Below are 275297 nucleotides of genomic sequence, written 5' to 3'. Positions count from 1 at the left end.
GTATGTGTGTGTAGTGTAAAGATGGGTGTAGTGTGTGTGTGTGTGTAGTGTGAAGATGGGTGTATGTGTGTAGTGTGTGTGTGTGTGTGTGTGTGTGGTGTAAAGATGGGTGTATGTGTGTAGTGTGTGTGTGTGTAGTGTAAAGATGGGTGTATGTGTGTGTGTAGTGTAACGATGGGTGTATGTGTGTGTGTAGTGTGTGTGTGTGTGTAGTGTAAATATGGGTGTACGTGTGTAAATGTGTGTATGTAGTGTAACGATGGGTGTATGTGTGTAGAGTTTGTGTAAGTGTGTGTGTGTGTGTGTGTAGAGTGTGTGTGTGTGTGTGTAGAGTGTGTCTGTGTAGAGCGTGTGTGTGTGTGTGTGTTTGTGTAGAGTGTTGTGTTTGAGTGTGTTTGAGTGTGTGTAGTTTAAAGATAGGTGTATGTGTGTAGAGTGTGTGTAGTGTGTGTGTAGTGTGGTGTAAAGATGGGTGTGTTTGTGTAGTGTAAAGATGGGTGTGTGTAGAGTGTGTGTGTAGTGTAAAGATGGGTGTGTGTGTGTGTGTGTGTAGTGTAACGATGGGTGTATGTGTGTAGTGTGTGTGTAGTGTGAAGATGGGTGTATGTGTGTGTGTAGTGTGTGTGTGTGTGTGTAGTGTAAAGATGGGTGTATCTGTGTAGTGTGTGTGTAGTATAAAGATGGGTGTGTGTGTGTGTAGTGTGTGTGTGTGTAGTGTAAATATGGGTGTACGTGTGTAAATGTGTGTATGTAGTGTAACGATGGGTGTATGTGTGTAGAGTGTGTGTAGTGTGTGTGTGTGGTGTGGTGTAAAGATGGGTGTGTTTGTGTGTAGAGTGTGTGTAGTGTGTGTGTGTGGTGTAAAGATGGGTGTATGTGTGTAGAGTGTGTGTAGTGTGTGTGTGGTGTAAAGATGGGTGTATGTGTGTAGTGTGTGTAGTGTGTGTGTGGTGTAAAGATGGGTGTATGTGTGTAGAGAGTGTGTAGTGTGTGTGTGTAGTGTAAAAATGGGTGTAGTGTGTGTGTGTGTGTAGTGTGAAGATGGGTGTATGTGTGTGTAGTGTGTGTGTGTGTGTGTGTGTGTGTTGTAAAGATGGGTGTATGTGTGTAGTGTGTGTGTGTGTGTGTAGTGTAAAGATGGGTGTATGTGTGTGTGTGTAGTGTAACGATGGGTGTATGTGTGTAGTGTGTGTGTAGTGTGAAGATGGGTGTATGTGTGTGTGTAGTGTGTGTGTGTGTGTGTAGTGTAAAGATGGGTGTATCTGTGTAGTGTGTGTGTAGTATAAAGATGGGTGTGTGTGTGTGTAGTGTGTGTGTGTGTAGTTTAAATATGGGTGTACGTGTGTAAATGTGTGTATGTAGTGTAACGATGGGTGTATGTGTGTAGAGTGTGTGTAGTGTGTGTGTGTGGTGTGGTGTAAAGATGGGTGTGTTTGTGTGTAGAGTGTGTGTAGTGTGTGTGTGTGGTGTAAAGATGGGTGTATGTGTGTAGAGTGTGTGTAGTGTGTGTGTGGTGTAAAGATGGGTGTATGTGTGTAGTGTGTGTAGTGTGTGTGTGGTGTAAAGATGGGTGTATGTGTGTAGAGAGTGTGTAGTGTGTGTGTGTAGTGTAAAAATGGGTGTAGTGTGTGTGTGTGTGTAGTGTGAAGATGGGTGTATGTGTGTGTAGTGTGTGTGTGTGTGTGTGTGTGTGTGTTGTAAAGATGGGTGTATGTGTGTAGTGTGTGTGTGTGTGTGTAGTGTAAAGATGGGTGTATGTGTGTGTGTAGTGTAAAGATGGGTGTATCTGTGTAGTGTGTGTGTAGTGTAAAGATGTGTGTGTGTGTAGTGTAAAGATGGGTGTGTGTAGAGTGTGTGTGTAGTGTAAAGATGGGTGTGTGTGTGTGTAGTGTAAAGATGGGTGTATGTGTGTAGAGTGTGTGTAGTGTGTGTGGTGTGGTGTAAAGATGGGTGTGTGTTTGTGTGTGTGTGTGTAGTGTAAAGATGGGTGTATGTGTGTAGAGAGTGTGTAGTGTGTGTGTGTAGTGTAAAGATGGGTGTAGTGTGTGTGTGTGTGTAGTGTAAAGATGGGTGTATGTGTGTAGAGTGTGTGTAGTGTGTGTGTGTGGTGTAAAGATGGGTGTATGTGTGTGTGTAGTGTAACGATGGGTGTATGTGTGTAGAGAGTGTGTAGTGTGTGTGTGTAGTGTAAAGATGGGTGTAGTGTGTGTGTGTGTGTGTGTGTGTGTGTAGTGTAACGATGGGTGTATGTGTGTAGAGAGTGTGTAGTGTGTGTGTGTATTGTAAAGATGGGTGTGTGTGTGTGTGTGTGTGTAGTGTAAAGATGGGTGTATGTGTGTAGAGTGTGTGTAGTGTGTGTGTGGTGTGGTGTAAAGATGGGTGTGTGTTTGTGTGTGTGTGTGTGTAGTGTAAAGATGGGTGTATGTGTGTAGAGAATGTGTAGTGTGTGTGTGTAGTGTAAAGATGGGTGTAGTGTGTGTGTGTGTAGTGTAAAGATGGGTGTATGTGTGTAGAGTGTGTGTAGTGTGTGTGTGTGGTGTAAAGATGGGTGTATGTGTGTAGAGAGTGTGTAGTGTGTGTGTAGTGTAAAGATGGGTGTAGTGTGTGTGTGTGTGTAGTGTGAAGATGGGTATATGTGTGTGTGTAGTGTGTGTGTGTGTGGTGTAAAGATGGGTGTATGTGTGTAGTGTGTGTGTAGTGTAAAGATGGGTGTATGTGTGTAGTGTGTGTATGTAGGGTGTGTGTGTAGTTTAAAGATGGGTGTATGTGTGTAGAGTGTGTGTAGTGTGTGTGTAGTGTGGTGTAAAGATGGGTGTGTTTGTGTAGTGTAAAGATGGGTGTATGTGTGTGTGTAGTGTAACGATGGGTGTATGTGTGTAGTGTGTATGTAGTGTAAAGATGGGTGTATGTGTGTAGTGTGTGTAGTGTAAAGATGGGTGTATGTGTGTGTGTAGTGTAACGATGGGTGTATGTGTGTAGTGTGTGTGTAGTGTAAAGATGGGTGTATGTGTGTAGTGTGTGTGTAGTGTAAAGATGGGTGTATGTGTGTAGTGTGTGTGTAGTGTAAAGATGGGTGTATGTGTGTAGTGTGTGTGTAGTGTAAAGATGGGTGTATGTGTGTAGTGTGTGTGTAGTGTAAAGATGGGTGTGTGTGTGTAGTGTGTGTGTAGTGTAAAGATGGGTGTATGTGTGTGTGTAGTGTAACGATGGGTGTATGTGTGTAGTGTGTATGTAGTGTAAAGATGGGTGTATGTGTGTAGTGTGTGTAGTGTAAAGATGGGTGTATGTGTGTGTGTAGTGTAACGATGGGTGTATGTGTGTAGTGTGTGTGTAGTGTAAAGATGGGTGTATGTGTGTAGTGTGTGTGTAGTGTAAAGATGGGTGTATGTGTGTAGTGTGTGTGTAGTGTAAAGATGGGTGTATGTGTGTAGTGTGTGTGTAGTGTAAAGATGGGTGTATGTGTGTAGTGTGTGTGTAGTGTAAAGATGGGTGTGTGTGTGTAGTGTGTGTGTAGTGTAAAGATGGGTGTGTGTGTGTGTGTGTAGTGTAAAGATGGGTGTATGTGTGTGTGTGTGTAGTGTGTGTGTGTGTGTAGTGTAAAGATGGGTGTATCTGTGTAGTGTGTGTGTAGTGTAAAGATGGGTGTGTGTGTAGTGTGTGTGTGTGTGTAGTGTAAATATGGGTGTACGTGTGTAAATGTGTGAATGTAGTGTAACGATGGGTGTATGTGTGTAGAGTTTGTGTAAGTGTGTGTGTGTTTGTGTGTGTAGAGTGTGTGTAGTGTGTGTGTAGTGTGGTGTAAAGATGTGTGTGTTTGTGTGTGTGTGTGTAGTGTAAAGATGGGTGTATGTGTGTAGAGAGTGTGTAGTGTGTGTGTGTGTGTGTAGTGTAAAGATGGGTGTAGTGTGTGTGTGTGTAGTGTGAAGATGGGTGTATGTGTGTGTAGTGTGTGTGTGTGGTGTAAAGATGGGTGTATGTGTGTAGTGTGTGTGTGTGTGTAGTGTAAAGATGGGTGTATGTGTGTGTGTGTGTAGTGTGTGTGTGTGTGTGTGTAGTGTAAAGATGGGTGTATCTGAGTAGTGTGTGTGTGTAGTGTAAAGATGTGTGTGTGTGTGTGTAGTGTAAAGATGGGTGTGTGTAGAGTGTGTGTGTAGTGTAAAGATGGGTGTGTGTGTGTGTAGTGTAAAGATGGGTGTATGTGTGTGTGTGTGTGTAGTGTGTGTGTAGTGTAACGATGGGTGCATGTGTGTAGTGTGTGTGTAGTGTAAAGATGGGTGTATGTGTGTGTGTGTGTGTGTGTGTAGTGTAAATATGGGTGTACGTGTGTAAATGTGTGTATGTAGTGTAACGATGGGTGTATGTGTGTAGAGTTTGTGTAAGTGTGTGTGTGTTTGTGTGTGTGTGTAGTGTAAAGATGGGTGTATGTGTGTAGAGTGTGTGTAGTGTGTGTGTGTGTGGTGTGGTGTAAAGATGGGTGTGTGTGTGTAGAGTGTGTGTAGTGTGTGTGTGGTGTAAAGATGGGTGTATGTGTGTAGAGTGTGTGTGTGGTGTAAAGATGGGTGTATGTGTGTAGAGAGTGTGTAGTGTGTGTGTGTAGTGTAAAGATGGGTGTAGTGTGTGTGTGTGTAGTGTGAAGATGGGTGTATGTGTGTAGTGTGTGTGTGTGTGTGTGTGGTGTAAAGATGGGTGTATGTGTGTAGTGTGTGTGTAGTGTGAAGATGGGTGTATGTGTGTGTGTGTAGTGTGTGTTTGTGTGTAGTGTAAAGATGGGTGTATGTGTGTGTGTAGTGTAACGATGGGTGTATGTGTGTGTGTGTAGTGTGTGTTTGTGTGTAGTGTAAAGATGGGTGTATCTGTGTAGTGTGTGTGTGTAGTGTAAAGATGGGTGTATGTGTGTAGAGTGTGTGTAGTGTGTGTGTGTGGTGTGGTGTAAAGATGGGTGTATGTGTGTAGAGTGTGTGTAGTGTGTGTGTGTGTGTGTGTAGAGTGTGTGTGTGTGTGTGTGTGTAGAGTGTGTGTAGAGTGTGTGTTTGTAGAGTGTGTGTGTGTAGAGTGTGTGTGTAGAGTGCGTGTGTTTGTGTGTGTGTGTGTGTAGACTGTGTGTAGAGTGTGTGTAGAGTGTGTGTGTGTGTGTGTGTAGACTGTGTGTAGAGTGTGTGTAGAGTGTGTGTGTGTGTGTGTGTGTTTGTATGTAGAGTGTGTGTGTGTAGAGTGTGTGTGTTTGTGTAGAGTGTGTGTGTAGAGTGTGTGTGTGTGTAGAGTGTGTGTGTGTATAGTGTGTGTGTGTAGAGTGTGTGTGTAGAGTGTGTGTGTGTGTGTGTAGAGTGTGTGTGTGTAGAGTGTGTGTATAGTGTGTGTGTGTAGTTTGTGTGTGTGTGTAGAGTGTGTGTGTGTGTGTGTTTTGTGTGTGTGTAGAGTGTGTGTGTGTGTAGAGTGTGTGTGTGTGTGTGTAGAGTATGTGTGTGTGTGTGTGTGTGTGTGTGTAGAGTGTGTGTGTGTGTAGAGTGTGTGTATGTGTGTGTGTAGTCTGTGTGTAGAGTGTGTGTGTGTGTAGAGTATGTGTGTGTGTGTGTGTGTAGAGTGTGTGTGTGTGTGTGTGTGTGTGTAGTGTGTGTGTGTGTGTGTAGAGTGTGTGTGTGTGTGTGTGTGTGTAGAGTGTGTGTGAGTGTGTAGAGTGTGTGTGTGTGTGTGTGTGTGTGTAGAGTGTGTGTGTGTGTGTGTGTGTGTGTAGAGTGTGTGTGTGTGTGTAGAGTGTGTGTGTGTGTGTGTGTAGAGTGTGTGTGAGTGTGTGTGTGTGTGTAGAGTGTGTGTGTGTGTGTGTGTGTGTGTGTGTGTAGTGTGTGTGTGTGTGTAGAGTGTGTGTGTGTGTGTGTGTGTGTAGAGTGTGTGTGAGTGTGTGTGTAGAGTGTGTGTGTGTGTGTGTAGAGTGTGTGTGTGTGTGTAGTGTGTGTGTGTGTGTGTAGAGTGTGTGTGTGTGTGTGTGTGTAGAGTTTGTGTGTGTGTGTGTGTGTGTAGAGTGTGTGTGTGTGTGTAGAGTGTGTGTGTGTGTGTGTGTGTGTAGAGTTTGTGTGTGTGTGTGTGTGTGTAGAGTGTGTGTGTGTAGTGTAGTGTAAAGGTGGGTGGGTGTGTTTTTGAATGCTGTGTTTTTGTGCTGCACAGTGTTGTTTGTCTGGTACTGGGGGAACATGAAGAGAGAATTTAAGTGTTTGATGATTATTATTTTAATATTAAGTCAGTAATAAGGGCGGGTCATATCATGGACATGTATTATTATATTAAACTAAATTGTTGCTGCTTGATATAAAAGAACAATAATTACTCTATTCTCCCATGTCATATCTTTAATATTGGATACACAAAGGGGATTATTGATGTCATGACAAGTTGAATCATTGACGTTTTGTGAAATCTGTTGAAATTCCATGTATTTTTTAATATCACAATAAATACAGAAAATATGTATCCTAAACATATTTTTGTTGGTTACCTTTTAGTAATTTACTGTGTATTATGAAGTCTACCAGTTCATTTTTATATATCAGTAAATTTTAGCTGCAAATCTTCATCTATGTAGAATGTATATCGTAATACATTATACGTAGAATTTGCATTTCACTGAGGACCGTGAAAGTCCACACTATCCCACTGCACTAGAGCTTTGCCTAATCGGCCAGTGGACGTTTTCGCTTCCTGCTGGGGTGCCGAATGGGCAAGTGGATCGATATGTGCAGGAAAGGAAAGGCACTAGAGGATGGACATTGGCATCAGCAGCAGCTCACTGTATCACTTCTTCCCCTACACACACACACACACACCCACCTCCTTGTCTTTTAATCCATGCAAGGTGCAGCATTAACTTATTTTTAGGGTTAATTAGGCCATTTTAATTGAACTATCTGTCTTCATTTTGCAGTTTTAGAAATTGATGGCTTGACCTGCATAACAATGCTGCAGTCTGCTGCATTGTTTAAATATTGGGCATAAAATATGGCTATTAGCTGACATATTACACACTTTATAAGTGTATGCAAGGATTGGTTGGTGGGTGCGAATGATTGCTGTAGACCACTGAACAGGGGAGAATCAAAGCTGGGCCTATCCAACATACATTCTTGGAATACATTTATTGTACTCCTACTTTTGGAAGGTGCTGAAGTATCAGCACCTTTATTGTAGGTTTTTCCCAATGTGTGGTGACCCATGAGGGCAAAACTCACTTCTCCCTCTCTCAGAGCTTGACTTTTCCATAACAGGGTTGACCTCATCCTTCTCTTTCCTTCTTTTTTGTTCTTTCACTGTTTAAGCAGGCTGCACAGCTGGTACAGGACTGGTTGTGTGTGCTGTCCATTTTTGTGTGAGTGCAGATGTGTGTCTGAACAACACCCTGAGTTTGGGGATCTCTATTCAGGACAAGTCATGTTGGTTGCTTATGAATCATGAGGAAAGATCCTGGTGTAACATGGATCCGGCTGTAGCCGACACACACACACACACACACAGAGGAACAGAATGGAGGTGAAAGGCCCCGTGGGCTGCCCAAAATGCCTCACCTTAGTTTGTATCTGATTTTATTTCAACATGAAAAGCGGTGTTTTTTATAAAGAACTGAAGCGTTACTGAAATTGCTTCATGCTGTGTTTAATGCATAATGTTATACTCCCCTCCAAAAGTATTGATACAGTTAGGCCAATCCTTTTATTGCTGCCATACACTAGAACCACCAGGTTTTTCATTGAACCGGGTTTTTCATATGAATATGAGACAAAATATCAGTATTTCAGTTTTTATTTCCAGGTTTTTACATCTAGATCTGATACACAGTTCAGAGGATTGAACATTTATCTGAACCAATATAATAAAGGGATTGGCCTCACTGTTCCAATACCTTTGGAGGGGACTGTATAAAATGCAGTATTATCTGACATGTGAGTGTGTGTGTTTGTGTGTGTGTTTCTGTGCTGTATGTTCACGTTTTGTGTGTGTCTATGTGTGCATTCCCACTTGTTCTTCGTTCTCATCTACAAGTTATGATGGGGACCAGAGGTCAAAGGTCTTGTGTGACTCAGGGGCTGAGGAATCCAGAGTCTCAAGGAAGTGAATTCTGTGGGGGAAAAACACGATGAACTACTACAGAAAACGATGTTTGGTTAGAATGTTTTTAGCTTTGTTAGGGAGGATGAGAACAATGTTTAATTCCCTCCAAAATCTCTTCTTTATATTAGTGGAGCTTGAGGGAAACCCCTACTCAGTTTGCTCAAGTTCTGCTAATGGATCACAAAGACCTGCTTGTTTGAGATTGCTGTGGACCACCGTTTACTCACACATCAGGATGAGTTGATTTGGTTGAGTCTGATGACAGAAAAAGCCTCACACAATTATTTGGTGTTGGCCAATAGGTGAGCAGCCCGCTGTCATGCCAGTATGTGTAACCTACAGGCTCTGCTGTTCTTTGCAAAGGTCCAATCTGCCTCTTTTCATATGTGCACTTGTTGTTGTTGTTGCTGTTGCTGTTGATTGTCCTGAATCTGTCTTGAGCTGAGTAAGAAGGGTTTGCAAGCTGCAGCAGGGGCTGCAAAGGCAGGTGTTGGGCTGGGTTTCTCAAAACCTTTGTTCTCAGAACAGCCATGAAGACAGGACTAATCATCTGCTATCATCCTAAATGAATCATTGAATCACGGCACATTTGTTATTACTGAATGCAATGAAAAATATTTGCATTATATGTATCTTCTTACACACACACACACACACACACACACACACACACACACATCACTTTATATGCTATGCTTGGATCTGCACACTACACAATGTATGCTTGTCACATAATTTGTACTTTATATGCTGTATGTCATATGTGTGCAGCATATTCCTCACACACACAGTACTTGTACACATTAAACACGACACACACTCACTATTCTGCCCACTGTATTTTCTTTAACACTCCAGTCTTGCTACAGATGAGGCTGTATATGTATGTTCTGCTCTGTATTAAGTTTACAGCCCATATTGTTATGAGTAAATTATTTTCAGAGTAATGCCACTACTTTAATGCACTTTTTCATATATGTTAAATATTATTACATAATGGTTCATATTTTAATATATTATTTTATTAGGGTTACTGATGTTCATTAAACAAGATTATTGCTATCGTTTAATCCTGTCACAATTAATTTAAGCAGTTTTATTTTCGATGCTATTGCGCTTTTTTATATTTTTAAGCGGTATCTGCAGATTCTGTAATCTTTAATTTCTTACAAATTGTGTTTTCTGTATTTAATGAGCACTATTGTTAAAGCCAACATTTGTTTTGCAATTGTTTTGTTCTTCTCCCTTAAATAATGAAGATCATAACATTTTATTTGTTTTATTTTTTATTATTAATTGTTAGATACTATGTTATATGTTCATATTTTGATTTTCCCATAAAATATTAACAATTTAATTGAAGTTAATTGCCCACTTATTTAATGTAAATATTGTGCAGATATTTTATTAGGTGTTTGTATGAAGAATGGTTGTTGTTGAATTTTCTTTATGTTGCAAATTCTTTTTTTTTCTTGTCTGCTTGTTTTTTTTTGCTTTCACAAGTACATTTTTACACCTTTTCATTTCATGCTGAAATATAGATTTCAGACATTGATATTTTGATATATTTATATATATTTGATATATTGATGTATTTAAATTTAAGTTGCAGTTTGCAAGTATTATGTAATTGCTAAACAGTCATTTCTGGAAATCGTAAATGCATATATGTGTATAAATATATATATATATATGTGTATAAATAAATAAATAAATATATATATATATATATATATATATATATATATATATATATATATATATATATATATATATATATACATAAATTTAAAATTAAATTTTAAACATTTTTGGACAGTATATTCAAAGTTTATCTGAAAACTCTTCAAGTACTTACTTTTATTGTCCCTCACTGTAATAAGCGCATGAGCTCCATCATGAACAGATTATGGTTTCATCAATCGTTTTTTCCAAGACATTTAACATGTTCATCTACATTCTATAGTATATAGGCTGAGATTTGGGGTCAGAAACACAAAAGATCTCCATCTGTCTCTCAGTTAGTCCATCATGTGTTAATTTTGTCCAAAGAGATCCTCAATTCCAGAGAATTTTCCAGATATACAGTGAAAATCCTTGTTTTATGCAGGAGGCATTTTTACGGTAGTCCTCAAGTCTAAGAAGCAGTTTCTGATAGCTGGTTTGAGTTTTTTCCCAGTGTAATAGCTGAGTCGACCGGGTGCTGACTCACTATTGCTCACGTCCAGACTGCCACTTCTCCAGAACAAAGACTTGGTTCCAGACTTTGTTCTTGTGCGGAGAAATTTTTACTCTTTTACTCTACACATCTGTACACTAATCTCTCTCAAAAAGGTTTTGATCAAGGTAAAGTTAAGGTAGAGCTTGTGAACTGTGAGCGTCTTAATGTTCTTAGTGTCTTTAGATGGGTAATAAAATCATGTATAAATTATGATGAAGTAATGTTTTTTTTAAACATATTTTTTCTTGTTTACTTGTATCAGAGGTGTCTAAGACAGTATGATTGGTTAATAATTAGATGTTTCAGCCATTGACCACAGACATGCTTGTACTCCTCCAGTGTGTGAAATTTACTGTCTTTCTCAAAATGTAGAAATGAAAGTTCTAAGAAAACCACACGACACATGACGATAGGAGGTAAAACAAAGGGTTCGATGTGTCACATTAGACGATATGAATAGATGTTAACGTCACAGGAAGATGAACAAGGACTTATTGTCTAATTGTTTACCAAGCTTTATAGAGAATGTTACCTCAGGTTTTTATTACTTTTTAGATTTGTTAAATTTTGTTGAATGCTAAACGACTGTGAGGGGCCATGCCATACCAATTTTGTGTGTGTGTGTGTGTGTCTGTGTGTGTTCGTGTGTGTGTGGTGTTTGTGTGAGTGAGAGAGAGACTGTGTGTGTGGGGGGGCATCGAGGAAGGGGGTGGGGGGCGGCTACTTGGTGGCTAAATCTCATAAAAGGGTTTTCCTAATATGGGCTGTCTCTTCAAAGACTCCTCCTCTGCCCTGTTAGTGGGTGGGACGTTGGACTCTCCTTCAGCCAGTGATGACACAGCTACGACTCACTTCCCCATTAATTGGCTGAAACCAGTTCTTACAGGAACCGCCAGTGATAAATGTGAGAGTTCTCAGAAATCATTCATTTCTTCCTTCTCCTGAGCCGAGGGACACTGCGGGCAGCGTGGATGCTTCTTTGTTTTAGCCTTGTACCTGAGGTCACTCAAATTTTTTTTTTTTTTAGTTTTTTTTTCCTTTTTCTGCTCTTTTTTCATAGAGTTTCTCTCTGTATTCATGAAGGGTTTAGCAGTGTTCTGCCTCATATTCTGTCTCTCTCTCTCTCTCTGAAGGAGACTCTTCTGCCCTGTAGTATTGATGAGTAGTAATTGTATGTACCCCCTCCTCCCTGTACAGGGTTGTTTCCCTGTTCGGCACCTCTTCAAGGAGTATCCTGAGGATGGGAGGCGCAGCAGCATCGTACCGGAGAAACCTCGCCGGCTGTGAGTATCTCAGCCCGGATCCGTCAGGTTCTTATTTCTCTTTAAGTCTTCTGTTACTGGCTCAGCGCTGCTGGTGTCTGTTGGTCGTGTCCTGTAGCAGTGTGTAGTGTAGTGTGGGGTCAGTGGTGTAAGTACAGGGGGCCGGCGCTGCGCTGCGCGGCGGCGGGGTGTGGAGTCAGTGGCCGGGTGTGGGGGGCTGAGCGGCGGCTGTAGCGGCGTGGGCTGCTCGGGCTCTGGCTCGTGCAGGATGCTGAGTCACGCTCAGCAGTTGGAGCTCCTCTGAGTGAACCGGACACTCCCCCGCGTCACACTACCACTCCCCCTCCCCCAGCCCTCTGCAGCCGAACCCTGTTGAACCCGGCGCGGGCTGTCCGAGACGGGAGGGGCCCTGGGGGGCGGAGGAGGGGGAGGGGGAACTGTACTCCCAATTCCTGCCACTGACAATCTCTCCTCACAACTGTGTGTAGAAACAAAGAGACACCGTCTCTCATCCTGGCTTCTGTAAGGCCACCTGTCTGTGCGGGCCTGTTTTTCTGGATTTTTAAATGTTAATATAATGTATCCAGGTTGTAGGTGTTGTGGGATGTCGGGTGGCTGCAGTCACACTGTAGCATATTACAGCAGTTTCTGGAAAAAAAAAACTTTATTCTGGAACCTTCTGCTGCGACTGGGGAAAAGCAGGTCATTAAACTGGCAATACAAGAGGAGGATGCCAGTGAGTATCATTTAGCCTAAATCCAGCTATGACAAAACAATAGAGGGAAAGATGGAGGAGGAAAAGTGAATAGTGAGGCTATTTAAACATTAATCACAATGTTCTGATTTTAGTTTGCTGTATGATGGGAGAGTACCGAAATATCAGTTTTGTTACTTATGTTTTTTTCCTTTTGTGTGTTACCTTTCCATTCTGCAGGAAAAAAACACTGGCTCTTCTGGACCTCCGAGAACTGGATACATTAAGGGTTTGTTTTTTGTCTGCTTCATCATACACTACTACTACCTTAAACACATCCATCAGCAGAAATACTCTGAGGACAATATTAAGTGAGGGAACTTGAGTGTAGATGCATGAATGTTGATTTGATTTACCTAGATGTCTTCGATGTTTCCACATATTTATGGGTTTTTATGCCCTTCATTTAGCATTTCTGACTCTTATCAGAAGCTAACTCATATGTCTAGTATAGTCAATGCGGTAAGTAAGGTTGTGGAGCGATATCTTAGATTTAGTGGCAGTCTAGTGTAGTGTGACGTGTCAGGAAGTGAACATCAGCATATTTTAAAAGTCCTTTGATCTCTAAGCAAGCCTTATTCATGCCTTAAGATACAACACATATGTGTGTTTGTATACTATATATGCCAGATTACTACATACAGCATTGTGAAATATTTATGCCTGGATTTATTAGATATGTAAGAGGAGCTTACCAGGAATGTAATATAATTTAATTTTGGATTATTTTAACTTACTTACTTGTGAGTACATTACAGACTTTTATGTCCTTCCAGTGGTGTTTTTGTAAATGCAGTTTAGCATATTTTTTAAATCTTGTTTAGCATATAATGTGTCGACAAAGTACTCGCAGATCTAACTGCACATTTTATTAAAGATCTCAGGTAGAGGGTTTGGTGCATATTTGACTTTAATGGTCTGTGGTAGATTATATGCTTAAACTGTAATTTTTTATTGTGAGTTTAAAACAATCCCAGACTGTATACATACTCATAATGTTGCCTTTGTCTGAAGTCATTTTTTTGTTTCTAGAGGGAGAACGAGAGCAAATCAGTCAGACCAGAACTGTGTAACCAGATGCAACAATACACTGAATTAGATTAAGGTGTGTGTGTGTGTGTGTGTGTTTGCGCACATATGTGCGTGGGTGGTTGCTTGCTTGCTTGCCATTAGTGTGTAGTTCCATTTCTCACATATTCTTTACATCCTCAGTGAGGGTTTTCTCTGAAATACTTCCTGCCTACAATAGTTTTCACTTACGCAGAACAGTCATATCTGACTGGGCCGTACTGCTAGTGCTGATGGGACTAGCTGATAGTATGTCAGTAACACAGAGAACAGTTTCTGCAGGTCTGTAGGTACTGTCAGTAGTGCAATTTATTTAGAAGTTTATAATCTAAGCACATTCCTTTTTTGTCATGTTTATTAACACAGGCCCACACTTAAAATAGGGTTGTGTCATTGTTTATTCATGCATTCTCTATAGTCAGTTTGTGACAAAACCTCATTGATGGGTTTCTTTCTTTTTTTTTTCATTTTTTAACTGCTTGTGAAATGTTTTTTCCCCTCCTCTGTGCCTTTTTGTAACACTGCCCTGGTATGCTACCCTGGACGCTTCAGGCGTATAAAAAATGGAACAGTGTGGAGTTTCTTTGCCGTTACCTTAACTGAACCCTGGATTGAACTCGATGCACTGTGCTGCTGGCAGCGAGGATGAGAGAGAGGGAGCGAGAGGGAACGGAAGAGACAGGCGAAAGGCTAGACTGAGCTCAGCTAGTGCCCACACACACACACAGCTGAATGGGAATAGCATTTTTCTCTGGCATGAAGGGATTTAAATCATTCTTATATAAAATAATGTACGGTTCCTTACCCTACCATACCACCAACACCCCCGTGCTTTCCTCTTTGTCTATGGTAAGTGTTTTTCTTCTCTTCTTTTTGTTCTATTTTGTGTGTGGTTCAGGCATTTCCATCCGTCTCTCCCAGTGTGTCAGATAGCTTATCAGACTGGTGTTGGCTGTTACATTGCATGGCGACAACAGTCTGTAGGCTGTCTGACATTTTGGGCTCTTTCATCTAAAATTGTGTCTTATAGTCTTAGTTTGTTGTTGCTGCCATTTTTTCATGACTTCTCCTGCTCTAATGGAAGAAAGGTCTATATGGAGAGAACAGTGTATGGATCTCTTACTCCTCTTTTACAACAGGTAGATTCCTAATGTAAAACAATCAAAAAACAAAGTGATTATCACCTTTGATTTCTACACCTCTGCTCAGAAATGTATTGCTTGCTTCCCAGAAGGAGGCTGTGTGTGCGTGCGTGCATCTTTGTGTGTACAGCGTGTATGTTTCTGGGGCTGGCCTAAATCTACTTACATTTCTTCAGAATCCAGAAAGAACACACCTTATTGCAACACACACTATTATGACACAGTTCTGTACTTCCCCCTCCTCTCTGGAACCATGCCTGTGTTGCTCAACATTTTTTTTCTCTCAGAGTCTCATGACTGTGTTTATTTGTTCATCCATTGTTTCTGCCCGCAATTTTTATTTGAGTCGAGTCATGGCTTGACCAATTAATGCTTATTCTGCCCCCGTTAAAATGCAGGGCCAAGCCGACTTACCTTTTGTAGGATGACTTGTTTTTTTCCACAGACTTATGATGAAGAGGCTTTTTTTGTGACTCTGGGACGTCTGGTTGGCTTGCAGACTCAGGGAGTATGTTTCCTTACTAGTGTTCTGAACATCCTGTTCTTAAGTGGATCTCTCCTCTTAAAAAAATGCTGTTTTCTGTATGACATTTGTGTATTATGTATTTGTGTGTGCTTATGTAAATGTAAAAAAAAAAGTGTAAATATAATGTGTTTCCTTGTATGTTTATTTATTTTTGTCCAATAAATCACTCACATAGACCCCATTAACAAGTGACTGGGATATCTGTATTATTTTTTCATATGTCAGGACTTTTCCTCAACAGGCACAAACACACATACTTTAATCAGTCAGTCATAAGGTGTGCATGTCACACCCACTCTCTGTGTAATTGTCATAGCACAAACAGATCATATTCTAAAGCAGCTGTTCAGCCACTGAAAGGTTACTGACACTGTACACTCCAGGAAGTATTATAATTAATGCTTTGTTTTGATTTGTGTATAGTACAGTTGAAGTTAATTGTATAATACGCATTTTAACAGTTATGTGTAACATTTATAGAAAACTGTAACTGTCGTATAAAACCGGAGCTTGTAAATATTAACAAACTGATGACTTGAATGATGGGGAGTTAAGGATGAGTTTAAATAAGATTTTAAGCTGAAACTAAATTCCTTTTGTTTGAAGCTGTAATTTAGGCAAAAGGTTGGTGTGTTTTGTTTTGCTTTGTTTTTTTTTATTTAGAGAGCATTTAAAAAATGTAAACATTACTTGATGGAGTTGAATGTCCAGTGTAGTAAATACTTTAAACCACAAAATAAAGAGCAGTCCCTTTTTGGAAGTAAGAATTCCAGCAAGTGAAGACGCCACTTTTGGACTGGTAGTGTGACAGTGCTCCCACTGGACCCTCACAACTGCTCACAATAAAACTATTTTTTAAATCTCCCACTAAACAGGCTTTAGCGTTCAAATATGAATCTATTACATGTCCTTTTTTATTTAAAAAAAGGTGTCAAAATGAGTCTGATGATCTGCCTTATATGTGACAAGATTAGCACTTCATTCATGGTTGTCAGGAGCAGTTAAACATGACTTCTCATCACATTCCACCTATTACCCATAGAGGCATCACTTCATATTAGGTATATTTGTTTGATGAAAAGCAATTCTGCTTGTATCATTTAAAAAAAAAAAATCAACTGTATATTAGCCCATAGATGGTGAATTTTATTTTTGACATTTGAATTATGTTATGTATGATAAAGATCTGATGTGTTAAATAGTTTTTACATATGAGCTTTGACTACAAAAACATGCACTGTACAATATTAAAGTATAACTGTTGATTGTGCAAATATTTCCTATTCAGTTTTACCCTGTCCTCTGCCTGTTACTATATGTGTGTGTGTATTTTTGAATGTACACAAGTGTATTTAATTTCAGACTGGGAAAAAAACCCATAGCATAAGGACTATATGGTCTAAAGAGATCATTGCGATGCGTCACTTTTGTTCTACAGACACAGAGACACGTTAAAAAAAACAATTTGATGGATCACTTCCCCTGTTGCTTTCTCCACACACACATACACAGCCATGTGATAGAACACAGCTAATAGTGCTAACACAAGGTTGTGTGTGCTGTGTAGTGCAGTAGTAAGTATAACTATACAGGATTAAAATCACCACACTGGATGGTACAGGACACTACAAAGCTCAACGTACCTGTGTTTCATGTATATTTAGTTAGGGTGTTTTGTTTACCATTCGCTACATTAAACAAAATAAAAGTATAGCTTAATAAAGAACATGATGAACCTGTGGATGATGATTGTACTATGTTTAGCAACCATTGCAATACATTTAGCTTGTTTCCTTGTTTCTTTTACTAGATTAAACAATATAAACTCTTTTTTTTGTGTCAAAAAGAGACACTTGGAAGGAAAGCTGCTCTCCCATATGATATAGATGAAATATATGTTCTTTGCACAACACTGTTCAATATGAGCCCTTGGACAGTTTTTCTATTCATTTCCAAAAAAGGATCAGTGACCCTCACATATTTTTGTGTCCTGGCACTAGTGTGGATTTCTCTACTAATGAAGATCATCTAGGCAAGTCAGAGGCTTCACCTGCCTCTCAGAACGATAGTACAGACTAAAAAGCACAGGTACATCCACAACCAGAGGCAACTGATACCTTTGTAAGGATGCTGAGAATTTGAAAACATTCCCACCATCAGAGTTCTAGAACTTAGTGCCCTAACCCCCTTTGTTCACATGTCCAACATGGAACTTGATGCATTTTTGTCTTACATACTTTTACCAAAGCAACCATTTTCTCTATTCCTTATGATTTTGCAACAAATACCAAAAATGAATTAAGTATTATAAGCCAATCCTCATTATTAATGTTCTATGACTGGTGTTTAAAACATGGCGGAAAGTCCCTAAAGCTGTAATTTGCATTTCCTGTTCTCAAAGCCTTTGTGACACACAAGGTCGCCATTGTATTCATGTGGATTTAGGAAGTAGGATAAAAAGAATGATGGTAGTAGTCTTTCCTAATCCATTAAATCAATTCATCAATAGTTTGAGTAATGACACAAAGGCCACATTGCAGACAATGACTTTTGAGTCTCACTTGGCATTAGACATACACTATATAGATAAGACACATCCCTTTTAACATTGGATTCAAGTATTTCATTAAACCCCATTACCACAGCTGTACAACAAAAAAAACTAGATGTGCAGTATGTCTTTACAAACATTAGTAAAAGAATGGGACATTCTTTAGAGCTTAGTATATTCAAACATAGCAACAAGTCAGTTAATTCATTATTTATCTCCAAGATATTCCATCTATCTTGATCCTTTTCATGAGATCTTCTGTGAGAGGCATTAGTGTAAATGTTTAGGAACTATATCATTTTAGCCTGGAAGTAGCAGACAAGTAAAAGGTCGGGTTGGTAAGTGCTGAGGTGGTTAGTATGTAAAAGTCCTCAATGCTCTGTGGACTGCAGATTTCTAACCTCCTCTTGCAATAATTAAAAACTAAGTGCTGGGAGTTTAATGATATGGGTTTCAGTGGTCAAACAGCTGCATTTAAACCTTATATCATCAAGCACAATTTTAATGCTCAAATGGTGTTTTGTAAAGCTCACCATTGAAATCTGGATGAATCATGCTTCTCAATCTGGCAGACTAACAGATGAGTCTAGGTTTGGCAAGTGCCAAAAGAATATTACCTGCCTACCTGATTGAGCAAACTGTAATGTTTGGTGAAGGAGGGATAATACTGTGGGGATGTATCATTAGTTCCAGTGAAGGGATCTTAATGCTTCATTTTGGACATTTGTATGCTTTTAAATTTATAGCAGTAGTTTGGGAAAGGTCAGTATTGCTGTGACATTCATGAGCATGCATTGTATGCTCATGAATTCATCAGTATGTATTGACATTTTATAATTATAATGGCTGACATGCCTCAAGCTAAATATACTTTTTAAATGCGTTGTGTGTCTGAACATTTAAACAGCCTAAGTGATGGTTTTGTTTGTTTTTTATTATTATTATTATTATTATTATTATTATTATTATTATTATTATTATTACAGAGTCATTATACCAATATATATATATTTAATATATCAGTTAAAAGATCCCATATGCAGTGTAGAGAATGTTCCTGAGGTGAGTGTGAAACCAGTGTCGGGTGGCAGGGGAACTGGATTTGCTGATAAACAGGGGTTTGTGTAGGTGAGAGCCTTGGGATTGACGGAGCTGGAGGAAGTGTAGGAGAGGTGAATGAAGTTTGAACAGGTAAACGCAAACTGGTCTGTTTTTCTTCTCTTGATGTTAAAAAGTATCGTTATGTTAAGGTGCTTACACACTACACGCAGTAGACATGCTGAGTTATGCAAAAAAAGGTGCCAAAATTCAGGGTGGAGGGGGCAATAGCTTAAACACAAAGATATCAGCCTTTGTCAACGTGGGTGTAGCACAGAGAAAGATCACCACTGGGTACCAGGCTGTTAACAAAAGTCACAGATGAGCCACGGGGCACAGACAATTCAATAATGAGACACTTCTTCCCGGAGTACTTGCACATGGTAACGCCAATGTGACTGACCCAAAAGGTAAAAAAGGGGGGGAAGACCTCCTTTGGCCAGGAGAGAGGTGAGGACATCAGGTTCTGACTAAGCAGACAGCAGGTTGGTTGCAGAAAAGGAGTAGTCAGGCAAAGCAATGAGCCTAGGGTGAAAAAGCAAAGAGCATCCATCCAGCAGATAACAGACAAAAGCAGGGATAAGGGAGGAAGCGAGGCACACATGAAAGCTCAGGCGAAGTGGTCAACTACGCCTGAATATCCGAGGTAGAAAAGATGAGTGAGCTCCTGTGCGCAGTAGGAACAAACGTGCAGAACATGGCAGGTGGACACGAAGCGTTGTGGGCCTGGTGGAAAGTAAGCCATCGGGGAATCTTGGGTGAAGTGGCGGCAACATTATCATGACAGGAAGGCGACCACCGGGTGTCAGCATCATAGACACACAGGAGAGAAAAAAGTACCTTCTTGGGAGCTAAACGTGCAAAGGAAAACCCATGGCCATTCAGCAACCTCTGCAATCCAGAGATGGAGGAGGCAGCGTCCAAAGCAGTTGAAGCCACGGAGGAGCATTTCCGCCGAAAGGCACAACTGAAATGCCGGGCAGGAGCATGGCAGGCTCAAAACCAAGTGGGGGTTGTACCGGGACGGGGCGGGTGGGGCCGAGAACGTAGAAACTGCTGAGCTGCCAGGAGCAGTGGGTACAGAGACCACCGAGTGCAGCCTTGGAACGCTATAAGAAGTGGCAGCAGAATCTGAGGCAACCAGTTTGAGGTCCATGGCACTAGCAATCACAGATAAGCTCGAGACTGAAGTCATGCGAGGTTGATAGTCACAAAAGCTGAGGGGCGATTGGGAGGTATATATGAACTGAGGCAATTGAGGCATTGTCTATATCACAAAAAATGTGTTATTTCTTAACAACACTTAAAGATATCAGAATTGTTCAGTGTTCATTTATTTAAGTCCCCTATGTCTTTGACTAATGATGCCACTGTGGTAGCTGCACATGATATTGGGAATGTTACACACAGTCTAGCCCATGAAATGATGAAGCGTCTTGTGCTGAGGTGGTGGTATGGGGACCCAAAAGAAATTCTGCTTAGGACTCTATAAAGGCTTGGGCTGTGCAAATGTGCAACAAACACTACAATGAATACAGCAGACATTAGGCAATTTAACAGTGCACTGGGGCAAGTATTTCAATTCATTCAAAGATGCTTTGTGTTACTTTTGTTTTGGGAACAAAAAGCATGTCTTGTATAGGTTCTTCTTCCCTGAAGGTGGCTGATGTTAAGCTATGCCTGTGTTGGTTTTATGGCTACACTCAGATGAGAGTCATAGTCTTATACCTCTGTTAAAAGGCTGTTTGTTATTTTATTTTTTTATTTTTTTTCCCTAAAAACTGTGCACTTTTGTGGCCAAAATACCTAAGAAATACCAAGAAACCTAAGGAGAAACCCATCCCCCTCTGATCGACGCGCTCATTACAAACAAATAACAAATAACAGAACAAAACAACAGTACAGAGAGATAATGAAAGCTATAGCTAATGTAACAGGTACTCGTTTTTGAAACAGCAGGCAGTGGCGAGCCAGGCTGGGCAACATCAGGAACAGGGATCTCGATACATGTAAAAGAGATAGATGGAGAACACTTTATCACACTTTTTATAGATTCTTTGTTAAATAAAATATTCAATATCAATTATAAGAAACCATGTTAAACAAATGATTCCAGTGCAATGGACATGAAAATACTATATAGTTTCTGAAACAAATTTTGAGTAAAAGGGTTACTAACTGGCACTGCAGAGGGCTTATTTACATATTTGACAGTTTTATAGTTGATGGCTAGCAGTGTTTAATCATCTGATGTTTTATACATTTTTTGGAGTTGTTTTTAAAAAGTAAAAATATATTTTAAATGAATGAATGACAGTTTACTATTAATTTAATATTAATGCCTTTACAACAAGATACTACAACATAACCATACTGAGATATATTGAAAGGAAAAGCCAGGAGTGCCACCCTGTGTTGCCTTGTCATAACTGCAGCTGCACAGCATTCCCCTTATTGTGTACTCACACTAGGCCCAATTGGTCCAGGCAAGATTGTTTCCTCTACCCACTCACAAGGCATATATTAAACTGAAGATCTCTGAAAGGATGCTCTTTATGACAGATGTAATGTTAAATTACGTCTTCTTTTAGGAATAGAAATGCTGCTAAAAGTACAACTTCATTTTTTATATCCACACCCACCGAGTAGACATGTTCAAAAGACACCCAAAGGAATCATGAACACATATACATACACACAGTGGTGTGAAAAAGTATTTGCCCCTACAGATTTATTTTGGTTTTGCTTTTTCATATTCATACTGATGTTTTTCCAATTATCAAACAAACTTTAATATCAGGAAAAGAGAACCTGTTAAAAAAAGCACTTTTTAAATCGTTAAATCGTTTATTTATTAAAGGAACAATAACTATCCAAACCAAATCAAGCCCTGTGTGAAAAAGTGTTTGCCCCCCTAAACCTAATAACTTGGTTGTGTCATATAATCCATCAGCTAAACCTACTGAAAAAAGTTGTCTTACAGTTGGATATGCTTGATCGAAATACTGCACAGAAGCTATACAGTACTCAAGAAGTACTCTCTTTCCTCCCAGGTTTAATGTGTTGTGCTGCATGATCTTGATTGTAGCCTCTGAAGTGTTTTCTGTGTTGAACTTAAACAAAAAAATGAAAGGACAATCATATTATCCACATAACTGTATGCTCAGTCAACACTGTGTTAAAACTGTCATTTAGCAATAGCATGGAATTACTTTGTCAAGCACTATAATACAGAGTAACATTCACAAATGCCCCTTGCATACAGTTTAGACTGTTATCAGTAACAAGTCTGAATGTCACTGTCTTGTCATGTTATGGGATTGTGTCAGAGTAATTTACACTTCTGTGACGGCAGCATTAATGCAGAAATATATATTTAGCACTAGGAGCAACATATGCTGCCTTTAAGACAACATCTTTTTCAGCAATGTCATAGAAGGCGAAAGAAGGGGGTACAGGTACTAACTGACCTGCATGCAGTCTTGACCTGCTTGTAATAGGAAAATGTTTGGAAAATGCAACAATGATGACAACATACTGTTGCACACCACGTATTTGCAGGACACAGGACAAACACATCCTTTAGTATCTTTGGTGCAATAACCAAAGACATTATATGTTGTGAGAAGGATTGCAGAACAGGAAGTACATTATAAAAATAATTAATAATTAAGTTAAAATTATTAACCAGTTATTAACCACAATATGACAATATGATGGGATCATACTGTCTGTAATGAAATAATCATTTAAATACTGAGAATGAATAATTTTATACTGTCCAAACTTTTTTTTTTTTTTAGGATTGTAGACACAAAATATTGGTTCAACACCACAACCTCCACTCTTCACCTGAGGATGGGTGTAAAAAGCTCTCAGCTCCAAAACAGTGTAAGCATAGAACATGTCACTGACTTTTGTTACAAGTGACATTGTAGTTATTGCAGAATATGAGTAGCAGCATGATCTAAGCAGAGAGAATCTTAATTTCCATATTGCCCAACAGTTTGAACAGCAGTGGCGAGAGCATTGGAGAGGGCCCATAACCGACCCAAAAACTTAAAGGTTACACATAACATGGGTGCTTTTTGTGCCTTTCATAAAGTGTATCCTGTTTACCAACAGTGGTTCTATAAAAACCTACATGCGTTGATGGTGACTACCCCCATCCAGCAAGCTTTACACCCAGCACCTCTGAAACCGAATATTACATGCCTAGAGCCCTGACAAGTTCTCTTGAGTAAAAGGAAACATTTAAACAGTCAATACAATAAACAAAGTCCAGATTTGCTCAGCACTGCCACCGAAAATATTTATGATCATGGTCAGAAGCCAAGCCTAAACACAAACACAGAGGCTTTGAAAGAAGTCCATAGCTTCCGGTCATCAGAAATTTCATTGCTGACCTTAATGTCACTATTGCCCATGATTAGGCAAGGTAGACCTGAATGACATCTGAAAGTCAAAAAGGTTCAATCACTCTGTAGAAGAAAGCCCCATAATGTGTCTAGGAAAACTGTATGAGGAAACTAAAAGCTAAAATCTGGCTTACCAGAGCAATTCAAAATAAACAAGGCCTGCTTTTTAGACTGCTGGTGGTTAGAAATTACTCCAAGCTTCACATCTGATCAAGCCAGCTACATCCCCCCTAGATGTTGGTCCCCATTTAGTAGCCAAATACAGGCCATTCATGACGTCCCAGTACCAATTACCAATAAACACCATCAAGGTACCTAACAGTTAAAAAAAAAAGTGTACAGTACCAACTCTATGAAAGGCCATTTAGGCTATAATTCAAACCTACCTCTCACAGTCAAACATCTCACATACCGTCAAAGCTTTAACACTCACTATCAAACCTAGCACACACATTGTCAACCTCTTACATTCACTATCAAACCTCTCACATAATGATGTGCGATGTTTACAAAAAAATGGTATCTCAATATTCTCTGTAATTTTGCCGATAATGATAATGAACAATATTTTGCAAGAATAAAAATGTGTTTGTAAAAGTTGTATACATTATTAGACATTTTTGCTTGAATATAAATCCACTGTATGCTACAGTAGGGGTGTAACGGTACAGAAACTTCGCAATTCGGTTAACACCCCACGCTTTCGATAAGTTTTCGCTACGGTTAGTGGAAAAAATAAAGAGGTTGGGCAGCCTTACCTTTATTAACTTCATAATAACAACGAATCTTCATTATAATCATGTTTTGTTTTTTGGGATGGGATGCTGTAACGGGGCTCGAGCTCTTTTATAAATTTCTTGAAACCAGGGTTCTCTTCTACTGTCGTCATGAGAGACTCCATCTTTTGGATCTTGTTGGAGTCTGATTGCGTTGCTTTTTTAAGAACAAAAACAACAGCATAACTTTAACCTAAACTACAAATATTTTTTTCTAAGCATATTACTGGATGCTTTTCATTGTTTGAGTTCTTTTTAAGAATTATCAGCATTAGATTGTCAAAATTAAAATATATTAGTGGTGCCGATCACTTATAAAAAAAAATAATGCTGGAATTTCCCTGTATTATTGTGAGGGGACAGTAATAAAAGTGTAATAAAAGCCAGCCTCCTGCTAGCTAACGTGCGGTCTTTGGAAAACAAATTGGACGAGCTGAGAGCGAGGATTACATCACAGCGGGATTTAAGAAGAGTGCTGCGCTCTTATTTTCACCGAGACCTGGCTCTCAGATAAAGTTCTGGACAGCGCTGTTACGTCCTAGACGTTTATTTTGGAATTTATTATTATTTTTGTAGATTGAGCAAGGTGTTAAGTAGCTTTTGTTGTTTTTCTGTTGTCGTGCTGCTGCCCTCTGCTGCTCTTTCCGTGTATCTCTTGTTCCCTCTCTCTCAAGTTCTTAGGTCACATCTTGGTGGGAACATGTCAGCTGATCACTGTGGCCATGTGACCCAAGAATACAAAAGGACCTGAAGTTCCATTGTGGGGTGGCCCATGGTGTCTCCACCATGCGGTCCATGGCAGACATATTGACACTTGCCTTTGTTTAGCTTATGTCTCTGTCTTGGTTAAGATGATGTGTTATGTCACTGTAGGGGTGAGCTGCCATTTTGTTTTTACTTACATTTGTTTCTGTTTATGAACAGGGAGGTAGGTAAGCTGTTTGTCTTTTCTTTGAACTTTTGTTTTTGATGCACAGGTAAGATAGCTTTTGACTGGTTAGACATTTTTGTTTGTTATTTTGGCCTTGGCTCACCCTGAAGTTTTTGTGACTTAGTTTATATTTGTTTATGACTTTGAGTGTTATTATTATTATTATTATTATTATTATTATTATTTCTTTTTGAGCTGTAACATTATTTGTATTTTCTTGATCTGCCATGTATTTTGTATTGCCTGACCCTCCAATCTAAAAACACCAAATACATTTTTCTATTTTTGCATCCAAAACTTGTTGGTCCATTTATTTATGTTGCAACCCTTAGACCCCTAGGCTATACTTTTATCTAGGGTCGTAACATAAATTGGGGGCTCGTCCTTTGCAGTTTCATTAGCTGTTTTCATTTTTGTGTGGTGAGGTACTTTGTGGCAGTAGCCATGTTTAACTTAGAGACCTTTACTTGTAATCCTACCCTGGAGCAATTTGATCAGTGTCGTAAGGCTGACTTAATATTAATTGCTGAGTTTTTTGATATTTCTGTGGGTCGACTTAAGACCAAAGCTGAAATAAAATCTGATTTGTATCGGCAGCTGGTGGATCGGAGTGTTTTGCCAGAGAGGCCATGCTCAGTGACTGAGGGTGCAGGTGTTGCCACAGATGAGGCATCTATCGCAGCAACGGGGGAGGCCGAGGCTCCGGCAGTGTCTCAAAGCATAGAACCTGTAAATCCTCCTGTCTTTAATCCTGAGATCACGGTACGTCTAAAAGAGCTGGAGGTGGAACTGCAGCGGCAAAATGTGCGTGCTATAGAGATCGAAGCCCAAAAGGCCATTAAGCTGCGTGAGTTGGAGATAGAGGCCAAGCGTGCTGAGCAGCCTCTCCCTGCTCCTACTACCTCCACGCCCAGGAGTACTGGTGAGTCTCTGGATTTTCGTTCTGATTTTGATGTGAGCAGGCAAATCAGATTAGTTCCTCATTTTCGTGAGTCTGAGGTAGACTCTTATTTTGAAGCATTTGAAAGGGTTGCTAACTCTTTGAGTTGGCCTAAGTCAGTTTGGCCTCTTTTGCTCCAGTGTAGATTAACTGGTAAGGCTTTAGATGTGTTTTCTGCTTTGCCAATAGAGAAAAGTTTAGAGTATGATTCTGTAAAAACTGCTGTACTCCAAGCCTACGAATTAGTACCAGAGGCTTATAGACAACATTTTCGTGCACATTTGAAAACAGCTAATCAAACATTTGTTGAATTTGCTCGAGAGAAGGCAGCTTTATTTGATAAATGGTGTAAGGCTAGTAAAGTTACCACCTTTGAACAGCTTCGTGAATTAGTACTGCTTGAAGATTTTAGAGCTTGTGTATCTGAGAAATTAGCAGTTTATCTGAATGAGCAAAAACGCTCTTTGCTGTCTGATGCTGCTATTGCAGCTGATGAGTTTGTATTGACTCATAAAGCTGTTTTTCCTTCTGCATTTCGTGTTGATGCATGTCGTGTTGATGCATCTAGAAAATTAGATTTAGGACCTCGTAGAGATAGACAGATTAGTGGAAGCAAAATGGATTCTGTTTCTGCAAGCAGTTTTAAGCCTGGTGGGTCTGTTAAGGAAAATCGTGAATGTTTTTATTGTCACAAGCCTGGTCACCTAATTGCAGACTGTCGAGCTTTACAGAAAAAGCAAGGTTCCTTGGTACCCAAGGGAGTAGGGTTGATTCAGTCTGTTTCAGAGTTACATGTGGCCAGTGAGGTTGAGTTTAGACAGGACAAAGATGTGTTTGAGCCTTTTCGTTTACAAGGTTTCATTTCTAGCTGTGAGAGCATGGAGATTAAACAACCTGTAACTATTCTGCGTGATACAGGTGCTGCCCAATCATTGTTGCTCAGTGGTGTAATCCCTTTATCTTTAGACACCTATAGTGGAGCTGATAGGGTAGTTCAGGGTGTTGGGCTGAGCTATGTTAATGTTCCAATACATTCTGTATATCTAAAGTCTGACTTAGTTTCTGGGAAGGTTGATGTTGGGATATGTGATACATTGCCTATTCCAGGGGTAACGTTTATACTGGGGAATGACTTGGCAGGAGGGAAAGTGCTACCTGTTCCTGAGGTTGTGACTGATCCCATTTGTTCTGTTCAGCCACCAGCCAACCAGTATGAAACTAGTGAGAATCTCCCATTAACTTTTCCTGCATGTGTGGTTACACGTGCTCAGTCACGTAAACTCAAGGATGTTGTTGATCTTTCAGATTCCTTTTTGCATCCTGATCGCCTAAATGTTAGCCTTTCTGATAGCAAGTCTTTTGGTAAGGTAGAGACTGTGTCTGATTTGTCTGGTGTGGGTAACACTGTTCTAGATCTTGGTTTGTGTGCTACTCGAGAACAGCTTGCCATTGAACAGAAAAGTGACTCTTCTTTGGCTCAGTGTAGAAAGGCAGCAGAAGAGGTTAAAGCTGATGTTTCATCCTCTGCTTACTTTTGGGATGGAGAGATACTCATGCGTAAATGGGTTCCTCCTAAACTATCTAAAACTGAGTGGACCACTACTTACCAAATTGTTGTTCCTACTGCTTATCGCTCACAAGTATTGACTTTAGCTCATGATCATTGTTTATCTGGACACTTGGGGGTCACTAAAACGTACAAACAAATTTTACAGCATATTTTTTGGCCGGGTCTAAAAAGTGATGTATCTGCTCACTGTCGCTCTTGTCATACGTGTCAGCTTACTGGTAAGCCCAACCAGATTATTCCTCCGGCTCCTCTTCAGCCTATACCAGTAATGTGTGAACCTTTTGAAACTCTGTTAATGGACTGTGTAGGTCCTTTGCCTAAGACTAAGTCAGGTCATCAGTATCTGCTTACCTTGATGTGCAGTGCCACTAGATTTCCTCAAGCCATACCATTGCGTACCTTGAAAGCTAAAGCCATCATAAAAGCCTTGATCAACTTCTGCTCTACTTTTGGTTTGCCAAAATATATCCAAACAGACCAGGGTTCGAACTTCATGTCTAAACTGTTTGCACAGGTTTTAAAACAACTTTCTATTTCTCATAGAGTTTCCAGTGCATATCATCCAGAATCACAGGGGGCGCTAGAGAGGTTCCATCAAAGCCTAAAAGCCATGTTGCGTAAGTACTGTTTTGAGTCTGGTCGTGAATGGGACGAGGGAGTTCCCCTAGTACTCTTTGCAGTTCGAGAAGCAGTTCAGGATTCGCTGGGCTTTAGCCCCGCAGAACTTGTTTTTGGCCATACGGTGAGAGGTCCTTTAAAACTTCTAAAAGACAAGTGGTTTTCTACAGATGAGCCATCTACCACAAATTTGCTTGACTATGTGAGTAGCTTTAGAGAACGTCTTCACTTTGCATGTGAGGCAGCTAAAAGCATGTTGGCTTCCTCCCAGTCCAAGATGAAGAAGCATTATGATAAGTGTGCTGTGTCTCGTTCTTTTCAGCCGGGTGATTTAGTCTTGGTATTGCTACCTTTACCAGGATCATCGTTGCAGGCTAAGTTTTCAGGGCCTTATGTTATTGATTCAAAACTCAGTGATACTGATTATGTGGTGCGAACTCCAGATCGTAGAAGGAAAACCAGGGTTTGCCACATAAATATGTTGAAGGGTTATGTAGCCAGAGAAAACCATGATTGTAAGACATCTGCACCTTCCTCTAGTTCCATTCCAGTAGCCTCAGTTTCCTTTGTGTCCACTCCTTTGCAACCCTTTGAGACTGAAGAGCCTATGTCCAGTGCTCCTGTAGTTAGTGCTCGTTTGCAAAATTCTGACATCTTGAACAATTTGCCCAGTTTTCTTTCTCATTTAAGTGATGACTGCTCTCAAGATATTTCCAACTTAATTGAAAGCCACAAGTCTTTGTTTTCTGATCATCCGTCTCAAACTCATGTACTTGAGCATGACATTGATGTTAATGATCATCCTCCCATTAAGCAGCATGCTTATCGTCTTCATCCAGCCAAGCGTACTTGTATGCAGAAAGAAACACAGTATCTTGTAGATCATGGTCTTGCTGAGCCTAGCTCCAGTCCTTGGAGCTCTCCGGGCATCTTAGTACCAAAACCTGATGGCACACTACGTTTCTGTACAGATTATCGTAAAGTTAATGCTGTAACTCGTGTTGATTCCTTTCCATTGCCTCGCATGGAGGACTGTGTAGACAGTGTTGGTTCTGCTCGCTATGTGAGTACATTAGATCTTTTAAAGGGATATTGGCAAGTACCATTAACTCAGCGTGCATCTGATATTTCAGCTTTTGTTACACCCGATGATTTTTTACAATATAAAGTGATGGCTTTTGGGATGAGAAATGCTCCAGCTACATTCCAAAGATTGATGAGTGTCGTTCTGAAGGGCATTAAAAATTGTAAAGCTTATTTAGACGATCTTGTGATCTATAGCCAGAGTTGGTCAGAGCATTTAACTGTTTTGGATCTTGTGTTTCAGCGTCTTGAAGAAGCTGCCCTTACCCTAAATTTGGCCAAATGCGAGTTTGGAAAGGCTACAGTGGTGTACTTGGGAAAAGAGGTTGGTGGTGGTTGTGTTCGCCCTCTAGGAGCTAAGGTTGAGGCCATTGTGAATTTTCCAGCACCAAAGACCAAGCGTGAGTTGCGCCGTTTCTTAGGAATGGTGGGCTATTATCGGGGGTTTTGTAGAAATTTTTCTACAGTAGTGTTTCCCCTAACTAATCTACTTAGAGCTTCTGTCCCTTTTGTCTGGTCTGTTGAATGTCAGCAAGCTTTCGATAGTGTTAAATCTTTGCTTTGCTGTGCCCCAGTGCTTGCAGCTCCAAATTTTCAATGTCCTTTTAAGTTGGAGATTGATGCTAGTAATACTGGAGTTGGCGCTGTTCTCTTGCAAGAAGATGAACAGGGAATTGATCATCCAGTTTGCTACTTTTCCAAAAAGTTTACTCGTTATCAAATGCATTATTCCACAATCGAGAAGGAGACATTGGCTTTGATTTTGGCTTTAAAACACTTTGAGGTGTATGTTGGCTCTAGCTCTCAGGAAGTCATGGTGTTCACAGATCACAATCCCCTTGTGTTCTTGAGTCGTATGTACAACTCTAACCAGCGGCTTATGAGGTGGGCATTGATGGTTCAAGGTTACAATTTGACTATTAAACACAAGCGAGGATTAGATAATGTTTTGGCTGATGCTTTGTCTAGGATATAGTTATTGTTTAATTTTTTTTATGGGGGGGGAGTGTTACGTCCTAGACGTTTATTTTGGAATTTATTATTATTTTTGTAGATTGAGCAAGGTGTTAAGTAGCTTTTGTTGTTTTTCTGTTGTCGTGCTGCTGCCCTCTGCTGCTCTTTCCGTGTATCTCTTGTTCCCTCTCTCTCAAGTTCTTAGGTCACATCTTGGTGGGAACATGTCAGCTGATCACTGTGGCCATGTGACCCAAGAATACAAAAGGACCTGAAGTTCCATTGTGGGGTGGCCCATGGTGTCTCCACCATGCGGTCCATGGCAGACATATTGACACTTGCCTTTGTTTAGCTTATGTCTCTGTCTTGGTTAAGATGATGTGTTATGTCACTGTAGGGGTGAGCTGCCATTTTGTTTTTACTTACATTTGTTTCTGTTTATGAACAGGGAGGTAGGTAAGCTGTTTGTCTTTTCTTTGAACTTTTGTTTTTGATGCACAGGTAAGATAGCTTTTGACTGGTTAGACATTTTTGTTTGTTATTTTGGCCTTGGCTCACCCTGAAGTTTTTGTGACTTAGTTTATATTTGTTTATGACTTTGAGTGTTATTATTATTATTATTATTATTATTATTTCTTTTTGAGCTGTAACATTATTTGTATTTTCTTGATCTGCCATGTATTTTGTATTGCCTGACCCTCCAATCTAAAAACACCAAATACATTTTTCTATTTTTGCATCCAAAACTTGTTGGTCCATTTATTTATGTTGCAACCCTTAGACCCCTAGGCTATACTTTTATCTAGGGTCGTAACAAGCGCTATTCAGCTAGAGACTCACTCCATACACACAGGAGACTGGACAGCAGCCTCCGGTAAGGCTAAAGGGGGAGGTGTGTGTGTGTTTGTAAACAACGCGTTGTGTGGAGACATGCAGACCGCTTGTAAGTTCATACTGCTGAAATGCCGCCCCTATTATCTACCATGGGAATTTACTGCTGTGTTTTTAGCCGCTGTTTACATCCCCCCGCAGGCTAACTCTACGGCAGCGCTCGGCAAACTCCATGACATCATCAGCATGCTGGAAACGGCTCACCCTGATGCCGTCTTCATCACCGCTGGGGATTTTAACCGTAACCAGTTACGGACTGTATTCCACAAACACTACCAACACGTGGACATTCCCACCCGCGACAAGAACACCCTAAATCATGTGTACAGCAATGTACGCGGTGCATAAAGAGCCGCAGCCGCACCTCACCCTCACTTTGGACGGTCAGAGCATTGTGGTCTCTGGAGACTGAGAGCATCCTGCAGGACTGTTTTGCTACAAAAGACTGGGATGTGTTTAAAGCTGCAGCCACAATGGAGGACTCCTCTGCCTGCATAGAGGTCTATGCTGAGCATGTGTCCGGCTACATCAGCACTTGTGTGAATAGCATCGTGCCCACCATACAAGTGAAGAGATTCCCCAATCAGAAGCACTGGATCAACAGTCAGGTACGACGCATGCTGCGTGCTCGCTCTCTTGCATTTAAATCAGGCAATGAGTACAAAGCTGCAATTACAGACTGAGGAAAGCCATCACAGCAGCTAAGAGGCAGTACAGGGAGAGACTGGATGGCTTCTACTCCACTGCTGACTCCAGGCAGATGTGGTAAGGCCTGCAACGCATCACAGACTACAAGACCACCACCAGCACATTGAGCTCTGCAGACACCCTACCAGATGACCTCAAAACCTTTTACACCCGCATTGAAACTCCCAGCACTACCACCGAGAGGCACACACACACTCAGCCCTCCCCCCCTCTGAAAGTATCATCGGGCCAGGTATGCAGAGCTCTGAGGAAGATCAACCCCCGCAAGGTGGCAGGACCAGACAACATTCCTGGAAGGGCCCTCAGAGCATGTGCTAACAAACTGCCTAACATTTTCAGCTCCATTTTTAATCTTTCCCTTAGCCAGAGTATTGTTCCCACTTGCTACAAGAACACAACTATTGTCCCCCTCCCCAAGAAGAGCCCCCCTACCTGCCTGAATGATTACAGGCCAGTAGCACTCACTCCCATCACATCCAGGGCAGCATACCGGACACTCTGGATCCCCTGCAGTACGCCTACTGTCCCAACAGATCCACCTCGGACGCTATCGCTGCTGCCCTTCACTGCTCTCTCTCCCACCTGAAAAACAAAGACATCATCAGGATGCTCTTTGTGGACTACAGTTCTGCGTTTAACACGGTCATTCCTCACAAACAAACTGACTGTACTCGGTCTGCACCCCACCCTTTGCAGCTGGCTGTTGGATTTCCTGACTGGCAGGCCTCAGTCTGTCAGGATTGGAGACAGGACTTCAGCCAGTATCACCACCTACACAGGCACCCCACAGGGATGTGTCCTCAGCCCTATTCTCTACACTCTGTTCACCCACGACTGTGTCGCTTCCCATAAGGACAACATCATCCTGAAGTTTGCAGACGACACCGCAGTGATAGGATGTATCAGTGGCGGAGATTAACTGGCTTACAGGAGGGAGGTGATAAGACTGGTGTCATGGTGTGAGGACAACCTCGCCCTCAACACAGACAAGAGAGATGATAGTGGACATGAGGAGGGAGAGGAGACCTCATCAGCCACTGTTCATCCGGGAGCTTGAAGTGGAGAGGGTGAACAGTTTTAAATACCTGGGCATCCACATCAGTGAGGACTTCACATGGACATTAAACACCACACAGCTGGTCAAAAGGCTCAACAGTGGCTGTTCTTCCTGAGGAGGCTGAGGAAGTTCGGGATGTCTCCCAAGATACTCTGCAACTTCTACAGCTGTGTCATTGAGAGCCTCTTGACCAACTGTATCACCGTGTGGTACGGCAACACTACTGTGACGGACCGCACATGTCTGCAGAGAGTGGTAAAGACTGTGGAGAAGATCCTCCAGGACTCCACTGCCCTCTCTGCAGAACATTTACCACCAGAGAGTCCTCAGGAGAGCTGCATCCATCCTCAAAGACTCTACCCACCACCAGCATGGACTGTTCACACTTCTGCCTTCAGGCCGGAGGTACAGAAGTGTGAAATGCAAAAACACCAGGCTAAAGAACTCCTTCTTCCCCACTGCTACCAGACTCTTGAACCTACCTCAGAAATAACTATTCTACTCTCTACATGTTTACATGTCAAGGACATTTCTCAGAGGCACATGCTCACTTTACTGCAAAATTTTATAATTGCACTACTGAACCTTTTGCACTTTTTTCATATTTCACTGCTGTAGATAACATATACTTACTTGTTAATAATATCCATAACAAACTTCTGTTTTCATGTATATATTTTCATCCTGGATGTAATATACCCCCTCGACTCCGGCCTTAAAGCTCTCGCAGCGGGGCGAATGGCTAATGTCTTGGCAGCATAGTCGAAAGGCTAAGGCTAATGCTACCGCAAAGGCCACAGCCAGCCCACCTGAACACCATGCTTCCCAGTTCACGTGTCAAACAGGTTTGCCCCGCTTAGTGAAGCACCCGCTGAGGAGCGTGGTAAAGGTACTCTGGTGATAGGAGACTCTATCGTCCGACACGTGAAATTAGCTACTCCTTTAGGGGCACCAGCAGCAACAGTTACTTTGTTTACCGGGAGCCAGAGCACCGGACATTAGTGGCAACCTCAGGTTAGGGAATAGGAGATATTCGAGGGTAGTAATTCATGTAGGGGCCAATGATATTCGTCTGCGGCAGTCTGAAGTAACTAAGGCTAATATTAAAAAGGTGATTAAACAGGCCCAGACGCTGTCCGAGGAGATAATCTTCTCTGGCCCCATCCCAATGAGGCGTGGTGATGAAGCTTACAGCAGGCTTTCTTCGCTGAACCGCAGGATGTGCAGAAACTCATGTGGGCTTTATATACAACTTATATACAACAGTTCGAGGGCAAGCCTGGTCTTTTAGGTAAGGATGGTGTGTCCCCCTACCTAAAAGTGCTGCCTAACTTTCATGCAGCATAGCACATATTCTCAGGCAGACCAGGCAGCAGACAGAGAGGCTTAACCAACCGTCTGCGAGCTGCAAAGAGACGCTAACTAGATACCAATGTATTCAGACTGTGTCTGTCCCCTGAGTCAAACAAAAACTTCAATAAACTCAAACTGACAATTTAAATAACTTATATTAAACATGCGTATCCAGACTGTAGCACAAACACTTTAAACCTAAAGATTGGGTTACTGTTACATTTTTGTCTAAGGGTTTTAAAAACACACCATACACCATGCTGTATTCAAGACAATGATTTGTATTGCTATTTACAAATATTTACAAATTATACAAAACCAAACACAAGAGCCATTTCTCCGGGGGTAAGCAACGGCCAAAATAACAAACAAAACCCAATACTAGGCCCCAAATCTACTTTGCCCTAAAAGCAAAAGAAACAAAATACATGACAATAAACTACCCTAACTCCCTAACTATGCCAAAACAAAAAATATATATTTACAAAAATAAATGGCACATACCCCCTTCCGGAAAAAGTGACAAATAGTGTTATTATTTACAATGTTCAAACACACCGAAATACACACAGTACTTCACAACTGATAATTATTTTTATAAACCAAGGTCTGTACAAAAATAGGGCTCACAGTAACACAAACGATGGCATCACAAACAAGCATGGAGGAGCAGGGGCCTCTGTCCTTAATTTTTCCTCCTTTTTATTCTCTCTCCAGAAAGGCCCTCATCTTCAGCACCCAGCAGCTTAGGACAGCTCCATCTAGAGGCAGGGAGGCAGAGAGAGAGAGACGGAGAGAGACTGCACAAAAAAGATTTCAAGATCTATAAGAGCGAACGAGATAATGCATCTGCAACAACATTGTCAGAGCCTTGGAAGGGTTGCACAGCCGAGAAAGAAAAACAAGAGGGTTGTGATCTGTGTGAACCATAGTCGAAGTAGCATGTGAATTAAGGTACACCTCAAACAGCTGCTGAGTCAGAAGTAATGCCAATGTTTCCTTCCTGGTACTATAGCGCATTTGATAATTATTGATCTTCTTGGAAAAAAAGTGCAATCCCTTGGCTGCTCCAGTATCACATGCATCCGCTTCAAGTTTGAAGGGACGTGTAAAGTCAGGAGCAAAAAGGAGCACTACACAGCAGAGCTTTCACATTGTCAAAAGCTCTTTGACAATCACTTGTCCAAACAAAGTTAACATGACCCCTGAGCAAATTTGTCAATGGAAACACCACAACAGATTTTTTTTTTTCAGAAAGAGCGATAGTAACCAACCATTCCTAAAAACCTGCGCAATTCACGTCTAGTACGTGTAACAGCATAATCAAGTACAGCCTTTACTTTATCTATTGGGGTCCAGACTTCACCCTGATCTACCTCTATGCCCGAATACCGCACAGTAGCTTTGCCAAATTCAGATTTAATGTCAAGGAGGCTTGGTCTGATTTGGTTAAAAACTGTTCGTAATGTGTAAATATGCTCAGGCCATGTGGATGCATAAACCACAAGATCATCAAGGTAAGCAGCACAATTGGGCACAGACTGGAGTACACAACTCATTAGCCTCTGGAAAATAGTTTGTGCACTAAGCATTACAAAAGCCATAACAGAGGACTGCATAAAGGAATCTGGGGTCACAAAGGCAGAAATCTCAGAAGCACAATCTGTTTAGCTGTTTAGCTGTTCCTATCAATACAATCCTCGATTTGAGGCAAAGGATAGGAATCAGGGACAGTGAGAGCATTTACTTTTCTGTAATCTGTACCAACATCAATGTCATGTTTAAGTACATTGGTTTGTCGTGGCACATCTGTAAATAGGTTTGGAAATTGTTGAAACAGCACCTTCTATTCAGCACAAGCATCTTCAGGGAGATGTTGCAGGTGTGAATCAATAGTGGGTAGCAACTCAGAATTCTGAAGATTTGCAGACAGAACAGACACAGATGATTGCATTAATTCATCATCAACGTTAGTTACACTTTCTGGTTCAGACACCACAGAGACCAGAGCAAGCTTAATGCTAGCAGAGGATGCATCTTCATGGACCAAATGTGGTTTTAGCATATTGATGTGGCATACCCGGTGCTGTCATTTACGGTCAGGAGAAGAGACTACATAATTGACTTCACTTAAATTCTTAACCACTTCATAAGGACTTAAGAACTTAGTGTGTAGGGCAGAACCAGACACAGGTAATAGAACTAACACCTGGTCATGGGGCTTGAACTCTCTGTATACTGCCTGTTTATCAAAACATTCCTTCATGAAAGACTGTGCAGACAAAAGAGAACTCTGGGCAACCTCACATGCTTTATGGAGCCTTTCATGAAATTTGTCAATGTAATCTAACAAATTACTTTGCAGAGCACCTTTTTCACCCAGAAGCTGATCCTTTAGCAGTATTAAGGGACCACGCACTGTGTTCGAACACAAGCTGAGCAGGGCTAAAGCCAGTTAGCTCTTGCACTCTTAGAGCAAACATTAGGAAAATCCCTTATCCCAGTCTTTCCCAGTTTCTAGACAAAAAATGTGCAGCTTAGTTTTTAGGGTTTGATGAAAATGCTCAAGAGCTCATTGAGACTCAGGGTGGAAGGCAGAGGAAGTTTTATGCTCAACATTCAGTTGGTGAAGCACTTGGGCAAACAGCTTTGCAGTAAAGTTTGTGCCCTTGTCAGTTTGGATGGTTTTTGGCAATCCAAAAACAGAGCAGAAATGTACAAGTGCTCTAGAAACTGACTTGGTAGTAATGGTACGCAGTGGGAAGGCTTCAGAGAAATGGGTAGACAGACACATGATTGTAAGTAAATACTGATTACCACGCTTAGTCTTAGGGAGAGGACCAACACAATCCAACAACAAATGTTTAAAATGGCTCACCAACAGCAGGTACTGGACATAGGGGAGCAGGAGGGATGCTTTGATTTGGTTTACCAGCAACCTGACACACATGACATGAGTTACAGTATTTTACCACATTAGCCTTGAGACCTGGCCTAAAGAAATTATGTAGAATACACTTATAAGTTGTATTAATGTCTAAATGCCCAGCCATAACATGATCATGTGCTAAGTTTAGTACAAAAGCCCTGTACTGCTCAGGCACAACAACTTGGTTAACACTGTTCTAATCATTTGACTTTGTAGAGTCAAATCAAATCAAATCAAATCAAATTTATTTGTATAGCGCTTTTTACAACTGGTGTTGGCACAAAGCAGCTTTACAGAAACATGATTACAGGACAAAGAATCAGGCAAAACATTAAACATAGAATATACATAATACAGAACCCCCAGTGAGCGCGGAGGCAAGGAAAAAAACTCCCTCAGAGCTGCAAGAGGAGGAAGAAACCTTGGGAGGACCAAGACTCACATTAAAGGGGGGACCATCCTACCACTGGTCAAATGGCTTTTAAATTAATTTTAAAAAGTCTTTCATACATCCACATAGGTTTTATATATTCAGGTGTATAGCAGCTCCACTAATGGCTTATAGAGTAAGATGGATGATGAGCAGCTGATCTGTGGTGGTGGATGGAGAAGGGCTGACTTCAGAAACTTCCAGTCTGGCCAGACAGAGGACATGAGAGCCTGAGGGTCCAACATCCCTCGGTATCGGGTCAGACAGGTGGGCAGTCAGTAACTCGGAGGAAGGCAGAGAGATGGAATTAGTTTTGACTGGATTTATGTAAAACAGAGAATATAAAACATTATCAGAGTGTGGCTAATGACTCCGGCAGAACTGAATAAAACAGCCTAACTAAAGGCAGAGAGCCAGAAGGTAACATAGACATGGAGGCTCCCTGAAACACTGGCATCCACCCACCCCACCGTCCACAAACCTGAGTGACCGTGTGCAGTGGGAGAACAGCAGCACCAGCATCTCAGTTTACCACAATTTCCTCTGTCCATGAACCCCTGAATCTGCAGCCTTATCTAAAGGGAAAACATTAATTACCAAAAGCTAAACTAAACAAGTAAGTTTTCAGTCTAGACTTAAAGATTGAGACTGTGTCTGAGTCCCGAACATATTCGGGGAGATTATTCCAGAGTTGAGGCGCTTTATAAGAGAAAGCTCTTCCTCCTGCAGAGCTCCTCTGAATTTTAGGAACTACTAATAAACCAGCACCCTGTGATCGAAGTAATCGCGGTGGTTCATAACAGGAGTAAATACTTGTAAATACTCAGGAGCGAGCCCGTGTAGGGCTTTATACGTTAACAGGAGAATTTTATAGACTATGCGGAATTTAACTGGAAGCCAGTGCAGTGCTGATAGTACTGGACTAATATGGTCAAATTTTCTCGTTTTAGTAAGGACCCTGGCTGCAGCATTTTGAACTAGCTGAAGTTTCTTTAAGTTACTGCCGGAACATCCAGACAGTAGCGCATTACAATAATCTAGCCTTGAGGTAATAAAGGCATGTACTAATTTTTCTGCGTCATGCAGTGATAGGGCATTTCTTAGCTTGGCAATATTACGGAGGTGTAGAAAAGCTGTTCTAGTAACATTAGATATGTGTTTATCGAATGCTAGATCTGAATCTATGATAACTCCAAGGTTTTTAGCTGCTGAACCAGGGGTGGCTGAGAAGTCGGCCAGATTTAGCATTAAGTCTGATAATTTATTTCTAGCAGCTTTGGGGCCTAATAGGAGAACTTCTGTTTTATCACTATTTAATAGGAGGAAGTTGTGCGACATCCATGATTTTACATCTTCTACACAATCCTCGATTTTCTTTAATCTCACTCTGTCGTCAGGTTTGGCTGATATGAAGAGCTGAGTGTCATCCGCATAACAATGAAAATTCACATCATGTTTTCTAATAGCTTTGCCCAGTGGGAGCATATATAATGTAAATAATAACGGTCCTAATATAGAGCCTTGTGGGATTCCATATCTTACCTTGGTATAACTGAAAGACATATCATTTAACCTCACAAACTGATAGCGATCGGTTAAGTACGATTTAAACCATGCTAAGGCAGTTCCGGTTACACCGACCATGTTCTCTAGTCTTTCTAAAAGGATAGTATGATCTATTGTATCAAAGGCTGCGCTCAGATCGAGAAGTACGAGTAGGGAAACACAGCCTTGGTCGGCGGCTATAAGTAGATCGTTTGTTATTCTAACTAAAGCTGTCTCAGTGCTATGATAAGGCCTAAATCCAGATTGAAATTTTTCATAGATCTGGTTTCTTTGCAGGTCAGAGCAAAGTTGTTGGGCTACAGCTTTTTCTAAAATCTTAGAAATAAACGGTAAGTTTGAAATAGGTCTATAGTTAGACAGTACACTAGGATCAAGATTTGGTTTCTTGATCAGAGGTTTAATTACAGCTGTTTTAAAGGCTTTGGGTACATGGCCCAGGGTGAGCGATGAGTTTACTATCATTAACAGAGGTTTAATTATATCTGGCGGTACCTGTTTTAGTAATTTTGTGGGAACAGCATCAAGTGTGCAGGTTGTGCTGTTTGAAGAGGAGGTCATTTTCTCTAGTTCTAGCTGTGGAAGTGGGTTAAAGACTTCCAACCTAACTTCAGTAACAGGGTTTTGTTCTAGATCAGCCAGACCAGATGACAGAGAGGATTTGCTGTTTATCTGTTTAATTTTATCCCGAATGTTTTCAATTTTACTATTGAAGAAGTCCATAAAATCGTTGCTGGTGTGAATGGCTGGAATCTGAGGTTCAGTACCTGCCTGGTTTTTAGTTAATTTGGAAATAACACTAAAGAGAACTCTAGGATTATTTTTATTTATCTCGATCTGTGAGGCCAGATACGCTGAGCGGGTTTTATTAAGTTCTTTTCTATATTTAACAAGACTGTCTTTCCACGCAGAGTGAAACACTTCCAGTTTAGTTGATCGATATTTACGCTCTAAATTTCGTACTAACTGCTTTAAGGTACGAGTTTGATCATTGTACCACGGTATGAGCTTTTTCTGTCTCTCTATTTTGTGTTTAAGGGGTGCTACAACATCTAAGGTAGAGCGAAAGGTATTTTCTAAACCTTCGGTTCGTTTGTCTAGTTCTACTGGGTCTATAGGAGAATATATTAGAGTTGATAAGTCAGTTGATAAGTCTGGAAGCTTACCTGTAAATTGTTGGGCTGTAAAAGGCGTAATTGAACGTTTTACAGGGTAGCTAGGGGATGTACATATATTATGACTAAGATGTAATTTAAATGAAATAAGGTAATGATCTGAAATTGCGGAGGTTTGAGAACGAATATTCGGGTTATCTATGCTCACACCCAGGGTCAAAACTAAATCCAGAGTATGATTACAGTAATGAGTAGGTCCTGTTATATTTTGAATAATACCAACTGAGTCTGAAACTGATGTGAATGCCTTTTTTAATGGATCATCCAATTTTTCGAAATGAATGTGGAAGTCTCCATCTATAATCACTTTATCACTACTTACTGCTAAATCTGTGACAAAATCACTAAATTCTTTTAAAAATTCTAAATAGGGCCCTGGTGGTCTGTAGATGTTAATTAAAGAAAATGCATTCTTTTTTGTAACTGGATTAATTATACTGGTTTAAAGAAGCTTAAAAGAAGTAAAAGTATCATAGTGTTTCTGATTGATAACTAAGGTATTTTGGAAAAATATGCAGACCCCACCTCCTCTACCGGACAATCTCGGATTGTGTATATAATTATAGCCTGCAGGGGTGGCTTCATTTAATGCTACATATTCGTTTGGCCTAATCCAGGTTTCTGTCAGACACAGAACATCGAATTTCTGATCAGTTATCATTTCATTCACTAGAACTGCTTTTGAATTTAGAGATCTAATATTAAGTAAACCAATCTTTAGGCTTGAAATGTTAGTACTACAGTCTGGATATGATTGTTTAATATAAGTTAAGTTATTTAGATTTACTGTTTTAGTTTTTTGGTGTTTTTGTTTGACTCGGGGGACAGACACAGTCTGAATACATTGGTATCTAGGTAACGTCTCTTTGCAGCTCGCAGACGGTCGGTTAAGCCTCTCTGTCTGCGGCCTGGTCCCGGCTCTGGATTGTCAGCAGCTTCTAATACTACTCTGCCGACTAACTAAAAGACTATGAGCTATGCTGCATGAAAGTAAGGCAGCACCCTCCCGCGTGGGGTGGACACCATCCCTACCTAAAAGACCAGGCTTGCCCTCAAAGTGTAGCCAGTTATCTATAAAGCCCACATGATTTTCTGCACACCACTTGGACATCCTGCGGTTCAGCGAAGAAAGCCTGCGGTAAGCTTCATCACCACGCCTCATTGGGATGGGGCCAGAGCAGATTACCTCCTCGGACAGCGCCTGGGCCTGTTTAATCACCTCTTTAATATTAGCCTTAGTTACTTCAGACTGCCGCAGACGAATATCATTGGCCCCTACATGAATTACTACCCTCGAATATCTCCTATTCCCTAACCTGAGGTTGCCACTAATGTCCGGTGCTCTGGCTCCCGGTAAACAAGTAACTGTTGCCGCTGGTGCCCCTAAAGGAGTAGCTAATTTCACCAGAGTACCTTTAACAGGCTCCTCAGTTGGTGCTTCACTGAGCGGGGCAAACCTGTTTGACACGTGAACTGGGGGAGCGTGGTGTTTAGGTGGGCTGGCTGTGGCCTTTGCGGTAGCATTAGCCTTAGCCTTTCGACTATGCCGCCGAGACGTTACCCATTCGCCCCGCTGTGAGGGCTCTAAGGCCGGAGTCGAGGGGGTACTAACTCTCCCTGAGACACCCGGGGCTGCTAACAGTGAATCCTGCTGTCTATCCCTTATTAAACCCCGGACGTGCAGCTCTAACTTATTCACCTTATCCACCAAGGTGCTAACTATCTCACACTTAGTACAAATACCACTATTGTTACCAGTATCGGTGGATAAGGGATCTAAGCTATACATGCCACACTCTAAACAGGTGTAAACCTGAGCAGAAGCCATGGAGAAAAAAAGCACTCACCTTGTTTCAGTTGAAATTAGAAACTTACACAAACAAACTGCAGCAGCAAACAGCTAATCCAGCAAACCTGAGGAAAAAGTCTATAAAAGTAGACTGAGAGTGGATTAATAGGTGTGTAGAGCAAAGAGGAAGCAGACTAAAAGTGGATTAGTAAGTGTGAAGAGAGTAAAAGAGAAGAAAACAGAGAAAAGTGTAGAAGCTGAAGATTAAAGCAAGCTTTCAGCAGCAGAGCAGCACAGCAGCAGACCAGCACAGCAGCAGACCAGAGTAGTAGAGAGCAGAGCAGGGAGCAGAGCAGAGCAGAGGGTGCCCATTTCCTCATTAAAACACTACTATGCAAATAGAAAGCAACAGGAATCGCAGAAATTTGTGCAGAATCTACCACTGCAGACCTGCATTTAGCAAAAGTGGGGTCCGCTTCCTGGGCAGACACCAATTCCGCCCTATCAACAGGAAGGTTCAAAACAGTCATCAGAAACCTGGGCCAGTTCGCATCTAGAGGACAAGTTGAAGACTTTTCTTTACTATGAACAATAGTGAAGAATTTGCCTATGTCAATTTCTTTTTCCTCCTTAGAAGCTATGGGAACGGGTAGTGGCACACACAGGAAAAACAGAACAAAATTCCTTTTGTAGTTCATCTAACTCATTCAGAGTGGGGTCAGCCACAACCTTAGGCACAGGGAACACTTTTCCACCAGCAAGGTCATTGCCCAAAATGACATCTACCCCTTCAACTGGTAACTTGGTTCTAACTGCTATACGAACCAATCCACATTAAATATAAACGCTTGGAAGGTGGAATCATATTTGTCAGAGATACAGAGAGAGACTGCACAAAATATTGAGACCCCGTAACAGTTACTTAATATTAGATCCCTAAATTCAAAAGCAGTTCTAGTGAATGAAATGATAACTGATCAGAAATTCGATGTTCTGTGTCTGACAGAAACCTGGATTAGGCCTAATGAATATGTAGCATTAAATGAAGCCACCCCTGCAGCCTACAATTATATACACAATCCGAGATTGTCTGGTAGAGGAGGAAGGGTCTGCATACTTTTCCAAAATACCTTAGTTATCAATCAGAAACACTATGATACTTTTACTTCTTTTAAGCTTCTTTAAACCAGTATAATTAATCCAGTTACAAAAAAGAATGCATTTTCTTTAATTAACATCTACAGACCACCAGGGCCCTATTTAGAATTTTTAAAAGAATTTAGTGATTTTGTCACAGACTTAGCAGTAAGTAATGATAAAGTGATTATAGTTGGAGACTTCAACATTCATTTCGAAAAATTGGATGATCCATTAAAAAAGGCATTCACATCAATTTCAGACTCAGTTGGTATTATTCAAAATATAACAGGACCTACTCATTACTGTAATCATACTCTGGATTTAGTTTTGACCCTGGGTGTGAGCATAGATAACCCGAATATTCGTTCTCAAACCTCCGCAATTTCAGATCATTACCTTATTTTATTTAATTTACATCTTACATCTTAGACCCAGTAGAACTAGACAAACTAACTGAAGGTTTAGAAAATAACTTTTGCTCCACCTTTGATGGTATAGCAACCCTTAAACACAAAATAGAGAGACAGAAAAAGCTCACACCGTGGTACAATGATCAAACTCGTACCTTAAAGCAGTTAGTACAAAATTTAGAGCGTAAATATTGGTCAGCTAAACTGGAAGTGTTTTACTCTGAGTGGAAAGACAGTCTTGTTAAATATAGAAAAGAACTTAATAAAACCCGCTCAGCGTATCTGGCATCACAGATTGAGATAAATAAAAATAATCCTAGAGTTCTCTTTAGTGTTATTTCCAAATTAACTAAAAACCAGGCAGGTACTGAACCTCAGATTCCAGCCATTCACGCCAGCAACGATTTTATCGACTTCTTCGATAGTAAAATTAAAAACAGGATATAATAAAATAAAACAGGGATAAAATAAAACAGATAAACAGCACATCCTCTCTGTCATCTGGTCTGGCTGATCTAGAACAAAACTCTGTTACCAAAGTAAGGTTGGAAGTCTTTAACCCACTTCCACAGCTAGAACTAGAGAAAATGATCTCCTCTTAAAACAGCACAACCTGCACACTTGATCCACAAAATTACTAAAACAGGTACTACCAGATATAATTAAACCTCTGTTAATGATAGTAAACTCATCCCTCACCCTAGGCCATGTACCCAAAGCCTTTAAAACAGCTGTAATTAAACCTCTGATCAAGAAACCTACTTTACTGTCTAACTATAGACCTATTTCAAACTTACCGTTTATTTCTAAGATTTTAGAAAAAGCTGTAGCCCAACAACTTTGCTCTGACCTGCAAAGAAACCAGATCTATGAAAAATTTCAATCTGGATTTAGGCCTTATCATAGCACTGAGACAGCTTTAGTTAGAATAACAAACAATCTACTTACGGCCGCCGACCAAGGCTGTGTTTCCCTACTGGTACTTCTCGATCTGAGCGCAGCCTTTGATACAATAGATCATACTATCCTTTTAGAAAGATTACAGAACATGGTTGGTGTAACTGGAACTGCATTATCATGGTTTAAATCATACTTAACTGATCGTTATCAGTTTGTGTCTTCCAGTTTTACTAGGGTAAGATATGGAATTCCACAAGGCTCTATTTTAGGACTGTTATTATTTACATTATATATGCTTCCACTGGGCAAAGTTACAAAACATGACATGAATTTTCATTGTTATGCGGATGACACGCAGCTCTTCATATCAGCCAAACCCGATGACAGAGTGAGAATAAAGAAACAGCAAGCTCTCCTACTAGGCCCAAAAGCTGCTAGAAATAAATGATCAGACTTATTGCTAAATCCGGCCGACTTCTCCGTCACACCTGGTTCAGCAGCTAAAAATCTTGGAGTTTTAATAGATTCAGATCTATCGATAAAGACTGCAGTAACTTAAATAAACTTCAGCTAGTTCAAAATGCTGCAGTCAGGGTCCTCACTAAAACCAGAAAATTTGAGCATATTAGTCCATTCCTGTCAGCACTGCACTGGCTGCCAGTCAAATTCCGCATTCTCCTGTTTTTCTATAAAGCCCTACACGTACTCGCTCCTGAGTATTTACGAGACCCCATCTCCTATTATGAACCACCGCAATTACTTAAATCCCAGGGTGCTGGTTTCTTAGTAGGCTCTAAACTTCAGAAGAGCTCTGCAGGGGAAAGAGCTTTCTCTTATAAAGTGCCTCAACTCTGGAATAATCTCCCCGAATATGTTTGGGACTTAGTTTAGCTTTTGGTAATGAATGTTTTCTCCCTTTAGATAAGGCTGCAGATTCAGGGGTTCATGGACAGAGGGTAAACTGAGATGGTCACCATTCTTTTTCCAACAGAGGACAAGAGCAAAAAAAAGCAAACTCGCTAGTTGATTTATGGATGATTGATCTCTCCTCCATTTCGTTCAATGCCACACGCAATTTCTGATAGTGGGCTGGTGGGACACATCTGTATGGCAACCTGAAGGGTCTTTCATCCACTAGGTGTATTCTGTGAACAGTAGCTCGTAGCGAATCACAAGCTTGCAGATATCCAATTTGCACTGTTCTGAGACGTCGCATGAATCAAGGTCAATGTTTTCCAAGCCATGATGTTTTAGTTCCTCATGCAACAAACTGAGGTTGTTTTGTGGGTGGAAAATCCTTTGACTGCAAGAAGGAATCTCAAATAAATTTTTATCTGTTTGAAAGTCTTCGAGTGCCAAACATGGGTAGACATCCACTACTTTAGCATTTTGTCTGAGTGTCACGGCTTGTCAGTAGGATTGATAATTTTCATTGGCACCCAACCATCACCCCAAAGTGGAGTAACAACCCGACCATCTAGGATGTTTCGTGGGGCAGAACGAGCACTCGTAGATTCCACCATGACTGTACTGCCTGAAAGCCCACGATTTTTTTCAGGGAGCTTACCCCACACTACATGCTCATGACCAGGGGACAAGGTAACTGCATGATGGAGCTTGACTGTTCCTACAATATCTGGAACGGCTTCTCCTCTCCAACGTTGCATGCCAGCTAGCATAGTCAAAAAGTCATCATCATCTGAATTTATGTCACGTTTCCGTGAAATTATCTCCCAATATCTGTCAGTTTCTTTAAGTCTGTAAACAATGTATTTGATCACATTTGTCCCCAAGATTAAATCATCCACTTGGCCAGGGACAACTAAGGTGGGCACAATAACATCGCATCCATCCGACAGTTAGTGTCAAATCACACACACTTTTGGGAAAAGCCCTTTGGCCTCCACAGCCAATGAGAACAATGTCAGGGTTGTTATCCACGGCACCATTCAAAGCACAGCAGTAATGAGCATGTCTGCAACTGCATCACTCAAAGTGCAGGCCATTGAGCCAGTATCAAGCATAGCACTTACTGTAAATTGTCCATTAATTACTACAGGAGTATAAAAGAGACTGTCTGAGTCAGAACGTGTAGTTCTGTACCACTATCTTAGATGTTTTAAGAACATTTGCACCAAAAGCAGAATACACACACTCAAGATCAGGAATTTCCATGAGGGTATTGTGATCAAAGCCTACACTTCCCCTCTCCGAATGCAGGCATTCTCATTTCCCGAAGAAGAGGTAGACTGGGTGCCCTCTGTGCTTATTGGGCAATTCTGTTTGGTGTGACCTGGTGCATAACATCTGAAACACAAACGTTCAGCTCTGCAGTGTATGCAACTTATCGTGGCAGACCTTGAACTTTGTTGAAAGCATTGTTGGGTGCATTATGGTACATTTGGCGAGGACGCTGCTCCCTAGTGGTTAAACCATCCAAAACTTTAGACAGCATATCAGTCATGCGATCCAAACTTGGATGGCTAGCTGGATCTAGAGCTTGTGAGGGTTCCACTGAGTGCTGCTTTAGGTTTTTCAGTTCCTGAGTTGAACCATGTAAAAACATTTACTATGATCACAAACAGCAGCATTGTTTTGTCTCATGTTAGAAGGTGGAGAAATTATCTGTGCTTTTTTTCTCTCTCTGGAACTCACCAATCTGTTCCTGCACCTCCTTAGCAGTCCACTGTCGAATGGGTTTGGTCTTAAACACATAGACAAGGCCTGGGTCAGGGCAGTTGCTACCTCATTACTAATGTCTTCCATGTGTTTGCCTTGTGTCTGCATTAAACATTCATCTGCAATGTCTGCAGCTTTGTTAACACGGACCCAATAATCTATGGGGCACTCATTTTGTTTTGGCAGTGTGCTGTAAAAATCTGCAAGTGGCATGCTCGTGTAAGACAGTGTGCTAAAGTTCTGTTTTAAAATGCCATAAATTATGCCAGGGTGGCAAGTGACATCTAGTGTTGGGTCACTGCGTAGAGCAATTTTGACAACGTCTCTAGCTCTGCCCCTGAGTCTACTCATAATTTCCTCTGCATGATCACTGTGTTGTACATTTCTCTTCCTTAAGTATACCTGTACTGTTTCCACCCACTCATTAATGTTGCATACATCTGACCCATCCCCTCTAAACATTAGCGGATTCTTTGTCAGTGTTCAAGATAACATTAACCCCTGAGAGGTTGAGAGATGTGTTGTCTACATCGGAAGCGCAGCACGAGGAATGATCTTTAACAGTGTGGGAATGATCATCAAACTTCCCCGAAGATAAGAGTCTGGCAGTGACAGTGTCACCAATGTGTTTTCCCAGCTCTTCAACCATTGTTCCTAATTCTCTAACTGCATTGTCAGAATCTCTATCATTGAAAGCAAGAATATACTGTAAACAAAACGGTTTATGAATATGAAATTTACTGTTGACAAGAATTAAACTGTAATATCTTATACATTTGCAACTGTTTATTTTACGGTGAAATACTGGCAGCTGTGGTTGCCAGAATTTTACTGTAAAATAAACGGTTGCCATGTAGAAGATATTACAGTACAATTCTTGGCAACCGTTTATTTTACGGTGAAATTCTGGCAACCACAGCTGCCAGTATTTTACCGTAAATTTTACATTTTTTTCTCAGTGATTATACAGTAATATGCTGTTTTTAATATTACAATCTATTACCATTGCCATGTCAGTTTTTTAATTTATGGTAATTCAATGTTTATTCTACAACAATAAGCTAGTTCTTGCTTTACGGTTGCCATTTCACAGTTTTTCACTGTAATTTTCACGGACATTTTTTACAGTATTCAATGGTGAAAAGAATATTATTCATGACAAATAAATGTAGAAATTACAGTTTTAGCCGTTATCCAAATAATATGGAAATTTATTAATGGCTTGTGTATTTAACAGTAAAAAAAAATATTAATCACAAAAAATGAATGTAGAAATTACGGTTTTGCTTGTTTAATAAAAATACGGAAATGTAATACTGGCTTGTATATTTTACAGTAAAAACATGTATTATTCACAAAAAATGAATGTAGAAATTACGGTTTTGGCTGTTATCTAAATAATACGGAAATGTAATAATGGCTTGTATATTTAACAAAGAAAAAATGTATTATTCACAAAAAAATAATGTAGAAATTACGGTTTTACCAAAAAATTTCTGTTATAAACACAGTGCAAGAGAATTTTACGTTGAAATAATGTATTTTTTTCCAGAGAAAATGTGTAAAAATTAGTGTATTGGATGATATATGAATTTACGGTATTTTGTTGTTACCGAAACAGTATTTAGCCTTTTTAGCGTTTACAGTCTTTTACTGTCATGGTTTGACAGTTTTTCACCGTAAATTCTATGGACATTTTTTACAGTGTAGAAGCAAGCACTAGCAACAGCACCTTACACCAATTTACAAACTCCAAAAGCAAGCAAGCTCCCCACAACAGGTGAAGAACAATTGGCTAAGGATATGATGATTACACGTCTAGCTTACTGGGTATAGATAATTATGTTTGTGGTAACTACATGTGTTTCTGTGAAATGACTTTTAGGTGGTACTTGGGAGGTTTTAGTTTGGTCATTGGTGGTACATGGCCTGAGAAGAACTGGGTTGAGTACTAAGGGATGGAGTATAGGGTGGATTATCGGGTGGAGTATCAGGTGGACATGGAAGCCCATTCCTGCCACCTAAAAAAATAAAAATAATCCAGCACATTTTTTATTATTAAGTAAACTGTTATCTCAATATTTTAAGATAGTAATTCATTATTTTAAGCTAGAAAGTCATTATTTTGACATACTATCTCAATATTTTGAGATACTAAGTCATTATTTTGAGATACTAGTTGACTGTACAGAAACAGAAGCTCTAAAGGAGAACAAAGATTTGGCTAAAAAAACAGTGAATCAATTGGCATATTTAACAAATAAACTCTTATACAGCTGATTATTAATATACAAGCCGCTGAAACTACAGCACGCCTTGGAACTGCAGATCTATAACGGCTGGTCTAGAACTGCAGTTGGCTGTCGTTACATTCCAAGCTGCTAGGTGGCGCACAGTGATGATAGTAACGGCGTTGAAATAAATGGAGTTACTAACGCCATTACTTTTTTCAGTAAGAGTAATCTAACTAATTACTCTGACTGTAACTATAACACAGTTACCATTTCCGACACCCCGTTACTGCACGTTATTTTAGCAGCTGAATGAACATTTTTTAACTTCGCGCATACAGACAAAGGGCTCTATCTACACCCCGCAAGGCGTGTAGCGTGGCGCGTTGCCACCCGCGTCAACAGTCTATTTCTACGCCTTGCAGCGTCCTTAACATAGCGTTGGACTTTTGGAATATATTAACGCTGATGGGAGTGGTGGTCTGGTATGTGTGTTGAGGTAAATTTCTGGCATGTTTCTATCTTGGCAGCGGAAAAAAGCTTTGCGCGATTGATCATCCTGCTCTCCAAAATACCCCATACCATCACTTCTTTATCAGAGAAAAATAAACCTCACCCACAGCCTTCAGCAGTCAACTATAAAATAAAATATACTTTAAAATCTGCACAGTAACTATACATTATTATTAGTTATATTTATTTCTGTCAGTTATAAGGATTTATATTTATGTTTAGTACACAGGCTAAATAACTGTAACTTAATATAGCAGACAGGCAATCTGCTGTTTAAGAATTTCAACAGATGCTTATTCTCACTCAAAAGCTGGAGTTTTTGAGGAAAATTAAAAGAGAAAAGAACTTTGACTGAACATAAATTTATTTTAGTTAACTTTGCTATTATTTAACCGAATTTCACTTTTATATCTGAAAAAGAAAGCGCATTGTCACCCTGGAGTCTGGTGCTGCCCGTCAATTATATAAAACTTAAAACATTTGAAAAACACAGAAATATACAGCTATATGTTAGCATTCGTTTCTTATCACCAGGACAAATTTATTAAAATATTAAATATATTAATTAATTAATTAAAATCTCGTCCAGCGCTCTAAAATGTTGCAGGCACGCAAAGTGGTGCTTGGCGCAGCGCGCGCGGCATTGCGCGCAGAATAACCTCTGTCTTCTAAATAAAAAAGTTTTAATGTCGGACAAGTTTAGTTAAATTCATGTTATTAAACTCACTAAAACCAACAAATGTACTGTTAATTAATCAAGAGAAATCAGGCAAAATGCGCTGCGCCTCAGTTCAGTTAAATAAAAATAAGTAAGGACCTGTAAGTTAATCAAATATTGTCAAATATTAAGGATAGGTTGAGGTTTTGGTGAGCTGTTTTCATGATTTGAAACTGAAACTAACTTTTATTCTGCGCAAAAAGCCTGTGATTGTTGTTTTTGTCCATTCTTTTGTTTTGTTTATATATACATTTTTCCTTTGAGCGTGGTTTGGTTTGTTTAATTTTTATCCCCAGAAGCGTATTTGTTTTTTCCGGGTTTTTTTTTTCAGTATTACAAGTCTTAGTAATTTTATTTAGTCGTGTGGAGTTTTTCGTTTCTTTTTTTTTTTATTATTGGTTAGATTATATTTTTGTCAACATTTTGGGTTTATTTTAGTTTGTTATTTTTTTTTTTATAATAATAGTAATTACATAAAATATTTTCTTTTGTTTATTTTTTTTACGGGGCGAAGTAACCCAATAGTTACTTTTAATGGTAACTAGTTACTTTTATAGTGGAGTAACTCCGTTAGTAACTCAGTTATTTTTGGGAGAAGTAACTAGTAACTATAACTAATTACTTTTTCAAAGTAACGTGCCCAACACTGGTGGCGCATGTCTATAACTACAGCTCGTCTAGAACTGCAGGTCTAAAACTGCGGTTGGCTCTCCGGATATGCAACTGGATGATGTAGTTACTGGAGGAAAAAAAAACTTTTTTTTTTTTAGTTAAAATATTGAAATATTTTAATTAAAGCAGTTTTATTAAAAATAATAAAAATGTGCTGGATTATTGAAATTTTTTTTAGGTGGCGGGAATGGGTTTCCATAGGTGGAGAATCGAGTCAACTATGGGGTAGAGTATTTGGTGGATTACCGTGGTATGGGGTGGATTATCGGAATCTGGGTTAGTGTGGGATGTAGTGGACTGTTCTGTTTAAAAATTTAAATGTGCTGTAGAAATTAAGTATAATGTAGGACAGCTTCATTTGTTGCAGACATTTAAAAGTCTCTGCATTAATTTCTGTCTTCATATAAAACTGTGATTGTTTTATGAAAAAACTGGACTTATAGACATGGGCGTGGTAGTGGGGGGTAAAGTGGACCTGACTACCCAGGGCCCGAGCAGGGGTGCAACTACATACTTTTACATACTTAAAATATTTTCTAGATGCACAATATCAGTTATTTAATACAAAAAACAGCGTTGGCAACCCCTGTTGTATAACTTATTCGTTTTATGATTCACCATCTACTTACTTACTTGTTATGATCGATTGTATTGTAAATACAGCACCTGTCCTGCAGATGCGTCACGACGAAAAAAAAAACATGCCTGATTAGTGCTGTGCTTCTGTTTTTAAATGTGTATTATCGGGTATGTAAAAATCCGGGGCTCAGCCCATATTAGTTTATTAGCTGATAAGTTGGATCCAGTGGAAAACATACAATTTTAGGGCAGAGACCAGGGTTAAAAAACTCCTTTAAACTAAGTATAGAACTAAATTCTGGCTATCCACAACATCCAGCTTCTAGCTAACTGGTTAGCTAGATACATTTTTGTTAAATATAACTTACAGTAATCCTGCAATCCTAAATTAATAAAAACACAGTATTCATTTGAAAATGAAATAGCTATTGGGTGCTCAGGTACATTCTAAACCTTGATCTGTGTTCTGATTCAGAGACGTGTCTTTTTAACCAGAAATCAGAAACATATCATCGCAGTTTACATGGTTAATTCAGTTACCTTTCTTTTAGAAAAATCGCCATATTTTCAGACATGTTTTAACGTCAGCGCTAATATCCAGTGCAAGACCTCAAAACCCCTTAAAAATCCTCCTCAGAGAGGCGGTGGGGGGGCTGGGGCGGGGCTTCCCTACTAGCCCACAGCGCTCCGCAAAACCAGCAAGCTGATTGGTTTCTCCTGAAAGGCGGAACTTTATCCGTGAACTTGCTCTGTGATTCGCCTTACTAATAATCAGTGTTGGGCACGTTACTTTGAAAAAGTAATTAGTTATAGTTACTCGTTACTTCTCCAAAAAAGTAACTGAGTTACTAACGGAGTTACTCCACTATAAAAGTAACTAGTTACCAGTAAAAGTAACTATTGCGTTACTTGCCCCGAAAAAAAAATCAACTAAAGAAAATAAATTATGTAATTACTATTATTATTACAAAAATAACAAATGAAAATAAACCCAAAATGTTGACAAAAATATAATCTAACGAATTTTAAAAAATAAGAAACGAAAAACTCCACACGACCAAAGAAAATTACTAAGACTTGTAATTAAAATGACCCTGTGACTGAATTTCCTTCCACATGCATTGTACAAAATCTCCATCCCCTAAAGTAAATGTTTCAGCTATCTGTGCACAGCGGTATTGATGTTGCCCCCACAATCTGTAGCGCACATGCTCTGACCTCCAGTATTCTGCAGACTTTGAACCTTTGCCTCAAGCAGACCAAAAATGGGTCTAAATTAATAGTCATTTTGTTGGCAGTAGTTTCTGACAAACATGTCAGCGAGTTTCATGTGCTTTCTCAGCTTTGTCAACCTGCCTAAGGTCATGGCCTGATTATTCTGGTGTTACACCTTTTTATCAAAAGGTCTTGACACCATCATTCAATGTGCATTTAGACCACTCGCCCTGTCAGCAGCAACTTTTTTATAGATAGCTGTGATAAATTTTTTAGCTTAAGCAGCTTCATGTGCTAAGCCCCTGATAAGGTAGTTGGTCTTCCTGAGCATCTTAACCACTCTAGTGGTCTGTAGGCATGAAATAATACCTTAGTTACGCATGTAACAGTGACTCTATGATCTCTCTCTATGCAAGAGGGTATCAAGAAAACAAGTGATGTATGCAACCCCCTTTCTGTCTCAAATATGCTAAACAACAGGATTACATCCACTACCTAATGGCTCTGGCAGTCATCTGCTACAGTTGCATGTGTAACTAGCGATTTTTCAAAGAAATGATTAAAGGCCTCTCAGACTTGAGGCCCACTGAGCAGCCTACCAACCTTAAGTAATGTAAATAGTTATATTGAGTCAAACTTGGTTTTGATCCCAGAGTCTGACCACAGCTTCATACCAACTGCAATTGTATCTTTAAACAAGACACCACTGTGGAACTGGTCTCAAAGTTGGTTGGACAAACAAAAACGTAAGACCTTTACACTGCACAGTGACAATGCTTCTCACAGGTTCTGTTCTTGGGCCAGCCAGTGCATTCTTATCGACAACCAGTTATCGACTGTAAAACGATAATGTACTATGCACAGTAATGACCGCATGTAATGCAGTAATGAGTATGGTTCCTCTAATTACAACCTTTTATTGCACATAACCAAGCTCAAAACTGTGATTCAGCACCGGTCACCCTGGTCACTGGCCTTATTCTTGTTTAAAATTTTGAATAAAACATTACAATTAAAACAAGGTTTTAAGTTGCCTCATAAACAATGTTGTGCTAAGCAGTGACATGTAGGCTTAATGATACATATTAAATCATTTTAAATCTGCTAATATTTGTCTATTTTATGTCCATCCAGCAGTCAGCATTAATATAAAAAAAATATTAAATATAAAAATATAAAAATATTATTTTAAATGTATTAATTTAATAGCACATAATTAGTCAGAAATAAAATAATTTAAGAAAAAAATCATTAAATCAAACCGTTTTTATTCTTGATTTGAAAAAATCTGGGGGGGGTCAGCTTGTTGCACACAAAAATCTTTAGGAAAATAGATTTAAGATTCTTTGGTTTCTTCTGTAGGTAATACAAAAGCTGTATGCACAACACTTGAAAAGTTACTAGAAAAATAACAAACATTCAGGCTATGTTCTGAAATTATTTCATCATACTTAAATGGAATTGTTAATATAATAAGCTTTTGATTGCAAACTGATATGCATACATTTGCTGATGATGGCAGTCATTTATAAACATCTATGTATCTCGATACATAAAGCTTCCCAACTTCCGAGCACAAATTATTTGTAAGAAAGACATATAGCATTAATAATAACATTCCATGTAAGCAAGGCACCTGGACCATTTGGTTTAACTTCTTGACATTTCCAGGAATTCCCACTGACCTCTAAACAAACTCAAGTTAAAAAGGAAACATGTGCACAGTTTGGGTGGGGAGTTGCTTTGTGTTGGTTATTAGACATGGTGTCTCTTCTATAGGAGACAACTTTATCCTCTCTGCAAATTTACCAGATATGATGGAAAAAAGATTCGTCATAATGTAATGTAATAAAACTGCAGCTACAAAAAATAGATAATTTAGCTAGGTCCAGTACTACAATCAATTGTTGAAAAAAATACTATTGCTTTCTCCAGTCCAAGTTTAAAATCACAGCCATTTTATAAACATGCTTTCCAAAACATAGGAAGTATTGCGATTGGAGTTCCGAATCCATTTTTTAGACAGCAGGGCCGGTAAAGCGGTTAAAGTAAGACCTATTTATCAATTAAAGGGTCTTAAGAATGCATGTCTGTTGTGCTGTTTGCTATAAGTAAGATGCCGGTTATCCCAGAGCTGTGTAAGTAAGGAGGTATGCTGTCAGTAGAGTTGCAGGTAAGGTGAGGTTGCCCCATCTTTCCACTTGTGGACCTTATCTGTAATGATGGTGCGACATAGAGGGCAAGTCTTTTCCAGATTGAACCACTGTGTGATGCACTCCTCACAGAAAATGTGCTGTTAAAAACAAAAAACAAACAAAACACAATGTTGCCATTATTTCTCAACAGATGCTTTCTAAACACATGACTAGATCTTTGGATCAAGATGTTTCAGCTGACACTAAACAAATTCAATCAGTTTATCAGTAAAGGCACCATATGTTTAAGACATATGGTTTCACAGGTGTCTGTAATTACCAAGGTGTTATATTAATGAAGGAATGGAAGAGCTTAGGTCTTCATCTTCAGAGTCTACCTCTGTTGTCTGCCAAAGCTTAACAAAATCAACAACAGTCAGTAATAGGGGTGTGACGAGACACTAATATCACAAACGAGACGAGACACGATAATGGGTTCACGAGAACGAGACAAGATTTAAAACTAAAATTTTAAACAAAACGTCAAAAATGAACATTTTTATTTTATTTTACTAAATAATATAACGCAAACATAACAGACTGGTTTCTCTCACACATTGATTTTATAAGAAATAGAAATAAGAATAAGAATAAAAAATACAAATAAAACGTTCTAGGTCTTACATGGTGCAAACAATAAGTGCAAACCACAACCAGTCATATTAAGTCTATGGTTTGTGTTTTTTTTCTCCTAAATCTCTTGTAATTTAACTATGCAGAACCTTATTAAGACTCTGCTTAAAGTGCAAACAGAGACAGAACATTTTTTTAATACAGTACAGAGCTAAGGGATTAGTACAACTGCCTATGAAACAGTCACGTGTAGGATTTACTTACAGTATACGTGTATATATATATATATATATATATATATATATATATATATATATATATATATATATATACACACATATATATACATATGTATATATATGTGTATATATATATATATATATATGTGCAGTGTTTAAGAGACCCCTCCCCCGGCAGATTTCTCTCCACCCCCTCTCTTTGAGCATAACGCGCCACCTGATTGACGGACAGATTTTATTCACGTGCGCATTATAATGCAGCAGTCAAAGGCAGAGGGTTTTAATGCGGCTTTAAAACAAATATAATCTTCTGGCTTCAGACCTAAACGAGGATTACTGGCGACTGGATTGATGATCTAACTTTTACTGATATGTGAAGCGAGCAGTCTGAGGTGAGGTGAGGTGTGTGTGTGTGTGTGTGTGTGTGTGTGTGTGTGTGTGTGTGTGTGTGTGCTGAAGTAACTTATAGACCTGTAAAAAACGCTGCAGTGAAACAGTCTAACGCACTCTTTCGATTCTAAATCAGGAACCGTGCATCCTATAAGAAATACAGCTAAATATGCTAGATAACTGATATTTGAATATTTAAATTGGCATATTGGGTGTCTATATTGAACCTATAATTATTCATAAACACAGCTAGATATTAATTATGATATTTTTCTGGCCCGCCGGTGAGCCAGGGCGCGTTAAGAGTTTAAGACTGTTACTCAGGCAAGTATTAAGTATTAAGATGGTTGTTTATGTAGCTGGCTCGTGTATTTAGATCTGTATTGTGTACACTGATATAGACGGCAGTAATCCTGCTCCATAGCGTTAGCGTTCGGCTCGGTTAGCAGGTTAGTCAGGTTTGGTTGTTTACTGTTTGCTGTTTGAGCAGAAAGGCACATTGCTGCTGCACTACCAGCACTTTGCTATGCTGCTCCGTTTTGTCTGTACGTTCTGCCCACGCTGTTTATCCCGCTATTTTTTACTCCCGCGTTCCAAACCCGGAAATGGTATTGGCCGATACCCATTGCCGATACAGATACTGTGTGTAAGTGCCAGTATCGGTGCCGATACCAATACAGTAACCCTAATCTTAACTAACACCACTAACCTCACAACTTCTCAGCTCAGTAAAGGTGCTTCTTTACCAAATGCTGAGCCAAGTTGCTCGTGTTCCTTCCTTTGCACTAGAGAGATTTTAAACACTGTTTGTAAAATGGGTTAGTTGTGTTGGTTTGGTTCCTGTCATCAAAGATATAAGCAAAATATGCCCACACTTTACTCCATGAGCTGTTTTGTCCACAATTGCAGACAAGAGAGGTCGCATTTTATCTTAGCCATTGCCATTCTACGTACGTTGGTGCTCGTGTATGTGTGTCACTCAACTAATCAAATTAGTACAATTAGTTTACACATTTTTTGTGAAACTAACTGGCTTTGGTTTGCTTATTCTACTGTAGTCTCCATCATTCTGACCTTAAAGCCTACTGTGGACAGTCGTCATTGACATTAGATTTTGGTAAGGCTAAGACTGTTTCCTGCTGTTTTAGGTTTATAATAGTTGACACACAGTTCTGATCCTCATGTTGATAATCCGAAAAAAAAGATGACAAACGTTATAAATAAAGATTAGGTGCAGACAAAGCTTATACCTGCATTAACAGAGCAATTAAACATAATTGTAATTGTACTCATAATTTAGGTATCAGCTTAGCACACATCAAGTTTGCTACCAGAGGTAAAAAGGTCAGAAAGACTGTAAGCTCACTTGACACAGGAGGACCCGAGGCTGCTTAAAGTCAGACTGACAGATAGGGCAGGTATCTCCAGCCTCTGTGCACTGAGACAGAGTGGCAGGGCCCCCATTTACCTACAGAGAAAGCAAAAATCAGGAAACATGAGAGACATAATTGATCCTAGATTTTGTGTAGATGGGCAGAGTAAAAGGCTGATCATAAAACATGTAAGAAAAAAAAAATCCAACAATCAAATCAAACATGTTTTACACTTTGAATTACATAGCATACATTACTAATATACTATACTAAACACAATACTAGGATGTGTTAAACTGCAGTTTTGAAGATATACCTCACAACTGAGAAAGGTTCGGACTGTTTTCTTCAGAGATCCCCACTGACCATAAAGTCCCAAAAGCTGAAGCGAAACAGATTAGCAACTTAAACACAATCATAAACAACAGCATTACATTAAAATGAAGATATCTAAAGGGTAAATGTCAATTGTACATAATTCATTATTACTTACTTATGAGTACACACTGCGTTTCAAATTATTTTGCAAATTGGATTTAAGTGTCATACAGATAATTTTTTTTTGTTTCTCAATTAAACTCATGGATGGTATTGTGTCTCAAGGCTCTTTGAATGACTGAAATCAATCTCAGACCCCTATGATAATTAGTTTGCCAGGTGAGCCCAATTAAAGGAAAATTACTTGCTTGCTTACTTGCTTAATACATGTAAGGATGCTAAATATACAGTCGCTCTCTAGAACAACTGTGGCCTTCAGCCTGAAGCTGATGTCGCCAGACGATGCCCAACCTTCTTTGGATGTTTCGACCCTTAACCACTACACCCACCAGTCGGCGGGTCAGCAGTGGTGGCCAGGTCAGGCCAGGCTTCCATCTTCATGTTCCTTGAAGAAAGTTGGGTCTAATCTTCCTTGAAGAAAATGACTGCTCCCCTGCCCTGATGAACTGCAACCTTGGTGCTTTTGGCTTGTGGTGTTTTTTCCCTAGCCTGCTCCAAGATGTCTGCGATCACTCTGAGGACCTGGTCATGCTGCCACCTATATCTCCTCTGCGTCAGAGCTGTTTGACACCCAGCCAAGATGTGGGAAAGTGTACCCGTCTTCCCACACAGCTTGCATAGTGGATCCACCCTCAGTCCCCACCTAGCAAGGTTCACTGGTGATGGAGTGTGTCATAAACAGACCTCAAGAGAAAACTTATAGAGAATGGCTCCAGCCTCCAGAGTTCGGTCCATGAGACCCTCCTTTTAGGGAGGTCCCATTTGGTCCATGTTTCCTGGGTTGCTTGTCCGACAGCTTTCGCCTTCCGTTTCTCCTCTACTTGATGACGCACTTCAGCCTGGAAAAGCTCTCTCCTATGCTGCACACTTGCCTTCCCCCACTGGATGAACCGGGAAGTTCCTAATCCCTGCCGCCCTGTGCAGATATTGCCAATATTGCCAATGTTGCCAATGTCCCTTAGCTCCAAAGAACTTTCAGCCTGACTGCAACCTCTGCTGCCCACTTATGGCCTGTTCTTGTTGTTACCCCAGCGTTTCGGACTGGTTCATCTCTAGAGTTTAGGAGGATCATTGCCACTCTGCACTTGGCCACCTTAAACTCCTCAACCACAGATGAAAGTGGAAGCTGAAGCTGCCCTGACCGGATATACAGCCCCACTGCTGTAAAACTGGGTGGGATACCGAGCCAACGCCTCAGATGTTTATTCACTCTTTTCTCCATGCCCTCCACAGTAGTCATAGGAATCTCATAGACTGTAAGTAACCACTTCAGCCTTGGTAGAAGCCCATGCTGATAAATCCAAGACTTAAATTTGCCTGGTAGTCCCGATACCTCCTCAGCCACTCATCTGCCTGTTTTTCAGTGCTGGAGATGTTATTCCTATCACTGAGGGTGTCATCACACCACTTTCCTAGGCATTTGATGGGATTCTCTTGGATTGTTGGGCTCTCTTCACCTTGGATCTGAAGTCTGACTGCATTAGTCAATATCCCCCTCCTTATAACCATACTCCGACTTCCTGGGCTTGAAGGTCATCCTAGCCCACAATGCCACGGCACCAAGGATTTTCAGGATCCACCTTGCCTGCACATGAGTATTTGTTGTTATTGTAAGGTCATCCATGAATCCTGTCAGTGGGGGTTGCCTGGCCCCTGCTGCTGTCACTGGTCCCTTTGCCTCCACTGCTGCTGCTGTAATAAGGAGATTCATCCGCATGATGAACAGGATGGGGGAGACCTTGCATCCTGTTACAAGGGGGTGTGACACTGGTGACCTTTGGGTGGCTGCCCAGATCTTCGTATCTGCGGGAGTCACAGTGGGTTGATCTAATGACTTCCTCAACCTCCTCTTTGCAGCTGCTCAATGCTCCTGATCTAGCTTCCCCTAACAGAGTCTTGGTAAACCTGTAGGGGTCTTTGATGAACCGAGACCTCTTGACTTATCTCTCCTTCCTATGTTTTCGTGTCTGCTCCGCCCTCCTCAGCCTGCACAGCAGGTCTCGGAGTCCAGATGTAAGGCTTTTAATCCCCTCTTTTTTTCCTGTGCAGCACTCCTAAACTTCCTGAAGAGGATCTTTAACTCTTTCCTCAAGCTCTTTATCTCCTTCTCTCTCCGATTGAGCCCAACTCCTTTGGGCTGATGGTCTTCCTGTCCTCAATACCAAACCGCTCCCTGGCCATGTTATATGTAATTGCCGTCATTGTCTCGATTTGGTCCTGGCTTGATGTATCTTAAGCTCTTTGATGTTCTTGCATCTCTTGCCACATTGGCATTGGATTTCTGGTGCCAACCCTGTTAATGTAGTTTGGGTGAGCCTTCTCATTAGCCGTCTGTCAGTCCTAGTCATAACCATTGGGTCTGTCTGGGTGAGTCTCTCATCCTCCCCCCCTCTCGGGAGACTCTGGCGGTATTGATCTGTTTGGTTCTCTGTAACTTGCTTTGGTTGCCCTCTTGCGAAGGATGTTCTACATTATCAAGCAGGCCACAGGTTTCAAGCAACATGGAAAAGAAAAAGGATCTCTCTCCTGCCGAAAAGCTTCAAATAGTGCAATGCCTTGGACAAGGTATGAAAGCATTAGATATTTCACGAAAACTTAAGTGTGGTCATCGTACTGTGAAGAGATTTGTGGCTCATTCAAAGCACTGACAGATTTGTGCAGATAAAGGCAAAATGAAGAAGGTTTCTGGATGGTCCAGATGGATGGAGTAGTGGATGATTGGTGGATGGCCACCATGCCCCAACAATGCTGCGACATCAGCAAGGAGGAGGTGAAGTCATGTTTTGGGTCAAAATCATGGGGAGAAAAGGTGGTAGCCCCTTTAGGGTCTAACCACTTTCTTCCATGGTACAAAAAGAAGAACTGTGCCTCAAAATCACCTTCATGCATGACTATGCACCATCTAATGCTACAAAGAATACATCTGTGTCATTGACAGCTATGGGTATAAAAGGTGACACAGCAGCTCTGGGAGTCTATTTTGACATCCTGCAAAAAAATTCAAGCAGAAACTCTCCAAAAATTATACGTTCAATGGATGCAAGAATTGTGAAGGTGATATCAAAGAAGGGTTTCTATGAAACTTGGCCTGTTAGGATGTTTTTGATTAAAATTTCAGTGAATGTGACCTCCAAATGCTGCAAATTTAACAAATGACCATTTTCAGTTCTTTACAACCTATAAAATGTTCGGAAACTCCTCTGCGCATAATAATTTTGAACAGTGCATTTTGAGTTTTTTTTTTTTTTTTTGAAGAATATACTGTTATCATTGGGAGGTTAGTTCAATAAAATTAGATTTATACTCTAACAGGTAATGACTTAACATCTTGACTGTCATTTGCATCAACCATTTAGGAAAATGAGGGGAAAATATCATTTGCATAATAATTCGGAAGGCAGTGTAAGAACAGGTATATTATTTATTAATCATTTTTTTTGTTTGCTAAGGTGGCTCTAAATTGGGGTTCCTGTATTCTCTAAAGCAGAGGTGTCCAAACTACGACCCACGGGCTATTTGCGGTCTGTTTCCTTTTTTGGAGCAGCCCACCAGGTATTTTAGAAATAGAATGAAAGTTGGAACGCTGTTAAGCAGCTTTTTATAATGTTAGATTAAAAGTTTAAATGCTAGGTGTCAGAAAACGGGCCAAAGAGTTTAAAAGCGTCGAAAGTGCTTAATTGTAGTACAGAAAACAGGCCAAAGAGTCTAAAAGCAGCAAGAGTGCGCAGTTGTAGCGCAGAAAACGGGCCAATGAGTCTAAAAGCGTAGAGTGTGCTCAGTTGTAGTGCAGAAAACGGGCCAATGGGCCTAAAAGCGGCGAGTGCGCTCAGCTGTAGTGCAGAAAACGGGCCAATGAGTCTAAAAACAGCAAGAGTGCTTTGTTGTAGCGCAGAAAATGTGCCAAATAGTCTAAAAACATAAATATAGTTTGAGTCTGTGGCCCGTGACTGCGCATATATTTCTCCTTCTGGCCCCCAACAAAAAAAAGTTTGGACACCCCTGCTCTAAAGTCTTACCTTCAGAATAAGGTAGAGCAGCGCTAGCAGAACACCCAGGGTCAAGTCCACAGAACTGCCCACTTGCCGATAGCTGACCAGATACCGAAACCAAGGAGGCACAGGTACAATCACTTGATATACCTGACTAACCTCTTCTATCATCATATACCACTGACCCTAGCAACAACAGAGAGAAGAAAAAAAAAAATCACACATTCATTCACCTTAAGAGATCCTAAAATAAATCAAAGGGTGAGGTCTATTGGAGGTCTTACCCGTCTTCTGTGTACCATAACAGGGGAGGGAAGAAGAAGAATAAGGCACTTGAATCCCATGAAGACAAACTTTACAGTAAAACTGGTAACTCCAACAGCCCACAAAACCTCCCAGAAATCCAGCTGTTCAACTTGGGGGTTGACGAGGATGAGGCTAAGAGTGGTAAAAACAATGTGGCCAAATTATACAATCTGAAATACAACATAACATTCAACCATTTTGGATGAAGTACAGTTTCACAAATTAATAACAATGTGTATTTTTCCAAAACAAAACAATATTAAGAAGAATTTGCAAACCAATAGTAAAGTGACTCCGCCTGAAATGCGTAGTAGAAAAGCAGGGAGGAGGCTATCAGGAAGGAGAGAAGCCAGAGACACTGTAGCTTTGACTGTCGGTCCTTAAGGAAACAAGAGATTATTCAAATTAACACCTTTATATTAAGTACATCAGCTATGACTTAAATAGTAGGACCTTTATTTTTTTTTTAGAATTTCATTTGTATACTGTAGTATATTTACAGACTTTTAATTAAAACTAGCCACAACCCTGCATGTTCACAGAAAAATTAGTAGATCAACTACAACTGTGTCTGTTTATGGCAGTGTTAATGAGCTGTGACAGTCTTAATCTGAAATCTGTTTGTATAAATTAATTTGAGGAATAATCAATGCTAATAGAAGAGAGGTTAGTTCATCCACTCTTTACCAGAAACAGGCCATAATCTGAATAATAAAGCACTTTTTACATAATTTGGTTTAAATAAAACTAAACCAGTTTTAATAACTAAAATGTCACAGTAGGGAACCATTTCTGTTACACTGAATAAAAATGTTTGTTTAAATCTGTGATTAACTTTAAAATTTAGCTATAATTTTTTAAAGATATAACTATAATTGAAGTAGAAAATAAGGGCAGATGATGGAGAGAAGCTGAGGAGGAGAGTGGGGAAAAAAACAGAAAGCCGAACGAAATTAACTGTAATAATCCCACTGAAGTCATTTTTGTATTTGTATTGTTCATTATTATATTACTCATATATTTGTATATAAGTCATTATTGTATTATTGTAAATAAAATGTGTGACTGCGTAAACTTGCACAAAACTGACTGGTAAATTTTCTTTTACATGAGGTTAAATAACATAGGTAAGGTTTTATTTAGACTAGTAAATATTTTCAGACATGTTTTAAAGTAAAATGGATCAGTATCATCTGGTTTCATTGATTTAAACTTTGTTTAGCAGGTAAAATATTATCTACAAATCAAATGTGTTAGCTTCTTTGTCAACACTGACAGTAAAAGACAGATGTATGATCATTATGGAAAAAATACAAGGAAATTATATTTCAAACAAGAGGATTTTTCTAGAGTTAAACTCAAAAAGGCTATACATCGCAGAAAAGGGTAAAGCAGGAATTAATGGATAAGTTGGGATTTGTCTCTGTGAAAACCTATACCTTAAAATAAACAATAATATAAACAAATAGTTATTGCTTGTAAATCATCATACAGTATGCTTTTGTGGATATAAACAATTTATTCTGAACAGTTTTTGGTTTATATTTAAGCAAAATATATTAATTGCGAGATTAATTCCCTGAATATCAGAGATTTTTAGCAACAGCTGAAATCCATGCATTTCCACTGAATTAATTTTGCATTCTGTTTCCCTATCCTACCCATTCGTTCGTGCTTTTCAGATTTATCGTGACTTAATGTCAAGATGTTGGCGCCCGGAGAACTAGCTGAAGGTACTGTGTGTATAAACGAATGTGAAAGAGTTTACGGCTAATCTAATCAAGCATTGATTCCAAATAGGTACATGGGTACTGTTTGGGTATGTGATTTCACACCAAGTTTGTCTTCAATGGCTGTTTCCTTACAGTTTTTTTTTATTGTTTTTTTTTTTTATTGGGCAAAAATTTAAATAAAATAACACAAAATGTACAGTGGTGCGAAAAAATATTTGCCCCTTATAAATGTATTTTATTTTTGTCATACTTACATTTTTCAGATTATCAAACAAACTTTAATATTAGGCAAATATTACCTGTGTAAATATAAAAATCACTTTTTAGATGAAGATTTTATTTATTAAGGGAAAAAACTATTCAAACCAATCTAGCCCTTTGTGAAAAAGTGTTTGGAGGAACAGTTTTTGGAAAGCTGATTGCAATTTTACTAATCACATCCATGCCTGATTACTGCCATACCTGTATAATCAAGAATTCCCTTAAACAGAACCTGTTTGACATCATAAAGCGGCTAAAAGATCTCAAAAAGCAACACTACACTGTGATATGAAGAAATTCAAAAGCAGATGAAGAAACAAAGTCATTGATCATCTTAAGAAAAACTTCATTTCTAAAGCTTTGGAACTTCAGTGAACCACAGTTAGAGCTAATATTCACAAATAGAAAAAAACATGGAACACTGGTCAACCTTTCCAAGAGTAGCTGGCCGATAAAAATTTTCCAAAGGGGCATATACAACTCATCCAGGAGGCGACAAAAGAATCTAGAGCAACATTTAAATAAATCTCACTTGCCTCAGTTAAGGTCAGTGTTAATGATTCAATAATAAGAAAGAGACTGGTCTAAAATGGTCTCCATGGGAGAGTTCCATTTCATAAACCACTGCTGACCAAAAAGAACACAACAGCCCTTCTCACATTGGCCAATGTCCCTACGTAAATATTTCTTAACTTAAATGACAAAAGAGGAACTTTTAAAAGGTGTGTGTCCTGCAACATCTGGCATAAAACTAACACATACTTTCAAAAAAAGAACATCATACTGAACGTAAAACATGGTGATGGGAGTGCAATGGTCTGGAGCTGCTTTGCTTTCTGCTTTAGGGCCTGGACAACTTTAATAGATAGAAGCATGTCCGTTCATCTGTTTGTGACCTCAAGCTCAGACGTACTTGGGTTCTGCAGCAGGACAATGATTAAAAGCACACAAACAAGTCCACCTCTGAACGGCTTTAAAAAAAGGAAGGTTTTGGAGTGCCTTAGTCTGATAGAGATGCTGTGGCTGATCTTCAACAGGCTGTTCATGCTCTAAGACCCAATGTGGCCGAATTAAAACAATTCTGTAAAGAAGAGTGGGATAAAATTCCTCCAAAGACATGTGAAAGATTGATTGCCAGTTATCGTAAAAGCTTGATTGCAGTTGTTGCTGCCAAGGGTGACACAACCAAGGTTTAGGGGCAATCACTTTTTCACACAGGGCTTGTGTGAAAGGTGTTGCCTTGTGTCAAATTTAAGATTACCAGGTTTTTGGGAATCATTGTTAATGATAATTTAAGAGCAAATAGAATGTGATAGTAGAAAAATAAATAAATGTAATGGTATAATAAGGAGGGTTAGTCATTTGGATAACACAAAATGTCTTCTTAATCTTTATTACAGCCTTATTTATCCATATCTTTTATACTGTAAAACAGTTAGGGAAGTATGTTTTGTACAAGTCTTAGTAAAATTCTTTTTCCTTAAAAAACGATTTTTTTTCTTCAGATTCTCTCTATAATATTAATATATTTCAAATCTGTTTTTATATATAAAGTGTATTTAAATGATGGAAATATCCAAGATCATTTTAAAAATGATTTTATTAGAAATTTAAAGAATGTTCAACTTGTCAGTATTTTCATCTTCCTAATAGAATTTAAACCTCCGTTTAAAACTGTTGAAAAAAACAGACCCTCATTCAATATCCTCAGCAGCTATTTTGAAATCCTGTTTCTGGATGGTCAACATTTGGAAAAATCGCTGAATGCCAATACATAATAAAGGCAAAAAAATCCTCTAATTATTAGTTAAGATTGCAGCTGAGCTAAATTTATGAATTGTTGTTTTTTTAATACAAATTCAACTGATAAATTTTTAAATAAATAAACACATGTTTAGAATAGATTAAAAGATTGTTCTCTACCTGCAGAAAAACTTGTGTCTGAATGTTTTTATTCACATAAAGAAAAGTCGTAAACAGACCAACTCCGACAGCCAGCCCTGTAAGAGAGTGATGAGAGGAAACACACTGATTAAACCACACAGGAATAAGTACAGTTGGAGTGTCTGATTAGGACAGTTACCTAGTGCGTGCTGGATAACGAGTTTTGCACTGAGAATCACGATGAATGGAAGACTTTTTTGCAGCCAGCGGAACAGGTAGCGGAGCTCTGAGAATGAGGCGCTGGACTCGCCTGTGTCCGGCTCGTGGCCCGACTGCTCCGCCTCGGGGTACGGCTGTGTGTAAACTCTCCCGGAGCCGTGAGAATGAGTGTGAGCGTGGCTGTGAGCTCCGGACCGTGGTCTCCGTGAAGCTGGTACACCACTGCTCTCTGCCGCAGAGCTGCCGACAGCCACTCGGACATCGCCGGGCTCCAGAGAGGTAACCGCTCCTGACCCCGATGTTCTGCTGAGGTGCTCTGGTTGCAAAGCTAGTGACAAACCGCTGCTGCCATCCTGAGAGTTCAGTTCGGTCGGCATTACCGTCGTTTCCCCAGGTTTTAACCCTCTTCTGGACTCACTTACGTTAAAGGCTCTCCTGCAACGTTCAGTAACATTCAGGAAAGGTCAAAAACAAGCCAACAACTAAGCGCCAAACGTGCACATATATTTACACCCCACGAATATGACCTGACCGAGCTTCTTAGCTAGAGTTAGCTAAAAGTATTAATGAAGTGCAGACACAACCTAACCTAAGCTAACCTAGCTCTCTGAAACATTTAGTGAATGCTAGTTAACTAGCTCAAAATACTAACCTAGCTACCGAGCTAATTAACATATGCTTAATACAACGCAGCTTTAACGCTAGTACTATTAGCTACACCTAAATTATTATACAGTCTAACATTTAGATAAAGTCATACCAAACTACCTGACATTAGCTAGCCAAACACGAAAAAAAATTGTTAGCATACGACTATCTTGGTGCTAAATGTGTTAAAATCTCAATAACTAACCTTACCTTTCATACTGAGGCCGGAGTTTCATGTCAAACCGCTGATCTCCATCGAGAGAACTTTGATGCTTAAAACGGATTAACAACGAGAAAAATATATATATACTGTTCACAGATAAACACCTCTAAATCAATCGCCCCCGGAAACACCGTCTGTCCAGCAGCTGAAGAATCCGAAACATCCGATCCACACAGCGGCCAACATGGCTGACAGTCCGCCGCTGTTTCAAAATAATAGTTCATGAGTTTTCAATTCGCCCAGCGTAAAGCTCAGCTTTACCAGTTACAATAAGTGGTGGAGGAAGTTCACAAACTATGTACTTCAGTTAAAGCAGAGATACCTAAGACAAAATATGACTCCTGTAAAACAAAAAGACCCCCAAAATGTCTAATGTTTAAAAGTATGTACTTAGATATCAAAGGTAAAATTAATGTGATTTATTATGGGCCTAATGTCCGATTATAATTTCTATAATATGATTTACTTTTCATTATAGGTAAAAGAAAAAGACTCAACTCACCAGTCTTTTTTAACAGAATGTCAATAAATACACTGACAATGTCTGTTAAATGTTAAACACAAAAGCACTGAAGACAAACCATTTCAATTAGGTAAAAACAAGTGGCTATAACTTTTTTGAACAAGCAATGTGTCAGTTAAAGATTAGTTTAATAAAACTTATATAACTTGCATAACTAAACACACATTTTACAAAAACACTGATGAGTTTTCTTTAAATTACTGCACCAATATTCCATAATTTATGCAGATATAGGCACTCCCACAACTTAACTTTGCTGCCCTAAACCACTGAAAAAGCAACGTTTTTTCCAGGGGCCAAATGGATTCAAAATGCAATATTGACTCTGACAACCTAGCTGTCTTAGGTACCTCATCCTCGTCAGACTTTTCATTTCTTGCTGCTGCGAAAAACATGGTGAGCTTTGTCAAGCTTTCTGTGCTGGACTTCCTTTCCTCACATTTAAGGGGGGACCATCCTACCACTCGTCAAACGGCTTTTAAATTAATTTTAAAAAGTCTTTATACATCCACATAGGTTTTATATATTCAGGAGTATAGCAGTGCCACTAATGGAAGCAGTTAGAGTTCATGTAAGCTTGGGTGTAATCTGTAGTGGAGAGTAAGATGGATGAGGAGCAGCTGATCTGTGGTGGGTGATGGAGAAGCCTGACTTCAGAAACTTCCATCAGTCTGGCGGGACAGGGGACATGAGAGCCTGAGGGTCCAACATCCCTCGGTATCGGGATGGGATTAGTTTTAACTGGATTTATGTAAAACAGAGAAGTATAAAATATTAGCAGAGTGTAGCTAATGACTCCGGCAGATCTGAATAAAACAGCCTAACTAAAGAGAGGGAGCCAGAATGTAGCATAGACACGGAGGCACCCTGAAACACCAGCATCCACCCACTCCACCGTCCACAAACCTGAGTGACCGTGTGCAGTGGGAGAACAACAGCACCAGCATCTCAGTTTACCACAATTCCCTCTGTCCATGAACCCCTGAATCTGCAGCCTTATCTAAAGGGAAAAACATTAATTACCAAAAGCTAAACTAAACAAGTAAGTTTTCAGTCTAGACTTAAGTCCCAAACATATTCGGGGAGATTATTCCAGAGTTGAGGCGCTTTATAAGAAAAAGCTCTTTCTCCTGCAGAGCTCCTCTAAATTGTAGGAACTACTAAGAAACCAGCACCCTGAGATCTAAGTAATCGCGGTGGTTCATAATAGAAGATGAGGTCTCGTAAATACTCAGGAGCGAGTCCGTGTAGGGCTTTATAGAAAAACAGGAGAATTTTATAGTCAATGCGAATTTTGACTGGAAGCAAGTGCAGTGCTGATAGTACTGGACTAATATGCTCAAATTTTCTGGTTTTAGTAAGGACCCTGACTGCAGCATTTTGAACTAGCTGAAGTTTATTTAAGTTACTGCAGGAACATCCTGACAGTAGCTCATTACAATAATCTAGCCCTGAGGTAATGAAGGCATGTACAAATGTTTCTGCGTCATGCAGGGATAAGGCATTTCTTAACTTGGCAATGTTACAGAGGTGTAGAAAAGCTGTTCTTGTAACATTGGATATGTGTTTATCGAATGCTAGGTCTGAATCTATGATTACTCCAAGATTTTTTATTAGCTGCTGAACCAGGTGTGACGGAGAAGTCGGCCAGATTTAGCATTAAGTCTGATAATTTATTTCTAGTAGCTTTTGGGCCCAGTGGGAGAACTTCTGTTTTATCACTATTTAATAGGAGGAAGTTGTGCCACATCAATAATTTCACATCTTTTACACAAACCTTGACTTCTTTTATTCTCACTTTGTCATCAGGTTTGGCTGATATAAAGAGCTGCGTGTCATCCGCATAACAATGAAAATTTATGTCATGTTTTCTAATAACTTTGCCCAGTGGAAGCATATATAATGTAAATAATAATGGTCCTAAAATAGAGCCTTGTGGAATTTCATATCTTACCCGAGTAAAACTGGAAGACACAAACTGATAACGATCAGTTAAGTATGATTTAAACCATGATAAGGCAGTTCCAGTTACACCAACCATGTTCTCTAATCTTTCTAAAAGGATCTAGAAAGATCTTTTCTATCAAAGGCTGCGCTCAGATCCAGAAGTACCAGTAGGGAAACACAGCCTTGGTCGGTGGCAAAGTTGTTGGGCCACAGCTTTTTCTAAAATCTTAGAAATAAACGGTAAGTTTGAAATAGGTCTATAGTTAGACAGTACACTAGGATCAAGATTTGGTTTCTTGATCAAAGGTTTAATTACAGCTGTTTTAAAGGCTTTGGGTACATGGCCTAGGGTGAGGGATGAGTTTACTATCATTAACAGAGGTTTAATTATATCTGGTAGTACCTGTTTTAGTAATTTTGTGGATCAAGTGTGCAGATTGTGCTTTTTAAAGAGGAGATCATTTTCTCTAGTTCTAGCTGTGGAAGTGGGTTAAAGACTTCCAACCTTACTTTGGTAACAGAGTTTTGTTCTAGATCAGCCACACCAGATGACAGAGAGGATTTGCTGTTTATCTGTTTAATTTTATCCCGAATGTTTTCAATTTTACTATCGAAGAAGTCCATAAAAGCGTTGCTGATGTGAATGGCTGGAATCTGAGGTTCAGTACCTGCCTGGTTTTTAGTTAATTTGGAAATAACACTAAAAAGAACTCTAGGATTATTTTTATTAATCTTGATTTGTGAGGCCAGATATGCTGAGCGGGCTTTATTAAGTTCTTTTCTATATTTGACAAGACTGTCTTTCCACTCAGAGTAAAACACTTCCAGTTTAGTAGACAATCTCGAATTGTGTATATAATTGTAGACTGCAGGGGTGGCTTAATTTAATGCTGCATATTCATTAGGCCTAATCCAGGTTCTGATCATTTATCATTTCATTCACTATAACTGCTTTTGAATTTACACATCAAATCAAATCAAATTTATTTGTATAGCGCTTTTTACAACTGGTGTTGGCACAAAGCAGCTTTACAGAAACATGATTACAGGACAAAGAATCAGGCAAAACATTAAACATAGAATATACATGATACAGAACCCCCAGTGAGCGCGGAGGCAAGGAAAAAAACTCCCTCAGAGCTGCAGGAGGAGGAAGAAACCTTGGGAGGACCAAGACTCACATTAAAGGGGGGACCATCCTACCACTGGTCAAATGGCTTTTAAATTAATTTTAAAAAGTCTTTCATACATCCACATAGGTTTTATATATTCAGGTGTATAGCAGCTCCACTAATGGCTTATAGAGTAAGATGGATGATGAGCAGCTGATCTGTGGTGGTGGATGGAGAAGAGCTGACTTCAGAAACTTCCAGTCTGGCCAGACAGAGGACATGAGAGCCTGAGGGTCCAACATCCCTCGGTATCGGGTCAGACAGGTGGGCAGTCAGTAACTCGGAGGAAGGCAGAGAGATGGAATTAGTTTTGACTGGATTTATGTAAAACAGAGAATATAAAACATTATCAGAGTGTGGCTAATGACTCCGGCAGAACTGAATAAAACAGCCTAACTAAAGGCAGAGAGCCAGAAGGTAACATAGACATGGAGGCTCCCTGAAACACTGGCATCCACCCACTCCACCGTCCACAAACCTGAGTGACCGTGTGCAGTGGGAGAACAGCAGCACCAGCATCTCAGTTTACCACAATTTCCTCTGTCCATGAACCCCTGAATCTGCAGCCTTATCTAAAGGGAAAAAACATTAATTACCAAAAGCTAAACTAAACAAGTAAGTTTTCAGTCTAGACTTAAAGATTGAGACTGTGTCTGAGTCCCGAACATATTCGGGGAGATTATTCCAGAGTTGAGGCGCTTTATAAGAGAAAGCTCTTCCTCCTGCAGAGCTCCTCTGAATTTTAGGAACTACTAATAAACCAGCACCCTGTGATCGAAGTAATCGCGGTGGTTCATAACAGGAGATGAGGTCTTGTAAATACTCAGGAGCGAGCCCGTGTAGGGCTTTATACGTTAACAGGAGAATTTTATAGTCTATGCGGAATTTAACTGGAAGCCAGTGCAGTGCTGATAGTACTGGACTAATATGGTCAAATTTTCTCGTTTTAGTAAGGACCCTGGCTGCAGCATTTTGAACTAGCTGAAGTTTATTTAAGTTACTGCCGGAACATCCAGACAGTAGCGCATTACAATAATCTAGCCTTGAGGTAATAAAGGCATGTACTAATTTTTCTGCGTCATGCAGTGATAGGGCATTTCTTAGCTTGGCAATATTACGGAGGTGTAGAAAAGCTGTTCTAGTAACATTAGATATGTGTTTATCGAATGCTAGATCTGAATCTATGATAACTCCAAGGTTTTTAGCTGCTGAACCAGGGGTGGCTGAGAAGTCAGCCAGATTTAGCATTAAGTCTGATAATTTATTTCTAGCAGCTTTGGGGCCTAATAGGAGAACTTCTGTTTTATCACTATTTAATAGGAGGAAGTTGTGCGACATCCATGATTTTACATCTTCTACATCTATTATCTAGCTCTCCTTTCAAGTTTATCCTGAAACTCTGGAGAACACCAAATCCAGAGTAAATACCTTGTTTTCTCAGCAGGCTGTGCTTTCTCAGACACGCCCACAAATGTCGTCACGATTCGCGCTGAGGAACCTAGTATTCTTTGGTTCCCACTGCGAACAAATGTTCTTGGTTCCGGAACCTACTTTTGTTAGTGGAAACACGGTGATCGGTTCAAAATTAGATTCGCAAACCAGAGCGGTGCTAGTTCCACCTCGGTGAAAAAAGCACTATGAGTTTTTGTATCCTTTGCTTATACACCTTTGTTGTCAGGCTCCCATGTTTCTCTTCAGAGAAGATGCAAAGAAGAGAAAAACAATTGGCTCCTTAATCCTTCCTCATAATTGGATTCACCTGTGTATGTGGGTCAAGGCCAGGGTCAATGAGCTTACCAAACACATTTTGTGTTCCAGTATTTTTGTTAAAGATATTCAAATCAATAAAACGACAAGGGTGCCTAAATTTACACACCTGTCTTATTTTGTTAAAATAATTAATTTTGAGTAAATCCTATAAACTTCATTTCACCTCTCAAGTATCACCGTGTTCATCTGCTATAGGATATATTTAACTGAAATTGCTAATTCAAACAACCAATTATTTATGGAGGAAAATCATGAAAATCATCAGGGGTGCCCACATTTTTTTATACCACTGTGTATTAGTTCCAAGTTTTCATATTCAGTAACATGGGCATGGTAGTGGGGGGGAAAGTGGACCTGACTACTCAGGGCCCAAGAAGGGAAAGGGGCCCATGAAAATCAAGATTCCTTGTGAACTGGTATGTATAGGGGCCCACTGACATTAAGAGCTCACAGGGCCCAGAATTTGCTGCTACGCCATGTTCAGTATTATGTGTGTTATAGGGCGGCACGGTGGCACAGTGGGTAGCGCTGTTGCCTCACAGCAAGATGCCCTGGGTTTAATTTCCTGTGGTGACCTGGGTCTTTCTGTGTGGAGTTTGCATTTTCTCCTCATGTCTGCATTGCCTTCCTCCGGGTGCATCTCAGTCCAAAGATGGCATGTTCAGGCCAATTGGAACTGGAAATTAGTTTAGGAAGTTGTCCCCTAGGTGTGAGACATTTTTTTCTTTAAATATTTTAAATAGCCTGTTTATTTGAGTATTTTGACAGACCAGCACACTGAACATTTATAAAACACAAACTAGAAGTGTTTTTATATTATTCCATCAGTGTGTAGTTGTGGTGTGTGTAGGTGTTCATTATATGTGTGTAGTTTTGTGGTAGCTGTTGTGTATAGCCTATGAATCAACTCAGAGAAGCAGATCATAGGTAATTTTATTTTAAACTAGTTATCTAACGCATCCGATCCATTAAAAGAAATATATAGCAATCTATTACTAACACAATTGATTACAAAACCAACAAGACTAAGCCTGCGGGATTTAAACAAATCAGCACTAATTCTTTTATTCTATCCAACAGACCTGACATAATTAGCCCTCTTAGTGTATTTAGTGACCACTGCTCTATCAAATGCATTACAGACAATTGCACAAAAACGCCTGACTCGCAGATGGTACATAGTATATGATTTGGTGCATAGTAATATACACTACACCTTTCTAATGTTAATTCAGCAGTAGCTTATTTTAGAGAACATTTTTCTAAAGATGGTAAACAAGCATGCTCCCTATAAAAAATAGCAGCGTTTGAGACAGATTTAATCCATGGTTTAGTTCTAAGTTATCCTCTCTTTTGGACACAAGAAATAAAGTATGGGCTCTTGCAAGAAGAAATAGTGACAGAGATCAGTGGCTTACATTTATACAGCTGAGGAATAAATGCTAAATAATTATTACACTTCCTACATCAGAAAAGCTAAAGGTCATTATTATCTTCAATTATTTACAAATTTAGCCTCTAACTCCTAATGTTGATTTTTTGGGAAAATTCAACATTTCTACCTAAATAGGGTAAAAGAGTTTTTGCACTTCATTACTTGACACCTCTGCTTTACAATTTATCCATTCTCATCTTGTGTAATAACTAAAGATCTCAATAATAGTGTTGTATTTCCTTGATGCTGACCTCAATCTTCCAGTGGAATTGTTGTTTATTTCTAAAGACTAAGGTCTACTGATTACATGTGGATCCGGAAGTCAAGAAAGCATGCAACTACAGAACCTTGTTTTTGCCCACAGTGCAATATAAAGCTCTAAATATAAAACTGCCATCTTACATTACAGAAATTCAGATTTTAAATTGCTCCAGTGATTGGATTACCCTTAAGGTACGTAGAGTTTTTACTGCACTTGGAGAATCTGCTTTTAGCTACTGTACAGCAGCTTCATATCTCAGGTCGCTGTCATCACTCTCTCTAACCACCTCTGACTAGCCTGCCATTGTTTTTTTATTTTCATTCATTTAATTTTTTTCATTTGTTGAATTTTTTTACGTTTGTCCTATTTTAATGTTTAATTTTAATTTGTTTCAATTTATATGGATTGACTTTTTTCTATTATGTTTATAATTATCTTTTTATCTTTTACTATTTATTTGTTTGTGCTATATTGTATATTTTTTATTTTTTTTTATCAATACTGTTTTCCATTTTTTTTTTCAATCCCTCCTTGCTCAGAACTTGGCTATAATGTAAATTAGGGTTACCCTCAATGTACTCCTGATTTAAAAAAATGGTTGACTGATCCTTATTCATGTCAAATTGTCTTTTGTTTAAATATACTTTTTTATTGTTTATTTTATTATTTTATTTGTATATTTACTTTAAAGTACCTTTTGCTTTTATTTTTTCTTTATGCCTTTTCTTTCCATGCCTATGATGCCTTAAAAACTGTTAGATGGTCTCATTGAATTTGGACTTGATTTAAGTGGACCAACACAAGTTCACCTAAACAACAGGCACCTAAAATCATCACAGACTGCAGAAACTTCATACTGGATGTGTTTAAAACAGTGTTCTTCAAAAAAAGATTGGAAGGGATTTTTACATGTCTTCCTCAGCAGGCATTATATCCTAAACTGCTGAGGAATTTCAATGTGTAAAGGGCAAGAGCACAGCATGGAGAAAGAAGAGGTATAGAGAAAGACAGTGATGAACATGAAATTACAAGTTATCAGTCTGTGTGTGCTTTCTGTTAATGAACACTAGATGGTGTACAAGTCCAAGAGTTAAGTATGATATTGAAACTGAGTGGTGTTACTTGGAGGTTTTTTGCGAGGGGCAAACAAGACAATAGTACAAAATAGTCCACTTTACTCCACTCCAACAGAACTCCCTCCAACAGAAGAAAAAAAAGTGACATGGACTCAGTGACATCAAATGGGTTTGCTATGCGGTATGTGAGACCGGGAACCCCCCTGAGTCCATCACTTCCACACCCTGATAAGGCCCTTTCCAGTGTGGGGCTAGCTTTATTCGGCTCTCCACTGGGTTGTTAAGTCACACCATAGCACCCACTTTGAAAGGCTTGTGCCGAGTTTTGACACCATGGTAAAGTTTTTGTCGCTTGTGCGCTTCAGCACCCTGCATTCTAGCCCTGCTGAAAGCAACTTCCAACTTTTCCTTTAGTGAGAACACAAAATCAGATTATGACCCCGAGTTCTGTTATTCCACTGCCTGGCTAAGTATCAGTACTTCAGCGGGCACCCTTGCCTCTCGTCCATGAGTAAGAAAATAAGGAGTGAAGTGTGTGCTAGCATGTACAGATGCGTTGTAGGCAAAAGCTACTTGTTTCACATACTCATCCCACAGTGCAAAAGAGTTCTTGTTAATTGTTCAATTAGAGTTTTAATAAATGTTCGACCATCCCATCAGATTTTGGATGTAAGGCGTAGTGCGTGTGTTTGCGATCCCAAGCAGTTTACAGAGAAATTGTACCACTTCTGCCTCAAACTGCCTCCCCTGATCACTATGCTGCTGCTCTGGTACCTCATGTACTAGCACGTAGTCCCCAAATAGACACTGGGCCACTGGGTTTGTGCTGTTTGATTCGGCAGTGCAAATTGACAAACTTAGTGAAATAGTCCTCCTAGCACATACCTATTTCCTTTGGTGGTCACCGCTAATTCCACAATGTCTATTGCTGCTCTCCCAGTTGGCTTTGTTGCAGAAGAGCTCCCCATGGGGGCACAATGTGGTGGTACTGGGAATCGACATCTCTGGCATGCTTTAAATTGTTCACACCACACATCAGTCCATGATATCCCGAAACATGGATGGCCAGTAGCAGATGCGCCGTGCCTGCTCCCAAACACATTCAGTTGCGAAGTGAGCGGAGGCTGGGCCCCCGTGAAGCTGCTGCAACACCTCAGGCACCAGAACCCGGGGGGACCACAAATTGTGTTGGCCACTCTCCAGTTAGGGATGAAACAACGGCCCAACACAGCAGTCCGTCTTATACCTCTAGGCGGTCGATTTCAGTCTAGAGCTTCCTCAAGCTCCTAGAGGCCCCTCTTAGTCTCGTTCGGGGTGGCTTTTGAGAGTTCTCCAACCAGTACAGTACAATTTCATTGTCAGCTTTTTGTAATGTCTGTGTTTGTGCAAAACAGAGACGGAGAGCAAAGAAGATGATGTTTTCCAGTTTTTCCTATTATCCTCTGTATAATACCCTGATCTGTAATAATTTTAACCTCTTATGCTATGTAACCAGGGTGCGAATTATACAATAATAATGGGGGGGGGGGGGCGTGCTTTACATGACTCTTGACAATCTCTACAGCACCTTTCAGCATAATTAACCAAAATATCTAATATAATGGCCTATATTACCTTAAATGCAGTGTCCTTTCTAACTCACATCTATGCTAGAAGGTCCTGCCAATCTTTGTTTTTAGATCATTTGAGAGTTGTTTTGATGAGCCCAGGATGCCACTCTTCAGAGGAGATTCAAATAGGAGAACAAATTGCAATTGGCCACCTTAAATACCTTTTCTCATGATTGGATACACCTGGCTATGAAGTTCAAAGCTCAATGAGGTTACCAAACCAATTTTGTGCTTCAGTAAGTCAGTAAAAGTAGTTAGGAGTATTCAGATCAATAAAATGTGTGGCCATACTTTTGCACCGTTCAAATTTTGGTTTAATGCATATTGCACATTTTCTGTTAGTACAATAAACCTCATTTCAAACCTGAAATATTACTGTGTCCATCAGTTATTAGATATATCAAACTGAAATGGCTGTTGCAAACACCCAAATATTTACAACTAAAAATTATTAAGATTAATAGGGGTGTCCAAACTTTTTCATATGACTGTACTACATATTTAGTAGACTGATGCTATGCATGAAGAGTCCCCTAAAGAAAAGGATTAAAAAAATAAATTCTGTCAGTGTTTTGTTCTTCTCATTCTTTTAACAATCAGATGCCACTTAATCCACTTGTGGGTCAGTTGCTATGACAACTAACTCTATGGTGGATGTGGCGTTTTTGTGGTGAGAGAGATGATCATGTGTCTGAATCATTTCTCTCACATCTGTAGTCTACTTCTTAAAATATGATACCACTCTGCTTGAGTTAGTACATGCATGATGCCTAATGATATATGTGCAGTGCACTACTGAAGATGAAAAGAGTAATGGAAAAGTAGTTGGTTACAGATATTACCGTGCAGACCCTTTAATTAACTTAAACAGGACTTATAAAGAACAACTCTGTATTTTACTGGATCTTTGGCAGCGCTATTAAAAGACTCCCACTAATTGAACAACAGCAGTAAATTGTTGAGTGGTTTACTTACATCCACACATTGAAGATTTTCTTGTTTTATGACCCAGGTTTTCTTAAGTTTCAACTTACGGACAGATGTTCAGACATATGTCTTTATAGTGTGCTGCATGGTATAATTCAAAATTCTTTGTTCTTTCAATGATGACAAGCTACCCTGGCCCAGATGCAGTATAATATTCCCATTTAAATGGTGATTTATTTACACACTGTGAAAAAAATGAATTAAAAGAATAATTTCTGACTAAAAACAGTTAAGGTTAGTATAAGAGCCCAGACTGCAAGGTCATAGATCTCACTTTCCCTGCTCTGACTCCATTACCTGTGTCACGCCGCCGTGTCCTCCTTCCACACTACCGGACTCCATTTCCCAAAATCCCATGAACAATGACATCAACAACACCCGCTCACCTTCGCCCAATCATGTTACGCTGTTACGTTACGTGTTCTGAGTTAGTTCCGGTTCATTCCCCTCTATCTTCCTGTATTTAAGGCGGCCGTTTGTAAACAAACACCGCAAGGTATTGTCGACTCATGTTGCATACTAAGCGTTTTCCTGTGTACTGTTTTTGCCTTCTCGTTATGACCCTGTTTTCGGATTATCGGTTTATGTCTTTTGTTTTGCCCTTTCTGGATTTGATGTATGGTTGGACTGTTTCTCGGTTTCGAACTCGGACTGTATATTTGACTACGTCTTCTGTTATTGGTAAGATCACTGGCTGTTCTGTTAGCAGTATCTGTTAGCCTGCCTGCTAATAAACCTGTTTGTACTTTTAACTCGGCTCGGGTCACTCCTCACTACCTGGCGTTGCATAATACCTCGCCTAAAGTGATGGCCGAGTTTAATGACCTCCAGCAGGCAGTCGGGAATCATGGGAGGGTTCTCAAACAGCATAGCCAGCTTTTTGAGAGCCTTGCTAACACCGTTACCGCTCTTTCTACTCAGCAGTCTGAGCAACACTCTCAGCTAGCTCAGACATCACTTGGGGCGCCTCCTCCTCCTCCAGTGGCTATGGATGGTGGCCCAGTGTATGCGGTCGAACGACTATTGGACTCCAGGCGAAGAAGGGGAGCCCTGGAGTATCTGGTGATCCAGGGCTTCCATCCATTCCGTTCCCGTTTCTGGGCCACCTGTTCAGAATTCCGCTGAGGTTGGGGGGGCTGTTCCCTTGTGTCGTCCTCATTCTTCGGCTTTTTCGGACTCTTTGGAGGGGGGTACTATCACTCCACCGTGTTCTCCTTCCACACTACCGGACTTCATTTCCCAAAATCCCATGAACAATGACGTCAACAACACCCGCTCACCTTCACCCAATCATGTTACGCTCCGACGCTCTGACTCGCCTGTGTTCTGAGTTAGTTCCGGTTCATTCCCCTCTAGCTTCCTGTATTTAAGGCAGCCGTTTGTAAACAAACACCGCGAGGTATTGTCGACTCATGTTGCGCACTAAGAGTTTTCCTGTGTACTGTTTTTGCCTTCTCGTTACGACCCTGTTTTCAGATTATCGGATTATTTCTGGATTTGATGTATGGTTGGACTGTTTCTCGGTTTCGAACTCTGACTGTATATTTGACTACGTCTTCTGTTATTTGGTAAGATCACTGTTTGCCTGGCTGTTCTGTTAGCAGTATCTGTTAGTCTACCTGCTAATGAACCTGTTTGTACTTTTAACTCGGCTCGCGTCACTCCTCACTGGCGTTACAACCTGTGCCCCCCTGCAGATACTGGAGTCCAACATGGACCAAACCATTATACATCACCCAGGTGAGGTAACCCATTAAGGTGGGTAAAAGCAATTACATTTAAAATCAGCCAAGCTACAGGCATTTTAGCAATACTGCTTGACATAAACAGTGTACATAATTAACAACAAAATATCTTTTTTAGAACTAACTGCACCCCCCACCACCCTACAGCCTACCCCATAGAGTGAGTTATTCTTAAATACGTACAGGTAATCAAGGAAAGTATCTCAAGTAAGTATAACAAGTAGGTATAGCAGGGAAGTATTACAAGAAAATATAACAGGTAAGTAATGCAATACATAAACTGCTGCTGATGAGCAGTTCAACCAGCCTCATCACAGTCTGTATCATTAAATTTGCATGGTCATATATGTGGAATACATATTTTGAAATATTATTAATGCTCAAGAGAACAGAGAGGAGACTACTGGTGATAGTAATCTACTGCATGCTTTAACAACAATAAACTCATCACACACATCAAAACTTTATCTACAGTTACTAAGAGTCATAACTCAACAACATTACAATAGTAAATACAACAAGTTCTCATGTTTGGGGATTGTAGTTCCCAATCCAGCCCTGCAAACCATCCTGTCCATAAAGATTAACATGCTAGTTTTTGATGTAGGGCTAAATGATGTATTATGTTTTTTTTATATTTATTAATAAAACTGAAATGGAATTGATGCCAATTTATACTTTTGTACTGACTCATTATTAAATTACACATTACAGTGCCTGCTAGCTGATTTGTTTTCAGTAAAACTGTATTATTGTGTGTAGCCCTATTCTTCATAGGTTTAACAACTTTAAATGGGTTATAAATAAAAGCACTATATCAACCATGCACCATTAATAATGTTTAAAAAACGTTACATACACTGCATAACAGCGAGTGACTCTTAAAGACAGGTTCGAGCCGAGCCGTACTGGAAACTCTAAGAGCTCTTGGTACAGATCTGGCTTTGGCCATTGCCATCAAATAGGAAGGTGCTGGTCCATTTTTGACTTTGTAGGCCAGCGTCAGGGTTTTGAATTTTATGCAGGCGGCAACAGGAAGCCAGTGGAGGAAACACAGCCAAGGAGTCACATGACTGAACCTTGGAAGCAAGGGCGTAGGAGCGGGCTTGATATTGGGGGGGGACACATTTGCCAATATGAACCCAAGCCCACCCAATAGTTTCCTAGAACAACATTTGTGGAAATTACTTTTAATTAAAAGTAAATTATTATTATAAGGTGATTTTACAACCTAAACATGTTACTCCACATTACAGCTACTGTTGTTAGAAAAATTATGCAAGCAATGTCTGAATTATATACATATGACAAAAATTTTCAGTTATCACCTAATATTTAAAATAATATAACAGATTATTGTTATTATTATTATTATTATTATTATTATTATTGTTATTATTATTATTATTATTATTATTATTATTATTATTATGTATTGGCATGTCAATTCTGTTGTATATTTACATTTTCTCCTGCACTTTTATTTTTTTCTACTGAGAGCTCTTCTTAAGATGGTGTCCTTTTATGTAAAAGAATGTAACTTTACGTTTCATAGAGACTTTTATAAACGTCAGGATATGTGGTCTTACTGTGAAATACAAATGAACAGAAGTCACGTTACAGCAGTGTTTCTCAACCCTGTTCTTATATATTCTACTGCATATTAAAACTGTTCTGCATATTCTAGAGCTTCCTCTGGTGGATATACATGATTAATTTAGGCTCCAGGGGGCTAAAGGATTTTAACAGGTAAACTCAGTAAATGACTGTTTATTAGCTGATCAGGTGGAAAACACTAGTTTAGGGCAGTGATCGGGGTTAAGTAACTGCTTTAAACTACCAACTTAAAGTACTGTACGAAATTCTGGCGATCATCTACATCCAGCTTCTAGATAACTAGTTAGTTAAATCAATTTTCGTTCATTATAGCTCACAGTAAGTCCTGTAATCCTAAATGAATAAACAGTTTGAAAATTAAAGTGATTAGCTGATCAGGTACAGGGAAACATTACATATATATTTTATTTTTTTCCTTTAACCCTGACTCCCAATCCAGCTAATTCCAAAGATAAGCTTACACACTAACACAGCTGCAGTTTATTAATCACAGTGGGTTTAAACTGTGGGCTGATTCAGAGACGTGTATTTTTAACCAGCTATCAGAAACATATCATCACAGTTTACGTGGTTAGCCTATCGTTACCTTTATTTTAGTAAAATCTCCGTATATTCATCTCTGTTTTAAAATCAGCTGAAGCTGCTGCGTCCCGATCCCGCTGCTAAATCTCACAGCGAGGGGGCGGGGCTTCCCCAACAGCAAACTGCCTCTGCTCCGCGCGCCGCAAAACCAGCAAGCTGATTGGCTGTTTCTACTGAGAGGCGTGACTTAATACCTGAACCGGCTCCGTAATTGGTCCGGTCTGTCTCCTCATTAATAGTACAGCTGACCTGAGCGAGCTGATATCATTTTTGGGGGGGACAAATCCACCTGTTTCTAATATTGGGTGGGACATGTCCCACCCATCCCCCCCGGTTCCTACGCCTATGCTTGGAAGATTGAAGACGAGTCTTGCTGCTGCAGTCTGAATTACTTGTGGTTTGGTGGCTCATAGTAGAAGACCAGTCAGTAGAGAGTTGCAGTAATCAAGTCTTGAGATGACAAGAGACTGCACAATTCTAGTGGGATTCTAGTGGAATAAGGCAATATGACTCCAGATAAAAGAATGCAGAAAAAAGATATTTCATTTCAATGAAAGATTATTTACAAAGGATACTGGAAAATATATGTTAAAACCTTTGGGAAAGGCCCCATCATGAGCTCAGGTTTGGTTGCATCAGGACCCATACAGATCCTGTTGAGCTTGAAAGGTATGAAGGCAGAGCCTTCCTCTGGGCAGTTGGCAGTTGTAGGCAGTGGGGAGGAAGGAGGGGAAAACACAATGTTGCATCTGAAACAAATCAGATAGAAAGTGTAATTCCAGTTCTTCTGTAGGCAGGTGGAAGCCAGCGATTGGTTGAGAGAGGAAAGATGTGCTCGGCTACATTGAAAATGAGGGTCACCCTCAATGTACTTCCAAGTTTAAAATAAAGGTTGATTGATTGATTGATTGATTGATTGATTGATTGATTGATGTAGCAAGGAGTCCACTGCTAAACGTTACCTAGACTTTGTAAATTGAAACAATGACTTTGAATTGACCCCTTCCTGAAGTAGGGTGCTCGGTCAATTCTCAATCATTTAGCCAACTTAGTCAAATTTACAAACAAGAACAACGTAAATACACAAAACAAGAATATAAACTCAACACTTTTGGTTTTGCTCCTATTTTTCATGAGCTGAACTCAAAGATTTTTCTGATCTACACAAAAGGCCTTTTTCTCTCAAATTTTGTTGACAATCAGGTCTAAATCTGTGTTAGTCAGCACTTCTCCTTTGCTGAGATAAACCATCCACCATACACAGGTGTGGAATATCAAGATGCTGATTAGACACAGTAATTATTACACAGGTTTACCTTGGGCTGGTCACAATTCAAAAAGGTCACTCTAAATTGTGCAGTTTTACTGTATTGTGAGAATATTGGGGTTCAGAAAACCAGTCAGTATTTGGTGTGACCACTATTTGCCTCTCGCAGTGCAACACATCTCCTTCAGGTTGTTGATTGACTCCTGTGGAATGTTGGTCCACTCCTCTTGGCTGTGCAAAGTAGAACTGGAACCCCCTGCCATATATGCCGTTACAGAGCATCCTAAATATGCTCAATGGGTGACGTCCTGTGATTATGCTGGCTACGCAAGAACTGGGATGTTTACAGCTTTGAGGAAATATTACAGATCCTTCACTGTCGATGCGCCATTAATGTGTGATGGAGTGAGAGAGAGTGACAGCACACATAGTGAGAGTGTGACAAATCCTGAGCATCCTGATTGGCCTCTCCTCATGCTTATTTGGCCATTGAGGTTTCAGTGTGGGTGGGACTTGAAGCATGTGAGAGAGCGGGAGAGAGAGCGAGTGGTATATACTTGCATACAGTGTAATAGCAGCACTGTGTCTGTTTAACACAAACAAACATTTGACTCCACACTATATTCTACAGTATTTACTGCCAAGAGCTGCTGAGGTGAGTTTAAACAGGCTTCACTCCTTCATTAACATTACTAACATTAGTTAAACATTAGCTGGCTCAGGGTTATGGAGACACTGTATTCTGTCCACTCAGTTAGAAATAAAGTTACATCTGAAAGTAACTACAGACTTTAATAAAAACCTTTATTTTATTTGACAAACAATCATTTCAGAATTTTTTTGTACAAAGGAAAAGTAACAGATATTTGATTTCAGCTCATGAAAAATAGGAGCTGAAATAGGAGAACCAAAAGTGTTTATACTTCTGTTCATTATAGTTAAAACCAATTATTGGTTTCCACACAAAATGCCACTTTTAATGACAACTGCAGTCTCAAAATGATTCAACAACATGAATAGATTCTCTCATTAAGGCACACATTTCCAAATCATTGCAAATTTATCACTTTATTAGTGTGCTTGTGTAAGGAACACAGGAACCAGGGAATGCAGAGGCATGTACTGAATGTAAAACAGTTGTTTTATTTACAACAAGGGCTATAAACAAAGAAAACACAACAGCAAAAACACAAGACATACTAAGAGTGTAGTAGACCAGGCAGGGGTTTGGCAACAGATAAGGCAATACAAAAATACAAGGGATAGGCAGAGAGAGAGGTCTAACAAGGCAAGAGGTCGATACAGAGAAGGTAGTAAGAGGGCTAGGCTAAAGAGTGGTCTAGGAACAGAAAACAGGTCAGGAATCAGGAAAACAGGAAAGCAAAGGAAACACATTGTATAATTGCGAAGGGCAGCGCGTCATCAGGGTTGTCCTCCACCAAGGGACCAGGAACCACTGGTTTCAACAGAGAAACATGACAAGAGTTATGTATACAGTACTGGGGGTTAACTATAACTTGTACCTAACTTCATTAATAGCACTTAGAACCTCTGTGCCTGTCTGCCTGCTCTTTGTACCTCTGGAGGGCAGCGGAGATCTGGCGGTGAGTGTCTTCCCAGACATGCTCACTGCACTTCATCCAATTGTCAACAGCAGGTATCCCAGACATGCAGGCAGTCCAGGGAGCGAGTGAGGGCTGATAACCCAGGACGCACTGGAAAGGAGTAATCCCAATAGAGACATTGACCAGGGAGTTCCGAGCTATTTCAGCCCAAATTAGATATTGGGAGCAGTCAGTGGGGTACTTGGGACAATACATTCTCAAAAACTCTTAATTCAAGCTTTCACATTGGCAATTTCATGTAGGGTGGAATCCTGAGGTAAGACTAACATGGGCACCTTAGTGTTCTAGAAAGGCCTTCCACACTCGAAAAGTGAACTGAGCACCTTGATCAGACGAAACATCCTCTGGGATGCCAAAATTATGAATTATATATGTGTTTGAACAGGGCTTGGGCCTTCTAAAAGGCAGTGGGCAGAGAGGGAAAAGGAATAAATTTAACAGCTCGGGAAAATCTATCTACAATGGTAAGAATGGTGGTATGGCCATTAGAAACAGGGAGATCGGTGACAAAGTCTAGGGCAATTTGGGACCATGGGCTTTTGGGAACTGGGAGAGGCACTAGTTTACCAGCTGGAAGTGTTTTGGGGGTCTTATACTGGGCATATACAGTGCAGGAGGAGATAAACGAGTGAACATCTTCACGCATACTATCCCACCAATAACATGGGGAGATGAGTTGCAAAGTACGGGAGTTACCCGGATGACCAGATGTAATAGACACGTGAGCCCACACTTTGTCATGGAACTGTGCGGGTACAAACGTTTTACCATGAGAAGTGCCCTCTGGTGGAGTTCGGTGAGCAGAAACCTGTTGTATTTGCTCATTGAATTCCCATTGGATAGCAGACACAGAGGAGGGTAGGATGTGCTCGGGCTGTGAGCTCTCCTCATCCTCTTCAATTGGTATTAAGAATTAAGAAAATGGGCAGGGTGGCACCTTCTATAACGTCAATAGCGTAGTCACAGGGGTGATGTGGAGGAAGTTTACTAGCTTGCACTGGGCTAAAAACTTTTAGAAAATCAAAGTACTGAGGAGGTATGTCAACAGGGGCTTGGGAGCTAGGTCTCCCCACAGTAGTGGAGGACAAGGCTGCTTGGGGTTTAACTAGACAATTATCAACACAGTAAAGGGACTAGGAAACTCACGGGAGGACCAGGAAAAGACAGGGTTATGGTGTTCAAGCCATGGATAGCCTTAAACTAAGGGGCAATCTGACTGGGGCAAAACAAAGAAGGAAAGTTCTTCTTTGTGCAGGAAGCTGACTTGAATCTCCAGCAGAGGTGTCTTATAGGTGTGTCATTGGATTGCGGCCAAGGGGTCTTCCATCCAGCGCATGCGCCCGGGTGTGTGCAGACCTTCATCGGAGATCACCAACTAATGGACCAGGCTGGAATGTACGAAGTTCCCCTCCGTTCTGGAGTTGATCAGGGCTGTAACACGGAGAGAGACAGATTGACAGCAGAGAGAGCGCTCGAGAAACTGACCTTTTAGTGAAACTTACCACATTAGCGTGTGAAGATAACGACACAGGCTTTCCCCAGGTCGGTACCTTGATCAGTTTGGGACGGAGCCCACAGGTTGCCACAGTACAGACACAGGTGGTTCTGGAACTGGCGCTCCTCAGGAGAAAGTCTGGTTTGGTCGCAGGACATGGGCTCCAGAGAGATTTTAGGAGGTGAAAAGACAGGATAGGAAGAAGGAGAAAGATTCACGTAGAATGAGGAAACAAGGGAGCTAGGAGATAGAGGTTTACGGGAACTCTTTGAGAAATAACCTGGGCATACGAGAGAACATAGAGAAGACCAGCTAGCAGTAGCCCAATCTAAAGCTTTCCCTGAAAGGCAGGATACATAATACATAAATACAAGGGATAGGCAGAGAGAGAGGTCTAACAAGGCAAGAGGTCGATACAGAGAAGGTAGTAAGAGGGCTAGGCTAAAGAGTGGTCTAACAAAGCAGGAGGTCGATAACAAAGACAGTAGTAAGAGGGCTAGGCTAAAGAGTGGTCTAGGAACAGAAAACAGGTCAGGAATCAGGAAAACAGGAAAGCAAAGTAAACACGTTGTATAAAAGCTGGAGAACCAGGTAATACTCAGCATGGAGCAAGAGACAAAGGGGCTTAAATACAGGGAACACACCTGGGAGTAATCAAGCAAGTGTGTCGCCTGCCCTGGGCATCCGGGCTATAGCCTCGAACATAAAGTGTATAGTAAAGCCACCAATCTTCTGTGACGTTTAGTTCATCAGCTTGTTTTAACGCATATAGTTTCTCTAGCACTGCTGCTCACTCCCTGCTCTTCTCCTGTGCACAGTAGCGTTTACAGGCCCTGTCCCAAATCACACCCTACTTTCTCCTCAAACTCTACTCTCTGGTGATATCAGCAACATGCAGCGCTATAGGGTGAGAGCCTTCAGGCCCTGTCCCAAATCACACCTTGCTGTCTCCTTAAACTACACTCTCTGGTGATATCAGCAACATGCAGCGCTATAGGGTGAGAGCCTACAGGCCCTTGTCAGCTTGTTAGCAGCTAATGATTCAGCTATTTAACTAAATACTGTTACCAGAAACTCTAAAAAAAAGATGGACTCCGTGTCGCCGTTCCCATTCATTAAATGAAAATGAAGCCAAAATCTTCCTCCATGTTGGCGATCCTGAAACCTGAGTCTGTGCAGTGGAGACCAGAGGGGGGAGAAAGACTGTGGAGAGACAGCCTACTCATTTAAATAAACCCACCCCTGAGGGCTGCCTCCACAGAGCTATGCACAGTCTATGGTCCCACCCAAATAGTCATCGGTCCCACCCCGGCTAGGTGTAACCCAGCCCTTTTACAATAACCACACCTTTTTGAATAGAGCTGAATAATGTTTAGATACCCAGGCAACGCCCCTGTAATCAAGTAATTTACCAATTCGAATTCGGTAGAGGAAGAGCGTCACATGCTCAACAGAGTCATTGTAGTCCATTGTAAGAGCATGCTGGGAGTCTTTAGGGCTAATAGTGATTAGAGCAGGCAGACTGACAGCGTCAGGCGTGACAGCTTGATATAAATAAAAGAAGGGTTGGATGGAGATCTAGACAGTTGTCCAAAAAGTAAGGAGATCACTGGCTTGCACATACAAAGAAAAATACACACAAAAAGAAAGTAATGATACTAATGTTGCTACATGGAACTGCAGTTTGTTAAGCAAAGTTAGGGGAATGCTGGCAACATTACCTGGATGTGGCAAAAAAGGAATCTACACTATATTTTCAAAAGTATTTGCTCGCCAAACTGCTTTTATAAACATTAGTAAAAGAATGGGTCACTGAGTGAATTCCAGCATGGTTCCGTGATAGGATGCAGCACCTGTGTGCAACAAGTCCAGTTTTGAAATTTCCTCACTAATAATTATTCCACAGACAAATGTCAGTGATATTTTAAGGAAGTGGAAGCTACTGGGAACGACAGCAACTCGCCTATATTATTTTGTCCCCTCCCTCAGAAGGGCAATATCAGCCAAGGACGGCAAAAGGGCAGTTGCCCAAGCACATTGGGCCATATCGTCTGCACGTCACTGTGTCTAGAAACCAGCTTCGAACATGCCCAATACATGTGAATTAAAGTTGCAGGAAACGATTTACATTTTTCACACATGGGATCCAAATTTGGAAACATTTTGCAAGTTTTGTTTAAGACATGTAAATAGGATGTACAATTTTAAATGGTATCAATCAATGTCTACTACATGGGGAAGAAACATGTACTTCTGATAGGGAAAAGCTCAGGTCTTCCTCCCAATGTGCTTTAATCACATCTGTGAGCTGAGAATTTATTTAGTTTCATAAATATGAGAAACTATAGCTTTGGCGGAAAGCAAGATGTCCACAACTGTAGTAGGAGGAGTAGATGGAAAAATTGTATATTGTTTTGTATTGTATATATTTTATTTCAAATTCTTTCCCATTTTCTCCCCAATTTACATGGCCAACCACCCAACCCACTCCTTAGGACTCCCCCTATCACTAGTGATAGGAGGGTGAAGACTAACACATGCTCTCTCTCCGATACATGTGAAGTCAGACACCGCTTCTTTTCGAGCTGCTTCTGATGCAGCATTGCTGAGCAGCCAGTATGCTTGGAGGAAAGCGCAGCGACTCGGTTCCAGTACATCAGCTCACAGACGCCCTGTGCTGCAGACATCACCCAAGGAGTGATGTGGAGAGAGAGCACCAATTTTGCTCCCTCTGAGCGCCGGCAGCTTGATGGCAAAGCTGCATGACTATATCATAGTGGCAGCGCTTTAGACCACTGGACCATTTGGCACCCTGTATATTGCCCAAACAATATAAATATTCCATCTGAATACAAATCATTAATGAATTTTACCCTATTCCTGTGCCACACACAAAAGGCTTGATCCATCATTTATGGAGTTAAGAGATGATTATTCAACACTGTTGCCATAATATAAGTTTTTTAAGCCAAAATGTTTCCTGAATTTTCAGAGTGTGACCAATCACAGGATTGGTGAGCTATCTTTTGAAACTTGCATGGAGGTTGCAAGAAAATGGACAGGTGAAATGAGAGACTCTGCCTCAGCCTAGTCTTGGACAGTATCTAGATCTGCCCGCGCTCTGCCACCGAAAATAACCTTATGAATATTACATGCCCAATTATAATGCAGGAGAAGGCTAAGCCACTCATCATCCACGGTCTCTCCAGAAAATGCCTATTAATGCGAGGTCGCTTGTTATTCCATATGAATTCAGAAAGGATCCTATCAATCAAGGTGAATTGTTTCTTTGCTATAAAAAAACTGAAATGTTCTGGAACATATACAAAAATCACAAAACAACAATCATTTTAATCAAATTTATACGCCTGATTATTGACAGAGGCATGCAAGCGTTCAATATCTGCTTCATTTTTATCAATTAAGGGTGCTACATAAAATTTAGAGAGAAGATAAAAAATTCGTGGAACCATTATACCTAAATATTTAAGTTTAGATTGTACTGTCTTGAGAGGAATATCAGATGGAGGGATATTCTGAGCGGCAGAATTAACTGGATAAAATTCACTTTTTCTCAAATTTAATTTACAGCCAGATCAGAATTTTTCAAATTGATGTAGTTTATTCAATATGCCGGGTATTGAGAACTTTGTGTTGCTGACAAATAGGAGGAGGTCATCTGCATACAATGCAACAATGCGCCCGCCCGCCACATAGACATTTCCACCGCTCCCGTCCCGCAGAAGCACATTTGGTGCTTCAAATTTACGTATGTATTTATTAAAACAGCAATTCACTGCTGAATAGTGCTGTCACATTTCTTTTTTTTTTTTTTTGGCCCAACCACCACCCCCCCTCTTCGGAGGACAATTAATACTTTATTTTATTTATTTTATTTTATTTTTTATTATTATTATTATTATTATTATTATTATTATTTATTTTATTTTTTTATATATATATATATATATATATATTGTGTGGATATAGTTGTGGGAGTTCAGGGTTGGAAGGATCGGAGTGTGAGGTACAGGAGGGGGGTACAAGAAGAAGAAAAAGAAAAGAGAAAAAAACAAAAACAAAAAAAAACTAAACAAAAAACAAACAAACAAACAAACAAAAAAAATAATAAAATAAAATAAACATAAAATAAACAAACATACATATATACACATACTCACATATCTAACTATACATATGCTTATACATATACACACATACATAAATATACATACATATTAATACATACACATAAATACATACACACACACGCAGTTACTTCTATTCTATTGTTTTTTGCAAAAAATATGTCATGTGTTACGGATTATGTCATGAAATGCCTACCACAATGGAGGCAAGAAACCGCCACCATGCCCCTGCGATCCAGAGGCAGATAGGGAAGAACCCAGTGGACCCAGACCATCCACAGCCCATTAGGAGCCCAGAAGACCCGCGGCCACACATCCCGATGGTAACCATGTGCACACCCCAGATGAGGACGGGGGAGACTCCAGACGAAGCCCCCATGGCAAAGAGCAAGAGTCCAGAGAGCCAAAGGAAGCGAGCAGCCCACCCCTCCGGCAGGCCAGCACCCCTCGCACGAGCCGAGCATGCGGCCCCCGAGATCCCAAGCACCCGGGAACAGCCCGACACCCGGCAGGCCCCTCCTCCCACGCCAAGGGGGCCCAAGCCACCCCCAGGCCACGGCCACCAAGGGGGCGGGCCAGAGACCATATTAGGGCATCCGGCCACGCACCCATGGACCCACGGACGCCCACCCCCCCAGGAACGGCAGTGACGATCGGCGGAAAGCAGCGTGGAGCGGTAGGGAGGGCAAAAACCCGCCCTACGCAACCATGTCCCACAGGTGTCCATGCTCAGTCAGCCCCAAACCCAGGACCAACTGTTCACGCACACATGCACATTCACACACCCGTCACAAACACATCCGTCACACATACACCCGTCGCACACGTGCACATTCACTCACAGACCAGTCACACACACCAGTCACGCACACCAGTCACACACACCAGTCACACACACAGAACATACATAGACACCTAATGCGGGCATGCGGGCACCAGTACCGAGCCAGCGGCAACCTAGGGAAGCAGCCAGCCCGGCCCCGAACAACCACCCGACCCACACCCCAGGCAGGGTGCACGAAACCAGGGTGTGAGAAGACCTGACCCCCCTCCTTCCCCCACCCAGCATGTTGCAGTGATATGAATGTGTATAATGAGAAGAATGAATGAAAGCTACAGTGCTATTAAAATTGGAGGGACAGCTGTAATATGAGAACTGAATAACAGCACCCAACCACACTGCCCCCCCAAAGGCCCTCAATGTCTAAAATGCAAAAATAAAATTGAGGAGCAGGGAGCACCTGCCCCCCAAAACCCTATGTGTAATATGATGTGTGTAAGCTGTATGATGAGTTTGTATGTGTAATGCGATGTTAGACTGAGTAGGAGTCGGGGAAGGGCCAGGAAAGGACCGAGGGGCAGAGGACTACCCCCCGGAGGAAGAGAGCCAACTACTGCTGGCTCACTAGGCACCCAGTTCCATACACCCAACCGCAGTACAGGGAAGGCAAGTGCTGTCACATTTCTTACCACAGTCCAAATGCTTGGAGATGCTAAAAATCTCCCATCGGTGTGTGGGTGCGCATGCGTGTTTATGTGTAATGTGTGTGTGTGTGTGTGTTTGTGTGTGTGTGTCCATCCTCCGCTTTGAGATTTTTCTTGAGGGTTTTTTGTTGCTTGCATAGGAATCATAGCGTGATTATTATAATTATCTTAACTATTTATTGATTTGCGGGAGCGGGACTTCATGTTAATGTGGGTCCGCTCCCGCATCGCCTGGATTGGTTAAACGCCCGCTCCCGCCAATAACAATTCAGTTCTGTACTGCCGCAACATATTCTTTCGGGTCCCGCGAGTCCTTGTTCCCCTTTGGAGGGAAAAATATTCTGAGCAAGTGTCATTAGTATGTATTAGTGCGAGAGGGGTATATAATAGTTTGACCCAAGGCCAAAGTTCTCAAGGTTTTTAAAGAAAAAACTCCATTCCATCAAATGCCTTTGCAGTATCCAGAAATATCACGGCTTCAGGGGTGGGATTAAGAGATGCGGTGTAAATAATATTAAAACTTTTTTGAGTATTAAAAAAGATTACCTTCTTTGTATAAATCCTGTCTGATCTGAGAATATAAAACGGGCAAAACTTTTTCTAGACAGAATTTGTTAGAATTTTATAATCAACATTCAGAAGGGAGATTGGTCTGTAAAAACTGCAGTTTGTCTTTGTCTTTCTTATGTAAAAGGCATATTGAAGCCTGTCTTGGGCCCTTCTAATAGGGCTACATGTCTAAAAGCAAAGTAGCCAAATCTCTGTAAAATGTTTTATAAAATTCTGTTACAAATTCATCCGGACTGCAGCTTTTACCTGATTGCATACTTTTTATTGCGTCCTTAAGGTCAGGAGTAGGAGCCACAGCAGTGTCTACTTCTGCAATGTTTTAAGAGATTTCTATTAGCTTAGCCAAAGTTTTCTTCCTTCTACCTTTTACCTTGCAAAAATGCCTTCGTTGTCACGTCTGGTGCTGTAGGCACTCCTGATCCTTCCACACTGAGCTCCAACGGAGGTTTACAGCCTAACAACTACACTACCCAGAACGCACTACACACTGACATCACGCACACACCTATGCACGTGACACCTCACCTGCTTCCACCAGGAAGCCCAGAGTATTGATTACCACAGGGTATTTAAGGGCGCTTCACGAACTCCTTGGTGCCACGTATTGTTGGTTCTACCTCATTACAAAGCGTTACTGATTACTTGTCTCTGATATTTCATGTATGACCTTGCCTTTTGTTTTTCTCAACGCCAATTTTTGGATTTCCTCTGATTGTGGATTTTTCTGTGTATGCACTTGACTGTTTCATGTTTTTTTGATCATTGGATTATCTCTGATGTTGATGTCCCACTCATGGTATGGTTATTCCTACGTTGCTTCTGTTTGCAGGTGCTCTAAGTGTTTTTGTACGACTACACGTTTCTCTGCCCTGTGTCTCAATAAACAACCCATTTTACTGTATCCGCGAGTGTCTGTATTCTGTGCACACCATGACAGAATACGCGGCCTCTCTCGATCAGACAGCGGACGCAGAAATGTTCAAATCTGGGTTGTTTACTCAAGGCAGGCTGCTCGGTCAGCACCAAAAAACACTCGCTGGTGTGACCCACGTCGTGACTGAGTTAGCTAGCCAGCAAGCTAACCAGCAGCAGCAGCTCTCTAGCATTCTCGAGCACATTAAGGGCTTAGCCCCGTAGCTAACACTAGCACCCTTAGCTCCCCTGTATCCGGCTTTCTGGTGTGCAAGCCGGAATATTTTGATGGTTCCCCAGAGAAATGCAGCGGATTTCTCTTACGATGCTCTGTGTTTTTTGGTAACGCTCCGTCCGCCACGGACAAAGCTAAGATAGGCTTTATTATCTCAAGGCTGTCTGGTAAAGCACTCGAGTGGGCTACCGCGGTTTGGGACACCATCTCTGAGACTAGCTACTCAGATTTTTTCACTCTGTTCCGTGCAGTTTTTGATCATTCACACTACGGACAATCTAATGGGGAGCTTCTACTTGCGTTAAAGCAAGATCAGAAATCTATAGCTTTGTATGCTATGGAATTCCGCACTCTGGCAGCTGGCAGTGGCTGGAACAATGCTGCACTTGTTTCGGTGTTCAAGAATGGACTTAACCCTGAAATACTGAAGGAATTAACTTGCAAGGATGAGTCCCTTACCTTGGACCAGCTAATTTCCCTCTCCATTTGGCTGGACCAGCTGCTCTCTCGCCGACCCAAGACCAACCTCCGCTCACAATCCTCACCAGTGGAGCCACTTCACGCCTCATCTGACTCCACTATGGAACCCTCCTCGCCCACGGCGGAACCCATGGATATCCAGAAGTCCAGGTTATCTTCAGCGGAGCGGCAATGCCGCATTCGGTTTCATCTGTGTCTCTATTGTGGGGAGGCTGGTCATCGCAAAGTTGAGTGTGGTCTCTTGACCCGACCCGTGAAGGCTCCAGCACTGGGAAAGCGTGTGGGGTACTCTCCATGCGCTAACGTGGTACGTAGAAAGATTTCAGATCACAAAGCTAAATGTTTTACGTTGCCTGTGAAAATCACTTCACCCACTGGTATGTTCTGTGTCTCCTTCAGGCCAGCGCTCTGCATCACAAGAAACTGCCCCTGTTTGTGCTTCCCTGCTCTGAACACCTGGTGATTTTGGGCATGCCATGGCTCAAATTTCACGATCTTGTGGTTTCTTGGACTGACGGTGATATCACGGTTTGGTCTCCCTCCTGTTATGAACATTGTTTAGCTCATACCGAGTTAGCTTTAAAGTCTACTACAGTATAAAGTCCCAAAGCTGTAGATTCTCCTGATATTCCCTCTGAATACTCTGATTTTCTTGAAGTTTTCAGTAAGGTCAATGCTACTAAATTGCCTCCGCACCATCCGTATGACTGTGCCATAGACTTAGTGGAGGGAGCTACGCTGCCCAAAGCTAGAGTTTATCCCCTTACCCTCGATGAAGAGAAGGCTATGGCAGACTATGTTGAGGAGGCCCTCGCGCAGGGTTTCATCCGCCTGTCTAATTCTCTGGTTGGTTCAGGGTTCTTCTTTGTTAAGAAGAAAGACGGGGGGTTGAGACCCAGCATAGATTACCACGGGCTTAACGACATTACTAAGAAGTTTGCGTATCCGTTGCCTCTCATACCCAGCGCACTCAAACAACTTCGTGAAGCATCGTATTTTACTAAATTAGACCTGCGCAGCGCCTCCGTGCATCCGTGAGGATGATGAGTGGAAGACTGCCTTTACCACAACCAATGGGCATTACGAATATCTGGTTATGAGTTTTGGTCTCGCTAACGCCCCGGCAGTCTTCCAGTCATTTATGAATGATGTGTTCAGAGATATGATTGGAAAGTACGGCATCCTATTTATAGAAGACATTCTGATTTACTCGGCTGACTTTGAGTCCCATGTGAGCCATGTTCGTTTCATTCTCCAACGCTTACTGGAGAATAGCCTTTTTGCCAAAGCCGAGAAATGCGAATTTCACCGCCAACAAGTCGCATTTCTTGGCTATGTCATTAGTTCTCAAAGCATCCTGATGGACGACACTAAAGTTTCAGCTGTCACTAACTGGCCAGTTCCACAGTCTATTAAGGATCTCCAGTGCTTTTTAGGTTTCGCTAATTTCTATAGGTTATTTATCCGCAATTTCAGTGGTATAGCCACCCCTCTTACTGCTCTGACCAAAAATGCCACTAAGAACCTGAAATGGTCTCCCGAAGCTGAGCAAGCTTTTAATAAGCTTAAATCTGCAGTCGTTTTCCGCTCCTATACTTGCGCATCCCAAGCCCGAACTCCCGTTCGTTGTCGAGGTCGACGCTTCTGATACTGGGGTGGGGGCTGTTTTGTCGCAGCGTAGTGGGTCTCCGCCTAAACTGCAGCCCATAGCCTTCTTTTCACGTAAGATGTCTCCTGCGGAGTGCGACTACGGCATAGGGGATAGAGAGCTTCTCGCTGTCAAACTGGCTCTCAAAGAATGGCATCACTGGCTGGAGGGGGCCACACACCCATTCGCGGTTATCACCGATCACAGGAACCTTGAGTATTTACGCACTGCCAAACGTCTTAATCCTCGCCAAGCTCGTTGGTCTCTATTTTTCTCTAGGTTTGACCTTTCTACTTTGTTTCGCCCCAGCAACCGCAACACTAAGGCAGGCGCGCTATCCCGAGTTTACAGTGCTCCGGATAGCACATCACAGCCGGTAAGCTTGTTCCTCTACCTGTACCTGAAAGACACTGGTCTCACATTGCTGTAGATTTTGTAACTGATTTACCAGTATCTGAGGGTTACACCACAGTGCTCACTATTGTGGATAGAGGGGGGTTAAGTTTATCCCTTTCTCTGCTCTGTCCACTGCTCTTCAGACCGCACAAGTCATTTACACGCACATATTTAGACATTTTGGTAGTCCGGAGGATTTTCTCTCTGACCGTGGCCCTCAGTTTACTTCCAGAGTTTGGAAATCATTTTTCGAGCATTTGGGTGTTCATGTCATTCTGACCTCAGGGTTTCACCCCATTAGTAACGGTCAGTGTGAACGTGTTAATCAAGAATTAGGCAGGTTTCTCCGTCTGTACTGTTATAAACACCCCTCTGACTGGTCTCAGTTCCTTATATGGGCTGAGATTGCGCAGAACTCTCTCACTAAGTCCATTTCTGGTCTCACACCATTTCAGTGCGTTCTGGTTTACCAACCTCCTTTAGCTCCGTGGACAGTTGTGTCCTCTGAGGACCACTGTGGACGACTGGATGCAGGGGAGTGAGCAGGTGTGGGAGGAAACCCACCAGCAGGTTTCGGACGTGTTGCGCAAGTACAAGGAGATAAATATTACATAAACAGATAAACAGATAAATATTACATCCTCTCATACCTGTCAAGTCTCCCGTTTTGGCCGGGAAACTACCGTATTTTACTCCTCTTTCCCGCCGTCCTCCCGTATTAGTATTTTCCCGTAAATTTCCCGTATTTTATTAAAATAAAAAAATATATATTATTGAGGATACAGGGCACTGACCGCTCTGTGTCTCTTAACCAATCGTGGAGCCGGTTCAAGGAGAAAGTCCCGCCTTTCAGGAGAAACAGCCAATCAGCTTCCAAGGAGGGTCAGTGTGGGGAAGCCCCGCCCTCCTCGCTGTGAGTTCAGGCAGCTAGTTGGAGCTGCTGATGTTAAAACATACATGCAGCGATTTTTCTAAAAGAAAGGTAACGGTAGTCTAATCATGGAAACTGTGATGAGATTTTTCTGATAGCTGCTTAAAAATACTCCGAAATAAAACACAGAGATTAAACCTTTTAAAATAAAAAAAAATTACAGCTTGTGACTCAGTTTAACTAGAAATGTGGAGAGGACCGACATTAACTGAACTGATCAGGGGTGGAGTGATCAAAAGGAAGAAGTATTAATTAAAAATTATTGTGTAGGCCCCTTAGGACTAATTTTTACTGATGGAATATATCTGGTCCATGTCCTTTTAGTAAAAGCTCATAATACCATTTTTAGGTCACCAACAGTCATTTTGCAGAATTTGTGCACTCTTTGTTCAATTTTAAATCCATTAAATAAATAAAAAATATATCATATAAAAGAGTGCATTTATTACAAAAAAGACATGAAATCTTAAATAAAAAAAATATATAGAAAAGGGTTTTTAATTTGGCTGTATTAAAAGAATGACATATCCACAACATGTCCACAACATGTTCAGATTCTGATAATCTAATTGTAGTGTGTAAGTGGTTCACATGTGGTTATTTTAGATTTTTTGTAAACCTGTTTTAAAATGTAAGAGATACTGAACCTTCGTTGGGCTGGTGGGACGGCTTTAAGCGGACAGAGGAAAATATCCCTTATTTTTAAATCTAAAACTTGACAGGTATGCATCCTCTCTGTCATCTGTTCTGGCTGATTTAGAACAAAACCCTGTTACTGAAGTTAGGTTGGAAGTCTTTAACCCACTTCCACAGCTAGAACTAGAGAAAATTATCTCCTCTTCAAACAGCACAACCTGCACACTTGATGCTGTTCCCACAAAATTACTAAAACAGGTACTGCCAGATATAATTAAACCTCTGTTAATGATAGTAAACTCATCGCTCACCCTGGGCCATATACCCAAAGCCTTTAAAACAGCTGTAATTAAACCTCTAATCAAGAAACCAAATCTTGATCCTAGTGTACTGTCTAACTATAGACCTATTTCAAACTTACCCTTTATTTCTAAGATTTTAGAAAAAGCTGTAGCCCAACAACTTTGCTCTTACCTGCAAAGAAACCAGATCTATGAAAAATTTCAATCTGGATTTAGGCCTTATCATAGCACTGAGACAGCTTTAGTTAGAATAACAAACGATCTACTTATAGCCGCCGACCAAGGCTGTGTTTCCTTACTCGTACTTCTCGATCTGAGCGCAGCCTTTGATACGATAGATCATACTATCCTTTTAGAAAGACTAGAGAACATGGTCGGTGTAACCGGAACTGCCTTATCATGGTTTAAATAGTACTTAACCGATCGCTATCAGTTTGTGAGGTTAAATGATATGTCTTCCAGTTATACCAATGTAAGATATGGAATTCCACAAGGCTCTATATTAGGACCGTTATTATTTACATTATATATGCTCCCACTGGGCAAAGTTATTAGAAAACATGATGTGAATTTTCATTGTTATGCGGATGACACGCAGCTCTTCATATCAGCCAAACCTGATAACAGAGTGAGATTAAAGAAAATCGAGGATTGTGTAGAAGATGTAAAATCATGGATGTCGCACAACTTCCTCCTATTAAATAGTGATAAAACAGAAGTTCTCCTATTAGGCCCCAAAGCTGCTAGAAATAAATTATCAGACTTAATGCTAAATCTGGCCGACTTCTCAGCCACCCCTGGTTCAGCAGCTAAAAACCTTGGAGTTATTATAGATTCAGATCTAGCATTCGATAAACACATATCTAATGTTACTAGAACAGCTTTTCTACACCTCCGTAATATTGCCAAGCTAAGAAATGCCCTATCACTGCATGACGCAGAAACATTAGTACATGCCTTTATTACCTCAAGGCTAGATTATTGTAATGCGCTACTGTCTGGATGTTCTGGCAGTAACTTAAATAAACTTCAGCTAGTTCAAAATGCTGCAGCCAGGGTCCTTACTAAAACGAGAAAATTTGACCTTATTAGTCCAGTACTATCAGCACTGCACTGGCTTCCAGTCAAATTCCGCATAGTCTATAAAATTCTCCTGTTAACGTATAAGACCTCATCTCCTGTTATGAACCACCGCGATTACTTAGATCTCAGGGTGCTGGTTTATTAGTAGTTCCTAAAATTCAGAGGAGCTCTGCAGGAGGAAGAGCTTTCTCTTATAAAGCGCCTCAACTCTGGAATAATCTCCCCAAATATGTTCGGGACTCAGACACAGTCTCAATCTTTAAGTCTAGACTGAAAACTTACTTGTTTAGTTTAGCTTTCGGTAATTAATGTTTTTCCCTTTAGATAAGGCTGCAGATTCAGGGGTTCATGGACAGAGGGAATTGTGGTAAACTGAGATGCTGGTGCTGCTGTTCTCCCACTGCACACGGTCACTCAGGTTTGTGGATGGTGGAGTGGGTGGATGCCAGTGTTTCAGGGAGCCTCCATGTCTATGTTACCTTCTGGCTCTCTGCCTTTAGTTAGGCTGTTTTATTTAGATCTGCCGGAGTCATTAGCCACACTCTGATAATGTTTTATATTCTCTGTTTTACATAAATCCAGTCAAAACTAATTCCATCACTCTGCCTTCCTCCGAGTTACTGACTGCCCACCTGTCTGACCCGATACCGAGGGATGTTGGACCCTCAGGCTCTCATGTCCTCTGTCTGGCCAGACTGGAAGTTTCTGAAGTCAGCTCTTCTCCATCCACCACCACAGATCAGCTGCTCATCATCCATCTTACTCTATAAGCCATTAGTGGAGCTGCTATACACCTGAATATATAAAACCTATGTGGATGTATGAAAGACTTTTTAAAATTAATTTAAAAGCCATTTGACCAGTGGTAGGATGGTCCCCCCTTTAATGTGAGTCTTGGTCCTCCCAAGGTTTCTTCCTCTTCCTGCAGCTCTGAGGGAGTTTTTCCTTGCCTCCGCGCTCACTAGGGGTTCTGTATTATGTATATTCTATGTTTAATGTTTTGCCCGATTCTTTGTCCTGTAATCATGTTTCTGTAAAGCTGCTTTGTGCCAACACCAGTTGTAAAAAGCGCTATACAAATAAATTTGATTTGATTTGATTTGAAGGAGCAGTCTGACAGACACCGAGGCAGTACCCCCAACCAGGGGATCGAGTATGGTTGTCCACCCAGGACTTGAGGTTTGAGGGGGAGTGCAGGAAACTTTTGCCTAAATATATTGGTCCTTTCAAGGTTTTGTCTCAAGTTAATGAAGTTACTTATAAGATTGAACTTCCAGCCCTGTGTAGAGTCCATAACTCTTTCCATGTGTCATTCCTAAAACCTCTTGTCCCAGGTCCGCTCGCTGAGGGTCTTCCAGATGACGTGCCGCCCACGCGGTGGAGGGAGAGGCTTCATCCACCTACGTGGTGAGAGAGGTGCTGGATTCTCGTAGGCGCGGTGGTGTGCTCCAGTATCTCATTGACTGGGAGGGCTACGGCTCCGAGGAGCGCTGTTGGGTAGCCGCCGGTGATGTGCTGGATCCTGCTCTTCTAGACAAATTTCATGCTCGTCATCCGGGTAAACCTGCTCCTAGACCCCGTGGGTGTCCCAAGCGCTCGCTTTCCTCATCGGTTCCGGTTCGTCGGGGTTCCTGGTCGTCCCGCAGCCCCCGTCTGTCCGGCACCTCTGTGGCTACTCCGGTTCCTCCTGCCGGTACTCCCTGTTCGTCGGGTGGGCATCGTCATGGTCGACCCATTCTGTCTCTGTGCCGGCTCCCTTGGGGGGAGGGTACTGTCACGTCTGGTGCTGTAGGCACTCCTGATCCTTCCACACTGAGCTCCAATGGAGGTTTACAGCCTAACAACTACACTACCCAGAAGGCACCACACGCTGACCTCACACACACACCTACGCACGTGACACACCTCACCTGCTTCCGCCAGGAAGCCCCGAGTATTGATTACCCCAGGGTATTTAAGGGCGCTTCACGAACTTCTTGGTGCCGCGTATTGTTGGTTCTACCTCATTACAAAGCGTTACTGATTACTTGTCTCTGATATTTCGTGTATAACCTTGCCTTTTGTTTTTCTCAAAGCCGATTTTTGGATTTCCTCTGATTGTGGATTTTTCTGTGTATGCACTGGACTGTTTCACGTTTTTCAATTTTGGATTATCTCTGATGTTGGCTTCCTCGTGCTTGAACTCTGGACTGTTTCCCACTCATGATATTGGTTATTCCTACGTTGCTTCTTTTTGCAGGTGCTCTAAGTGTTTTTGTACGACTACCCGTTTCTCTGCCCTGTGTCTCAATAAACAACCCATTTTACTGTATCCGCGAGTGTCTGTATTCTGTGCACACCATGACATTCATTGCTTTCCACTGCACACATTGAGATACCTCTACAGTAGCATTAGTGTCCTTAAAAAACTTGATCTGGCTTTTTGTAAAAGTAATGAATTCAGGGTAAATTCTATAGGTAAAAGGTTAGATGTTTTGGATGTTTGAGCCAGTCTAGCACATGAGCAACCCAGTTCAGGGTTTAGTACGCAGTTGAAATTGCCTGTAGTTTTAAGCTAATATCTATCCACATTTGGTAAAGAGGAAAAGAAAGAGTATATAAATGTCTCATCATCCCAATTTGGGGCATACAGTTGCAAGAAAAAGTATGTGGAACCTTTGGGATTACTTGGATTTCTGCATAAATTGGTCATTAAATGTGTCAATAAATATTCATCTTTGTCACAACAATAGACAAACACAGTCTGCTTAAACTAGGACCACACAAAAAAGATATATGTTTCCATGGTTTTATGGAACACAACATGTTCATATTCACAGTGAGGGGAGAAAGAAATCCAACTAATCCCAAAGGGTCCACATACTTTTTCTTGCAACTGTATGCCCCAAATTGGGATAATAAGACATTTATATACTCTTTAATTTCCTCTTTACCAAACGTGGATAGACATTTGCTTAGAACTACAGGCAATTTCAACTGCGTACTAAACCCTGAACTGGGTCGCTCATGTGCTAGACTGGCTAAACATCCAAAACATCCAACCTTTTACATTCCATAATTACAAATTTATTAAACTACTGTCCAGAAACTATAATATATATCTACCATTTGGGTCAGAAATGCTATGACTAGCTTTAAAAGGAATGTCTTTGTTAATGAGTATTGCTGTGCCTCCAGGGATGCCATTACATACTTTTTGAGGTGTATGCAAACATATTATCGGCGCCCCCAGTTAATTATATTAGTTTATTAGCTGATCAGTTGGATCCGGTGGAAAACATACAATTGTAGGGCAGAGACCAGGGTTAAAAACTAATTTGAACTAAGTATAGTACTAGATTCTGGCTATCCTCAACAACCAGCTTCTAGCTAACTGATTACCTAAATACATTTTCCATTATAGCTTACAGTAATACTGCAATCCTAAATTAATAAAAACACAGTATTCATTTGAAAATGAAATAGTTATTGGCTGATTAGGTACATCATATATAGGTTTATTTTCTCAAACCTTGATCTGTGTGTTTTGATTCAGAGACAAGTCTTTTTAACCAGCTATCAGAAACATGGTTAGCTCCATTACCTTTCTTTTAGAAAAATCGCCGTATATCCAGATATGTTTTATCATCAGCTTAAACCCGGTGCAAGAACTCAAAAATCAATTCACAGGCCAGGCCAGGTGACGCCCCTGTGTATTATCATACATGAACAAACAGCTCTTACAGAAAATGCGACTAGAAATCATTTTCCGGCATCGATTTGGTGCCCCCGCTAGTGCAGTGCCCCTATGCGTCACATACGCTGCATACCTCTTTTTGCGCCACTGTGTGCCTCGAGTTTTAAAATCAAATCTAGAATGAAACACTTCGCCTACCTAGCATTTGCAAATTCTGTAAATATCCTTAATACGAAGGTGTGCTTCTTGCAGGAATGCAATGCCAACATTAAGCTGTAAAAGATGAGTTGAGATTTGCCCCCTTGATATTCCAAGAAACCAAAATTACATTTCTATCATTGTACCTATTCATGAACCGACATTGACACTACAGAAAGCCAACTGTAAATAAACGAGAACTATCTCAGCAATTGACATATCAAATGCAAGAGCAATAACTGCAAAATTATAACCAAAACGATATTGGGTTCCGGTTGGCGAGCGGAATGGAGTAGTGGTGTTTTTTTGGGCTCCTGCCACACAGTTCGTTTTCGACCTTCTACTCGCTCAAATTCATTAAGGATTGTGTCAACGACCGTCTGAATGTGTTTTGCATGCATTGTCTACCAAGATGTCATCTAAATCAAGCAAACCGGACAAGAAAAAAGAACAAGTTTCTGCTGCTAGCCCCGCTGTCGACAACGCTACGCTGGCTAGCATGCTAGACAACCTCAAAGCGGACCTGCTAACTAAACCTGACTCTCTCTCTGCAAGATTTGAAAACAAGCTCGGTGCCATTGAAACGAAGTTAGACGGAATTCAGTCTACACTGAACAATCATGAACAACGAATTTCCGATGTGGAATCTGGGCTGAACGATTTGCAGCGCCTAGAAACGCAGGTGATTTGCATGGCTGAAGATAACGCAAAGCTGAAAGCTAAGCTCCTAGACCTGGAGGGGAGGAGTAGACGGTACAATATTCGTCTCATAGGACTGCCTGAATCGATCGAAGGTATTAGGCCAACTGTGTTTTTTTCCAATCTTTTGGTTGAGATACTCGGGAAAGATGTGCTGCCCTCCCCTCCGGAACTTGAGAGAGCTCACCGTGCGCTTAAAGGCAAACCAGCCGGAGGAGAAAAGCCCAGGGCAGTGATCATTTGTTTTCACAAGTTTCAAACTAAGGAAGCAGTGATTCGCGCAGCTCGGCGAAAGCGAGGCGAGCTGAGGTACAATGACAAGCCGGTGTACATTTATGAAGACTACTGCCCCGAAATCTTGGAGCAGCGCGCAGAATACAAAGACGTTATGCAACAACTCTACACTCTCCAACTCAAGCCTTCACTGCTGTATCCAGCGCGCCTGTTCATCAGGTTGGGAAATGGCGAGAGACGGTACTTGAAATCAGTAAGTGCAGCCGAGCAGTTCCTGGTCACGTACAAGCCTGCTTCAAGTGCAGAAGAGGACTGATTTAAGCCAAGGCCCAGCTAAGTTGATAACTTCCAATGATTTCTTTTTTTTTGTGATATGGTCGAGCCGAACAGTCGGAGTATCTAGTAGGTTAGTAGGTCAGTAGGCTATGTTCTTTTGTCTCAATTCCAGTATACGCCACTGAGTGGCGCAACGTTACAAGCCTGGACTATGATCTACAGTCACTTTTGTATCGCTACAGTTACTGTTAGTTGTGTTTAATTGTTAATTGAAGACTCATAATCTGTAGGCTAAAATATGGTGTGGTAAATCTGATTATTTTTTTTAATTATTTTATTTTTTTTGAGTTAGGCTACTGTCACGGTCTGGGCGTACTGCATAGAATGGTCAAAATAACTTTTCTATAACACCACTTCTTAATGTTTGTTTGTGTGGCGGGGCAGAAGAGAGTGGTGTAGGTCCCCGGGAGAAGTTTGCTAAGTGAAGATGGCACGTTTGTGCACGGGTTACGGGTGTGGGGGGATAGTGGGAGTGGGTTTGTACTGGGGACGGGTGAGGACAGGGTTTTTTTTTTTTTTTTTTTCCTTATTCTTTCCTTTGTTTTTTTTTTGTTTTTTTTTTCTTCTATCTCTTGGACACTGTGCTTCTATACGTGCTTACTTTCCATGCACATTAACATTATGGTATATTTTGTGTACTTCATACAGAACTCACTGTTTGCATGGTTGATAGAAAGTCAGTGAATAATATTCGTTTCATATCCTGGAACGTAAAAGGGGCAAACCAAGCAACGAAAATAAATAAGATTATGTCCCATATTCAGGGGTTGAGAGGCGAAGTGGTGTTTTTGCAGGAAACACACTTGCGTACAGAGGCAATTTTGCGTCTTAAAAGGGGTAAGTTCAACCAATCATATCATTCAAAGTTCAGTGCTAGGGCTAGGGGGGCTGCAATTTTGATCCAAAGCCACATTCCCTTTGAGTTAGAAAAAGTTGTAGCGGATTCATCTGGCAGGTTTGTTATAGTGTCAGGGCAGCTGTGTAACACACCAGTAGTCTTGGCCAGTGTTTATGCACCAAACTGGGATGATGCTCAGTTCATATCCAGGTTTTTCACCTCCATGCCCAATATTGAGACTTACCACATAATCATAGGGGGGGATTTCAATTTTGTTCAGCACCCTAACTTAGATAGATCTTCAACCAGACCACACTCCCTTACAAAATCGGCCAAGCTACTTTCATCTACTGCATCACAGTTGGGCTTTTCAGACCCATGGAGGTTTAAATTTCCAGACAAAAAATTGTTTTCTTTCTTCTCGCCTGTCCATCACTCTTATTCTAGAGTTGACTTCTTTCTCTTAGATAACAGATTACTTTCTAACATATGCTCATGTGATTACCACAGTATTATAATCTCGGATCATGCTCCCACTTCTTTAGACGTACATTTTCCTACTTACAGACGCCCTTTAAAGCCATGGAGATTCAGCTCAAGTTTACTAGCTAATGACTGCTTTGTTGAGTATGTAACGACTGCCTCCCAACTGTTTTTTTTTCAATTAATGACACTCCAGATGTGTCAAGGGGCACTTTATGGGAAACCTACAAGGCATACCTGAGAGGCTATGTAATTTCTTATACAGCTCACCTCAAGAAACTGAACGGGCAAAGACAGTCAGAGTTAGCACAAACGATTTTGGAAGCTGATGAGAATTATTCTACAAACCCAGATCCTGCACTTTACAAAAGACGGTTACAACTTCACTCTGAGCTAGCTCTTTTAACCACGTATGAAGCAGAACTCCAATTGCTTAAATCACAACAAAAATTTTTTGAATCAGGGGACAAAGCTAGCAAACTCCTTGCTCAGCAAGCTAGAGCTGCTGCTGCCTCTAGGCTAATTCCATCTATAAAATCACCATCAGGTATCATTCTTAATGACCCCAAAAGCATAAATGAAACGTTTACAAAATTCTATTCTGATTTATATACATCTGACCATCCTCAGTTGAATACACCCAATAGGCTTAATAATATTGTATTTCCCACAATAGAAGAGGAGTGGGCAGAAAAGTTAGCCAGCCCAACATCCCCAATTGAGGTTGCAGGCGCTATCAGAGCTTTACAAAGTGGCAAGTCACCAGGCCCAGATGGCTTCATAGTAGAATTTTATAAGAAATTTGCCCCACTTCTTTCTAAGATTTTAAGTGATGTATATAATGAAGCATTGTCTGTTGGCAGACTACCCCCAACTTTGAATAATGCTACCATTTCCCTTTTGTTAAAAAAGGATAAGGACCCATTACTTTGCAGTAGTTTCAGACCCATATCTTTATTAAATGTTGATTACAAGATTCTTGCTAAACTTCTATCCCTTCGTCTCCAACAGATTCTACCAAGTATTATTTCATCGGATCAAACAGGCTTTATGTTAGGTAGACACTCATTTCACAACACTCGGCGGCTTTTCAACATACTCAACATGCCCAGCTCCAGCGTCCCAGAGGTCGTGGTGTCGCTAGACGTGGAAAAAGCTTTTGATAGGGTGGAGTGGGATTTTCTGTTTGAGGTAATGGATAGATTTGGGTTGGGCTCTGGCTTCTTGTCATGGGTCAAATTGCTATATTCATCCCCAGTTGCATTTGTACAAACAAATAATACGCTCTCGCCTCCCTTTCAACTCCAACGTGGCACAAGACAAGGTTGTCCACTATCCCCTTTATTGTTTGCCATAGCCATTGAACAGCTAGCAATCTGGTTGAGATCGGAAGCAGGATTTCAAGGTATCCTTCGCCACAACACGGAACACAAACTTTCCTTATACGCTGACGATTTGCTCCTTTATGTGTCCAATCCATCCACATCACTTCCACTTGCCTTAGACATTTTAAAACAGTTTGGCCAATGGTCAGGCTACAAGCTCAACTTTGGAAAAAGTGAACTATTTGCTTTAAATGAGTTGGCTGGGGTGTTTCCTGACAGCACAGCTCCTTTCAGAAGGGCAGACAATAGTTTTAAATATTTAGGTATACTCATAACCAGGACTCTGACAGATGCTTTCAATAAGAATTTTGTTCCTTTGCTTGGTAAGGTTGAGAATGACCTCGCCAGATGGTCCACTCTACCTTTGTCATTGGCAGGCAGGGTGAACCTTATTAAGATGACCATATTGCCAAAGTTTCTATACCTCTTTCAACATATTCCTGTACTCATTTCAAAAAAGTTTTTTGATAAACTGGACAAATTAGTTTCTAACTTTCTTTGGGTCAGTAAACCAGTGCGAATACGAAAAACAATACTGCAACTTCCTAAAAGAATGGGGGGTCTCGCTCTCCCCAATTTTATACATTATTACTGGGCAACCAATATTCATAAGCTGTTATATTGGACTGATACATCTACGACCGACCAGCCTGCATGGGTACAACTTGAAATGTCTTCATCTCAGTCCTCTTTAAGGGCGTGGCTTTGCTCTCCCCTTAACTTGTCAACGGCAGATGCAAGCAAAAACCCAGTAGTTAAACAGTCCCTCAAAATCTGGTTGCAATTCAGGAGGCATTTTGGCCTGAGAGACTGTTCAATTTACGTGCCAATATTACATAACAATAACTTTAAACCATCTATTATGGATTCCGCTTTTAAATTATGGTTTGAAAGGGGCATAGTCTCAATTAACGATCTCTATGAGGGTGGCACTTTCATGTCTTTTACGGGCTTGTCGACCAAATTTAAGCTTCCTCCCTCCCATTTCTTTCGATTTTTTCCAGAAAAATTACTCTGACTTCCCAAATCTTCATGTACAAACTTTATTAGACAAACTTTTCTTGATAGACCCCAATCAGAGAGGAAATATTTCACATATTTTTAGGGCCTTGGACTCCATTGTTGCTGTTTTTCCCCAACAAACAAAAAATCTATGGGAACAAGATCTAGGTCTGACTATTGAGGAGGACCAGTGGGCTAATATTTTAAAATTGGTGCACAACTCCTCTATCTGTGCACGACATGGTCTAATCCAGTGCAAATTAATTCATAGGATCTACAATACAAATCATAGATTGTCAAAATTCTACCCCAGTGTCGCAGACACCTGTAATAGATGCAACCAATCTCCTGCCGACCTTCTGCACATGTTTTGGTCATGCCCTAAGTTGAAATGTTTTTGGTCTGAAATATTTGGGACCCTCCACAGGGCCTATGATGTTGGAGTTGATCCCCATCCTCTTCCAGCTCTTTTTGGTATTCTTCAAACTAAATCTTTTTCAAGCAAAGCCCAACACTGCATGGCCTTCTGTTCTTTACTGGCAAGGCGTTTAATTTTGCTTAACTGGAAACATACCACACCCCCCTCTTACAGTCGATGGGTCAAGGAAGTTTTGTTCAATTTAAAATTGGAGAGGCTAAGATTTTCCCTTAAGGGTTCACTGAGTAAATTTAATAGGACTTGGGACCCCCTGCGGTCCATCATAGATACTGTGGATATTGAACCAGAAGAGACACAGGTCTGAGGTTATTTATTTATTTATTATTATTATTATTATTTTTTTTTTTATTATTTGTTTTTTTATTATTGTTATTATTATTATTTTTTTTTTTTCCTTTATCTTCCTATCCTCTTGTTTGTCAATTTGACTTGTTTGGGAAATGACTTTCATTCATTGTGTGTGGAAGGGATGGGTGGTTGTGTGGGTCGTTGGGAGGGGTGGGTGGGAGGGGTTGATGTGTGGGAGGGGTTGATGTGTGGGAGGGGTGGGTGTGTTGGGTGGTGGTGGTTTGGAAAAAAAAAAAAAAAAAAAAATGTGAGCCTTTTTGTATGTTATGGGTCCGCCCCATCTTTTCTGAGTCTTTGTATTGTTGTTGCTCAATAAAAAAAATTATAAAAAAAAAAAAAAAATTATAACCAAAACAGAAACTTGAACATACAGACGTATACCAGCCCCCACCGACCCCCCCCCCCCCCCAGCACCTACCCAAACTAAGTGCAACTATGCAAGTTGAAACAACTTCAAGTTTGAAAGGCGCAGTTACTTTTACATGTCTTAGCACTCCTTGACAGAGCAGGAATGAAAGGTAGCCATTTCAGAATACAACAATTACACCAGCTATGGTATTTTTTTGGTTCTGTTATTTTTTAATAATAGCTCTCAGTGTGGCCTGTTGGAGTTCCAAAGCTTTAGAAATGACTCTGTAACCTTTTCTAAACTGACAGATGTCAAGAATTTAGTTTTTTTTTTCTTCTGTTTTTGAATTTCTTCAAATCACGGCATAGTGTTGCTTTTTGAGATCTATTATCTGCTTCATGTTGTCAGACAGTTTCTAATTAAATGATTTTTTGATTCTACAGGTCTGGCAGTAATCAGGCTTTTTCATGTCACTGTAAGTTACATTCCAAACGTCTCAATGCCCCTACACTTCTACTGATATGAAAATGATCATGAAAATGTATCTCCAATATGCTCAAAAATAATATACATATAAATAAGTGACAAAGTGCTAAACACCTTTCGGAACTCCTTCCTTCAAGACTGTTGGAAAATCATTTCAGGTGACCACCTCTTGAAGCTCATTGAGAGAATGATGCCAAGAGTGTGCAAAGCAGAGAGCAAAGTGTGGCTATTTTGAAGAAACTATAATATAAAAAAAATCTTTTTTGTTAAGTACATAAAACTCCACATGTTCATTCACAGGTTTGATGCCTTCAGTGAGAATTTCAAAGACATAATTTAATGTTTTTTTTATTATTATTACACTCTAAAAAGTGATTTTGTGTTTTAGTCAGTGGAAACTAATATTATTAAGTTGAGTGAACTTACCTGCCAGTACAACTCAATAAAATTAGTTCAGAGAACTTCAACCTGAAAACTTAAAAATGTGATTTGAACCAACTTTTAGTCACTACCTGTGTCAATGCTCTTTCTACAGTGTTGGTTCATGCAGCTTTCCTATAGGCTCCTGACACCATATGTTTGCATATTGGGTGTGGCCTCTCCCCTACTTACCATCTTTGTGTTGTCTGTTGCCCAAAGCTACCTGATCCTGGGCATGAAGTAATTATAATATACATGTTGATTGGCAGGCCTCAGTGTTGTAGAGCTGTAAGAGCACATTAACTTTATTCTGTGTTTCTAGTGATCACAGTATGCTGGCTTGGAGCTACAGAGTTCACTCTTTGCTGAGTTTATTCTTATGCTGCTCCAGTATTATACTGTCAGTATTGGCAGTTAAATGATATACCAAATATGTTGAGAATACTATGTTAAGTCAACTCAGCTTTTTAAGGCAGCAGGAGAAATTATGTTGCTGAGTTTAGACAACTTGAAAGGTTTTACAGTGTACTTTTAAATTGTGAAGCACATAATTAAGTTGGATAAACTGGATAATTTAAGTTGATTTGCCTTAAATTTAAGTTGAGATAATGAAAACTGTCAACTTGAAAGTAATTAAATAATTATGTTGAGCTAACTTAAAGGATTTGTGTTAATCTAACTTGTTTACTTAATTTGTAAAAACTTAAATTATTTATGTGTTACCAATTGAAGTAATTTTTTTAAGTTGGTACAACAATTCTCTTTTTTCAGTGTATTGTAATGGTGTAAAAGGTAAATTTTCTTAAGGGGGCATTTACCCTAAAAAGACAGGGTGTGCAGGGAATTTCTGGACATGTTTAATGGCGTGATTTGTTTATGAATAATTGAAATGTCTAAATTATAAAGAAGATCTTTAAAACATTAGGAAAATATCATATTAAAAATGTTGTGTCTTTGAACTGCTTCAAAGAATCATTCTAATAACCTAGGCAAAAAAATTACCCCACATCAAGGAAATCTGTATTAAATGCACAATAACTACTGTCAACATTAACAATTATATTATAAATGATATTAAAATACTTAAACAACTATGCTGTCCCTGCAGGCATATAACAATATTGGATGTTATTCTGACATACTTTTTGTCTTTGGACATTATGACATTCAACATTCAACCTATAATTAAAGTCTATTGATGTTGGTGGCCAGCTGGGTAAAAGCAAAATTAATTTTGCATTCTATTGCACCCATGTAAATGTTTAATTTTAGCCACATCTCTTCTAGAATACAAAACTTTAACATCACAGTTTAAAAAAACAGGCTTTAATTTGTAGAGTTGAACCAAAAGTCACAGTGTGATGATGTCAGGGTTAGCCAGAGCATATCACCACCTACTCAGGCAATATTTTATCTACACAGACATTCATAAAACCAATAGAGTACTTACCTGGATCCTGTGCAGATGAAGGCGTGCAAGCCACCTGGGTCCTTAAGGTCTTCGAAGAGACAAAGGATGTCCTGGGGCAGGAGGGCCTGAGGTACCTGTGGAAGCGAAAACAAAGAAAACTATGTGATAACATCTTAACATTATAATGATTACTTACCTGGACATCCAATGGTTGCATGCATGTCTTCTTTACTGTATATATGTAAAAAGTGTACAATAACAATTGTGTACGGTTATCTTACCCGCCTGCCCACTAATTAATTACTTGTTGGTTTAGCCAGGGGTGGGCCAAGAGTATTTAAGGGCAGGCACTATTGGGACACACACTGGTTAATTGTGGCTGGTATGCCGAAAGGGAGCTATCTGATTTACCTGGCTTAAAACTCCTTCCAGTGTAAAGTATTGTATATATGGTTTTGTTTCATTTTTTCCATTTTGTTTTTGGGTTTGGTGCTTCAGTGGTCACAATAAACACTTGAAAAGGGATACTTACCTAAAACCCCAGACTATTTTTCCACTTCCGCATCACCTAATGCCTGTTTATGACATTAGATGACAAAAAATGTACCTCAGGATAACGTCTAATATCGTTAGGTGCCTGCAGGGCAGGGACAGACCAAACCAAAATTTCAGACCAAAAGAGAACTCCAAAAGTGAGAAATGCAAGATGAGAAACAGAGTAAAAAAGGGTCAAACAAGGAAAGGCCAATAGAAGACTGATGCTCAGTTTGCTGCTGTAATACTTCATGGCATGCTGAGCAAAGAATCAGGTATTTATACATGATTAAACAGCTGGACTAAAGTGAGGCTGATCTATCAATCAAGTGCTGATTGATTGGCTGAGTCACATGACTTCACCTGGAAGTTCATTAAAGTCTACAAAGGAACTGTCAAATGTAACAAATACCATCTGAGCTGCAAATTAAACCTTAATTTTCTTTTAATGGGAAAATTAAAATTAGTCAAACTCAACATTTGTTGTAAGAGGGTTTGGGAATGAGACAGTTGGAGTACAGTTAGATTCAAAACATGATGTAATCTCCACAGAATGTTTGGCTGTCACACTGTATGATTTGTAGTGTACTGGTGTACACCAAACATTAGGTGACCTACTGCATTCAGTGGACCTGTACTTCCTATTGTCCTTGTCCATGATGAAGCGTCCACTGAGTCATCAGAGAACTTGAAGCAGTCGTGATGGAAGCCTGCTGTGTAAATGGTGATAAAGGAACAGGGTCAGAGCTGGCCCCTGTGGTGTTCCTATCCTGCAGTCAACCGAATCTGACTAACACTACCGTATCCTCACATACTGTGGACGGTTGGTGTTAAAAATCCAGGATGTGAGAAACAGCTCCTTCCAACATACTCCTGTGTAGACTGTATTGTTTAAAAGAACTGTAGTAATAAAAACACACAGTGCTGCTCGGTGAGATTGAGCTCTGTGAAGAAAGAAGTTCCAGCATCTCTTCTAAACATACACAACAATTCAGTCACTAAACTTTTTATGTTTGAAGGCACTGCATTTTTCTTTCTTTAAATTTTGTAGTGAAGTGTTTATGTATTTGTTTGACAAATACATTCATTACATGTTGCTGGTGTTTTTAAGCAAACCCTTTTATCTTCTCTTCATGGCCTAATTACCATACCATACCAGTCACCTATACTCAGGCTGTGACTAATATGACATAAGCTGACATGGACATTAGTGTTTGTTATACACAAAGGCGTAGGAGCGGGCTTGATATTGGGGGGGACACATTTGCCAATATGAACCCAAGCCCACCGTATAGTTTCCTAGAACAACATTTGTGGAAATTACTTTTAATCACGAATAATTATTTTTTTCTGTATTTTGTTTTTATTAGTTAACATCCAAGTAAAGGTGATTTTACAACCTAAACATGTTACTCCATGTTACAGTTACTGTTGTTAGAAAGAATTATGCATGCAATGTCTGAATTATATACATATGAAAAAATGATCAGTTATCACCTAATATTTAAAATAATATAACAGATGTAATATTATTATTATGTATTGGCATGTCAATTCTGTTGTAATTGAATTCTGTTGTACATTTTCTCCACTCTTTGGATCTTGCGCTTTTATTTTTTTTTTCTACTGAGAGCTCTTCTTAAGATGGTGTCCTTTTATGTAAAAGAATGTAACTTTATGTTTCACAGGGATTTTTATAAACATCAGGACATGTGGTCTTACTGTGAACTACAACTGAACAGAAGTCACGTTAACCCTGTTCTTACATATTCTACTGCATATTAACGAAAAGTTAAAGAACCTGCTTTAAACTACCAACATAAAGTATTGTACTAAATTCTGGCTATCCACTACATCCAGCTTCTAGCAAACAATTGTCGTTCATTATAGCTCAAGTCCTGTAATCCTAAATTAATAAACAGTTTGAAAATGAAATAGTGATTAGCTGATCAGGTACAGGGCAAGTTAAACATTACATATATAGTTTTTTTTTTCTTTAACCTTGACTCCCAATCTAGGTAATTCCAAAGTTAAGGTAACTCACTAACACAGCTGCAGTTTATTAATCACAGTGGGTTTAAACTGTGGGCTGATTCAGAGACGTGTATTTTTAACCAGCTATCAGAAACATATCATCACAGTTTACGTGGTTAGCCTACCGTTACCTTTTCTTTTCCAGGGGTGCGTTTCCCGTACAACGACGGAGCCTAGCACTGAACTAACGTGGTACGATGCATCGTTAAACTAACTAACATCTGAAATATGACCGTTTCCCGAAACCATCGTACTTTGTTGGTACCACAGAAGTCTGAACTATGTTGGTTTGAACCACCGTGGTCTTAACTAAGGTGTTTCCAGATGTGTTCGGCCAGACTTTCCCAGCAGAAAACGTGCAAAACTCACAATCTTTAAAATATTATGCCAAAAATATGTTAATAATGTATCATTTAGGCTATTTATATTGTAATTATCACCAGAACATAACGGACAACAATACTATTGATAAAATAACAATGAACTGCAAGTAAAATGTACACAATAATTGCTATATATTAATTATTATTTGTAACAGACAGTGTTACTTAAAAAAACATACACATATTTGCTATTGCAATATTTTTTTAAATAAAATAATCACCATTCTGAATGAGTCTTATTCAAATGAGACCTGAGAAATGTGTGTTACTCAGTGGTTCAGCAGAGCGCCTACGACGTGCAGCGCGCGGTGTTCTGTCGAATTGTGCAACCGATCGAGATGTGCTTCTCAACACCAGCGCCCATGCGTGGAAACATTTTTTATTTATTTATTGTTTTTTTTATGGTAATTCTGTTCTTTTTGGGTGCATTAAACAACCAGAAACCCCTTGCCATTATTTCCTGAGTATTACAAATGCGTAAATGACAGCTGATGATAATGAAAGTAATAATAAGTTAGCAATAATAAAAAACATAAGGTTTATAATCACCCCTAATAACCCTAAACTGTCTCCTGATATTTTGATTCAGGCTTTCCAAATAATCTACCGAAAGCATGTTTAAATATGGGGCTTTTTCTAGCAATTTTATATTTAAAAATTAAATATGCACTAGGGTAGTACGGTTTGACAGGGTAGCAAAACTCGACAGAACACCGGATGGAAACCTAGTTCGAATCCCGGTCGTGGTTTTATTCTCTTAATGTTTTTTTTTCATAATGGCAATTAATGTTATTATTTTTTACATATATATTAATGTAGCCTACATATTTCTACGTATTTCCTGTAATATATTATTTAACAAATACTAATTGATAACATTTGTATAGGCCTAGAAACACACGTTGTATTGGCTAAATGATACATTTTCTTTATTCACACTCTGTCTGGCCCTGTTACCTCCAGAGGATAATTAGGTAATTCAAAACACCTGCTTATTACATGTCTCTATTTATTTTAAGACACTTTTTACTTATTTTTTTCTTGTTATGAATATATTATTAAAAGACACCTTCTTGCCTACTGTATGGATATATTTGTTTCACTGGGTACAAACAATGCAAATATACCCTCAAAGGTCCTTAGGGTACAGGTGTTTACGTTAAAGCCATTTTAGAGTATTACCCCAGTGACAGTTTAATAGCCTTATTCACAGAGTGCATATAGCACAGTGGGTTTAAAAAAATAATTATTAACTATTTCATAAATGTGCACAGCACAAGTTATCTTTACTCAAGAGATGCCTGCTTGAATAATTGACATACATCTTTCCAAGACTGTAAAATACATTTTAGCTAAAGAGCACTTCAGTGCACTCTTTTCACTACACTGAATTCATGTTTGCCAAATAAAGCTAAATGTTAAAGACATACATTAAAAAAAGGACTGAATTTTATTATTTTACCTGGGCGCACATGGATAAAAGTGAAGTGGCTCAATTAATGTAATTAACACAAACATTAAAAAAATAGGTACACTTGACATCTTAAATCCTCGTGCAGCAATATTAATGTGATTTATCAGCTTTCTGAGTCCTACCATAGGCGTAGGAACCGGGGGGGATGGGTGGGACATGTCCCACCCAATATTAGAAACAGGTGGATTTGTCCCCCCCAAAAATGATATCAGCTCGCTCAGGGGTGCGTTTCCCGTACAACGACGGAGCCTAGCATTAAACTAACGTGGTACGATGCATCGTTAAACTAACTAACATCTGAAGTACGACGGTTTCCCGAAACCGTCGTACTTTGTTGGTACCACAGAAGTCTGAACTATGTTGGTTTGAACCACCGTGGTCTTAACTAAGGTGTTTCCAGATGTGTTCGGCCAGACTTTCCCAGCAGAAAACGTGCAAAACTCACAATCTTTAAAATATTATGCAAAAAATAATAATGTATGATTTAGGCTATTTATATTGTAATTATCACCAGAACATAACGGACAACAATACTATTGATAAAATAACAATGAACTGAAAGTAAAATGTACACAATAATTGCTATATATTAATTATTATTTGTAACAGACAGTGTTACTTAAAAAAACATACACATATTTGCTATTGCAAAATTTTTTTAAAATAAAATAATCACCATTCTGAATGAGTCTTATTCAAATGAGACCTGAGAAATGTGTGTTACTCAGTGGTTCAGCAGAGCGCCTACGACGGTGCAGCGCGCGGTGTTCTGTCGAATTGTGCAACCGATCGAGATGTGCTTCTCAACACCAGCGCCCATGCGTGGAAACATTTTTTATTTATTTATTGTTTTTTTTTTATGGTAATTCTGTTCTTTTTGGGTGCATTAAACAACCAGAAACCCCTTGCCATTATTTTTTATTATTATTATTTAGTATTACAAATGCGTAAATGACAGCTGATGATAATGAAAGTAATAATAAGTTAGCAATAAAAAACATAAGGTTTATAATCACCTCTAATAACCCTAAACTGTCTCCTGATATTTTGATTCAGGCTTTCCAAATATTCTACCGAAAGCATGTTTAAATATGGGGCTTTTTCTAGCAATTTTATATTTAAAAATTAAATATGCACTAGGGTAGTACGGTTTGACATGGTTGCAAAACTCGACAGAACACCGGATGGAAACCTAGTTCGAATCCCAGTCGTGGTTTTATTCTCTTGATGTTTTTTTTTCATAATGGCAATTAATGTTAGTATTTTTTTACATATATATTAATGTAGCCTACATATTTCTACTTATTTCCTGTAATATATTATTTAACAAATACTAATTGATAACATTTGTATAGGCCTAGAAACACACGTTGTATTGGCTAAATGATACATTTTCTTTATTCACACTCTGTCTGGCCCTGTTACCTTCAGAGGATGATTAGGTAATTCAAAACACCTGCTTATTGCATGCCTCTATTTATTTTAAGACACTTTTTACTTAGTTTTTTCTTGTTATGAATATATTATTAAAAGACACCTTCTTGCCTACTGTATGGATAAATTTGTTTCACTGGGTACAAACAATGCAAATATACCATCAAAGGTCCTTAGGGTACAGGTGTTTACGTTAAAGCCATTTTAGAGTATTACCCCAGTGACAGTTTAATAGCCTTATTCAGAGAGTGCATATAGCACAGTGTGTTTAAAAAATATTTATTAACTAATTCATAAATGTGCACAGCACAAGTTACCTTTACTCAAGAGATGCCTGCTTGAATAATTAACATACATCTTTCCAAGACTGTAAAATACATTTTAGCTAAAGAGCACTTCAGTGCACTTTTTTCACTACACTGAATTCATGTTTGCCAAAAAAAGCTAAATGTTAAAGACATACATTAAAAAATGGGCAATTAACTTACATTTTCAAAATACATTTGAGTACTGAATTTTATTATTTTCCCTGGGCGCACATTGGTAAAAGTGGCTCAATTAATGTAATTAATGTAATTAACACAAACATCAAAAAATTAGGTACACTTGACATCTTAAATCCTCGTGCAGCAATATTAATGTAATTTATCAGCTTTCTGAATCCTACCGTCCATCGTCTGCACTAATAACCAGGAACTAAGCTCCTAACGACAGGTCTAGAGCTGTAGTTGGAACGACGCAGCTGAACCACGGTAGTTGCGAACATTCGCTGGAACTACGGTTCTGGGAAACACCTGAGTAGCTTAACTAAGGTTCGCACTATGTAAGTTACTAAGGTGGTTACCTCCATAGTTCCAACTACGCTTTTGGGAAACACCTGCGTCGCAGCTGCATCGTCCAGACTATGTAAGTTGCTAACGTAGTTAGCAACTGAGCTTTTGGGAAACGTACCCCAGGTCAGCTGTACTATTAATGAGGAGACAGACCGGACCAATTACGGAGCCGGTTCAGGTATTAAGTCACGCCTCTCAGTAGAAACAGCCAATCAGCTTGCTGGTTTTGCGGCGCGCGGAGCAGAGGCAGTTTGCTGTTGGGGAAGCCCCGCCCCCTCGCTGTGAGATTTAGCAGCGGGATCGGGACGCAGCAGCTTCAGCTGATTTTAAAACAGAGATGAATATACGGAGATTTTACTAAAATAAAGGTAACGATAGGCTAACCACGTAAACTGTGATGATATGTTTCTGATAGCTGGTTAAAAATACACGTCTCTGAATCAGCACACAGATTAAACCCACTGTGATTAATAAACTGCAGCTGTGTTAGTGTGTAAGCTTATCTTTGGAATTAGCTGGATTGGGAGTCAGGGTTAAAGGAAAAAAATAAAATATATATGTAATGTTTCCCTGTACCTGATCAGCTAATCACTTTAATTTTCAAACTGTTTATTCATTTAGGATTACAGGACTTACTGTGAGCTATAATGAACGAAAATTAATTTAGCTAACTAGTTATCTAAGCTGGATGTAGATGATCGCCAGAATTTCGTACAGTACTTTAAGTTGGTAGTTTAAAGCAGTTACTTAACCCCGATCACTGCCCTAAACTAGTGTTTTCCACCTGATCAGCTAATAAACAGTCATTTACTGAGTTTACCTGTTAAAATCCTTTAGCCCCCTGGAGCCTAAATTAATCATGTATATCCACCAGAGGAAGCTCTAGAATATGCAGAACAGTTTTAATATGCAGTAGAATATATAAGAACAGGGTTGAGAAACAGTGCTGTAACCTGACTTCTGTTCATTTGTAGTTCACAGTAAGACCACATATCCTGACGTTTATAAAAGTCTCTATGAAACGTAAAGTTACATTCTTTTACATAAAAGGACACCATCTTAAGAAGAGCTCTCAGTAGAAAAAAATAAAAGTGCAGTAGAAAATGTAAATATACAACAGAATTGACATGCCAATACATAATAATAATAATAATAATAATAATAATAATAATAATAATAACAATAATAATAATAATAATAATAATAACAATAATAATAATCTGTTATATTATTTTAAATATTAGGTGATAACTGAAAATTTTTGTCATATGTATATAATTCAGACATTGCTTGCATAATTTTTCTAACAACAGTAGCTGTAATGTGGAGTAACATGTTTAGGTTGTAAAATCACCTTATAATAATAATTTACGTTTAATTAAAAGTAATTTCCACAAATGTTGTTCTAGGAAACTATTGGGTGGGCTTGGGTTCATATTGGCAAATGTGTCCCCCCCAATATCAAGCCCGCTCCTACGCCCTTGGTCGTAGGCGCTCTGCTCAACCACTGAGTAACACACATTTCTCAGGTCTCATTTTAATAAGACTCATTCAGAATGGTGATTATTTTATTTGAAAAAAAATATTGCAATAGCAAATATGTGTGTTTTTTTAAGTAACAATGTCTGTTACAAATAATAATTAATATATAGCAATTATTGTGTGCATTTTACTTGCAGTTCATTGTTATTTTATTAATAGTATTGTTGTCCGTTATGTTCTGGTGATAATTACAATATAAATAGCCTAAATGATACATTAGAAACATATTTTTGGCATAATATTTTAAAGATTGTGAGTTTTGCACGTTTTCTGCTGGGAAAGTCTGGCCGAACACATCTGGAAACACCTTAGTTAAGACCACGGTGGTTCAAACCAACATAGTTCAGACTTCTGTGGTACCAACAAAGTACGATGGTTTCGGGAAACGGTCGTACTTCAGATGTTAGTTAGTTTAACGATGCATCGTACCACGTTAGTTCAATGCTAGGATCCGTCGTTGTACGGGAAACGCACCCCTGAGCGAAACGATATTATTTTTGGGTGGGACAAATCCACCTGTTTTTAATATTGGGTGGGACATGTAGCATCTGCCAATTGTAATGTAATGTAATGTAATGTAATGTTATAACACTACATACAGTTTTAATGTTAATAAACTGTGTCTCTGTGTGGTAGAATGCAGTTGTCCTTTAGTAACTCAAGCAACTAACCAAATATAGTCAACAATAGGGACCAATTCATCTAGACACCCCCAAACTTGATAAAGGCCAGTCCTGTTACGTAAAAAATATATATAAAACAGAACCTAACGATACGAAATATGCAAAAAGATCTCAAAAAGCAGCACATTCGTTCTACAATTAAAATAACAAGATGAGTATGATTTTTTTTAAATATCAGTCTGGATCAAGATACAGACACTGGGACTTGTAGGCTAATCGCATTTTAAGATACTTTATGTTCACTGAATTTATACAACTTTAGCATTTTGTTCTCCGCAAATATTATTTCTTAACATTCAAGTAACATTATGCCACCATAATTAATCATGTTTTTTTTTTATATTGCACATTTTCTGTATTTCAGTGTTTAATGTAATCTTAATTTCTAATTATATGTTTTGTATTCAATTGTGACATGAACTTAGAATATCTGTTTTAAAATGTATGGATTGTTTGTTGCATTTTAGGCATCACACCTTTAAAGTTCATTAAAGAATGAGTTTTAAAAATGTTGTGGTGTGGTTAGTGCATGTGTAATGTGGTTACTGCATGAGAAGTCCCTTACATTGCAGAAGGCTTTTACTTCAAAAAATAATAATAAAAATAATAAAACTCACCAGATTGTTTAAAAGATATTTAAACGTATCTTTACTTCTGAACAAAAGGTTGAAACCTGCATGCTACTCCTCACAGTAGCTCACAAAATACTATACAGTGTGTAACATTCACTACCATCAAGCATGCTACACACCCCATCACATACATATATGTGAATCCTCTCAAATGTTTGTAATGAAGACTCCTATTGTGTTTTCTCTCTGAAAAGATTTTTATGAGCTTCCATGACAGAGCATCTCAACCTACATAATTTATTTCAATCATTTTCATTTTGAGTGTTTTGTACATCATTTGTGTTTCTGTCTGAAATGACAGACCATTAGAAATAATAGGTGACATTATAATAAGTGTATTAAATGTATCAAAAGTGTAGTTATGATTATATATAATATACAGTGGTGTGTATAAAGTGTTTTAAGATCATGATTTCATGGTTGCATGTTTGTCACTTTTAAATGTTTCATTAAACAAATTTAAATAGTATTTAAAGATAATACAAGTAAAACACAAAATGCAGTTTTTAATTAAGCTGTTCATAATTAAGGGAGAAAACATTAAAACCTACATGACCCTAAATCTAATAACTGGTTGGGCCACTCTTAACAGCAACAACTGCAAGCAAGCGTAACTGTAACTGCTGTAACTTGCAGTGAGTCTTTTACATCTCGGTGGAAAAAAAAGATTCCACTCTTCTTTGAAGAATTGTTGTAATTCTGTCACATTGGAGGATTTTCGGGCCTGAACTGCCTCATTTACTTTTTTCTCATTTGTTCATGATTTAATTTTTTTTTTGGATATTGAAATGATGCCTAGATTTTTATAATCGTTTGATCTACTTCGTTTTGTCAGGCATGTCCTATTTAAGTGGTTTTTTATGAGAACAGGTGTGGTAGTAATCAGGCCCGGGTGTGGGTAGAGAAATTTACATTAGGTGTTATAAACCACAGTTATGTTATAAATGGGAGTTAACACTTTGTTTTACACAGGGCCATGTAGGTTTGACTTTTTTTCTTTCTTAATAATTAAAAAACCTTCTTTTAAAAGTGCATTTTGTCTTCACTTGTGTTGCCTTAGACTAATATTTAAATGTGTTTGATCTGAAACATTTAAGAGTGCGTGTATACAGCAGACACATCACCTACATCCAGGCTGGACTCGGTTGTTCCTGGTGCCCGTTAGGTGGAGCGCTGTTCAGAGGCTGCTTTGATGCTTTGCTCTTAAGGAACAGCGTGCGGCTGCTCTGCAGCGCCTCCTGCCGGCCTCCTGCGACAGCACCCCGCTGCGCCGAGCAGCGGCGGCCCTCATGACCACAGCGAGCCAATCGGCTGCGGGAGGCACAGCTCTCCCTGTGGCCGCCATTAGAGAAAGGAATCCATGAATTCAAATGGAAAGCAGCAGGAACAGATAGCAAATATATGCTTTCAAAACGAGCGATTTGATGTGGGTTCTTGCTGTATTTCGACGTTCTTTAACACGGAATGCTTTTCGTTTTTAATGGCTTTCAGTAGGAGGTGGAGGCATAGCAGGCCATTTTAGTAGAGTCCGTTTTTAAGCTAAGGGGGAGGGGAGAGTTGTCTTTTTGCTCTCCCCTTTTCTTTTTGTTTTAATAAGGTTTTTGCACCTTTTTAGCCACACTTCATTTATTGTAATGCGGCTTTGGTCTCATCGATACGGAGGAAGGATGTGGTGTTTTTAGTCCTGTTTCGAGTATCGTGGAGGACGAAACGGTTTGGTGAAATACATTCCCACAGCGTTTGTTTAAAAATAATTCTCCTGAGCTCTGCCTACATATAGATCCACAAACCGCTGTTTATTTCCCGGGGACCGCGATGATGGAGTGCTATACCACGCAGTGAAAGGATGAGTGCTTGTTTTGTGCCAAACGGGGCCAGCTTGGAGGATTGCCATTCCAATCTATTCTATCTGGTAAGAGATTTAAAACTAAAGGAAAGCAGCCATTTTTAACTAGCTAGCCGAAAAGAGCCTATTAGCTAGCTAGCGTTAGCTACTTAGCATGCTAACGTTAGCAACAGCTTTGGGAAAGCAGGCTTTTTAAGGCCTGGTGCCCACCACAACTGGATCTGTGTGAATATTTATCGGTTAGTTTTAATGTTTTAGCCAATTCATTATAAATTAAATTGCTAACGAGTTCTGTGGTTTTGCATTGAATGAATAATTAAGCTTACAACCAGTTTAATGTTACTTTTTTAAAGTAAACTGTAGCTAGAGTTCGCTGACTTTATGAACTGATAAGTTAAGCTAGTTTTCTAACCTAGCTAACTATACAAGTACTTTTGGAAATGATAAAAAATGTATATATACGCTGTTTAATGTTTAGCTGTTTGATGGTTAGTCGCTAGCGTTAGGAATGGCACTAGCAGTGTGTATTTTAGTTAACTTTTCAGCAGAATGAATTTACAGCGTTAGGTGTGTGTTGTTACTCGTGGAAATGTTTTGGAAACCCAGTTAACGCTTCACGTACTGCAGTAAGTTACATAGATTGAGTTTATGAGGTGTGAGCTGTGTGGAGAGTCGGGGCGACCCTCGTTTCTGCAGCCGGATAATAATCGGATGTTTTTGAGCAGAATCTGGACGGAACACAGTGACGTCTTGCCTTTGGGGTTTCGACTCAGCTTGCGTCACCGCGGAGGGGTCGGGTCTGATATTTAGTGATTTCGTTATCGATGGTTGTGTGCATTTAAATAAGTGTCGTGTGGTGTGTAAAGCAATTCTGCTCGCTACACGCAGACAGAGCGAAGACAGAAACAGGTTTAGGTAACTTTTCGCTCGTCCCCTGTACTTAAAATGTGCTAACTGTTTGCTCTCTATAGCCTACTAGTTCGAGATTCAGCCATGGTTCACTTGGTCACATTCCCGTTGTCCTTATTCCAGTAAATCCAGATTATTTGAATGAATCCGATCTTTACACTTTCTGCTCTGTTTTGGGAGCTAACGTTAACTGCATCAGCCCTCGTTCCACGCTTCTTTATACTTAAAACTTGACATTTTGTCTCTTACTGCGTGCAAATCTTAGCCCTCAACATGTTGGGTACTTATTTTAAGGTTTGCCCGTCTGCCTATTCTATATCTGCTGATGTTAAGTTTGCTTTACCTAATGTAGTTATCTAGTTCACTGCTTGGAGTACTAATTTTGGTTTTGTGTGGTGAGAAGGAAACATTGGGATTCTATAGAGGAAGATACACCACCACTTTATTTATATAATGTCCAGATTGCCATATGATGTGATGTGAAGTAAAAGAGTGATAAAACTGAAAAAGATGTGCTTCTGTACAGCCCCAATAGGGACATGTAAATAAAAAAAACAAAATTTAAATATTATATTATATATTTAATTTAAAATATTGATAACACTTTTCTGACAATGTTGCAAAAGCAGCTTTACAGAGATCTAGCTCCAAGTCTGTTTTAAGTAAACCAGCGTTGATGTATGTGGCATGCTTTTCTTGGGGGCATGTGATTTAGTAATTTAATAATGATTCAACATTAGATATTTTTCGTGGTGGAACAGTAAACAAACTGTTATTCATTTTACGCGACCTTCACACCTGCTTGCATGGTCTGAAATTTCAGACTTTCTGATTGGGTTCTAACAAAAATGTAAAAGGGGCCACAAACCACAGGTTAGAGCAAAGCACCAAAATTTGGTTTGACCAAAACAGCTGGTCTCAGTCCAGAACCATGGTCTGAGTTGTCCTGGTTAGGACTTTGCAGGAATTATTGGAAGCTGAGGAAGTTTATCATCAGCCTTTAAATAAAACAGTAAAAATGAACAGGTGTTGTGCTAATATCTGACTCTCCTTGATATGCAGGCACAGTATATGCAAATGCTTACAGGGATTCCTGAATGTGCTATACAGATAGATTAATAGATTAATCTTTATTTACAAACAGAATTAAAATGAGACCAAGAGGAGTCTGTTACACTTCTTCTGCTGTGTGATACGCATGCCTGAGAAGGAGAGTCAGATTCTGGCACAGAGCTAGAATTCAACACAACACCTCAAAGTAACTTGCCCAAGTAACAACATTCTACAAATCAAACAATGTCAAGTACAGGAGTATGCAATCCAAGTAGGTGATGATGATGGATATAGTAAAGTTCCTTAGTGCACTCAGTGCAAGGAAAACTTATCAGCCCATATATACACAGTCTAACGTGATTCTTGGTGTGGATTCTGGTCTGGGCTTTCATGTGCAAAAAAAATTGCTTTCGGACAAAAACATTTTCAGACACATTGTTTTTAAAAGTTTGCAGTGGTAAATGCACAGGGACATATAAAGTACAAATATTTTCAACTTTTGCACTCCAGAAAATCTAGGTCCATAATTGAGAGATATTTGACAGGGACTAAAAGAATAACAGGCCATGCTTTTAAACAAAACAAGTGACTGTAAAAAAGAGGAGTATTAGTAGAGAATAGTACACCAGTGAGTATTTGAACAGACAGTATGAAACCCATCAAATTCAAATGACAGTGATATTACACAGTTAATCGTTTGTGCTTTGTAAGTAACAATTATTAATGCATCCTCGTTTTGAAAAGATGTGCATTGCAGCCAATAATGGAGCGTTATCAAAAACTCACCAGCTTGAGAACCACTGCAGTACACCAAGGCAAGAGTCTCAAGGACTAACTCCCCCAGGGCAAAAGAAAGAAACCTTGGGAGGAACCAAGACTTAAAGGGATAGTTCGGGATTTTTGACATGAATCTGTATGGCATCAACATGACCAGTTTCGTGCATTCTCACTGACTTACCCCCGACCATGTCCGGTGAGCGGAGTTCTTGTCCAGTATTGTCCGAGCCGAAAGTAGTCCGGCATGTTTGCTGGGGTCACGAAACGAAAGCGTTTTTCTTCCCAAAACAGTACGAGTGCAAAAGAGTGATTTATTTGCATAACAAAAAACGGTGTCTGCAAAAGTCACGCCTCATTATCACTGGGGCACTACTTTCATTTTGGATCAGTGCGCGCGATTGCGCAACCTGGCAGCTAGCCTACGGTTTCGATTTCACTGTTTACTGTTCGTGAACATGTCGGACTACGAGAGCGACGAGGAATATATTGATTTCCGCTCAGAGCCAAGGGGGTATCTTTATGAGCCTGAGTATACTGAGGAGGAACTTGCCCAAATCGAATTGGATCGTGCAGAAAGAGAGAGGGTGGACAGAGAAATGATTGAGACCGAAGCTGGAGCCGCTGCTGCTGCTGCTGCGATACCAAGGGTGGCCGACAAATCCTGGTGCACTTGTTTGAAGTGCGAACTAATGCCGACAGAGGTGGAATGTTACTGCTGCCACGAGTGGGATTTAGTTATGCCCGAGATACAGAACCTGTCAATTGATGAGGACGTCGGCGGGCCAGCTGCTGCCTGCATCACAAACAACAGCGGGCATGGAGAAACATAGTCATCCTCGCTGAAGTGCGCACCGCAAACACGAAGCTTCTTCATTTTCACCACTTTGGTGTCCACATGGAAGCCCATTGCAAGTATCCAAAGTTGCCTGAGAGCAATGTCAGTCACGGGGATACGATGGAAACTGTGCGGAGAATCAGCCACATCTTTGTTGCTACAGCCTGGATAATCACAAGTCCGCACCATTTTAACACACACACATACAAATGTATAAATCTGTGTTCAAGAAGCTTATAAAAGCCGATAAACTTCTCTCTAAAGCTTGCTCTTTGCGTTGCTGGTTTAAGCTGAGCGCAGCCAATGATCTGAAAGACTAGTGCGCTGCTCGCAGTTAGAATGACATGCGCACTGATCCAAAATGAAAGTAGTGCCCCAGTGATAATGAGGCGTGACTTTTGCAGACACCGTTTTTTGTTATGCAAATAAATCACTCTTTTGCACTCGTACTGTTTTGGGAAGAAAAACGCTTTCGTTTCGTGACCCCAGCAAACATGCCGGACTACTTTCGGCTCGGACAATACTGGACAAGAACTCCGCTCAGCGGACATGGTCGGGGGTAAGTCAGTGTGGATGCACGACACTGGTCATGTTGATGCCATACAGATTCATGTCAAAAATCCCGAACTATCCCTTTAAGGGAATCAATCCTTATCTGGTCAACACCAAAAAACAGAACACATTTTTCACTGTGAAATACATTTTAGATGTATTCTTTAAAGTGTTAGAATGGGACAAAAATAGCTGTAAAATTAAGTGATACTAATGAACAACACCTGCAATTTGCTGGGTGTGACGAGCATTTTAGATAGGTAGTGTCTCTTAGAAATGTAAAGATGGACAGAGGTAAAAATTGTGGAACAATTTTAGGAAATGTTTTTTTAAATATTAAAACGATAGTAAGAAATTAACTGTCAGCTTTTTGACTCTGACTTTAAGGGTGACCCTCATTTTCATTGCAGCCAAGCAATTACAATAACAAGAATTAAAATAAACAGAAATTTAACATTTAATTCTAAAACATTTAATTTTAAATAAAAACAGAGAAAAATATAAATAAACGTTAAAAAAGAAAGTAAGATTAAGTGTGATATAAATTTTTAAGAATGAATAAAAATAAAGAAAACCTAAATAAGAAGGTAAAATAAAAAATGAATGAAGAAAACGAGACAATCACTTTATAAAACAAAAAAGAGGTAAAAAGTACAACAATTCTAAAACTAACTATTAAAAAATAAAATCTAAAAAATATCGCTATTAAAAATAAATATATGCTTCAAAATAAACAAATGAGATGTAAGTAGGGAACTGAATGAGCTTGGGGGGAAATGAACACTGAATTTTGCAAATGTATGTTAAATCTGTATCATGCAAAGAACCAGCCACATACCATCATGATGGAAAAAAACCCTGCCTTCTTTTCTTGGCCTTAGCTCATTAGCATTAAAATATTGAGCAGTGTAGCTTGTAGAGTTTGTAAAAGGCAGATAAGAAGAGAATTAGAATCAGCTTAATTTGCTAAGTATAAAAGAGCGTTTCACACCTGTAGTTTGTTTCTCTGGTTCTGATTATTTGATTAGTTTACTTGTAGCGTTTCCTTTGTTTTGTTTGGTTTCACACAGGCACAAATCTAAGCGCACCAGCATGTGCACCAATAAACCACCCCAGCGCATGGTCTTCTCTGATTGGTCCAGGGCTGTCTGGCCTAGGAGCAAGAAAGAAAAGATTTTGAGAAGGTTCTGGTTTCAGCTCTGGTTTTAGCTTTAACACTAGGGATGTCGATTTTATTTCCGATTTTAGGGTCACGATTCGATTTGATTCTCAATTTTCTTTTCTTTTTTTTTTTTTCTTTTTTTTTACATCAGAGAGGCCTATGCCAGTTTTAGATTAGTCTATGGTCAGTCATTGGTTTGATTCATCAAATTTACAATATCTTATTTCAAAAGGTGGGCTTGAAATAAGTGATGCTAAGTGATACAAGTGATCTGTAAAACACCACATTAGGCACTAATGGTCACATTTAAATAATTTAATTAAGATATATATGTAATAGGGGTGTAAATCACAAGATTCATTACGATACGATACAAGATGGCGCTTCTGCAGTAACCGGTTAAACACACGTAAAAAAACACATGCATCGATGTTTTTATGTCAAATCTATGCATCGATACAGATCGATGGATTGTTACAGCACTAATATGTAATGCCATCTAGTGGCTTTTTTGGTAGCAGCAGTGTGCACTATTAAAAAAGCAACATAACAAAATAAATAATAAAAAAATACAGAAACAGTCATGTACAAAATAATAGAACAATTAGAGCCTTAACAAACTGAACTCTATCCTACTGTAACAGTTTAACATGAAAAATAAGACTTGGCCCCTGAGAATGACAAGTTTTTTTCTTTAACAAAGATACATTATTAACTTTCCTTAAGGTACCAAAACTATTAACATTTTTGAGGATAGACAAAACAACTGTTATTTTTATATTTTAAAGTTTTTCTTTAAGAAGATGAGAATGTCCACATTCTCTGGAGAAAGGGCTGCTCTTTGAGCAGTCACAATGATTGTGGCGTTGGCTACGGTGTGCTGCGCCATTTGCGTAGCTTAGAGGGAGGGATCGTTGATCACCTTTTTTACTTCGATGCTCGAGACCATGACAAAATTTCAATGAGGGGAAGAAGGAAAAGAGGCTAGAAGTAGTTAGTTTGTTAGGTGGTAGGTGTTAGGAGAGTAAGTGCTCTTCAGAAGTTTCAAGAGTATCTTAAAGATAGTGAGAGATTCTCCTGATCTGGTAGTGGAAGGTAGTTTGTTCCACCATTGGGGAACTCTGTATGAGAACAGCCTGGATTGCTTTGTGTGAATGTTTGGTAAAGCGAGGCGACGTTCATTGGAGGAGCGCAGCGGTAGCGTAGGAGGTAGCGTAAGCCTTCAGGAGTGATCAGTGCAGGTAGGAAGGAGCTGTTCTGTCATCACCTTGATAAGAGCTGCAACCAGTAGAGCCAATGGAGCTCAATGAGCAGCGGGGTGACGTGTCCGTTTTGGCTGGTTGAAGACCAGACGTGCTGCTGCATTCTGGATCATTTGGAGTGGTTTTACTACACAGGCCAGGAGGCCAGTTAGCAGGGCATTGCAGTAGTCGAGGCGTGAGATGACTACTGCTTGTACCAGGAGTTGGGTGGCCTGTTGCGTCAGAAACGCTCTAATTTTTCTGATGTTATAAAGCGCGAAGCGGCAGGATCGAGCAACTGAGGCCACATGGTGCGTAAAGGAGAGCTGGTCATCAACCATAACACCCAGGTTCCTAGCAACCTTTGTCGGTGAGAGAGAGAGAGAGTCGATGGTTATAGAGAAGTTGTGATGAAAAGATGGTTTCGCTGGTATAACCAGAAGTTCAGTCTTTGAGAGATTTAGTTGCAGGTGATGCTTCTTCATCCATGAGGATATGTCAGAGAGACACTGCGATATCTGTGGAGAGATTTAGTGATCATCAGGTGAGAATGACAGGTATAGCTGGGTGTCATCAGCAAAGCAATGGTAGGAAAGATAAATTGATTCATTGTTTTAGAATAATTTGTTTTTTTGTCATGATTATAAAGAAAAAGGTACCGAAAAAAGTACAGTTTGGGTACCGGTATGGAATTCAAAGTACCGTACCGGTATAGAAAAAATGTAATGTACCCAGCCCTATTAGGCACACTTCTGTTCTGGTGACTCTTACATTTGCACTTACCAGTGTGATTATGTAGTGTTTTGCAAGATTTAGCTCAAGATTATGTTCCTCAAACAATTATAAAGGGATGTTCCCATTCCCTGGGACTGAAAATGCCAAATATAATTATATATTTGGGCTATCTTTGTTATGTCATGCATGTAAGCTCCCAAAATTGTTACAGGTCGTGATGTTTTCGTCAAGGTAATTTTAGCTTTGGGCCGCATGTTGAGCATGAGAAGGTGAAAGTTAGAATAAAGTTGCAGCTCACCAACACTGAAGTTGTGGTCTGTGCGTCTCAGCCTTCTCGCTGTAGTTACTTGGTATTAATTTGACAAGTTTGTGTAAATCATTTTTTCCCTGAATCATTTAAAGCAGTGAATCAGAAACTGAAATAGCTTATGGTAAATGTGTATGTAATGTAAACAGGCCACACACTCCTGATGTTACAGTTAGTCAGTTGGCATTTCCATTATTTCTGTGCGATATGACGATTAATAACGATAGATCCCTATCGTTTCTACAGTAATTATATCAATAATTCATTCAAATATATTAAGTAGGCTACTATGAAATGTATTGGCATGGACACTTTGCATAAACTTGGTTTATATAAGTACCGTATTTTTCGGACTACCGAGGCGCACCGTATTATAAGGCGCACGATGAGTGAACGGTCTATTTTTAGTGTTAGTCCATACACAAGGCGCACTGGATTATAAGGCGCACTAAATGAAACTTTATTTATATCAGTAACAATAACTCTGAGCAATAAATCCTTCACAATATCCGCGACGCTCCTGACAACGGTAGCCGCAACGCTCCGACAGACCATAATATTATGTTGAAGCACAGCAAGTACGTATTACTCCGCGACGCTCCTGACAACGGTAGCCGCAACGCTCCGACAGACCATAATATTATGTTGAAGCACAGCAAGTACGTATTACTCCGCGACGCTCCTGACAACGGTAGCCGCAACGCTCCGACAGACCATAATATTATGTTGAAGCACAGCAAGTACGTATTACTCCGCGACGCTCCTGACAACGGTAGCCGCAACGCTCCGACAGACCATAATATTATGTTGAAGCACAGCAAGTACGTATTACTCCGCGAGGCTTCTGACTATAATAGCGTGTTGTGCCGAATTCGGTGAATAAAACGGTTTTAAAACAGAGATAAAGATTGGATAAGTTTCATTTCTGGATGAAGTGATTTCCAGCGCTGTTTGGATATAACTGTGGATTACAGGAGACTGGATTGATGGATTCTCTTTAGTCTGGACGCGTTTTGAAGGTAGGACCTGTGGCTGAGCGCGGGTGTGTGTTCGGGGGGTGGCGGCAGTGACCGGAGGTTACCCCAGGACAAAAGGAGAGCCTTTTATTACTGGAAACATGCGCTCTGACGCAGCTCTAATTCATGAAACATACATCCTACAGTAAAAGCACAGTTCTGGAATCCGGAGAGCCAGACGGTTCGAATGGTGTATGACATGACCGCATTCGATGAAATATGGACGAACGATAAACGCAAATATGAGAGTTTCGGGCATATTTCGCCCTAAATGTTTATTTTCTGAAAGGATATTCCGCTAAATAGGCTAAATAGGCTAAATAGCTCAAAAGCAGAGATTCTAAGCTTTAAAATGGTATATTGGATGTCTATATTGAACCTGTAACTGTTCATAACTATTCAGAAACACAGCCAGTTATGAAATATTAAATATTTCTGGCCCGCCGGTGGGCCAGCGCGTGTTAAGAGGTTAACTTTACTTAGAAGTGGGCGCTAAAAAGAAACAGTTTGTGCTATTACCCCAGAACGGGTGGAAAGGAAAGTTTACCGGCACCTTGTTCTGGCCACGGAGCTACAGTGGAAACTAGCTACCCTGAGCCACAGCCGAGAGGCAGTACGGCAGTCAAAGGTAACCGCGCGCTAGCCCAAGAGGGGGATCTTTTTCTGGCGTGGGTGAGGAATTCTGCACAACAGAGCGCCGTGTACCACATAAAATCGAGGTCAGTAAACACAAGCAAAATCCATACACAAGGCGCACTGCATTATAAGGCGCAATGACGATTTTTGGGAAAAAATAAGTATTTTAAGTGCGCCTTATAGCCCGAAAAATACGGTAATGATAAATAAGTATCTTTGCAAAAAAAAAAGCTTCATAATGTGGTCATAATCATGATGCTGCTTTACATTATTTGACTGCATTTTTCGAAGAATAACTGAAAACATACTTAAATGTGATATATCATGATATGTGTATATCGTTATTGTGATATAAAAAATTCCATATCCTGATATATAATTTTTCCCATATCGCCCAACACTAATTTCCATCAGCAAACCAGAAGACCTGATCAGAACAGCTGGATTGTTGAATGTTCAAAATGACACTTTGTGTACTGCTAAAACTTTTGTTTAGATAGATCTCAAAATACATTTGTGAATCCCACAGATATAATGTACAGTTGTTGTTATGCCATTAGAAATACCTGATATACGCACAGACAGATATGTAGATTTTCATCGATCCCTTTGGGAGGTTTCCCTCCGGTAAATTAAGATAGCAGCAGCTTGCTGGCAATGCCAAGAACCGAGGCTACCTTAGGTTTGACCTGCAGAAATTTTAATGAGCAGTTAACATAGTTCTGTGTGGTTGCAATGTTAAACTGTAAAATGTGAGCCTAATCTTGCTAATAGAACTTCCAAATACCTGGTTTGTGATAGTTTCAAACCTGTTTCTGTTTGTTTACTAGAAACAAAACATATGAGCGGGAGGCCGCATGTTTGAACCCCCGCTCATGCAGCTTTGCCATCAGCTACAGGTGCCCAGAGGGAGCACAATTGGCCCTGCTCCTTCCGGGTGGGTAGATGGCGCTCTCTCCCCATCACGCTTAAAGGTGGCACCGGGCGGCACGAGGGATCTGTGAGTGGATGTATCTGTGCCTAGCCGCTGTGCTTTCCTCAGAACGCGCTAGCGGCTCAGGCAATGATTCATCCGCAGCAGCTCGAAAAAAGGGGTGACTGACTTCACACGTCGTGGAGGAGGCGTGTGCTCGTCCGCATCCTCCCAGGGTCGCAGGTGCCACTGCTGATGAGGACTTACAAAGGGATGTGGATAACCAAATTGGGAGAAAATGGGGAAAAATCCGAAATAAAATGATAAAAAAAAAGAAATAAAACGTATTTTAAAAATCCAAATGAAAAAAAAAGCAGATATAGAAGGGCACTGGGTCGATGTTATGTTAGTGGGACAGCTTGAGAGCAGTGGTTAGGTGATGTGTGGGTGTAAATGTCTCTAAGGGAGTTTGATGCAGTGAGTCACTTCACCTGTTACTCTTGGCATTTTCAGGTGTTGTAGTACCTAAAGAGAATGGAGATGTGTAGAGAAGTTGAGGCCGCTGAAGGATAGGATGGGTCATAAACAGCTACATATCAAAGTCAACAGTGTCCGATTATAAGCAAATCTCAAGTTTATCCAGTTATACTCCTTCAGTTTAGTGGTTGGAAGTCATCACAATTTCTCCATTAAAAAAATAAAGAATGTTGAAGCGATCGTATTGAGCAGTTCACATCTTTGTTTTGCTGGATTGTCTAAAATGTGATTGGACTGCTCTCCAAAGGAAAAAAAAAATTACCTAGATTTAATCAATAATTTTTATTTTGCTGCTAGTTTTAGTAGTTAGGGCACAGCGCAAGCAAGTTTCACTCATAATAAATATTTAAAAGTAGGCATCGACCAATATTGCTTTTTTAATGGCCAATGCCGATTAGCCGCTAATGCTACTGCATCCATTGCATGTTTGACTTGAGAGAATTTTTTTTTTTTGTTGTTGAGGATTACAGTTTTGTTTACGTACAATGTTGATAATAGCCATTGGGTTTCGGCGTGGGTTTGTTTACATGAGAATGAACCGCAGCTACAGTGAGTCGTTATTATGCCAGTATATTATGACTGTGGCACAATGTCTTTAAGCTCCTTTGCGAGCCCAGAAGCAGGAAAAAAATGGTGCTTTAAAATGACGTATCGTTTATCACAATAATTTCTGGGACAGTATGTACTGAAAATTTTGCTATCAAGACAGGCCTGTGGAGAGACAGCCTACTCATTTAAATAACCTTAAATTAAATATGAATGAGTGAAGAACAGTGAAAGTTAAGGTGGTCGGTAAAAGTCAGGACCACAAAATAACGCTGAAACTCTCGTCTCCTGCCCTGCAAAGTCATTTACATGTGAAAGCTGCACATTTGCCAGCATTTCTGCCTGTTTGCTGGGTGGTGTTGACTAGCTAACTGGCAGGCTAGCTGCGCCTGCAGGACTGTGGTTTGGTTAGCGTAGCTTGCTTTAACTTAGCATCAGCTTAGCTTAGCCCAGCCCAGCCCAGCCTGGCTGGTAACTGTTTCGGCTATCAGACTGCGGCTGAGGTAATTGATGGATTGACTAGAGCCAGCACAGCGGGTTGCTGGCAAGTGTGCCTTGGCTGGGTGCAAGCCTGTGCTAATCTAATGCTGCTGCTGCTGCTGCTGGAGGTGATGAAACAAAACTGTCCTGTGTGTATATGCCATTACTTGGCAACGCGTCTGCAGAGTGATACAGATTTAGTCTGAGAATGCCGTTAGAACACTTCTCAACCAATCAGATTGTGTGATTGGAACTAACTGTTGTATAAAGCCATAAAGCCTTATAATCCAGTGCACCTTTTATATATATATATATATATATATATATATATATATATATATATATATATATATATATATATATATATAGACCTATAGACCTTTTTTTTGGCAGTGTGAGCAGTGTGCCAATCCTGCTGGAAAATGAAATAGGCATCTCCCAAAAAGTTGTCAGCAGAGGGAAGCATGAAGTGCTGTAAGATTTTGTGGGAAAACACTGCACTAACTTTGGATTTATTATAACACAGTGGTTCAACACCAGCAGATCACATGTCTCTCCAAACCATCACTGATTGTAAAAACTTCACACTAGACCTCAAGCAGCTTGAACTATGTGTCTCTCCAATCTTTCTCCAGACTCATATCCTTTTAAATTCCAAACGAAATGCAAAAAAATGTACTGATGGTCAGTGATGGTTTGGAGAGTGATCTTTGATTTTCCCAAATGTAATCAGGAGGAAAATGGGTAAACACTGATCGCCAACGAGTTGCAGACGTCTGGCAAATATTCAACATGATTAATATCTGACTCAGTCGCCGACTAGAAGTCCGATATAACCACTGGCCAAAGGAATACTTTGGTAAACCATTGTTAGGCACTACAATTTGATTTGCTGTAATGTTAAAATATGGATAAAAATAAACATTTTTAGGCACATTATGTGCAGTGTTCCTTTAAGTTCCCAAGAGCCCCACTCTGGCACATTTCTCCACTCTCTGAGTCTCGGGTTACAGACCCCACCCAGCCTCAGCATAACGCGTCCCCTGATTGGCCAACAGATTTCATTAACATGCGCATTATAACGCAGCAATCGATGGCAGACGTTTTAATAGGCTTTAAAACAAATATATTCTTCTGGCTCAAAAACTGTCAAGCGCTGTTTGGACCTAAATAAGGATTACTGGAGACTGGATTGATGGATCTGATATGTGCAGCGGTTTTGAAGGCAGGAGTCTGAGGTGAGCGCTGGGGGCAGGGTGTGTGTGCATGTGCTGAAGTACAAATATAAAAAAGTAAAAAACGCTGCGGTAAAACAGTCTAACGCAATCTTTCGGTTTTAATTCAGGAACCATATATCCTATAGGAAAATTATGATTAATATCTCTAATAAAAAAAGCATATTTGGCTGTAAATGTTTATTTTCTGAAAGGAAACACAGCTGAATATGCTAGATAACTGAAAAGCAGATATTTTATGTTTTAATATGGCATATTGGGTGTCTATATTGAACCTATAATTATTCATAAATACAGCCAGATATTAATTATGATATTTTTTTCTGGCCCGTTGGTGGGCCAGGGCGTGTTAAGAATTTAAAACTGTTCCTCAGGCAAGTATTAATTATTTAGATGGTTATTTATGTAGCTGGCTCGTGTATTCAGATCTGTATTGTGTACACTGATATAAGAGTTGTGAAGTTACTGGACAGCAGTAAATCTGCTCCATAGTGTTAGCGTTTGGCTCGGTTAGCGCTTGGCTAGCATTAGCATTGGGCTCGGTTAGCATTAGCGTTGGGCTCGGTTAGCAGGTCACTCAGGTTTGGTTGTTTATCATTTGCCGTTTGAGTAGAAATTAGAGCTTAGATCGGGCCCAAAAGATCTAACCCGTGCACGTTCAGCCCGAGCCCGATCCAGCCCGAACCATAAACTGTCATTATGAGCCCGAGCCCGACCCGATCGAATTATGTTCATTAACACTGTACCATAGAAGCATGGAACTTTTATTTAATTAAAATTATTTTTAAGAACAGCTACACACAATGCTGCAAGTCAAACGTGGACAAGCAGAGTTCACGTGCACCCAGAACTACGTGATTATAACATTTTTCATTATAGTTTAATTTTATTTTGTTTTTCTTTTTTCTCTTACAATTCCGTAAGTTTTAATTAGTTTTTAGAGTGGACTTGTTAGTTTTTATTTGTTCTCACACATCTTATTAGAGAGATCAATCGAGAAAACTGTCGTATTTTGCGGCTAGAGAGCCCTGTGAACAAGAGCTGACGCCACGGATCACGAGGTGCCAAGCGCTGCCGCAGTTGTGCCGAATCCGACTCCCTGCTGAATCCGACTTTGCTCCGTGAACCGAATCGACACAACACCGCCCGCTGTAAAACTCTGGGAGTAAAAACGGCGCTTTTTAAACACGAAAATTAGGGTATTCTAACAGTAATTTTAGTTTGTTTTAGTTAGTTTTATAAACAAACAATACAGTTCCAGTTAATTACGTTTTTTCTTTTAATTATCGTTTTTATTAGATTTAGTTAATACATGGTTTTTCACTTTCAGTTTTCGTTCGTTTTTGTTAACAATAATAATTGGTTACTTAGCAACATTGTCATTATCACACCAGAGCTTTATATTAAATAAAAATATAATTAAAAAACAGATGCCTACATCTCGGACTATTTTCTGGAGCCCGACCCAGCCGGATTAATGGGGTCGGATGAGGTGGGAAATCTCGGCCCGGGTCGTGCCTCAGGTCAGGTTGGGTTCGGGCAGAGATTCTAAGCTCTAGTAGAAATGCACGCTGCTGCTGCAGTAGCACTTTGCTTTGCTGCTCCGTTTTGTCTGTGCGTTCTACCCGTGCTGTTTACCCTGCAACTTTTTATTTCTGCATTCCAAACCCAGAAATGGCATCGGCCGATACCCATTGCTGATACAGATACTGTGTGTAAGTGCCCATGCCGGCGCCGATACCGATATGGTATTGGTATCGGTGCAACCCTAGTATAAACTAATGACCGCAATTAAATACTAAACCCGCGGGGAAGCGCTACTCCTGAACTGAGAACCACTAAGCAGCTAAAGCTCACTTTCTGTTATTATCTGCATTTTAAAGCTCTAACACGGACTACACTGCTTAACACCACCATACCGAAAGTGTTTTTACCTGTTTAAATGCTTTAATGATCCTCTGTGAAGAAGAATAATAATCCAAAAAGGATCTGGCCAGAGTTCGCTGGTGTACTGCAGAATCGAGTCCGGTGTCAATGGCGGCTGCTGTGCTATGACGTCAGTTAAGCATTAGATTAAAGCTAGCAATTTTCTAATTACTCCCCTTAAAAATCTCAAAATTCAGAGGATCCAGTGATATTTAGGAGGTAAATGTAGACAGAATAAAACATACAGGGTTCTGAACATATTTATTTACCACAGAATGTGACAGAGGCCAGTTTTTGAAAAAGCCTATTCAAATTTCCCATAGGTCTGAACCTCTTAGACACGGAATCCCAAACATGGGCATAAACAACATGGCCTACAAAATGACGACACAACTTACTTTAATTGTATGAGTTGATGATTGGTTGTATTGGTGCAGCAGAAAGTAGTTGAACTGCATAGACCTGCCCTGCTAGATGGGCAGGCATGTGAATTACAGAATAAAGACAAAGTTTAAACATAATCGTATAGAACTTGTTTTACTGCTGCTGTTTAGGCACTAAACCCTAAACATTATTTTTTTTATTAACAGCTGAAATGTATTCCTTTGCTGCCCCCTGGTGACATCCATAAATCACGCTGCTTAGCCAAATTAGCTCTTACCTCTGCCTTGCTCCTAAACCCATACATCACCTAGTGCCCATCCTATCTATCTATCTAAAAATATGAACATTTGAACACAAAATACAAAGAAATCTGTTAAAAAATTATTTGTCAGATTAAAAATGTGTTTACAGATTTCTGTGTATTTTATGTCAAAATGTTTATATTTCTAAGGAAACAGTGTCCAGTGATCATTACATAAAATATAATAGTAAGTGGGGTTTAACTGTTTGGATGACCTGACTTCCTTTAAACTCATAAGAAAGACAACAGCAAATGCTGTTCAATTTAATTAAAAATCACCCCATGGTTCAAAGAGTGTCCCAATAGTTATGCACAAAAAGGTCTCAATTTATTTAGTTTATATATTAAATGTTTGTTGTTGCAAACAAACCTATTTCAGTTAAGATTTAGCTAACTCCACTTTATAAGAGAGAGTGTTAAATGCTAATAAAGCATTTCAAGCTTTAAGTTGAATTGCTTTTTTAATACCCCTTCAATAAAAACACCAGCACAAATTAAAATATACCACTGCTGTAGGTGCCCCGCCCAACAGGTGTTGGGCCTGTGGTGGACATGGCCTAGAGAAGCGGTGGTTGGCGTCCCTTATTTTAAATTCTAAAAGGTTAATCTAGCTAGTGGAGCTGCTCTATGTTACATCCTTAACCTGCATCCACGAATAGAGTTAACCTCTCTGAAAGTCTTGTTGGTGAGAAATGCCTCATAATGTTGGCTGTGTTTATGTTCTATTTTCCGCTGATTTTATCACACTAAGTTTTGTTCTCCATGGCAGCGCAGCTGAACTTTTACCAGCAGTGTTTATTACGGTTAGCGGGAGAGACACTGTGTGAATCAGCTGTGTAGTCTGGGCTCTGTGTGCGCGGCTCGGGGGGACCGGTGTTCTGTCGAGTTATGCTACCCATCGATTTTGCTTCTTTGTGGCACTGCGCATGCACCGACCAACATTCTTTTTGTATTTTTTCATGTTTTTAATGACAATTAAACGTTTTTATTGAGAACATTGAACAATCTGCTTGAATGTAAAAAAAAAACATGTAAATAGCAGTTAAAGCATAGCAATGGCAAGTTAAAAAATAATAATGAACTGTAAAACTATAAAAATACATTTTATAGTCACCTATATGACCATAACCTTTTAACAGTAAAGAAAAAAATGGATCATAGAATCCTATGCCACTTGTTCTTTAAAATGTTTTATGTGGTGGTCTGAACAAATAGTGCCTGAAAGATCCAAATTATTATGTGGAAAAATAGCTTATTGAAAACAATTTAATTTATGATTTGTTTTTCTTTTTTTTACATCAAATAATTAAAAGTAACTAACTTTCACTCAAAGTAAATTTTAAATTGAGTACTTTTTTACTTTTACTCGAGTAGATTTGTAGATAGGTACTTTTACTTGAGTATAATTTTTGCAAAGTAAAGGTACTTTTACTTAATTACAACTTTTCAGTACTTTTTCCACCTCTGGGGTGGAGTCAAACAAAACCAGGGGGTTACGTTTGGCATTTGGTCAAAGCTATTATAGCGTGTATTCACTGTGCCACAATAAGCCATGGCATTAGAAATAAAAGGAGTGTTTGGGCATGTATCAGTGTCCACAGAATGATTTATGCCCTAATATATGCCCTAATATGTCAACAGTTAATACTGTTGTAAGTAAGCCTAAGTAATATTAAACAAATGATCTGTGTTTCACAAGATATTAGGGGTGTCACGATTCTCTAAATCCTCGATTCGATTTTATTGCCGATTTTAGGGTCACGATTCGATTTGATTCTCGAATTTCTTTTTTTTACAGCAGAGAGGCCTATGCCAGTTTTAGATTAATCTATGGTCAGGCCTTGGTTTGATTCATCAAATTTACATTATCTTATTTTAAAAGGTGGGCAAACAGAGTCGCCTGAGATGTGCTTGTGCTTTTGCATACCTCAGGCAACTCTGTTTGTGGCGTGCTTGCAGAAATGGCTGTTTGCTGTATTGTTGACCGATGCACAGTGACACCATCTGCAGCAAGATGATGCTGCAGCTCTTTGGATGTAGTCTGTGGATTGTCCTTGACTGTTCTCACCATTCTTCTTCTCTGCCTTTCTGATATTTTTATTGGCCTGACACTTCTGGGCTTAACAAAAACTGTCCCTGTTCCATTTCCTTACTATGTTCCTCACAGTGGAAACTGACAGTTTAAATCTCTGAGACAACCTTTTGTATCCTTCTCCTGAACAACTATGTTGAACAATCTTTGTTTTTAGATCATTTGAGAGTTGTTTTGATGAGCCCATGATGCCACTCTTCAGAGGAGATTCAATTAGGAGAACAACTTGCAATTGGCCACCTTAAATACCTTTTCTCATGATTGGATACACCTGGCTATGAAGTTCAAAGCTCAATGAGGTTACCAAACCAATTTTGTGCTTCAGTAAGTCAGTAAATAGTAGTTAGGAGTATTCAAATCAATAAAATGATAAGGGTGCCCATACTTTTGCACCGGTCAAATTTTGGTTGAATGCATATTGCACATTTTCTGTTAGTACAATAAACCTCATTTCAATCCTGAAATATTACTGTGTCCATCAGTTATTAGATATATCAAACTGAAATGGCTGTTGCAAACACCCAAATATTAACAATCTTGTTCTCATTCAAGTGAAAAACAACAAAAACAAACTAATAATAATAATAATAATAATAATAACAAAAATGAGAGGTTTTAGAGGGTACCGGCTGCCATCTAGTGCCTTTTTTTCTAGCAGCAGTGTTCACTATTAAAACAGCAATGTGCAACATAACAAAATAAATAATGAAAAAAAATACAGGAACAGTAATGTACAAAATAATAGAACAATTAAAGCCTTAACAAACTGAACTCTATCCTACTTTAACAGTTAAACATAAAAAATAAGACTTTTTCGGGCCCTGACAACTGTCATTTTTCACATTCTTCTTTCAAGTTTTTTTTTTTTTTTTTTACAAAGATAAATGATTAACTTCTGGAGAAAAAGATACCAAAACTATTAACATATTTGAGGGCTAGACAAAACAACTGTTATTTTTATAGTTTCAAGTTTTTCTTTAAGAAGATGAAAATGTCAACGACAACACAAATGCTGTGGACATAACTGGGAATGCAAAATATTTCCGTACTGCTGATTTAAGAGAAGCAGGAGCAGCCTCCAGCTCTGGTAAGACGTTTTTATCTGCACTTGCCATGGTGCTATACTCTGTTAGCTAAGAAGCGGCTTCGGCTACTGTGTGCTGCGTCACTTTGCGTAGCGTGCATGCTTGCGTAGCTTAGAGGGTGGGATCGTCAATCCTCTTTTTGACTTTGAGGCTGGAGACCCTGACATAATTGATTTTGGTGAAATATTGAAATTGTGACAACCCTACTAGATATCTTTTTGAGACCTGTTAATCTCCCCTATTTTGTTTATCTGTTCCATGATTTAAAACCCCAATGAGATCTGCACTTTTTGTTTAGATAAACCTGCTAGATTGGAATTACTTTGATGTTAAAGTTGTTTCAATAGTGAGTTCAGGTGCACGCCATCTTGGTGATCCTGAAACCCGAGTCTGCGCAGTAGAGACCAGGGGAGGGAGAAAGACTGTGGAGAGACAGCCTACTCATTTAAATAACTCCGCCCCTGAGGGCTGCCCCACAGAGCTCACACAGTCTAGGGTCCCGCCCATACAGTCATTGGTCCCACCCCGGCTAGGTGTACCCCAGCCCTTTTACAATAACCACACCTTTTTTAAATAGAGCTGAATAACATTTTAAAAACAAATTCTGTGGGGATATAAACATCTGACAATATAAGCAGAGGTTACACTAGCTGTTACATTTAAATAATGGAGGTAGAATTACAGTATATTGAAAAAAAACGTGATTGAAAGTTGTCTGTTTTGCCATTGAAACCTATGGGGATGGGTGGAGTTACACAGCTTTCTGAAACCGAACAGCAGGGGGCGCCTGACCTGTGGTGGCTTAACTTTTGAGAGACGATGCTCTGTCCAGCTATACACAGGCCGTTTCTCAATACACAAGTACAAAAGTCTGTACTCCAGTGCGTACTCACGAGAACGGGAGGAAGCGGGATGGTTGTTGTGTAATTGGAACAGCTGTGTACTGTGTCTCACCCTCTTAGAGGAGCGGAAAGCGTTGTTCCGAAAACAGAGGAGCACATTTTCACCTAGCTGCTTTCTTAACAAATAAACCACATATCTGAAGTCTAAACGCCTACATTCTCGCCTAAAACTTAAAACATTGTTTTAGCACACAGCAGTACTGTTTTGAAAACGGACAGGTGCTTACAGTTATGTACCTTCTCATCCTGCATTACGCTGATACTGCTGCGAGGTGCATTCTGGGTTATCAGGCTGTAAGAAGTTCACACAAGTCACCTTCCATGCATCCTTGATAAAGTGGGAGGAGCAAGAACACATCCGGGGGTATTAGTTGTGTACTTGGCTAACTGTGATCTTCTGAATTGGAACAGTACTTGGGCTGGGGCTGATGACGTTTCCCGAGTCCACAAGAACACAAGTACAGACAAGAACGCAGATTGAGAAACGGTCACAGTCTATGGCAGGGGTGTGCAAACTACGGCCCGCGAGGTATTTTAGAAATAGAATGAAAGTTGGCCCGCTGTTAAGCAGGTTTTTATAATGTGAGATTCAAAGTTTGAACGCTAGGTGTCAGAAACGGGCCAAAGAGTCTAAAAGCGGAGAGAGTGCGCATTTCCAGCGCAGAAAAACGGGCCAAAGAATCTAAAAGCGGAGAGAGTGCGCATTTCTAGCGCAGAAAAACAGGCCAAAGAGTCTAAAAGCGGAGAGAGTGCGCATTTCCAGCGCAGAAAAACGGGCCAAAGAATCTAAAAGCGGAGAGAGTGCGCATTTCTAGCGCAGAAAAACAGGCCAAAGAGTCTAAAAGCGGAGAGAGTGTGCATTTCTAGCTCAGAAAAGCAGGCCAAAGAGTCTAAAAGCGAGAGGGTGCGAATTTCTAGTGCAGAAAAATGGGGCAAAGAGTCTAAAAGCGGAGAGGGTGCGCATTTCTAGCTTAGAAAAACGGGGCCAAAGAGTCTAAAAGCGGAGAGGGTGCGCATTTCAAGTGCAGAAAAATGGGGCAAAGAGTCTAAAAGCGGAGAGAGTGCGCATTTCTAGCGCAGAAAAACGGGGCAAAGAGTCTAAAAGTTGCCATATTTAAGGAGTTTAGTATTAAGAGACATCATGAAATTAAACACAGTGAAGTTTACACAACACTGTCAAAGATAAAGATAGTAAGTCAAGTAAAATGGTGTGTAAATGAAATAATCAGGAAAAAATAATTATTTAAAGTGGTATATTTTATTATTTGTTTTATTACAGAGTCTGTGGCCCGTGACTTCAAATATATTTCTCCTTCTGGCCCCCAACAAAAAAAGTTTGGACACCCCTGGTCTATGGTATAGAGCAGGGGTATTTAATTAGAATTCAGTTTGGTCCAGTTAGAGAAAATTTCATCAGGCTAAGGTCCGGACCGTCGCCAATTTTAACTTGTTATAATTCAGTGTTTTATTCTGTTTACTAAAGAAGCCTAGTAGTTCTGTCAGTGTTTTATCAACAACTGAAAGACAAAACAAATTACACATACTAGTACATTTTAACAATATTTATTGTTTTAATAATAACATTGTCACAATAATTACATTATCAAAAAAAATGGAAATAGAGTTTAATAATGTGAATCTGTACGTTCACTTTGTTTCAAAATGCTATATTTATTCTATTTGATTTTATTTATATTAGATTTAGGCCTGCCTGTCATAATAATAATTACATGAATGATAAATCGTACAATATATGGAGAAATGCCTGCTGAACTTGTAGTTTTCTTTTATTTAATATTATTACTGTATCAGACTTTATTATGTTGTGGGTAAAACTGATGGGGGAAGTTGCCAATGCTTTTTTTGTCCACTGGGGGTTGCCTAAGTTTTGAGGCAGGGTTGTTTTGGGAGCACAGAGAGCGCGCCTGCAAAGCGAGGGAGTTTTTTTCCTTGTTGAGGAGTTCTGATCAGGTGGAGTAAAGTGGAATATTTTGCACTCTTGTCTCGGTTGTTTCTCTTTAATTCCTCTAAGTAACACCGCTTGGTTACATTACTGTTAATATGTTTTATAACTGTAGTATTTTAATGTTAACGTTTTTTTTCTGGTGCGCACCATCTGTATTAGCTTTTCTCGCTTTATTCTCCCCCTTCTCAGTAGTTTATCGGTTTGGTGTCTGGATTGGACAACGTCTGGGTCCGGACCCGGACCGCGGTCCCCCTATTAGTGACCCCTGGGAGTATAGGAGAAAGCAATGTTCCATATGTGCATGTTTTTCCCCATACCGCCACACCACTAGAGGCGCTGCGGAGCACCGTGTAGAAGTGTAGTGCGCTCTCAAAGAAGTACAGTAACAGCAGCTCAGCTCAGTCTCGCGCTTCGTCCTGCCTGGAGAAACATGAGAACAGAACTCCTGGAGCTCCTGCTGCTGCTCCTAACAATAGGAGTAACTATAGCCCTGTTTAAGTATATTAATACTGTAAAGTGAAGACTATTAATCCACACTGAACTGAATGTAATTTTAAACTGGGGAACCAAGGGAATTGTGATAAACTGATAAACAGCTGCTTAAATACTGTAATGTCTCTACTGTAATGTCTTTACAGTAATATAACACTGTAAATTGATATTAAACTTGCCTTATTTGTTCACTATTTCAAATATTTCATTTTGAAAAGAAAGCTGTGGAGGTATCTCTTTCTAAGATCTAAGATCTTACGTTCTTCTGCTGTTTTTCTTCTAATGAATCTGGTTTCTTCAAATATTGTGTAATTTTGTGGGACAAAGTAAAGTCAATACTAATCAAAGCCTTAATTTAAAGCCTTAATGTTTAATGTCATATGTACTCCTAACAGTATAGTAAGTAACAACTATATTGAAGCCCAGTCATGCAAAAAACTATAAATAATAATGAAAAAATTGTGATATACTGTGAAACAGTCAATCTTGCCAAATACTGTAATATGCATTTTTGGTCATACAGCCCAGCACTACTGCTTACTTTTGAAATCAGTTTTATATCAATCATTAAAAGTAAGCACTATATTCTGCCTATAAATATGCATACTCTAAATAAGCTGTACTTCTTAAAAACTTAAAACTAACATTTGCCTCTTGTGAGGACACAGACTAAAGTTTTTTCATTATTTTAAACAGTCTAGATGTGGTCTCTAGTATGAATGAATGCCACGTGAGCCGTTTTTTGGGAAAAACAAAAAAGAAGTGCTCTTTAGGGCTGGACCCGAATATTCGGGTATTCGGATATTCATTCGTTGAGTAGGTATTCGGTTTTTAATTTTGGTATTCGGATATTAGTTTTTTTTCTCCTTTCCAGAGTTCCACCTCACTCTAACCACTTCTGTTTTCGCGGGTCCCGTCAGAATATCTTGCACGCGGGACAGAACTGAACTGTTATTGGCTGGAGCGGGAGTTTAATCCAGACGATGCGGGAGCAAATTAATAAATAGTTAAGAAAACTGTAATAATTGTAAAAAAAAAAACCTAAAGAAAACTCTCAACGCGCAGGATGGACCGACACACACACGCACACACCGATGGTGTTTGGACTGGGGTAAGGAACGGGACCGCACTATTCAGCGCGGTATATATAAGTAAATTTGAAGCATTAAATGTAGTTTGTTTAATTTATATTAGGAACGTGGGGCGGGAGCGGCAGAAATGTGTATGTGGCGGGCGGGCGCGGGATTAAAAGAAGCTATTTTTTTGCGGCGCGGTAACGAGACAGAAACGCGGGAGCGTGGAAGAGTGGGTTTAAAAATCAGTCTCGCGCAGACCTCTATTATACATGATAAAAAAAAATGCAGGCTCTTCGAAACTGATTTATATAATAAAACGTAAGGGGTAATGTGGCAACAGTAGGGGCTAAATCGGTTACAAAAGCCTGGCCTACAAAAATGATGTCTGAACGAATTTCCTCTTATCTAATATAATTTAAAATGGTTTAAAAATATAAAATAATTTCTAAGCAAACAAAATATTTAATATTGAGTAGGGCTGTCCCTAACGATTATTTTTTAAACGATTATTCTAACGATTATTTTTTTCGATTTGTCGACTAATCTATTTATTGAGAAACATATATAAAATAATTATTATTATACGTTTTAAAAGGGAGGAATTCTACTTTTGAGTAACACACTGCCTGGCCAAAAAAAGGTCACCACACTAAACAGCTGTGTAACCAAAATAATCCTTTAATACTACTTTTTTCTTCTCAAACAAGTTCTTTTTAAACAAAATATAAATATAAAAATAAATAAAGTAAAATACATTAAATTCCAGCTCAAAACTTAACTCAGTCACAGACCAGAAATCAAATGTTCTCAAATGCGGCTGTGTCCCTTAGTCCAACAATGTGTCTAGACCAGAATATTCACAAAATAAAATAAAGTGCAATTTCAGCAATGTTACCTTTTTATATACAAAACACAAACTAGTCCAGAAATCAAATATTTAAGCTCACAAACACAGAATGAACGGCTTTTCACATAGTATGAACTAAAAAAAAAACTATTTCAGTTGAAAAAACTAAAATATTCTCTTAGTAAACCAAATAAAATTTCAAGACAAAGCTCAACTCCAGAAATAAAATGTTCTCAAATGCTGCTGTGCTCCTGAGTCCAACAATGTGTCCAGCACAGAAAATTCACAAAATAAAATAAAGTGCAATTTCAGCAATGTTACCTTTTTATATACAAAACACAAACTAGTCCAGAAATCAAATATTTTAGCTCACGAACACAGTGCACGGCTTTTCATGTGTTCTGTTTTTTACTCAGACATTCGTGTGGAGAAATGTGAGCATATCCACATGCTCTGACGTCAGGCTTGCTCTTTTTTTTGTCACAATGTTTCCTGAAGCTGAGAAGAGGCGCTCAGATGGAGTTGATGTTGCAGGGACTGACAAGTACGATTTGGCTAGGATAGCAAGGGTGGGGAACCTGGCTGCATTTTCCTTCCACCACTGGAGTGGGCTCTTACAACCCCTGGCAAAAAGTATGGAATCACCAGTCTTGGATGAGCACTCCTTCAGACATTTAATTCTGTAAAACAAACTCTGATCAAAAACATGATACAATAATAAGGTCATTCCAAAGTGCAACTTGTTGGCTTTCAGGAACACTCAAAGAAATGAAGAAAAAACATTGTGGAAGTCAGTGAATGTTACTTTTATTGACCAACCACAGGGAAAAAAATATGGAATCACTCAATTCTGAGGAAAAAAGTATGGAATCACTCAAATTGAAGGTAGAAAATAAGGACACACCCAGTCAATTTCCTTTCCCTAAATGGACACCTGCCTCAGATTAGATCTGCTCGTTAGTCTGCAGTTAAAAACACCTGCAGTCATGACACCTTGGAGGGCTGCTGGACGAATTAGAGTGGCAAGAACCATGGCTCCAACAAGAGAAATGTCTCTTGAAACAAAAGAGAGGATTGTGAAACTTCTTGAAGAAGGCAACTCTTCACGCATGGTTGCTAAAGATGTGGGCTGTTCACAGTCAGCTGTATCCAAGATATGAAACAAATACAAACAGCATGGAATGGTTGTTAAAGCCAAGCGTACTGGTAGACCGAGAAAGACATCAAAGCGTCAAGACAAGCAACTTAAGGCCATTTGTCTTGAAAACCGAAAAAGTACAACTAAACAGATGAAGCATAAATGGGAAGAAGCTGGAGCCGAACCGTAAGAAATCGCCTAAAGGAAATGGGATTTCAATACAGGAAAGCTAAAAGAAAACCATCATTGACACCTAAACATAAAAGAACAAGACTGCAGTGGGCTAAGGAGAGGCAATCATGGACTGTGGATGACTGGATGAAAGTTATCTTCAGTGATGAGTCAAGAATCTGCATTGGACAAGGTGATTATGCTGGAACTTTTGTTTGGTGCCGTTCCAGTGAGATTTATGAAGAGGCCTGCCTGAAGAAAACAACCAAATTTCCACAGTCCTTGATGATATGGGGCTGCATGTCAGGCAAAGGCACTGGGGAGATGACTGTGGTTAATTCTTCTATCAATGCACATGTTTACATTGACATTTTGGACAGTTTTCTCATCCCTTCAATTGAACAGATGTTTGGAGATAATTAAATAATTTTCCAAGATGACAATGCATCGTGCCATAGGGCAAAAACAGTGAAGGCATTCCTTGGAGAAAGACACATTCAGTCGATGTCATGGCCTGCAAATAGTCCAGATCTCAACCCAATTGAAAACCTGTGGTAGAAATTGAAAAAAATGGTCCACAAGAAGGCTCCGACCTGCAAAGCTGATCTGGCAACTGCTATCAAAGAGAGTTGGCACCAAATTGATGCAGAATACTGTTTGTCACTCATCAAGTCCATGCCTCAGAGACTGAAAGCCGTTATAAAAGCCAAAGGTGGTGCAACTAAATACTAGTGATGTATTTTGAATCATCTTTTGTTTATCTGTTTTTCATGATTCCATACTTTTTTCCTCAGAATTGAGTGATTCCATATTTTTTTCCCTGTGGTTGGTCAATAAAAGTAACATTCACTGACTTCCACAATGTTTTTTCTTCATTTCTTTGAGTGTTCCTGAAAGCCAACAAGTTGCACTTTGGAATGACCTTATTATTGTATCATGTTTTTGATCAGAGTTTGTTTTACAGAATGAAATGTCTGAAGGAGTGCTCATCCAAGACTGGTGATTCCATACTTTTTGCCAGGGGTTGTATCTCTTGATATACATTGATCACCAAAATACATGAGTACTTCGTTCCTCACTATTTCACTGTCTGCCTCATGGTCCTCATCTTCTTCATTGCTGTTATGCCCCTCTGAGTCTGAGCCTAACAATAGCTGCGGTCCAATCTGAAGGGAGCTGCCCAACTAGGCAGCATTTGCAGGCAGCATAGGCGCGCTCCCGAGAAAAGGACTGTCCCATTCGGAAGGTAGCATGTGCTGCCTACCTGGGCAGCTGCCTTATTTTACCCCAATTCTGAAGGCAGCGTGAGATGTATCCTTCATGGCGAAGGCAATCCCATGATTCATTTCACCAGCTCAGAGTTCCAGCGCTCAGATTTAAAAACATGGCGGACGGAGCCGGCCTGCCACAGAGTTTCTGTACAAATGTAAGTAATTCCCGCCTGTATTTCCACTCACCGCTGCGTGGGTTTATCAAACTAGCATATTTTAGACTGTTTTAAGTTGTTTTCCATCGTTGTTTTCGCCTGTACTTCATTTAATGTAAGACCTGACCGGCGGAAGCTACCGTTAGCTTATCGCGCTAATTTACCGGGTAAGCTAACACGCATCTAGCCGACTTACAGAGTACCAAACGCGGCTGCAGCGCTGAGGAAACCCCCGCTAGGAAACAAAGATACCCTGGCCGTCCAGTATAAAAAGTTTTTTTAAGTCAAAAAAACTGTATTAAGTCACTGTTACGTATAAAAAACTGTTTTAAGTCACTGTTACGTATAACTAAGTGATTTACTGTGTAAATAGTGTAAACGTGTAGAATAACCTGTAATTTAGTGATTTAATGCGTAAACAGTTTAATTGTTAGAGGGAATAACTAGATTTACCTGTAACTGAGTGATTAATTGTGTAAATAGTGGAATTATGAGCGTGTTCTCCATAAACCACTGTTACTAATTCAGATTTATTTTTTCCACAGGGATGAACGTGGGCCGGGGAAGGTGAACGCTGGTCAGACCGGCTGGAGGCAGCGTTAGCTCCCTTTATGAATATATATTTTTTTCTTTGAATGTAATAAAGTTTTCTCTCTTAACATTATTATTTTTGCTTGCTGTGTTTTATAGTCACTATGCTTATTGTAGTATCACATCTCAACTAGTGGGTATGGGTAAATAAATAAATAAAAAGTTTATGAATCATGTGTTTTATGCAACTAAAAGGTAAAGATAAATTAGCTGACTGTGTATGAATGTACTATTGTGTGAAACGTAGCTTAGTTTGATAATTTAGCTCTGATGGCTCATACACAATATTTATTATATTATGGTTTCATTACTCATGCATTTCTATGAAGCATCTAATCAAAAATAAATTAAATACATAAATAAAACTGACCATACTCTGAGAATTAAGTGAGGAAAAGTGTAGAATTAAAGTAAATCATGAATATTTAAATATATGTAATATTTGGATGAGTAAAAGAGAAATAGCTGCCGCTGCATTTTGCCACTGATTTATCCCGAGGTAAGTGATCATTAACTTTAGTTATTTATAAACAGCTCACGGGCACAGCGCGCTAGACGTGATGACGTATGCTGACTCCAGAGCGTGTCCCGAACGCGCTGCCTTATAAGATCCCTTATGGGTGAAAATGCTGCCGAACGAGGGAGCTGCCTTTGAAGGCAATGACTACCTAGGCAGCTCCCTTCAGATTGGACCGCAGCTAATGTGTCCAGCACAGACCTTTTCCTGGGTGAACCCTGTGGCTGGGCACTGGCTGAGTCATCTTGCCCAACACCACCTGCCTGTTGTTGAAGCTGTTCCTGTTCATGTTTTTTGGCTTGAAGTGCTAAAGTCTGAGCTTTGATTTGGACTTTCAGGCTGTCATCTGATGACAGGAACCTTAGCTTGCGGAATCTTGGATCAAGGGCTGCAGCAATTATACACACATTTTTACCAACTTCTTTGAATTTGATCTCACCCTCCCACCTTGAAACCATCTCGTGTCCTGCAGATGTTTGAAAAGAGTTGACAGGAGCTGACTCAAAGGAAATTTTTTGTGTGGATTTCTGGAGACCTTTTACGAGTGGAGGTAAAGCTGAGGATGTGACATAAGCCTCTTCACTCAGGAAGACAGTGGCTTGCTCAAACAGCTTGAGATACCTGTTCCAGTTCCTCCAGAAGGGTCCACTGCTCAGCTTTTAGATCCAAGTAGTGCTTTCCTCGTGGTGTGACCTCTGGATCTGAAAGGGTTGCAGTCACTGGCCACCTCTGCTCCAAGAGCCGACTCACCATGTAATAAGAACTGTTCCATCTTACAGGAACATCCTGGATTAGTTTATGCTCAGCTGTGCCCCATTGCTTTTGTTTTTGTTTAAGCTTGCTGCTGGCCAGTTCACTCCTCCTAAAATGCTCTACAAGGGACCTTGCAGCACCAAGGGTCTTATTTACTTGGGGATCCTTTTTCAAGGCATGGTTGACTACTAACTGAAGAGTATGGCCAGCACATCTCTGTGAAGCAACTCCATACTTCTCTTCCAAGATCCGAAGAGCTGCCACAATATTTGCAGCATTATCATGTACAACAGCCAGTACATCACTGAGAGAGAATCCAAACTTCTCTGCTGCTTTTTCAACCCACTCAGCGATATTTTCTGCTGTGTGACGCTCCTCAAGCGGCATTGTAGTTAGATTGTATGATGTGAGCTCCCAATCTTTATTAATAAAGTGGCAGGTAACTCCCAAGTATGCTTCATTTGCAATACTTGTCCAGGCGTCTGTGGTGAGTGTGATTTTTGATGCAACATTTTTGAGTTTGTCTTTTACACTATCAAGAGTTGCCTCATATTTCTTCTCCATTAAATCTGTAAAGTAGCGTCTGGAGGGAAGTGTGTACCCTGAGTGAAAAGTGTTGATCATTTCACGAAAGCCTTGACCCTCCACAATAGCAAGGGGTCTCATATCCTTGATGATCATCTGTAGGATGCTTTCAGAAAGCTCAGCTGCCATCTTAGGTGTGCAAGAATTTTGGCTCATTTTGTGGAAATAGTGCTCCACACTGCTTTGCCTGATCATCACAAAGAGAAACATAAAGCATGTTAGAATAACAATGAGATTTCTTATGAGAAAAACATTTAACCTAAAAAGGAATCTATTTTTTAAGACTTAAATTTGCCAGATGATTAGACTAATTTTAGCCAGCAATTACACATTTCACTATACGGCTTATCTACACAAAACGATAAATTGTTATATTTATTATAATAATAATAATAATAATAACAACAACAACAACAATACAAGCCTACTAAACCAAACCCCACACTTATAATCACTACATGTACAGCACGTTGTTCAGATCTAAAAATGGATAAGCTCCCAAACACCACAAACGTGTTTTACACTGTTTTCTGTGACCGCTAGATTTTGTGACCACGGGCAATAGTTCTCAGCAGACCGGTGCACTGGCCGATTCGAAACGTCTTCGTTTCTAATGTTTACTTCGACTGGCCAAAACAGTTAAGCTTAGGGGCTGAGGGTAAGGTGAGCCAATGAACGCTCATAACCGTGAGCACTGGTCACTAAATTCTGACGGTGACAGAAAACGGTGTAACACCGCAGCGCCGACGGCGCTAGCTAAAATAACTTAAAGCAGCTAGCCTAGCTAAACACCTGAACTTATGAATAATGCTACTGTTTCTGGAAATTGCGAAATGCCATGCACAAATATAAACCAAAAATGTATAATTTCTGCCTGTGGCAGGTTTAAGCTCCCAAACACCACAAACGTGTGTTACACTGTTTTCTGTGACCGCTAGATTTTGTGACCACGGGCAATAGTTTTCAGCAGACCGGTGCACTGGCCGATTCGAAACGTGTTCGTTTGTAATGTTTACTTCGACTGGCCAAAACGGTTAAGCTTAGGGGCTGAGGGTAAGTTGAGCCAATGAACGCTCATAACCGTGAGCACTGGTCACTAAATTCCGACGGTGACAGAAAACGGTGTAACACCGCAGCGCCGACGGCGCTAGCTAAAATAACTTAAGGCAGCTAGCCTAGCTAAACACCTGAACTTATGAATAATGCTACTGTTTCTGGAAATTGCGAAATGCCATGCACAAATATAAACCAAAAATGTATAATTTCTGCCTGTGGCAGGTTTAAAACCTTTGGTAGACAGCCTTAAGTCTTTTTAAGGACACCCGCGGAGACCCTGATGTAAACGGTACTTACTGTGTTGTCTTGCTCCCATGTTGACATAGGGCTCCTGGATGTTTTCGCTTCAAGTGCTCCTGCATAGCAGTTGTGCTGCTGTGATAAGCCATCTCCATTTTGCACAAATGGCAGAGGACCACATTGTTGCCCTTTTGAGTAAAATGCTGCCAAACTTTAGATGCCCGCTGGCGTTTTTTTATAGCTGGAGATTGCTCTCCGGAGTCCATGCTCTCCACAGGCGCCGCCATGTTTACGACGCGCCGACGCACGTTATGCAAATCGATGTATTTTCGTAATCGATGACGTCGATTATGTCGACGCGTCGCCCCAGCCCTAATATTGAGCTTATAGCCCAAGTGCAAAAATACAAAATCAGTAATACGGCTATGCCCTGCACAATCCTTAAACCAAAATAGACCAAGTACAATAACGTCATTAACAATGACTTTCCTCTACTCTAATATAATTTAACATGGTTTAAAAATATAAAATAATTTCTAAACAAACGAAATATTTAATATTGAGCTTATAGCCCAAGTGCAAAAATACAAAATCAGTAATATGCCCTGCACAATCCTTTAACCGAAATAGACCAAGTACAGTTTACAATGACTGTCCTCTAATATAATCAACAATGTTTAAGAATATAAAATACTTCCTGAACAAACGTTTTTTTTGTTTGTTTTTTTAAGCAAATAGCCTAAGTGTGCGCAGCGGAGAAACCGTGCAGCAGCAGCCTCCTAGCCTGCTTACGCAGCGGATAAGCCGCGTGTGGGGCAGCAGAAATTCCGGGATGAAAACACAAAGAAATCTGGGCTAAAAACACAGAAAAAATATGGGGTGAAAACACAAAAATCCGGGATAAAAACACCAAAAATCCGGGGTGAATATGTCTCGTCGGTCAGAGCAAATTGAACATTTTTCAGTGGATTAAAGGGGCCGTGATTTGCTTTTTTTTTTTTTTACCTCTTTTTTTAAAAACGAATATTCGAATATTCGCTTCGAATCAGTGCCGAATATCCGGAGCTCAAAAAACGCTATTCGGGCCAGCCCTAGTACTCTTGTGTTTCTATTTAGCCATGCTTTAGATCACTGAAACACTGGTCTCTGTAGAAAGACAGGATTTCGTTTTTTGCTCATGAATATTCATACATGCATGCAAACATTTCACCTCTGATTGGCTAACAGCACTGCAGCAGAGAATGCCTACCTGCCTTCTCTACAGTCAATTTTAAAGCTCTAAAACTCAAAGGACAAAATGTTTTCAGAGGTACAGCCTTAGTTATAAAGATATAGATAACGTTAAGATAGTCCTTAAACTTCTTTAAACATCCGAATCTCAGCGAGGAGAAATGCTATCAATGCCGCATGTGAGCTGAAGCTGCCCCCCACGGCGCCACTCTCTGTATACAGACTGCTACACTTGTGTGTTGTGAATACCAATGCAGGCCTACTTTTGCTTATGCAATAAGAGAAACAAGTCCCACATGTTGTCCCAAATTTATCTGTTGTGAGTGTGTTTTGTGGCCATCAAGCCATTCGCTACTTTCATCCAATCTCCAAACTGTGCTGAAGACTCTGTCTCTGTCACTCTCTCGATCTCTCTTGTGCATGCACTCACTGCTGATGGTACTTTTCCTGTAAGTTGTTGAGTGTAGAATACGTATTAATACTTGCATTTATTTTCTCTATTAAAGCTGTCACATTACAATATTCTTATTTTAAAAGCATCAAAACTACACTTCCTGCATATTTGGGCTATTATGCTACATCTGCATTTGAAAAGTATTTGTTTCAAGAGGAAACATAACCAGTCTATGGTTACGTATTACAATAAACCATCATTTGCTGAACTTTGCAGTACCTGCATCAGGAGTACAACTTTAGATTAGCAGAGAAATGTGGAAATCTCTGTTCCCACTGCAAGAGGATCTAAGTGGCAAGCGCTTATTGACCATGTAACTCTCTGTTTGGTAGGACTGTGAAATAGCAAGAATTTGGTAATATGATACATATCATGATACAGGAGCTGAAATACAATATATGGCGATATATTGTGATTGTTTAAAATCGAATTAAGCATTGATTTTATATATGTAATTTTCTTACACATAATTTTCATAATTTTCTTGTTTGGTTAAAAAAATATAGCCGTTATGCCTTGAACTGATAAAAGAGGGGAAAGCTACAGAAGACCACTAGCCTTTAGATAGCCCAGAGCTTTTTTATTTATTTTTTTAACATTTATATATTTTAATTTTATTTTAAATTTTTCCCATTTTCTCCCCAATTTACACGGCCAATTACCCAACCAACTCACTAGTCACCTATCATTAGTAATGCCCCAACACACCAGGAGGGAGAAGACTAGCACATGCTTCCTCCGATACAGTCAGCCACTGCTTCTTTTCGAGCTGCTGCTGAAGCAGCATTGCCGAGCATCCTTACAGTGTGCTCAGAGGACAGCGCAGCGGCCCTGTGCTGTGGACTTCACCCTAGGAGTAGTGTGGGGAGAGAGCGCCATCTACCCACCCGGAGGGAGCAAGACTGATTTTGCTGCATGAGTGGGGGTTCCAACCTGCGACCTCCCGCTCTTAGTGGCAGCGCTTCAGATTGCTGGACTACTCTACGCCCCTGAAAATATTAATTAAATGTGCCTGTTCTCCGCAGTCCAAAACCAAGACCAAGCGCAACAACCTTTCAGTGAAACAACACAAGTCTTGGAACATAAAGATAAAGTCTGATAAAAATCAGAGCAATAATGCAGACATCAACCTAAGTTATTTCACCAGAAATAAACCAAAACTGTGATATGTTGCTTTGTCATCTCAGTACATAGCCTTAGATCCAGTTACCAGTGATAACTTGACTATTTAGCAACGTTTATTGTTGCTAACATTAATTTTGCCATTAACAGTATTAAAAAATATATAATTTTGGTATGGTTTTGGTATGTGAGTGTCTGTTTCTCACTTTCTCTTAGGCTGACCTGACTGGGATCAAATGGAAGCGTTATGTGTGGCAGGGTCCCACCTCGGCACCTATGCTCTTTCCTGTAACAGAGGAAGACCCCATCCTCAGCAGCTTCAGCCGCTGCCTAAAGGCAGATGTGCTGAGCGTGTGGAGGAGGAGCCAGCGGCAGGGCCGCAGGGAGTTGTGGCTCTTCTGGTGGGGTGAAGATCCTAACTTCTCTGAGCTCATCCACTCTGAGCTCACAGGTGAGGATGATTTTCTCTCTCTCTCTTTTCTTTTTCTTTTTGACATTTATTCATTCCTAGTTTTCACACGTTTAATGTATCCACATAATCTGATATTGCTGTGAGTACAGTTTGTGGTTTGAGCAGATTTCTTTTTGAGTTTTAAATATTTTTACTTTTGAATAATTATAAGGGTGGAATACAGCTGGAATTATTAAGCAGCTAACCATTATTTGGGCTGCAGAACCGGTCAATGGAATGGCTTCTGCCTATTGGCTTTCTAAGACTGAGAAATCTGCTTGTTAACTAGCTGTGCATGAAATTAGAGATAATGCATGTGCATTATTCTGGGATGAGGCTGGTAGCTGGCATTAAAACAAACAGTTCTTCATTTTGCAATTAATTAGTTAGTCTGCTCTGTCCCATGCATTTCCTGGTCCTAATTAGGCAACACTTCAAATGGAAACAGAAACTGTAACTGAGCTAATAGGTGAGACAGTTAGCCTTGCTATTAACAGAAAGCGTTATCTTATTAATTAATTGTGGGCTAAAGTTTTTGTGTTTGTTATGGAAGGCTTCTTCTCTAGAGCAGCCCGCTCCCTCCTCTCAGCTGCCTCTCTGCTCCATCCTCTCCGCTGCCTCTCCGAACCCTCTCCGCTCCCTCTCCGCTCCCTTCCTCTCTGCTCCCTCCTCTCTGCTCCCTCCTCTCTGCTCCCTCTCTGCCCTCCCTTCCTCTCTGCTCCCTCCCTCTCTGCTCCCTCCTCTCTGCTCCCTCCTCTCTGCTCCCTCCTCTCCGCTGCCTCTCCGCTCCCTTCCTCTCTGCTCCCCCCTCTCCGAACCCTCTCCGCTCCCTCTCCGAACCCTCTCCGCTCCCTTCCTCTCTGCTCCCTCCTCTCTGCTCCCCCCTCTCCGAACCCTCTCCGCACCCTTCCTCTCTGCTCCCCCCTCTCCAAACCCTCTCCGCTCCCTTCCTCTCTGCTCCCTCCTCTCTGCTCCCCCCCTCTGCTCCCCCTCTCCGAACCCTCTCCGCTCCCTTCCTCTCTGCTCCCTCCTCTCTGCTCCCCCCTCTCCGAACCCTCTCCGCTCCCTTCCTCTCTGCTCCCTCCTCTCCGCTGCCTCTCCGCTCCCTTCCTCTCTGCTCCCTCCTCTCTGCTCCCTCCTCTCTGCTCCCTCCTCTCTGCTCCCCCCTCTCCGAACCCTCTCCGCTCCCTTCCTCTCTGCTCCCTCCTCTCTGCTCCCCCCTCTCCGAACCCTCTCCGCTCCCTTCCTCTCTGCTCCCTCTTCTCTGCTCCCTCCTCTCCGCTGCCTCTCCGCTCCCTTCCTCTCCGCTCCCTTCCTCTCTGCTCCCTCCCTCTCTGCTCCCTCCTCTCTGCTCCCTCCTCTCCGCTGCCTCTCCGCTCCCTTCCTCTCTGCTCACTCCTCTCTGCTCACTCCTCTCCGCTGCCTCTCCGAACCCTCTCCGATCCCTTCCTCTCTGCTCACTCCTCTCTGCTCCCTCCTCTCCGCTGCCTCTCCGAACCCTCTCTGCTCCCTTCCTCTCTGCTCACTCCTCTCTGCTCCCTCCTCTCTGCTCCCCCCTCTCCGAACCCTCTCCGATCCCTTCCTCTCTGCTCACTCCTCTCTGCTCCCTCCTCTCCGCTGCCTCTCCGAACCCTCTCTGCTCCCTTCCTCTCTGCTCCCTCCTCTCTGCTCCCTCCTCTCCGCTGCCTCTCTGCTCCCTTCCTCTCTGCTCCCTTCCTCTCCGCTGCCTCTCCGCTCCCTTCCTCTCTGCTCCCTCCTCTCTGCTCCCTCCTCTCTGCTCCCCCCTCTCCGAACCCTCTCCGCTCCCTTCCTCTCTGCTCCCTCCTCTCTGCTCCCCCCTCTCCGAACCCTCTCCGCTCCCTTCCTCTCTGCTCCCTCTTCTCTGCTCCCTCCTCTCCGCTGCCTCTCCGCTCCCTTCCTCTCCGCTCCCTTCCTCTCTGCTCCCTCCCTCTCTGCTCCCTCCTCTCTGCTCCCTCCTCTCCGCTGCCTCTCCGCTCCCTTCCTCTCTGCTCACTCCTCTCTGCTCACTCCTCTCCGCTGCCTCTCCGAACCCTCTCCGATCCCTTCCTCTCTGCTCACTCCTCTCTGCTCCCTCCTCTCCGCTGCCTCTCCGAACCCTCTCTGCTCCCTTCCTCTCTGCTCACTCCTCTCTGCTCCCTCCTCTCTGCTCCCCCCTCTCCGAACCCTCTCCGATCCCTTCCTCTCTGCTCACTCCTCTCTGCTCCCTCCTCTCCGCTGCCTCTCCGAACCCTCTCTGCTCCCTTCCTCTCTGCTCCCTTCCTCTCTGCTCCCTCCTCTCTGCTCCCTCCTCTCCGCTGCCTCTCTGCTCCCTTCCTCTCTGCTCCCTTCCTCTCTGCTCCCTCCTCTCTGCTCCCTCCTCTCCGCTGCCTCTCCGAACCCTCTCCGCTCCCTTCCTCTCTGCTCCCTCCTCTCCGCTACCTCTCCGAACCCTCTCCGCTCCCTCTCCGAACCCTCTCCGCTCCCTTCCTCTCTGCTCCCTCCACCTCTGCTCCCTCCTCTCCGCTGCCTCTCGGAACCCTCTCCGCTCCCTCTCCGAACCCTCTCCACTCCCTTCCTCTCCGCTCCCTTCCTCTCTGCTCCCTCCTCTCCGCTACCTCTCCGAACCCTCTCCGCTCCCTCTCCGAACCCTCTCCGCTCCCTTCCTCTCTGCTCCCTCCTCTCTGCTCCCTCCTCTCTGCTGCCTCTCCGAACCCTCTCCGCTCCCTCCGATCCCTCTCCTCCACTGCCTCTACGATCCCTTTTTAATCCCTCCTCTCAGCTGCCTCTCCGATCCCACTCCGCTCCCACCTCTCCGCTGCCTCTCTGATCCCTCTCTGCTCCCTTCTTATCGCTGCCTCTCCGAACCATCTCCACTCCCTCCTCTTTGCTGCTTCGCCAATCTCTCTCAGCTCTCTCCTCTGCACTGAATCTCCCATCCCGCTTTGATCTCTCTCTGCTCCCTCCTCTACATTGACTCTTCACTGTTGCTCCCTTCCCTCCGTTTGCCTCTCCGCTGCCTCTTCGCTCCCTCCGCTCCGCTGCCTCTTTGCTTCCTCCTCTCTGCCTGTTAGCTCCCTCTTCTCCTTTGCCTCTCCGATCCCTACTCTCCGCTGACTCTCCGGTCCCTGTCCTCTCTCTTTTCTCCGCTGCCTCTACGATCCTTCCTCTCCACTGCCTCTCCCGTCCTTCGCCACTCCCTCCTCTCCGCTGCATCTCTGCTCACTCCTTTCCGCTGCCTCTCTGCTGCCTCTCTGTGGCCTCTCAGCTCCCTCTTCTCTGTGGCCTCTTCGCTTCCTCCTCTTTGCTGTCTCTTCGATCCCTCCTCTTTGCTGCCTCTCTGTTCCCTTCTCTCCACTTTCTCCTCTCTGCTGCCTCTCCGCTGCCTCTCCGATCTTTCTCCGCTCCCTCCTTTCCGCTGCCTCTCCGAACCCTCTCCACTTCCTCCTCTTTGCTGCCTCTCCGATCCTTCTCTGCTCTCTCCTCTGCACTGAATCTCCCATCCCTCTTTGATCTCTCTCTGCTCCCTCCTGTACACTGATTTTCCCATCCGTCTTTGATCCCTCTCTGCTCCCTCCTCTACACTGACTTTTCGCTCCCTCCTCTCCGCTGCCTCTTAGCTCCCTCTTCTCTTTTGCCTCTCCGAACCCTTTCTGATCCCTCCCCTCCGCTGCCTCTCCGAACCCTTTCCGATCCCTCCTCTCTGCTGCCTCTCCTATCCCTCCTTTAGGCTGCCTCTCCTGTCAGGTCTCTTTCCAATCCCTTCTCCGCTGTGTCTCCGATCCCTCTCCTATCCTCTCTGCTTCCTCCTCTACACTGACTCTCCTATCCTCTCTGCTCCCTCCTCTACACTGACTCTCCTATCCTCTCTGCTCCCTCCTCTACACTGACTCTCCTATCCTCTCTGCTCCCTCCTCTACACTGACTCTCCTATCCTCTCTGCTCCCTCCTCAACATTGACTCTGCCTTCCTCTCTGCTCCCTCCTCTACACTGACTCTCCTATCCTCTCTGCTCCCTCCTCTGCACTGACTCTCCTATCCTCTCTGCTCTCTCCTCAACACTGACTCTCCTATCCTCTCTGCTCCCTCCTCAACACTGACTCTCCCATCCTCTCTGCTCCCTCCTCTACACTGACTCTCCTATCGTCTCTGCTCCCTCCTCAACACTGACTCTCCTATCCTCTCTGCTCCCTCCTCAACACTGACTCCTATCCTCTCTGCTCCCTCCTCTACACTGACTCTCCCATCCTCTCTGCTCCCTCCTCAACACTGACTCTCCTATCCTCTCTGCTCCCTCCTCTACACTGACTCTCCTATCCTCTCTGCTCCCTCCTCTACACTGACTCTCCTATCCTCTCTGCTCCCTCCTCTACACTGACTCTCCTATCCTCTCTGCTCCCTCCTCTACACTGACTCTCCTATCCTCTCTGCCCCCTCCTCAACACTGTCTCTCCCATCCTCTCTGCTCCCTCCTCTACACTGACTCTCCTATCCTCTCTGCTCCCTCCTCAACACTGACTCTCCTATCCTCTCTGCTCCCTCCTCAACACTGACTCTCCTATCCTCTCTGCTCCCTCCTCTACACTGACTCTCCTATCCTCTCTGCTCCCTCCGCTCCGCTGCCTCTTCGCTTCCTCCTCTCTGCCTGTTAGCTCCCTCTTCTCCTTTGCCTCTCCGATCCCTACTCTCCGCTGACTCTCCGGTCCCTGTCCTGTCTCTTTTCTCCGCTGCCTCTTCGATCCTTCCTCTCCACTGCCTCTCCCGTCCTTCGCCACTCCCTCCTTTCCGCTGCATCTCTGCTCACTCCTTTCCGCTGCCTCTCTGCTGCCTCTCTGCGGCCTCTCAGCTCCCTCTTCTCTGTGGCCTCTTCGCTTCCTCCTCTTTGCTGCCTCTTCGATCCCTCCTCTTTGCTGCCTCTCTGTTCCCTTCTCTCCACTCCTTCTCCACTTTCTCCTCTCTGCTGCCTCTCCGCTGCCTCTCCGATCTTTCTCCGCTCCCTCCTTTCCACTGCCTCTCCGAACCCTCTCCACTTCCTCCTCTTTGCTGCCTCTCCGATCCTTCTCTGCTCTCTCCTCTACACTGAATCTCCCATCCCTCTTTGATCTCTCTCTGCTCCCTCCTGTACACTGATTTTCCCATCCGTCTTTGATCCCTCTCTGCTCCCTCCTCTACACTGACTTTTCGCTCCCTCCTCTCCGCTGCCTCTTAGCTCCCTCTTCTCTTTTGCCTCTCCAAACCCTTTCCGATCCCTCCCCTCCGCTGCCTCTCCGAACCCTTTCCGATCCCTCCTCTTCTGCCTCTCCTATCCCTCCTTTAGGCTGCCTCTCCTGTCAGGTCTCTTTCCAATCCCTTCTCAGCTGTGTCTCCGATCCCTCTCCTATCCTCTCTGCTTCCTCCTCTACACTGACTCTCCTATCCTCTCTGCTCCCTCCTCAACACTGACTCTCCTATCCTCTCTGCTCCCTCCTCTACACTGACTCTCCTATCCTCTCTGCTCCCTCCTCTACACTGACTCTCCTATCCTCTCTGCTCCCTCCTCTACACTGACTCTCCTATCCTCTCTGCTCCCTCCTCTACATTGACTCTCCTATTCTCTCTGCTCCCTCCTCAACACTGACTCTACTATCCTCTCTGCTCCCTCCTCTACACTGACTCTCCCATCCTCTCTGCTCCCTCCTCAACACTGACTCTCCTATCCTCTCTGCTCCCTCCTCAACACTGACTCTCCCATCCTCTCTGCTCCCTCCTCTACACTGACTCTCCCATCCTCTCTGCTCCCTCCTCTACACTGACTATCCTATCCTCTCTGCTCCCTCCTCAACACTGACTCTCCCATCCTCTCTGCTCCCTTCTCTACACTGACTCTACTATCCTCTCTGCTCCCTCCTCAACACTGACTCTCCTATCCTCTCTGCTCCCTCCTCTACACTGACTCTCCTATCCTCTCTGCTGCCTCCTCAACATTGACTCTGCCTTCCTCTCTGCTCCCTCCTCTACACTGACTCTCCTATCCTCTCTGCTCCCTCCTCTACACTGACTCTCCTATCCTCTCTGCTCTCTCCTCAACACTGACTCTCCTATCCTCTCTGCTCCCTCCTCAACACTGACTCTCCCATCCTCTCTGCTCCCTCCTCTACACTGACTCTACTATCCTCTCTGCTCCCTCCTCAACACTGACTCTCCTATCCTCTCTGCTCCCTCCTCAACACTGACTCTCCTATCCTCTCTGCTCCCTCCTCAACACTGACTCTCCTATCCTCTCTGCTCCCTCCTCAACACTGACTCTCCCATCCTCTCTGCTCCCTCCTCTACACTGACTCTCCTATCCTCTCTGCTCCCTCCTCTACACTGACTCTCCTATCCTCTCTGCTCCCTCCTCTACACTGACTCTACTATCCTCTCTGCTCCCTCCTCTACACTGACTCTACTATCCTCTCTGCTCCCTCCTCAACACTGACTCTCCTATCCTCTCTGCTCCCTCCTCAACACTGACTCTCCTATCCTCTCTGCTCCCTCCTCAACACTGACTCTCCTATCCTCTCTGCTCCCTCCTCAACACTGACTCTCCTATCCTCTCTGCTCCCTCCTCTACACTGACTCTCCTATCCTCTCTGCTCCCTCCTCTACACTGACTCTACTATCCTCTCTGCTCCCTCCTCAACACTGACTCTCCCATCCTCTCTGCTCCCTCCTCAACACTGACTCTCCTATCCTCTCTGCTCCCTCCTCTACACTGACTCTACTATCCTCTCTGCTCCCTCCTCTACACTGACTCTCCCATCCTCTCTGCTCCCTCCTCAACACTGACTCTCCTATCCTCTCTGCTCCCTCCTCAACACTGACTCTCCCATCCTCTCTGCTCCCTCCTCTACACTGACTCTCCCATCCTCTCTGCTCCCTCCTCTACACTGACTCTACTATCCTCTCTGCTCCCTCCTCTACACTGACTCTCCTATCCTCTCTGCTCCCTCCTCTACACTGACTCTCCTATCCTCTCTGCTCCCTCCTCTACACTGACTCTCCCATCCTCTCTGCTCCCTCCTCTACACTGACTCTCCCATCCTCTCTGCTCCCTCCTCTACACTGACTCTCCCATCCTCTCTGCTCCCTCCTCTACACTGACTCTCCTATCCTCTCTGCTCCCTCCTCTACACTGACTCTCCTATCCTCTCTGCTCCCTCCTCAACACTGACTCTACTATCCTCTCTGCTCCCTCCTCAACACTGACTCTCCCATCCTCTCTGCTCCCTCCTCTACACTGACTCTCCCATCCTCTCTGCTCCCTCCTCTACACTGACTCTCCCATCCTCTCTGCTCCCTCCTCTACACTGACTCTACTATCCTCTCTGCTCCCTCCTCAACACTGACTCTCCCATCCTCTCTGCTCCCTCCTCAACACTGACTCTCCCATCCTCTCTGCTCCCTCCTCTACACTGACTCTACTATCCTCTCTGCTCCCTCCTCAACACTGACTCTCCTATCCTCTCTGCTCCCTCCTCAACACTGACTCTCCTATCCTCTCTGCTCCCTCCTCTACACTGACTCTCCTATCCTCTCTGCTCCCTCCTCTACACTGACTCTACTATCCTCTCTGCTCCCTCCTCTACACTGACTCTACTATCCTCTCTGCTCCCTCCTCTACACTGACTCTACTATCCTCTCTGCTCCCTCCTCTACACTGACTCTACTATCCTCTCTGCTCCCTCCTCTACACTGACTCTCCTATCCTCTCTGCTCCCTCCTCTACACTGACTCTCCTATCCTCTCTGCTCCCTCCTCAACACTGACTCTCCTATCCTCTCTGCTCCCTCCTCAACACTGACTCTCCTATCCTCTCTGCTCCCTCCTCAACACTGACTCTCCTATCCTCTCTGCTCCCTCCTCTACACTGATTCTCCTATCCTCTCTGCTCCCTCCTCTACACTGACTCTACTATCCTCTCTGCTCCCTCCTCTACACTGACTCTACTATCCTCTCTGCTCCCTCCTCTACACTGACTCTCCTATCCTCTCTGCTCCCTCCTCAACACTGACTCTCCTATCCTCTCTGCTCCCTCCTCAACACTGACTCTCCTATCCTCTCTGCTCCCTCCTCAACACTGACTCTCCTATCCTCTCTGCTCCCTCCTCTACACTGACTCTACTATCCTCTCTGCTCCCTCCTCAACACTGACTCTCCCATCCTCTCTGCTCCCTCCTCAACACTGACTCTCCCATCCTCTCTGCTCCCTCCTCTACACTGACTCTCCCATCCTCTCTGCTCCCTCCTCAACACTGACTCTCCCATCCTCTCTGCTCCCTCCTCAACACTGACTCTCCTATCCTCTCTGCTCCCTCCTCTACACTGACTCTCCTATCCTCTCTGCTCCCTCCTCTACACTGACTCTCCTATCCTCTCTGCTCCCTCCTCAACACTGACTCTCCCATCCTCTCTGCTCCCTCCTCTACACTGACTCTCCTATCCTCTCTGCTCCCTCCTCCACACTGACTCTCCTATCCTCTCTGCTCCCTCCTCTACACTGACTCTCCTATCCTCTCTGCTCCCTCCTCAACACTGACTCTACTATCCTCTCTGCTCCCTCCTCAACACTGACTCTCCCATCCTCTCTGCTCCCTCCTCTACACTGACTCTCCCATCCTCTCTGCTCCCTCCTCTACACTGACTCTCCTATCCTCTCTGCTCCCTCCTCTACACTGACTCTACTATCCTCTCTGCTCCCTCCTCTACACTGACTCTACTATCCTCTCTGCTCCCTCCTCTACACTGACTCTACTATCCTCTCTGCTCCCTCCTCAACACTGACTCTCCCATCCTCTCTGCTCCATCCTCTACACTGACTCTACTATCCTCTCTGCTCCCTCCTCAACACTGACTCTCCTATCCTCTCTGCTCCCTCCTCAACACTGACTCTCCTATCCTCTCTGCTCCCTCCTCTACACTGACTCTACTATCCTCTCTGCTCCCTCCTCTACACTGACTCTACTATCCTCTCTGCTCCCTCCTCTACACTGACTCTACTATCCTCTCTGCTCCCTCCTCTACACTGACTCTCCTATCCTCTCTGCTCCCTCCTCTACACTGACTCTCCTATCCTCTCTGCTACCTCCTCTACACTGACTCTCCTATCCTCTCTGCTCCCTCCTCAACACTGACTCTCCTATCCTCTCTGCTCCCTCCTCAACACTGACTCTCCTATCCTCTCTGCTCCCTCCTCTACACTGACTCTCCTATCCTCTCTGCTCCCTCCTCTACACTGACTCTACTATCCTCTCTGCTCCCTCCTCTACACTGACTCTACTATCCTCTCTGCTCCCTCCTCTACACTGACTCTCCTATCCTCTCTGCTCCCTCCTCTACACTGACTCTCCTATCCTCTCTGCTCCCTCCTCTACACTGACTCTCCTATCCTCTCTGCTCCCTCCTCTACACTGACTCTCCCATCCTCTCTGCTCCCTCCTCAACACTGACTCTCCCATCCTCTCTGCTCCCTCCTCTACACTGACTCTCCCATCCTCTCTGCTCCCTCCTCAACACTGACTCTCCCATCCTCTCTGCTCCCTCCTCAACACTGACTCTCCTATCCTCTCTGCTCCCTCCTCTACACTGACTCTCCCATCCTGTCTGCTCCCTCCTCTACACTGACTCTCCTATCCTCTCTGCTCCCTCCTCTACACTGACTCTCCTATCCTCTCTGCTCCCTCCTCTACACTGACTCTCCTATCCTCTCTGCTCCCTCCTCAACACTGACTCTCCTATCCTCTCTGCTCCCTCCTCTACACTGACTCTACTATCCTCTCTGCTCCCTCCTCTACACTGACTCTCCTATCCTCTCTGCTCCCTCCTCTACACTGACTCTCCTATCCTCTCTGCTCCCTCCTCTACACTGACTCTCCTATCCTCTCTGCTCCCTCCTCTACACTGACTCTCCTATCCTCTCTGCTCCCTCCTCTACACTGACTCTCCTATCCTCTCTGCTCCCTCCTCTACACTGACTCTCCTATCCTCTCTGCTCCCTCCTCTACACTGACTCTCCTATCCTCTCTCCTATCCTCTCTGCTCCCTCCTCAACACTTACTGTCCGATGCCTGTTTGATTTGAGTGCTTACCAAGGTTGTAACAGTATTTTCACTGTATGATAAGCACCTCAGGAATTATTACCCTAGGGCTGTCGTGGTGAAAGAATTTGCTCTGTGGTTATATATGGTAGCTCAACAACACTATATGTGGTATGAAGCCATATGCCTTTATGTTAGAGCTATATAAATGTTTTTTTTTTATAAATAGTTTTTCATGTGCTTTGAACACTGCAGCTAATATATTTTTTGTTCATGGACTAATGAGCAAACGTGCTTTACTCAAGGAAATTGTTTTCAGGAGAGATGTGTGGGGGCGTGTGGGGTCGAAGCCGAAAATTAGACACACTATTATTTAACTATAACAAATAAGTATTAATAAGCATCAGGTTATAAATGTAGATAATTTATTATATAATAAGGCCCTCCCATGGGAAAAACGCCAATATCGCAGTTGCGGTCGCGGTTATGTCCCACACGCTGCAATTTTCTGGTCAATAGCACGATATTGCTATACTGCGGTTAGCGCGACAGCCCTATATTACCCACTACTTAAACAGAATGATGAATTCATAAAATAATTATACATTTAATTTAAATGGCATATAACTATAATGGTATTTTAAAGCATTAACATTATATGTACTTTTAATGGACTTCAAAATATTGTAATTAAAAAATATTATTACAGATCAATAAATAATGATTTTAGAAGCAGGGTTTTAATGTTGAGTTGATTTATGCAATGAATTCAGTTGTAATACCTTTTTTTTGTCAAGTCAAAAGGCTTTTTTACTGCAGATGTGTAAGTATATCTTTTAATGGGACTACACTGACATAATAACACTTTGACACAATGAAAGTAGTGTGTGTGTGCAGCTTATATAACAGTGTAAATTTATTCTTTCCGGAAACAAAAGTGAGTACACCCCTTAGTGAAAGTTCCTGAAGTGGCCACTATTATTTTCCAGAACTGCCTTAACTCTCCTGGGCATGAACTTTACCAGAGCTTTACAGATTGCCACTGGAATGCTTTTCCATATTTGATCCTTTTCCATATCCTCCACCTTTCGCTTGAGGATGCCCCAGAGATGTTCTATTGGTTTAAGGTCTGGAGACATGCTTAGCCAGTCAATCACCTTTAACCTCAGCCTCTTCAATAACACAGTGGTCGTCTTAGAGGTGTGTTTGGGGTCATTATCATGCTGGCACACTGCCCTGCGACCTAGTTTCCGGAGGGAGGGGATCATGCTCTGCTCCAGTATTTCACAGAACATATTGGAGTTCCTGTGTCCCTCAATACAATGTAACTCCTCAACACCTGCTGCACTCATGCAGCCCCAGACCGTTGGATTCCCACCACCATGCTTTACTGTAGGCATGACACACTTACCTTTGTACTCCTCACCTGATTGCCACCACACATGCTTGAGACCATCTAACCATCTGAAATTAACCTTGGTTTCATCTTACCATAGGACATAGTTCCAGTAATCCATCAATTATTTAACAGTGTACATTTACACTGTTATATAAGCTGCACAAAAGACTACTTTTCATTGTGTTAGTGTCATTTTGTCAGTGTTGTCCCATGAAAAGGTGCACTTAAATATTTGCAGAAATGTGAGGTTTGTACTTACTTTTGTATATATATATATATATATATATATATATATATATATATATATATATATATATATATATACATACACACACAACATTATGGGTGACATACCAGAGTTTAAAAGAGGACAAATTGTTCGTTTCGCTAGCGCATCTGTGACCAAGACAGCAAGTCTTTGTGATGCATCAAGAGCGATGGTATCCAGAGTAATGTCAGCATACCACCAAGAAGGACCAACCACATCCAACTGGAATTATTTTGAGGTCACTGACTTGTGAAACTCTCTTGTTCTGAAGTATAAAATGCACTGAAGATTGTATCTCTTTGGCACACTATTTTGTGCACCCTGTGTTTGCTGAATTTAGCTACTCAGAGATTTATTGAAACAGTTTTATAGATCGAAAATGCACAGTTCTTCTGCTCATTCTAGTATCCCAAAAAACTCTGAAGCTGTTTTGTAAATCTTGTGCTGTGCTTGAATCATATAAATAAATAAATAAATAGGCTTTTGAGCATCATTTGCATAAGTTACTTGCTTGTTACCGTGTTTTTCGCACTGTAAGGCGTACTTAAAATCCTTTAATTTCCCATTTAGAGGTGAGAATATCGGCCTGTAGCCTGCTGCTAACTTCTGCTAGCCAGCTGGAGTAGCAGTAGCATTATATTACCTTTTATCTGTGCTAAGTGCTAGCTCTTTTGCCGTTTAGAGATGAGTATTATCGGTCTGTAGCCTGCTGCTAACTCTGGCTAGCACTGCCTGAGCAGTACTAGCATTAGCCGCTAACCAAAGTGCTAGCTCTTTCACTGTTAAGAGGTGAGTATATCGAACTAGTCCTTACTAGTGTCATCCAAGAAATTGCACTCCACTGTCTATTTGCAGTGTGTTCCACAGAGATTGGACAATACAGTAGCATCAATTCTATATATATATATATATATATAATTGATGCTACTGTATTGTCCAATCTCTGTGAAATATATATACTATGATTTTTTTTTTTTTTTTGGAACTTATTTATTTTACATAATACAATATAATGTAATACAAATACAGTTCTACATTAAAATAGATGCAATAAAAAAAAAATAAATAAAATAAAAATCTACTCCAGAATAATTCAGTCACATACACACTGAGCATTCAAAAAGAAATGTACAAATAAGAGATGGACCACAAATAACACCAAGTACAGCTAATACACAGAGAAAAAAAAATTACTGTATGATTAGATGCTCAACAGGGCCCCACCACTTAGTAAAAATACTTTTTTGCAGCCTTAGTGTACATGTTATTTGTGACATCTGATAAAGATCCCATAGCTTTTGTATCCATAGATTGTATGTTGGGGGGTCTGGGCTCATCCATTTAATACATTTCAGTGCTACTGTAAGTAATATTCCAAGTAAATATTTTTTGGACCTCCCGACCACACCATCGGGAATAACTCCAGTAATGCCACTGTAGGGTCCAGTGGGAGATCCTGTTGGAACTGTTCTTTAAGAGCATCATACACATCCTTCCAAAAAAATCTGTAGTTCAGGGCAGAGCCAGAATATGTGAGTGTGATTTCCAGTTTGCGTTCTACAGTGTCTCCAGCACAAGCTACTATGTGTTGGGCCCATTAAAATAGCTAGTGATTACTTTCTACTTGAATTCCCTCCATGTATTTGATTTTGTCACTAGATTTGCCTCTGTACATATTTCTTTCCATGTGTCCTGTGTTATATTCATGTTTATTTCTAATTCCCATCTCTGTTTAATATTAAAGGAGCTATCTAAATTAATTGACAAGAAAAACTGATATAATTTACTTATTATTCTCCCCTCCCTTCCCTTTTCTGGCCCAATTAAATATATTTCTATTAGGGTAGGTTTTAAAAGATTTTCCCATTCTTTTTGTGTAGTTAAGAAATGTCTTAATTGCAGATATTTGAAAAAGTCTGTTTTTGAGAGCTCAAAATCCATTTTTAACTGTTCAAATGTCTTAAGGTTTTCCTCACTAAATATTTGATGTATTTTATTTAATCCATGCTCTGAGCACTTTTGAAACCCTGCATCTAGACAACGTGGTATAAACGTCTTCATATGTCCAATATTTGTTAGAGATGATCTTTTGTATTAGTTTTTTTCCATATTTTTCAGGTGCTGCAGTCCATTCTCCCATCTCTTTTACAGTGGTATCCATAAATGGCAGATTTTGTAGGGGTTCTGGGCATAGACTTTTTTCAATATTAAGCTACCGTGACCATGTGCTGTTCTAAATCCACATTATGAAGGGTTTCATCTGTGCAGCCCAGAAATAATATCTCAAGTTAGGAAGTTTTAGTTGTAACATTTATACCTATTGAAAGCCATCTGAATTGGCAGATCAGTTTATCCCAGTAATCAGGACTTTGGAATTTTAATAGGCAGCATCTGAAATAAATAAAGTAGTCTGGGCAAAATGTTCATACGTATACTTTCAGTGTGACCTAGCAAAGAGAGAGGAAGTACTTCAGGTTATTTTCTTATTATTGGCATCATGTTGATTTTGTGTGGACACACTTAATACCCTCTTTTGGCCATTTAAATCTACTTTGGAGTTTTGCACTTTGTCGTATACTACCACCATTGCTTCTATTTTCTCCACATTAATTTTGTATCCTGAATAGTATCCATACTGAAGAATAAGACTTTTTAAATTTGGTATAGTTGTAGTTGGTTCTGTCAAATAAAGTAGTACTGCATCCGCATATAGAGATAATTTGTGCTCTTCTGTATTTATTGTGATTCGGTTAAAATTAAAAGTCTTCAAAGCACTCTGCAATCTTATCTGGCTTTGTGTGGAATTCAGAATTACTAGATTTTATTTGTTGTACTATATTAGATGATTGTTGTTCTTTCAATGTAAATGCCAATCATTTACTTGCTCTGTTACCATATTCATAGTATCACTGATTAGTAAATCTTAAATTTCCCTCAATCTTCTCTGATAATAAAATTGAGTAAAAAACACTCTAAATATGTTAGAAATCATACAAATAAACTTCAACAAATGAACAACTTCTGTTGCTTTTTAAATAGGCAGTCACGTCTCAAAATAACTTTATTTTTACGTAAATTACATAAATCAGTTTTTGCGGTGCTGCTAAATGTTATTCTAAGTACAGTTTATTTTATTTATTTTTTTTTTTTTAGCTTTCTTAATTTTTCTTTATTTTCAAACCGATTATAGACAAATTGTTGAATAGCTTTTTACAAAGAGGCAGAGACTGTGGACGAAGTGAGTGACAGGCTATGTGGTGAATGAGGTGAGTGACTGAGACTGTGTGAGTTAAATTCAGTGAGTTTTTTTTTTTCGTGTCACACTGAAGACACTTTAATATTAATATTTCTGCTCTGTAAATACGGGGCGGGGTGAGTCAGCACGCACAGTGTGTTGGTGGAGCGGTGTGTGTGTGTGCTGAGTGTGTGAGACTTCACTGTGAGTGTTGTGGGCGGGGCTCACGGCAGCATCCGCTGCAGCGCGGAGGACAGTAACTGAAGAGCGCGTGTTCATCTCAGTCACCAAAAGTCTCCAATAACACCACAAAAAAGCGCTAGATTTGTCATTAGTCGCTTTTTTACAAAAAAAAGTCGCTAGAGGGTCTGAAAAGTAGCTAAATATAGCGACACTGCTCAATATGGCAACACTGCTCCACCGTCATGTTGTGTGTGTGGGGGAGCGTCGGTGGTGAAAATAAAAAAAATCAATTTTCATAAAAACACATCGTCCTTAACTGTAAATTCGAATTAATCGATAAAATTGATTAAACGCCCAGCTCTATACCAGGTGCATGTTTCCGTGTGGATTTGTTTACATGAGAGAGCGAGTTGCGCTGCTCTCTCGACGAATCAGACAGACAGCGACATATGTCAGTTAGTAACTGAGTGCACGCAGAGTTCATGCAGCAGTGAGAGTGAGCAGTGACTGTGCTGCGAGTGTGTGTGAGGAGATATGTTAGCTAGCAAACCTATTCGAGGCTAATTGGACTTTCTCAAAACTTAACAGCTTTAGAGAACGTTTGAGGAAGTTCAGTCCGGGATATGTTTTAAAACCATATTCCACGGCTGGCATTACTAGTAACCTGGGATCTTATTTAAAGCACAAACATCCAGCCCAATTCTTCCAGCTGAATATCGAATATAAATATTTATTCAAAAGAATTTGAGTCTTTATCTGCTCTTTCTCATAGAATCTCAAGTGGTATTCATACTGTGCGCACATATTTTTGTGTGATGTTTTATTAAGTTGATGGATCCTGCAAGGAATAATGGAGTGAAGAGACATGTTTAAAAGTAGCTTAAGCTCTGGAACATCTAAGCACTGACTCCTAATGAGATTACTGAAGCATGGAGGCCACAGTCCAACATGAGCCAGAAACATACTAGCAGTTGTTATTCATACAGTCTGTAAGAAGCATTGCCTGCAACGAGTCTGCACTCGCAGGACCTGTCAGAATATCTTATTGTGTGGGATGCTGCAGTCAACGCTTAAATCTTGATCAATGCATTCAACACCGAAGAACTAAATTAACTTAATGAGTATAACAGACGCATGGCTGGCACTCAAGGGAAGCTGCAAAAAAAGAAGCAGTTTCAATTTAATAGCCAATGCAAGCAACAAAAAAACAAGATATAACTGATACATATCAAAGCGGAGGATGGACCGAGACACACACACACACACACACACACACACACACACACACACACACACACCTATGTGACAAATTTTTCCCTCACTACAAGTATAAACAGCTACATAAAAAACAATGCTTTTAAAAAAAAGTGCTTATTAACAGAAAAAGTAAACAAAATGTTTAGTATTTTTGTTAACTAAATGTAACATCTTAACAGTTTATTTCCCTCTTGTATTCCTATCTCATATGTTTTCTTGTTCAGTGAGAGAAATGAGCTCTTGGTTGACCTGCCAGAACTTGGGCTGAAATGATGTTCGAGCCATTCTCATGCACATATGAAGGTGCTTGTTGGTGAGCCTAGAACGACATTTGTTCTTAAGAATGTTCATTGTGGAAAAAGCTGCCTCACAGTTGTATGTAGAGCCAAACATAGTCAAGATGTACATGGCTACTTTCTTCAGACCTGGAAATGCTGTGTCCGAGACTATCTGAAGCGGCAGGGGCAGGGGCAGTTGCTCCAAAATGTTCCTTTAGGGACACATCTGCTTGAATATCGATCAGTTGCATTTGCCCACTTGAAGAGCTTTGTGGCTTCCTTTGAGAACCCTGTGACATCAGTGATAAGGAAAGGGCTCTGAATGAAAAGGACGAGCTGCAGTCCAAGGCTAAAGCTGTCAAAACGTTTGGTGAAGTTTACAGTGAGCCTGTCAACAAAGTCAACAAAAGAAGATACATCTCTCTCATGCTGAACCTGCTCCTTCACGTTGGAAAGTGTGTACAATCTTTCTGTAGGTCTTCCTTGAACACCTCCAGTTTCCTCTGGAAAGAATGCACAGCTAACATCAGGTCACACACTGTTGTCTTTGCCATGTAGCTTTAAATTGGATTGATTCAGATGTGAAGTGATATCAACCATAAAACTATGATATCTATTTTCTTCTTCATCAGCAGTTGCATCAGCTTCTCTGAGGAATTCCCTGAGCATACGATGCTGGTGGGAAGAGGGTGCTCTTAGAAAGTTAATCATTCTCATCATTGTATTCATCACCTCAGGATACTCATCTGACAGGGCAGCACATAGCACTGATTGATGAATGATGAAATGGTAAGACATGAGCTCAGGATTGTCCTCCTTCGGTCTAGCCACAGCTCCTTTTTCTCTCCCTACCATGGCAGGGGCTCCATCTGTGGTTATTGAAACCACTTGTTTTGTCTCTATTCCCCTGTCTTTTAACATCTGCTTTATGGCCAGGTAAATGTCTTCACCTCTTGTACTAGTTTGAAGGAGGGAAACACCTAACAGGTCTTCACAGAAGACCTTCTCATTGTTGAAAAACCTTACGTAAACTGACAGCTGAGCACTATCAGATACATCAATCGACTCATCTACAGCTAAACTCATGCATGGTGCCTGATGAATTGCTTCATCCAGCTGTGCCAGGACATCCTGGGTTAAGATTTCTGTTTTCTTTGTAGTTGATGCTGCTGACATAGGTATTTGCTTGATTTTTTCACAGAAGTCCTCTTCTAGTTTTCCTTCAAGCAAGGTTTCAGCTACCGCACTCATGCACTCCTTAACAACCCCTGCGTCAGTAATTGTCTTTTTATGTTGACGCAAAATCCAAGCAACTTTTAAGGGAACATTAATTAGCATGTTGTTGGGCAGTGAATGAATGTGTGAGAATTCTTGTGGATCGATCGTACTGGGCTATTAGATCTATTATTTTCTGTGCCCTCCGTTCAGATTTAAGTGGATACATTTGCTCGAAAGATTTGTGTTTTGTTTCGTAGTGGCTCCTCACGTTGCTGCTTTTAATTAGTGCCACGGTTTCAGAGCATATGAGGCATGTTGGTTTCGAACTGTCTTTGGGAAGAATAAACAAATATGCGTCGGTCCATTCAGGGTTGAAAAGTCGGTTTTCGCTGTCAACTTTCCTTTTTTGGTGCATGCCATCTGCCTTTCTCTCTGTATTCTCCCGACTGCTGCTTCTCACTGCCTGCTTCGCCTGTGTGTGCTTCGTGTTCCGCTTTTGCACAGATCTGATTGGCTGAGGAGAGCGTTTGGTGATCTTACAAACACGTGATTGGTCTGTGAGTTTTTAGCGCTGCGAAGCATGTATACCATAAAGACAAGAAAAGTTCCACCGCTTAAAAAAAACGCTGTCAGAATTAAATCCTTCTCAGAATCGGTTTGGGTCCGGATTGGACAACGTCTGGGTCCGCTCCCGGACTGCGGTCCGCCTATAAGTGACCCCTGATATAGAGTATAATGGTACCTGCATTTACATTTAAAGGACCAGTGGGAACTGACTAAGAATGAGTATGTGAAATTCTCTGAGCAGTCCAATTTCCAAACACTGGAAAGAGTTTCCAATCTGGGGGAATGGCGATATGCTAAAATCGACACAGATTACTGTGTCTCGCCACACTGTTCAAATATGAACATACTGGATGAACCCGTGCTGTCATCAGCTGGCAGTGCTTAAACTTATCATTTGTCCTAGTATCTGATGATGCATCCTGATCATGTTATGAGCCACTACAGAAAATAATAAATCCTTAATGGTTCTTTAAAAGGCCTTGTTTGAAGGTCATGGTTTAGTGCATGCAGCTGTATGGTAAACAAAGGTCAATGAAGGTTACATGGAACTTTGTCTTCTGTATGGTTGTTTTTTCTTAGTTATACCAGATTTGTACTGACCTGTAAGGTCAAACAGTGGCTTATGTATGCGGGTACACTGCAAGCTTAATATATATATATATATATATATATATATATATATATATATATATATATATATATATATATAATATATATATATATATTTATAATATATAAAGTGCCCTGCATCTGTCTAGCAGGTGTATAATTCTGTGTGCTCTATGTATGTGTGTTTTTAGGAGAGGATGATGGTGTGTGGGAAAGCGGCCTCTCGTACGAGTGTCGCACACTGCTTTTCAAAGCCATCCACAACCTGCTGGAACGCTGCCTGATGAATCGCAGTTTTGTGCGCCTTGGCAAGTGGTTTGTCAAGCCCTATGAAAAGGACGAGAAGCCTATTAACAAAAGGTAAGTCTGCCTATTCTGGTTTGTCAAACAGAGCAAAGCATTGCATGTGAAGTCAGTAATACTCTGCATTTAAAGTACAGAGAAGGAATTTCCGACTCTGTGCTCAATGTATAAATGTGTTCACCTGGCATGGCTGGAGTTTGGATGAAGTGCAGATGAGATGTAGTAACTGTTAAAAATCTGTTGAAAGAATAGGTCCTTGCTCATTTTGCATCACTGCCAGTGTCCGAGTCTCCTGCTTACAGCCTCCTCTGTTTCCAGGTGAAACAAAAGTTTTCTGAGCTGTATTGTACAGTGAGGAAAATAAGTTTTTGGACACCCCTACGACTTCACAAGTTCTCCCACTTAGAAATCATGGAGGGCTCTGAGATTTTCAACTTGGGTGCATATCCACTGTGAGAAAAATCCGGAAATCACAATGTATGATTTTTAAAATTATTTATTTGTGTGTTACTGCTGCATATAAGTATGTGAACACCTGAAAACGGCAAAAATTCTGTCCCTCAAAGATTAGATAGTCCGCCTCTAAAAAGTCCACCTCTACTCCAATTATTGTTTTTTATTAGGAGCACCTGTTTAAGGTCGTTGGCTGCATAAAGACAACTGTCCACCCCACACAATTCATAAGACTCCAACTATTAACATGGCCAAAGAGCTGTCCAAAGACACCAGATACAAAACTGTAGACCTTCATAAGGCTGGAAAGGGCTATGGAGCAGTTGTCAAGCAGCTTGGTGAAAAAAGATCAACTGGTGATGCAATTACGGAAAAAGCTTAACATGACTGTCGATCTCCTTCGGAATGAGGCTCCATGCAATATCTCACCTTGTGGCGTATCAATGATCCTAAACGGGAATAACTGGTCAATGACCTGAAGAGAGCTGATTCCAAGGTTACTGGGGTAATACACGTCATAGTTTAAAGTCACACACGGCACGGAAGGTTCCCCTGCCCAAATCAGAACACGTCCACGCCCGTCTTAAGTTTGCCAATATTATAAACATAATTTGGATGGTCCAGAGGAGTCATGGGAGGTATTTCTGTGGTCAGATGAGACCAGAATAGAACTTTGTGATGTGTGATGAGTACCATCCCAAAAACATCATCCCTACTGTAAAGCATGGGGTGGAAGCCTCATGCTTTGGGCGTGTTTTTCTGCACATGGGACAGGACGACTGGACTGTATTAAGGAGAGAATGAGATTTTGGGGAACAACCTCCTTCCCTCAGTTAGATCGTTGAAGATGGGTCTTGGCTGGGTCTTCCAACATGACAATGACCCTAAGCACACAGCCAGGGTAACCTAAGAGTGGCTCTGTAAGAAGCATATTAAGGTTCTGGAGTGGCCTAGCCAGTCTTCAGACCTAAACCCTATAGAAAATCTATGGAGGGAGCTCAAACCTGGTGAAAAACTACAGGAACTTTTGACCTCTGTAATTGCAAACAAAGGCTGCTGTAACAAATATTAACATTGATTTTCACTGGTTTTCAAATGCTTATTTGCAGCAGTAACATTGTGATTTCCGGAATTTTTATTTTAATTATGTCTCACAGTGGACATGCACCTAAGATAAAAATTTCAGACCCCTCCATGATTTCTAAGTGGAAGAACTTGCAAAGTCGCAGGGTGTTCAAATACTTATTTTCTTTACTGTAAATACATCCCTGAGAGCGTCCTTATGATTCCGCAGTGTAGAGAACACAGTCGGAATGAGGAATAGAAGCACAACTCAAATATGAACACGAAATACACACAGAAATAAATATTTTTTTTAGTATGTAGCGGGCTAGCTGGTATGGGAATATCCGAAAGACTAGCTTCCAGTAGCCTAAAGCATTGAAAAAAATTAAAAAACACTTAACTGTAAAATTTAGGGCACAGCAGTATCGATGTGGTATATCTGAGTATTGTTGTTGTCTAAAAGTATCTCTTATTTAAGGAGGAGTTGCATATAGTTGTGGGAATTTGCAGGCGGGTTTAGTGATGTTGAGTAATGCACACTGAGGCTAATTGAGGTCTACCTCTGCCCCCTTGTGGAGAAACTACTAATGTGAACTAGAGTTAAGGATTTAAGGCTATTGCTGAAAGAATTTTATTTGGAGAAAGAGGTTTTCTGTAATCAGACAAATAAAGTTGCAAATTGAAGTTTTATTTATTATTATGTTTATAATATTGTGTACCATTATTAATGTTATTTCAGTGCATACAAAGTTGAGATTTTGTATAATAAAAAAAATGCGGTTAATAACTTAAAAAAAAACTTTAATTTTACAACAAAATTGCTACAAATGAAAACAGAAAAAAATAAAATGGAAAACACATTTCATAGGGCCCTACTTTAAGAAGGCCATTAATTTTTTAAATATTTGTTGAAATCTGGAAATCTTTAGTGTTGTCTGGGCATAAGGATGGACAGGGAAATCTTGTTGTAGGACTGCATGATCTATGATGAAATATAAATATATATATATATATATTTATATTTCATCATAGATCATGCAGATCATGATCATCATATATATATATATATATATATATATATATATATATATATATATATATATATATATATATATATATTCTGTTGAGTGTAAAAAAAGAACACCTGATAATTACAGTATAGTTTAAACTATTGTTGATGCACAATCACTTGTGAATCAAGTTCACCTGCTTTGGTGCAAATAAGTGACATCAGGTGCAGCTCAGAGGCAACAGTAAGACAATCCCTAAAAGGGAATGGATTTGCAGGAGGTGGCCAAATATTCTGTCCTTACCTGTTCTGACTGATTTCTATAGTTTTGTGTAACATGAGGCACTACCTTGAGCAGCTCCTTAAAGATGGCACATCCGTACTTGCTGTTACAAGAAGGCTGTGTCTTTTAGCACAGTCTCAAGGGCATTGAGGCAATACCAGAACACAGGCCGTTACACAAGGAGAGCAGGACAGGGCCATAGAATGAAATCAACTCTGTAGCAGGAGCGGTATCTGCTTCTTTGTACAAGAAGGAACAGGAGTAGCACTGTGACCTCTAGTGGAGTACTGGTGTGCATGTTTCAGAACATACTGTCAGAAACAGAGTCTATGGGCCTGACGCCCTCTAATGGAATCTCACATCCCAGCAGGGTGCAGCTTCAATGGCTTTCACCAGAGGACATCAGACTTTACAGATGAGAGCAGGATAACAATGAGCAGATGTAACAGTGGTCTGGGGATGCTGCGGTGAATGTTATACTATATAATAATGTTATAGCCTCTCGGTGCAGGACCGTGCCCGGACTCTTGTGGCCAGAGTGATGATGAAGGCATTGATGCCATTGACTAGTTCTCATTCTCCCCAGACTAGAATCTTATTAAGAACCTTTGGAACTTTATGCATCAATGCATCCAACCCTGCTGAGTCGTACCACACTAATCAGCCATAATATTAGTACCACTAATGGGTGAATCGGAAAACATTGGTCATCTTCAGTGCACTCGTTAAGGAGTGGATATGTCTGCATATGGTCTGAATATTCTTAATAATTCAAAGATAATGGTGTAATTTAAGTATTATACTATTGTATTATGTTATCTAAATGGCATAAAATGGTCATAAAATGACAATATTGACAATATTAATTATCGCAATATTGCATCCAAAAAAAGTGTCTTCACAGGCCTAGTTGCTACAAAGGGTTCTTTGTATAACCCTGTTAAATAAACAGAAGTATAGAAATACTTGGTTTATAACACTGAACTTTTCGAAGCGTTTGGGTTGTGGGGTCATGAACATGACAGTTGCTCCAGCTTACACACACACTCAGGCCGCTTTATTAGGTACACCTGTTCGACTGATCATTAACGCAAATGTCGAATCAGCCAATCACATGGCAGCAACTCAATGCATTTAGGCATGTAGACATGGCCAAGACGATCTGCTTCAGCTCAAACCGAGCATCAGAATGTGGGCAGAAAGGTGATTTAATTGACTTTGAACGTGGCATGGTTGTTGGTGCCAGACGGGCTGCGTATTTTTTAGAAACTGCTTATCTACTGGGGTTTTTACACACAACGATCTCTAGGATTTTCAGAGAATGATCTGAAAAAGAGAAGATGTAGAGAGAGGGAGCTGCAGTTCTGTAGACGCAAATGACCAGACTGGTTCCAGTTAATAGAACGGCATCAGTTACTCAAATAACCACTTCTCGCACCGAGGTCTGCAGAAGAGCATCTCTGAACGCACAACATGTCCAACCTTGAGGCGGATGGGCTTCATCAGCAGCAGATCACACCGGGTGCCACTTCTGTCAGCTAAGAACAGGAAACGGAGGCTAAAATGTGCACAGGCTCACCAAAATTGGACAATAGAAGATTGGAAAAACGTAGCTGGTTTGATGAGTCCCGTTCTCTGCTGTGAAATTTGGATGGTAGGGTCAGAATTTGGCGTCAACATGAAAACATGGAACCATCCAGCCTTGTATCAACGGTTCAGGCTGGTGGTGGTCGTGGGATGGTGTGGGGGATATTTTCCTGGCACACTTTGGGCCCATTAGTACCAATTGAGCATTGTGTCAACACCACAGCCTACCTGTGTATTGTTCTGACCATGTCCATCCCTTTTTTTGCATCATGGATGTGCAGCAGCCGACAAATCTGCAGCAACTGTGTGATGCTATTATGTCAATATGGATGAGTTTTCAGAGTCTTGTGGGATCCTTGCCACGAAGGATTAAGGCAGTTCTGAAGGCAAAAGGGTGTACCTAATAAAGTGGCCTGTGTGTATGTATGTGTGTGTGTGTGTGTGTGTCAGGGTTCGTACGGGTGCTTAAATCCTGGAAAATACTTGAATTTTAACATTCAGCTTTTTAGGCCTGGAAATTGATGGAATTCTGGAGAAAGTGCTTGAAATTGTAACTGCATTTACATTACAACAAATAACTGTCTGACTAAATAAATTCGCTTAAAGAGAAAATTGCAGAGTGTAAAATAAAAAAGGCTTTTCTCGCGCCTGCACGTATGTAAGACAAAATCCGGTTCTTTCTCGTAATCCAGGAGGAGTTGGCTCACGAGGAACCGGCTCTGTTTGCACCTCTGTGTTTTTGAAACACGGACAGCAGGAGAGTTAGCTAGCTATGCTTAAAGCCAAGCTTTGGATTTATCTAAATAATAAAAGTAATAATCCGGGTTACACCTATAATTAACTATTAGGCTAAACCCAGCCAGGCACTGTTAACGCGGTGTCACCTTTCTCCTACGAGCTGCTGTTGGGTCCGCTACAGCGGCGTGAAAACGAGCTGAAACGTGCTGATTTTAGCTATGCTAAAAGCAAAAAGCCGGGTTAACAGTGCTGGCGAGTGAGTCATTCCAGCTACTGAAGCCGCGATACAAGCCCCGGAGATCGGCTTGTTTCAAGCACTGAATCCGGACAAACAGCCCCGGAGATCAGAGGATGCTGATGCCGCGTTAACAGTGCAGGTGTTCTGTCGAGTTTTGATACCCTGTCAAACCGTGCTACACTAGTGTATGTTTAACTGTAAATATATATATATTTTTTTATTACGTTTTTTATTACTTTTTTTACACTCAAGCAAACGATGACTGTGAGTCCAATGCACCCGGGGGGAAAAAAAAAAACTAAATTATCAGGAAAATATTACAGGTGTTTCCCCCCCAGCAGAGCCACTCAGGGGGTTGGTACAAAGGCCTGGGTGGCATTTTTACTTTTTGGATCTGGGTTACCCACCTCTAAATTTTCACTAAAAAAAGGATTGAAAGTTATTTACCTAGTGATCTTTTGTGCCTCAGTTTCATTATTGACCCAATCAAGTCTACAAACTCTACAGACAGGTGATATATTTTGAATCATAAAACATTTGATTACATTTCTTCTCCTTCTGCAATTACCAAACATAATCCTGATTTTGTTCACATAAACATAATACAAAAAACATATTTTGCAGTGTGACAAAAAGCAAATCAAACCTTTTGAGTGTATGTATGTATAAATGCTCCCAGCTCACCCCCTAATTTGTCATATTACAGTAACTGCTCAATTAAATGAATAGGGTAAACATACAGCGAAAAACATTGGTATTTTAATTGTGTGAAACTGCTACTAAATTCCTGCTATTTACTTAATAGTAACATAGTCACTGTGAAGTGTGAAGAATAGTTTTGCGATATATTAATTATCGCTGATAAAAGATATCACTGTTAACATTAATTTACCACAACTGAAAGGTTACCACAGCCTTGAAAGTGCTTGAAATTTACCCTGTAAAAGGTGTATGGACCAGTGCGCGCGGGAGTCATCAAAAGTCTGGCTGCCTTTTTCTATGAATTGTTCATGTCTCATTTGATGTTGCTATGACTACATTTGACCTTTAATTTAATCTATTACTGTTGAAATAATGCATATTAACAGTGATAAATAAATATAAGATGCAGATACTGGTGTTGTGTCTTTGTTATTAACTGGTTGAGATTTTTTGGACAAGACACGTCCAGGGTGTCAAGCTTTGCATTTGCATTTCTCTCCTCTTTCCTTTCTCTGTGCTTGTTGGATACCTGGAGATGGGTCCAACTGCAATTAAAAAAAAAAACATGTCATGATGCAGGCTATTCTAAAGCAGCAGTAATCATTTTAAATATACAGTGAAAACCCTGATATCATAAATCAAAACCTCCATCACACACTTAATGGTATTGGAACTGAATGGTACACAAAATAGTAAAATTTCAGTAGTACCGAAATGTTTTGCGCGTCCCAGCTGAAGAGTTTTTTGACCTGAGCTTCTTTGAGTTCACCTACTTGCATGTTCCTTACATGTTCCTTTGCTTTCTCCTTCTCTCATAGTAGTCATATCAGATGAATAAATCTGCATAGAGAGGTTTGATGAGGAGCATCCTTTTACTAAGGCTAATGTTCCCTGTTAGTATTCTCTGAGAGAGAGCGAGACTGAGAGCGAGTCATGCATGTTCAGCTATGGCTGAAGGAGTGGGAGGCCTGGCTAAAGGACAAATGCATTTGTAGAAGGTGGTAAGACCAAGTGTTGTTCCACTCTGCATTTCCTTCTGTGCTACGACATGGAATTAATCTCTTTTACTGCTAATTTGTATTATATGTTTAGGAGGCAGTTATTATGCAGAAAAATGTAAGATGTTATAAGCTCCTTTTTCTTTTCAATACCTGTATATAGTTTAATCAGTTAAGAAGGAACTATGTTTACGCATGGCAGGTGCTGAAAATGGTCAGTGGTTCTGCTTTACTGGGTGCCAGCAGAAAGCAGAAGAATGAGTGAGAGACAGAGAGAGATGGTGCCATTAAGTAGGACAGGAGAGGATCAGGCTAGACAGCCGACAAACTGCGGCTACAGAGCTAAATTTATCCTACATTTAAGCCTTACTTGTGTGTAAACAAATACTAGCATGGGGTCTGCGCGCACACCTGCACACACACGTGCACAAGGGCACATAACAAATGAACACACACATGCAACAAACGGATAACATCAGATGATAATTAATAGAGAGATTTGAGAGATTTGTCTTGTTTTGCCCAGAGGTGGAAAAAGTCCTGAAAAATTGTAATTGAGTAAAAGTACCTTTGCTTTGCTAAAATTTTACTCAAGTAAAAATAATAATAATAATAATAATACTTTATTTTTATATAGCGCTTTTCTAAAACCCAAAGACAATACAGTCATCATTAGTGGAAACAAATAGAAACATTACACAACAAGTGGTGACAGACAATCAACATAGTATGAGAGCAGGACAGCAGGGATAAATGGTATAGCACATTAAACAGAGGGAAGGCCGTAGGCAAGAGAAAAGAGGTGAGTCTTGAGAGTCAATTTGAACATGGAAAGAGAGGAGGATTGTTTGACAGCAGATGGTAGAGAATTCCATAGTTGAGGAGCAAGTCTGGAAAAAGCCTGATCACCAAAGCCACGGAGTTTAGAGGCTGGGACTTTAAGAAGTCCAGCAGTAGCAGACCTAAGGGATCGAGATGGTCTGTAAGGAAGAAGGAGGTTAGACAGATAAGGAGGTGCAAGATTATTTAATGCCTTGTAGGTAAGTAAGAGAGTCTTGAATTGAATCCTGTATTTAACAGGGAGCCAGTGAAGATTTTGGAGGTGTAATGTGTTCATGGGTGCGAGTGTGAGTGAGTAAACGGGCAGCTGCGTTTTGTACTATCTGAAGTTTATGGATAGAGGAAGAACTAATGTCAGCGAGCAAGGAGTTACAGTAGTCTATTCTGCTGGAAATTAAAGCATGAAGGAGGATTTCAGCAGTGGACTGAGAAGGGGATCGTCGAATTTTAGCTATTCTGCGCAGATGAAAGAATGCAGTTTTCACCACAGAGTTGATGTGAGTTGTAAAAGAGAGAGTGGAATCTGGAAGAATTGGGTAGAAATTACTGTACCACCAAGGTTAAGAGAGAGAGTAGGAGTTTGATTGAGGACTGCCTTAGTGCTGATCAGGATGAGCTCGGTCTTATTACTGTTTAGCATGAAAAAAATTATCCTTCATCCAGTTCTGGATCACAGAGAGACAGCTTTCTAAATGAGTAGTGGGTGGGTTATTGATCGAGCTAGTGCTAAGATAAATTTGGGCGTCGTCTGCGTAACAGTGAAAGTCAAGGTGACGCAACAGAGGCCCAGGAGGAAGAATATAGATGATGAAGAGGAGAGGTCCTAGGACTGATCCTTGTGGTACTTCGTGTTTAATCACAGAGGTATGGTACGAAGTGGATCTAAAGCACAGGTTGTGGTCTTAGAAGACAGTATAATGTTAGTGATAAAGGAAGAGTCAATACTGTTAAAAGCAGCAAGAGAGGCAGAAGAAACGTTAAGATGAGAGGGGTGGGTAAGTATGAGAGGAGTGAGAGGGGGGTCCAGAAGAAACAGAGATCAGGGATCTATGAATATTTGCTATTTTGGAGTCAAAGATGTGTACGAAAGCTTTATAGAGGGCTGGAGAGGGATCAAGAGTGTTGTCTGGACTTTTAAAGAGCTCATCAACTGAAAAGGTGAAAAGTTTGTTCTATGCTGACTAGGGTTGCAGCGGTAACTGGTTTCACGGTATACCGTGGTATTAAAATGCACGGTTATCATGCCGTGTGTGTTTGCTTATTACCGGTAAAACGCAAGCCAGCGGAGAAACTCACCCGCGCATGCGCAACTCTGCTCCGCTTCAGCTACTCAGCACACAGCGGTGAGAACGGCAGAAAGTGCATCAGACTAAACAAATCTCCGTCCGCCTAAAAAAAGGCTAAACTAAAATCAGCAGTGTGGGACTATTTCGGATACAGCTAAAGGTGAACATACGTGAAACCTATTCTCCCATCTCCGAGAACACCACCCCGCTGTGCAGCGCAAAATATGTGTTTAGTTTATCAATTTAATCTGAACCTAAATAACACCTCTTTGTAGTCGTGCACAACCCATGCGGTAAGTGCCCGCAAAAGTGCTGAGTTATCCGAAATTTGGGCACGCAGGTACAGGAGTGAAGTGCGTGCTACGATGGATTTACGTGTCCGTGTAAAGGTCCTGGCCGGACTGGATGTGAAAGACGCCATTCATTTAAATGCGTTCATTTTCAAATTCTGACCTTCCTGTTTTTCATATGTTAAAACCAGACTCCGTGTGAAAGCCTTAAAATAGAAATCTCTATTGTGAGGATCATGTCAGAAATAAATCCCCTCTTTCTGCAGTATCTGCTTATATACCAACTTGGCAGTAAAACGGACGTTTACAACAGTTGTTGAAAAGACACTGACCCAGGCTCAGTTTATCAGATATTAAATAATTTAAACTTAAATAACTGTACTGAATATTTTAAATACAGGATCTTTACTTCTTAGAGTACATGTAATGTGTATAACGTGTGTGTGTATGTGTGTATATATATATATATATATATATATTATATATATTTACATATATATATATATTTTATATACACTCTTAATGCCCTTAAGAGTAGTGCAAAAACCTGGTTTCCTTCACCTGATGGTGTACACCTTTTTTTTTTTTTTAAGGAGACATTAAAATTATTATTGTTCCAGGTTTCTATAATAAATAGTTAATTGAACAAAAAACCTTTGTTGTAATTTCTTTAAGGGTCAGTTTAATAATATATGTAACAAACTGTGATACCGTGATACCGCGGTATTTTCTGAGACGGTTATCATACCGTGAAAATCTCATACCGTTGCAACCCTAATGCTGACTGTTAATGAGGTCAGAAAAGTAGGTTGTCTTAGCGGCAATAACAGCATCTCTGTATGCAGACAGATGTTGCTTATAGGCATTCGTGTGAACAGTAAGTTTTGTCTTTTTATAGAGACGTTCTAGCTGACGACCAACCTGTTTCATGCTACGTAGATCTGCAGTATACCAGGGGGAGTAGGTAGAAAAGGTCACCATTTTTGTTTTCCCGGGGGGCTAGTGTATTCAGGGATTCACTGAGGGCAGAATTTAGCAGCAGTGCATGTGATTCAGGAGAGGAGAGGGCAGAAGTAACAGGAAATATGAAATAAACAGATTGATTAAGAAAAGAAGGATCAATAGACTGAGTCTTATGGAAAGAGACACATTTTTTGGTGGAGCAGCGGGGGAAGATCAGAGGGACAGTAAACAGGATAAGTGATTAGCTGATCAGGTACAGGGAAACATTACATATATATTTTATTTTTTTCCTTTAACCCTGACTCCCAATCCAGCTAATTCCAAAGATAAGCTTACACACTAACACAGCTGCAGTTTATTAATCACAGTGGGTTTAAACTGTGGGCTGATTCAGAGACGTGTATTTTTAACCAGCTATCAGAAACATATCATCACAGTTTACGTGGTTAGCCTATCGTTACCTTTATTTTAGTAAAATCTCCGTATATTCATCTCTGTTTTAAAATCAGCTGAAGCTGCTGCGTCCCGATCCCGCTGCTAAATCTCACAGCGAGGGGGCGGGGCTTCCCCAACAGCAAACTGCCTCTGCTCCGCGCGCCGCAAAACCAGCAAGCTGATTGGCTGTTTCTACTGAGAGGCGTGACTTAATACCTGAACCGGCTCCGTAATTGGTCCGGTCTGTCTCCTCATTAATAGTACAGCTGACCTGAGCGAGCTGATATCATTTTTGGGGGGGACAAATCCACCTGTTTCTAATATTGGGTGGGACATGTCCCACCCATCCCCCCCGGTTCCTACGCCTATGGCTGAACCATATATCCTGTGCTGTCGGCTAGCTTGTCTCCAAATATTAGCCTTAGCCAGCTACACTTAGCTGGAAAGCGTGTTTGCCAGACACACACCCCTCTCCCACTGCTGCTCACAGTTCAAAAGTGTGAGACTTTGTTCAGTTAAAAAAAACCTGTCCACTGTCAAAAGCGTGCACTCACTGTGTTCAACAGAAATAAAAATGTACCCCATTGTGCAACCAGGCCAAGGGCTGAGGGCGCTTCAAACAAAAATTCTGTATTGTTGCAAAGCATAAGGAACACTGTGCACTTAGCGGCGCTGGGCCACATAAGCTCTGTACCACAGCCGGCCACACACGCATGCGCAGCTGCCAAAGCAAGACAATGCTGCCCTCCAGTGCTCCACTGGTGGTGCTGCAGCCACCAATAACACAGCGAATGGGTGCTCAACTGTAGAAAAATGGTACAGGTGCTAATTTTCACATCCCGAGAGGAAATGCTGCCACTACCTCCAGCACAGAGCCAGAGCGGCTTCTACTCGAGATATTTTATAGTTGCCAAAAAGGGAGGGGGCATGAGACCTATACTGGACCTGAGAGCATTAAACAAATACCTCAGACAGTACAAATTCCAAATGCTGAATCACTCAGCACTGCTAAAGTTTGTACGCCCAGACGATTGGTTCACTACCATCGATCTGAAGGATGCATACTTTCATAATAATACCATTTATCCTCCCCACATAAAGTTTCTCCGATTCGACTTTCAGGGGATGAAATACGAGTAAATGGTACTCCCATTCGGCCTCTCTTTGAGCCCATGCGTTTTGGTTTTCAGTGCTGGGTGGGGAAACTGCTTGGACCCGCGAGTGTACGCACGCAGAAAATTATTGTGTCTGCTCAGGTTGCGCTGACACTGCAACCGCTAGGCTTGATTAGTGCCAGAAAAGTCCACACTACCGATGCGTCTCTATGGGGATGGGGTGCCTCCCACAAACGGAGGTTGGTAAATGGAAAGTGGAGTCCGAGCTTATTCTTGGCTCATAAATGCTCTGGAGCTCAGGGCAGTATGCCTGTCTCTAAGTCATTGTTTTCCGTATGTAAAAAAAAAACTCATGTTTTGATCTGTACAACTCCTCTCAAACGTCCTCTCAGAGCATCGCATGTGTCAAGTGTCAAATCAAGGGGCCACCCTTGCTATGGGGAGTGGAAACTTCACCCAGACGTGGTGAAGATGATCTGTAAGCGGAACAGTCTCCCAGCAGTGGATCTGTTCGCCTGCAGGGAGAACGCACAGTGCCACTAGTTTTTCTCACTGAACGACAGGGAGAAACACCGCCGTTTTCGTCTCCGGAACAACAGCGGTTACATATGCTATGTCCTGTGTGCACTTTGAGAGCGCAGGACCATGTCATTCAGGAAATCAGATCAACTATTTATTTCCTGGTCTGGGCCTCATAAGGGTAAGCCCATTAGAAAACAGTGTCTCTCACACTGGATTGTTTAAGCTATAGGCTTGGCTTATTCAGCAAAAGCTTTATGAGGTTCTACAGGCTTGACGTTACTTCATCACGCTTGGCTCATGCTGTTTTGAGCGCTAGCTCAGCGTTGGCTCAGGACGTGCCAGTCTGATGTCAGGTCAAGCAGCGTCTAGGTTGGCTTGCCCGGCAATATGGGAGTAAGCATATCCTATAGTGTGTTACCAAATGAATGCTCGGAAGAGAACTTTAGGTTACAAACGTAACCCCAGTTCTCTGATAGCATGAGTGAGGTACCTCACCAGAACACCCTTCTTGCGATGAGCGAAAAGAGATGGCTAACTTTGAATGACGTTCTGCGGCTTGAGCACCTGTTTTGTGTGTGTGTGTGTGTGTGTGTGTGTGTGTGTGTGTGTGTGTGAGAGAGTTTTTTGGAATTTAACTTGTATTGTAAATAAAAAACACAATTAACTAAAATGCCTTTGTTAAACATTATTAACATCTGTTAAACATTACTAAGCACTTATACAGCTCTGTTCAGTAAAATAAATATACCTGATGTAAAGTGAAAGTGAAATAATTCTAATCCATGTAGAGATATATTTCCAATAGAAGTAAAAATGTAAAATATATAATATTATATTAAGTTAACTGACATCAGTAAATAAAACAAGTAACTGGCTAAGACTGAATAAGTGTAATCACAGCCAAATATAATTATAACTAATATTTAATGAATAAATATTTACAGTTACTGTTACTGTATGCATTTTTGCAGCACATAAGCAAATGACAAGAAGAGCAGTTGTTACTTGTTTACCAAACATTAGTTAACATTGTTAATGAAGTGTATGAATTATTGTTCATCTTAACAAATGCTTTCATGTGAAAATAACATTAATTAATGCTGTTGTTCTGTGTTTAATTAACGTTACCTAAGCATTGTTAATATATTACCTCATGTCTTATTTATGGTAACTAATGCATTGATTCATGTTCCCTTTACAATTTTTTGCACAATAAGGTCAGAAAAAGTGATTGAGGTCAAGTTCACTTATTGCACGATAAGGCAATAATGTAATTTTCGCAACAGGCTTAATGAGACCTACTAAAGATCCTAAAAGTCCTAAAAATGTAAAGAGGTGAACTTTTTAAATAACCACATCATTTTAAGATGTTTCAGTTTATTTTATATATGTTGTGCAAAATCTAACTTTTCCATTCTCTCTTTCTCCAGTGAGCACCTTTCCTGCTCCTTCAGCTTCTTTCTGCATGGAGACAGCAATGTGTGCACCAGTGTGGAGATTAACCAGCATCAGCCTGTGTACCACTTAAGTGAGGAGCACCTTACACTAGCCCAGCAGGCGTCCAGCCCCTTTCAAGGTCAGAGTTCATCTGGGCAGTTTTGCATAACTTTTGATTGTAAAGGTTAAAGGTTTCTAACTTTTTTGTATTATTATTATTTTATTATTTTCATATTATTTTCATTACCTTCAGTAAAGGTAATGTGCAAAAACATACAACGACTGTTTCAGGTTAAACCCTGAAAGGAAGAAAGCTTTGTGCTGAATATGTGCTTTGCACATCACACACTGTGGCATAAAGTAAACTTTAAATTTCCTAAATAGTCTACGAAGCTTTTGGGAATCGAGCTGTGGTCAGTCAGCTGCTCCGAATCTCCCTGTAATTATCAACATTTGTTTTACTGGTGTCTAGCTCAAAAAATTGTAATATAATTCAAAAGGTACTTCATTAATTCTGTATTTCAGTAATTCATTTATTTAGATGTATTTCACACAGAGTGATCTTTTTTATTTATTTATTTATTTTAATGTTGATGATTATGGCTTTTAGTATTCTAGAATTTAGAATATTATATAAGACCAATTGGTACTTGGCACTGACTTTAAACGTGATAAAACCACTGGACCGTCACTGATTGATTGCTGAAACTTCACACGAGACCTCAAGCAGTTTGGTCTCTTCACTCTTCCTCCAGACTCTGGTCTCTTGATTTACAAATGAAATGCAAACTTTACTGATGATCAGTGCTGGTTTGGAGTATTTATGCCTTGTATTGTTTTTGTGCACAGTGATTTTGAGTCCGTTTGGCCTGAATGGGACACTGACTGGGCAGTCCTTCAAACTGTCAGACCCACCAACGCAGAAGCTCATTGAGGAATGGAAGCAGTTCTACCCCATCAGTACAAGCTCTAAGGAGAGCACAGAGGATAAGATGGAGGACATTGACTGGGAGGATGACTCTCTGGCTGCCGCAGAGGTGCTTGTTGGTAAGTTTCTAAACTGACTCCCCGTAGTGTTTATCACTGTGCTCCCAGTGTGTAACTGGGAACGTGTTCATTTTTTTTAATACAAATGTCTTAATAAAAATTAAGAGAATTGTTACCATCATTATCTTCTCTAATTAAATTGCATATTACCATAAAATAAATTACATTGATATGAGTAGGGCAGGGGTCACTAATAGGCGGACCGCGGCAAACCGATAAATTACTGAAGGATTTAAATCTGACAGTGTTCATTTAAAGCGGCGGAACGTTTATTGTCTTTATGGTATACGTGCTTTACAGCGCAGTAAACTCACAGACCAATCACGTGTTGCTTTAAGATCTCCAAACTCTCCTCTGCCAAACAGATGCGAGAGCGCGGAGCCACACAGGCGAAGCAGGCGGTGAGAAGTGGCAGAATAATGTGAGAAAAGCTAATACAGATGGTGCGCACCAGAAAAAAAACGTTAACATTAAAATACTACAGTTATAAAACATATTAACAGTAATGTAACCAAGCGGTGTTACTTAGAGGAATTAAAGAGAAACAACCGAGACAAGAGTGCAAAATATTCCACTTTACTCCACCTGATCAGAACTCCTCAACAAGGAAAAAACTCCCTCGCTTGCAGGCGCGCTCTCTGTGCTCCCAAAACAACCCTGCCTCAAAACTTAGGCAACCCCCAGTGGACAAAAAAAGCATTGGCAACTTCCCCCATCAGTTTTACCCACAACATAATAAAGTCTGATACAGTAATAATATTAAATAAAAGAAAACTACTGTTTTTTTTTTTTTAAAGCTGATATTTTGGCCAAGTTCAGCAGGCATTTCTCCATATATTGTACGATTTATCATTCATGTAATTATTATTATGACAGGCAGGCCTAAATCTAATATAAATAAAATCAAATAGAATAAATATAGCATTTTGAAACAAAGTGAACGTACAGATTCACATTATTAAACTCTATTTCCATTTTTTTTTGATAATGTAATTATTGTGACAGTTATTATTAAAACAATAAATATTGTTAAAATGTACTAGTATGTGTAATTTGTTTTGTCTTTCAGTTGTTGATAAAACACTGACAGAACTACTAGGCTTCTTTAGTAAACAGAATAAAACACTGAATTATAACAAGTTAAAATTGGCGACGGTCCGGACCTTAGCCTGATGAAATTTTCTCTAACTGGACCAAACTGAATTCTAATTAAATACCCCTGATGTAGGGTTTGGTAGGGTTCTTTTTTTGTTCATTGTTGTTTAAAACATAACACGGAACCTTTAGGCCAATTTATACTTCTGTGTTGATTGGATGCGGAAGTTTGCAGAGCCTTTTGTTGTAGCACACACTTTCCCAACTTTGCAGTTCAAGGTAGTTAAGCAGGCTACGCTGTAGGCAATACATTGATATTGTGTTTCAAATCTGTAATTTGTTTCTCTGGTCCAAATCGGTTCACGAACTTGTTAACTTGGGGTGTTTTTCCCCCTTGGTTTGGTTTTGTTTGGTTTCACACAAGAAAAAATGCAAATGGCCCAAGTTGCAATGTGAGGATGCTCTCTCTACTAATTGGTCAGAGCTGTCTAAGGTGGCGATAGAAAGTACACACCCAAATTAGCACATACAGTGCTCTCAACTAGCACAAAAAGGGCACATACAACAGAACTCTACGCAGTACCGCAATTAGTGTGAAAATAGCTCAGCATGAAGCAGCAGAGTTGACATTAGTTCATAGCTGTAGTAATTATGTTGGTAATACATCAGTTTTAACTGCATCGGAACAGATATTTAGCTCAAACATGAGGAGTATATTTGTCCGTTTTGTCAGATTGAGGCTGGTTCACATTTTTTTTTACCACAAGCAAACCACTCTGCAGTTAGTTTGGAAACGGGTTGAGACCACCTACTCGGGTGGGTTTCTGTATGGTTGTTTTAGCACCTTTTCACACCAGAGTCCATTTTAAGCAGATCAAATAGTGTGGTGTGGCCATCTTTATAAAGTAGATGTGCAGGCAGGTAGGCCTGTCCTGATAAGTATTTGTTTAAATGATATATTGTCTCAGAAATAATTGTAATACATGCCATTATTTAATCAACAGAACATGAGAGGGAGTGTGTTATCACGAATAACATCACGGCTGTGTGATGTTATTCGTGATAACACACGACTCGAGTGTTCTATTGCTTTTATACAACAGTTTACAAAATGAATAAAGAAAATAAATCAAAGAACTTTAAGAAATTCAGTTTGAATATGCTTTAATATGGAATGTGCCTTCCGCCAAAAAGTAGTTCCACCGCAACTTAACTACAAATCAGTGTATGGTTCAGGCAGACTAACACCTTAAAAGTACAGCTTGAAAGTAGGCCTGGACAATATTTTGATATCGGTATTTATCGTGATAAGAAATGTTTCAATAAAGGTGATATCATTTTTGTGGCATATCGATATGTATTATTCATAGACAGGCGTTTTTTAGCGGCCTCAGTTCACTGCAGACAACACAATCAGCCTCCGTAGCCGGGCTACGTCAGTGCGTGATGACGCAATCATACAGGCACGTAGCCAGATAGGCTAGGCTAGGCTAGACCTGGGTCGGGTCGGCTCTGCTCTGCACCTAAAACCCAACTGCGATGAAGCGAAACAGACCCTAACCGAGCGGATCTCGGCTGTGCTCAGCTCCGCTCCGCTCCGCTCCTAAACCCCCCGCAATGAAACGAAACCGACCCTAACCGAGCGGATCTCAGCTCTGCTCCACACCTAAAACCGGCCTGCGATGAAGCAAAACTGACCCTAACCCACTCGGCTTTAGCGCAGGACATTTTAGATGCAGAATGAGCGCACCTGACGCTTCCACAAGTGATTAAACAGAATAAATAATTGAGGGATTCGGGTCTAATTCAGTGGTTCGGCGTATTCTGTCCTTATTGCCTGTAGCTTAGCACAACTTGACAGATAGCTAAACAGTTGGGGTTGAATAAAGAGCTGGACCAAAGGCGTTTCAGTTTCTTCAGTGTTTACTTTATCCAGATTCCCAATTTCTTTTTGTGAAACTGCAAACAAACATTACATATCTTAAGTTTAGGAAAAACATCAGTATAATTACAAAATACACTAATATATTAGTAAAGCACCCTGCCTTGAATCCACAAAGAACATGTGATAGAAAGGCATCTAACATTACTAACAGCTCACAAATGTGTTTAATATTCTGCTCATCTATATCTTAAAACAAAATAGACAAAGTTTTACTCACAAACAGTGATGTCTAAGGACGTGAGGATGGAGAGAGATGAAGTTACACCTGCTTCATCACACACACAGCTCAATCTAAAATGGCTGTACTGACCTTTAAACCTCATCATGTGATTTAACTAGCAAATCAGACTTAATTAAAAGAACAGTTGACAAACATTAGCAGTGCCATCTAGTGGCTGAGAAAGGGAATATCCAGTATATAAAACAACAGTCAGAACACGGCGTTCAAAGGTCTGATAAACTTCAGACTTCAGCTTGCTCCGAATTGTTCTGGAGAGTGGAGCCGACTAACAACAGTAATACATCCGTTCCTCCACCTCAAGCAGGCTAAAACACTTTTGTAGTTTATGTTGTATCTAAGTTATTTATAGTTGATATAGGTTTGTTTATTTGACGGGGATATCATGTTCCCTTTATACATATGAAGGCTTTTTGTATTCCCTATCTGTTAAATATGTTTACAAAAGAATAAGAAGCTCTGCCTCTGTTGTAATGTAAAGTTATTTATATTGGTGATATGTATATAGGTTATAGGTTTGTGTGTGACAGAGATGTCATGTTTTTATTTTGCTACATGCAAATAAAAGTGAGCATTGATTTATTCTGATCATTTGTTTTATTTCTAAAGTATTATATAGTTTTTGTGAGAGGAGGCTTTAAAGACTTAAATGAAAATTTCAGACAGTAGTGTACAGATTTCCATTGCAGGGATTCTTAGCAGTTCTTCTGAGGCCTTCAAAGTATTCATATCGATATCGAAATTATATCGTATCAACCGAAATTAAGGAATATATCGTGATATCAATTTTGGCCATATCGTCCAGCACTACTTGAAAGCAAACTTGGGAATAAGCGAAGATGGTAATGTTAGGAGCGTGAAATAACGCTAATCCTCTCCTCTCCTGCTCCGTGGAGTCGTCTTCAGGTGAACGCTGTGCATTTTTTGAGCATTTCTGTTTGTTTTGCTGGGTGGTGTTGGTTAGCTTGCCGGTGTGGCTGGACTGTGGGTAGGTGACCGGAGTCAAGCTATCCGTGCTTCGAACATTCCCAGTCAGCATAGCTTGCTTTAGCTCAGTATTAACTTAGTTTAGCCTAACCTGGCTGGTTAAGTTATCGTTCTGGCTGTCAGACCGCATTAGCCGAGCGGTTTTCCTTCCCTTTTTTCCACGAATCAGCGCTGCGGGCAAGTGTGCCGCGGCTGAGCGCTAGCCTGTGCTAAGCTAACGCTGATGTTGGTGCCGGCTGTACTGTGTATATACGCCGTTACTCTGCAACGCGTCGGCGGAGTGATACAAGTTTAGTGTGAGAAGGCTGTGATGTTATCACGAATATAATCACGGCTAGAACGCTAGATTGTGAGGTCGGAACTAACTGTTGTATAATATAATTTTAAGACCTTTTTTGTCACTAATATAATGATCGTATAATACCATAATAATGTAATCATATCTCCTCATGGAGAAGGAAATACAATAAGCAATATTGAGCAAAAACGGTTGGTCATATCTATGTTTTGTATGCTAATTTAGTTAATAATAAGTTAACATGGCAAGCCTACAAGCACGGCACACTTGAAATGCAAACCACCCTTTGTCAAATTAAGCAAACGTAGTAGAAATGGAACTGATATATCTGAATTAGTCTGAAGGGATCGGATTTAAGTGGATGAATAGGAGCTTTAGGCCTCTAAGAAGGTTTATGCTTGAAAAATATACTGGTTTGTGTCAGTCTCTGAGTGTAAACTAGATCTGAGGTCAGCAGGCTTTTATCAGGATTCATCCTCAGACTAACATCTGAGCTACATACAAGCAGAGATCAGAAAAGCCAGCCATCTTTTTATAATGTAGTACAATTGTGAACTTCTGTGGGCATAATTTTATTTCTTTTTTTTTAAGGTGGTGTGCGGATGGTGTATCCTGCATGTATGGTTTTGGTCCCCCAGGCAGATATTCCCACGATAACACCTGTGGGGTCATCACACTGCACTGCTGTATATTCCGGTGGCCACCAAGTGCCTGCTTCAAACAGAGACCCTGCCATTTCCTCTGTAACACTCACCCCTCCCACCTCACCAGAGGAGGCCCAGACAGGTACACACACTTTTGTATGCTGCCTTCGTGTGATCCTATTTGTGGAGTAGTGGAGAATTAAAAGCATTTTTAAAGTAATTTTTAAGTGTTTCTTTATTGATTTTGCCAAAAGAAATGATGTAAACAAGGTTTATTGTTACCTGCAGACATGAGGTTAATGTTAAGTTTATTCCTGTTTTCTTTTCCTCTTTTCTCATCTTTCTTTACTCCAGTTGACTCTCTCACAGCGCAGAAGTGGATGCGGTTACCATCAGCAGTAGATGGCTTTAGCGTGGACAGCGCAAGTCACCATGGAGGCAAGATTCCACGCAGGATGGCGAGTCAGGTGGTGGAGCGCGTCTGGCAGGAGTGTAACATGAATCGATCGCTGAACAAGTAAATACTTACCTCTTTCTCTTTTCTTTCTAGGCTACAACAGGCACTGTTGTCTCATTCACTTCTTTTTGTCTCTTCCTGTTTTAGACGCAAGTTCTCTGCAACAGGCAGTGGGACCAGTGAAGAGGAGGTGATGGAGAAAATGGGATCGTGGGATTTTGTTGAATCAGTGCAGAGAACAACTTGCAACTGCTCAAGGTACACATACAGCATGCTGTACCTAGTCAGAAGTGTATATTGTTTAACGTTTGGTTACAGTATTACCTGTGTGAACTGTCAGTATACGTAATGAGACAGATTTTCAGATTGTAAATGCTTTAAGCTTTGAGAGCATAAACTTAATGGAAGCTAGCCTTAGTCATTACCCAACAGCAGTAGATATATATTGTAAGGAGCTAGTAGATCAGACCACAGTTTATTCTACAACAATCAGGAACATTACACACTGAACACCTAAGAGTTTTGTACTTGTTTTTGTTTTGTCTGTTTGTTTTAGGACTACTTCATTTGCTCTGATGCTCTTCTTTCTTTTTTGCAAAAGCTAAAAATAAGCTGGTCAGGTGTATATGATGAAAGCAAGTCCATTAACCCTGTAAAAGAGTGGCAAGCCTAGACTCTATTTGTAAAACATTCTCCCTTTTTGCCCAGACTAAAGTACTTGTTTAGTTTTTTTTCTTAGTGGTAGGAAAGAGAAGCCAGATTTGCTAAATACAGCTTAAATGCTTGTTATTGAAGAAATTTGCTACTTTAACAAGTATGTTATGTGTTTATTTCTAGTCAGCTCTTAACTGTTAATTTATAAATTAGTTTTTTCTTTGTCCGCCCCAGGCACAAAACCTTAAAGCAGCGAGTGGGTGGCGCACAGGGCCAGCCTGTTTCAACAGGGCAGGTTCAGCAGCAGCCCATCAAGCACAAAGCAGGAGAAAAGCTAGACAAAGGGGACAAACAGCAAAAACGCCCGCAAACACCTTTCCACCATCGGAGCTCCGTCTCCGATGACATTTCCATGGAAGCAGATGCCTCGGCAAGCCAGAGGTTGGCTCTGCGTGGTCAGGAATGTGGGCGATTCACTGGCCTCCACCCTGCCGAAGTTTGCACTGTGCCCAAGCCACCTCTACTGCACACTGGAGGCGGAGCAGCGGGTGGTGCTGGTGTACCCTCAGAATTAGTGGGCTCCCCTCAGCCACCTCCGCTTAGCCCTCATCCTTGTGATCGGGTTGAGGAAGGCTCAGAGACCCTCAAGAACCTGTCCACACCCCACAGTCAGCATTTCTACCCTACTCCTTCAGAGCCTTGCCTCCTTCCCCAAAAGGGCCCAGATGATCCTTGTGCTGACTCTCTTGCCCACCCATTCCACCCAGCTTACTCTGAGGCCACGGAGCCCACAGTGTATATTGGGACAGCAGTTTGCCTGGAGAATGATGGAAATCACATGCCCTGGAGATTCTTCAACCTCCCTCGTAGAAAAGACTTGGACTTGCCAACACCTTCTTTGCCTACGGACAAGCTGAAAGAGGAGGGCTTGATGGGAGTGAATGGAAACGTGTCAATTACTGAGTGAGTGTCCACTCTCTAGCTTGTCTGAGTATCTTAACATTTCAATAAAATCTGTAGGACAGTGAAGAAAAAAAAAAAGTCCACATACAGCACGTTAATCTGTCACTATGTGCCCTCTTGACATTAACATGCATTCACAATGATGCTGCATACGAAAATGAAGAGCTTTTAGGAAGACTGTAGAAAAGGTGTAATGTGAAGTGAGAGAACTGATGAAGTGTACAGTGGGAGAGAGGGTACAGCCAGAAGTGGTAGCAGGTGGATGTGTTTTCAGGTAATGCACTCTGAGAAGCTGGTACTGTTGCGAATGCCTCACTGATGCTGTTTGAGTGAACTAAGCCCAGACCTAATGGCTTGTCTATTTCAGATCTAGCACCCAGTAACTCCATATTAGTGAACTATATGAGTGGACAGTAGTCCAGCCAAACCCTTTGACCCTGTTCATACCTGATAATTGTGTCCTGGTTGATCTGATCACATGTGGGCAGCATAAAGTACAGGTGTGAATGGGATACAGTTTGTCTCATGGTCCTTCCACAACCTGATCAATCAAAGATCATTCGGAGGTGGTCAGAAATGCATATGACCACAATATTATTGTAGTGTGAACAGCAAAGCTTTTCCCACATTAACCTAGTCACTGCCGAAACATACAGAGAGCCACCACACCACACTGTCAATATGAGTAACCCTTTACTTGGATATTCCATTGCATAAGCCTCATAGACTATCATCCATCATTCTAGTAACAGTCAACTGAATGTATCTGAGCTCTCAGCCAAATGTAACCCTCCACCTAACCCTTACCCCAATACTAGCCTTAACCCTAACATTGATGCAACTCTAAAGCCTGGCCATAACCATACCCTGAGCATACAACCTAAATTTAACCCTAAACCTAACTCTCAAAGATTAATGTTGCGGTATAGGGTTAGGGTTTGATACAGGGATACATTTAATAAAGAATAATTTAGGAATAACTAATAATAACTAGGAATTCAATTGATTTTAATGGACATTTAGTCAGATATTCAGCTTGTGACTGGTGCACAAGCAAAACTAGCTGCTTTATCTGGAAGAAGAAGTGTAAATGGCTACAGGTTGTGCCAATCATTTATTATCATAAAACTATGGGCACATGTTAAAGAATAGTTTGTTTGTTGTGCTTGCAGTTTGGCCCTTTAATAAGCCAGTACAGGAGGCGTTCACTTCACATTTTACAAGCCCCTAATTATACTCCTAGTCACTAACAATTAAATATTTTCCTAACAAAATGACTGTGTTGGCACTGATGGCTGCATTCTCTTTGTTGTGTTTGAAGGGTAATGGCCATCTCAAAACATACTCTAAAGGTATCAGGTGAGCGTGTCCAGACCTACCTGCAGCGGCGAAATCAGCATCTAGCTGCAGCCATTGCTGACAGCGACCTTGAGCCAGAGGTGGACCCTTACGCCTTTGTGGATGGGGATGTGAAGTTTACTTTCTCCGATAAGAAGGACAAAGCAGGCATCGAGAGAGAGCAAGGAAGGAAACACAAAGTAAGAGCTTTTGTAACAGTGCTCTGTTCTGCTTATACGATCTCTACTAGGTACTAGCAGTACCTTTTAATAGTTTAACGCTGCTCACTGAACCTTTATAGTTTGTGGAAGGTCTCCTACCCATATTGCCTGTTGTGTATTTATTTATTTATTTTTTTACTTATTTTTTTAATTAATTTAGACTTACTACTGCTTAGTGCTGGGTGGTATACTGGTTCATACGGTATACTGTAGAGAAAACCAGAACCGGTATGCATTTCTCTCATACCACTCTCATACCGACGTGCAAAACAACACCATCAAAGAAGCACGTGCAGCCCTGTGGAGTCAAACATAGTTTAGCTCTGCTGCCATTTCTACTGTATATAAGTGTTTTATCCCAGTAAAATAGAGCAGTAACTACAGCCCTTTTTCATTATATTAATACTGTAGATTGAATGATGATTTCAATGTATTTTTTAACTGTAGAAAGATAGGAATTGTGGCTGATTTTAATACTGTGATGCCTGTAATGGTTTCAGGAATAACATATAGTAAATTGACATTAAACTTGTGTCTTACTGGTGCAAAAGAGCTTTTGAGAAATATCTCTTTGAATATACAAACATTAAGTAATTTAGGTACATTTATGAAACTATTTTAAATATTTAGTTTTGTAAAGGAAGCAATGTTAAAGTTGTTGGCTTATGTCTTTTAAAGGTCTATTGTTTTTACATTCTGCAGCTGTTTTTCTTACAATAAAGTCTGATATCTTCATATATTGTGTAATTTTGTGGGACAAAAATTACAAAGTGAACCCTATACTAATTATAGCCTTAATTTAAAGCATTGGTGTTTTATATGATATGTACTTTAAACAGTACAGTAACTTACAACCCTATATTGAATCCCAGTCATGCAAAAAATAAAAAGAAGTTAAAAAATAAATACTACAAAAGACTTTAGACTAACTTTTCTCCCCAACTGTCCTAAAGCTTGTCAACCATCACAAACTAAAATTGTTTGTCCCTTTCTTTTCATTACTGTTGTATTTATTTGTGCTTTTAATTATAGACATAATGTCATCTCACTTAATTAAACAGCCATATATAATACATATGGCTGCTTTTCCTCATTCTTGATTGAAAGAAGTGTAAAGGAATGTATTCTAATCTTTCCAAAGAGACAACAAGACAGTAATAAATAAACAACCAGTTTATTTTATATTACTCTGGGGTTACCAGTTGTTTTGGTAAAGTATCTTATATATTCTTCTGCTCTTTTTCTGCTATTAAGTCTGTTTTTTTTTGTTCATAAATTGTGTAATTTAGTGGGTCAAAGTAAACTCTTAAAGCCTAAGTGTTTTATATTATATATAGTCCTAACAGTACAGTAAGTCACATACCTATATTAAAGCCCAGTCATGCAAAAAATTAAAATAATGATAATGAAAAATACTGTGATTTAAATTTTTGGCCATACCGCCCAGTACTACTACTGCTCACTGCATTTCTTTTGGGGCTGTTCAGCTTTCAGCACACTACAACCTAAGGAGGTTAAAGATTGTTGTTGTTCTGGCTGTATCTGTACTAGGAGAGACAAATACAGAAGGGATTGACATTTGAGAGTGCAACATCATTTTTTACTTTTAATTTAATTTAATTGTAATGTTTTCCATTTTCTCTCCAATTTACACGGCCCATTACTCAACCCTTTCAGTAGGACTCCCCCTATCATTAATGATGCCCCAACACCAGGAGGGTAAAGACTAGCACATACCTCCTCTCATACATGTGAAGTCAGCCACCACCTCTTTTTAACCTGCTGCTGATGCAGCATTGTCGAGTAGCATCACAGCGCACTCGGAGGAAAGCACAGCTACTCGGTTCTGATACATCAGCTCACAGACGCCTTGTGCTGCAATCATCACCCTTTGGAGTGATGTGGGGAGTGAGCACCTCAGAGAAAACAAGTTCATATTCATTTAGAAACAACAATACTAAAGTTTTATCTAAGGAAGAGTTCAGAATCAATAATTGGTAGAATAACCCACATTTTTACACAGCTTTTGTGTGTTTTGGCATGCTCTCCACCAGTCTTTTCATACTGCTCTTTTCAAAAATTCCAGCAGTTCAGCTTTGTTTGATGGCTTGTGCCCATCTATCTTCCTCTTGATTACATTCCATACGTTTTTAATGGGGTTTAGGTCTGGAGGTTGGGCTGGCCATGGCAGGGTCTTGATCTGGAGGTACTTCACCTTATTTGATCTAGCTGTGTGGAATTGAGCATTGCCCTGCTGGGAAAAAAAAAACAGTTCTTAGAATTGGGCAACATTGCCAGAGCAGAAGGAAGCAAGTTTTCTTTCAGGATAACCTTGTATGCAGCTTGATTCATGTGTCTTTCGCAAAGACCAGACTTCCCAGTTCCAGCCTTGCTGAAGCATCTCCAGATCATCACGATCCTCCACCATATTTCACAGTGGGTAAAAGACACCTGTGCAGGTCTTCATCTAAACATTAGATGGCCAGGTGTTGCGCAAAGCTGAAAATTGGATTTTCAGAGAAAATGATCTTGCTCCAGTCCTCTACGGTCCAATTCTTATGATTTTTTTTCTTCAGTCTGGCTCTTCTTTGCTTCTCATTGAAGGTCCTTTTTCTAGCGAGTCTTGCCTCTAAGAGTTTTGAACTGTTCTTTCCATGCACTTGGCACCCCAGCTGCCATTTGCCATTATTTTTATAGGTCTCTTGATGTCATCCTGTGGTTGCTGATTGACATTCAAATAGTCCTGTCACGATAAGTGTGTAATCGACTTATCGAGCGTAAATTTTTTTCATCGCGATACTTTTTGGATTTGTTTACATGAGAGAGCGAGTCCCTCTGCTCCCTCGCCGGCTCTCGCCGGATCTGTCAGACAGTGACATCTATCAGTTAGAAAAGTAGTGCACGCAGAGTTGATGCAGCAGTGAGAGTAAGCAGTGACCGTGCCACTACACGCAGCGGAGTGTGTGTGTGTGGAGATGTGTTAGCTAGCAAACCTATTCGGGGCTAATTGGACTTTCTTAAACTTTAAAGTTTCAGAGTAATTCCAGTCCAAGATGGGCTTTGTTAAAACCGCATTTTCACGGCTCTGGTGTTGGAGTATTTTGATTTTAAGCCAAATTAGCGAGGAGAACCGTCAACGTGAATGAGCCGGTATGTCGAATTTGTTTTACAAAAGTGGCAACAAAAGCTGGCAATACTACTAACCTGAGATCTTATCTTATTTAAAGCACAACCATCCAGCCCAATTCATCCAGCTGAATATTGAATATAAATATTGTTCCCCCCAGAGAAATCCTGCCTCAAGCCCCACACAGTAAACAAGCTGGTGTTTCTTGCTCAGAATTTGTCTAACAGATACATTAAAAAATACATTTATAGCAAGAGCTATGGCCTGCTGAGCTATCTGTGTCTGTGATTATATGGACACTTGTGTTTTTGAGCTAATGTGTGTTTTACAGCATATACATATATGATCAGTAAAAGGAATCTGCTAGTGACTTTGTGTCCAGAGTTTAAAAATATATAAAGGTCTGTTTATTTGGTAATGTTTTCTCAGAACTCACAGAATCCCAGGGTGGTTGTACTTTATTTGTTTTATTTATTTAGGATATAATATTTTTATAATGGAAGCACAATGTCTGCTCTTTATAATAAAAATTTAGTATATTAAACTAGTATATTATTAGTGTGGGCACATCTTAAAGCTCCTTTGGGAGCCCAGAAGCAGGAAAAAGGCTTTTTCTGTAGTAGCACTTTAAAATGACAATATTATTGTTTATCGCAATCATTTCTGGGACAATATATTGTCCTGAAAATGTTGTTATCGTGACAGGCCTACATTCAAATAAGTTGACAGTCTATCTCCAGCCCTGAACCCCATTGAAAAATAATATAAAAACATTAGCATCTTTCTCCAGTTAACAAATAAATTCAATTCAGCATGCGTTAATATTATCCTTTAGGCTACAGTATTAATATATTTAAACAGGGCTATAGTTACTGCTCACCTTGTATTCTCTAGTTTTAGGGAGTTTTATGACTTGCTGAATAAATGATTCTGTACTTAGGGCCATTTCGTTTCTGGGCTTGTCTGTGGGATAAAGTCCTGCACTCAGACAGAATGGAGCGAAAGATAAGTGTTTAGGCTCCATAGCGCTAAGATACCATCAACTCCAGTGTTGTTAGCTTGTTATGCTGACTGGCTAGTGTTAGCTAGTGAGCTGTCCCAGTATGCTTCTTTGGCAGAGCTGTTCCGCGCTGCAGCGTCTCCAGCGTTATGGGTGTATGAGAAAAATGCATACCTGTACGTATGGACTGATATTCCGCCCAGCACTATTTCACGGTATATTACAGTATTTTGATACTTATTGCTTATATCGTAATTTCGGTTGATACGATATAATTTCAATATTGATATAAATACTTTGAAGGCGTCAGAAAAACTGCCAAGAATCCCTACAATGGAAATTTGTACCTACTACTGTCTGAAAATGATATTTAAAGGAGAACTCCGCTGTAAAATTTGGACTTTTGGTGTAGTAAAACATGATATAAAAAATACGTACATTTGATGAATAGCACACTTCCGTTCTCCCAGAGCGTTCCAGAAATTTTAACAGTTTGTCCAAACACCCTTCAGATTGAGTAACACAGAGTCAGGCAACACACCACACACTGCATCAACTATCTGCATGGCACTATCCTAGAAGGTAGCCTCTTTTGAAGCTGACACACAAGAAAGCCTACAAACAGTTTGCTGCAGACAAGCAATCCAAGAGCATGGATTACAGAAACCATGTTTTCTGGTCTAACAAGACCAAGGTTAACGTATTTGCCTCAGATGGTGTCCAGCATGTACCAAGGAAATTGTCCCTTGCTTACGGTCCAGCATGGTGGTGGTAGCATCATGGTCTGGGGCTGTATGACTGGCACTGGGGAGCTGAATTGCAATATGTACTGTGATATTTTAAGGCAGAGCATGATCCCCTACCTTCAGGAACTGGGCCACAGCTTTCCAACATAATGACCCTAAACACAGCTCCAAGATGACAACTGCTTTGCTAAAGAAAACTGAAGGTAAAGGCAAAGGGCTGGCCAAGCATGTCTCCTAACCTAAACCTTATTGAGCGTCTGTGGGGCATCCTTAAATGAAAGGTGGAGGTGCACAAGGTCTCTTAATATTCACCAGCTCCACCAGTGATGTCATCATGAAGGAGAGGAAGAGGACTCCAGAGGAAACCTGTGAAGCTCTAGTGAACTTCATGCACAAGAAAGAGAAAGGAGAACTGTAAAATTGACTTTTGGTGTAGTAAGTCTGAAGGGTGTTTGGACAACCTGTTAAAATTACTGGATCTCGGAACGCTGTGGGATGGCGGAGGTAAGTACTTTTGATCATATTTTACTACACCAAATGTCCATTTTACACCAGAGTTCTTCTTTAAGGCAGAGCTGGAAAATAATGGTGGCCACACAATATTAACACCGTGAGTGGTTTAGACATTAATGGTTGTGTGCTCAGTTATTTTGAGGGCACAACAAATTTACACTGTTATTAAAGCTGTACACAGACTACCTTATATTGTATCAAAGTATCTTTGATGTTGTTCCATGAAAAGACAATCAAATGTGTGTGGGCTATAGTATTTATTTATTCACATACATACATTTTTTTATTGCAAGTGTATGCCTAAAGGTTTTTAAAGATTCATGTTTTGAACAAAATATTTGGATTCCCATGGATACCATATGAGAAATATTTTTGGTGTGTGTGTGTTTAATTAGAGAGCATTGCTCTTTACATGGGCACAAACTGATCTGTATTCCTGTGTGGATAACCTGGTTCAAAAATTCATTCTGTCTGTCTTTCCCTTTTTCCTCCCTCAGGGGGACGATGGGGGTGCTGGTACATTGGATGGTAAGACATTATAATTTTCTTCCCAGCAATTCAGCAGTTTTAATATATCTCTCAGTAAGAAAATGGCAGGTCAGTCAACTGACTACAGTTTGGCTAAAAGTTTGTTTGCATCCGTTCCTTACTATCTTAGTAGTAAGGTTAGCAGGGTTGCTATAGTGTTGCCTGTAGATGAGAGAAGGATGAATGGATATCTTATCTAGCTATAACTACGTCTTTGATTACCTCCAATATAGATGCTCAACGGGGTGCAGCCCACAAAACTGCTTCCTCAACCAGTCTAATCCATGATTCAGACCTGACTGTTTCTTTCAAAGACCTGGACAACCTTTTTAACTCTGATGAAGACGAGCAAACGGTAAGCTTGTAAAGAAAATGTAGTAGTAAAAATAATTGGTATTGTTATTATAACAGTAGTAATAAAAGAAAGAAGTTAATAAAGTACTTCATTTTAATTACTCATATTTTAGAACTTGCTCTGTGCCTCTGATGAGCAAGTCAGCAAAAAAAAAGCTCCCACTACTTCTTCCTTCCTTTTTTTGTTAATATGCCATGAATATGTTTCCTTTCTCTTCTCTCTCTCTCTCTCTCTCTCTCTCTCTCTCAAACACTGAGTATACTTTTTTTTAGATGTAGAAGAATTAATAATGAACTGGGAAATATTATAGATATTGCACTTGTAGACGCACAGATTAATTCTGTAAAAATCTGTATGGCGCCACGTATCATCTTATATTTCTGAGTACAGTTCTAATCATAATCCACTCTATAGACAAGAGTGTTGAGTTCAGGGATTTCACTGAGCCCAATTCGTACTGATGTAAAAAATCAATCCTCTAGCCATGTAGTCTGCTTTACTAGACTGCTCTTACACATTAGTGTAAGAATGGGTGTAACTGGGGAGCTCACTGAACTCGAGCCTGGTACTGTTATGGGACGGCAGTGCTGCAACGCTGGTTCTTTGCTGGGAGGATATGTTCTCTCTCCTGCACGTCCCAGAGCTCTCAGCTTTGTAAGCAGCTGGGAAAAATATTTGGCCCAAAATGTGTTTTAACCTACTCTTCAGAAGCTTGAACTGTCCCAAAGTCTGAAAAATGCACTTCACAACCTTTAAACCCGCAACTATAATTTAAACAAGCTTTGTAGCTATAAACAGGAGGGTTGGAACACCTGGTGTGGTGAATGACACTTATACCTGGCACTTATAACTTCTAATCTTAATTTTTATGGTTTTTGCTTTATTTAAAAACTTTTTTTTTACAATCCCAAAGCCTGGTGCAAGAAGAGCGGTGAATGGAACAGATGATAAGTTTGGCAGTAAGGAACCAAAGACAGCTATGTTGGACCCTGTGTCATGTATTAGTGAGTATTGTTTCTGATTTTAATCTCACTATTAAACTTCTATCTTATAAATTTGACCTTTAGGTTTTTGTTAACAGAAAGTCTTAAAATGTTTTGATTAGCTAACTAAACTGTAGGAAGTTTTTTTGCTGTTTTTTTCCAAACTCTTTCCACAGTGTCCGAGATTAGCCTGCAGTGATGGGAGTAACAGCATTGAAATAAACTGTGTTACTAAAGCCGTTACTTTTTTCAGTAACGAGTAATCTCACTAATTACTCTGACTGGAACTATAACCCCGTTACTGCACGTTAAATTACCTTTTTTTTTTTTTATACACAAAAGCATACCTGTCAAGTCTCCCGTTTTGGCCCGGAAACTACCGTATTTAGCCCTCTTTCCCGCCGCCCTCCCGTATTAGTATTTATGACCGTATTATTGAGAGATTATTAAATTACATTGTTTCTGGAGCTGTTTCTGCAGGTTAAAAAGACTCGTCTCCCAATCAAAACAGACAGATCAAACCCATATATATAATGTCAAGTCAAGTAGTTTTATTGTCATTACTGCATATGTACAGGACATACAGAGAATTGAAATTATGTTACTCTCCTTCCCAATTTTACAGCAGGTACAGATAATAGATATAATAAAAGAAAGAGTGGGAGACACTATGTGTACAATACAGCAGGGACACAAATAGACATACATGAGACAGAAACAAGGTGCAGTAGTGGTGGGGAGAAATAGATATATAAATATAAGTAAAAAGAAATAAGATATATAATCTAAAAGAGTGGGAGACACTATATGTATAAAACAACAAGACACAATAAAGTAAGACGAAAGACAATAGTGCAATATTGATGGTGATTGAGATGGAATGACAGTATAAATAGAACCCGTATAACAGTAGTGCAAATATGGTACATAGCTTAAGGCTGGTAAAGTGTATGAGTGCGTGTTTACAGTGCAAGTATATCAGTAGTGCAGGTATTGGGTGTGTAGTGCATGTCCGTTTGGAAAGGGACCTGTACTTTGTGTATTGTAGTGCAGAGTTTTAGTACTGTATTGGTGGGGGGTGGGGTGTCAGAATGCTGATTGGGTGTGTGCTGGGGGCAGGATTGGGATGGGGGGGAAGAGCAGGAAGAGAGTTCAGCATCCTCACAGCCATCCGCACAGGGCTGTCTTGCAGTCTGCTGGTCCTCGCCCGAGACTCCGCAGTCTTCTCCTTGATGGCAGCAGGCTGAAGAAGCTGTGTAGTGGGTGGGAGGGATCTCCCGCCAGGCGGAGGGCTTTTCGTGTGAGGCGGGAGCTGTACAAGTCCTGAAGGGAGGGGAGAGAGGTGCAAACGATCTTCTCAGCTGCTCTCACGATGCGCTGGAGTGTCCTGCGGCAGGATACTGTGCAGGCCCCGTACCACACAGAGAAACAGCTGGTCAGGATGCTCTCGATGGCCCCTCTGTAGAAGGTCATGATGGGGGTGGGGGCTCCAGCTCATCTCAGCTTGCGGAGAAAGTAGAGACGCTGATTTGCCTTCCTGGCCAGTGATGCTGAGTTGGTGCTCCAGGAGAGGTCCTCTGTGACGTGCACACAAAGGAACTTGGTGCTGCTCACCCTCTCCACAGCAGTTCCGTTGATGGACAGAGGAGTGTGCTGTGTGTGAGATCTCCTGAAGTCCACAACAATCTCCTTAGTCTTCTCTCAGAGAGAGATTGTTGTGTTTGCACCAGGAGGCCAGGCGTCTTACCTCGCTCCTGTAGTGGGACTCATCGTTGTTGCTGATGAGACCCACCACCGTCGTGTGATCCGCAAACTTGACGAAACTTGCTTGTGCTTGTGTGCAGTCATGGGTCAGCAGAGTGAACAGAAGGGGGCTCAGCACACATCCTTGGGGAGCCCCTGTGTTCAGTGTGGTGATGCTGGATGTGTTGCTGCCAACCCGCACTGCCTGTGGTCTTCCAGTAAGGAAGTCTAACAGCCAGTTGCACAGTGAAGTGCTTAGCCCCAGACTGTCCAGTTTGTGAATGAGTTGTTGGGGGACGATTGTGTTGAATGCTGAGCTCAAGTCAACAAACAGCATTCTGACGTAGGTGTTCTTCTTGTCCAGGTGCGTGAGGGCTGAGTGGAGAACAGTGGAGATGGCATCATCGGTTGAGCGATTTGACCGATATGCAAACTGGTAGGGGCCCAGGGAGGGGGGGAGCGAAGACTTGATGTGATGCATGACTAGTCGTTCGAAGCACTTCATGAGGATGGGGGTGAGTGCAACCGGACGATAGTCGTTGAAACAGGATGGCGATGCCTTCTTTGGGACAGGGATGATGGTGGCGGCTTTGAAGCATGTGGGAACCACCGCCTGACTCAGAGAGGTGTTATAGATGTCAGTATAAACCTCTGCGAGTTCCCAGGCACAGTCTCTCAGCACACGACCAGGAATGTTGTCAGGCCCAGGAGCTTTCCGAGCATTGATCCTGCTGAATGCTCTCCTCACACTGTCTGGGGACAGCATCAGCACCTGGTCACCAGGAGGAAGGAAGGATGGATTTCTGGGCGGGTGTGTAGTTAAGTGGCTCGAACCTTGCAAAGAACCCATTCAGGTCGTTCAGCAGAGATGTGTCGGTGTCGCAGGTCTGTGGATGTGGTTTATAGCCTGTGATAGACTGGATACCCTGCCACAGGTTCCGTGTGTCTCTGCTGTTACTGAAGCATTGGGATATCATCTTTGAGTACAGCCTCTTAGCTTTCCTGATCCCGCGGGACAGGTTGGCCCTGGCTGTCCTCAGGCCTGCCTGGTCTCCTGTTGTGAAGGCTGCATTTCTAGCCTTCAGGAGCTTGTGGACCTCTCCTGTCAGCCATGGTTTCTGATTTGCTCGAACAGTGATGATCTTGAGGTCGGTTACATCATCAATGCACTTGGTGATGTAGGCAGAGACAGTTTCTGTGTACTCCTGGATGTCCGTGGAGTTGTTGTGGGTGGCAGCCTCTCTGAACATATTCCAGTCTGTTGTGCTGAAACAGTCCTGAAGTGCCTCTGAGGAACCCTCTGGCCACACTCGTACCTGCTTAAGAACTGGTTTGGTGACTTTAACCAGTGGTCTGTAAGCTGGCATTAACATAATGGTGAGGTGATCGGTGGCTCCAAGGTGGGGGAGGGGGGAGGATCTGTAGGCTCCTCTGTGTGTAGTAAAGACCTGGTCCAATATGTTGTTTCCCCTGGTTGGAAAGTGTGTTTAAAAAGTCCAGAAAACACATTTTTTGGGTCTGCATGGTTGAAATCTCCAGCCAGAATGAGAAAAGCATCTGGGTGTGCTGTCTACTGTTCACTGATGTACTGGTACAGTTCATTCAGTGCTTCACTCCCCACGCTGTTGTTGGAGGTCGGAGGGAGATAAACAGCAGCGTTCAGCACGGCGGAGAAATCTCTCCGTAGATAGAACGGACGGCACTTGATAATCATCAGTTCCACTACCGGTGAGCAGTGTTTACAGACCACAACAACGTTACGACACCAAGGATCGCTGGTGTAAACACAGAGTCCGCCGCCACGGCTCTTGCCTCCTTCAGCTAGCGCGTGGTCCGTCCGATAGCATGTTAGCTGCTCCAGCTGAACAGCGTGGTCCGGGGCGCTGTTGTTGAGCCAGGTTTCTGTGAAAACATAAACACAACAGTCTCTCACGGTCTTCTGTGTTGACTGAAGTAAGCGGATGTAATCCAGTTTACTGTCTAAAGACATTGGCCAAAAGCATGGTGGGGATAGCTGGCTTGTGTGGGCTAGCCGCTAGCCTCGCTCGGATACGCCCGCGCCTACACCGTTTCTGCCTTCTCTGCCGCCTGTGGCGCTTTCATTGTGAGCGAGCTGCAGCGGTGGGGTTTGGTGGGGGTGCGGGTGTCCGGAGCACACCGCAGACTCGCATCTCTTCTCTGAGTCCGCGGTTTAACTCCAGAAGTGAGTTTCTGCGGACTTCAAGCAGAAATTCACGGCTGTAGGTGCGTTTCAGGACGTGACTAGAGTCCTGTTCAAGACGAACAAAAACACTGCGACTTACGGGGAAAAAAACACGAAAACGCTGTTTCCTTGGGAGAGAGAGTAGCCGCTGCGTGTGCACGCGCCGCCATCTTGGTTCATCAGATCAACCTGCTCTGATGTACCTGAGCAGCCAGTAACAAATTATTTGTTTTTACTTGTATTTACTAATTTTAGATTGCAGGATTTACTGTAAGCTATAATAAACAAAAAATCAGTTAGCTAACTAGTTTGATAGAAGCCGGATGTAGAGGATAGCCAGAATTAAGTACAGTACTTTATGTTGGTAGTTAAAGCAGTTTCTGAACTCTGCTCACTGCCTCTAAATTGTGTGTTTTCCACCGGATCTAACTGATCAGCTAATAAAGAATACTCTACTGAATTTACCTGTTAAAATCCCTTAGCCCACTGTGGACCATACCTCAATCATTATGTAAATCCAGCAGTGTATTAGACACATCATACTGCCAGAGCTGTTTTTGTTGCCTGCTAGAGGAATATTAAATAAACATTATTAATTGTGTAGGCCCCTCATAACTGATATTTATGGATATTTGTTTTAATAATTTGTTCCTTTGTTTTATAAAAGGACAAATCAGAAACAAGTGAAATGTTTACATAATTACATTGCTACATGAAATCCATTGTTTATGAACTGTTTTGCATACTTTATTGAGGAATGGATTCACTGATGGAATATATCTGGTCCATGTCCTTTAGTAAAAATTCATTTTGCAGAATTTGTAAATCCATTGAATAAAAAACATGTAACATAAGAGAGTGCATTCCTGACAGAAAAGTGAAGACAAACTACAATTAAGTGAAGTGAAGACTATCTAGATTTTTTTTCATTTAGGCTGTATTATAAGAATTACATATTTAGGAATGTCCACAACATTTCAGTGTCAACAAAGATAGACCTATCAGATTCTAATTATCTAATTGTAGTTTGTAAGTGTTTCACAGGTGGTTATTTTAGATGTTTTGTCAACCTATCTTAAAATGTAAGAGTTTCTGAAAAATGTCACTTATTTTTAAATTTAAAACTTGACAGGTATGCAAAAGTAAAGCAATAGTTACTTTTACTGGTAACTAGTTACTTTTATAGTGGAGTAACTCAGTTAGTAACTATAACTAATTACTTTTTCAAAGTAACATGCCCAACACTGTTAGCCTGTTTAATCTGCCTATGAAAAGAAAAAAGTAACAAGTCATTTTAGAATTTTTCTGAAATGTTGCATCTCTCTTTACCCTGACATTCCCTCTAAATTTCAGCTTTCTGCTTTTTCTCAACACTTTTTTTCCACACTTTCAGGTTCAGCAGACCTAAACCAGATATTTCCCACTCCTCCATCTCTGGAACCGCACATAATGGGCTACTCACCTATGAACATGGGTGGTAAGGAATATGGTAACATGGAGCCTGGGCCAGGCATGACCTCTCTGGATGGCTCATCAGCTCTAGTTAGCCAGTTTAAAATTGAGGTGGAGGAAAGCTTCTGTAGTCCAAAACCATCTGAGATCAAGGTGAGTGCTAGCATTTTCCTGGAATTGAATATCTGTGTATCTGCACTAACACTAAGCTTGCAGTACACTACTTTGTTGTGTGAGGTTTTATAACCGCATGCAGCAATTGTTAGATTCCTGGTCTCTTTTTCTAATGGGTATGAAAGTGTAACATGTATTTGAATGGCACTAAAATGATTCTAATACTGAAATGGCTTTCTACTGCGTTTTTACTATTCAGCATTTCTCCACACATCTATATACCTGATTTATTTACGAAACAGTAATGCCTGTGTTTTAATTATGTTAAGTCAAATTTGCCTGTAAAAATAAGTTACAGTGTATATATACAGTTTCAAAATTATACTTGCTTCCACTTAGTTTGAAATATCTTTTAATATGTCAGGACTTATTAACTTTTATTTAGTGCTCATCATGGGAGCTATCCTGACCTCAGATATTGACACTAAGGAGGAAACAAAGCAGAATTTATACATGTAAAAGGAATCTGTTGTTTGCTGAGTACTGTTGGTTGATGACTACCAGAACGTTTGATTTGGACCTTGTATTTGTAATGATTTGTAGTGTTGATGAGGCAATCACCAGAAACATTAAACCTATGTTTTTGTCTTACAGGATTTCTCGTTTGTGTATAAGCCTGAGTTGTGTCAGGCGTTTGTGGGCTGTTCCATGTTTGCCCCCCTGAAAACCCTCCCCAGCCAGTGTCTGCCTCCTATCAGACTTCTGGAGGAGTGTGTCTACCGGCCCAGCTGGTCTGTGGGCAAGCTGGAGCTTCTCAACCCCATACCTGCCATGAACTTTCTTAACAGGGACAGGTAAGTACCACACCTGCAGTCAGAGAGATCATTATAGTTATTTTCTGAAAGATGTGGGAGGTAAAGTTATGATTGCAGGATTGCAACTGCAGTGATGAGTTTTTATGACCACCACAAAAAGGAGTTTGGGCAACTGTGCCTTTTGACATTGTTAAGGTATAGTATAGGTTGCTCATGAATGCTCTAATAGTTTCAGTGGAGGTATTTTTAGTAAGCATCATCTTATTTCATTTCTATGTTGCTCATCCTTTGTCATATTTACTTTCTAATGTGTTTGCCTCTTCTGTTCTGCTTTCCTGTCTTTGTTGCAGTAACATTCCTAGTGTGGGCAGTGCTATGGAACAGGACTACAATCAGTCTTACACACCCCAGACTCACACCCCTTTTATATCAAACAGCGCACCCCCCAGCAACAGTGGCACAGGGATTCTTCCTTCCCCCGCCACTCCTCGTTTCTCTGCTCCTACTCCCCGCACACCTCGTACCCCTCGCACCCCACGTGGCCCATCCAGCGTTCAGGGCTCCTTAAAGTACGAGAACTCAGACCTGTACTCGCCTGCCTCCACGCCTTCCACCTGCCGCCCACTCAACTCTGTGGAGCCAGCCACTGTTCCCTCCATCCCTGAAGCCCACAGCCTTTTTGTCACCCTTATCCTGTCAGAGTCAGTCATGAACCTCTTCAAAGACTGCAACTTTGATAGTTGCTGCATCTGTGTGTGCAACATGAACATCAAAGGCGCTGACGTGGGTGTGTACATTAACGACCCCAACATGGAAGCGCAGTACCCATGCAGCTGTGGCTTCAGTGCGGTTGTCAATCGGCGCTACGGCAATGGATCAGGCCTCTTCTTGGAGGATGAGCTGGACATCATTGGCCGTGGCTCAGATGTGAGCCGCGAGGCAGAGAAACGCTTCGAGGCACTGAGAAGCACATCTTTGGAAAAGAGCCCTGGAGGACTGCAGGACAGAAACCCAGATGAGCTGATCTTGCTCTTGCAGGATCAGTGCACCAACCCTTTTCCACCACTTGTGGCAGCAGAACCAGAGGGAACAGCCTCCGGGGCACCAGGGAGCAGTGTTGTTCCTCCCTGTGTACGTGTAGAAGAGAGGGACTTCCACAACGACTGCTACCTGGCTTTGGAACATGGGCGGCAATTCATGGACAACATGTCAGGAGGCAAAGTGGATGAGGTGTTGGTCAAAAGTACCTGTCTGCATCACTGGGCCAAATGCAATGGCGAGTCTATTTTTTATTTTTTATTATTTTTTAAATCTTTTTTCTTATCTTTTTTTCTTATAAAAAAAATTTACAAAAAGCAAAAGTAACCTTTACGTAATCCTCATTCACAAATTGTTGTAAAAAATATGAGATTGATGAAATGAGCGTTTGCTAAATTACAACAGATATTTGCCTTTGCAGTGTTTGAATATCCAAACCTTTTGCATTGGCAGTTCTAATTAATGCATTTACTTGTTATACAGGTTTACATAATCTGTCATTTCATTGTATTAGTGTGGGTTAATGTTTTTTTTTTTTTTCCATGTGTCAGCATTTCTGTAATGTAGAATTTAGAACTTCATCTACAAGGATAAACATTACAGAGAATTTTTTGTATAGGGTTACAAGTGGATCATTAGAACCTACACCGCAACATGTCTCAATATGCCTTTCTGCGTACACAATAAATGTTGTTTTTTTATACATATATATATATATATATATATATATATATATATATATATATATATATATATACACGTGTATATATATATAATTTTTTAACATCTGTCCAATGTCTGTTATTATATTGATTGATCTCACACCCGCCTTTCCTCTTTCTCAGCAGTGGATGTGAGTGCCCTGTGCTCACAAGATGTGCTGAGAGTGCTTCTGTCCCTCCAGCCTGTGCTTCAGGATGCTATCCAGAAGAAAAGGACTGTTCGCTCATGGGGTGTCCAGGGGCCTCTCACGTGGCAGCAGTTCCACAAGATGGCTGGAAGAGGATCCTATGGTAAGTAATACAGTCAGGTCAGTTTCTATTTAGATGGTTATCTTATTCTTCCTCCACCAAAACTTTTGTCATTCCAAATGATTTTTAGGTTTTCCAGCTGCGTTTTTTCTGTTACTGTAAAGCAGTGTGTTTAGTTTGTGTGTGTTGAAGCACAAATTGCACCATCCAAGGGTCTCTGAGGGCTGATTTTGTAAAACAACCATTGCTTTAGAGCAGTAACATCCTGCAATTATGTGGCTTATAATGAATGTGAAGTTTAGCCTTTTACAGTATAAGGGCCAGGCTGGTAACAAGATTGATTTGTTTCTTTTCTTTTTGTTACCCCCACTTAAGGCACAGATGAGTCTCCAGAGCCTTTGCCTATTCCTACATTCTTGGTGGGCTTTGAGTATGACTTTGTGGTGCTGTCTCCCTTTGGACTGCCCTACTGGGAAAAGCTTTTATTGGAGCCTTTTGGCTCCCAGAGAGACATGGGGTATTTAGTGCTCTGCCCAGAGAACGAAGCACTAATCAATGGCGCCAAGAGTTTTTTCAGGGAGTTAACAGCTGTCTATGAGGTGCGTGTGTAAAAATACTTTTTTGTTTACTTAACATTTGATTTGCTTTCAATTGTGTGTAGTTTATCCTATTATGAGAAAAAATATTGCTAGCAAAAAGATCTTTAAAGCTGTAAACCAACTGTTTCTGCTTTCCTCCTGCCCAATAGTCTTGCAAACTTGGTCAGCATCGACCAATTTCCAAAGTCCATGCAGATGGAATTGTGAGAGTAGGAGGGGCTGCAGCCAAGAAGCTGTCAGAGCAGCCGATCTCTGATTGGTTCCTGAAGGGAGTTTGCAGCACTACTGAAGCCTTTGCCAAGCTCAAGCTGTTTGCCCAATTCTGTAGGCATGACCTTGGTAAGTTTGCCTACTGGAATTCTTGTAGCACAAATGTGATATTTAAAGCAGTTATTTTGTTTTTTTAATTGTGTAACATAATTAAAACAACTTGTATAATGAATTAATCGAAAGAGAGATGCATTGTCTTTGTGAGCATCTTGTACCAAAGCTGAAAGCAAAAATAATAAAACAATCTTTTTTAACAGCAACAGTTGTATAATAACAGTGTTATCAGCATCATAGATTAGTTGTTGGAAACACCTTCAGTGATTGAAAGGGGAATCTTATCAGAATAATGCTTTTCTCTTTTTTTTTTTGCTTTCAGCTCCATACCTTGCTACTCAGCCCTTGGACAGTTCCTTACTCACCCAGCCGAGTCCAGCATCTTACACTACTCAGACTTTACCTGCACAGTCCTCAGGCTCAGCCTCTTCTAACCCTCAATCCTCACTGGCTTCAGGAGTCTCGTCCCTCACCAGTAATACAGGCACTGGCAACGTTGGCCAGGGGTTACAAGGCAGTACCAGTAGCATGCCCTCCTCAGGCCCACAGAACGGCAGCGTGCAGCCTAGCAAGCCAAGCTCTTTTCCTCCCTTTGGGGGTATGGGAGTTCAGAGCAACAGCTCACAGTCTGGGGCTCTGGGCCAGCAGGCTGGCTCCCAGAGCTCAAACCTCTCTGGAGACAACTCATCCAGCAGCAGTCAGACTCAAGGGTCTTCCGAACCACCAGAGAGGTATGCAAAGCCTATGCAGACTATAAAGTTTCAAGTGCCTTTTTCTCTTCTTATCACAGTAAAAGTTCCTGAATGCTAGTTGTCCATTTGTGATAAAATGACAAATTAAAAAAGCATGTAAAAGGCGTTTCTCTCAGATAAACCGACAGCTTGTCCAAGCTTTTGAACAATTTCAGACAATTAAATGGTGATATAGTGTATTTAAATGAGTTGTTGTACATTAATTTGAGTTAGATATAATATTTGAGTGGGTGTTTGACAGAAAATGTTTTTTAAAAGACATTTAAAAGTGCAATCTTGTTGTTTCTAGCACCATGGAGAGGGAAAAGGTTGGCGTACCAACAGATGGGGAATCTCACGCAATTGTATACCCCCCTGCCATTATGATTTACATTGTTGATACTTTTTCATATGAGGATGCAGAGACAGGGGTTGCCCACTCGAGTGTATGGACACTCGGACTCCTGCGTTGTTACCTGGAGATGGTTCAGTTCCTCCCTCCTCACATACGCAACTCCATCTCAGTGCAGGTATGCGTAAGACCATCTCCCAGACAGTAAGGCGTATTTTAATGAGTTCAAGACCCAAACTAAACAGGAATGGAATTAATTTTATGATTTCTATTTCTGTTTAGTGTTCTGAGTACTGTAAAGTACAAATGCGTGTCCGACTATGTTGCCGTTAACCAGTGATTAATTCTTGTTTTTTTTCCTTCCTTAATGTGACTTTGCCTTAGTTTAAAACTTATGAACAAAGTTAGATTTGTTCAAACAAATTGTTGTTGTGATTTGAAGTTCTCTGACTGTCTTTTTCTTCTCTCAGATTATCCCATGTCAGTACCTCCTGCAGCCAGTAAAGAGTGAAGAGAGGCAATTGTATGCACAGCACCTGAAATCTCTGGCTTTCTCAGTGTTCTCTCAGTGCCGACGGCCCCTCCCTGCATCCACCAATGTCAAATCACTAACAGGCTTTGGGCCTGGCCTTGCACTTGACACTGCCCTCAGGAGCCCAGAGGTAAGTAAGAGGGAACCAGACTAGTAAGGTTTCAAGATCCTTAAAGTGCCTATAAGACAGGGGCATTTAAGCAACAGAGTATAATTAAATGAAAACACATATTATTTTTGTTTACATGTTCATACTGTTTGTTTTTAAAATATATGAAAATATAATCTTATCTAAACTCGGAATAGTGTAAAAGAGTGAGTTTGAAGCTTAAAGGCTGGCCAGCATGCGGACGGTAAGGCAACATGAATTATTATGCGAGGCCTGATAGTGGGTACCAAATGAAAGAATACTTAGTTTTAGATGTGTTACATCCTTCCATTCACAGTGTCACATGTGTACGGGAATACATCATAAAAGGCTTTACCTTTGCAGTGGGTGGTAATGATTGTGACCGGAGGTAATTGCCTAGTATAGTTGGTGTTATACAGAAGTTATGGGACGTGACTTTTGACATGTCAGTGTGTGTTTCAGTAGGAGTCTGGCAAGGTCTATGCTAGGCCTGTCATGATAACATTTTCAGGACGATATATTGTCCCAAAAAGTATTGCAATAAACGAAAATATTGTTATTTTAAAGCGTCACTATAGAAAATGCTTTTTTCCTGCTTCTGGGCTCCCAAAGGAGACAATGCATTAGCATAATATATGTATAACACTATTTTAAAGTAAAACAAACTTTTTATTATTAAGAGCAGATATTTGGCTTCCAATATCAAAAATATTTTAAAATCCTAAATAAATAAAACAGATAACCACCCTGGGATTCTGTGGGTTCTGAGAAGGCTGCACTAAATATTAAACAGACAGAAATATACAAAATATACAAAAACAAAGTAACAACAAATGATATTAAGTAACGCTTACATTAATTCAACTTTTTTTTTGGACATAACACAAAGGACATAGCACAAAGGCACTTGCAGATTCCTTTTTCTGATCATATATGCATATGCATATACATATACATTTTGTAACCGATAGATGTCGCTGTCTGACAGATTTGTCTTTAACTAGACTGAGCCAGGGAGAGAGCAGCATTTATTTGTTCTCATTGAAACTAAAGAAAAGGTATTTAAGGTCAATTACAAGTTGTTCTCCTATTTGAAGAGTGGCATCCTGGGCTCATCAAAACAACTCTCAAATGATCTAAAAACAAAGATTGTTCAACATAGTTGTTCAGGGGAAGGATACAAAAGGTTGTCTCAGAGATTTAACCTGTCAGTTTCCACTGTGAGGAGCATAGTAAGGAAATGGAAGACCACAGGGACAGTTCTTGTTAAGCCCAGAAGTGGCAGGACAAGAAAGATATCAGAAAGGCAGAGAAGAAGAATGGTGAGAACAGTCAAGGACAATCCACAGACCACCTCCAAAGAGCTGCAGCATCATCTTGCTGCAGATGGTGTGACTGTGCATTGGTCAACAATACAGAGCACTTTGCACAAGGAGAAGCTGTATGGGAGACTGATGCGAAAGAAGCCATTTCTGCAAGCACGCCACAAACAGCCTGAGCTGTGCTTTTGCATGCTTTTTGTGACTGTTCTCACCAAGTGGCCTGCCACTTCTGAGCTTAACAAGAACTGTCCCTGTGGTCTTCCATTTCCTTACTATGTTCCATAAAGTGGAAACTGACATTATATACAGTGCATCCGGAAAGTATTCACTTTTCCACATTTTGTTATATTACAGCCTTATTCCAAATTGTATTATATTAATCTCTTTCCTCAAAAAATCTACACATAATACCCCATTATGACCATGAAAATGTATTAAAAATAAAAAATCTCATTTAAGTAAGTATTCACAGCCTTCACCATGAAGCTCAAAATTGAGCTCAGGTGCATCCTGTTTCCACTGATCATCCTTGAGATGTTTCTACAGCTTAAATGTTAAATGGAGTCCATCTGTGGTAAATCCAGTTGATTGGACATGCCCTGTCTATATAAGGTCCCACAGTTGACTGCATGTCAAAGTGCAAACACCAAGCATGAAGTCAAAGGAATTGTCTGTAGACACAACTCTGGTGAAGGATACAGAAACATTTCTGCTGCTTTGAAGATCTCAATGAGCACAGTGGCCTCCATCATTCGTAAATGGAAGAAGTTTGGAACCACCAGGACTCTTCCTAAAGCTGGCCGGCCGTCTAAATTGAGCGATCGGGGGAGAAGGGCCTTGGTCAGGGATGTGAACCAAGAACCCGATGTTCACTCTGTCAGAGCTCCAGCGTTCCTCCGTGGAGAGAGGAGAACCTTGCAGAAGGACACCCATCTCTGCAGCAATCCACCACTCCTTAGTAAAAGGCACAAGGCAGCCCATCTGGAATTTGCCAAAAGGCACCTGAAGGACTCTCAGACCATGAGAAACTAAATTCTCTGGTCTGATGGGACAAAGATTGAACTCTTTGGTGTGAATGCCAGGCGTCATGTTTTGAGGAATACCATGTTTTGGCCAATACCATCCCTACAGTCAAGCATGGTGGTGGCAGCATTATGGCAGCAGGAACTGGCAGACTAGTCAGGATAGAGGAACAGATGAATGCAGCAATGTACAGAGACATCCTGGATGAAAACCTGCTCCAGAGCGCTCTTGACCTCAGACTGGGGCGACGGTTCATTTTTCAGCAGGACAACGATCCGAAGCACACAGCCAAGATCTCAAAGGAGTGGCTTCAGGACCACTCTGAATGTCCTGGAGTGGCCCAGCCAGAGCCCAGACTTATTATTTGATGAATCATCTCTGGAGAGATGTTCTTTTTTAATTATAATACATTTTCAAAAACCTCAAGAAAACTTTTTTCACATGGTCATAATGAGGTATTTTGTGGAAAGAGATTCATATAATACAATAATATAATACAAATGCTGTAACGTAACAAAATGTTATAAAAGTGAAGTGCTGTGAATACTTTCCAGATGCACTGTATATATATATATATATATATATATATATATATATATATATATATATATATATATATATATATATATATGTGTGTGTGTGTGTGTGTATATATGTATATGTATGTATATATATATATATATATATATATATATATATATATATATATATTAGTCCTCACATTCATTTAAACATCAATAATATAATGAACACAACAAAAAATATAACTTGTGTACTTTCACAATATACAGTTTTCGGTTAATATACATTCTCGGTTAATAAAATTAGTTATTCATTTCCTCCCGAATTCCCTCCAGTTATGTGCAATAGTACATTTCCACTGTTGTTGACATATTTTATGCTCTTGCTTAAAATAGGTTGACTACTTTCTTTTTCCCATTTTGGTTTTATGCATTCAGTTGAATTTTCTGTAATTTCCATTAATCCCTTATACATTTTAGATATAATTACCTTGAGAGACTGAGCTTGATGTGCTTTAATAAATAGTTTTGATATGTCATCGTATGATTTATTTTAATTAATTCTTTTGATCAAAGTAGTGTTGAATCTGTTGATAATGATTATAGTAATGATTTTCAATGGAATATTTTTCTTTTACAGTTTGTAAATATTTTAAATAATATTGCAGTAAGATGCTCATGCACCAGATTTTAAATATTTTATTTAGTGTATAAGTTATGAAATCAGTATAATTAGCACACCCGTAAATTCAGTGATTTATTTAAATTATGTTTTTTTTTTTGTTTTTTTTACTTTTATCCATGCTGTTAAGGCTGTTTTGATATATGGGTTTTTTATATTATCAATTAGATTCTTGATCTCCCAGAAATGCCTGTACTGGAGGATCATTTACTAAAGAAGCTTCAATGACTTTCCATCTTTCTGTATATTTTGAATTACATGAATAGATTAGAGGACTTGTCTGTGCTGCAAAGGAATCTTTTTCTAAATTTGGTAAAACCATTCCTCCTCTATAAGGTCTCAAATTGTTTGTTTTCCTATTTTTTAAAAGTACTAGGTATTCTGGCAGGTAGTGCTTGAAAGAGAGGAAACAAGGAAGTATGGTCATTTTAATTAATTCCTCTGTTGAGTTGAGGTTAAGAAAGGTAATCATGTCCTATCTTCGTCTTTGAGTAAAGCAATTCTTAAGTATTTTAAAGATTTGTTGTCCCATATAATATTATAATATTGTTTTACATATAATTGAGATATATTTAGAAGAGCCTTTTGTATATTTAATTTGTATCCTGCAAATTTTGTACAAGTACTTATTAGTTTCAGTAATTTGACAAGGTCATTCAAAAATAACACATCATCTGCATACACTGCTAGTTTGTGTTCTTTACCATTCACAGTAATCCTTTTATTGACCGATTTTGGCAATTCCACTGGGCAAAGGGTTCTATATATAATGCAATAGTTGCTGACAGGGGACTTCCTTGTCTCATACTTAGAACATTAGTTTCGGATACACTACCGTCTATCTTAATAATGTGATTGCTGTGTCTAATTCTTCTTTTGTTTTTATGGCCTTTAAATCACTACTTATCTTCATCCTTAAAAGACTTGTGAATATAGTTTTTTTATAATATTTTTTTTAAAGCTGTTTGTATTTTCTCACATTTGAAGAGCACCGTTTTAGTTTCTGCGTCTTTTATATATAGTAGTTTCTATATTGCTTTTTAATTTAATTTTTTAACTTTACATGCTTCATAATATTTCTGCTTTTTAAATTTTCTATTTTTCTATTTTCTGGGTGTACTGTAGGTTTATTTCGTTTCTAATTTTAAGAATTTCTGTCATCGAATTCAGGTCTTGTGTATTTTTATTTTTATTTTTATTTTTTAGGGCTGTCAATGTTAAAGCGATAACATGTGTCTAATTTGGAATCAGTTACCTGTTATTTTTTAGTCTTGGTTCAGATCTCCAGCTCCGACCTAGATAGAATCACATTGGATCAGATAATAATTTTTCTCTCGGGGAATTCCATGTATGAACTAATGCAGCACCAAAGTAGTGCTGGGCAATAATACAATCTCAATTATTTTATATTATTTTCCCTCTATGACAATGATAGGCCTGGGCAATAGGATTCCATAAATATTATTTTCCATAATAGCTTGTTCAGATTTCTGGAGGCAGGTAACACAGGTAATGCGACTCTGTTAACTAGTTAACTATTTATGTTTGCTAGTTTGATAAGTCTCCGGTTTTGAGTTAGCGATGTTTTTTGTGTAAAATGAATCTGTGTAATCCATCATCATTAGCTAAGGTGTTTACAAACATCCCTCTTCCTTAAGCCGTGAGACACGTTTCATACTGCCTTCGCTGCATTTCCATTTTATTAAACTAGTGGGTAACGCACGTTAGCTGTGTTAATCCAATTTACATGTAAATTAATATTAACTCCAGCAGAAACAAAGAGAAGCAGCACTTTCTATTTTTTTCATAACCCTCAGTTTCTGTCAGAAACTCCTGAAGGTGTGTTGTGCTAAATATTTAAATAAGTGGACTTCCGGTTATGGCGTTGGGCTAGGTGGTCGCATGGCGGAGCTCTCCCGACCAAAGGGGCAAAATCTAGTAGCTGGACAATAACAAAATATTGCTCTCAGCGCAAATATTCAGACACTCCGGCGTGTACGTCGACTTGTAACCGATATGCCGTCAAACAAGCCTTCTAAACCACCGAAGACGACCACAAAGGTGGTTTCTTCTTCTAGCCCAGCGCTGCTAATCACCTTCCAGGGAAGACGACACAAGTTCGACAATGCTTTGGAGATAAGTTTGTTCGGTGGCTGATGGACACAGAGAGAACCGGTGAAGTTGCTGGATCAAGCGGGGAGTAATTCCTTTATTTCCTTTAATTTGTTTTTCCTCTGCTGATCGAGCCCAGTTAGGGTACTAACAAAATGGACGGTGAAACATCGCAAAGTAAGCATTTACAATTGTCCAACTAAATATGTTAAGTTCGTTTGCACCTTTGGTGGGGCTCTGTGGAGCTCAACAGGTATGCTGTTCCTCACTGTACTTAGTGTATGGGTGGACCAGCTAACCTCCATAACCTGGCTCCACTACGGAGTCATTGAGAATCTCTTATGTGGGAGGGTTGTGTGTGTTTCATTTGGCGAAATATGTTCATGTTTTTTAGGTTTTTAGGCACAGTTTATTTTGTTTTTTTTTGTCACTTCTCCCCTTGGCCCATTAGTCACTTTAGCAATATTCTCACTGCTTTCATATGTACAACATCTCAACATGTCTTCTAAACTACAATTTACCTCCTGGAATGTAAGGGGTTTAAATAAGCTTGTCAAGTTAAAACAAGTCATGAGCAGGATTAAACATACCCAGGCTAAGATAGTATTTCTCCAGGAGACCCACTTGACCCCTGATGATGTTCTTGGAGTTAGAAGACGATGGCCTGGCCGTGTCTTTTCTGCTTCATTTAGTTCAAATTCATGTGGGGTAATAACCTTGATTCATAAATCTTTGCCTTTTCAACTTATTAATGTGGTCGAAGATAAACTTGGTAGATATATTATTGTTCAGTGTGAAATCCTATCTCAAAAATTAAACCTAGTCAACTTATATGGCCTCAATGATGATAACCCATCATTTTTCAGACATTTATTCTTAACCCTGGCTGAGCTGCCTGGTAGTTATATTATAGGTGGGGATTTCAACTGTGCGCTCCAACCTAAAAAGGACCGATCTACAGGGATTGATTCCTCTCATAATCAGACCAGGAAGGAGTTACTCCACTTTATAAAATAATTCAATTTGATCGATATATGGAGAAATGCCCACCCAGAGGAGTCAACATTTTCCTTCTATTCCTGCCAATTTGACATCTATTATCACAGACAGCTGGTATAATAATATAGTAATATCGGATCATGCCTCTGTTTCTTTTAATTTAAATACACCCAAAACTTTTCTTAGGCCCAGTAGATGGCACCTTCAGTCATTCTGGTTGAAGGATCCAGACTATATGCATTGTATTGGGGCACAAATTGATTGTTACTTTGAAATGAGCACTCATCAAACGTCTGCTGCTGTACGCTGGGATGCCTTTAAAGCATTTTTGAGAGGCCAGATGATAAGCTATATTAGCTTTAAACACAATAGTTGGAAGAAAGAGAGAGAGCAATTAGAAGGAAAGATTAAAAACATTCAAACAGATTATCTTAAAAAACCCTCTGAGAGATTATTTAAAGAACTGAATGAAAATATAAGTATAATGTACTGTCAATAAATAAGGCAACCAAAAGCCTAATGAAATTGAAACAATCTTATTATGAACAAGGGGAAAAAGCCAGTAAGTTGTTAGCCTGGCGCATTAAGCAGTTGGAAACTGAGAGGACAATCAATACAATTACAACTGAAGGGGGTTTAGAAACTAGTGACTCACAGGAAATTAACAGAATGTTTAAAAAAAAATCATGAAGAATTATATCACACAGACTATGCGTCTACAACTGTTGAAACACAAAAGGAATTCTTAGATTCATTAAGTTTTGCCACTTTGGATGACGACTCCCTAGATTTGGAAATAACGACTGAGGATCTATCCCTGGCCATGTCTAACATGGAGGGAGGAAATATATATAAAGTATTTAAGGACAAATTAATACCCCCTTTAATGGATATGTATAATGAATCTTTGGTTAATGGTTCCCTACCTCCATTTCTTAACATGGCAGAGATCTCACTCTTGTTAAAACCAGGAAAACCATCCTCCCTGTGTACATCATATAGGCCAATTTCACTTCTCAACTATAATCTTAAAATTCTCTGTAAAGTGTTGGCTATACGGCTGCAAACATTCTTACCACAGATGGTTCACCCTGACCAGAATGGTTTTGTTCAAGGAAGACAAGGTTTACATAATATACGAAGAGTGCTCAACATAATTTTTGAAAAAGCTGGTTGTCACGACACCGCCATCCTGTCTTTAGATGCCGAGAAGGCTTTTGATAGTGTTGTGGCAATACCTATTTGAAGTTATGCTAAGATATGGTATTAAAGGGACATTTCTCAGTTGGATTAAGCTAATATCCTGATCCACAGGCTATGGTTTTAACCAATGGACTTACTTCCCAGCCTTTTCATCTGCAACGGGGCACAAGACAAGGCTGTCCTTTATCGCCACTGCTATTTACTCTGGCTATTGAACCACTGGCCATGGCTATCCGTAAAGATCCAAAATTAGGGGGCATAAAGATTGGAGATGTAGAACATCGTATAGCACTTTACGCAGATGATATTCTTTTTTCTTTTTTTTCTTTTTTCTCTAATTTGAAATATACACTACCCGCTCTATTAGAAATTATTAAGCTATTTGGGTCTTTTGCAGGTTATAACATAATGATACTAAATCAGCAATTATGTTCATGAATGGAAATGAGGCACAAAACCCCCCAATACATAGTCCTTTTCTGAGTTCCCCAAAAGGCTTTACCTATCTGTGCATTAAGATTTCTCCATGCGTTGATAAGATTGTTCCTGACAATTATAACCCTATGGTAGAAAAGGTAACGCAGCTTGTGAATAGATGGTCAAAACTCCCTATCTCTATGATAGGAAGAGTGAATGTTCTTAAGATGTTGATACTACCTAAGTTTTTATACCTCTTTCAATCAATCCCACTTGCACCAAGACAATTTCCCCCCATTTATGGCAATAATGCCTTTCAACCTGGTAGGTCTGATGCAGGATTTAAATTCTGGGCATCTCAAGGTATAGCTGCAGTAGCTGACCTATACGATGATAGTCTTGATCTGTCTTCATGTCATTTGAAGGACTTCAGTCTAAATACACAATCCCTTCCAAACACTTCTTTAAATATTTACAATTGAGAAGCTTTACTCTAAGTCGCCAAGGCTATAGCTTACAACTTCCCCCTCTTTCTTCTTTAGAAGAAAACATTCTTAATTTCTTACATTCCAGAGGACAGGTCTCTATATTGTACAACCTCCTTGTTAGTAAATCCTTAGAATCCTAACATAAAATCCTTCAAGGTTCATGGTTGAATAGATTATACATAACTCCAGCCAAGCTACATCGATTTAATCCCAATATTCCTGACACCTGTTTTAAATGTAAACAAGTCAAAGGGTCTTTGTTTCACTGTATGTGGGAGTGTCCACATTCCTTATCATTTTGGAAGAAAGTGCTAAAGGTAGCTAGTCAGATCATCGAGGAAGAGGTGCCTCTTAAACCAAAATGATGCCTGCTGCACATCTATCCAGAAGACATTTGCTGAACATCTGTTTTTTGGAGGCTAAGCGCTGTTTGGCCTAGGAATGGAAAACGGAAGTGCCCTGTGTTTTGGCGCAGTGGTTGAAGGGAATGTGCTTCTATTTCGCTTTGGAGAGAATTAGTTATACCACAAAAGGCAAGCTAGATAAGTTTTGGAGGATTTGGTACCTATTTCGTGACTTTCTTGAAAATAACAATATTAAAGTAGAAGGCTGGGATACTGTTGGAATTTTAAATGAGTCCCCCCCCTATTTTATTTTTTTACTCGAATTTATTATTAGGGTTCAAGCACCGAAGGTGCGTAGAACCCTATTGTTTTTGCTAAGATTTTTCTTCTTCTTCTTCTTCTTATTATTATTATTCTTTTTCTCCTGAAAAAACAGTTGTGCAGCCTAAACCGTAAGTCATAGAGAAATGAAACTTGGTAGGTAGATGTAGGATCAGTGCATCTCGGTGGACAACAAAAATGGCGGTGGCAAGTGGTGGCGCTATAAACAAGGAAATTCATTTTTCACAATTTTCTCAATAACTCAAAAACCATAAGACCTACATTCAAAATTATTTTTTTGATGGATTCCTTGGGTCAATACCAACAACTTTCCAATTTGGACCATGCACTTCCGTCTATATAGATTTTTTGCTAATTTGCATAATATGCAAAACCTACTTTTGCAAACTAGTCCTAGGAATTTTGACCAATCCTGGCATGTTTGGTATCAAAACACTCGTGAGAGCATGCGCTTCAATATTCATTTAGAAAAAGTTGAACTATGTAAACAATATGGCCGCCATATGCAAATTAGTCCTTCCGGATATATGCCCCGTTCACTTAGAGAGGTAAATTTGGAGCACTGTTTCTCAGCAACCGTGCAACCTAGCAAGTTGAAACTTTGCATGCAGAATCTATCATACAGCCTCTAAAGGATGTTCAAAGGGCAACTTAATCAATCAACATGGCTGAACACCATCAGCCAATCAGCATTCAGCAGACATTTTGGCAGGCTGAATGTTGCCCAATCTGGATGATATTTGGCAGTTATGTTCAGGTGGAGACACTGTAGTGACCTGCAAAGTGCTGAAACAATCCGCCCACTGGGGGGCGCTGTTCCAAAAAAACGAGTATATGTCAATCATGCTGTACTATTTTGACATCTAATTGTTTTTGCCATATTTAGTACAGTGGCTCTGACAAATTTCTCAATACAACTATGTTTAAAAAGTGCTTTGTTCATTCATAATTGCTAATTGTTTGAAAATAGCTATACTGAAACTACTCTCTGGATATTTGGCCTTTCACCTCCATTTCAGTCTTGCTGCACACTGTAGAGTCTCTAGGTAAATGTTCATTAAAAACATTTGTGAAAATTTCACATACAATACTCTCCAGGCATCAAGCAATCTGTGCGTCCTTGGAATTTCTAACCTAAATTGCTGTAACTCTGCAGTATTCGCTGTAATCTCACAATGTTAAAGACCTCTGTACAATATCACTCTGATGAAGCGCCATTTAATTCAGAACTAGATTAAGAATAACTTGACATTACATGTCATATCAGAACATTCACTCCTTTGTGCCTCTTCTCAACATTAATAACAGGTGAAAGACTTTTGATCATTTCTAAATGTGACAGAATGTCTCCAATTGTGTTAGACCTTCTTACACATCACCATCCTATGCTCTAGTAGGCACCATTGTGCTAGTTGGTGCTTGATGAAGCGCCATTTAATTCAGAACTAGATTTATAATAACTTCGTAATTACATGTCATATCAGAACATTCACTCCTTTGTGTTAATTTAAACTTGTTTGGTCAAACATTTCAGCTTGTTCTGCAAAGGTTCAAAGGTCAATCTGAATACCACTTTGTGAACATTCTGGTTGAAGCCACCTGATCAATACCAATAACATGTAGACACCTTTTGACTAGTTCTAACTCACTTAATGAATATCCTACAAAGTTCACTAGATTTACATGTGAAATTAAGCACTGATCAGGTTGAAAGGCCTCTGCTCAACATTAATAACAGGTGAAAAACTTGATAATTTCTAAATGTGACAGGGCATCTCCAATCATATTAGACCTTCTTACACATCACCATTCAATGCTCCAGTAGGCACCATTGTGCAAGTTGGTGCTTGAACCCGATGATTGCCGCTTGCGGCTATATTTGTTGTTATTATTATTGTTATAATTCTCATGTATGTATGTATTTTTTTTGTTTGTGTGTGTATGTACTGTATTAAGGCCGAAACATAAATCAGCATAACAAAGTGTAAGGTATCTTGTTTGGGGTTGCAGTGTGTTTTTATAAAGAAGAAAACCTTAAAGAAATGTTTGAAAAAAAATTAAATAAGTACAAAATATTATATAGCTGCACTAAACTCTGCTGTTACTGAACTGGATGAGTTTTAATACACTTGTTAAGTAATGTAAGTCTAGTCTACTAAAAGCCAGTAATGTTAGTATAAATCTGTACTGCAGTAGAAGTGCATCATTTCAGAAATATTTTTTTTATTCGTCCCACCTACATTACAGGTCACTTGCTTTAAAATATTTAAGTGTTAGCATAATTTAAATGCCGCAATACTTAAAGGCTATTATTTTAATAAACATTAGCAGTAAATAATCTCAAAATAACAATAGAAATATAAAATAGAAAAAAAACATAAAAATACAAAAAACAATTTTTATATGACTAAAATGAATTAAACTAAAACTAGACTAAAATGTTGTTTTCATCCAGTTTTGCAACATGCCTCGGACTAGTTGATCACTCTCCATGACTGATCACATCCATATTTACATACATTCTAACTGCTTCCACTCCTGGTGCTGCTATACACCTGAATATATAAGACCTGTGAGTCGGCCTGTCACAATAAGATTTTTTTGTGGACAATATATTGTCCCAGAAATTATACTTGATATTTTTGTAATTTAAGGACTATTAAATGCCACTGACATAATGATAACAGAATAACATAAAACTAAGAAAAGCAATTATACACCTTTTAAAGACAACAAAACTAGAATTAATCATTTATTATAATTATATTGAGAATTATATACTTATTTCTTCACCTTCACCTTAGTCCACTTTTTTTGTATGCAGTCACAGTTATTGAAGCATGACTGGCTAAAATACTGTTAACTTTTAAATATGTGAACAAACATACAAACCTATTCTGTAATTTATGTTTAATGTTTTACCTGATTCTTTGTCCTGTGATCACATTTCGGTAAAGCTGCTTTGTGGGGGCGCCGAGTGGTCCAGCGGTCTAAAGCGCTGCCACTATGAGCAGGAGGTCGCCGGTTCGAACCCCAGCTCATGCTGCTTTGCCATCAAGCTGCCGGCGTCAGAGGGAGCAAAATTGGCCCTGCTCCCTCTGGGTGGGTAGATGGCGCTCTCTCCCCACATCACTCCTACGGGGATGTCTGCAGCACAGGGCGTCTGTGAGCTGATGTACTGGAGCCGAGCCGCTGTGCTTTCCTCCAAGCGCACTGGCTGCTCGGCAATGTTGCATCAGCAGCAGCTCGAAAAGAAGCGGTGGCTGACTTCTCATGTATCGGAGGAAGCATGTGCTAGTCTTCACCCTCCTGGTGTGTTGAGGTATCACTAGTGATAGGGGGAGTCCTAATGAATGGGTTGGGTAATTGGCCGTGTAAATTGGGGAGAAAATGGGAAAAAATTAGAAATAAAATTATAAAAAAAAAAAAAAAAAAAAAAGCTGCTTTGTGACATCAGTTGTAAAAAACGCTATACAAATAAATTTGGGAAAAAATAAAACATTCACCATATAATAATAATACAAATATTGTGTATTTGTCCTCTAGAGAGAGGTGGAAGAGACCGCAGAATACAAAGAGCCATGGGTGTGTGTACGAAGAAAAAAATTTAATCTCTAGCAGCTGCTCAAGAAGAACTCAGTTTGCCTAATAAAAACTTGTCACTGAATTCCACAGCAGCTGTCAGAAAATGATAGGAAGAGTTATGATAAGAAAACCTGGCAAGATGTGGACATCCTAGAGTCTGTCCACAAGGCTCTGAGCCCTCGAGTTAGTTTGGCCATAACTCCCTTATTCTCTCACTTATGTGTAAAAAGATAGTGATTTGATTGATATTGTGATGCATATAGAGTCGATATCGACTGATATGGAAAACTATCTTGATAAGATATTTTTTTTCCATAGCGCCCAGCCCTACACCAAAGCACATTAATGGCGTTACTTAAATAATTAAATAAAAGAAAGGAGCTTGGTCCAGTGGATTGTGATGCATCACAACACACACTCTACGCTCTTAGTGTATCTACACACGTGCCCGCACGTTGAACATCGGTGTTACTGTCATTTTCCAGTGTAATGTGCTTTGTCCAAATGCACATTTTGATCTGTGATCATGCCTGTCCAGGGGAATAGTGATAATTTGGAACCAAGTATTTCCCCTCTGTTTTCACTGCTCTGTTAATATGCAGTTTCCTGATTAATTCCCACTATTAAAGAAGACGAATTTATGATCCTCTGTACTGCCTGTCAAAGCCAACTGTATTTATATATCTGTGATTACCGCTGTTCAAAGTGGATTATAAAGTTGGTCAAAGGTGCCCTACTCCCTCCCTTAATCCTGTCAGAACCTCGTATGTTTTGTTTTTTTGTCCTTGTTTTACAAACAAATTAGTAAAGTGTTCGCTGCTAGTGTTTTTATTCAAGTTGTTTACTGGTTTCTCCATCACAGTCTCCCTTGTCAGCTTTTATAGCTTTTACAGTATTGGGCATGCTAAAGAAACAGGCAAAATAAGGGATTTAACTTTTCCATTAAATAAACAAATGGGTTCTGGACAAGTTATCGAAAGGCTAGCAGTCATATCTTCTACATTACCAACAATGTCTCATCTTCCAAAACCAGCTGTGTTTCCTGCCATTTCAACTTGTTGCTATAGAGTTTAGCTTTTGTTAATCTTATTAAAAGTAAACAAATAGGTTCTGGACAGTTTACCAGAACTAAGCCATGCTGAGGCAAGTTGAGCTCAAGTATGTTTCTTCTGTAGCTTTCTCCTCCTTTCGTCAGATCATCATTTATTTAAACAAATAGCAACCCATTTCAGTTCAGACTGTGTTTTAGTTTCTTTCACTGTTAATTATTGTGGCTCAGTCGATTAGAACATAGCATGGGATCCATACATTTTATTAGTAAATAATAACTGTGGGGAAGACAGTGATGATCTGAACACCATGGTAGGCTTTACATAACCACAGTATGGCACTAAGGCAGTAACCAGCACAGCCCTAGTTGTTAACATGTTTCAGACCTCTTGCAAAATCTAATTGTGTCTGGCTTCTCTCCTGCACTTTCTCACATAGAAGATGTGATTGCTCAGTGGGTTAGAGCGGTTTATTTGGGGAGGCATGTATGAGCATAACATGTTTTAGTTCTGTCCAGTACAACACAATCTAAAATAAACACTTTTGGCCTTTTTGACTTTTCATTGTTGTTAAGAGATTATTTGACATTTTGATTTAACTTCTGTGCTTTTGCCAGAGGCCAGAGTGTCTGCGCATGTACACGCCTCCTTTCATCTTGGCACCAGTAAAGGACAAGCAAACCGAGTTGGGAGAGACGTTTGGTGAGGCTTCGCAGAAATACAATGTGCTATTTGTGGGATACTGCCTTTCACACGACCAGAGGTGGTTGCTGGCCACGTGTACGGACATGTACGGAGAACTATTGGAGACGTGCATCATCAACATAGATGTCCCCAACAGGTACAGATAGCTGATTGCTTTTACGTGTTTATCCCTATAGCCCATTAATTGACCACTATTAACCTATGACCATGCAGCTAAGTAGCTAAAGTGTTTTTGTCCTGTTAAATAGCATTTATTTTCAGTTACTTGTTTCCTGTGTTTAGAGCAAGAAGGAAAAAGGGCTCAGCCCGGAGACTTGGTTTGCAAAAGCTCTGGGAGTGGTGCTTGGGTTTGGTTCAGATGACATCAGTTCCATGGAGAGTGGTAATTGGCAGACTCGGGCGGATAGGTCACGGAGAGTTGCGAGGTAACTATTTTTGTGCATAGAATCGTTGTAGTTTTTGTTAAACTAGCTTTTTTTATACCCCTGAAAAAAGGAAATGTTTTATTTGATTGTTTAAAGTATAATCCATATAATATGATACTGCCTGTATTCCATTTTTCTCTTCCTCTCTCTCTTTCTGTTCTCTGTTTTATTCTTTGTTTCAGACTGGAGTATATTATTGAGCCGAAGGAATCTGCAGTCTCTTAGCCGCCGGCTAAAGGACATGTGCAGGATGTGTGGTATCTCATCTGCTGACACTCCTAGCATCCTTAGTGCCTGTTTGGTTGCCATGGAGCCTCAGGGCTCATTTATCATCATGCCAGGTAATCTTACCCTTTCTGTTCCACGAAATGGTGACAAGCTGGTCTTCAGTAATTTAGATCTGTGTTTTTAGACAGCGTCCATTTAGTAGTAAAGGCTTGTTGACACAGGACACAATTTGAAAGATTGGCAGTTTAATGCAGGATAACCAGTGTTGGGCACGATACTTTGAAAAAGTAATTAATGAGTTACTAACTGAGTTACTCCACTATAAAAGTAACTAGTTACCACCCCCCCCCCACCCCACACACACACACTTTTTTATTTATTCAAATCACAGCAACAGGTGTAGTCATCGTAGGTTTAAGATTTTTTTTTATCAACCTTATTGTGATCTATAGTTCTATAAATTCGTTTTCACCGTCTCCTCCATGGTTTAAAGGCAGCTGTTCTGTATGTGAGAGGCTCGTATCACACACAGCGAAACTTTTTTGCTGGAGGGCGGGGCTGCACTCATGCAGCAGCTCTCTCTATTGAAGTGAATAGAATGCGCTGTGCTGGTGGACGGGGAGAGGGAGCGTCTCTCAAAATATCGCTCTGCGGGCCGCGAGTTTGAGATCCCTGGTTTAAAGAGCTCATTACAGAATACTGTCTTCCTTTGAGGAATCCTCCCCTCCCTTGTGACTCACACACACACATGCGCCTTTGTCTGTATGCGCGAAGTTAAAAAAAAAAAGTTAATTAAGCGGCTAAAGTAACGTGCAGTAACGGGGTGTCGAAAATAGTAACAGCATTATAGTTACAGTCAGAGTAATTAGTTAAATTACTCGTTACTGAAAAAAGTAACGGCGTTAGTAACTCCCATCACTGAGGATAACCATGATGCCTACAATCAGGCTAGCTAGCAGCTGGGATATGCAGGAGTGGCACAGGATAATGATAATGGGACCAGCCAGGCTTTGTGTAAATGAAACAGGATAGCCACTGCAGAACAGCAGTCATGTAAAGAAACTATGAAATCATTTTATTTTTTGGCAAATTCTGTTTAATTGTTTTTATAGTGCTGTCAGGTGATTAAAAACTGTAATTTAATTGATTATATGCTCTGTGATTAATTTGTCTAAATGAATCACATTTAATTACATTCACCGTTCAAGTATTTTAAAGGTCTGTTTCCACTAAAATCCACTTTTTTTTTTCTTTGTGAAATACTATAGGTCTCAGTGAGTTGTATATGCATGCTGCACATGAAACTGTTTCTCAGCATTCATTGTCTGCAGTAGCTAGTAAAAGAAAATCCTCAGAAATGCAAATAGATATAATGTGTCGATGTCAACCAGTTCATAGCATCGCCCAACTGCTCAAGCATCAAATCTCCAAGTCTGAGGTAAGAGTTTAGCGGGAGCTGAGTCAGCGCTTTAGAGTCAGCCAAGCACTAAAAACCCAAGAAAACAGCAAAACAACAATAATCAAGCTTTTAAACTGCCTTTTAAAAGTGTCAATTCCACTATAACTGAAAATATCTGCGCAAAGCTGTGTGGAACAGAGGTGCACAGCTTTGAACAGGCTGTCTGCCACTGCTAAAAAGCATGTGTGCTTGTGCAGGTGGAGGCCCTCCCCTCGATCCCCCTCCCTTCGCACTTCTCAGACAGCAGCAGACAGAGAAAGCGCTGCTCACTCAGAACACTGACTATCTACTTCTTGTGTCAAGAATCAAATCATTGCAACATAACGTGTTTGATTTAATTGTCTTAAGTGACATCGCACATCCTGCGATGTGACAATCGTGCATGCGCACATCTCAATGACTATACTTAAATGATATATCGTGCAGTCAGTGTCAGATGGTGTAAATGCTGTAGATCTCTCAACCATTTCTTTAAAATATTTTAATTTTCTTTTCTGTCTGTTTCCTGATGCATTAATAAAGTGAGACTGATGTAACAAACAGTTATAATACACATCATATCAAACAGCAGAACTTAACCTATCTAACCAGCACATTAACATTATATTGATTCTGATATCAACAGAATTAGTTAAGAAAAAATTAGCATCACCAGTTAGCCGTTAGCCATCTCCATTGACATAAACAGTCTGTTAGCCTAGCTAGCATTGGGAGCTGCATCACAGTGTTGTAAGGGTAATAACGAAGGACTCTAAACTATGTCCATAATCCACATATCATAGCAAACCACAGAACCTTTTAATCTAACCAGCACAAACCTGTGATTAATAAACAGCCATTCATTTACCTTTGAAATACCATTAGCATCGCTGTTAGCCGTTGTGTCTGATCTGGTAATCTGCTGACAAGTCCTCAGCCCATTTTATATGCTTATATTTGTATACCAAGAACTATATTTAGTCTGGATTTTTCTAATACGTAAACTTTTGATATAAGTATTTTGAAATATCTATTGTTTTTAAACTTTAAAATCTTTTATTTTAGAGTTTTAGGTAGGGGTGAAATATTTTATTATTACAGAGCAACATATTTCAGCTATTGATGTAAAAATTAGCTGAGTGTGTAGTTACTCTTTAAGATGTATTTTTGAGTAGGCTATGATCATCTGAAAATATCCTCTAACATGTGACCATCTCCTACAAATTCTTTGTCATTTAGGTAAATAAAATGCTTAAACTATATGAGAGATACAGTATTTATAGCATCTTTTACTGAATGATGTTCACTACATGATTCTGCTATCAGTTCACGTGATTTAAGCAGAGCAGCAGAATACTATAGGTTTTCATAGCCTGGCAGTGTCAGTGCATGATGACGTACATGACAGGCATTGGCTTTATACTATTCATATCGGTATTGAAAATATATTGTATCTACCTGAATAAAGAAATATATTGTGATATAAATTAAGGCCATATCATCTGGCACTATCCTGTAGTGAGAAGGAAAAACTACTTGACCATCCCAGGCGCATGTGACTGCAATGGAGGATAGTCCATAAACCATCGAGCCACGAGATGTTCAGTTAAAAGCCCTTAAAATCACTTTTATACGATTTATCTTGAGATGTTTTCAAGTTTTTTCAGTAGGTTACCTTTCTTGTAGAATTGTGCTTTAACTTTTTGTGAAACAGTTTCTTAATTGTTTAGAAGTCAATATTGCCTATATGGACAGCAATTTGAAATAAAAAACTTAACCTGTAAAATTGCGATGTTAAATGCAACACGGTCAAAAATTATTTCATTAATTTAGTTTCCTGACATGGAAGCAGATGAATGGCTCTGTGCGGGTTAGATTAGTATGTTCTGGGGTTTGATAACAGATGGACGGTGCTGTGTTGGTTAGATTAGTAGGTTCTGGGGCCCGAAAACAGATGGGTGGCTCTGTGCTGGTTAGATTAGTAGGTTCTGGGGTTTGATAACAGATGGGTGGCTCTGTGCTGGTTAGATTAGTAGGTTCTGGGGTTTAATAACAGATGGATGATGATGGGCTGGTTAGATTAGTAGGTTTTGTGGTTTGATAACAGATGGATGGCGCTGTGCTGGTTAGATTAGTAGGTTTTGTGGTTTGATAACAGATGGATGGCTCTGTGCTGGTTAGATTAGTAGGTTCTGGGGTTTGATAACAGATGGATGGCGCTGTGCTGGTTAGATTAGTAGGTTCTGGGGTTTGATAACAGATGGGTGGCTCTGTGCTGGTTAGATTAGTAGGTTCTGGGGTTTGATAACTGACGGATGGCTCTGTGCTGGTTAGATTAGTAGATTCTGGGGTTTGATAACAGAATGATGGTGCTGTGCTGGTTAGATTAGTGTGTTCTGGGGTTTGATAACAGATGGATAGCTCTGTGCTGGTTAAATTACTAAGTTCTGGTGTTTGATAACAGAAGGGTGGTGCTGTGCTGGTTAGATTATTAGATTCTGGGGTTTAATAACTGATGAATGGCTCTGTGCTGGTTAGATTAGTGTGTTCTTGGGTTTAATAACAGATAAATTATGGTTTGCTGGTTAGATTAGTAGGTTCGGGGGTTTGGTAACAGATGGATGGCGCTGTACTGGTTAGATTAGTAGGTTCTGGGGTTTGATAACAGATGGATGGTGCTGTGCTGGTTAGATTAGTGTGTTCTTGGGTTTAATAACAGATAAATTATGATTTGCTGGTTAGATTAGTAGATTCTGGGGTTTGGTAACAAAAGGATGGCACTGTGCTGGTTAGATAAGTAGGTTCTGGGGTTTGGTAACAGATGGATGGTGCTGTGCTGGTTAGATTAGTAGGTTCTGGGGTTTAATAACAGATGGATGGTGCTGTGCTGGTTAGATTATTAGATTATGGGGTTTAATAACTGATGGATGGCTCTGTGCTGGTTAGATTAGTAGATTCTGGGATGTGATAACTGATGGATATAGTTGTGCTGGTTGGATTAGTGTGTTCTTGGGTTTAATAACAGATAAATTATGGTTTGCTGGTTAGATTAGTAGGTTCGGGGGTTTGGTAACAGATGGATGGCGCTGTACTGGTTAGATTAGTAGGTTCTGGGGTTTGATAACAGATGGATGGTGCTGTGCTGGTTAGATTAGTAGGTTCTAGGGTTTGGTAACAGATGGATGGCGCTGTGCTGGTTAGATTAGTAGGTTCTAGGGTTTGGTAACAGATGGATGGCGCTGTGCTGGTTAGATTAGTAGGTTCTAGGGTTTGGTAACAGATGGATGGCGCTGTGCTGGTTAGATTAGTAGGTTCTAGGGTTTGGTAACAGATGGATGGCGCTGTGCTGGTTAGATTAGTAGGTTTTGTGGTTTGATAACAGATGGATGGCGCTGTGCTGGTTAGATTAGTAGGTTCTAGGGTTTGGTAACAGATGGATGGCGCTGTGCTGGTTAGATTAGTAGGTTCTAGAGTTTGGTAACAGATGGATGGCGCTGTGCTGGTTAGATTAGTAGGTTCTAGGGTTTGGTAACAGATGGATGGCGCTGTGCTGGTTAGATTAGTAGGTTCTAGGGTTTGGTAACAGATGGATGGCGCTGTGCTGGTTAGATTAGTAGGTTCTAGGGTTTGGTAACAGATGGATGGCGCTGTGCTGGTTAGATTAGTAGGTTCTAGAGTTTGGTATCAGATGGATGGCGCTGTGCTGGTTAGATTAGTAGGTTCTAGGGTTTGGTAACAGATGGATGGCGCTGTGCTGGTTAGATTAGTAGGTTTTGTGGTTTGATAACAGATGGATGGCGCTGTGCTGGTTAGATTAGTAGGTTCTAGGGTTTGGTAACAGATGGATGGCGCTGTGCTGGTTAGATTAGTAGGTTCTAGAGTTTGGTAACAGATGGATGGCGCTGTGCTGGTTAGATTAGTAGGTTCTAGGGTTTGGTAACAGATGGATGGCGCTGTGCTGGTTAGATTAGTAGGTTCTAGGGTTTGGTAACAGATGGATGGCGCTGTGCTGGTTAGATTAGTAGGTTCTAGGGTTTGGTAACAGATGGATGGCGCTGTGCTGGTTAGATTAGTAGGTTCTAGAGTTTGGTATCAGATGGATGGCGCTGTGCTGGTTAGATTAGTAGGTTCTAGGGTTTGGTAACAGATGGATGGCGCTGTGCTGGTTAGATTAGTAGGTTCTAGAGTTTGGTATCAGATGGATGGCGCTGTGCTGGTTAGATTAGTAGGTTCTAGAGTTTGGTATCAGATGGATGGCGCTGTGCTGGTTAGATTAGTAGGTTCTATGGTTTGGTAACAGATGGATGGCGCTGTGCTGGTTAGATTAGTAGGTTCTAGAGTTTGGTATCAGATGGATGGCGCTGTGCTGGTTAGATTAGTAGGTTCTGGGGTTGTGGGTTTTTTTGTGAACAATTGTTTTTATTGTTTTTCTTTCTTTTTTTTTTAACAACCACCCACATTTCCCTCTCCCCTTCCTGACAGCCCCACCCAGGCGTATCAATATACTTTCTGACATATCCAAAAATAAATAAATAAATAATAATAATAAAATAAAATAAATGTATAACAACTCCAGCAATCAGTCATAACAGTCCACTTTTGAAAGTTCACTTTAGTACAAGAAGCAGCTTCACCTTTTCAAAGGCGTCCTGCCACCTTCTCAATGTCCTGGCTTTGGCACCATGTATCCAGGCTGTTGATAGCTCCATAGATATAATGTCCAGTAAAGTTTGAGTCCAAATATTTCTGCACAACTTAAAAGTGGAATCCCAGCGTTTTGTCAAAAGAAGTTTTGCAGCTGTAAAAGCTGCCAACAGCAAATTCCTCTGCCATGATGACAGATTAAGATTAGAGAAGTTGTTTAGAAAGAATAAATCTGGAGTTAAAAGTAGTTCTTCCTCAATAAGAGTGGATATATCCGATGTCAATTGACTCCAGAACATTGATAACGTAGGACAGGACCAGAAATAATGCATAAAAGTTCCTAATTCCCCTAGGCAACACGCATCACATAAGGGAGAATTTGTCAGTTGCATGTGGTATCGCTTCAATGGAGTTAAATATATGGTTCTGGGATTTGATAACAGATGGATGGTGCTGTGCTGGTTAGATTAGTGTGTTCTTGCGTTTGATAACAGATAAATTATGGTTTGCTGGTTAGATTAGTAGGTTCTGGGGTTTAATAGATGGATGGTGATGTGCTGGTTAGATTATTGGGTTCTGGGGTTTAATAACTGATGGATGTAGTTGTGCTGGTTAGGTTAGTGTGTTCTGGGGTTTGAGAACAGATGAATGGTGCTGTGCTTGTTGGATTAGTAGGTTCTGGGCTTTATAACAGATGGATTATGGTTTTCTGGTTAGATTAGTTGGTTCTGGAGTTTAATAACAGATGGATGGTGATGTGCTGGTTAGATTAGTAGCTTCTGGGGTTTGATAACAGATGTACGATGTAGTGCTGGTTACATTAGTAGCTTCTGGGGTTTGATGGATATGTTCTTTTGGTTGATATAAGCACTGCACTGAGTATTGTCTTCTTTCTGAAGACATTTTTTTGTTACAACTACTCAAACTTAGTTATATTTTTGTCTCCTCAGACTCCGTGTCGACTGGTTCTGTATTTGGCCGCAGCACAACTCTGAACATGCAGACGTCACAGCTTAGCACCCCTCAGGACACCTCTTGCACACACATCTTGGTGTTCCCCACCTCTGCCTTTGTCCAGGTCAACAGCTCTAGCTACACCCCCGAGGATATTGCCTTCAATCCCATCAATGGTAAAGACTGTGGAAAAATATCTTGTTTCTAGTATACTGCAGTGTTGAGACCTCCATATGCATGATATCTTACTTATCTGTGATTATGATTGCTGATTTATTCGTATTATTTAGTTATTTATTTTTATTAACTTGCTTTATAGATGGATCAGATCCTATCGGTGGAATCTTTGACCTTTTGGAGCAGGAAAGTGACCTGGTTGATCCAGACATAATCAGTATTCTTCCTGCCTCCCCCACCACCTCCCCAGTCCACTCTCCAGGATCACAATATCACCATGGAGGAGACGGTAGCAAGGTATGAAGTATGTGAAAATTTGTCTTGAGATGGGTTGATTTAAAGAACCCATTTTAATGTTCACTGATACAATTGTAAAATCAGGTTTCTAGTTTAGTAATGTGTTAATGCATCTTCACACTAATGTATAGAAATTTTTTAAGTCAAAATTCCAAATGCGGAAATTAGGTAATGCTTTTATTTGTACAGTACATCTTGCTTTTTGGACATTTTCTAAGAATACAGAATTTTGTTTAGGTTTAAACTAATCTTCTATCGGTCCTCTGTCAGGGTCAGAGTACAGATCGAATGGAGTCACATGATGAGGCTCCCAACATCCTGCAGCAACCTTTGGCTCTAGGCTACTTTGTATCAACAGCTAAAGCAGGTCCACTGCCTGACTGGTTCTGGTCAGCCTGCCCACAAGCTCAGAACCAGTGCCCACTTTTCTTAAAGGTAACTGTCTCTATCATTTGTTTTGTTTTTGTGTTTTCATCATACTTACATTTTTTTAGATTATCAAACATATTTTAATATCAAACAAAGAGAATCTGAGTAAATACTAAAAGCTGTTTTTAAATGATTTCATTTATCCATTTTCCAAAGGAATTAACTAGCCACAATCAGGCCTGGTTACTGCCAGATCTCTAGAGTTAAGAAATCACTTAAATAGAACCTGTCAGGCAACATGAAGCAGCTAAAAGATCACAAAAAGCAACAAATCATGCCCCAATCTATAGAAATTCAAGAACCGATAAGAAAACAAAGTATTCAACATCTATCAGTCTGGAACAGGGTTGCAAATTAATTTTTAAAGCTTTGGGACTCCAGTGAATCAAGGTGAGAGCTATTTTTCACAAATGTAGAAAACATGGAACACTGGTCAACCTTCCCAGGAGTGACTGGCTTACTTTCCAAAAGGGCATCCAGGAGGTCCCAGAGGAACCCAGAACAACATATAAAGAACTGCAGGTCCTACCTGCCTCAGTTAAGGTCAGTGTGATTCAATAATAAGAAAGAGACTGGGCCTGTTCTTGGGAGAGTTCCAAGGTGCAGATCACTGCTGACTAAAAAGAACCCAAAGGCCCATTTTACATTTGCCAAAAATATATTCGTGAAAAGTGAACCAAATTTCCACCATAGAGATGTGAAGACGCAAACACTTTTTTTTTTTGCAGTTGTTGCAACAATCAAGTTATTAGGTTTTGGGGGCAAATTCTTTTTCAACATATGGCCAGGTTGGTTTGGATAGATTTTTTCCCCTTAATAAATGAAAATATTATTTATAAATTGCTTTTTATATTTAATCAGGTTATGTTTGTCTGATATTAAAATGTGTTGATTAGAAAAATCTAAGTATGATGAGCAAAACACATCTGTATGGGGGGAACACTATTTCACAGTACTGTATATGGGTTAAATAAAACCACTTAAGCCAAAGTCCTATGATTTAAGTTATGTAAATATTAACTGTCCACTGTTAATTTCTACACATAATACTTAGTGTTCTATACATCCATTTTCATTTTATAGTGAAAATAAATTGTAAACTGTTTCTGTGTCTGGCCCATTTTGATTCATAAGTGTTGTCCAGGAGATCTTTTTTTCTGGACTTTGCTCTTGAGTCATACCTAGGTGTTTAGAGGTTTCCTTTAAATACAATAATTTCTTGTTTTATCTGATTCAAAAAGTTTGATGTATAAAAATAAGATTTGTCATTTAAAGGCTGTTAGATTAGACTAAACCTGCAGTGGCTTGAGTCTGGCAACCAGCAGGCAACAGCATATCACAGCCTCTGATTTCACATCCACCAGTCATACCTCCGCCTGGTCATATGACCCATTGTTTCCTGCTCATGAAATGTGTAAAGAATTAGTCAAAGTGATTGGTCAGCAGTGCTTTTAATGTATGAGAGAAGGATCACAAGAAAGATGTGTCCAGCTTATTGATCCATGTATAAGATTGTGGGATAACATGATATTTTAAGAATGTTGCAGTTGAGACATTCAGTTATCTTCTAAAATATGACTTTCTAAAATAAAATATCTCAACAATTGCAGCGAATCGCATGGTATTTTTTCCAGTAGATTTTATACATTTAGTTGAAGCACTTTTCTTTTTCTCCCCTTAGGCCTCTCTTCACATTCATGTATCTTCAGTGCAGTCAGATGAGCTTTTGCACGGCAAACACTCCCACCCACTGGACTCCAGTCAGACCTCAGATGTACTTAGGTGGGGAATCTTGTCCTTCTACTGTGAGCTGCTGCTCTTGTTTAATTTTCTAATTACAGAGGTATCAAGTGAGGCATTTCACAATGTCGATCTATGGTCTCAAGTGGCATCTACAATCCCACGTTTATGTCAGAAACAAATTACGTTTGAGATGCATCTTCTAATCAGCAACAAGATTAGTTGGTGATCATATTGCCTCATGCTAACTATGAATGCTTTGGATCCATGTGAACTACAGATTGATCAGTTAATCCAAAATATAACTGTAAAGTTGTTTGTAAACATTGTGCCACACGAGACCACACATCTGCAGCGTTATCATGCCGGCATTAGGTATGTGATTTTCACTGTACAATAATAGAAAATATCATGGTTATCACATATAGAATAAGAAAAAAAAATACAGTTATAAAATTGTTTTAAAATTTCATAACTCTTATTTAAGATAATTTGAATATTATAAATCATCTTACTGTTAAGCAACCGTTTGGTGTGTTATTATGCAATAACAAGACTAGTAGTAGAGAGGAGATGCTCTATACCAGCTTTGCCTCTTTTGCCAAGTGTAATGTAGCAAGTAAAGTATTGGAGTGTGTGGTTTAGGAAGCAGATGTGGATTTTCCTGAGGAACTGTGGCAAAAAAAAAACTGCCCACCAGTATCTAAAGTGTGGGAGAATTTTGCAGAGACTCAACAGTGTGGTGCTCTGTAAGCTTTGCAAAGTGGAGGTGGATATGGGCATTAAAGTATGCGGTGGTCAGGGACTGTACAGATATGTCAGTGCTATCTGTCTCCACACTTATGTACACTTATGCCCCAGTATGTAAAAAAAAAAAAAAAAAAGGCTTTTTTTTTTTTTTAACAATAACACTGTAATTCACATAAAACAAAAGCAAGACAGCAGCAAAACAGCAGAAGTATTGTGTGTTCGTCGCCTCATGTTAAAAGCATAATGATGTACGATACTTTATCCATCCCTGTTTTATATGAGAGAATAACTGAAACTAACATTAGAGCCTGTAAACTGTCTAATTATTTTCTTGCACTAGATTAAAAAAAAAATGTTAGTGATTACTTCAACTGCATAATAATATAATATTATTATAAATATATAATAGTATATATATATATAATAATATATATATAATAGTATTTACTACACTGGCATGGTATGGAAAAAATATATATGTATTTATAAAAATCAGAGTATAAAAAAAGTATAAAAAATGTGTTTATATTGATATCGATGTAAACACATTTTTTATACTTCAATGTTACTCAGAACCCATTTGACTCCAGCATTAAGCCAGTAAGTCACTGTAGAAAATGTGTACCAAGAAAAATAAAGGAAATCCATTTTTTTTTATTTAGACTTTACTATGTAAATTCTTATTAAAATATTTTAAAATATCTCAGTTAAAACATTTTATGCAGGGCTGGTATATTTTATTATTTATTATTTTATTACAGAACAACATATTTTAGCTATTAATGTAAATAAAAAGAGTTTAGTTACTCATTTTTAGGTGAGTTTACATCAAACTGAAAATTTAGCCAGGGTTTCTAAGAGATATAGTTACATTTTTTGCAGGGCACTGCAAATCATTCACTGCATTATGTCGAGCAGGACACTATAGGCTTATGTAGCCTGGCAGTTCCAGTGTGTGAACACAAACACAGGCGGTAACTTTATACTGTTCATAATGATATAGGACTTATTTTGTATCGACCAAACTTAAATTGCTAAAATATCCTCCAGCTCTAAATCTGAGTAAAAGGAAAAGTTACGCTGTTATTCAATCAGATCAGAGGGATCTATAGACTACCTATTGGTTTGGGTTTAAACACAACACTAAATAAAAACACTGTCTGACACCAATCTTAACTATGTAAACCAATTAATAATAATAAATCACTGCTACATTTGTGAGATTCAATAGAATAACATTTTTGTAAACCCCAGTTATGATATTTGAAAGTAAATGTTTAAATATTAAGAGATTGTTTTTTATTTAATCACAATTACAATTTAACAATAATTACAAGCCCTTTTAAGAGCGACTAAACAAAAGATAATTTTTAGTTTATTTGTTTAAAAAAAGTAGATGCAGCCCTATTTGTCTCTTTTTTTTTAAATACAGAAAAATAATGTAAACATGATTTAGTTTTGTTATATTTAATCTTTGCTACCATGCACATCCTTAGCTTTAAATATTTGACATAAAGATAAAAAGATATTAATGTATTTTATGTTGAAAGAAAACTCATTAAATTCTAATTTTCAGTTTGTCATTAAACAACCTCACGCTTAATTGTAAAGCTGATAGTTACATAAGAGCCAGTCGTTTGAGTTGATTATTTGTTTCAGTAATCAAAAGGTTATTCAACTATTGGAATAGTTGTTTGTTGCAAATCTACAGTGCATTTGTGGTTCAGAAATTTGTATATTGTTCACACTGTACAGTGCAAGTACAGCCTTATTCCAAATTGTATTATATTAATCACTTTCACCAAAAAAAATTACACAAAATAACCCATTATGACCATGTGAAATTTTTTTTTTGAGAGTTCTGAAAATTTATTAAAAATAAAAAAACGAAGAAATCTCATTTACGTAAGTATTCACAGCCTTCCCCATGAAGCTCGAAATTGAGTGTATCCTGTTTCCACTGATCATCCTTGAGATGTTTCTACAGTTAAATGAAGTCCACCTGTGGTAAATCCAGTTGATTGGATGGGGAGAAGGGCCTTGGTCAGGGAGGTGACCTGATGGTCACTCTGTCAGAGCTCCAGTGTTCCTCTGTGGAGAGAGGAGAACCTTGCAGAAGGACACCCATCTCTGCAGCAATCCACCACTCAGGCCTGTATAGCAGAGTGGCCACTCCTTAGTAAAAGGCACAAGGCAGCCTGTCTGGAATTTGCCAAAGGGCACCTGAAGGACTCTCAGACAATGAGAGACAAAATTCAGGGCCAGTACCATCCCTACAGTCAAGCATGGAGGTGGCAGCATCATGCTATGGGGGTGTTTTTCAGCAGCAGGAACTGGCAGACTAGTCAGGATAGAGGAACAGATGGATGCAGCAATGTACAGAGACATCCTGGATGAAAACCTGCTCCAGAGCGCTCTTGACCTCAGACTGGGGCGACGGTTCATTTTTCAGCAGGACAACGATCCGAAGCACACAGCCAAGATCTCAAAGGAGTGGCTTCAGGACCACTCTGAATGTCCTGGAGTGGCCCAGCCAGAGCCCAGACTTATTATCCGATAAATCATCTCTGGAGAGATGTAAAAATGGCTGTGCACAGACGTCTCCCATCCAACCTGATGGAGCTTCAGAGGTACTGCAAAGAAGAATGGGCAAAACTGCCTAAAGAGAGGTGTGCCAAGTTTGTGGCATCATATTCAAAAAGACATGAGGCTTTAGTTGCTGCCAAAGGTGGTTCTACAAAGTATTAAGCAAATTTTTTTTGTTTGTTTTTTTAATTTTAATAAATTTTCTCAAGAAAACTTTTTTCACATGGTCATAATGGGGTATTTTGTGTAGAATTTTGAGGAAAGAGATTCATATAATACAGTTTGGAATAAGGCTGTAACGTAACAAAATGTGGAAAAAGTGAAGCGCTGTGAATACTTTCCAGATGCACTGTATCTCTGCATTTGGCTTATTGGAGCAAGGGCAGTACCATTGTCGTTTACTGCTTTCAATTTAAACCGGTGTTTAAGTATTTAACTCGTGATTTTCATGTTTGTCACATAATCAAATAAAATGTTGAGAATGATTACTGCCTGAAAAATAGCTGTGCCCTGCCCTGTAGTTGAAAGAGTGGCCTTTGCAGACTGCAAAACAGCCAGAAACAGGTGTTTTGTAACATATTTAATGACTAGCATCTTTTCCCACCATCAGGTTTGTCTTGGAGCAGTACAACGCCCTCTCCTGGCTGACCTGTGACCCTGCAACACAAGACCGTCGTTCATGTCTACCCATTCACTTTGTGGTGCTGAACCAGCTCTACAATTTCATCATGAACATGTTGTAACATCTTTTGACAAGAACTCAGTATTACCAGAGCAGGGAATAGGGGTGAGAGAGGAAAATGACCTCCAATGGGATCTTAACCCAAAAGTCTGACACCTTAAACCATTTTGGCTGTGGCAGTCTATTTACAATATAGTACCACAGAGATAGACCAGCTAATTGATGTCACAAAATGCAAAGAAAGAGTTTTTTGTGTGGGGAAGAGGCCAAAGAGGAGCCAGAAAGGAGAAGAAAAAGGAAGTGTTCTAGCTTTCTGATGTCATTGTGATTACCATGGTACTGTTTGGTTTCATGACACTAGTTGCTGCATATGGAAGAAGTCTAATGTTTTGGAGGAAAAGGGACATCCGTGATTTCATAATGAAAGAGTTGAACCAACCTGAACATTATTGAATTTGTGGTTTTAAGACATGGAAATTAATTATTTTTTTTATTTTAAGACCTGAAATTCCCTTTTTCATGTGGATACACTAGCATCTAAATGAAATGCCTGCATTTGTCTTATTTATTGTAAGTTTTTAAATGTATAATTTGTCTTATTTCTTAACCTCTTTTATATATAAAAGATCTAGGAGGTTTAAATCGCCTCCCTGCTTTCAAATAATTGGACAAAAATACCTAATCTTAATAAATAAAAAAAGAATAAAATTTGCTGTAGGTTGCCTTTAGAGTATTATTTTTTGTAAGGGATAACAAATTTGTATTGTCATGATGTACAGAGATCAAAGGATTGGGTAAATTATGTCCATTCCTTTGTGAATGGACAGTTGCAGCTGTGCCATAGCTGTAAAGACTGTACAGCAATGAAGTTCACTGTGTCTAAAGAGAGGTACATTGTCGTATATAGTATTTTATACCACACATTTAGACATGAAAACGGCAATATATAAATAATTATAAATGAATGTCGTGCCAGTTACGTTTTGGCACAGCTTCTGTTTTAGGAATAAAGTGAGTCAACTCTTTTTGTTCTGTGCTTGTTTTTTTTTTTTTTTTTTTGAAAGATAGACCATTATGTGAAATTTGCCTGATTTGTACTGAAAGATCATATGCTGTGTTTTCAAACTGAGCTAGTTTTAGATAGGTGTGCTATGTAACTATACCCATCATGTGGTAAAGAACGCATATAGATCGAGTTCATTTAACTTTTGTGAGTAAAGCAGACTTTGAGGGCCAAATTTGGGTGCCTTTTGTAAACATAACTAATGTGTGTGCACAGAGATATGCTGCAGTAATTATTGAGTATTTGATATCTTAAGTCTTTTAAATCAACTACAGAAATTTGTAAGTTTCTGAAAGTATACAAGGAAGAACCAAATAACTAGATAAAACAAGCATAGTACAGCAACAGTAGGCTTATTCATTTTTAATGAAAATATTCTGTTATTACAAATGAGTTGTGAGGACTAGCAGCTAAGTTAGGATTAGCAGAAATGATTATTCTAATATAATGTGTATGAGTATTCATTCACAGCCATTGCCATGACACTAAACCTTAAACCCAGGTGCATATTAGAAAATATATTAAAAAAAATACAGTTAAAATAAATGAGTGGAAATCATAAAATCAAAGGTTATATTTATGAAACATTCATCAAAAGGCAACTGATGATAAATAAAACTAACTTTATATAAAATATAAAAAGCAATAACTAAGAAAAACAATATAAGCTAAAAAGAATGGTCAAAAAAGTTAACTACAAACTAAATAAGACCAAAATCATGAATCATGAAAAATACTAAAATCAGCTAAAACAGTGGCAGGCAGTATGGAGGTGTTTAGAGAGCAGGAGTATAAAATTAAGGAGTGACAGCATTCAGCTGAGTTTTAAAGTTTCCTGTAGTGAATTTTAGCTCACTCCTGCTCTGTAGTTAAAAACAGATTTTCCCTGTTAAGTAAAAACTCTCGGTTCCAAAAGGGTGATCCAGTCACTGGAGCGAGTCTGGTAAGTTTTGTTATTTTTAATAAGTATTTGTGTGATGTATGGTGGCATATGGCCAGAAAGTGCTTTAAAGTTTAAAAAAAATCAATGTGTTTCTCAATGCACAGCAAGAGAAGACCACCCAACTTTTGTATTTATCAGTGATCTACTGTTCGGGTCACCAGTAATTAATCTTAATCAGTGTTGGGCACGTTACTTTGAAAAAGTAATTAGTTATAGTTACTAGTTACTTCTCCAAAAAAGTAACTGAGATAAAATCACTTGTAGTCCTCAGAGACACACCAGATAAACATATTACAACCTTTAGTTTTGAAAAACTTGATTCTGTTGATTTTTTATTATGTTTTTAATGTTAACTTTTTTACTTTAAAACGCCCATATGAAATATAGATATAAAATCACTTGTCTATTCATGTGTATCTTTATAGACAAGTGATTTTATATCTATATTTCATATTAGTACAGTACAGTAGCAATTTTTATTATTAAAAAAATAATATAAAATCAACCGTCATATTTTTCAAAATTAAAAGTTGTAGTATGTTTATCAGGTGTGTCTCTAAAGACTACAAGTGATTTTATTTCTATATTTCATATTAGTACAGTATAGTAGCAATTTTTATTATTAAAAAATTATTTAAAAAATCAACCAAATCATATTTTTAAAAAATAAAAGTTGTAGTTATTTTTCAGGTGTGTCTCTAAAGACTACGTATGATTTTGTTTTATCTATATTTCATATGGGCGTGTTACAGTAGAAATGCATTAAACGGCGCTGTGAATGTTTACGTTTTTAATCAGGGTCCGTACTTTGCAGACGGTCCCTTAACAGCTTCAGCGCCCGCTGCAGCGATTCCTGCCATTTTCAGTAAATATTCTTGGAGAAACAGAAAGGTTGGGTGTTTTCAGAAAATCTGACGTTTGTAGTTTGTTCTCTGTTCTTCTGTGGTTTGGAAAATGTAATTTGGGAGAGTTTAGGACATTGCCTGTGAGCAAGAGAACGGCCGAAAGGCGAATCTCCGCTGAATATCGAATATCAAACTAACTTTACTCCGCTGCTGTACACGGGCGTTTTCTCTGCTTTGCCTTTCAGAACCGAAATTATCAATACCGGGTTCTTCCGTTCGGGCTTTCGCTAGCTCCGAGGGTCTTTACCTATGGAGTCAAAAAAGGGTCATAAAGATTTTGAGTTTGTAAAACAGAAGTCACAAATGTACTGAAACTTGTAACTGCGTTTAAACAACTGCATGCACGAAAATCCAAATCCACAAATTAACTGGAATGTGCAAACTTGAAACAGAAAGTAATATTAATAATAATTCAAATGTACGAATGTGAAAAAAATATTTTAATTATATATAAATATATATATTTTAATTTGTAAATCCAATCTCTTGAATGTGTGAATCAGTACTGCTCAAATGGCTTAAGCTGGGTCAGACCAAAAATCACATGGAATTTGTGAGGTTGTAAATGTGACAGTGGGTGTTTTTCACTGTGGAGCTAAAAATCCTCTCATTCACCTTCTCTGCTGCGGGTGCGAAGCTCTAGCTGCAGTTGCGAATTTTGACCCTGTTTTGATGCCTGATTGATGGACCAATAGGAAAGCTTTATCCGGACCAATCAGATTACGGGGTTTGTTTAACCAATCAGAACAATGGGTGGGTCTCTGCAGGTCAGAGTACTGGGCGTGTCGAAAGGTGGTCGTCTATTGGTCTATTGGAGCTGACGTTTTGGAGTCGGCCACCATGCGCCCCCCAGTGGATTAATTTACACTGAGGAAGGAGTTTAATAAAACAATAATATTCATAACTCTACCAATTTTTACCCGATTTACACACGGTTTGGTTTGTTACAAACAGCAGAGATGTAGTAATGATACAGGACACTGTCACACATTACAAATATGTGCTTTCATGCTGAAATACTTTACATTATGCTCTTTATCAAAGACAGACATATGGTATAGCATATTAATTAGTACATAAATTAATTAATTTATTTTTATATATATATATATATATATATATATATATATATATATATATATATATATATATATGTGTGTGTGTGTGTGTGTGTGTGTGTGTGTGTGTGTGTGTGTGTGTGTGTGTGTGTGTGAGTGTGTGCATCTACATAAATATAAAATTAATTCATATTATTAGAACATAATATAAAGTATTTCAGCATGAAAGCACGTATTTGTAATGTGTAAATCGGGGAAAAAATGGTAGAGTTATGAATATTATCGGTTTATTAAACTCCTTCCTCAGTGTAAATTGATCCACTGGGGGGCGCATGGTGGCCGACTCCAAAATGGCGGCCACACTTTCGACACGCCCACACCTTTCGACACGCCCAGTACTCCGACCTGCAGAGACCCACCCATTGTTCTGATTGGTTAAACAAACCCCGTAATCTGATTGGTCCGGATAAAGCTTTCCTATTGGTCCATCAATCAGGCGTCAAAACAGGGTCAAAATTCGCAACTGCAGCTAGAGCTTCGCACACGCAGCAGAGAAGATGAATGAGAGGATTTTTAGCTCCACAGTGAAAAACACCCACTGTCACATTTACAACCTCACAAATTCCATGTGATTTTTGGTCTGACCCAGCTTAAGCCATTTGAGCAGTACTGATTCACACATTCAAGAGATTGGATTTACAAATTAAAAAATATATATTTATATATAATTAAAATATTTTTTTCACATTCGTACATTTGAATTATTATTAATATTACTTTCTGTTTCAAGTTTGCACATTCCAGTTAATTTGTGGATTTGGATTTTTGTGCATGCAGTTGTTTAAACGCAGTTACAAGTTTCAGTACATTTGTGACTTCTGTTTTACAAACTCAAAATCTTTATGACCCTTTTTTGACTCCATATTTACCAGATGCATGGCGGCGGCGTTATCTCCGCTGAATCGCGCTGGAATGAAGATCTTGCCGTACCTGGACGACTGTCTGATCTGTTCACATTCGCGGGAGCGAGCGCTGGCGGATCTCAAGGTGTTGCGATCTAACGTAGCAGGGCTGGGGCTTTCCATCAACCTGGAGAAAAGCTCCCTCTGCCCGAGTCAGTCTGTTCAGTTCATAGGCATGAACTTAGACTCGCGAGCCATGAAAGCATCTCTGACGACACAGCGCGTGGTGAGTATTCTGGGATTACCCTCCAGAGTTCACATGAGCCGCTGCGTCCGCTACAGTCACCTGTTACGTCTGCTGGGAATGTTCACAGCGGCTGTGTGCATTTTTCCGCTCGGTTTGCTGGAACTGCGACCGTTTCAGATCTAAATGAATCATTTGGGGCTCGATCCGATCCGTCACAAACACAGGCTGGTGCTGATCGTTCAGGGGTGCGAGGAGGCTCTCGCCCCGTGGAGGCGCCGCTCTTTTCTCATGGCGGGGGTACCGCTGGGGGTCGTGGCATCACGTCGGGAGATAATCACCACCGACGCATCTCTCACGGGTTGGGGTGCTGTATGGCAACGCAGCGCTGTGCAGTGTTCTTGGAGTTTTCACCAAGCCCAGGACCACATAAACCTCCTCGAGCTGAAAGCGGTTTATTTGGCACTCCAGCATTTTCTGCCACAACTCCAGGGTTGTCGTGTTCTTGTTCGTTCAGACAATATGACAGTTGTTTACAACATTAACCACCAAGGTTGTACTCGTTCCCTGCCTGCTCTGCATCTGGCACGCAGCATCCTCACCTGGGCGAATCACAGGCTGGGATTGCTGCGGGCGATTCATCTTGCTGGGACCCTCCAAGGGCGTAGGAGCAGGTTTGATATTGGGGGGGGACACATTTGCCAATATGAACCCAAGCCCACCCTATAGTTTCCTAGAACAACATTTGTGGACATTACTTTTAATCGCAAATAAACATATTTTTCTGTTTTTTTGTTTATTATTAGTTAACATCCAAGTAAAGGTGATTTTACAACCTAAACATGTTACTCCATGTTACAGTTACTGTTGTTAGAAAAAAGTATGCATGCAATGTCTGAATTATATACATATGAAAAAATGATCAGTTATCACCTAATATTTAAAATAATATAACAGATTTGGTTATTATTATCATTAATATTATTATTATGTATTGGCATGTCAATTCTTTATATAAACATTTTCTCCACTCTTTTAAAAAAAACTTTGGGTCCTGCGCTTTTTTTTTTTCTACTGAGAGCTCTTCTTAAGATGGTGTCATTTTATGTTTCATAGAGATTTTTATAAATGTCAGGATATGTGGTCTTACTGTGAACTACAAATGAACAGAAGTCACGTTACAGCAGAGTTTCTCAACCCAGTTCCTGCATATTCTACTGCATATTAAAACTGTTCTACATATTCTAGAGCTTCCTCTGCTTTAAAGGCATTTAGTAAAGTAAGTGGTGGTATGATGTGTCTAATACACTGCTGGATATACATGATTAATTTAGGCTTCATAGGGGGCTAAAGGATTTTAACAGGTAAACTCTGGCTTCTAGCTAACTAGTTAGCTAAATGAATGTTTGTTTATTATAGCTCACAGTAAGTCCTGTAATACTAAATGAATAAACAGTTTGAAAATGTAATAGTGATTAGCTGATCAGGTACAGGGCAAGTTGAACATTACATATATAGTTTTTTTTTTTCTTAAACCTCGACTTCAAATCTAGCTAATTCCAAAGTTAAGCTAACTCACTAACACCGCTGCAGTTTATTAATCACAGTGGGTTTGTGTATTGTTAACCAGCTATCAGAAACATATCATCACAGTTTACGTGATTAGCCTATCGTTACCTCACTGCCTCTCCTCCGCGCCGCAAAACCAGCAAGCTGATTGGCTGTTTCTACTGAGAGGCGGGACTTAATACCTGAACCCGGCTCCGTGATTGGTCCGGTCTGTCTCCTCATTTATAGCACAGTTGATCTGAGCGAAACAGTATAATTTTTGGGGGGGACAAATCCACCTGTTTCAAATATTGGGTGGGACATATCCCACCCATCCCCCCCCCCGGTTCCTACGCCAATGGGCCCCTTAATCCGACTGCGGATTTTCTCTCAAGGCAGAGGTTGGACCCGGGCGATTGGTGCTTACACCCGGATGTGGTGCGTCAAATATGGGATTTTTATGCTGTGGCTGCGGTCGATCTTTTTGCGAGTGCAACCACCACACACTGCCAGCGATGGTTCTCTCGTATGGACGAACAGAGAGCGATGGGGACAGACGCGTTGACACACGAATGGCCACACTGCCTTTTATATGCCTTGCCCCAATTCCGCTTCTTTTGTGCGTCCTGCTCTGACTTCAACAGTGCAGACACAGCAGTGTCCTGCTGGTAGCTCCGCGGTGGCCTGCCAGACACTGGTTTCCTCTGCTTCACTCCCTACTCAGCAGCGAGCCCTGGCCACTTCCTGTGAGGAGTGACATTTTCTCACAGATGGGGGGCGACTGTGGCACCCGTGTCCGGAACGCCTCCAGCTCTGGGTGTGGCCTCTGAGCCCCCAGATGTTCTAATGGCTTGTTCTGCCTCTGTGAAATACACTGTGGAGAATGCCAGAGCTCAGTCTACCCGTCTCTTATATGATAACCGTTCGAAGCTGTTGTCTGATTGGCGCAAGTTCAGGGTTTCTCCTGTGCACTGTGATATTCCTGTAGTGCTGGATTTCCTCCAGCATCTGTTTGATGCGGGTAAGGCACCTTCCACATTGAAAGTTTATGTCGCTGCCATATCAGCCCGTCATGTGGACATTAATGGATCATCCTTGGGTTCTCACAAGCTGATCTGTGGCTTTCTTAAGGGTGCTAGGCGCCTCAGGCCTATCAGGACCCCGCGCTGCCCTCAGTGGGATTTACTTTGTGTTTTAAGCCTCTTAAAGGGTGCTCCCTTCGAACCTCTATCATAAGCGGGTGTTAAATGGGTTTCACTCAAAACTGCCTTTCTCTTAGCTGTTGCCTCAGCACGACGTGTCAGTGAGCTGCATTCACTTTCAGTTAGTGCTGCTTGTTTATGTTGGTGGCCTGATTGTTCCGGTGTCACATTGTGGCCTAATCCTGTGTTTCTGCCAAAGGTTCTGGAATCATCTTTTGTTAACCAGTCTATTGCTCTGTCTGCATTTCAGGATGAGCTTGTGGATCAGCCTTCAGTTCTGTGCCCTGTTCATGCACTCAGGCAATATGTTTTAGCTACGGAACCTATTCGTTCCACTGATCAACTTTTGTGTGTTTTGGTGGCCGCACAGTGGGTGGGCCGCTCTCTAAACAGGGTCTCTCACACTGGGTGGTAAGAGTCATCAGGATGGCGTATGATGCAGCTGGTATCACATTGTCTGCATCTGTGACATACCACTCCACTCGTGCAGTTTCCACATCCTGGGCGGTACTTTTTCGAGGTTCTACCGGCTGAATGTGGCTGCGCCAATGGATCTGGCCTCATCCATGCTCTCAGCCAAGAATCTGCCATTGGATGTGCTGCCCTCATGACATAGTTGGTATGCGTCATCCACTAGGGTAAGCCGCCCTCTGGCGGTCAGGAGGCATGAAATAGAACGCTATTGCAAATGTAACTGTGGTTCTATGAATGCTGGATAACCGCCAGAGTCTGTCGTCACTCAGTCAGTCCGCGGTTTGCACGAGAAGTTGTTCCGAGGAAGATAGGTGGGTAGGACGGCCCCTTGTAGGGGTGGGTCACATGCTTTTTTTGGTATAATTGCTCGGTCCATTGCTGTGCCCAAGGGAATATCCACTAGGCTAAGCCGCCCTCTGGCGGTCATCCAGCATTCATAAAACCACAGTTCCATTCGTAACTAGCGTTCTGAGCTCAGAGAGGAGATCTGTTCAGGTGTTTTATCTACACGGACCGATCTGCACGGTTAACCTCTCCGTACCTGGGGGCAATAAAGACGTAATATTTCGAGATCAAAGAGGTAATATACGAGATTAAAGTCGTGATATTACGATATTAAAGTCGTAATATTACGATCTTAAAGTCGTAATATTACGATCTTAAAGTCGTAATATTACGAGATTAAAGTCGTAATATTACTGCGTGGGTTGCCGTTTAATAGCGGAGCAGGGCGAGATGCTGAGGTAACGCGAGACCTTAACGTGAATCTCGGCAGTATTGAGCAAGGCAGCGAGGCAGTGATTGCTAAACACTAGCTGTATAGATTAATTAGCCAGCTTAGATTTAGACAGCTTTAAAGGCTATAAAGTTTATATTAGTTAGATAATAACTACCTGAAGCGCACTGGAGGACGGCGAAGAGGACCTGGACAGTCTGCAAACTTTTATTGACGAGTGTTTCGAGCGAGTTGTCATGGGGAAACCAGACAAAACGCCGACTCCCTCAGGTAAAAAAGGAGCTCCGTCCGCCAAGAGGAGTCGCCCTGAAGATTCTCCTGGGGCTACTTCTCATTCCAGCGATATGGTGGATATTCTGGAGTCCATAGATAAGAAGCTGTCCAGTTTCGACGCTCGCCTTTCCATTCTGGAAATTCTCCATAAGGAGTTTCAGGCATTCCGGGAGTCTGTGGAGTTCAGCCAGCAGCAGGTGGAAACACTCGCTGCGGAAAACACTGCCCTCAGAGAGTCGGTGAACTCCCTCACTAAGGGAATGACCCAGCTCTCAGAGGAAAATAAAAAAATAAAAGAGACCGTCCTCGAGCTCCAGGCCCGCGGCATGAGAGACAACCTCGTGTTTTCTGGATTACCAGAGAAGCAAGAGGAAAACCCGGAGACAACAGTGAAGGAGTTCATACAGACTTACCTGAAGCTTCCGGAGGACACCGTGAAGACCATCACCTTTGCTCGCGTTCACCGCATAGGAACTAAACGACCCGGAGGACACCGATCCAGACCCATCGTGGCTAAGTTTGAACACTTCAAACAGAAGGAACTGGTGAAGAGCCGCGGGGAACGGACTTCAGCGTTAACGACCAGTTTCCCAAAGAAATCCTGGAGCGACGCAAAGTTCTGTTCCCTATCCGAAAAAAATACATCCAGGAAGGTTCTCGGGCTGTCATCACCAGAAAACCACGCCATGGCTATACTGACCAGGTGATCTGTATACAAACACGTCTGTTCTGACTCTTTCACTCCTTCTCCGCTAAAAGCTCATTAGACATGTCTGTTTATAACTATTAATGCCGGGTCAATCAGTATAGCAGACTGTTACCATGTTAAGCACTCATTGTTTTTTTTTTTGCACCCAACATGTTTACCACACGAGCACACAGTCATACAGGTTACATGCGAGAGCACACACACACACACACACCGTTAGTGAGCACACGTGACTTTCCCAGGTAACTCAAATATGAGCATGCTGAGGTTTGTCTCATGGAATGTACGTGGAGCTGGTTCGGGGGAAAAGAGGGTAAAAATTGCCCATCGGTTAAATGATTTAAAGGCTGACATTGTGTTTCTACAGGAGACACATGTATCTAAAACATCTGCGCAAACATTCTCTTTTCCACAGTTTCCTCACACATACTCAGCCTGTTATAACTCCAAACAAAGAGGTGTAGCTATATTGATTAACAAAAAGTTAAACTTCACCATCAGAAACACTATATCAGACCCAGAAGGCAGATTTATAATACTTAATTTATCTATTCAAAATATTAATTTTTGCATTACTAGTATATATGCGCCAAATGTTGATGACCCCTCCTTCTTTCATACCTTTTTCACTTTACTTTCTGATCACTCTGACACCACACTGGTGATGGGAGGAGACTTCAACTTGGTACTTAATGAAGAGATTGACAGGCTCAGTACAGCAGTGAGTCAAAGGAACTGGCAGTCTGCAGACATTCTTAAACAGTACATGAAGGATTTTGGTCTATGCGATGCTTGGCGTTCACATCACCCCACTCTGAGAGAGTATAGTTTTTTCTCACATGTACATAAATCTCACTCTCGCTTAGATTACTTTTTAGTTAGCAGCTCTATGTTGAGGGAAATCACAGACACTCAAATTCACCCTATCATTATTAGCGATCACGCACCGGTGTCTATGTCTTTGACACAGAAAAGAGTTATACCACCAGCTAGGAACTGGAGAATTAATACATCATTACTTAACGAACAAGATTTCATTAGTTACTTCAAAAAAGAGTGGGCTATATATTTAGAACATAATGACCTGCCTGGAATATCGCCATGTGTTCTTTGGGAAGCAGGGAAGTGTCGTGGAAATCGACAAATGACAGTCAACGACCCGGGATGCCAAAAAGAAAAGGTTTTTATTTTGAAGTTGCAAAAGAAAAATACAGCAAAGCAAATGAATGAAGATGAAAGTATTCAGGAAAATCGGAAAAAGCCCCAAGTCTGTCTTGACCGGCATTGCATGAGGCAATTCCCTCGTGATCTGTTTTGGAACAAAAGATTGGGACACAGAGGAGGAAGGATGCTGAATAGATGTTCTCTTGAAAAGAGGAACCGAAAACGCACGTATAAGCAAAAGTCAAGAATAATTCATAAATCAGAAAGCTCCATTTGCTATGACCCGCTCGTCTCCAGGCAGACCTCGACTTTCTTTCCTTTGCCCCTCAAGTCTGAGCCTTGTCACAGGAGCAGAGAATACAAGTTCACATAACACTCAATGATAAAATACAAGAATATAGTGTAATACAAGAATACAGTAATCAACTCTGTTACAGGGAGTAATAATACTGATTGAATGAATAATCAGTGTAATTGATTATGAATACATGAAGTAAATGTTGATTTCCCCTCACATTTCCCCCCTTTTAATCAAATTTTCATTTTGATTATACAATAAGGAAACATTTTCAAAAAATAAATGCTGATTACAATGATATATGTCCGTGTGTCCTTCAGTGATGGTCAAATAAGTAATCATAACTGAAAGATATTTGTCAATACACCCAAAATATAATAAACAGTTACTCTTCAATTCCCGCTTTTTTTTTTTTTTTGACGTATCAACCAGATACGTCAACACATCGTAATTCCTCCAAATATGTATTTACATATGTTCAACACTTGATAAACATATGTGTGAACATTTTACTAATGGTGGGAGCGAAAACCTGTCCTGGCAGCCTTCCAACCAATTTTAACAGGAAAAAATTCTCCCACGACCCCCCTGCCCCAGGCGGCCAATAATTCGAACCCTATCAAAGGAGGAAGTGACATCATTGCCTTAAAGTCATCCCCCCCTAATTTAGCAAATCACAGTCTATAACCCTATATGTGTAAATGTTAAAGTTACAATGCGTGTTGTTCTTTTCTTCTTTCTTCTTGCTTCAGGGTTCTGAAGGTAAACTACCTCAGCCCCACGTACGAAGAGCTTTATTCTGGCTCTTGATGTCTGCAATATCAGTCAATGAAAAATATGAGTTGGTGTGTGGTAAGACTATGTGTGTTCTTTAATGAGATGTGTTTAAGAGTCTCTGTATGTAGTGTACTTTGACGCAATCGAAACGTTGCTGAATGAGTTACTCCCTCACTTCCTCTCCTCGGTCACAGCCAGGCACTGACGGCCCCTGCTGTGTGCTGTCTGCTGCTGAGGGGGATTCAGCTACCCCTCCCTCTGGCTCTCTAAGCGATCTCTGTTGTTGCACAGCTGTAGAACCCTCGCCTATCAGTTGATCTGCGTACGTTGTTCTCTCAGTCACCTGGAAAGGCTCAATCCAGCCATACTCGTTCCCCTTTCGTGCGCAATGGCGGAGGAACCCTCACTCTGTGTCTGGACTGGTCCACCTTTGCACCACGTTCTCCTTCTCCCCCTGTGTAAACAGATCTGAAACGAGACTTTTATATTCATTATAATCATGTTTAAGGTTCTCTATTCATTTTGGAAGTCTTTTAAGGCGTCCTCCGTGTCTCCTTCCTGCAAGTTAAAATACATGGTTAAAATACATTTATCACACTTAACTTGAGCTCTAATTTCCCCTTGGAAGTTAACTATTTCATATTTAAATTTTGTCTGTGCACAGATTTCAGCCCAATTTTTGTTTTCTTACCTTCTTCAGTTGTCCTGATTTTCAGTTATACTCAATCATGATCTTTAATGTCAAAAGTGTGTTCAATCTGTAACATTTAGTAATTTTCAATTTTAAATTGCAACATTTAATTATCATCACCATTAATTACTGGCTTTTACCTTCCTTTTGTTCACATCCCTTTCCCTTTTAGTGTAACTGCTTCCCCATGGCTATAACTAATCTCTTATAGCCAAATTAGCTTTTACAAACACTTCCAATTTTCACCACCTAGTTTACCACTAGACACACACTATTTCTCATGCATGCACACACGCTCATACACTTCCACTCTCACAAACACTAACTAAGCTAAAGATCACACACCTCAACTCTGCAGTATCATTGTACAGACCATATTTTACTGCCTCACAGCCCAAAGCTGCTGCTTTAACCGCACCTGCTGTTAAACCTACCACTGAATGCTTCCTGCATATCTTCTTATATTGTATTGATAATACTACATAGATAATAAATAAGGAACAAACAAATATATCTGAATCATATTTATTATTATTGCTCCATGCAAACTTTTGATGATCAGCTGCTCTATTCTCCCATTCATCTCCATACTGATTGATAGAATATCAGGGCCCAAAGTTGTAAACTCTGCACAAACTACACATAATGTGGCTTCTGTGTCAGGAATGGGTCCATGTTGATGTACTGGGCTTTCTTGGGTTACTTTTGCTTGGACTTTAGAATCACCGCTTGTGGCTATATTATTTTACCTGCCACTTTAATTTTCTGCGGTGTGCTATTTTACTAAGAAATTATGATTCTGACTTTATTCAGTTCCCAAGATTTTTATAAAGCCTTGATTTCTAGATTTAGTTGATTTTATTTAGTGCTTTAAGAATTGGGATAAGTGGAACGTGATTATTTTTCTCTGTATCAATCGTTCCATTACAAACAATAATATTATCAATATTAATAAACACAGATGTTATGCTTTGCTTTGTCCACGTTATTTTAGCAAATAAAATCCAAACAATGCTTTTCATTTAATTTTCAATATTTTCAATATGTATTTATGCATATACAATGCCAAGCAGATTGCTTTTCACAATTATCAACAATACATCTATTTCCTTAAACAATTTTTCAAATCTCACTTACTGTTTCCCTTGCTCAAAAAGTGGCTCACATGTTGAATAGTGAGAGTTCAATTTTGTGATTTCTAAGTTTCTTATTTCTTCTTTTTAATTTAGGATTGAGTGTGTCTTAAAGTTAAGACTGTTACAATATTGCTGAAAGTAATTGCTCATCTGTCTAGAGGTTGTTTTAAAACCAAACTTTAAAAAGATAAACAAGCTAAAAGTTTTTTTTTTTTTAAATGCTCTATATCTATAAAATAATTATTGGGCAAATAATGGTGGCAATAATGATCATCTATTTACCTCTTAACACAAAATTGCTTCACCCTCTTACTGTCCATTTGGGCTGGTCTACCCTGCCCAGGCCTCCACTGACACACACCCCATCACTTCATTCATCCACTCACTCCCCCTGGGCTGCGCTTCCCTTCCACGATGTTTCTCCGTTTTCTGTTAAAATGCATGTGGTGGTCAGATCGAGACTGTGCCTGCCTTAGGTTGTCCCTGTGTAATACGTTGGGATCTTACCCGTCTTTGGCTAACCAGCCTAGCCCACTGAACCACACACAGCGTAGCAGCACTGTTTAATCAACATTCAGTGCCGTAGTGTTCCTGCAGGGCACAGTTAGGGAGCACAAACCCAGGTATGTCACACTGTCAGAAACTCACACTCTGGTGTTTACCGTGAAAGCCTGTGCAAGGCACCGAGTATCCATAGTTTATTATTTATTATTATTGTATACAGATTTTCCTTATTACCATCAGTATCACCCCTTCTCTCCCACTGAGTTTAGCTTAAATTATTTGCTTTGATGACACTGCTCTGGAATAGACCCAAAAGAGTGCATGTCAATGAATAATTATTCAGATTTGGCATCTGTATCTCACAGATGTACCACAAGGTTAAATTTTGGTCCAGTTTTATTTAATATATACATAAATTATATTGCTGGCTCTGCTTCTCAGATTGCAAACTTTACCATTATGCAGATGAAACAATTTTATATTGCTTAGCTGATTTTGTTCATGCTACAGCCAGAAAATTATGCATTTGTTTTATAGGTGGCATTGTATAAGCATGAAAACTAAATTTATGCTGTTTTCCAGATCTCTTTCTAGTCTAATTTAATACCGTAAAGCAAAACAGAGAGCTGCATTTTTAAATACACTTTATTTCCCCTTATTTAAAATGAGAAAGACCCAATTCACTAATGCTTGTATTACATCCAATACTGAGTTTCATTTTCAAATAAATAAGGTCTTTCCTCATTGGTTTCTGAAATCAAGTATCCCTCTTAAGAGAATCAAAATGTCGGCATAGACTGAGATACATGAGAAACATAGAGAAATTAGATATTACATCCGTCTTATATAAGTCTCATTCAGCTAGGACTGAACTGAGATCAGTCTGAATAAGAAACGAATAGTAAGATAATTGACTAAATCACCTGATAGAAAAAGCTGTGTTTGGAATGGCTCACTCATTAATTCATTCACTATTCACTATGTAGCATTTTTCTATTTATTGAACTGATTATTTAACAATCAAACAAGAAACCATGTTTATTTGTCCTGCTCTGAGGACATCTGACACAGCAGTACTGCGTGGCATAGTATATTTTTATTCTTATTTTTAATTTGTTTTGCTAACCAACCCCATAATCCCTTTATTAAATTCTCTAAATTCTCTAATTATCTATCCAGTCACACACCTCTCTGACATTATTCAACAACTTAATTATTTATATTAACACTTCCCCAACCTTGCTTACATTAAAGTACACTGTACTCATGATTGGGTATTCACATTTTCACATTTTCATTTTAGAACTGTCTTATAGCGTATGCATATGTATATTATATTATATTTCTATTTCACATTAGTCACTGTCATAATAGATGTCATTGCACTTTACTCTGTTAATTATTTAATTATTTATGACCGTTCGTAACATCTACCGCACTGCTCCGTTTACAGATAGATCTTCACCTTGTATAGTTAGGTTTTTTATATCCTTATATTTTCTTATATATATATATATATATATATATATATATATATATATATATATATATATATATATATATATATCTACCCATACAAAAGCCTTTTTCCCCTGTTCACCTCTGTCCCCCATTTTCACTGTGTATTATTCTATTTCCCTACTGAACTTATGTTCTATTTTCTATGATATCTCACAAGCGTTAATTCACAAATAAAAATCAACTTCTCAGTCTAAAACCAATAGGCTGGACCAACTCCACCTACTTCACCTTGGACTCCTCCCCTGCAGTGGGACTCATCCATTCCTATTTCGTTGTCACACAAGATTTCGTACACTCAACCAATCACACCGCTCACAGGAGCTCCGCTCACACACAGTTTCACACACACTCCAACACATACGCACACACTTCTGTTTCACTAACTCTGTCTTACACACACTCTTTAATTCGCTGCCATACACTTTCTCACTCACTGCCACACACACATTCTTTCTCTCCGACCACACAAGATACACATTTTCTGTTTCTCTCTCAGGAAAACTGGACCCGCACACTTTCACACTCACAGGTACACTTTTAATCCCTGTAACAGACACTCGTACAAACTTTTCTTTTTCTCTCTGTCAGTCGCACTGTCGCACACACTTCTGTTTCACTCACTCTAAACAGGAAAAGACGAGAGGAACCCTCTCATATTTTGGCGGAAAAAAACCAGACAGAAAAATTTAGAAGTGAAAAAAGGAAGCGGTGCGGAGCAAAGCCAAAAAAAATTAGATAGCAAAAAAAATTTTATAAGACACTTGTCTTTCAGCATCCCCGTTCATTTCCCTTAGAAAAGGTATTTTTAACAAAGTTTCCCCTCTGGCTCAAGCTCCCCGTACCAAAACACAGAGATGAGCGGATCGATCCTCTTTTACCTACAAACAGGTCTGCGATCCAATCGCATTCCTATTTGCTCACAGCCCCGTCAAACTGTGCCCTCCGTTTTCTCGAAAAACCAGGGAAAAATCTTTAACCTTTAAATATCGTCATACAAAGGCGGGTTATCCGGCACCAAGAACTCGTTCTCTGGGTTATGCCCCAATCCCGGATTGAGGCAACCACACAGCACCAAAGAATCACATGTTCCTGGGTTACTGCCTCTAACCTCTTCAAGCTAACTCACCTCATGTGCCAGGGAGCCCCAAAACCAGACAGGGAAAGATAACAAAAATATACTCACACGTGGTGCGGCTGCAGCGGCCCCGGACACCCCTCGACACCCAGAGAAAACGCCTTTTCCTCTAAAAACAGTTGAGGTTCTAAGGTTGGGTTTCTTTTTTAACCCAAGAGCGTCCTCCGCCTTTCTTCTGGAGTCTAGAGGTTCCCGGCGCACGTGCAGCCCACCCAGGGACGCCAAAATTTGTCGTGGAAATCGACAAATGACAGTCAACGACCCGGGATGCCAAAAAGAAAAGGTTTTTATTTTGAAGTTGCAAAAGAAAAATACAGCAAAGCAAATGAATGAAGATGAAAGTAGTCAGGAAAATCGGAAAAAGCCCCAAGTCTGTCTTGACCGGCATTTTTATACACCCCCCCCCCCGTGCATGCATGAGGCAATCCCCTCGTGATCTGTTTTGGAACAAAAGATTGGGACACAGAGGAGGAAGGATGCTGAATAGATGTTCTCTTGAAAAGAGGAACCGAAAACGCACGTATAAGCAAAAGTCAAGAATAATTCATAAATCAGAAAGCTCCATTTGCTATGACCCGCTCGTCTCCAGGCAGACCTCGACTTTCTTTCCTTTGCCCCTCAAGTCTGAGCCTTGTCACAGGAGCAGAGAATACAAGTTCACATAACACTCAATGATAAAATACAAGAATATAGTGTAATACAAGAATACAGTAATCAACTCTGTTACAGGGAGTAATAATACTGATTGAATGAATAATCAGTGTAATTGATTATGAATACATGAAGTAAATGTTGATTTTCCCTCACAGAAGGCAGTAATGCGGGGTAAAATAATATCTTACTGCGCACATAAGAAAATTAAAGAAAAAACTTGTGTGTCAGAATTGGAACAGAAAATAAAATCTTTAGAAACTGCCTATGCTGCTTCACCACAAGAACATATAATTAACACCCTGCGGAAATTAAGATTGGAACTAAATTAAATAATTGATAAAAAGACACAATTTATGTTGCAGAGGCTGCGTTTAGAAAACTTCGAGCATGGAAATAAATCTGGAAAATTCCTGGCAAACCAATTAAAACTAAATAAAGAAAAAACAGCTATTTCTTCCATTAAAGACTCTGTTGGTAACATTACTCATGACCCACAGGAAATTAATAACAATTTTAAAGACTTTTATGAGGCATTATACTCATCACAGATGAATCCATCTGATGCTGACATTGAAGAATTTTTGAAAAATATAAATCTACCTAAACTAGATGAGGAACAGGTTATGACTCTTGATTCACCTTTTTCATCTTCCGAATTCTTTAAAGCAATACAGGATCTCCCAAATAATAAAGCTCCAGGTCCAGATGGCTTTCCTGCAGAGTTATATAAAGAATTCTGGTCTGTGTTAGAACCCATTTTTTTTAGAATGGTCACTCAAATCAAGAAGGACCGCATAATATCTCCAAACATGAACTCTGCCAACATTACCTTGCTTCTTAAACCAGGCAAAGATCCAACACTCCCATCCAGCTATCGCCCAATTTCGCTTATAAATGTAGACATGAAAGCGCAGCGTAAGTTCTACTATAGACTCCAATGCTACGTCACCTAATTACCTATCCAATCAGATTTTCTCTTCTGCTTTAAATAACGATCACTCATTCAGTACCTTGCTGCATTTCAGACGCTGTTGGTCGCTCTTCCCCTCCTCCCTCCCCGCCGCCTCCAGGTTGGTCCCGTTTGGTTGCCCGGGGGTTGGCTCCGCCCTGTCTTCAGTGTACGACAGGATCTGCAGAGCCCAGATGTATCAAGTCCTGGGCCGATGACGGGCCTACGCCAAAGACTCCAATACATGAAATTGTTTCTATACGACTTTCACGAACATATACGTGTACTTGTTTCGCCTACAAATATTTTGTTCAAACATTAAATAATTCAACTAACTAAATTTGCTTCCGGAGTCGTAATAGTAGAACTTAAAATAATTTGCAAAGTTCTTGCAAGGAGGTTAGAAAAAATCACTCCATCCATTATACATTCGGACCAAACAGGTTTTATCAAAGGCCGGCACTCAGCCGATAACACACGTCGACTAATAAATGTAATAGATTACTGTTCCATTAACAAATTAGAAACCATAGTTGTCTCTTTAGATGCAGAGAAAGCATTCGACCGGGTAAATTGGAAATTTCTGTTAGCAGTTCTAAATAAATTTGGATTTGGTCCATCCTTCATAAACTGGATTGAAACATTATATAGCTCTCCCAATGCACGGTTTAGGACAAATGATCTTATTTCACAAAGCTTTAGTCTGCAGAGAGGCACCAGACAGGGCTGCCCGCTCTCTCCCTCACTTTTTGTATTTTTTATTGAACCACTAGCAGCAAAAATACGACAAAGTGTAGATATTAAAGGAATTCAAACAGAAAATACAGACCATAAGATAAGCCTTTATGCTGATGATGTATTACTTTTCCTTAGGGACTCACAAACTTCTCTGCTAAAGACAATCACACTCATAGATAAGTTCTCATCTGTATCAGATTATTCCATTAACTGGAGTAAATCAACAGTTCTACCTCTGAATTGTACATTTCAGAGCACTACTTCACTACAGTCGGGCAACATTAAATATTTAGGTATACATTTTTCCCCCAAGCTATCAGACCTGATACGATTGAATCATACTCCTCTACTAAAAACAATAGAGGACGATCTCACATGATGGAATTCTCTACCTATATCTCTTATTGGGAGAGTTGCTACTGTAAAAATGCTGATTCTACCTAAAATCAATTATTTGTTTTCATTAATCCCTAATAAACCTCCTGCTGCTTGGTTTAAGTCATTAGACTCAAACATTTCAAAATTTTTAGGGAAAAATAAAACATCGAGAATAAGTTTGAAGACTTTACAGAAGCTAAAATGCCATGGTGGTCTAGAACTACCAAACTTCTATCACTATTTTTTAGCCAATAGATTGCAATATGTTACAAGTTGGATTAAAACAAACCCTTTAGGCAGCCCTTGGCTGGACCTAGAACAAACACTCAGTGGAAAAGTGAAAATCTCTGACTTACCTTTCATTAGCTCCAGTATTAAACACTATAGCTGCTTTAAAAGCCTAAACATAAACACCACTCTGACAGCTTGGTGGGAGTTTTTAAAGATAGCTAAGTCTTCACTAATACCATGTAAAAGGACACCCATTTGGAACAACCCAGATATATGTCAGAAAAAAACAGTTATTAATTTTTCACAATGGCAAGAGAAAGGAATTAAGAATTTAGAACATGTTATACAGGAGGGGACCTTTATGTCATTTGAAGATCTTATTTCAAAATACGAAATTAGCAGTAGCAAATTTCTGGAGTATCTACAATTGAAGTCCATTATACAAGCAAGATTTAATTTAAATAATCTAACATTAGAAATCCCAGCATTGATAAAAGAATTCATGAATCTCTATACTCCTAAATTGTTATCAAAAATATATAAGTTATTATCCAAAATTAATGATTCAATATCCCTCCCAATTACAAAATGGGATCGAGATCTCTCCATGAACCCAGATAAGAACTTTTGGACACAGATATGTTTAAACAATTTCAAAATGACGAAAAGTCCAAGCTTACAACTCATACAATACAAAATTCTCCATAGAACACATTATACAGGGCATAGAATGTTCCAAATGGGCCTTAGAGAAACAAATATATGCACTAACTGTTCGGGCAATCATATTGAGAATTATATACATGCTATATGGTTTTGCATGCCTGTTCAGAGATTCTGGCAGATGATATGTGAAGACTTATCTACCTGGTTTAATTGCAATATCCCAGCTTCACCCAAACTATGCATTTTAGGTGATGTAAGTGAACTAAACATGGAAACAAATATATTGCACATAGTTCTCACTGTCTTATGCATCGCTAAGAAAACTATCCTCATGAAGTGGAAATCAAAAAATGATTTATGCATAAATCACTATAGAAATTTACTTTTAGACCACATTAGTCTGGAAAGAATGTCTGCAACCTCAAAAAACCAATTGGCTACATTTGAATCTCTCTGGTTCCCACTGATCAGCTCCATCACATGATTGGGGTGGGCGGCTGTAGTCGTGTCTCCTGGTGCGTCCGGCAGGTGGCTGGGGGGGGATCGGGGGATTCGGGTGTCTGATGGCACTTGGACTGGGGACGGTGGCTGCCGCTTGGTGATCTCTGTGTGCGGGCCCTGGTTGTTGGTGGGGGGGGCCTGGATGTATGCTCTTGTGGTCTTGGGGTGTGGGTCTGGGGGGCCCATGGTGGTGGGTGCTGGCCCTGTCCGGTTGGCTGGGTTCCCCTGTGGCGGTTGGGGTGCGGAGTCCGGGGCCCTGGTGCCCGTGGGCGTCTGTCGCCTGTTTGGGTCCCTCCCTGCGCTGGGGAGGGTCTATGCCTCTCTTGGGCGCGCCGTCGTGGGGGGTGGTGGTTTGGTCCGTGTTGGGGTGTCTGGTTGGCATTCCGGGATTCTGGGTGCCCTCCCTGTGGGGAGGTAGGGGCGCTCAGGTGGGGAAGCGGCAGTCTCCCACTTAAGACCGGTTGGTCCTGGGCTCAGGACCACTGTGTGTGTGTATGAGAAAGAGTGGGATGTTTATTGTAAATGTGTCTGTGTGTGTGTGTGCGTGTGTGTGCGTGTGTGTAATATCTGTTGTCTTTTGTATGTGAGTGGGGTGTGTATTTATGTTGTATTGCAGTGTGGGGGGAGGGCGCTGTCTTGCAGAGCGGCGGTGTCCTGGGGCCGTAGCCGCTCTACACCCTGGACTTGCCTTCCCTGTACTGCGGTTGGGTGTATGGAACTGGGTGCCTAGTGAGCCAGCAGTAGTTGGCTCTCTTCCTCCGGGGGGTAGTCCTCTGCCCCTCGGTCCTTTCCTGGCCCTTCCCCGACTCCTACTCAGTCTAACATCGCATTACACATACAAACTCATCATATAGCTTACACACATCATATTACACATAGGGTTTTGGGGGGCAGGTGCTCCCTTCTCTTCAATTTTATTTCGCATTTTAGACATTGAGGGCCTTTGGGGGGGCAGTGTGGTTGGGTGCTGTTATTCAGTTCTCATATTACAGCTGTCCCTCCAATTTTAATAGCACTGTAGCTTTCATTCATTCTTCTCATTATACACATTCATATCACTGCAACATGCTGGGTGGGGGCAGGAGGGGGGTCAGGTCTTCTCACACCCTGGTTTTGTGCACCCTGCCTGGGGTGTGGGTCGGGTGGTGGTTCGGGGCCGGGTTGGCTGCTTCCCTAGGTTGCCGCTGGCTCGGTACTGGTGCCCGCATGCCCGCATTAGGTGTTTATGTATGTTCTGTGTGTGTGACTGGTGTGCGTGACTGGTGTGTGTGACTGGTCTGTGAGTGAATGTGCACGTGTGCGACGGGTGTATGTGTGACGGATGTGTGTGTGACGGGTGTGTGAATGTGCATGTGTGCGTGAACAGTTGGTCCTGGGTTTGGGGCTGACTGAGCATGGACACCTGTGGGACATGGTTGCGGAGGGCGGGTTTTTGCCCCCCCACCGCTCCACGCTGCTCTCCGCCGATCGTCACTGCCGTTCCTGGGGGGGTGGGTGTCCGTGGGTCCCTGGGTGCGTGGCCGGATGCCCTAATGTGATCTCTGGCCCGCCCCCTTGGTGGCCGTGGCCTGGGGGTGGCTTGGGCCCCCTTGGCGTGGGGGGGGGGGGGGGGTGGCCCTGCCGGGTGTCGGGCTGTTCCCGGGTGCTTGGGATCTCGGGGGCCGCATGCTCGGCTCGTGCAGGGGGTGCTGGCCTGCCGGGGGGGGTGGGCTGCTCGCTTCCTTTGGCTCTCTGGACTCTTGCTCTTTGCCATGGGGGCTTCGTCTGGAGTCTCCCCCGTCCTCATCTGGGGTGTGCGCATGGTTACCATCGGGATGTGTGGCCGCGGGTCTTCTGGGCTCCTAATGGGCTGTGGATGGTCTGGGTCCACTGGGTTCTTCCCTATCTGCCTCTGGATCGCAGGGGCATGGTGGCGGTTTCTTGCCTCCATTGTGGTAGGCATTTCATGACATAATCCGTAACACATGACATATTTTTGCAAAAAACAATAGAATAGAAGTAACTGTGCGTGTGTGTGTGTATGTATTTATGTGTATGTATTAATATGTATGTATATTTATGTATGTGTGTATATGTATAGTTAGATATGTGAGTATGTGTATGTATGAATGTTTGTTTATTTTATGTTTATTTTATTTTATTATTATTTTTTTTTTGTTTGTTTGTTTGTTTAGTTCTTTTTTTTTTTTCTTCTTCTTGTACCCCCCTCCTGTACCTCACACTCCGATCCCTCCAACCCTGAACTCCCACAACTATATCCACACAAAATATATATATATATATAAATAATAATTAATAAATAAATAAATAAATAAATAAATAAAAATAAAGTATTAATTGTCCTCCGAAGAGGGGGGGTGGTGGTTGGGCCAAAAAAAAAAAAAAGGAAAAAAAAAAAAAAGTCGTAATATTACGAGATTAAAGTCGTAATATTACTGCGTGGGTTGCCGTTTAATAGCGCTGAAAGGGGCATTTTCCGCTCATTATCTGTTACAGGGCTAATTGCCATTTATCTATTAATTGTTATTTACATTTATAACCTGCAGATTATTAAAGTAGTGTTACAGTTAGATAATACAGTGTCCAGATTTTCCCATGGTGCCTTAGCCGAGCCTTCAGCACCCCTGCCGCGAGAAGCCTCCCGAGTGGGGAGAGCGTGCGCTGCTGCTCGGACATTTCCTGCCTTAGTTTGGTTTTTGTGACCAAAGGAACAGAAATTCAGAAATTCCAGTCATTAATAAGGGAAATAAACATTTTACTGATGCAGGATGATTGTCTCTGTGCTGTCAAGATCAAATATACTGTGAAACATGATATGCATGTCAAAATTATGATCTATGATCTCTACAATGGGGAAATGTCTTTATTAATTTCTCAATAACTATTTAGTAATATAGGGCTAACGTATTAATTAAATAAACGTAATTCATATTAAAATATTTCTAATATGTCCCAGAAGATAGTCTACCTTACAAAGCACCTGCTATAACTTTACACCCAACCATGTAATTATTTTAGTATTAGACACTCAGTCAGCCTCCAAGGAAATGCGCCCCGTTTTAAACCTGGTTACATAATTAAATGAACAAATAATACAGAATATATAGCTTTAACAAATTTAATGTATTTTATATGAGGCCTGTTTCTTAGGCAGGACACTGTCATTTGACAATATGCAGATCTTCAGTTTATTTTATTAGATACAGAAACAGCATATGTTATACATGAAATGCAATTTTGTGTTTCCATCATTATATACCTGTGAAAGATGACCAAATGGAAAGCTTAAAGACCTTGGTCCGGCCATATCACTAAAATATGCACAATAAACAGTATCTGTGAATAAACTGTTTGTCATTAATCTGCATTATAGTTTTGATTTGTAGTGGTGTATCAGAAAATAACATGTTTAACTGGTTTAATTTACATTTAATTTGCATTCAAGTGTAATTTATATTAGACATACAAATAAGCTGTATGAACAGGATAACTGTCTTTAGTTTAATTTTTGATATTAATGTCTACATGTACATTTTATAGTTACATTTGGTCACTTCTAAAGCACATTTTAGGTATTGGAATAAATGGTCAAATCGATCTAAATTATATTATTAACTGCCCATTCAAATATTACAATTTTGTAATATTGTAATATTATTCTTTTAAGCCAGCTATTTTGACCAATTCATAGACAAGTGTCACACACTGCAATATATAATTTTTTATTATCATTATTTCCTCCTTTTTACAGTGTACAGTTGGACCTAAATCTTATAATTGAATATTTATACAAAATTATACTTCTTTACACTATATTTTTGTTGAAAATAAGAAATAGTAATCACGTATACTTCAGAGTATATTTGATCTTGATATAGTTTATAATACACAGCCATCCTGCATCAGTAAAATGTTTATTTTCTTTATTAATGAATAGAATTTATGTATTTCTGTTCCTTTGGTCACAAAAACCAAACTAAAAGGCAGGAGCAGCAGCGCACGCTCTCCCCACACAGGAGGCTTCTCCCGGCAGGGGTGATGAAGGCTCGGCTACACCACCATGGGAAAATATGGACACTGTGTTATCTAACTGTAACACTACATAATCTGAATGTTATAAATGTAAATTATAAATAGATAAATGGCGATTAACCCTGTTACAGATAATAAGTGGAAAAAGCCCCTTTCGGTGCTCCGCTCTTAAACGGCAACCCACGCAGTTAGAACCACATTTCTCTTAAAATACTGCGAATTTATTTTCGAAATATTGTGACTTTATTCTCGTAATATTATGACGTTAATCTTGTAATAGTACGGCTTTAAACTCGTAATATTACGACTTTATTTCGCATAATATTACGACTTTAATTTCGTAATGTTACAACTTTATTCGCGTAATATTACAACTTTATTCTCAAAATTTACATGCAGCTTTTATATTAAAGATGGTACAAACATAACCTAATTGTTATATGCATCTTGAAAACAGACAGAATAATCACTAAAATTGAAAATGTTAATAAAATTACTATTACAAATGACAACACGTATTGTTCAAAATGATAAACTTGTCATTTTATATTTCAATCTATGTGCTAAGCAGAACTAATTATCCTATCGCTATGCTTTTATTAAAAATATAAACAACAGGCTAATGGATGTTTTGAAGCAAGCTATCCTAGACTAACACAAATTAATATTAGTTGCTTGTAATGTTTTTTAGGTTACGGATATAGTCACATCCTGTGTAGATTACATTGATGTCTAATTCAAAACATCTGAATATTTTAATACATTAAATTTAAGCTATAACTTGATTCACATTCCGACTGTAATCCACTGTGTCCACGACCACTTTTTATAGATGGCAGTGTCACAAAAACATAGGGTCCTGGAACTGCAGTCCTGAAACTGTGGTCTTAAAACTGCAGTCTCTGGGGTTGCAGCTTTACCCTTCTCGGTTGTGCTGTTGTGAGTGAGTGGAATGACCTTAATGGGCAGGGTTTATTCCCAGCAGCCAATGACAGGGTCACAACCGGATTTCTTATGAAACAGATTTCTTACGAACTTTGTAAAAAAAAAAAAAAAAAAAAGCTGCACAAGAATGACCAGTACATGTTTTGAATATATATGTGTTATTAGATTTAGAGATTTAAAAAAGATAAAAAAAAAAACAAGCAAATGGCACCCAATCAGTGGAATGGACCATATGGTGTTTTAGGGCCATACCAAAAAAACAAACAGTTCACTTCGAGAGTAAAGACAAAATAATTACAAGAACAAATTTGTTATATTATAAGAATAAAGATGTAATTTTACGAGAATAAAGACGTTACATTACGAAAATAATGTTATATTATGAGAATTTCTTACGTCTATTCCCATAATATTAAGTCTTTATTCTCGTGATATAACGTCTTTATTCTTGTAATATTATGTCTTTATTCTCATAATATTAGGACTTTATTTTCTTGTTATATTACGTCTCAAAATATAACAACTTTTTTCTCGTAATATTACGTCTTTATTCTCGTTACGTCTTTATTTTCGTAATAACTACGTGCTATAGTGTGAAGGTGTAAAATGACGCAACCACTAAAGCATACCTTCATTGGCACTATAGCAAAGCCGTTTAAGTTTTGACTCCTGAACCATAGGTTCTATTGACAAAATTCTTTTTTTAGGCTTATTAGGCTATGAGGTTCCGCCCAATTAATAATTTGCATAATATGCAAAACCTACTTTGGCAAACTAGTCCCAAATCCTGACATGTTTAATGTCAAACAACTCGGCAGAGTACAAACCTTAATAATTATCAAAAAAGTTAAAATTTGCAAACAATATGTTCGTCATATGCAAATTAGTATTACCATGGCACAGCCAAACTAACTCTTACAGTTACATTGAATGCTTAACCTGACAGTAAACCCACTTCAGACCTACTAGCATGATTTTGAGGTACCTGGTCAAATCATGTAGACATAGGGGAGACTGTCATTCCGATAGTCCAAGGAAATGTTCAAGCCACCGACATCATTTATCTTCAAACTACAAGGAAAAGTTAAATTCTGAGATAAAGTATTTTTATTTTTTATTTTTTGTCTTTTGCAATTGCTGTTAATGTTGTAAGTGTTATATCAGGTGAAAGTACAGTTTATGGAGTAATGAATGGTGTAACTGTCTCTTGCTAATGTTAAAGCACCATGCTTATTTAGCTAGCTAAACAAAGAATGACAGGGGTGGGGTAGGTTGTAACAAGACTTTTTGGAAATGTTACAACCATCCCCGGGCATTAACATTATAGTTTTTTTTGTGATTTTAATTCTCCAGAATGCCTAGAATGGGTGAGGAAAACAGAAAGAGGAGTGGATGCCAAAATTCTAGAAAGAGCAGCAGAGGAGGTTAAGAACGGACAA

The 275297-nt window shown here is 40.3% G+C and overlaps 2 protein-coding genes and 4 long non-coding RNA genes across 31 annotated transcripts in view; 5 read left to right on the top strand and 1 right to left on the bottom strand.

Annotated features, from left to right (window-relative positions):
• LOC125784888 (uncharacterized) overlaps positions 1-4527 on the top strand; it is a 6989-nt gene extending 2462 nt beyond the window's left edge. The window contains exons 3-5 of one of the 4 annotated variants that reach the window (XR_007427500.1): positions 941-1076; positions 1112-1233; positions 1977-4527. This is a non-coding gene — a long non-coding RNA (uncharacterized LOC125784888). Of the gene's footprint in view, positions 1-420; positions 626-940; positions 1077-1111; positions 1234-1976 lie in introns of all 4 variants that reach the window. The other 3 variants (XR_007427501.1, XR_007427498.1, XR_007427499.1) reach the window with 3 other exon arrangements.
• Positions 4528-10273: 5746 nt separating this feature from the next.
• On the top strand, positions 10274-15255 carry LOC103046834 (uncharacterized). 2 transcript variants are annotated; one of them, XR_007427569.1, is made up of 3 exons: positions 10274-11316; positions 11513-11598; positions 12512-15255. It is a non-coding gene; the product is annotated as an uncharacterized LOC103046834 (long non-coding RNA). The 2 variants fall into 2 exon arrangements; XR_453678.4 differs by having other exon boundaries at positions 10274-11598.
• A 5271-nt stretch (positions 15256-20526) lies between these two features.
• On the bottom strand, positions 20527-67663 carry rnft1 (ring finger protein, transmembrane 1). Of its 6 annotated transcripts, none has more exons than XM_049469137.1 (10): positions 67477-67659; positions 66710-67053; positions 66439-66515; positions 62800-62900; positions 62500-62653; positions 62243-62401; positions 58045-58110; positions 57722-57823; positions 21698-21829; positions 20527-20715 (listed from the first exon to the last, which is right to left on the bottom strand). In XM_049469137.1, the coding sequence occupies exons 1-10, from the start codon at positions 67500-67502 to the stop codon at positions 20542-20544; spliced, it is 1335 nt and encodes a 444-aa protein (XP_049325094.1). In that variant the 5' UTR covers positions 67503-67659; the 3' UTR covers positions 20527-20541. The 6 variants fall into 6 exon arrangements, with proteins under 6 accessions (XP_049325094.1, XP_049325093.1, XP_049325096.1 ...); XM_049469136.1 differs by having other exon boundaries at positions 66599-67053; positions 67477-67657; XM_049469139.1 differs by lacking the exon at positions 62243-62401 and having other exon boundaries at positions 66599-67053; positions 67477-67663.
• A 54924-nt stretch (positions 67664-122587) lies between these two features.
• Positions 122588-248506, top strand: med13a (mediator complex subunit 13a). Of its 2 annotated transcripts, none has more exons than XM_022681066.2 (30): positions 122588-123193; positions 156632-156866; positions 176124-176292; positions 190190-190335; positions 191046-191243; positions 196398-196592; positions 196805-196967; positions 197055-197165; positions 197796-198524; positions 199846-200062; positions 205967-205997; positions 206231-206352; positions 207266-207356; positions 212675-212886; positions 213502-213701; positions 214013-214938; positions 215549-215713; positions 216047-216270; positions 216420-216609; positions 216917-217325; positions 217636-217855; positions 218148-218339; positions 233044-233267; positions 233414-233556; positions 233739-233897; positions 240817-240996; positions 241140-241294; positions 241565-241729; positions 243405-243505; positions 247410-248506. In XM_022681066.2, exons 1-30 carry the CDS (start codon positions 123128-123130, stop codon positions 247540-247542), a joined length of 6471 nt encoding a protein of 2156 aa, XP_022536787.2. In that variant the 5' UTR covers positions 122588-123127; the 3' UTR covers positions 247543-248506. The 2 variants fall into 2 exon arrangements, with proteins under 2 accessions (XP_022536787.2, XP_022536786.2); XM_022681065.2 differs by having other exon boundaries at positions 215546-215713.
• LOC125784923 (uncharacterized) lies at positions 149358-150531 on the top strand. The gene is made up of 2 exons (XR_007427562.1): positions 149358-149867; positions 150413-150531. It is a non-coding gene; the product is annotated as an uncharacterized LOC125784923 (long non-coding RNA).
• On the top strand, positions 233905-240810 carry LOC125784922 (uncharacterized). 16 transcript variants are annotated; one of them, XR_007427559.1, is made up of 4 exons: positions 233905-238992; positions 239044-239094; positions 239452-239553; positions 239605-240810. It is a non-coding gene; the product is annotated as an uncharacterized LOC125784922 (long non-coding RNA). The 16 variants fall into 16 exon arrangements; XR_007427555.1 differs by lacking the exon at positions 239452-239553 and having other exon boundaries at positions 233905-237258; positions 237463-239094; XR_007427551.1 differs by lacking the exon at positions 239452-239553 and having other exon boundaries at positions 233905-237309; positions 237463-239094.
• Positions 248507-275297: the final 26791 nt, after the last annotated feature.

Source organism: Astyanax mexicanus, chromosome 20, assembly GCF_023375975.1.
Source record: "Astyanax mexicanus isolate ESR-SI-001 chromosome 20, AstMex3_surface, whole genome shotgun sequence".
NCBI classification, from domain to species: Eukaryota; Metazoa; Chordata; class Actinopteri; order Characiformes; family Acestrorhamphidae; genus Astyanax; species Astyanax mexicanus.
The sequence above is the reverse complement of the archived record's forward strand: the minus strand, read 5'-3'. Positions and strand labels throughout refer to the sequence as shown.

What these genes read in the sequence shown, in the direction of transcription:
- rnft1 (XM_049469136.1), bottom strand. Translation starts at nt 67,502, where the DNA reads ATGAAACTCCGGCCTCAGTATGAAAG. An exon ending in TGCTCTACCTTATTCTGAAG is followed by an intron (nt 58,111 to 62,242) that starts GTAAGACTTTAG and finishes GTTTCGCTTCAG; the next exon opens with CTTTTGGGACTTTATGGTCA. An exon ending in CTCGGGTCCTCCTGTGTCAA is followed by an intron (nt 21,830 to 57,721) that starts GTGAGCTTACAG and finishes TTTTTGTTTAAG; the next exon opens with TTCAACACAGAAAACACTTC.
- med13a (XM_022681065.2), top strand. Translation starts at nt 123,128, where the DNA reads ATGAGTGCTTGTTTTGTGCCAAACGGGGCCAGCTTGGAGGATTGCCAT. An exon ending in CTGATGAAGACGAGCAAACG is followed by an intron (nt 206,353 to 207,265) that starts GTAAGCTTGTAA and finishes ACAATCCCAAAG; the next exon opens with CCTGGTGCAAGAAGAGCGGT. An exon ending in ATTCTGTAGGCATGACCTTG is followed by an intron (nt 216,610 to 216,916) that starts GTAAGTTTGCCT and finishes TTTTGCTTTCAG; the next exon opens with CTCCATACCTTGCTACTCAG.